Below are 288,358 nucleotides of genomic sequence, written 5' to 3' on the forward strand. Positions count from 1 at the left end.
CATATTTTCTATTTCTTCCTGATTCAGTCTTGGCAGGTTGTGCATTTCTAAGAATTTGTCCATTTCTTCCAGGTTGTCCATTTTATTGGCATAGAGTTGCTTTTAGTAATCTCTCATGATCTTTTGTATTTCTGCAGTGTCAGTTGTTACTTCTTTTCATTTCTAATTCTCTTGATTTGAGTCTTCTCCCTTTTTTTTTTGATGAGTCTGACTAATGGTTTATCAATTTTGTTTATCTTCTCAAAGAAACAGGTTTTAGTTGTATTGATCTTTGCTATTGTTTCCTTCATTTCTTTTTCATTTATTTCTGATCTGATCTTTATGATTTCTTTCCTTCTGCTAACTTTGTGTTTTTTTGTTCTTCTTTCTCTAATTGCTTGAGGTGCAAGGTTAGGTTGTTTATTCGAGATGTTTCCTGTTTCTTAAGGTAAGATTGTATTGCTATAAACTTCCCTCTTAGAACTGCTTTTGCTGCATCCCATAGGTTTTGGGTTGTTGTGTCTCCAGTCATTTGTTTTGAGGTATTTTTTGATTTCTTCAGTGATAACTTCGTTATTAAGTAGTGTATTGTTTAGCCTCCATGTGTTTGTATTTTTTACAGATCTTTTCCTCTAATTGATATCTAGTCTCATAACATCTTGTTCGGAAAATATACTTGATACAATTTCAGTTTTCTTAAATTTACCAAGGGTGGATTTGTGACCCAAGATACGATCTATCCTGGAGAATGTTCCATGAACACTTGAGAAAAATGTGTTTTCTGTTGTTTTTGAATGGATTGTCCTATAAATATCAATTAACTCCATCTTGTTTAATGTATCATTTAAAGCTTCTGTTTCCTTATTTATTTTCATTTTGGATGATCTGTCCATTGGTGAAAGTGGGGTGTTAACGTCCCCTACTATGAATGTGTTACTGTCGATTTCCCCTTTTATGGCTGTTAGTATTTCCCTTATGTACTGAGGTGCTCGTATGTTGGGTGCATAAATATTTACAATTGTTATATCTTCTTGTTGGATCGATCCCTTGATCATTATGTAGTGTCCTTCTTTGTCTTTTCTAATAGCCTTTATTTTAAAGTCTATTTTGTCTGATATGAGAATTGCTACTCTAGCTTTCTTTTGGTTTCCATTTGCATGGAATATCTTTTCCTATCCCCTTACTTTCAGTCTGTTTGTGTCTCTAGGTCTGAAGTGGGTCTCTTGTAGACAGCATATATATGGGTCTTGTTTTTGTATCCATTCAGCCAATCTGTGTCTTTACGTGGGAGTATTTAATCCATTTACATTTACGGTAATTATCGATACGTATGTTCCTATTCCTGTTTTCTTAATTGCTTTGAGTTTCTTATTGTAGGTCTTTTCCTTCTCTTGTGTTTCTTGCCTAGAGAAGTTGCTTTAGCATTTGTTGTAAAGCTGGTTTGGTGGTGCTGAACTCTCTCAGCTTTTGCTTGTCTGTAAAGGTTTTAATTTCTCTATCAAATCTGAATGAGATACTTGCTGGGTAGAGTAATCTTGGTTGTAGATTTGTCTCCTTCATTACTTTAAACATGTCCTACAAGTCCCTTCTGGCTTGCAGAGTTTCTGCTGAAAGTTCAGCTGTTAACCTTAATGGGTATTCCCTTGTGTGTTATTTGTTGTTTTTCCCTTGCTGCTTTTAATATGTTTTCTTTGTATTTAATTTTTGACAGTTTGTTTAATATGTGTCTTGGCGTGTTTCTCCTTGGATTTATCCTGTATGGGACTCTCTGTGCTTCCTGGACTTGATTAACTGTTTCCTTTCCCACATTAGGGAAGTTTTCAACTATAATCTCTTCAAATATTTTCTCAGTCCCTTTCTTTTTCTCTTCTTTTGGAACCCCTATAATTTGAATGTTGGTGCATTTAATGTTGTCCCAGAGGTCTCTGAGACTGTCCTCAGTTCTTTTCATTCTTTTTTCTTTATTCTGCTCTGCAGTAGTTGTTTCCACTATTTTATATTCCAGGTCACTTATCTGTTCTTCTGCCTCAGTTATTCTGCTCTTGATCCCACCTAGAGTATTTTAATTTGACTTATTGTGTTGTTCATCATTTCTTGTTTCATCTTTTGTTCTTCTAGGTCCTTGTTAAATGTTTCTTCCATTTTCTCTATTCTATTTCCAAGATTTTGGATCATCTCTCCTATCATTATTCTGAATTCTTTTTCTGGTAGACTGCCTATTTCCTCTTCATTTGTTAGGTCTGGTGGGTTTTTATCTTGCTCCTTCATCTGCTGTGTGTTTCTCTGTCTTCTCATTTTGCTTATCTTACTGTGTTTGGGGTCTTCTTTTTGCAGGCTGCAGTTTGTAGTTCCCGTTTTTTTTTGGAGTCTGTCTCCAGTGGCTAAAGTTGTTTTAGTAGGTTGTGTAGGCTTCCTGGTGGAGGGGACTAGTGCCTGTGTTCCGGTGGATGAGGCTGGATCTTGTCCTTCTGGTGAGCAGGTCCACGTCTGGTGGTGTGTTTTGGGGTGTCTGTGGACTTATTATGATTTTAGGCAGCCTCTCTGCTAATGTGTGCGGTTGTGTTCCTGTCTTGCTAGTTGTTTGGCATGGAGTGTCCAGCACTGTAGCTTGCTGGTCGTTGAGTGAAGCTGGGTCTTGGTGTTGAGATGGAGATCTCTCGGAGATTTTCACCGTTTGATATTATGTGGAGCTGGGAGGTCTCTTGTGGACCAGTGTCCTGAACTTGGCTCTCTCACCCCAGTGGCACAGCACTGACTCCTGGCTGCAGCATCAAGAGCCTTTCATCCACACTGCTCAGAATAAAAGGGAGAAAAAGTAGAAAGAGAGAGAGAGAGAGAGAGAGAGAGGGAGGAAGGAGGAGGATAAAATAAGTTATTAAAATAATTATTAAGGAAAAATAAATTTTTTTTAAAGAAAACCAAAAACGGACGGATAGAAACTTAGGACAAATGGTGAAAGCAAAGCTATACAGACAAAATCTCACACAGAAGTATACATGTACACACTCACAAAAAGAGGAAAAGGGGAAAAAATCATAAATCTTGCTCTCAAAGTCTACCTCCTCAATTTGGGATGATTCGTTGTCTATTCATGTATTCCACAGATGCGGGGTACATCAAGTTGATTGTGGAGTTTTAATCCGCTGCTTCTGAGGCTGCTGGGAGAAATTTACCTTTCTCTTCTTTGTTCACATAGCTCTTGGGACCCAGCTTTGGATCTGGCTCTGCCTCTGCATGTAGGTTGCCGGAGGGCGTCTGTTCTTTACTCAGACAGGACGGAGTTAAAGGAGCAGCTGCTTTGGGGGCTCTGGCTCACTCAGGCGGGAGGAGGGAGGGGTGCGGATACGGGGCGAGTCTGTGGCGGCAGAGGCCAGCGGGACGTTGCACCAGCCTGAAGCACGCTGTGCTTTCTCCAGGGGAGGTTGTCCCTGGATCCCGGGACCCTGGCAGTGGCGGGCTGCACAGGCTCCCTGGAAGGGAGACCTGTGCTTGCACACAGGCTTCTTGGTGGTGGCAGCAGCAGCCTTAGCGTTTCATGCCCGTCTCTGGGGTCTACGCTGTTAGCCGCGGCTCACGCCCGTCTCTGGAGGTCCTTTAAGAAGCGCTCTTAATCCCCTCTCCTAGCGCACCAGGAAACAAAGAGGGAAGAAAAAGTCTCTTGCCTCCTCAGCAGGTCCAGACTTTTCCCTGGACTCCCTCCCGGCTAGCCGTGATGCACTCACCCCTGCAGGCAGTGTTCATGACGCCAACCCCAGTCATCTCCCTGGGATCTGACCGAAGCCCGAGCCTCAGCTCCCAGCCCCTGCCCACCCCGGCGGGTGAGCAGACAAGCCTCTCGGGCTGGTGAGTGCCAGTTGGCACCGATCCTCTGTGCGGGAATCTCTCTGCTTTGCCCTCCGCACCCCTGTGGCTGCGCTCTCCTCCGCGGCTCCGAAGTTTCCCCCCTCTGCCACCCGCAGTCTCTGCCCGGGAAGGGGCTTCTTAGTGTGTGGAAACCTTTCCTCCTTCACAGCTCCCTCCCACTCGTGCAGGTCCCGTCCCTATTCTTTTGTCTCTGTTTATTCTTTTTTTCTTTTGCCCTACCCAGGTACATGGGGGAGTTTCTTGCCTTTTGGGAGGTCTGAGGACTTCTTCCAGTGTTCAGTAGGTGTTTTGTATGAGTTGTTCCACGTGTAGATGTATTTCTGGTGTATCTCTGGGGAGGAAGGTGATCTCTATGTCATACTCTTCCGCCATCTTCTCCCTCCTCTTATTTTCTTTTCAGTTATCCCCACTAGGTCGAGTTTTATGAGGACATCTTCTGGAAGCTCTAGGAGAGAACTTGCACTTTGTCTTTCAAGCTTCTAGAGGCTATCTGCATTCCTTGGCTCATGGCCCTCTTCCAGCAATGGCATCACTTTGACCTCTGCTTCCATCATCACATCTCGCTGAACAATTTTCTTGCTCTAAAAGAAATTGAACAAGAAAGTTGTTAATTACACCTGGTCACCTTCCCTGCTGTTATATGGAATTGCTCTAAAGACTTTCTGGTTAAAAAGTGATTGGTTAGAGATTTATGTAATATGTTAATTGAGATAGTGGCAGACAGTCTCTAAAGGTGTTTGGAGGTAAGCTCTGAAGGAGCACATTTTGTTAATTTTATGAGTATTTTTAGCTTTTCATCTGTCAGACTGAGTGTAATGGATACCTATCTTTTAATTTCCATTAAGCCAATCAAGAAGCATGTTGAAATGAAATTTTCTGTTAAAGATGAAGAAAGTTGCAGATGGTAGCTCTTTGATTTGAAACTGGGAGTATGTAGATTATAGGAGTATAGAATTTTACATAGGAGTAATAAATGTGAGGCCTTTTGCAGAATAGGAGGGAATGAAAGAAAAACTACTAGCTTCAAATGAGAAGACTTTATTTTTTCCTCAAGATATTTTTTCCTCAAGATATTTAGATCTGCTAATGTGGTTGCTTTATTCAAATCAAGACAAGAAGCCTCAAAGTTAAATTAGATCCAGGGACTTCCTTGGTGGCGCAGTGGTTAAGAATTCACCTCCCAATGCAGGGGACGTGGCTTCCATCTCTGGTCAGGGAACTAGATTCCACATGCTCATGCCGTAACTAAGACCCGGCACAACGAAAAATAAATAAATTAATTAATTAAAAATTTTTAAAAGTTAAATCAGGTCCAAAAGCACTGTGTTATGTTGATCTTGTATTCCACTCATCTAGCTTTTGATACAAAATAAAAGAAGCTAGGAGATGAAGGGGCTTCCATTTTACAGCATCAGAACTCTGAAGTTATTACATGCATACCTTTTTAGACCTTTGCTTAAACATATATTTTCTATTTCTAATGATAAATTGCATTTAAAACATATGCAGGTCCTAACATTCTTCCATTTTATTAACTTGCTTCCTTTGCACTTTTTAATACATGTGGTCATGTTCTATAGTGAGATTTTACTTGTACATGGCATTTTGGCTGTCACAGAGTTGCTAAATCATAGACGGTGGAGTTCCTGCCCTTAAATTTAAAGAATCAAATCTAAAGCATCAAGTTTAAAGCATCAAATTTGATTCCTCTTGATTGGTGTTGATCAAAGTGCCTGATTTGCTCATCATCTTAACCTAATTTAGGATCAAAAGAAAATATTGAAAACATTCTCAGTGCTTGAAATTTTTCACACTATTAATTTAAATTTAGGATTGAAACAGTTTAGGATTGAAACAATTTCTGCTTTGTGAAGCAGAAATATTTTGGATGGACAGTATTTTATTTATCCTTAAACAAAAGAATCATGGTGATGTGGTTTGGTAATGTAACAGTTTTTATACTTAATAAAATAAAAAGACAAAAAAGTAAACAAGAAAACAGTTGAACAGTAGCATAATCAATAAAGTATCTTTCCAGTGGTGACAGATTCTAAAATCTGCCATAATCTGGAAGTAAGCGCTTCAGACAGTAAGGAACTTTCTGCCCCCCCTCCACCCCCATGTTCTCTTCTTTTTCTACATTTCCAGTTTTTGGAACAAGGGGTTTAACAAAATAGGGCTTAGGTGTTTGAATCTTATTTGTACACAACGTTTTTAGCAGTATGACTGAGAAAATCACCTAAACACTCAAGGTTTGTGTCTAGTTTGTAAATAATGATAGTAATATGTTCTCTGTCAATTTTCTGTTTAAGATTGGAGATCATATGAGGAGATGTATAAAAATGTTACTCATATAAACATTTATTATAATAATTGATAGTTTTTTTTTTAATATTGTGATTTTTAAAACAATCCTCCTTAAGCTAATTTACTTTGATTTCATTCTTCTATCCTTCAGTGACCACATACTGATGCCAAACACCTGTGTGTTTCAGTGTGTGGAGGTAATTCTTTTTAAATCAAATATTTATGTTTAGAAATGAACCTGAATGGTTTGTAGTAATTGTCATTGAACCTTATAATCACAGATAAGGTGGAATATGGATAAATATTGGAAATAATAAGCTTTCTTCTGAAATTATTAAAATAATGAACATTGGATGCCAATTTCAATGTTCAATCAAAAAACATTTATTTTGTACATTCTAGGTAGGGCAATATTTGATGCTGAGAAAATGGCAAATATTTCATAAGTGTGTTTGCCATTTTTGTTAATATTATTTGTTTATTATTATGGTTTTGGTTATTATGCCACTTCATATTTAAGGCAATGTTTTAATATATGCATAATGTTTCACTGTATAACTATATGATGGTTTATTATTTTTATTTATTTAGGTTATTTCTAAATCCTCATTCTCATAGATGCATCAAGATGTGAATATCTTTGTTCATAAAATTTATCTCATATTTTTGTTTCATTAGAATTGTTTCTTAAAAGAACATTTTAAGGCTCTTGAAGGCAGCTGACTGTCTTTCCAGATAGGTTCTACCAATATACACTGAAGTTTACAATCTTTAAGATACCTACATCACCATATCCTTGCTAGCGTTTGATTAACCATCATTATTTTAAGTGGTGATACCCTTCCTCTTCTCATCTTTCTTAATGTGTTTATCACTATAAAAGTTCCACTTATGCTTAGTTGAGAAAATAACTGTGAAGTTAAAAGACAGAATTTAATAGCTGTAACCCAGATTTTCACTGCCAAAGGAGGATTTTTTAAAAAATTATTTTGTAGAAATGATGCATCTTGATTTAAGTATATTTGAATAAAGCCTTTGTTTGTGATAAATTAGTAACCTTAAACTTTCTTAGAGATTTGTATTATCTACAAATCAACAATAATTACAGTTATAATAATAAATTCCCATGTTTCTAAAGAACAGAAATATATATGTAAATATGATATAATATAATAACCTTTGTATTCATAGAACAGGCAAAGCTTATTTGGGAATGACTAAAAAAGTATAAACTAAAAAGGTAAAATTTGGCTGTTGACTATTAGTGTGAGGCATAGTTTATGAAACTATATTATATAACCCCTTTAATAGGGAGAGTTTGTCAACTGCATTTAGCTATTTGATAAGGGTTGAAATTTTAACACTCTATTTTGAAGAGTTAGGTGAAGAGTTAGGAACAACTGAGTTGAAACCACTCACCATATATACCTCAAACAAATTACAGGATCATTGATGAAATGGATATTCATATAACGGTCCTTATTTATCATATATAATCATGTAACCACCACCATAAGGAAACCATCAACCCAGAATTTTATATCCAGCAAAAAATATTATTCAAGATTAAAAATTAAATGAATTCATTTTCAGATAAAAATCTAATTTTTTTTTTGGCCAGAAGAATTTCTAAAGGGAAGCTCTTCATCTTAATGGGACAAGATACAACTTGGAAACTCTAATCCTCAGGGAAAACAATAAAGAAGAAGATCAGAAATGGTAAATAGCTGGGTAGGTAAATTGCAAGAGATTATTTCTGGCCATTTTCCTCTTACCTTGTTATAAAGCATATGGCTACTTAAATTGAAAATTAACAGATAGTCTTAGAGTTTCTTAATTCATGTAGGTTTAATACATATGATAACTATAACATAAAATACAGAGGGAGAATATGGACTTTCAAATTTGTAAGATTTCATGTATTAGAAGATTCACTACAGTTAAGCTGTCAATCAGCTAACCCAAAGCCCAATCAGAATTCAGCAAGCTTTTTTTGTTTGCAGAAATTTACAGGTTGATTCTAAAACTTATACAGAAATGCAAAAAAAAAAAAAAAAAGCTAGAATAACACAATATTTTTTAAAAAGATCAACATTAGAAGATCTAAACTACCTTAGAGTTGCTCCATACCTACATTAATGAAACAGGATGGTATTGACATTAAGGACAAAAATGAGAAGTTGAGAAATATACAGATATAATCAATTCATTTTTAACAAGTGTGTTAAAACAAGAGAACAGGTACATGTTTCAACAAATAATGTTGAAACAGATAGCCATTGGACAAAAAAATGAACTTGACCCATGCCTCAAAATGTTTTTTAAAATAATTAACCAAAAATGGAATAAAGATATTACTGTAGGAGTCAAAACTATGAAATTACTAGGGGAAAATTATGATAAAGTACGGGTGTACTTGGCTTAGACATTATCTTAGGATATTAAAAATAAGTATGAACCATATCAGAATTACATAGATACTTAGACTTCATCAAAATTAAAACTTACACTCTTTGAAAACCACTAAGAAAATGAAAACATAAGGTGCAGAATGGGAGATATTATTTGTGAAACATATCTGATAAAGGACATGTATCTAAAAATGTCAAGAGCTCATACAAATGAATAACAAAAAGCCAAAAGAATTAATCTCAATGGACTAAATATTTATATAGGCTCTATTTTGAAAAAGTTATATAGAGGTACACATAATCGGTACTCAAAATTGTTAGCCGTTAGGCAAATGCAAACAAGAACCACAGAGAGATACAACTACACTCTCATTAGAATATCTACAATTAGAAATGCTGATAATAACAAGTATTGAAAATATGTGGATTGATTTGACCTCTTATGTATCACAGGTATATCATTGATATATAAGTGAAATAAAGACATATGCCAGCACAAAAAATGTGTAAGCAGATATTCTACATTATTCATAATAGCCAAAACCTGGAAGCAAACCAAATGTCTATTAGTCATGGAAGAATACAAAACCTGTGTTATAACAATACTGTAAATACTACTCAGCAACAAAAATGGAACAAAGTGTTGATACCACCAACAACATGAATGAATCTTCAAAGCATTATGCTAAGTGAAATTAGGCAGACACAAAATACTATTATATGATTATATTTGTATGATTTTATAGACATGTCAAATCTATAGATTAAGTGGAATGTTGGCTGCATGACATAGGGTATTGCTGATTACCTGGGGGCAAGAGGGAACTCTTTTGGGAGATGGCATCATTCTATATCTTGATTTTGGTGGTAGTTACACAAGAGTATATGTTTATCACAACACATTGAACTCTAAACTTAAAATCACTGAACTTTATTTTATATAAATTATATCTTAATCAAGTGGATTAAACAGCAAATTAATCAATATTACGTGATTTTAAAATGAAGAATATACATTTCAACCAAATTAATGCATACCCCTAGCCTCTTCCCTAGACCCAGTATCTCTAGAAGTAAAGCTCAGGAATCAATGTGTTTGAAAATCTTGCCATGGACTCTCATTACTGTTTAAACCATATCTCAATAGTGTATTACATATATACTTTGGAAGAGACTATAAAGAAAGTAAAAACACAAGTTAGAAAGTTAGAGAGACTAGGGAAAATATTTACAAATCATATGTCTGATTAAGAATTAATCCAAATTAGACAGAGTATAAAAAAATCCTTCAAAACTCAATTATAAGAAAACCTAAATTATAAGAAAACAAAATACCCAAATATTTTAAAAAGCACAAAACTTTGAATAGGCCCATTACCATAGAAGATACATAAATGACAAATAAGCATTGGAAAACTATCAATATCAATAGTTATTAGGAAAGTACAAATTAAACCAAAATGAGATAACAGTACACACCCTACACACCAATTACGATAACTTAAACCAAAGAGACTGACCATATGAAATTTTAGTAATCATATGGAGGAACTGAAACTCTCAAACCTGGTCATGAGAATGTAAAATTTTGTTACTACTTTGGAAAATAATTTGCCAGTTTCTTAACGTGTAAACAGACACCTGTCATACAATCCAGCCATTGCATTCAGGAGCATTTACCCAAGGGAAAACAAAGACTTTTACACAAATGCATATAGTAGCTTTATTTGTAATAACCAAAATTTTTCATCTGTAGGTGAATAAACTGTCCAATAGCAATACAACATTATACTATTCAGCCATACATGAATGCACTATTGGTATATAGTACCGTATAGATGGGTTTCAAAATAATTATGCTGAGCAAAAAGACTAGACAAAAAAGAGTACATAATATATTAGTTATCTTATATAACTCTAGAAAACACAAATTATAGTGACAGAACAGAGATCAGTGATGTCTGGGGAAGGGGATTCAAGGAGTGGTAGAAAGGAAGCATTATAAAGTGGCACAAGGAAACTTTTGAAGGTGATAGGTATGTTTAGTATCCTGATTATGGTGATCATTTCATGGGTGTATGCAAATGTCAAGAGTTATCAAATTGCACACTTTAAATATATGCATCTTATTGCATGCCAAGCATACCTCAAATTAAAAAATTAAATTAAAAGATGCAGGAGAAAAAAAACTCCTAGATTTTCTGAGTATTTGGCTGATATGGTAACCAATAATGCAGGAGTAGTCCAATCTGTGGGATTTCACTTGTAAGAAATAATGAGTATTTTAGAATGTTTTCTTTCCTTCACATTCTTCCCAGCATGTCACTTGTATTTAATAATTTAATGGCTATGAATTTGTCTGAAATTGCTTTGTAAAGAAAATAAATTGGTTTCAAAAGCAACCAGTGATTCATTAGCAGGTGGTGACTTTTAGTAGCTGATAATTCTTTTAAAATTCTAGCTAAATAGTGATGTCAAGTTATTAAAGTTTGTACTTTAAAAGTGTTAAGCGCTACAATCACCCTCTGAGCTATATATCTTTGTTAACTGCTATAACACCAGAGCGTTTTTTTGTCCCTTCCTATAAAATGAATCATCTGCTGTTGTGGTGCCTGAAAATAGACTTTAGTTAACTTGTCTCTGTCGGGTAGCTTTCTCCAAGGACCTGTCTTATCTTATTTTTACATTTTTTTGAATGGAGTTATTTCTTTTTGCCATCACTATTTTGTCTTTAAATCTTATTTGTAATTTTCAATAAGCCTTTTAGAGTCGCCCAGGTTTGCCATCTTTGAGACATCTTTCCCCTTGACTCAACTACATGTGAAAATGCAGTTTAACTTTATTGCAAAAGATAAGCAGGGAGGCAGAAAAAAATAAACGTTATGAAGACTCCATGTGCTAAGAATTTATTGGGGTTTTTAAGACCCCCAGATTTCTGCTAATATCTCACAACAATTACTAATTGATTTGATCTGTGGAGGGAGTGCAAAATTAGAAGAAAAGCTTATCATCCTTGACGTCTCACAATAAATTCATTTTATTTCTGTTAATATTTTAATGTTTTCAAAATAACAGCAACTGACAGCAGGACCTTGCCTGTAAATGTTTCTCTAAATAAAATAAAATTCATGATGAATTATCAAGAACTATATAAAAAGACATGTACATGGCTGACTATATCTTTATTCATTGTCTACCTGGAACCAGATATTGTGTTGCTCTCATAGAATCAGGGAAGGCGTTGTAACCATCTGGAAGAAGTACATGTATCCTTTCACTTTACCAGCAAACCACCTGCCATGCAGTGCACTGACGTAGCAAGTGCTGAAGCAGTTGATGGATACTTCATATGTGTATTTCCCTGAATTTTTGCCAAAATAAATATGAATAACTCTGTATCCCATCCAACTTATATTTGAGAGTTAAACATTTTAGAAAATTGGAAATACTGTGTTCAAAGAGGTTACAGCTAAAGCTGATGCTTCAGTGTTGGAAAAGTCTTGTTTGCAAATCTGCCACAGCATCGAATTATAAAGATCCTTCTGTGTATGGAGATTGTTGTGGTAGATCCACAATCCTATACCTGCTGTGACTTGTGCCATTAATTGGGTATGTCCACAAGTCAATCCCAATCCTTTATAGTTCATCGCTGTCCAAATTAATTCCTTTTTAATAGAAATGTAACAAATGAAAAGCTGAATTGGATTACAGGCTTTATGAGAGAACATAGTAATTCTTATAGTTGCACATAGCAGCAATTAAATATGTAGCAAGGAAAGAAAAGATATCAGTCAAAATAAAACCACCAAGATGAATATTTGGTGAAAATATATTCCTTATGGGAGAAGAAAATCTTTTAATTTACTCAATGTTATTATGAAAAGCTATTTTAATTTGTTGATGGAAGCAGAATTTTTTAAAATCAGATTTGGTTAAAATAGTTTCCTTGATGAGGTATAAATATGAAAACTACTTTCTAACAGTTTAGAAACTGTTAGAGTTTTTCTAAGCATCTTCTACATCCTTGTATTTATTTTAAGATAAAATTGGTTATACATATAAACCAGAAACTTGAACAACCAACAGTCAGTGAAAAAGATGATTTTGTAAAGAATTCTATGAACCTGCCCCAAATTATCCTGCAGCCCAATCTGAAGAATTACTTTCTTAATTGTTAACCCTTTTCTAGGTTATCACTACATTCAAACACTTGTTTAGAGGTAACTTTTATTTTTTAAATTCTTAATCTTTTGGCAGAGCTGTTAGAATGGTATATGGAATGAAATCTATTAAATAGGATACCTTCAGTGATTTACTATGCAATCCTCTACTGGGGACAACAGTATAAACGAGAGAAATGAATGATTTTGTTAGAATGATCACATTTATTTAATAGAAGTGACAAATCCTACAAGTAGTAACTTTGCCATGTGTATGAGGAAATCCATGTGTACGTCCTCCTCTTTTACCCCATCTCCTATGATGACAGTTGGTAGCGTCCTTAGGGTCTCCAAATTAATTCCTCCCTTAATTATTGTATTATTAGCCCCACATGATTTCTCACATGTCTACACTCTGCTGAACACTCTCAAATCACAGCCTTTTAAACACTTTTATGAGATGTTTAATTGTCTTGCTGCTGTACAGTGGTTTAATTTCCAAAAAACAGCCATAAGAGTGTTGACTTTTTGGCATAGAATTTTATATTATGTTTAAACAATTTCTAATATTTTTATTTAAAAACACAGAAATATATGAATATAAATATTATGTAATAATTTCACTGATGAGTTTGATGAAACTTAGTCACAGTTGATATGCAAAAGTACCAAAAAATAATCTTCTGTGCATCCGTGAAATTCTCATTATCCATTCTCCAAAAGGCTTTATTTGACCATCTTATCAAAAGAAAGTCTTAGTTTTTATACAGCATCTTTCCTTATTTGTTTGACTCACAGTAATTCTCACAATCTCTTTTCTTAATAAGTCATCTCCTCTTCAAGAAAGGATAAGCTTACTATAAATAATAGAATATTTTATTTTTTAAATTCAACTATAAACCCAAGGTCAAACTCTATAACCAGAACATATTTTTTTTTTTTTTTTTTTTTTTTTTTTTTGCGGTATGCGGGCCTCTCACTGTTGTGGCCTCTCCCGTTGCGGAGCACAGGCTCCGGACGCGCAGGCTCAGCGGCCATGGCTCGCGGGCCGCTCCGCGGCATGTGGGATCTTCCCAGACCGGGGCACGAACCTGTGTCCCCTGCATCAGCAGGCAGACTCTCAAACACTGCGCCACCAGGGAAGCCCAGAACATATTTTTAATAAATGAATTACTAAATAATTTGGATTATAATAGTTTTGATAGAAGTATCTTAGAGCTTAGTGATCATTATTTATCCTTTTATTCTCCCCAAAATTATCAGGACTGAAAACGTACAATTGTTATGTGAGGTACAGAGGATATTATGTTGAGCAATATTGATATAACCTATGCTTTTAGAGAGGAAATAGACTATAAACTACTAATTACTCAATTTAGTCATAACTTTATTATATGTTATAAAAGTATAGGAAGAGAAGTCAGTACAGGAAGTTAGTATGTTTTAGAATGCATTTAGCTGTCCTTTTTTCCACATGATATTTTGTGTTTTCTCATGATATCACAGTTTCTTAAAAGTCATCATTATAATGAATATTATTGGACAAAATTTTTTGACATATATTTTGGCAATATATCTTTAGTGTGTGAAAGCCAATCTTCCAAGTAAAATACCAGAAGATCCAGCCTTACAGCTGGTAGAGATATATAGAGACTTAGAAGAATATCTGATATTGTGGATAATATTGTATGGACGACCATCCATTATTATAAAGAGAAACAGCATTAATCAATCCCAATCTCTCCACCGCACTACTGATATTATCCCCACTTCCCCTCATATCATAGGGTTGATTTCAAAGAGATTGTCTTTAGAAATTGGAAAGTTTCAATAAGAGAAAAGGACAAAAATGGTAGATATATATCAGGAGGAAAAACATGAAATACAAGAAACCAATAGTCCAAATATGAAGCAAAGTAAAATGTGGCATAATTTTTGGAACATGAGAAAAGAGAATATTATTTGTTCTAGAATTCATTTCCATTGTATGACAGGGAAATCGTGTTGTTGAATCATAAGGACAAAAATAACCCTAGTGCATTCTTGGCTCTTTAACAAAGAGAATTTACCAGGTTATTAAAATGTGTACTTTATTTATTTTTCAACTTTTAGAACTTTTAGAGGTATTATACCTCAAAAGTATTATAGTAAATAGTGTAAACATTGGAAGGGGAAAGTTTATGATGGGGTGGGCAGATGGAAGTAATGCAGGGCTGTTAATATGGTCATATTACATAATGAGAAGCCAAGATAAACTCTTAGCTTAATAAAATAAGAATTAGAGATTTACATATGTAGTGTATGTATATAAAGTATGTAATACAAATATACAAATTCTGAAGTTGGGGCATGAAAAGTTGTGATGAAATAACTTATATGAGAGTGGCCTCATCTTTTATTTACTAAGGTTAATAAATAAATAACATTTTGCATTTATATATTGTTTAGAGTTATAGAAGCTAAAAACAGAAAACTTGAACTGTAAAACAAAAGTTATTGTTTCAGGAGATTAGGTAAGAGTGAGGAGCAGGCTTAGGGCAAGGAGAATGTTATTTATTATACATCTTTCTGTTGACTCAGCCTTAATCCATGTCACATTTATTTAAATAATACGTCAATTTGACAATAATTTGAAATTTTCAACTTTGGCATTAATATTTAATTTTTAAATTGCCATTAAGAAAAATAATTGAAGCTTTAGGATACAAATGCTAAAATAACAATCAAATTATATTAACCTCTGTTGAAATATTTGTAGTCATTCATCACTTTTTAGTGAAAGTATTTTTTCATCTTCAAAGTTTTCTTCTTTTTAAATTCTGCACAGTATTTTTTATTAATTAACAAAAAAGATAATACTAAAAGCCTAAGAAATATAGCTAGGAAAAGTAACATTTTATTAATCACCAAACAAAATCAAATACATCTTCATGATCATGTGTGTACACAGTCGTAACCAGAACCGGTCATTTTGATGGAATAAATAAAATTATTGCAAATTTATTATTATCTCAAACCCTCTTTTTTTGGTATTTTAATAGATACCATAAACATTCCTTAATGTTTTTCTTATATTAGTACTACTGTGTCTATCAACACACACACAAATACATACACATACTCCCTTATCTCCTAAAGGTAGCAGTCAGCAGGACATATTTTTGGTCTGTTTTTAATATTATGTGTTTTAATGTACCATCTAATATATTTTTTAATTAACCTTTTTATTTTTGAAATCATTGAAGTTTCACATTCTATTTAAGAAATAATACGGAGTCCCTGTGTACAGTTTGTACAGTGTTCCTCAGTGGTAGCATCTTGAAAATTTATAGTACAATATGAAAACCAGGATATTGATATTGATTAAACCTACCAATCTCATTGACTCGTGTGTGTGTGTGTTTGTGTGTGTGTGTGTGTGTGTGCTTAGCTCTTTATAATTTATCTTTTATCACATATGTAATTTGAGGTAAACACTAATAAAACTTTGCTTTTCTAAATCTAGTACTCATTTATATGATTATTATCTATAGGTATATAATTGCATTACTCTCATACAATTAAACTATGGTTTACTCTTTACTGAACACCTGCACAGTGTGAAGCACTGTAAACATATTTTTAAATTTAATCCACATCAGATATGATTCACTGTCTTTTAAAATTTAATCCATCTGATATGATTCATAGTCTGTATCACAAAACTACAGAACTGTGATTCTAGTTTTTTATCCTTTTAAATCCTTTACACCTTATTAAAACAGTCACTTTAATTAAAATAGACTAATAAGAGGAATTTTCCCTCCCAAAAATTGTACCACTTTAGATGTAAAATTCAAAGTTGAAAAAGGAGAATCAAATAGAAATGGAAGTCCTTAGTATAACTTTTCAATAAATCTTTCTGGCAAAAGAAACTTCACAATAAATTGATGCAGCTTTCAAGAGCAAGATAAAATTATGTTTTTGAAAATTTGATTATATATACTGTATTAGTTTCTCAGAGTTGCAGTAACAAATTACCACAAACTTGGTGGCTTAAAACAAACAAACTATTCTGTCACAGTTTTGGAGGCTGGAAGTCCAAAATTAAGGTGTCAGCAGGGTCATGGTCCCTCTGAAGGTTCTAGGGAAGGATCCTTCCTTGCTTCTTCCTCGGTTCTGTATGGTTGTGGGTAATCCTCAGATTGTAGCTCCATCTCTCCACTCTCTGGCTACTTCACATGACCTTTTTCTATGTGTATCTCTGTGAATCCCTTCCTCTTATGAAGATGTCAGTCATTGGATTTACAGCCCACCCTAATTCAGTGTGACGTCATCTTAGCTAATAACAACTATAAAGACCCTATTTCCAAATAAGTCAGATTTTGAGGTTCTGTGTAGACATGATTTTTGGAGGAACACCAGTCAGCTCACTAAATGTACAGAAGAAACAATTCTAATTGGTAGAGTTATTATATTTAGTTAGCTGCAATGGTAGAAATACGACCACTTGTCTGTGGTACATAGAATAAGTGCTCACTACCATCTGGATCTCCTTTTGGGCTCCCAGAGAAAAAAAAATTTTGTAACAATTTTTCAATAAGATAGAGCATTAAAATTTATTCTTGTCATAGTGGTGTAAGTGGAGTGATATACCTTTACTTCTAGGCTAAATCTTTTAATTATGGGACTTTCTTTCTACCTCTTGCCCTTCTGCAGTGACCAAAGGGACCTCATCTTTATAGAGAGTGGATTGACACAAAAAAACAATGCAGCCTCCATTATTCTGGATCATTCATGACTTTGTGGGGTTGAACCAACCAAATGTGCATTGGATATTTGGGTGAGTGAGAAACAGTTAATGATTTTGTAGGAATTAACCTAGTGTAGGGTTGTTTTGTTTTGTTTTGTTTTCTGCAGTATCTTCCCTACTTGAACAGATACTTCCTTTCTAGATACTCCCTGTTCCAGGCTCCCTTTCACCCATTATTAGCCAAATGCTCCAGTATTAAATTATTGCCTTTATTTGTAATTTGGTAGCATAACCAACCAAATCTCAACTGTTCTATATTACAAAAAACATAATTATAAATTATATTCAATCTGATGCTTAGTAAATCCACAAACTTCAGGGGCTTTTTATTTTCTCATTTATGGTCCTCAAATAATAAACATTCATCTCTCAGATTTCTTAGTTTCTTAAAAATGTTGTGTTAGAAAATATAAAACAATTCAAATTATAGATATATCAATGTAAAGTATATAAATGTCTTATTAAAGGGATTACATATTTTCTTTTTATTTCCACATATTCCATAATTTTACAGTGAGTTTATAATAAAAAATCAGGGTTGTGGACCATAAGAAAGTGTTCTAAAATGTTTTATTAGTTGATATACGAAGTGACTCCTTTCTAGATGATACTATTTCCATGAAGCTATATAAGTGAGTTCATGTTGTTACACATTCTATAGTCCTTAAAATGAAGAATTTGCAGTGGATATGGATTATAAAGAGACTCCAAGGCAGAAATATATGGCAATAACATAAAAATTACAAGTCAATTACCTGCAGAACTTAAAAAAAACAATTATGTGTGACAATTTAGGAATACAAATGTAAGGAATATACGCTTGTTTTCCATTTTAACTCCCATAATAGAGGAGACCCAATTACAGTGTGTTCCAAATTAGAAGGCTAATTAGCTGCTGAAAACTGCCATCTTCATGGTGCAACGTATTGTATTTCAGATCTCAACATTTTAATTTCAAGCGAGTATGCTTTTGTTTATAGCCTTATGTGATATATATCACATATATTTTTATTTTATTATGATTTTATTTTATATGTTTATATTTTATATATATTTAAATACAATTTATTATATATATCTAATATTTCCATAAACAGAAATATGCTACTACATTGTATGTATCATGGAGAATATTGATGATATGTGTATATGTGTGTGTATGAGTATATGTTTATGCACATACATTGTTTCCTAAATAATTTTTTATTCTTTCATTTGGATTATATTTATTGGGTCAGAGTCAACTAAACAAATACTTGACTTCACAGGAGTATTAAAAGATACACGGTATGAAAAAGAAAAACATTATCTTCTGGTACCCAAAATAGTTTTTTAGGTGTGTTGAGAGGCTCTTTATCACTTTACAATCATATTTGATGTTTTTCCTCCAAGAGTTATTTATACCCAGTCACAATATTCCTTACTGTATTACAAAAATTTCATTGGACAATTAAAATTATAAAATGAAACAGAAGAATGAAGTAAAGTACAAATGCTAGTGCAGGAAGGAGTGGAAGGGAAGATGATGAGCAAAAGGACCTTTCAATCTATCCAGTCTTACTATCCTCCTTTGGCTACATGCCCAAGGTGAGAATTAATAATGCCAGCAAAGTGTATCTAATGGGATATTTAAGCATGAAGACTCAATTCATGACCACAAGGAATTGCAAATTCAACTGGATGTTAGTTGAATCAACCTGAACATCAGCTACTCAATAAAAAGTAGTAACTGATGAAGGTCCAATGAAATTGGCAGAAAAGAAGTTTTGAGTGATGAAACAAATTAATTAGGTGTAGTTGGGTTTGCTAATTTAATATTTTTCTCATAAATTTATAAGTTGAATCTTTTCATAAATAAATGAATCATGAATTTGTGTGTCACTTATAACCCATTTTCAGCCAGTATATTTAAAGCTTATAAGGTATAATTTATATGTATATATGTCATATATATGACAAGAATAGATTATATTTTCGTTAATATAGATTTACCTTTTTGACATAGCATAGCATAGATTTGAAAATAAAAAGATTCTCCTCTATACTTCAACATCAGAGATACTCATTTATGAGTAAATGAATCTATCATTCAGCCCCTACTAGATCACTTGATAATGTGAGATTGTATTAGAAACGGCACCTGAGATGTTTTGTTACTTTTGGTAATTTCAATAGTCTTTTTTTTTCAGATAACTGAAATCTTGCCAGTTAGAGACATTTCAGCCTGTCACTCTCAAATCCCTATAGGAAAAGCAACTCAGTAATAACAACAATACTAATATTAGAAGGGGGAGGAAAAAAACTATTGAATTACAAAGATCCCAAGTTATTTATTTTCTAACTGTAGAGTTAATATATATCTAAACTTAGATATTAAAAAGTAATGTCAAAATCCACACATTTTTTTCTTTCATTTTCTTTTAAATAAACACAAATGGTAAGGAAGTAGGCTGATTTTAGAAGCCTATTCCAACATGCTGTTTCTAGAACACGTAATAAGATTAATACAGATTTAAAATAATTTTCTGAATTTTCTAATTTTCAAATAATAGCACATAATGAGAACTCTGAAACTTCGCAATATCCTGAAGTAACTTATGGATTAATAAAGACTGTGGTGTGTAGTCAGCACATATTTAGTGTTCATCTTCCCCCCTTGGAAATTGATGCTTCGTTTGTGTGAGTATATTAAGCAAAACACTCCTAGTCACAGAGCAGGAAGCCTCTCCTAGTCACAGAGCAGGAAGCCTAAGTCATACTTAGTACAAATTAGAACATCTAAACTGTTTTCATTTAGTGTATATGGTCTGTGTGTGTATGGTCTGTTAGTAAATGTTGTTTACCAAAAAAACCTTATTGAGTTGGGAATATTGAGTTCAAATGATTTTTTTTTCCCATAACCTTAATGGACAAATATTTATGTTGAAATTAGAAGGGGGAATAGCTTAGGTGCAATATTTTCCAATGTCATTTGACTATGGGTGGTTTTTCCATAACAGTTACCATGTCACTGAACTAGGGTTCCATACAACACCATTTTTGAAGCTCTTCCCTAAGCCAAAACCATAATTTTGTCAATGAAATTCTTGCCTCTTGCTTACTTTCCCATCTGCTATTGACCAAATTCAGTCAGTCTTACATGTTATACTTCTTCTTTATCCTATTGCCCTTCATCTTAACTATTGCTATTTGGCTTCTCACAGTTTATTTTGTCCATTCTCACTGGACTCTGTTGTGTCCTCCATTTCGCTGTAATCATGTGCTTTCTTTAGCACAGATGACTCACGTACCTCTGCAGCTACTTTTTGTCCTTGCAGGTCCAGCTTATATGCCATATCCATGAAGCCTTCTGAAATAATCCTACTCAGAATAACTTCTTTATTATCCTTCTTTATTATCTCAAATGTTCTGTGAGTCTGTTACTACAAGGATCACATATATCTATTTTTGCATGGTGTATCTCCATTTAGACTCAAAATTTTTGTTGGTTTTTTTCCTTAAAAACAAGAAGTAGACATTAGTACAACTTACCAAGTATTTCCAGTTTTCCTTATGGATCCATGGTAGGATAGCTCTTCATTGACCCTTGGAATTACAGTCATGTGACTCCATCAACATTACGCTAAGTGAAATGTCAGATTGAGAAAGGCAAATACTGTATGATATCACTTAAATGTGGAATCTAAAAAACAGAACAAACTTTATATATCAAAAAAGAAGCAGACTCACACATATAGAAAACAAACTAGTGGTTACCAGTGGGGAGGGGGGAGAGGCAATATAGGGGTTGGGGCATGGGAGATACAAATTATTGAGTGTAAGGTAGGCTCAAGGACATACTGGATAACACGGGGAATATTGCCAATATTTTATAATAACTGTAAGTGAAAAGTAACTTTTAAAAATTTTAAAAATTAAAAAAGAAATGAATAGAAGAGATAGTTATTACTTTGGTGTAAAGCCTTAAGAGTCAATGCATGACTCACCACATTCTGTCTTTCCTTCTGCATTAGCAACTTGCAGTACTTCAGAGAGCCAGCCTAATCCCAGAGTAAGAAAGACAGGGAGCTGAATTCCAAAAACCAGGCAGTAATGATGCAGCATGAAAGAAAAATAAATTTCTGTTGAGGTTATGGAGTTGTTTGTTACAGCGGTGTAACCAAGCTTATCCTATTGCTACACAAAACAAAGAACACACTGCCTTGTATGTAAAAGATGCAAACAAATGTGTTAAATGGATAAAGAAGTAATCCCTAAAAGTATAACAGTTTATTGAAATAATGAGCTCAACTCTTAAGTTTTTGTTGCTTATCAAATTTTAGGAAAGTGCTACCGGAATAAACACAACAAATGAATTTATTTTAGCTTAAAAATATGAAAATAAATGAGTTCTATTATCATGAATTTCTAGTCAAAGTGGCCCCAGTCATTGTCTGCAACTTATTGACCTGTATTCAGTGACTGTCCATGACACAACCATTCCAAACTTAAAGACGCAAGCATGCAGGTTTCCATGCTAGTCAATAATCTTTTTATTATTACATGTAGGAAAATTAATAAGCATCTAAAGAGATGAAACTAAATTTTAAGGTGGATAGCAAACTCTTCTTATTTTTTATACTGGATTTCCAAAATTTAAGATAAGCTGATCAGTATGCCTGTAATAGGACATAAACCTTCTGACAGGTGTATATCATGGAAAACTCTACAAATTGCGACCATTGAATTAAAATAAACCATCAGGTTCCTTCCCTATCAAAAACTTTTTCCCCTTCTATGATAGAACAACATGAGTGTCCCATGGTTTGTGAACTCTCAGGGATTCTGTGAGTCTCTGGAATCAGTAAAGAAAAATGTATGTGTTCATGACTTTCTGGTATTTTGAGGGTATTGAAGACCATTATGGTTGTATCTCTAGTATTTTCCCCACTCTATTGCACTATATATCACAGTGCGGTAAATGAGATTGACTCTATGGTTAGGCACTGATTGAATTCTGATTCATTCTACAAACGGAAGTTGTGACCTATTTGTAGGTTATCAGATCAATTTACAGTGTTGTAGCCAGCATTGAAATAAAATTAAATGTGGGCATTATTTTATCTGAAAAATTTATTTTAGCAACATATGTTTATTCTGTGTATGTATATGCATATATGTGCCTAATGATTCACAATGTAAATATACGGTTTTGCTCGATGAGGTTTGTCATCAAATAAGTTTAAACCCATTCCTCTGAGCTAGCCAGTGTAAGTAATCCTATTCTGTTGCTGGAGGTTCATTTAGACAAGCAGAGTGTGCTTGGTAATCCCCTGACTACATAAATTAATACTATGGAAAGTTTACTGGGGGCCTTTCCTTCTCTCTTTTGAGTAAAGCTTTAGAAGTGATCTTTCTCTTTTCTTTTGTGTGAATATGTAAAACCTAGAAGAACTGCAGTCTTCTAGATGTCAGCCTGAAGATGGAATTCTCACAAAGTATTTCAGAGCAACACAGGCAGAACTTTGATGTACCCAGCCAGCCTGCTTTTTCTTCCTCTTGACTTCCTCAGTTATCTGAATCTGAAAGTCTTTTTAATGTTTAAGCTAGGATAGCCAAGGATGACAACAGTCCAAATATTCAATGTAAAATGTATCGTAGGCCATACAGATCTACTGTAATAGGAGCCTTTGTAATATTTGCCATTGTAGTGATGTACTAAGTTCAGTTGCATGTAAAGAAAAGCTAAACGATATAAAAATAATATAGTGTGTTACTATTTTCAAGTAGAAATATAGATCAGGCAGCTAGCTCATGGTGTTGTTTTCAGAGACTTGAAGACATCAGATCTGAAGTCTCAGCAATGCACCTAGTTTGTTTCCTGATGGATATAGGATGGCTGCTTCATCACCAGATATCATGTTTGAATTTTGTGCAAAAGGAGGAGGAAATGCTTAAAAGATGAAGGGAGAATGGGAAATATAGATTTTCTTTTTATGCTGGGCGTATTAGGGTTAAAACAAAATCAGGGTTCTCATTAGGTGCTAAGGAGAAACTGTATATTAGAGTAGGAGCCAGCAGTCTACTCTGCCATGTCTATTACAGCATGAAAATAACAAGAAATTTCCATGGTGCTAAGAAACTATACCTTTTTTTCCTGTACATCAATGAGATAAGATGGCAGAAGTGTTATCCATTGTTCCAAAGTTAAATCAAACTCTAGATACTCTAGAAATCCAGGGAAAGAAGTATTTATCCAGAAGTCTCAAGGAAGAAAATAGAAAAGTCATTTAGGTTTTACAAGATCAAGTGCCTCTCTGTGTAAGACAGGGAAAGACTGATTTTCCAGGGTCATTTTACAAAAAGGATAAATCTACTGCATGACAAGCACAGTTCAAAACACTAGAATTCTAGCAATATCAAGAAAGAAATAATTATCCATAGAGCAACTTAAAACTGCTCATTATACTAAGGAAATACAATTCTTAGTGGTATGACAGAATGTTTCTCTTGAAATATCTACATTATCCATCTTTAAAAGGACAATAATGAAAGAAAACTTCTCTCATGGGAGTTACCAGTTGAAGAAGACTTCATGTCTAAAGATTATACAATGAAAGAATTCTTTCACATTGTGAAGATAAAATTAAGTTTACATGTATTCGTCTGTTTCTATATAGTTTTTTATATGTATATAAAATATACATATATGTGTATATGTGTATAATATGTGCATATATACATACATATGTATACATATATATATACATATATAAAACTATATATCTTATCTATATACATAATATATATAAAAATTGTCAAGGAGATCTTAAAGTAAGGGTTTGAGATCAGTTAACTCTGGATCAAACATTTTAACAGAAGTTAGTTGTCCACTCAATCAAACAAAAATATGATTTTATCTTCATACAGTTTTGCCAGCTCTTTGACTGAGATGATCATTTGCAAAGTAAAACATGGTTTGCTCCTTGAACAAAGTGGCTACTGAAAATGTTTTACTGATAAAATCAGAAACACTTCTCCTCATAAATAAACATTTAAATTGTTACATATTTCAATGCGGGCCTGACCATAGAGGGGATGGAGAGAGGAGGATGAGTATATAAGTACAAGGAGAAATAGATTAGTATACAATTTTATTTTGAAATTTAAATATTCCTCTCACAAAAATTGTAGGACAAATAAAAAGAAAATCAATAAGATGTAAAATGTCTGAATAACCCAATCAGCCAACTTTAACTGAGTTTTATAGAACAGTCCACCAAACAAAAGCAGAATACACATTCTTTCCAAGCACAATGAAACATTTACCAAAACAGACCATAAGACAAGTCTCAATTAATCTAAAATGATTCAAACCATACAAAGTGTATTCTCTGACCACAATTGAATTAGAAATCAGTAAAAGAAAAGTATGTGTAAAATTCACAAATATTTGAAAATGCAACAACACATTTCTAAATAGCCAAAAGGAATGCAGGTGAAAATTACAAAATATTTCACCTGAATGAACATGAAAAGAAAATCATAATTTGCAAAAGCCTACTGAAGCAGTACTAAAAAATAAATTTATAGCAGTAGTGCCTTTCCTTATTAGGAAAGAAGAAAGTTTTCAAATCAGTGATCTCAGCTTCCACCTTAAGAAACTAACAAATGATAGCACAGGGAGATCAGCTCAGTGCTTTGTGACCACCTAGAGGGGTGGGATAAGGAGGGTGGGAGGGAGGGAGACACAAGAGGGAAGTGATATGGGAACATATGTATATGTATAACTGATTCACTTTGTTATAAAGCAGAAACTAACACACCATTGTAAAGCAATTACACTCCAATAAAGATGTTAAAGAAGAAAAAAAAAGTAAATTAAACCCAAAATAAGCAGATAAAATATAGTAAATATTAAAGTGAAAAACAATGTAATAAATACTATAAAATCAGTAGAAAAGATCAATGCAACCAAAAAATGGTTTCCAGGTTTTTCAGATTGTAAAACTGATAAATTTATAGCTTGTCAGATCAAGAAAAAAAAAGACAGAAATTACCAATGCCAGAAATGAGAACTGTGACATCACTAGAGATTCTGCAGACTTTGAAAGGATAAACAGAAAATATTATGAATGAATTTATTGCAATAATTTGACAATGTAGATGAAATAGAAACATTCCTTGACTGCCTGATAAAGGACACTGAAGATGAAAAAGGTGAGCAAAAGAGAACAAAATTCCAGGCCTAGATGTCTTCATTAATGAATTCGACCAAGTGCATAAGAAATAACTAGTACCAATACTACACAGACTCTTCTACAGATTTAACAAGGAGGAAACACTTTCCAATCAGACAAAGACATTACAAGAAAAAACAACAACTGCAGAACAGTATATTCATGGATGTAGATATAAAAATCCTTAACAAAATTTAGTAAAGTGAATCCAGCAACATTTAAGCAGGGTCTATCTCAAGAATTCAAGACTGGCTTAAAATTCAAAAATCGACTGATATAACCTACTTTATTGACACTAAAAAGGAAAATAGAAAACACATCAGTATATGTATAAAAAAGCATTTGACAAAATCTAAAAGCCAATCATGATAAAACTCAGTGACCCATGAATAGAAGGGAACTTCTTCAATTTTATAATATGAATCTATGAAAAACCTAGTGCTAACAGAAAGTGAAATACTGAATACTTTCCTCCAAAAATCCTCATTTCTTTGCAACATTATCTGAGATTTTTGGCAGTGAAATAAGCCAAGAAAAGGCAATAAAATTATCCACATTGGAAAAGAAGTAATAAAACTATTCCTAGAAGACATCATCATCTGTGTAGAAAATTCTGCAAGATTCTCAAAAAAACTTCTAGAATTAATAAGTGAATTTAGCAAGTCTGCATAGTACCAGATCAATATAGAAAAATACCATTAGTATTTCTGTAAACCAGCAATACAATCAGAAATCAAAATAAAAATATACCATATACTGTGGCATCACAAAATATGAAGTCCTTAAGGATAAATTTGAGGAAATACGTGTAACATCAATATCATGAATACTAAAAATCATTTTTGAGAAAAATCAAAGAACATCTAAATTAATGGAGAGATATACTGTGGTCATGGGTTGGATCACTTGATATTGTTAAGGTATAAATTCTCTACATATTGATGAATAGATTCTACCTAAACAAATCAAAATCCCAGCAGGTTTTTTTTTTCTTTGTAAAAATTGTCAACCTGATTCTAAATTTCATACGGAAATGCAAAAGAACCCAATATATCCAAAACAATTTTGACAAAAATACAAAGATGCAGGACTAACAGTACCTGATTTCAAGACTTTAAAAAGTTGTAGTTTTGGGACTTCCCTGGTAGCGCCGTGGTTAAGAATCTGCCTGCCAATGCAGGGGACACGGGTTCCAGCCCTAGTCCGGGAAGATCCCACATACCACAGAGCAACTAAGCCCAGGCGCCACAACTCCTGAGCCGGAGCTGTACAGCCCACGTGCCACAACTACTGAAGCCCGCGCACCTAGAGCCGGTGCTCCACAACAAAGAGAAGCCACCACAATGAGAAGCCTGCTCACTGCAGCAAAGAGTAACCCCCACTCGCCGCAACTAGAGAAAATCACGCACAACAACAAAGACCCAACGCAGCGAAAAATAAATAAATAAATAAAATAATTTTTTTTTAAAAAGTTGTAGTTTTAAGACAGTGTGGTATTGGGCTAATAGAGCAGAATAGTTAGTCCAGAAATATACCTAAACAAAAAAGGATAACTGATTCTGACCAATGTGCAAATGCAGTTCAGTGGAGTAAGAATAGTCTTCAACAAATGGTGATTGAAAAAGAGGATGTCTGTGCAAAGAAAAATGAAATTTGACCTATACCTTAAATCATAAAGAAAAATTAACTCACTATGAATCATAGACCTAAATGTATAACCCAAAACTCAATAATATCAGGAAACAGAGCGTTGAGAAATTATTTATGACTCTGAGTTTCTTGGATCTAGCACAAAAATTATATTTCATAAAGAAATATAATAATAAGTTGGACTACACCAAAACTAAAAATGCCTGCTCTTCAAAAGACTCTCAAGAGAATAAAAAGAGAAGCCACAGACTGGGAAAACAATTTGCAAATCATGAAGAAATTGTAACTAGAATATATAAAGAACTCCCAAAGCTGAACAATAAGAAAAAACTCAATAAAAAATGAACAAAAGTTTAGATTAGACACTTTGTAAAAGAAGATATATGGATGGCATATAAGCACATGAAAAGTCGTTCAATATTATTATGTACTTACAAAAACATATATGAATGTTCATTGTAGCTTTATTTGCATTAACTAAAAACTGGAACAACATATTTGTCTATCAACAAGTGTATGGATAAACAAATTATGGCATAATTGGTACAATGGAATACTTCTAACAGTATAAAGGAACAAACTGTTATGTGCAACAACATAAATGAATCTCAACATAATTATGCTGAGTGAACGAAGTCAGACAAAAAAGAAAACCCCAGAAAATACAAATGTAATCTCTAGTGGTTGCCTAGGAACAAGTAGGGGATAGGAGGAAAGAAAGGAAGAATTGTAAAGGGACATGAGGAAACATTTAGGGGTGTTCATTATCCTGTAGTGAAAGATTCAATTGATGCATACTTACCACAAAACTTATCAAATTGGGATGAATTGGGAGATTGGGATTGACATATATACACTAATATGTATAAAATAGATAACTAATAAGAACCTGCTTATAAAAATAAATTTAAAAATTAAAAAAACTTTAAATATATGTAGTGTTTATATGTCAATTTTATATGAATAAAGAAGTTAAAAGACTAGAAAAGGCATATTGCAGTGCAGTATAGAAACAAAAATAAATGAAAAAAAATAATGACAAAGAAAATAATAATGAATCCTGGCTATACGTGAAACAATGTTCTAAGATGTGTACACGTATTATTTAATCCTTCAAAACAACAGTATGAAATCAATATCATAGTTACCCAGTTTTACAAATGAGAAAATTCAGGCACAGAGATATTAAGTAATTTACATGTGGTCATTCAGCCAATCATGAGTACAGATTAGATTTAAACATTGACAGTTTAGTACTAGTACTGAACTATGTAGTAGTGGCTAATACTAATGGCTTTCCTTTATTTTCTCTTAGTTACAAACATATTTGAGCTATTTACATTGATAATAATGATGATAATGTAGACATTAACAATAGTAAGTTATTAAAAATTCTTTTGGTGGAAGCTATACTTCATGCAAACAGGATTCTGCTGTTTCCTTCTCTATTTCTCATGCATAGAAACAGAAAATTAATCATGTGTTGAAATGATTTATTGAATTAAAAAATGAGAGTATGATACTATCACAACTTAGATGCTATATTTTTAATTTTCAAAGATTGGCTTAATCCTTCTAGATGAAAAGATATATGGTAGTAGTAAAGTAAGGTAAACTTGATTAGAATACAAGTCAAGACTCCTGAATCCTGTCTTCCACACAAAATGATTTCTGAATGGCTATCACATGCCACTTCTAAGCAACTATTTCCCTTTTGGTAAAATTGAGCTATTAGAAATGACCACTGGCACTGAAAACTAATTTTTGCCGCAAAATATTTTCCCCTTTATCTTCATGTTCTAGGAGTACTGTTATATTTAGGGTAACAAGAAATGTGATTTGAAGACTCATAAAGTAAATGAACTTTAATGTCCTTTCCAGGTATAAAATTCTGACTCTTTTAAGTTTAAAATAAAGAAGACTTACCCCATTTTTTTTAAAAGTTACCCCCTCTTTTCTTTGCTTTGAATTTCCTCTCTATGCTCACACCAAGGAAAGTCCTCTTGAATTCACCCTTTAATGTCTATCTCAATCTCCATCTCCTGGAAGTTTTGCATTCCTCCAGTCAAAATTAATCTCTGTCTTCCTTGTACTTCCCCAGCCCAGTGCTTGTACCATGTCGATAGAGTTTGTCACACTTTGTCCTAAATTGATATGGAAGTGTTTGTTTCTCCAACAGAATGCACCTTCAGGAAGGAAAGAGCTGTGCCTTATTCATCTCTGAATTCTTAATCCCTTGCTCATAATTGGCTTTCAAAATTTGGCACTTTACAATTCATTTCACACATTTTTTTTTTGGAAATAGTGGCAGTTAATTAGATGCCTTTTAAATTTAGCCTTTTAAACTTAATTCCCTGCTGTTGGTCAAGAAGTGAATCTGTTCTCAGGGAGAGAAGCAGCAACAGTTTCACTGCAGACAGTATATAGCAGGTATCTTTGTGCATCAAGCCCTGAACTACCCAGGGAAAAATGTATTCCTTAAGAAATATGTATTGAAGATCAAAGTCCATCTTATAATGACCTTCTTTATCTGTCTACTTCTGTTCTAGGTAACAGATAGCTTTGGACATTTCGGCATGCTTGAGTTGCCTGCACTTATTTTTCTTAAATCCACACCACAGCAAAGTCCAGCTATAATAGATCTAGATTTGCACTAAATTTCGCTTTTGACTTAATGTTCCATTTTTTGTTAGACCAGATCCAGAAGAGACAAGAAACAAATATATGATTCAACTGCATTACACATTATAGCATCTGATTGCAAAAACAGGGCAATAAAACCAAATTATGTATATCATGAAATAAGCATGGCCAGTAGGTAGATATTTGCCTTAAATACTCAGGAGGTTTTATGATGCTAAACAATATGATGTGTATAGAAAAGGCTCATAGGCCATCAAATTCTTGAGCAAATCAATTTCAACCACTTTCTAGCCCCCGTTTATCCTCAGGAAACATAGAAGTAAATCATAAAAATATTCTTTAAAAGTAATCAGGAACTTTATTGATGTATTTATTACAGAAGAATAGGTGGTATTTCAACCATTCATTTGGATATGTTGAACATTTTAAGATGGAAAGGGCAATGGTAGTGTTCCATGGTAGAGCTCACATGCCACACACAAAAGCCACAGTAAGTAACAGTTTCTCCCCACACTTATGCCCTGGAGCAAGGCTCTGCTGCACTGTGACTCTGAGGGGTCGGGTGGCTAGGCCTGACAGGAATTGGGGTTTGCTTGGTAGGTGGTGTGAGCCAGACTTCTTACACATGAGTCTGGGACAAGGGCACCAGAGTACCCAGGTGTATCTCATCCCAGGATGCCCCTGCTGACCCAGTAGACTTACCAAGATCCCAGGAGACTGGGCTTCTTCAGGGAAGAGTAGTTGTGGCAGAAACAACTTGGGCCTGATTCTTCCCTTCTCTGAGCCACCCCTCTTGCTCAGTGCATTAGCCCATCTTCTCCCTGACCCTCCTTTAGGACCACACTTACTCCTTCCCTCCACACACACCCAGAGCCACACAGCGCACCCTGTGGGCTCCAGCCTGCATCCCGTTTGCCTGCCTGGAAAACCCCCCTTCCAGCCACCCAGACCAGGCCCCAGCCTCAGCCTGCCAGCATTCCCCATAAAGAAATTAAATTAAATTAGATTAAAAGGTTTGAAAGTTGAATTCATTACTATGAAACTCTTGCTGCCCTATTTTAATTATGAATACAATATTTTATGAAGTGTTTTGCTAAACATATTAATTATTTACATACTATAACAACTATAAGGTCATAGAATTTAAAAAGTGAATTAACTGTAGAGATGTTATACAACTCTCTGTTCCTGATTCCACCTTAAGCTGAAAAAAGGACTTAATGTGTTATTCTATTTATATAACAAGGGTATTTCTGTCTTGGATGTTTATAACATGCTGAATGAGAATCAGATAATAAATCATTTTTCTGTCTTTGCTGAGATTTTGTCAGCAATATAATCTTTCATTTATGCATTATTTTCTTATCACTCATTCTTCACATACTGAATGGCTAATAGATTCAAGGTATTTTGCTAGACAGGGAATACAGCAGTGAGAAAGATAGAGAAAGCCTCTGCCCTCAAGGAACTTGCTGCATCCATTTTAAAACTACACAAGCAAAATATTTTGTATGTGTAATATAATAATTAAAGAGTAATTGATAAGTTCAGTTGTTAGTAGGTGAAATGTTATTTTGTGCCAAGTGTTGCACTACGCAGTTCATATATACTGACCAGTATAAGTTACAAGCAAAAATAAAATAACATATTTCAAAGTTTTTCTATGTGATAGAAAAAAGTATTGCTCAAAGAAAATATAAAATAGAGATTTTTATATTAAATACTTTATATCATGATGCATTACTAAATTCAAAGTCTCTGTTTAAAAGTTTGTGAAACAAATATTGTGTTGTATTTTTACATCAAATACATTTAAATGTATATCTAACTAGTTCTTTTTCTTAAAGAAAAAAATCTACATTTTTCTTGTTTTTGTTTGGTAAACCAACTTTAGAGAAATGTATTTCTGTTAACTGGAATTCCATGGTTTAGTCTAGCAGGGAAAGGAAATTATTTTGACAAGAACATTTTACTCTGTCATCATGGCCTGTGTCTTTCTTGTTTTGTTTTGTTTCTTTTCTTTTTTGGTTTGGTTTTTTGTTGTTGTTGTTTGTTTTTAGTAACCAAAATATGTAACACAGTGACTTGAATAATTTAGGAACACATAACTGATTCTTTTGAATTCCTGAACAGGCAAAGTTCTCTAGTAGACAAATACACAGAATTATCATTAGACTACCTTCTCAATAACAAGTTTTCTCTAAGCAGAAGTTACTAATTTCCATCTCCTTCTTTGCAATTCTCTTATCTATTTCTTAAACACATGCTTATTTTTCAACAGAGATTTCTGCTCCCCTGTTTTTTAATTAAAAAATAAATCCCAACTGTTTTCACTCCCTGTATGGAAATGGTGAGGTTTTCATCTATGGTGTTGACATTCATTATACCTGGTTTCTCTATAAGCTAATTATATTTTTATTTTTGTCTGAAAATATAGACTTTACTTAATAATTAATCACTGAATGCCAATAATATTTGACATCTGTGTTGAATGGCCAAAAATGTCACCAAAGAAATTTAATAATCTACATACTCCCAAGAGAATCAGCTAAAACAAAAAGAGGAGAAAACAGATATATAGAGGGGGAAAAAAAGCAGTGATTTTAAGGTGAAAGATAAATCACCTAATGGAATTTCTTTGCATTTAGAAGACAGATGATTCCTAGTTTTTAACATTTGAAACCATTTTTGTACATTTTTATGTCTGCAACCAAGATGAAAGAACTAAAGACAGAATTCTTTAAGTGCATCAAATTAGTTGTGGGAATGAGTTGGTTGGTCAGGCAATCCCATTTGAAGCGATTTTGTAGACAGGGCTTGTGCTGGAGAGGTTACCTTGGAGAGAAATGTAATTAACATGTCCTCATTGATTATAAGCCTAGCAACACAGGAAAGAAGAAAAGACTTGAAAAAGTGGAATACTGTCACTGAAATAGAACATCTAATGAAAGTTTCTTGGGGTATTTTCTAGAAACCAACAAATGATTTACAGATACTTTCTGCTGGAGTCTTTCAACACTAAAGGGTCATTAATCTCCTCCACACTTTCACATATTGAAAGCCAAGAAAGGATTTCTGGTAAGAACAATGACATTGTTTTGCATTTAAGCTCATGGGTGTAGACTTTGATGTGTTGTTTTTCCTTTCAACTAATTAAGTTTTCTTTCTACTCCCCCAAGTTATTTTTGTCAGCATTAGTTTCAGAAAACATTGTAAAGAAAGAAAAGTAAGCACAACAGAGTCAGAATAGCCTCCTGTCTATAAGGGTAGGCACGGGCCTATGATGTCAGGATGTTAGGAGGACTGTTGGAAAAAAACAGAATTGTCCCTGATTTTCCCATTGTGAAAAGCATGTATTACTCCACAGGTTATTGGGAAAATGCTCCATTATGCTCAGGGTAAGATTCTCTCAGAACATAAAATAAAAATTAAAGTAGAGGAAGCTTTAAAATGTGCTATATTACATTTATGAGTTTTATTAAAAGCCACATGATACTAGTACTAAGTTTTTATTGATGATTTCTGAATTTTGATAAGGTTGATGTACACACTTTTCAATACACTTTGCCATTTAACCAATGGCAGAAATGTTCCTCCACCATAGTTGATTACAATCACCTTAGGGAAAAATGTCTTACATTCTATTTTTTTTTCAAATTAGAAAAATATAAATTTTAAAGCTTTCTTCCTGGAAAAATCAGGTCACACTAACTTTTCATGATTTGGGGTTTTAGTTCAATGTAATTCTCTAAGACTATTTTATAAAAATCACATTCTCAAAATGTTTCAGTGATAGACTTTTCTCATATTGTCACTTCCATATTCAAATGGAACTTTTTCTGATTTTAGGAATTATGTTAGAGCAGGGTTCCCCAACTCCCGGGCCATGGACAGGTACTGGTCCGTGGCCTGTTAAGAACTGGGCCACACAGCAGGATGTGAGTGGTGGGTGAGCAAGCGAAGCTTCATATGTATTTACAGCTGCTCCCCATCGCTCGCATTACCACCTGAGCTCAGCTTCCTGTCAGATCAGTGGCAGCATTAGATTCTTGTAGGAGCGCAAACCCTACTGTGGACGGCTCATGAGAGGGATCTAGGTTGCGCGCTCCTTATGAGAATCTAATGCCTGATGATCTGAGGTGGCGCTGAGGCACTGATGCTAGTGCTGGGGAGTGGCTGCAAATACAAATTATCATTAGCAGAGAGGTTTGACCACACAGAGAGCATAATAAATTGCTTGCAGATTCATATCAAAACCCTATCAGTGAGTGGCAAGTGACAATTAAGCTGCATCTGGTGGCAGGCTTTATAGTGGCAAGTGAGTTGATGTACTTCAGTTGTACAGCTGCATCTGGTGGCAGCCTTTAAGTCAGAATCCGACACTTACTTTAGTTCATGTGTGGCCTGCCCATTATTTTATTTACTACTTCTGTCCGTGCCTCTTTCCCACACTGTGCACTTGTCTCAGTCACAGTTTCGGTAAGTCCACAAGCTAACTGTAGCCAAAATGAGTAAAAAACAAATGTTGCTGGAGAGCTTCTTTGAAAAGGGGTAAAGACCAATGATGAGAGAGCAGAAGACTCTAAGACTGCCAACAAAAAGAAAGCTGGGACTTCCCTGGTGGCACAGTGGTTGAGAGTCCGCCTGCCGATGCAGAGGACGCGGGTTTGTGCCCCGGTCCGGGAGGCTCCCACATGCCGCGGAGCGGCTGGGCCCGTGAGCCGTGGCCTCTGAGCCTGCGCGTCCGGAGCCTGTGCTCCGCAACGGGAGAGGCCACAACAGTGAGAGGCCGCGTACCGCAAAAAAAAAAAAAAGCTGCATTTAAAAGAAAATACCAAGAGTCCTACTTAAATTATGGGTTCATTGCAAAAGGTGATTCACATTCTCCAAGCCCGCTTTGTATAATATGTGGTGACTGGCTATCCAGTGAAGTCATGCAAACTTCAAAACTGCTTCGCCCCATGGAGCCAAGCACTCTGCATTAAAAGACAAGCCTTTGGAGTTTTTCAAAAGAGAAAAATGTGAACACAAAGAACAGAAGCAATTATTGAAGGCCACCAGTTCATCAAATGTGTCTGCACTGAGAGCATCGTCCTTAGTGGCTAACCACTAAGAATCCCCTTACCATTGGTGAAGAGTTGATCCTGCCTGCTGCTAAGGACATTTGTCATGAACTTTTAGGAGAGGCTGCAGTTCAGAAGGTGGCACGTGTTCCTCTTTCGGCTAGCACCATAACTAGACGAACTGATGAAATAGCAGAGGATACTGAGGCACAGTCGTTAGAGAGGATTAATGAGTCACCATGGTATCCAATCCAGGTTGACGAATCTATCGATATTGATAACAAGGCAACAGTGCTTGTTTTTGTGCAATATATTTTTCAGGAGGATGTGCATGAGGATATGTAATGTGCACTTTTGTTGCCAACCAATACCACAGCTGCAGAACTATTCAAGTCTTTGATGATTACATATCAGGAAAACTGAATTGGTCATTTTGTGTTGGTATATGCACAGACAGAGTGGCTGCTGTGACTAGATGGCTTTCTGGTTTCTCTACACAGGTCAAAGAGGTTGCTTCTGAACGTGAGTCTATGCACTGTGTCATCCATAAAGAAATGCTGCCTAGCCAAAAAATGTTACCTGAACTTAACAACGTTTTGCAGGATGTGATTAAAATTATCAGCCACATTAAAGTACATGCCCTTAACTCATGTCTGCTTATGCAGCTCTGTGAGATGACACATTTGGGACTTCTGATCTCCAGAATTGTAAGATAATAAATATGTACTGTTTTAGACAACCAAGTTTGTATTTCATATGATTAGAGGAAGCAGAAGAAAAAATGAAGGAATAGGACAAAATAGAAAATGTTTAAAATAGTTAGTAATGGACTTTTGACAGGGAAATGATCAGAAATAAAAGAAAAAAACACTCCAATGGTTAGGTTCCAGCTCCTTCAAACCCCTACCATCATCAGTCATATTGTTAGCATAGACTGTGCGATGTGGGCCAGTGACACTCTTATCAGGCTAAACCTTCTAAGGGTCAGAGATTATCTCCCAGCAGCTGAGAACAAAAGCCAAACATTTCTTTTGGCAAGCTTAATCCTTTTCTCCACAACATCATATATTTAAATTCTTAAAACACACTGTGATACATAGCTGCTTGAGAGGACCCTTCTGTCTCTACTTAATTAATTCTTCCTGATCTTTCAGGTCTATGTCACCACCTTGGAAATGGCTTTACTAACCCAATTAACATAAAAATTTAGAGGTATAGCAGAGTTTACTCAGTGCCTCAATGTTACCATAAACCTATTTCGTCTTCTCCACTTTCCTCAACCTCTTGGCCTGTCGTCTTTGTCCTTCATGATCATGAGGTGACTGCCATAGTTACAAACAATACTTTCTTACTCCAGCAATCTAGCAGGAAGAAAGGGCATGAGCCAAGTCTTCTGCTTGAGAGACTGTGATTTTTCGATCAAAGAAATAATGCCTCACAAAATTCTTCTTGCCCATAACTGGATCATATGGCCACCCATAGCTGCAGGAAAAGTAAGAAAAGTATGAATCCACCAAGGGGGAGTGGGATTATGATTGGTCAGGGTCAACCATGAGACATTCCTTGGGGCTGCCTCACATGAGCTTGGCCTTCCGTTAGAGGGAAAGTGGAGAATGGCTTCTGGAAAGGTACTTACAGTGACTGTGACATACCCCTTTCACTTATCTCAGTCCTGAATGCTAAGTGAGTCTTTAGTATAAACAATGTATGAATAAATGAATGGACTAGATTATAAATATATTAATTGTCATTTTTTAATATAACAGCTTTTCCTCTTTTCTTAATAATTTCAATGATTTTGGTCAGATTGCTTAATCTGAGTCTCATTTGTCTTCATCTGTAAAATAATGATAGTACTGTTCTGGAGTATATTGAGAGTTCAAAGATTATAGCAATGTGTGAAAGTGTCTTTTACAATCTGGTATATAGTGCATGTTTCACCATAAGAAGAAATATATAAAAACTGTGTCTTGAAATGTAGAACAGTTAGATCAGAAAGCACTATGCAAGCAAATATCCATGGAAAGGATCATTGTGTTCTGTATTTAGGTTTTAATTAGGTTTCTTATATATATTGAGGGGGCAGGGCCAGTCCCACACTAGAAGAGAAGCTGCCAGTACTGACAGGTGGGTGCAATAGCCCACCCTCTGAAACTGCCTCACTGTTTTTGCTGTTACTTCCCTTGAATTCATTTGGATTAAGTAACTCCACCCAGACTATTATAATTTTAAATATATATATATATATATATTCTACTAATTATAGAAAAATAGGGCAGACTCTTGGAACCATACTTTGCCCCACCCATACTCTTGCCTCTTTTACTTTTGTCTTTTCATCCTGGAAAAGCAAGTTTTGTCTATTCGAAAGAACCTTTTGTTAACTTACGTGTCAACACTGTAGATAGGTTAATTGAGAGTGACTTTATAAGGACAACCAGTATATTCAAAATATAAAGGAACCTCACAATAGTGCTTTATGAAATATCAGATACAATGTGAGCATTTACTCAGTGTGGTAGAACACAGCCACTGTTGCTTGCAAAGCCCCAAGCCTGGAAATGTACATGTGTGGTGATTCCTATGTAATGTGTTAAGACCTGTTAGGTTGAACAGTTCCAGGCCATGTGGTGTGCTTATGAATAATACCAGGAATACAGAAGCGAGGTCTCTGGAACATGCAGTTCCAGAGCAGTTTCATTGTCTTGGAAGCAGCCATATATCATCTGACTAATGGATAAAAGTACTGAGGGTAGGTTGACTCAGAGTTCCTTTGACATGGCACTATGCCCACATTGAACAGAGCCCATAAAACCAGATGTCCTCAAGAGGTTAAAGAAGTCACAGGAGAGTTTTCACTACTTTACTCTGTGTTGTATCTTTTCACCTATCTTTTTGGATTTAGTATTTTACTAAAATGAATAAACATTTGCAATAATCTTGAATACATATCCAAATATCTGATTTTTTGCTGACCTATTAATTTCCTGAAAGTTTTTAGGCTGAAAAGCTACCTCTACTGTAACTACAATAATAAAACCAGCTCTCAGTGCTGTGAAAACAAATTTTCTTTAAAAACATACATTGTTTTCACTCACGCAGCATACTTCTTCTCCTGAGTCCGTTAGGTAAACCTGCCACTATTATAATCACACTCTGAACATTTGAAGTATTCAAATGAAAAGCATTACGGAATTGCAAACGTACAATAACGAGTACTATTTTTTATTTTAAAGAGAGAATGCTACTTTAATGTGACTTCCTATTATATTCCTCTTAGATCATTCCCAGTGCTATCATAATGTATTCCTAGAAAAAAGAAATTCTTGCCTCTGTTACATTTTAAAAATCTTAGAATGAAATATTATAAAATATGCTTTGGAGCAAGCTGTTTTTACTGTTATGGTTCTCAAATAAATCAGGAATCAGAAGAGAAATTACCTATTGTTTATTAGTCTGTGTTAAGCTCTAGGAAAGGCAAATTGGAGCATGGTATGAATTTAAATACTAAATATTATATTAGAAAAAATAGGTAAACACATCATATGCAGTTTCCTTATTTAAAACTTTTCTTTAATAGTCTTTTAAAATACACTTTCATAGCCAATGTGACACCACTGCAATCCTAGAAGCGTCGTGAGCACCTTACATACCACAAAACTTTGTTTCAATCTTAGAAATACCAGAAATATAAATTTCAAAATGTATTATTAATCTGATTCTTAGGATACTGTGGATTTTTGTGGAATAAATGAAAACATAATTTCCTAAAGTGCATTCTGCAGAAATGTTGTTTCTCAAGATGCCCAAAAAAAGAACACAGTTCTCTGGTTCATTATGTTTGGAGACCATGCACCATAAGACATCTTTGGAGATTCAACATAAGTTAAATTATTAACATCTCAATAAGCCCTGAAACAAAGACAGATAGATAGATAGATAGATAGATAGATAGATAGATAGATAGATAGATTTAAGTTAAACTTGCAGTTTTCCTCTTTAATTTATCCTGGAAACTTCCTTTTCTGCCTGACCTGCAATACTACCCAGTATAATTAGGGTCCCATAGAATTTGTTTTTGGAAAAACTAAAGTCAGGCAAATATTAATGAACCTTAAGTTCAGACCAGCATTATGCCTGGCAGAGTATCTGATAAAATTCACAAAAGCCTCTGTGGAGTAAAACATGGTGTATAAATGTGTCTCTATTTTTGACAAGAAAAAAGATCAAGGACATGGAAACCCTGACTAGTTGTGAGGTACTATGAAAACTCTGGTAAGCTATTTTATTGATGTTGCTTAATCCTGTCTTAGAAAGTGGTTACCAACTTATTGTTTAGTTCTCTAGCTGTTTTCATATCTAGGGTGTAATGGAGGTGTAAACTCCTGATAGCTTCTCTTTTATTGTATCATATATTTCATTGATTTTATGTTATTTCATGACATATATAATACTAATGTCATGGTATATATTTATTATTACCTTTTATATGACTCCAGGGAGGCTAACATTTTTAATTAACATTGAAAAGCAATTTAAATACTTTCAAAAGTTACTTTAAAATTGCTGTATATCCCATATGATTTTCAACTGGCAGTTACCAAAATTTAAATATATACTACTCATTGATTTGTTTCAATCAGCATATAGCAGTTTCTTTGTAAACATACTTGGGAAGATTCTGCGTGATTTACCTTTAGCACATTTTAAGTATTTGTCATTTTTTGAGTGTCATTATGAACTTAGACCCTTTATAGAATCAACTTGATAGGATTGACTGCAATTACTGTTTTCTTTTCATGAAGCACAAATTGTCACTATTTGACAGGAGGGGACTCTGGTACTCTGGCTTCTTTATTCTTATTGGTACTATTTTAGACATCTTTGAAATTATCTTTACTTTTGGATGGTAACAAGATATCCCTGGGTTATCTTGACTTTACTTGCCCTAAACTTTGATTTAACTGACTCTTAGTCCAATATTAGAGGCCTAAATTTGAGTGCTAAATTTCACTGAAAATAGCCCTATCTAACCATGCGTGGCAAACAGAGTGGCACTAGAAGTTTTAGAAACTCCTTTGTGTCTGATAAGGGATATAATTTTTTTAATTTCATGAAGTTATATTTATTTCTCTAGTTTAATTTTAAAGTTGAAGTTCTTATCCTGTTCTTCTATAAATTTTATTTAATGCATTATTCATTTTGTTGAGCTAGCAGCTTATCTCCTGTCATTAGAGCTTTTATTATCAAATGTAATAGAATATGCTATTTAGTTTCTATTGAAGAATGTTATTAAGTTTGTTGTTTATATTGCTCAAATATTTAAATAACTATGTAACCAACATAAAACAGTGAGTAGCATTATTTAAAATTTTCTGTAGACTATCTGAAATATTGAAAATAACTGACAAGTCAGTTATTTCCTGTCACTGATTTAATAATTTGTGTAGATGAGTGGCAAAACATAGTTTGGATCTGAATGTAGTGATCAGACTTAGGCCTAATTTTAAAGCAGATTTTGAAAGTGGCATCATAAGTGTAGTCAGGCAGGTTTCCCGAAGGACTGGACAAGGTACAGAGTTGAAGCAGCTCTTGCTCATAGCTGTACCATGTCATTGGGTGGAAATGACCAGAAGTACTACTACCTTAAGGAAGTGTTAAGAGTGACCATGGTGAGTGGTCCAAAATGTCTTCTTTAATTATAAAAGGATAAATATTCTGAAAAACATTTGAGAAAACTGAGGCTATGCAAGATAGCAAGGAATTTGAAAGCAATGACATCAAGTGAGGCTGGAATAATTCCTAAAATTGTTTGCTGTTGACTATTGGCAAGTGCATTCTCAAAACACTAAAAAATCTCATCATAGACTAGATATTAAGGAATCAGAAAAGAACCATACTCTGGTATTTATTTAGCAGGAATGATGGTGTGAATAATCAGAACTTTCCTTTGTTCGTACTAATGGAGATCACTGGCAGTATGTAAGTAAATAGATGAAATAGTTTTGATTGTTGTTAAGGTGAAAACCAGGTGCTAAAACACACATACAGGTGTGTGTGTGTAAGATCACTTCAGGAAGAGCAATGCCTACCTAGATTTAGACAAGAACCTATGGCTCTGTGATATATAAAAGTCCAGCCAAACTAAATCATAAAAAAACACCCATAATAAATTAGATGAGGAGAACTGACATTTTTATTTTACTAATAAATGGTTATAATACTATAATGTTGATTATTTCTCTTTGACCAGATTAATATGAATATTGATAAAACTCACAAATTTAGAGAGTGATAATAATAATATGGGAATTGGATTTTTGCAATAGTTTGAAATTGAATATTTTAGAAATAGATAGTTATTAAGCTTTCTCAAATGCATAAAGATATTGAAAAGCAAACTATTCAATATTTTGTATGTAATTCAACTTTTTCTGTTATTAAATGAGCTGACTTGTTTTGTTTGTTTCAAATTGCTTCTAATGTGGACAATTTAGTTTCAAAGTAATAGATAATTTTCTTAGGTCTTAGGTCTTTTCCTCAGGAATAGTTTGCAATTTTTCCACATCAATTTTGAGGATTGTTTTTGTATTATCAGCTTCTGATTGTGTTGACATTAATATTCTTTCAAATCGAGAGCTATTTAAAAACCTGATTTTAGTCCTGTATAGTCACTGTGAGTAGTGAAAATTGATTGATATCCAGTTTTATGTTAATGCAAGACATTTTTATTTCCAATCTTACTACCAATGTTGACAAAAACATGTACTTTGAGTAAAGTGAAAACACACAGATGGTATCTAGATACAAATAAGATGTTAGCACTTTACTTTTATGTGGAGAAGAACGTGTACTTGAGGAAAGCTTTAATAATTAGAATAAACACATTATGAGGAAGCAGGAAGACTTGGCAAGAAGAGAATATACCCCAAATAGTATTTTTATATTGACTATGACTATGAAATAACAGATGTTTTTCTGAAAAGAAAAGCTAGCCCCAAGATGATATAATCACACATTTGAATAAAGCACCAAAAACAGTTGAAAGGAAACTAATACATTTGTAATAAAATTAAAAGTCAGATTTTTTCATTTTCAGAGGGAAAAAGCACAGATCAGTTAGGCTGAAAGGTCTTAACTGACTAGTCATATTTGAATCTAAATTTGAAGAAACTAAAAGGTGATTCCTAATATGGCTTCCACCATCATTTCAAGATTTAATTTTTACAATGTGTTAGATATTGAAAGTTAATACTATGTTGATTTAATCCTCTTCAGTGTTAATATATGAAGACATTAGCTAAACTAGTTAAATGGCAGTTAACTAGTTTAACTGGAAGTTGTTTATTTCTATACAGCCCTTTGGTTTTAATGAGGCCTCAGAATGCTTTCTAGGTGCTTGATTTGAAAGTGGGTGGCCTGCTCCTTTAAGGAGATATTTTTTGAAGCCCCTACAACAGCTATTTTTAAAGTTGTATTTTCAGTACCTACCACATAGAAGCTTTAGGGAGTTAAGTTTGGAAGAAATAAAAGAAAGGACCACATCAAAATTTTATTTCATCTGTAAGATGATGCTAACTGATTATATGAATACTACAAAAGAGAGGCTGAATTAAAATTATGAATGGAAGAACTAATGGACAACCTCAAGAAGTACTAGTGTATGTTTGGAGGATAACTTTTCCCTGAATTTTACTGGTGAATAGACTATGTTTAAGGTCAGAGTGTTAGGATGAATAACCATTAATGAAAATAACTTTAATTAAGCAATAAGAGTGTCAAACATGTACTAAGAACTTCATGTATTTCTCACAGATAGGAAAACTAAGCTTAGAGAAGTTAGGTTACCTAGCCAAGAGACAAGGCTATTAAGTGGTTGAATTAGCAGAGAAAATGTTTAGAGCACCTCCCATTGATATAATTTTTGCACATTTTGAATGATTTCACATCTGATCAAATTTTACAAGGAGGACAGGAATTCACAGTTTTTTCTTTCATTGTCCTAGCCTTGTCACAGATATGTATGAGAATCTCTTGTCATGGCCTCTTAACATCTTTCTTTCTTATTGTATCTCCTATGTTCAGGGTCACAGATGATTCCCCAGGAACGTGTACCCTATTGTGCCCTCAGATAAATGAGACTGGGGATCACTGCAGATGGCATTATTTCATTCTTTTTCTATAGCTGAGTAATATTCCATCATATATATATATATAATATATATATATATATTTCATATTTTCTTTATCTATTCACATATTGATGGACACTTAGGTTGCTTCCATGTCCTGGCTATTGTAAATAGCACTGCTGTGAACATCAGGGTGCATGTATCCTTTCAACTTAGAGTTTTTGTCTTTTCTGGATATATGCCCAAGAGTGGGATTGCTGGATCATATGGCAGCTCTATTTTTAGCTTTTGAAGGAGCCTCCATGCTATTCTCCATAGTGGCTGCACCAGTTTACATTCCCAGAGAAAAGGTATTTTAAACATTTAAAATACAATATGTGTAGTCATAGTATTTGGCAGCATATTAAATTATACTTTATGTGTAGGTTAATTCACATTGTATTGGAGCCTGAGGCAAAAGAGAAAGATCAGTGATGATGCTATCTCTATTTAAAATCTTGTTTTTTTTTTTATTTCTCATGGATTTTTCACATTCTTTTATTTTTAAAAGTTGCATTTAAATATTATTTATCTTAATTTCTTATTTTTGGAACTTCTTAAATTTTTTACCATAAACTCAGTTCTGCTGAATGTTGATTCTTACCTTAGCAAGCAGTTCAGTTTAAAGGTATCTTTATTTCAGTGTTCACTGGAATTGTTACAAGGAGCTGAGTGTCAAATATATGGGCCTTTCGTAAAGAAAGGATTGAGAATAGTGACGTATCAGAACAACTGCAACATGGCGTAATCCAGAAGCCGCGCAGGCTCAGCGGCCATGGCTCACGGGCCTAGCCGCTCCGTGGCATGTGGGATCTTCCCAGACCGGGGCACGAACCCGTGTCCCCTGCATCGGCAGGCAGACTCTCAACCACTGTGCCACCAGGGAAGCCCCTGTAGGCTTGTTTTTAAACTTTGTTAGTGTGTACTGTGGAAGGCCCATGGTATCCACAATCCTTCTAAAATGAGGGACTCAACTTCCAAACCCTTTTGCCTCTGGGGAATCTTTTCAGGTCTCGCTTTAAATCTTTCTCTTAGGATGACTTTACAATAAGTATTATGGGTTGGAATGCGTCCCCCCCCACAAATTCATATATTGTAGTCCTAACCCCCAAGTACCTCAGAATGCACACTTATTTGTAAATAGGGTCATTTCGGATGTAATTAGTTAAATTAAGATGTGGTCATGCCTGGAGTAGGGTGAACTCCAATCCAGTATGACTGGTGTCCTTATAAAGGGGGAGGATTTGGACATAGATGTGCACACAGGAAGAACATCATGTGAACATGAAGGCAAAGATGGGGTAATTTATTTCTAAGACAAGGGATGGCAAAGATTGCCAGTAAACCACTAGAAGCTGGGAGAAAGGCATGGAACAGATTCTCCCTCACTGTCTCAAAAGAAACCAACCCTGCCAACATCTTGATCTCAGACTTCTAGCCTCCTGAACAGTGAAACAATAAATTTGTGTTGTTTAAGTTACCCAAATTATGGGACTTTGTTATCGCAGCCCTAGGAAACAAATACAAGTCTTAATTTAGGACATGATCCTTATATTTCAGGTTTGGTCTTTTTCATTTTTCAGTGGGATTCCAGGGAGATATTAAGTAGGTTGAACAATTCTGACAGTCAGAATTCCTGTGTCCCAAGGAACTCTTCTTCTACTGGAGTTTTTCATTTTCTAGTATCCCCCTCTCAGTCTTTGATCAGCCACTTTCTGGTAGACATGAGTGGTCCTACCGTACAAATGCACAGCCCAGCCCTCAGCCATGGGCTCACAAGGAATCCCCATGCTGACTTCTGAATTCCAATCTCTACACAGCCTCTTCCTTATCAGTACCCTGGCCTGTGGAGTCCTGCCACTTCAGCTGACCAGCACTCTGATCTCTGCCTCCTCAGTACAGTGGCACTGACCTGCTCTGCAGAATTCCGAATGTCTATGCAGCCCAAGTTTCCACCCAGTCAGAGACTCCTCACGTCATGGAGTCATTTCCAAAGTTCTGTCAAGGATTGCAACTTTGCATTGACTGTTGTCCTCTTTGTGAAACCCAATGCCTCATATGCTTTGTCCAGTTCCATACTTGTTTACAGCAGACTAGTCCAGTTCCAGTTATTCTACCAAGGCCAGCCTATGTCTTTAAGAGTGAAACGTGGAATCTAATAATTTAGATACTGATAAGCTACTATCTAGATATTTAGATACTGATAAGCTACTATCTAAATTTCTATGGAGGTTTGATTAAAAAACTATATCACATCTGCCCCATCACTACTATAATCTTTTGGGTTGATAGTAAATCTCTCTTCTTTTTTTCTCCCTAGTTGATTTTCAGAAGAAATATAAAGAGGGAAATTGATGAAACTGTAGAAGTGCAATTCTAACTTCTTTTCCAGAAGCCTGATGAAAACTGTTCCATTCAATTTTAAATGTTGCTTTAAAATCTCTTTGCCTCACCAAAGAGCTAATTTTAGGTGTAAAGAAAGTGGATAGTAAACCTAAATAGCTTAGAGAATCACACAAATCACATTTTCCGAGTCTTTCTCAGTGAAACCTCAAATCTATACCATGCTCAAACAACTGCCCCGCAAGCTCCTCTCCCACCCCACCCCCTTTCTTATTCTATCTATTCAGTTTGACTCTAAGGGTTTTGTGATAGTTTCATTAAGCAGTTCCATTGACCAAAATATATAAATGTTACAGCGCTGAGTCAACAAAGTCCCATAGTAATCACACAGAACAATGCATTAACCTTTTCTCTCCAGCCTAAATAATTTTCTGGTATCATGATACTGTATACTGTATTAACCTAGAGTGAGATGTAGTATCTTTGATACTGATAGATCTTCACCTCATAGAAGAAAATAATGGTTTAAATCATTTGCTTTTGTTAACAAAAATTGGTGATCAGTAATCTCAGGTGATCATTGTTTTCAGTTCTTACTTAAAGGAGTTGAGAGAACATCGGTTAACATTTTTTTGAAATCATAATAACAGTGGTTTGATTTGCACATCTTAATTCTCCAAACAATCCTTAATAAAAATACCATAAGCTGCCAGGTGAGCAATGAAGATACAGTAATCAGTCATCAGTAAAGAATATTTTTAAAACTGACAGATTTAACCATCTTGGACAGTTCATAACAACAGAGGCTAAAGACACTATAGAATATAGAAAAGATACTAGCCAAATAGAACTAAACAAAATATAATGAGACAAACAAAACTAATCAAAATACAAAATACTCTACAAAAGTGACTATTTTTTATAACAGGTAGGTGATTTTGACCCAAATGTTGTCCAAAAATATGTTACTATCTGGTCTTGTATTTCAAGTAATATTCTTTTTTGCATAATATCATTAAATCTGTTTTCCAAAGAAAAGTACTAAGGTTTTTTACAACTATCTTGATAAGGCAAGCTATTCAAACAGCAATCTTTTAATATCAGATTAAACAAGAGAACATCTTCAGGGAGTGGATGGTCTCCTTTAAACAATAAATTCCCTCATATATTAAAATACTTGACATGCATTGCACTAGGTTTTCAGAGAAAAAAACTTCAGGAGAAAAAACACATACAGCATTATTATAGAAAATTATTTAGAAAATAATGGGAGTTGGGGCTTCCCTGGTGGCGCAGTGGTTGAGAGTCCATCTGCCGATGCAGGGGACACGGGTTCGTGCCCCGGTCCGGGAAGATCCCACATGCCGTGGAGTGGCTAGGCCCGTGAGCCATGGCCGCTGAGCCTGCACGTCCGGAGCCTGTGCTCCGCAATGGGAGAGGCCACAACAATGAGAGGCCCGCATAACGCAAAAAAAAAAAAAGAAAAGAAAATAATGGGAGTTGTGGAAACTACATTTTCTAAATAGAAAATTAAGCTATACCTGCATGAATGAATGTTTCTAAGGAAATAAGATTTCTGGGGCGACAACATTTCTCCTCGTTTTCTATAAATTTAATATTTGTGAGATTGAGAGGCAAAACAACTTATAGACATTAGTGATTCTCCTTACTCTAACCTATTTTTTCTAGTACTGATCAAAACTAGCAACTACATGTATAGTTTTTTTAATGTTTATTATATATTGTTTGTATCCTGCTTCTAAAAGGTAAACCAAAGAGGGTCTAGAAACTTTTCTGTTCTTTTCACTGATGAATAATACAAAGTGCCTAGGCTAGTACCTGTCACATAGAAGGCATTTGGTAAATGTATGTTGATCAAATAAATGGATGAATTAATGAGTGAATGAAGGCATAGGAATAGATCTTGCATGACATTTTTCAGTAACAGCTTATTGTGAGGTATTATGAAGACTGCCTACACAATGAATCAGACACAGATAGTGAAACATTTCATAAAAGAAAATCTCTTTGTTCCCATATTAAGAATGTAGAGCTCATGTTCGTTCTCATATACTTATGCTGGTTTTCTCAAAACCTTGTTTCCATATATCCCCCAGAAAAGACACATTGCAGTTTTCAAAGCCTTGCAGTATTACAATCTCTCAATACATTTGGAGCAAAGTATATAAAGAATAATGTTTTTCTGAAACTTGTTTACATAGAACTTCTGATTCAATTTTTAGTTCTATTAAAATGTTATGATAGTTCCTAGAAAATGAAATAGATCCATTCTTTCATTTCATGAATCATGTGAACTTAGTTCTTCACTGCATGTATCAATTTTGCTATGATCTTTTCTTACATAAGAATGTTTAATGGTTATGTAACAATGTAGTGGTCAAATTAAAAATATTTTCAATCCTATACTATGATTATCATTGAACTAAAAGTTAATATCTGTAAGAATTCAAATTTATTAAATACACTGTGTAAAACAAATTAATAGTGCACGAATAGCCAGTTTTAAGGTTTCCGCCCAAGAATATGAGTACTTTTATGCTTTTCAGAAGTCAGTTCCTATATTTAGAACCTTAACTCATAAAACAGTAGGCTTGTTATATGTCTAGTCAAATAGTTTAAAAATATTTTAGATCATCTTGGGATAAGATATATCTTCAATTATTTCTTTCAATTCAATTAGTTCTGTGGCATTTTACTATAAAAATGTAATAATTCTAGTTGGTGATGTAGATAAACACCTTTAAAAGGAAGAAACAAGAATTTACAATCAAGTAGAATCAATTCCATCCGATTATGAATTGAATTTTAGTTAATTTGGAATAGGAAGTATAGCAGAAAACTTTGATTCCAATTGCATGTGACAGAGGTAATTCAGGGATATTACACATATACTGCTTGGCAATAGAAATGCGAGTTACTCATTTAAAGATGCCATTTATTCAAGCAGAAATAAGAGTTACCAAAGATAGTGGAAAGGCTGTGTATTTTGATCTTTGTCCTTTTTTGATGATATTTGAAATTGTGGCCATTTTGAGTTCTGAAAGATTCAAGGAGACTTTAAATAATATCAGTGGGGGACTGTGATCACAAACAATATATGTTATAGTGAGATTCAGGATGTGTCTTATGGCTAGGGATGGTGTATTTTGTTGATCATTTCCTAAATGTTGTATTTGTGACACTTTTGAATTTTGGATGAAGAACATAAGTAAAGGAAACTAACACAATGGAATATTTTAAATGGATATTACATATGAAATTCAAAATCTTTGTGTAACAGATGGATATTATTTTCACTTTCTTAGTAACAAAGGGTATAAGTAATATAGGAGGGGGACTCTCCTCAACATATCATTATGTACTTTATTCCATGAATATTTACTAAATATCTGACAAGCACTGCTGTTTATTAATTTATCCAGTCACCGCAGTGTCTAGTAAGTGTCACTTACTAAACACTGTGGTTCCAGATAATATGCTATTTGGTGAGGAGAAGCAGTGACACAAGACATGGTCCTTTCTCACAAGAAGCTTAAATAGTTGAGGAGATAGATGAGTAAATCAGTCATAATATATATTAAAACATTTTAATTTTCATTAATTGGTTTATTTAAATGTTAAAATTTGTCTAAAAGTTTTATGGGAGTAAAGAGGAGAAAGAGGGATTGTGACATGAGGTTATTCTAAATTAGAATAATGAATATGTATGAATTAGACCAAAAAAATGTGAGTTGCTTGCTACTGATAGAGGGACCTTGGAGACATGTGTTGGTGTAATGAATAACTGCTTCAAAGGGTAGTTGTGGGAACCAGAGAAGGATGAGGTTATTTAGGAACTAAATGTCCAAGGGCCTGCGATGCAATGCTAAGTGATATCAGGACAAAGGAAGAAAATGATCGCATAGGATTTTAGAAAGAATATCTGGCTTCCGGTGCCAGCAATCACTTGAGTGATTCTTATCTTTCGTATATAGAATGACAGTAGGTTAAAATTTCAAACAGTTTTAAATATTTTATTTCTAAAGCTAATGGGTTGAAAGAATCTCTCAAATGACAATTATATGTTGCAGGTGTTTATTTGATTCAGGAAAAAAGTCCAAACTGTTTAAAAGTTTTAAGTTTAAAATTTTGATTTACCTTTTTTTAAATTATTGTACTTAAACCAAAAACTTCTCCACATTTTACTTTGAAAAAAGCAAACAGTCTTTTTAATGTAAAGTTTAAACCCTTTGGGAGAAAAACTACCTATCAAAACTGGAGTGTGCATTTCTTGGAGGGTTGAAGAAGTTGGCGGAACAGTAAGACGCGGAGATCACCTTCCACCCACAGATACATCAGAAATACATCTACATGTGGAACTTCTCCTATAGAACACCCACTGAACGCTGGCAGAAGACCTCAGACCTCCCAAAAGGCAAGAAACTCCCCACGTACCTGGGTAGGGCAAAAGAAAAAAGAAAACACAGAGACAAAAGAATAGGGACGGGACCTGCACTAGAGGGAGGGAGCTGTGAAGGAGGAAGGGTTTCCACACACTAGGAAGCTGCTTCAAGGCGGGGACTGCGGGTGGCAGAGGGGGGAAAGCTTCGGATTTACGGAGGAGAGCACAGCAACAGGGGTGTGAAGGGCAAAGCGGAGAGATTCCCGCACAGAGCATCGGTGCCGACCAGCACTCACCAGCCAGAGAGGTTTGTCTGCTTACCCGCCGGGACAGGCGGGGGCTGGGAGCTGAGGCTCGGGCCTCGGAGGTCGGATCCCAGGGAGAGAACTGGGGTTGGCAGCGTGAACACAGCCTGAAGGGGACTAGTGTGCCACGGCTACACGGGAGGGGCTCCGGGGAACAGCCTGGACCTGCTGAAGAGGCAAGAGAATTTTTCTTTCCTCTTTGTTTCATGGTGCGCGAGGAGAGGAGATTCAGAGCACCGATTAAAGGAGCTCCAGAGACGGGCGCGAGCTGCGGCTAAAGCGCAGACCCCAAAGACGGGCATGAGACGCTAAGGCTGCTGCTGCAGCCACCAAGAAGCCTATGTGCGAGCACAGGTCACTGTCCGCGCATCCCCTCCTGGGAGCCTGTGCAGCCTGCCAGTGCCAGGGTCCCGTGATCCAGGGACAACTTCCCCGGGAGAAAACACGGCATGCCTTAGGCTGGTGCAATGTTATGCCGGCCTCTTCCGCCGCAGGCTCCCCCTGCATCCATACTCCTCCCTCCCCCTGGCCTGAGGGAGCCAGAGCCCCCGAATCAGCTGCTCCTTTAACCTCGTCCTGTCTGAGCGAAGAACATATGCTCTCAGGCGACCTACATGTGGAGGCGGGTCCAAATCCAAAGCTGGAGCTCTGCGAACAAAGAAGAGAAAGGGAAATCCCTCCCAGCAGCCTCAGGAGTAGCGGATTAAATCTCCACAGTCAACTTGATGTACCCTGCATCTGTGGAATACCTGAATAGACAACGAATCATCCCAAATTGAGGACGTGGACTTTGAGACCAAGATAGATTATTTTTTCCCCTTTTCCTCTTTTTGTGAGTGTGTATGTGTATGCTTCTGTGTGAGATTTTGGCTGTAAAGCTTTGCTTTCACCATTTGTCCTAGGATTCTGCCCATCCATTTTTTTTCTTTGTTTGTTTGTTTTTACTTAAAAAAATTTTTTTTTCTTAAGAATTATTTTTTATTTTAGTAACTTTATTTTACTTTACCTTATTTTATTTTATCCTCTTTCTTTCTTTCTTTCTTTCTACTTTTTCTCCCTTTTATTCCAAGCCATGTGGATGTAAGGCTCTTGGTGCTCCAGCCAGACATCAGGGCTTTGCCTCTGAAGTGGGAGAGCCAGGTTCACGACACTGGTCCACAAGAGACCTCCCAGCTGCACGTAATATCAAATGGCAAAAATCTCCCGGAGATCTCCATCTCAACACCAACACCCAGCTTCATTCAACGACCAGCAAGCTACAGTGCTGGACACCCTATGCCAAAAATCTAGCAAGGCAGGAACACAACCCCACTCATTAGCAGAGAGGCTGCCTAAAATCTTAATAAGGCCACAGACACTCCAAAACACAACACCAGATGTGGACCTGCCCACCAGAAGGACAAGATCCAGCCTCATCCACCAGAACACAGGCACTAGTCCCTTCCACCAGGAAGCCTACATAACCCACTGAACCAAATATAGCCACTGGGGAAAGATACCAAAAACAACGGGAACTACGAACCTGCAGCCTGCAAAAAGGAGACGCCAAACATAGTAAGATAAGCAAAGTGAGAAGACAGAAAAACACACAGCAGATGAAGGAGCAAGGTAAAAACACACCAGACCTAACAAATGAAGAGGAACTAGGCAGGCTACCTGGACAAGAATTCAGAATAATGATAGTAAAGATGATCCAACATCTTGGAAATAGAATAGACAAAATGCAAGAAACATTTAACAAGGACCTAAAAGAACAAAAGATGAAACAAGCAATGATGAAAAACACAACAAATGAAATTAAAAATACTCCAGAAGGGATCAATAGAATAACTGAGGCAGAAGAATGGATAAGTGATCTGGAAGATAAAATAGTGGAAATAACTACTGCAGAGCAGAATAAAGAAAAAAACAATGAAAAGAAGTGAGGACAGTCTCAGACGCCTCTGGGACAACATTAAATGCACCAACATTCAAATTATAGGGGTCCCAGAAGAAGAATAGAAAATGAAAGGGACTGAGAAAATATTTGAAGAGATTATAGTTGAAAACTTCTCTAATATGGGAAAGGAAATAGTTAATCAACTCCTGGAAGCACAGAGCGTCCCATACAGGATAAATCCAAGGAGAAACATGCCAAGACACATATTAATCAAACTATCAAAAATTAAATACAAAGAAAACATTAAAAGCAACAAGGGAAAAACAACAAATAACATATCAGGGAATCCCCATAAGGTTAACAGCAGATCTTTCAGCAGAAACGCTGCAAGCCAGAAGGAAGTGGCAGGACATATTTAAAGTGATGAAGGAAAAAAACGTACAACCAAGATTACTCTACCCAGCAAGGATTTCATTCAGTTTTGATGGAGAAATTAAAACCTTTACAGACAAGTAAAAGCTGAGAGAGTTCAGCACCACCAAACCAGCTTTACAACAAATGCTAAAGGAACTTCTCTAAGCAAGAAACACAAGAGAAGGAAAAGACCTACAATAACAAACACAAAACAATTAAGAATATAGGAATAGGAACATACATATCCATAATTACCTTAAATATAAATGGACTAAATGCTCCCACCAAAAGACAGAGACTGGCTGAATGGATACAAAAACAAGACCCATATATATGCTGTCTACAAGAGACCCACTTCAGACCTAGGGACACATACAGACTGAAAGTGAGAGGATGGAAAAAGATATTCCATGCAAATGGAAACCAAAATAAAGCTGGAGTAGCAATTCTCATATCAGACAAAATAGACTGTAAAATAAAGACTATTAGAAGAGACAAAGAAGGACACTACATAATGATCAAGGGATCGATCCAAGAAGAAGATATAACAATTGTAAATATTTATGCACCCAACATAGGAGCACCTCAATACATACAGCAAATACGAACAGCAATAAAAGGGGAAACTGACAGTAACACAACCATAGTAGGGGACTTTAACACCCCAATTTCACCAATGGACAGATCATCTAAACTTAAAATAAATAAGGAAACAGAAGTTTTAAATGATACATTAAATAAGATGGACTTAATTCATGTTTATAGGACATTCCATCCAAAAACAACAGAATATACATTTTTCTCAAGTGCTCATGGAACATTCTCCAGGATAGATCATTTCTTGGGTCACAAATCAAGACTTGATAAGTTTAAGAAAATTGAAATTGTATCAAGTATCTTTTCCGACCGCAATGCCATGAGACTAGATATCAATTACAGGAAAAGATCTGTAAAAAAATACAAACACATGGAGGCTAAACAATACACTACTTAATAACGAAGCGATCACTGAAGAAATCAAAGAGGAAATCAAAAAATACCTACAAACAAATGACAATGGAGACACGACGACCCAAAACCTATGGGAAGCAGCAAAAGCAGTTCTAAGAGGGAAGTTTATAGCAATAAATCCTACCTTAAGAAAGAGGAAACATCTCAAACAACCTAACCTTGCACCTAAAACAATTAGAGAAAGAAGAACAAAAAACCCCATAGTTAGCAGAAGGAAGCACATCATAAAGATCAAATCAGAAATAAATAAAAAGGAAACGAAGGAAATGATAGCAAAGATCAATAAAACTTAAAGCTGGTTCTTTGAGAAGATAAACAAAATTGATAAACCATTAGCCAGACTCATCAAGAAAATAAGGGAGAAGACTCAAATCAATAGAATTAGAAATGAAAAAGTCAAAGTAACAACTGACACTGAAGAAATACAAATGATCATGAGAGATTAGTACAAGCAACTCTATGCCAATAAAATGGACAACCTGGAAGAAATGGACAAATTCTTAGAAATGCATAAGCTGCCGAGACTGAACCAGGAAGAAACAGAAAATATGAACAGAGGAATCACAAGCACCGAAATTCAAACTGTGACTAAAAATCTTCCAACAGGGCTTCCCTGGTGGCGTAGGGATTGAGAGTCTGCCTGCGGATGCAGAGGACATGGGTTCGTGCCCTGGTGCTGGAAGATCCCACATGCCACAGTGCAGCTAGGCCCGTGAGCCATGGCTGTTGAGCCTGCGCATCCGGAGCCTGTGCTCTGCAACGGGAGAGGCCACAACATTAGAGGCCCACATACGGCAAAAAGAAAAGAAAAAAATCTTGCAACAAACAAAAGCCCAGGACCAGATGGCTTCACAGGCAAATTCTATCAAACATTTAGAGGAGAGCTAATACCTATCCTCAAACTCTTCCAAAAAATAGCAGAGGGAGGAATGCTCCCAAACTCATTCTACGAAGCCACCATCACCCTGATACCAAACCCAGACAAAGGTGTCACAAAGAAAGAAAACTACAGGCCAGTATCACTGATGAACATGGATACAAAGATCCTCAACAGAATACTAGCAAACAGAATCCAATAGCAGATTAAAAGGATCATGCACCATGATCAAGTGGGGTTTATTCCAGGAATGCAAGGATTATTCAGTATACGCAAATCAATCAATGTGACACACCATATTAAGAAATTGAAGGAGAAAAACCATATGATCATCTGAATAGATGCAGAGAAAGCTTTTGACAAAATTCAACACCCATTTATGATAAAAACTCTGCAAAATGTAGGCATACAGGGAACTTCCCTCAACATAATAAAGGCCATGTATGAGAAACCCACAACCAACATCATCCTCAATGGTGAAAAATTGAAACCTTTTCCACTAAGATCAGGAACAAAACAGGGTTGCCCACTCTCACCACTCTTATTCCACATAATTTTGGAAGTTTTAGCCACAGCAATCAGAGAAGATAAAGATTAAAAGGAATCCAAATCGGAAAAGAAGAAGTAAAGCTGTCACTGTTTGCAGATGACATGATACTATACACAGAGAATCCTAAAGATGCTACCAGAAAACTACTAGAGCTAATCAATGAATTTGGTAAAAAAGCAGGATACAAAAGTAATGCACAGAAATATCTGGCATTCTTATACACTAATGATGAAAAATCTGACAGTGAAATTAAGTAAACACTCCCATTTACCATTGCACAAAAAGAATAAAGTATCTAGGAATAAAACTACATAAGGAGACAAAAGACCTGTATGCAGAAAATTATAAGACATTGATGAAAGAAATTAAAGATGATACAAATAGATGGAGAGATTTACCATGTTCTTGGATTGGAAGAATCAACATTGTGGAAATGACTCTACTACCCAAAGCAATCTACAGATTCAATGCAATCCCTATCAAACCACCACTGGCATTTTTCACAGAACTAGAACAAACATTTCACAATTTGTATGGAAACACAAAAGACCCTGAATAGCCAAAGCAATCTTGAGAACGAAAAATGGAGCTGGAGGAATCAGGCTCCCTGACTTCAGACTATATTACAAAGCTACAGTAATCAAGACAGTATGGTACTGGCACAAAAACATAGATCAATGGAACATGATAGAAAGCCCAGAGATAAACCCACACACATATGGTCACCTTATCTTTTATAAAGGAGGCAAGAGTATACAGTGGAGAAAAGACAAGCCTCTTCAATAAGTGGTGTTGGGAAAAGTGGACAGGTACATGTAAAAGTATGAAATTAGAACACTCCGTAACACCATACACAAAAATAAACTCAAAATGGATTAAAGACCTAAATGTAAGGCCAGACACTATCAAACTCTTAGAGGAAATCATAGGCAGAACGCTCTATGACATAAATCACAGCAAGATCCTTTTTGACCCACGTCCTAGAGAAATGGAAATAAAAACAAAAGTAAACAAGTGGGACCTAATGAAACTTCAAGGCTTTTGCACATCAAAGGAAGCCATAAACAAGACCAAAAGACAACCCTCATAATGGGAGAAAATATTTACAAATGATGTTACTGACAAGGGATTAGTCTCCAAAATTTACAAGCAGCTCATGCAGCTCAATAACAAAAAAACAAACAGCCCAATCCCAAAATGGGCAGAAGACCTAAATAGACATTTCTCCAAGGAAGATATACAGACTGCCAACAAACACATGAAAGAATGCTCAACATCATTAATCATTAGGGAAATGCAAATCAGAACTACAATGAGATATCATGTCACACCAGTCAGAATGGCCATCATCAAAAAATCTAGACACAATAAATGCTGGAGAGGGTGTGGAGAAAAGGGAACCCTCTTGCACTGTTGGTGGGAATGTAAATTGATATAGCCACTATGGAAAACATTATGGAGGTTCCTTAAAAACTAAAAATAGAACTACCGTACGACCCAGCAATCCCACTACTGGGCATGTACCCTGAGAAAACCATAATTCAAAAAGAGTTATAGTCCAAAATACTCATTGCAGCTCTATTTACAATAACCAGGACATGGAAGCAACCTAAGTGTCCATCAACAGATTAATAGATAAAGAAGATGTGGCACATATATTCAATGGAATATTACTTAGCCATAAAAGGAAACAAAATTGAGCTATTTGTCGTGAGGTGTATGGACCTAGAGTCTGTTATACAGAGTGAAGTAAGTCAGAAAGAGAAAAAGAAATACCGTATGCTAACACATATATATGGAATCTAAGAAAAAAAAAAAAGAAGTCATGAAGTACCTAGGAGTAAGACGGGGATAAAGACACAGACCTACTAGAGCACGGACTTGAGGATATGGGGAAGGGGAAGGGTAAGCTGTGACAAAGTGAGAGAGTGGCATGGACATGTATACACTACCAAACGTAAAATAGATAGCTAGTGGGAAGCAGCCACATAGCACAGTGAGATCAGCTAGGTGGTTTGTGACCACCTAGAGGGATGGGATTGGGAGGGTGGGAGGTTGGGAGCCGCAAGAAGGAAGAGATATGGGAACGTATGTATATGTATAACTGATTCACTTTGTTATAAAGCAGAAACTAACACACCATTGTAAAGCAATTATACTCCAATAAAGATGTTAAAAAAAAAAATCAGGAGTGTACATCTTTTGTTGTAATAGAAAAAAAAAAAAAAAAAACTCAACCACAAAGACCCCAGTGTAAATATTTGGTGCACTCTCACTAGGCATAATAGTTTACTGAAATGCAGGTGAGGTGTTAGTTAATTTGTCAGTTACCCCTGAAATTAAAAAAGAAATAACATATTGTGGAAAATGACAATATACATGTAAATATTATTAAATGTTTAAAAGGATCTTTTACCCTTTTACACATTGAAAACACATTTGCAGACGTGTTAATTGGAAATACAGAAAACTGGCAGATGTAGGGTCTCTATAATAATTCACAAACATAAAGACACTGGGCATAAAATACAGTAGTTTCTTAGATGATAAAATTTTAACATGCTACGAACTAACAGGGCAGATCAAAGAAGTGACATTTATTAGATGCATCAAAATGGATTAAAACTGTCTTGGGTATACAGGTTAACTTCATGAAAGGCAAGGGTATTCCGAAAATCAAATGTATTAAACTATGAGCACAAGCTGTCATGCACTTGGTGATATTAGGTTGAGAAATGTTCTTTTAATAAAAAAAAATCAGTTTGATAAATGTAAACTCCCTTGATTGAAATTATTTTAGGACAAATATTAAATAGTTCATTTAATGGCAAAGGAAACAAAGCTCCTATATTCTTCAAAGGTATTTGAATAAACTGTTACTCTTTGTTATATTAGCCATGTTCAATCACCATAAAATCATCTCCTAAAAATTCAAATGAAGTCAATTTTTCTTCTGATGAATATGCTTTAAACAATTACTTTTCAGTTCCAGAAATTTGGCCTATAGTAATTTTCCCATCCCAATTGCCAGTTCTGGTTTAGATATTTTTGTGTAGTAGTATCTCTATAGATAACTTTGTGTTTGTTGAAAAATAATATATGTATTTTGAAACCTAGGCTAATATTTATTTCAAAACAATAGTGTTTTGAATCTAATATGAAACACCATTAACTGTCATTTGAATATCAGTTATAATGTCATGCAACAATTAATTTCTAATAAATGATCATGAATAAATGAATGAATTACTAAACAAAAACTAGTCTTAATGGTTGAGAAACACAAAGGTGTAGTTCTCTCTCTGTCTACATATCCACTGTGGTTGGTGGGGGGCTATGCATTTTATTTTTTATTTCATCATCAATCTTTAACTGAGGATGATGGTTCAGCCAGTTTGAGACAGTGTGGACCATTGCAGCAGCAGAAGAAATGCACACTGGTCCTTATATCCTCAAAACTTCCACTAACAATTCATCTGCATAATCAAGTCATATGGTTGATTCTGATATCAAGATGGTAGGGAAGGGCTTCCCTGGTGGCGCAGTGGTTGAGAGTCCGCCTGCCGATGCAGGGGGCACGGGTTCGTGCCCCGGTCCGGGAAGATCCCACATGCCGCAGAGCGGCTGGGCCCGTGAGCCATGGCCGCTGAGCCTGCGCATCCGGAGCCTGTGCTCCACAACGGGAGAGGCCACAACAGTGAGAGGCCCGCGTACCGCAAAAAAAAAAAAAAAAAAAAAAAAGGTAGGGAAGTATTATGTTCACTCTCGCAAAATAATTTTATATTGTTGAACAGAAATACAACGTACTTACCATAGCTAGTAAGTGAAATATTTGGAGATTGCAAAGAAACCACTATCTTTTTGATCCAAAGCCCATCCCTTAACCTGTACGTTAGTGGTACACAACTTTAGTAAAAAAAAAAAAACCACACAACTAGAGTGTTATTTTAAAAATGAAAATGCTCACTTCCTAACTCAAAAGACACTAAGGTCAATTTATAGATGAGATATTATGAGCTGTTAAACTGTTAGTGGGTTTATCAACTGATTGTTTTGTTAGTGTTGTTATTTACCAAAAATTCAGTAGACAGAGATCAACAAAGAACAAAGAAAAGGATATTAAAACTGCTACAATTGATATGCTCCATATTCTTGTGCATATGAGGAAAAGCATGAACATGAGAGAAATATGTGATATAAAAACGTCACAGAAAAACTTTAAGAAAGGAAAATGAATCTGAAATGAAGCACACAATGGATAAGATTATAAGCAAACTGATCAGAGAAATACAAAATCTGAATAGTGCCATATATTTACAAAAATTTGTGTTTATATTAACTCTCCCTGAAAAAACCCACCAAATACGGTGTTACTAATGAATTCTGTTAGACATTTCAGAAGGAAAAATTGCCAAATGTACAGTTTTTTCCGTAAAATAAAGGAGGATAAATAGCTGCTCAGTTTGACAAAACTCAACTTCCATTCAGGATAAAAAATGATCAGCAAACTTGAAATAGTAGGGAACATCCTCAAACTGATAAAGGATCGCTACCAAAAATCTACAGCCAAAATCATACTAATGGTGAAACGTGAATAGTTTTTCCTTAAGTGTGGAAACAAAACTAGGATACCTGTTTTCATCAGTTTTATTTGACATTGTACTAGATGACTTAGCCATTCCAATAAGGTAAGAAAAATATAGTTAAAGATTAAAAAGGAAGACGTAAAAATTGTCTATTTGCAGATGTTATGATTGTTTACATAGAAAAATCTCGGGAAATCTATAAGACAGCTAAGAAACGAAATTATTGAATGTATCACATTAGCAGGACACAGGTTTAATATAAAAATTGACTGTATTTGTATATGTAACAGCAAAGATTGAAAATTTGAAATTTAAAAAATGAATTAAAGTTAGTTTAATTTTTTAAATTAAAAAAACTCCATTTTTGATAGAAAAAGTACGTAAGACTATATCTAAAAAATTGTGCACAAGTGTTCTACATTGAGAAGTAAAAATATTGCTGAGAGAAGTTACATAAATGGAAAGATATGCCATGTTTGTAGATTAGAGTATCAACAGTGCAATAATAGCAGTTCTCCCCATACTGATTTCTAGATTAAATTACATTTCCAATGAAAATACAGCAGGTTTTATTTCTGGAAATTGACAGTTATTTTTAAATTAATAAAAGAATTCAAAAGACCTATAAGATTCAAACAATATTTAAAAAGAATAATGGTGGATAAGTTACCTTATTTCAAGATTTACAATAAAGCTATAGTAATCAGGATTTCTTTTTTCTGAAAAAGAAATACATAGCTCAATGAAAAAGAATAGAGTCCAGAAATATAGTCAATTGATTTTTGTCAAAATGCATATGGTCTATTTTTTTATTGGTTCATTTGTCATCTTGGCAACAGTGAAAGACTTTCATGATTATCTACCATCATCTTCTATTAAGAAGAGAAATGAATATTTACATTGTTCCAGTAATAAACTTAGAAAATACATCCCGATCAAAAAGTGGATAAGGCAGAAAATTTCAGGAAAATGACTTGCATTGAAATTCATTTTAATTGTTTGACTTACAGGAAAGTCAGACTTTTCAGCCAGCCTTAACTGATAATAGGAAGAATGTGTTATCAAATCTGTTTGCACTTCATACCTTGCTGTTCACAGTTTTAAGTGAAAAATATAACTTGCTAGGAAAAAAATATATTTAAAGTTCTCACCTATTCTCTCCTAGATTCCTGAGTTCTTTAAAAGCAGTCCTTCTGACATGGTAATTGCATTCCCCTGGCATGTGTAAATATTTAATTGGGCTAAAGATTCTCAAGTATAAAATTTGGTTAGATAACAGTGAGGTTAATCATACATACCAAGTATATGTAGCTCTCTTCCTCATGGAGAAGTTTTCCAAATATACACAAGTCTCAGTAAAGCTCAATAGACAAATTATGTAGCAATGAAATGATATATGCATTTAGCTACTTGAACACCTAAATTAACTTTATCACTCCACAGGACTGTGATCATCAACTAATCGAGAAAGTTATGTTATTGTCTAGATCGACCAATAGATCAAGGGAACAGAAGAGTGATGAAATAGAACTATAAATATATGGAAGTTAACATTTTTCAAAGATGCAAAGGCAATTCAGTGGGGAAATATAGTCTTTTTAAGAAATGGGTTGAATCCATTGGATTTCCATATACAAAAAATAATAATTTTGATCCATATTTTGTACCACAGTACAGAATTACCTAATTAACTCAGACGTACTGTGAATATACATGTAACAGCTAGTATTAGAAAACTTCTAAAAGAAAACATCAGAAAAAATGTTTGTGACCTCACTTAGGCAAAGATGTCTTAAATAGGAAACAAAGCACAAGCCATTAAAAAAAAAAGATAATTCAAACTTCATAAAAGTTGAAAAGTTTTGCTCTTTGAAAGGCACAGTTAAGAAAATGAAAGGATAAATTACAGACTGGGATAAAATATATGAAAATTGTGTATCTGGTAAAGGACTTTTAAACATAATGTTTTAAAAACACTTTAAACTTAATGACAAGAAAGTGAACACATAAATAAAGGGCAAAATATTTCAAATGGAACATCTTCAAAAAATATATGAATGACAAATGAGTGAATTAAATCATGGAAAGAGAAATACATATTATAACATTTACATCAAACTCTATATGATGCAAATTAACCTATAGTGTCAGAAAGTAGTTAAGTGGTTTCCAGAAGAGGGCAGGGAGGGGCAGGAGGGAGAGATTACAAGGGGGTATGAGGCAACTTCTGGGAGTGGTGTATTTGTTCAAAGTCTTGTTTATGTTGATGGTTTCACGGAGAATATATACACATATGTATTTATACCAAAACATCAAATTAACTGTTTTAAATATGAGCACTTTTCTACTTTTCTGTATGTCTCATATCTCAATAAAGATGATGAAAAGAAAAAACTAGAAAAATAGCTTAACATTTTTAAGAAACACTCAAAACTAGAATTATAGTTGATTAATAAATTAATATAAAAATTTATAGTATGTTAACCATTCATTCATTGAAAGACATCTGAGCTTTTTTTCAGATTGTAGTTATTACAAATAAAGCAATAATGAATACTAGTGTACATGTTTTATGTGAATGTAATTTTTTTTTTTTTTTTTTTTTTTTTTTTTGCGGTACGCGGGCCTCTCACTGCTGTGGTCTCTCCAGACGCACAGGCTCAGCAGCCATGGCTCACGGGCACAGCCGCTCCGCGGCATGTGGGATCTTCCCGGACCGGGGCACGAACCCATGTCCCCTGCATTAGCAGGCAGACTCTCAATCACTGCGCCACCAGGGAAGCCCTGAATGTAATTTTTTATTGCTCTGAGATAAATGCCTAAGTGTACAGTTGCTATACCATAAGGTAATTTCTTTTTTTTCTTTTTTTTTTTTACATCTTTATTAGAGTATAATTGCTTTACAATGGTGTGTTAGTTTCTGCTTTATAACAAAGTGAATCAGTTATACATATACATATGTTCCCATATCACTTCCCTCTTGTGTCTCCCTCCCTCCCACCCTCCCTATCCCACCCCTTCGGGCGGTCACAAAGCACTGAGCTGATCTCCCTGTGCTATGTGGCAGCTTCCCCCTAGCTATCTACCTTACATTTGGTAATGTATATATGTCCATGCCTCTCTCTCACTTTGTCACAGCTTACCCTTTCCCTTCCCCATATCCTCAAGTCCATTCTCTAGTAGGTCTGTGTCTTTATTCCTCTCTTACCCCTAGTTGTTCATGACATTTTTTTCCCTTAAATTCCATATATATATATGTTAGCATACGGTATTTGTCTTTCTCTTTCTGACTTACTTCACTCTGTATGACAGACTCTAGGTCTATCCACCTCATTACAAATAGCTCAGTTTTGTTTCTTTATATGGCTGAGTAATATTCCATTGTATATATGTGCCACATCTTCTTTATCCATTCATCCGATGATGGACACTTAGGTTGTTTCCATCTCTGGGCTATTGTAAATAGAGCTGCAATGAACATTTTGGTACATGACTCTTTTTGAATTATGTTTTTCTCAGGGCATATGCCCAGTAGTGGGATTACTGGGTCGTATGGTAGTTCTATTTTTAGTTTTTTAAGGAACCTCCATACTGTTCTCCATAGTGGCTGTACCAATTCACATTCCCACCAACAGTGTAAGAGTGTTCCCTTTTCTCCACACCTTCTCCAGCATTTATTGTTTCTAGATTTTTTAATGATGGCCATTCTGACTGGTGTGAGATGATATCTCATTGTAGTTTTGATCTGCATTTCCCTAATGATTAATGAAGTTGAGCATTCTTTCATGTGTTTGTTGGCAGTCTGTATATCTTCTTTGGAGAAATGTCTATTTAGGTCTTCTGCCCATTTTTGGATTGGATTGTTTGTTTTTTTGTTATTGAGCTGCATGAGCTGCTTATAAATTTTGGAAATTTAATCCTTTGTTAGTTGCTTCAACTGTATTCTCTTCAAATATTTTCTCGTCACTTTCTTTTTCTCTTCTTCTGGGATCTCTGTATTTCAAATTTTGGTGTGTTTAATGTTATTCTGGAGGTCTCTGAGACTTTCTCAGTTCTTTTCATTATTTTTTCTTTATTGTGCTCTGTGGTAGTTATTTCCATTATTTTATCTTCCAGGTCACTTGTACGTTCTTCTGCCTCAGTCATTCTGCTATGGATTCCTTCTAGAGAATTTTAAATTTCATTTATTGTGCTGTTCATCATTGTTTGTTTGCTCTTTAGTTCTTCTAGGTTCTTGTTAAACGTTTCTTGTATGTTCTACATTCTATTTCCAAGATTTTGGATCATCTTTACTATCATTACTCTGAATAATGTTTCAGGTAGACTTCCTATTTCCTCTTCATTTGTTTGGTCTGGTGGGTTTTTACCTTGCTCCTTCATCTGCTGTGTATTTCTCTGTCTTCTCATTTTGCTTAACTTACTGTGTTTGTGGTCTCCTTTTCACAGGCTGAACGTTCGTAGTTCCTGTTGTTTTTGGTGTCTGCCGCCAGTGGGTAAGTTGGGTTCAGTGGCTTGTGTAGGCTTCCTGGTGGAGGAGACTGGTACCTGCTTTCTGGTTGATGAGTCTGGATCTTGTCTTTCTGGTTGGCAGGACCGCGTCCGGTTTTGTATTTTGGGTTGTCTGTGTACTAGTAGGATTTTTGGTTGCCTCTCTGGTAATGCGTGGTGTTGTGCTCCTGTCTTGGTAGTTATTTAGTGTAGGGTGTCCAGCACTGTAGCTTGCTGGTCATTGAGTGGAGCTGGGTTTTTGCTTTGAGATGGAGCTCTCTGGGTGAGCTTTCGCCATTAGATATTACGTGGAGCTGGGAGGTCTCTGGTGGACCAATGTCCTGTACTCAGCTCTCCCACCTCAGAGGCAGAGGCCTGACACCCAGTCATTGCACCAAGATCCTGTCAGCCACACGGCTCAGAAGAAAAGGGAGAAAAAAAAAGAAAGGAAAAATAAAATAAAATAATGTTATTAAAATAAGAAAGAAAATAATGATCACAAATAAAAAAACCAAAAAAGTAATAGAAAAAAAAGAAAGAACAAAAGAAGAGAGCAACCAAAGCAAAAAACAAATCCATCAATGATAGCAAGCACTAAAAGCTATACTAAAACAAAGAAAAAAAAAAGAAAACGGACAGACAGAACCCTAGGACAAATGGTAAAAGCAAAGCTATACAGAAAAAAATCACACAAAGAAGCCTACACATACACACTCAGAAAAAGAGAAAAAGGAAAAACATATATATATATATATATATGTATTAAAAAAAAGGAAGACAGCAACCAAATCAGTAAACAAATCTACCAATGATAATAAATGCTAAATACTAAATTAAGATAAACATAAAACTAGAAACAATTTAAATGCAGAAAGCAAACCCTAAGTCTACAGTTGCTCCCAAAGTCCACCACCTCAATTTTGGGATGTTTCATTGTCTATTCAGGTATTCCAGAGATGTAGTGTACATCCTATTGATTGTGGAGATTTAATACACTATTCCTGAGGCTGCTTGGAGAGATTTCCCCTTCTCTTCTTTGTTCGCACATCTCCTGGGGTTCAGCTTTGGATTTAGCCCCGCCTCTGTGTGTAGGTCACCTGAGGGTGTCTGTTTCCCACCCAGACAGGACCGGGTTAAAGTAGCAGCTGATTAGGAGGCTCTGGCTCACCCAGGCCGGGGTGAGGGAAGGGTACGGAATGCAGGGTGAGCCTGCGGCAGCAGATGCTAGCGTTGACGATGCACCAGCCTGAGGCACTCCGTGTGTTCTCCCGGGAAAGTTGTACCTGGACCATGGGACCCTGGCCCTGGCGGGCTGCACAGGCTCCCTGGAGGGGAAGTGTGGATAGTGACCTGTGCTTACACACAGGTTTCTTGATGGCTGCAGGAGCAGCCTTAGCGTCTCATGCCCATCTCTGGTGTCTGCACTGGTAGCCGTGGCTCGCGCCCATCTCTGGAGCTCCTTTAAGTGGTGCTCTTAATCCCCTCTCCTTGCACACCAGGAAACAAAGACGCAAGAAAAAGTCTCTTGCCTCTTCGGTAGGTCCAGACTTTTTCCCGGACTCCCTCCCGGCTAGCCGTGGTGCACTAGCCCCCTTCAGGCTGTGTTCACGCCACCAATCCCAGTCCTCTCCCTGGGATCTGATCTCCGAAGCCCGAGCCTCAGCTCCCAGACCCCGCCTGTCCCGGCGTGTGAGCAGACAAGCTTCTCGGGCTGGTGAGTGCTGGTCGGCACCGATGCTCTGTGCGGGAATCTCTCCGCTTTGCCTTCCGCACCCCTGTTGCTGCGCTCTCCTCCGTGGCTCCGAAGCTTCCCCCCCCCACCAACCGCAGTCCCCGCCAGTGAAGGGGCTTCCTAGTGTGTGGAAACTTTTCCTCCTTACAGCGCCCTCCCACTGGTGCAGGTCCTATCCCTATCCTTTTGTCTCTATTTTTTCATTTTTCTTTTGCCCTACCCAGGTACGTGGGGAGTTTCTTGCCTTTTGGGAGGTCTGAGGTGTTTTGCCAGCATTCAGTAGCTGTTCTGTAGGAGTTGTTGCACATGTAGATGTATTTCTGATGTATTTGTTGGGAGGAAGGTGATCTCTACGTCTTACTCCTCCACCATCTTGAAGGTCTCTCCCTTTTGTTGAGTTTTAACAGATAGCGAGAGATGAAGGACGTGGGTATAGTTAATAAAGGAGCAACATGAAGGCTCCGTATGGTGATTCTGTATCCTGACTGTGGTGGTGGTCTCATAAACCTACACATGTGATAAAATTACATGGAACTAAATACATCCCCACACACACACACACACACACATACACAAATGAGTACAAGTAATATTGGGGAAATCTCTGAATAAGATTTGTGGGTAGTGTCAATGTCAATACCCTGGTTGTGATATTGTACTGTAGATTTAAAAAACATTACCATAAAAGGAAATTAGTTAAAGAGTACACAAGTTATCACTATATTATTTCTCATAACTGCATTTGAGTCTACAATTATCTCTAAAATAATTTCAAATAAAAAAATATCTGCTATATGTCTAAAGCTATACTCAAAATGCATCTGTTAAAAGATTTAATCAATGAAGAAAAATTGATATACCAAATTTTGAACTCAAACTGAAACAAAGGTAGAAGTAGTTAGGATGGTTTATATTAGGGATGAGAGAATGTACAATAAATTTAACAACATAACCGTTATGTATTTCTCAAGTCAAATGACCTTGAGAATTATCAAAATGATATGATATTATTTTATACCCATTCCTATCTTTTAAAAAATCTCAGTAATGTTGGAAAATAAAAATATTTCTTTGATATTGGTAACTATAATTAGTAGTGGAAAATTATTCACGTTCCCAAAATTACCAGATAGATGATAGAACAGAATATGTATAAAGCATAAATACAGTAATATTTTAGTAAAATTTAAAACAGCTATCATATATATGTATATGTGTCTATGCTTATACAAGGAGAATTTGAGGAAGAACATATACTAGGATTTTTTGAAAGTTACCTCAGGTGCAGTGTGAATAAGGAATAAAAATAGGTTGTAATTTATATTTGTCTGTATACATTTTTCATACAAACACATACACATATACTTTATATTTCAGTGGAACATTCTTATTTATTGTTATTGTAACGAAATAATTTTAAAGAAGGAATATTAAATTATAACTAACAAAATTATTACAAAATGCTCAATGGTTTTTAAAATATACGTATTAGATAAAGAAGACAAATTTTAAAATGGATACTATAAAACCTAAGAGAATACTTGCATAAGTGGAGTAAACTCTACGTTCTAGGTTAAGAGGTCTTAATATTTTATATATGATGTTTATACATGAAATTTTTTATGAAATTGTCTCAATTTGGAACGTAAGAGAAATGTAATATAATTCACCTGAGACTAGCCAAGATTAATTTTATGCAATGTTTTTATTTTAAAAATGAGTAAAGAAAGATCTTTCCTGCTAAACTGAAAAGTTTTGTGAAGATAGGGTAGTTCAAAGAGTGTGACACTGATTTAGTTACAGGCAAACAGCTTTTGTACATCAGAATATTAAGTACAGAAGCAATACCACCATAAAAATGTGTGTGTGTATATGAGTAAACAATATATGATAAATTTAGCACTCCAAAAGGTTGGGCAAATGTATCCTTTAATACAGAGTATGAAAATGGTAGTAGGTCTACAAAGAAAAGTTGGTATTCATAATGATAATAAATTTTAATTCAAAAGAATTTTGTTTAGTAAAACTTAAAATCTATTTCCACTTAATCTAAAAGTCAAATTGAAATGCTAAAAATATATTGTATAAAAATACTTGAGTTAATTAAAATAATGAATAAAAATTTCAATATTATATATTTTTAAGGATTTTTGTGTCTGTGTTCATGAGAGATATTTGTCTGTGGTCTTTTAGTTTTTCTTGTAATGTCATTATCTGGTTTTGGAGAAAGGGTAATAATCTCTTAAAATTAGTTGGAAAGTAGTTCCTCTTCTATTTTCTGGATTGGGCATATTTTGCTTTGTTTATAACTTAAATGTTTAGCAAGCATTCACTAGGAATAAAAACATCTGGGCTTGAATTATTCTTTTATGTAAGTTTTTTTTTAAAGTACAGATGAATTTCTTCAGTTTGTATAAACTATTTGTGTTTATTTCTTTTTGAATGTGTTTTGGTTTGTGTTTTTCAAGAAAATGTCCATTTCATCTAACTTATATGTACGTAGATTATTTATACGTTTACCTTATTATCCATTTAATTTCTCTGAGATAAGTAATGAGAGCCTCTCCTTCATTTGTTATGTCATATTTGCATTCTTTCTCCCTCTCTTTTTTCTTTTACTGGTTAGTCTGGTTAGAATTTTATCAATTGTACTGGTCTTTTCAAAGAACCAGCTTTTGCTTCATTTATTTTCACCTTATCTTCCTATTTTATTTTAGTTTCTGATCTAAGTTTTTTAAACTTTTTGTTGGAGTATAGTTGAATTACAATGTTGTGTTAGTTTTAGGTGTACAGCAAAGTGAATCACTTATACTTACACGTATATCCACTCGTTTTTAGATTTGTTTCCGATATAGGTCATTACAGAGTATTGAATAGAGTTTCCTGTGCTATACAGTGGATCCTTATTAGTTATCTATTTTATGTATAGTAGTGTGTATATGTGAATCCCAATCTCCCAATTTATCCCATCGCCCCCTACCCCCCTTATTCTTTCTTCTGATTACTTTTGGTTTAAGTAGCTCTTATTTCTCTAGTTTCCTAAAGCACAAGCTTGATTTAATTTTTAAAAGCCTTTCTTCTTTTATAATTAAAAAACCAAGATAGAATTGTGTGCACTGATGTATAAAGACACCTAACACATACGACGAATTGAGAAAAAAAGAATGACGTGACAGTATTTCGAGTGGGAATTCATTCTTATGAAAAAATTTATGTATGCTTACACTAATACATATAATAAAAAGTACAGAAGAATATGCTAACAGTCTCAAAACAGATTATCTCCAAGATTGCAATGGCAAGATCACCTTATTTTTCATGTATAATTTGGTATTATAATTTTTATAATAATATTTATGTATTTTTTGTATTTTATCAATGATTGTATATGTTATCATCAGTGAGTGGGGAGACAGAGATGTGGAGAAATAATTTAGTGATATTTAGACAATTGGCTAACTCTTTGGAATATAAAATGTGAGAGCAGAAGCATTACATTCAATATTACACAAAATAAATTCCTGATAAAAAATTAAATGTAAGAAAAGGTAAATATTTTTAAAAATCAGAACACATAGTGATGATTTACTTTTTATGATATTTGGGAATGGAGATATTTAAAGCATAATTGCAAAAGCTTGAATCATAAAGTAAATGGTTTGAATATGGAGGATTGATTTCCTTATGATTTTAAAAATATTAATACAAATTTAGGCAACTTATCTGAGAGAAAATGTTTTCAGAAAAACTGCAATTATTATCCCATAAATATTTCTAGCAAATCCATAAGGATTAGAAAAATTCCAATATGAAAATTGTGTACAATAAGCAAATATACTTAAGAAATAAAGGTGATAGAATGAGAATATTTAAGCCTCAATGATAGTAAATGATCCAGCAGTGGCACTCCATGTTATTTACCTGAAGGAGTTGAAAAATTATGTCCACTGAAAACCTGCACGTAGATGTAGATAGCAGTTTCATTCATAATTGCCAAAACTTGGAAGCAACCAAGATGTCCTTCAGTAGGTGATTGACTATTTAAGTGTGGTACTCGCAAATAATGGGATATTATTCTGTGCTGATAAGAATGAGCTATTAAGCCATGAAAAGACATGAAGTAGTCTTAAATGCATTATTACTAAGTGGATGTGGTCAATCTGAAAAGGAAGGCTACATACAGTTGATTCCAACTATATGACATTCTGGAAAAGACAAAACTATGGAGACGGTAAAATGATGAGTGGTTGTGTTGAGTTGTGGGGGCAGGGGTGCATAGGTGGAACATAGAAGATTTTTAGGGCAATGAAATACTTTAATGATGGATACATGTCATTATATATTTGTGCAAACCCATAGAATGCACAACACCAAGAGGGAACTCTAATGTAAACCATGGACTTTGGGTGATTATGGTGTGTCCATATAGGTTCACTAATTGTAACAAATGTACCACTCTGGTAGAGGACATTAATAATGAGGGAGGCTATGCATATAAGGAGGCAAGAGTTATATGAGAAATCTCTCTACCTTCCCCTTAATTTTTCTGTGAACCTAAAATGGCTTTAAAAAATAAAGTCGTAAAAAAATAATAAACTTTCAGGTTGTTCGTTGTCTTCTTGTGATGTGTTATCTGCATTTTCATTTTTCATAGAAAACTCAATGACTTGTGTAATAAAATTAATAGACTTTAAAATAAATAAGCCAATTTTAAATACATAAGATTTATAAAGATCATGAAATAGGTTTACATACCATCGGTTGAGGATCTTGAATCACTTATGTCATTTTTTTTCTATATTGATCAATGGAAGATTGTTGTCATTAGAGAAAATGGATTATGAATTTACCCTTTCTAAAGCAGTGTGTTCTCTCCTAGTTCACCTCGAGACCAAATTACAATATTTTCTTGAGTGGTTTTGTGGCTTGGAGTTTGATTGTAAACTTATTGTTGTGGATTATTGGATACTGTATGGGAAAAGTAAGAACACCTCTTATTCCCCAGAAAAGTTTTTTTTAATTAATTCATACTTTAAATTAACTTTTAAAATATTTATTCATATAAAGGGATTTTTTTTTCATTTCTGAACTTATCTAGGAGAAACTCTATGTCTTAGTTGAATCTCTACCAATTAGTACCATGCCTGGCACGTAGAAGATCTTAAATGACTATAGAGTGAATGAAAGAATGGGTGAATAAGTGAAGGAAGTAATCATGTTAACATCATATGACAATCCTTTATTTCCTCTATTAAGAAGTGAAATCTATAAGAACCTTTTGTTATTTCTTCATGACATAATTTTATGGAATAAATAATAATTTCAGTAATATGTTAATGATTTACATTTTAGAAAATTAAGCTTCAAAAGCTCCACATTAGGGCTTCCCTGGTGGCGCGGTGGTTGGGAGTCCGCCTGCCGATGCAGGGTACGCGGGTTCGTGCCCCGGTCCCGGGGGATCCCACATGCCGCGGAGCGGCTGGGCCCGTGAACCATGGCTACTGAGCCTGCGTGTCTGGAGCCTGTGCTCCACAGCGGGAGAGGCCACAGCAGTGAGAGGCCCGCGTACCACAAAAAAAAAAAAAAAAAGGCTCCACATTAAAATAACCCATATCCTCAAGTCATAAAAACTAAATGCTTTAGGTATCAGATGAACACGATTGTTTTATGTAGCCAGGAATAAAATAGCTCTTCCAAGAAAGTATAAGTGACCCTCATGGTAAATTGATTCCAGGCTTCCAATAATTACTCTCCACCCTACCCATTGAGATGCCCTCACTTCTGGCATCTAAAAATCCAAGTGCTTTCCTTTCTCTTTCTATATCAAAACAATAACTATTCTATTATATCACTTTCCTTAAATCAGTTTCAACATGTGAAGCGAATCTTGCATTTATAGCTACAGATTTTAATCAATGACTGTGAAACTAACCATTTATCCCTTGTTAAATTACTTTCAAGTAAGAGCAGGTAGGTGTAAAGAGAGTTGGCAGAACCTTACCCACATCTGTTTTGACCACCCATACCTACACATTTCTGGAGACATTTATCTAATCTCAGGAGAAACTAACAAATGGTGCGGACAATATCTGGGAAGAGGTGAGGAAAAAAGGAGCAGGCTCTGTGATCACTAGCTTCTTCAGGAGCATTTTAACAAAATAACAACAACCACAAAAGACCTGTCCTGAACACTTAACATTTAATAACTCATGTAATTCTCACAACCGTCCTGAGGATGAGGATGATTTTTCTCATTTTCTAATGAGGAAACTGAGGTTCAGAGATTGTAACCTGATCAAGGTCAAACAAGTACACACCTTTACTTGTCTCAGCCTGAGGACTGGACTCCTGCTCAGCACAGATAATACAGTACCACTCCAGCCCCTGTATCAAGTGGGAACCTTCCATCCACTGCCTAAGTATAATTCAGTACATCCCTACTCACTTTCCTAACACTCACAGGTACATAGTTTATTCTTGAGATAACATTTTTATTTTTTTTACTCAGACCGATATATATTTCCCTGCCATAAAGCCTTTCTTTTAAAATTCTAGAATGTATCACTAGGCTTCTCTATCATTTGAAATCCTGGTGATGAGCTTCCTAGAAAGGTAATGGATAGATGATGGATATTCCTTTACTTAATAGAAGGATAGTTGCATTACTTAAATTGTGGATCAGGAATTAATCTTGGATTTACATGGGTTCCATCTACCTAAATAAGTTTTAAATCATATTACTTATATCCTTGTTTACTAATCATTTATGGTTCAACAACTATGCCATTAATTTAAAGTATTAAGTATATTTTGCATGTGGATAAAGTATATGTGAATTCTATCTGCTATTTTGATGTATATATTTAATATATATGTAAAGTCTGTATAATAAAGGTACATGTCACGCATATACATATAATAAAATTTTGAGTATATATGTCACTATACTGCACCTAAATATAATCCTACAAACTAATTTGCATCTAAATAGCCATAATATAATCCTGCAAACTAATTTGCATCTAAATAGCCATAATATAATCCTGCAAACTAGTTTGCATCTAAATAGCCATTCTTTTTTAACTGAACTTTCCATTATTGTGTTTATTATTTCAGTAAATATTTACTGAATATATAATTTGCATTCAAGTAGAAATAACTTATAATTTGCTTTCACTGAAAAATAATATTCTTAGTCAAGTTATACTACTTAGTAAATTCACCATCAATTAGGTATTTTATACACTGAGCAATCACTGAAGAAGAACCAGTGGGTTTGCCTATATATTTCAGAACATTGCCAATTATTCAGAACTTTCACCAGCTTAGTTACTTATTTAGCTAACAGTAATTAATGTATTTATAGTGATATCTATTAATTTAAATTTCTGATTATTTCATCTTCACAGCCAGGAAAAAACTGTATTTTTATTGAAGTTATAGCAATAAATTAAAAATATATTTTTAAGTACATTCACTAGATTTTTGTGATAGAAATTTTACTGTGTACTAATTTTAGCTTAATCTTCATCTGAAGGTGTCTACTTACTGAAGTACTGGGAAAGCACTGAATTTTAGCCTGGAAGTTAATAATTATCAGATGTAGGCCAAATTAATTACATTTATATATAGAATAATAATCAAAAGCATTAGCCAAATATGGCTGTTTCTTTAAACACCATTTTTATTTCAATTGCTCTTTCACAGATGTTTACCTTGAGTAGAGGGAAACATTTTTTATTGTATATTTATACTATAATGCTTTAACTTATCTATTCTATTGGCTTGCTGATAATTTAAATAACAGTAGAATGAAGATAACTGTTAGCCACAGAGAAATCGGGGCCCCTGAAGGAGTTTCTCTCCTTCAACCTGTGTGCTTCATAGTATAGGATCTAATGCATCATTCCAACATCAGAAAGCATGACATGTAGTCATCCATTTTGTTTTCTTCTGTTGCCATATTTAATCAAAATAGATGATCTAGAACTTCTTTTGCTGGGCATATGTCTATCAGTATTTTCAGTTAATAATTTTGCCCAAGGTAACACAGAGCTTAAAGAAAAAATGTATTTTAATAGTTACAACTCCTATATCATAAAATTTTGATTCCATTAAATGTTATTATTTTGCCTTTATCATACATTTTCTTCTAAGTTTTAAGAAAGTTTCCTTTTATTCATACTATGAGAAATTATTTTTTATTCAAATGGAGTCTCAGAATTAATTACATTATTTCACTGTTTGGTATAAATGCTAATATTTTTATAACAGTTTTATTGGGATAGAATCACATTCCATATAATTCACCTGCACTGTGTAATACATAGACATGAATCCAGTGTCATGATTCAGGACACAGTTGTTATTATTCCACTCTGCGTACATATAAGTTCATGAGAAAAATATTACGAGGAGTACCAATATACAAATAGTTCAACCCTGTTGAACCGGTTTTTAGACAGGTAGTACCTACACATATTTCACATTAGATTTAGAAATTTTGGCTTGAAAATTAACTTTTAATTCAAATGAGAGTATACTATAATTTTATTAAAATGTTATCATCAATGTCCATCCTGTGACACAGCCCTGTAAATTAAACAAGATGATAAAGTCTAATATTGCTGCAGTCATTTATATTTGTGTCCAAAATATTTTATATCTATTTTACCTGAGTCAAGAAAATGATTATAGTGTTTTATATTAATATAGTAATTTATATTTTTTTCTGGAATATTTTTATAGTTATTATCTCATTTGAACCTTATAAGATGATTTTATCGCTGAGTAAACTTATGGCTAGATAGCAGACAAAACATGTCTAAAATGCATATTTTTTTCAGAGATCTTAGATACCACAGAGATACCAATTATGACTATTGTGAAGTAAAAGAAAAATTAATCTTTCCTACAAAGATATTAATATCTGAGAATAAAAATAAATGATTTTCCCTATTGTAAACTTCTTTAAGCCACTACTTTTCATTCACCCCTATTACTGAATTCAAGTAAAGTGCTGAGGATGAGGATGTATGGGATAGTGGTGGAATGGGTTGGAAATAAGAGAAGAATAGAGGAAAATGAAAATAGTCCTTGTTGAAAGTAGGAGAAAGAAACCCCAAAAGCCTTTAATTGTACATGCTGTCCCTTTGAAGAATTTAATAATTGTTCTTGAATTTGTGCTAGCTATGGACTGCTCCTAGATATTTTTGCTTTTTATTCATATGTACTTTATAATTTTATTTCATTTACACAAGTATTATATGATTTTTCCAGCAGGAGAGAAAAATTTAAATACTCCTTGATAAATGCACATTATTATTTTAGATGTATCATAACTGACCTTTTTCTATCTGTTTAAACTATATACAAATTTATACACTTAAAAATATAGTTGGTCTTTATTAGAAATTATTCATTGAGCTGTAAATAGAAAATCTAACAGTGATAAAAATATAAAGCTTTATCTTTCTTACATAACAAGATTATGGGAAAATGGGAAAAAAACCTAGTATCAGAACATTAGTGGCTACTTTTTTGAATTATAGGTCTTACATAGTTATATTAACTCCACTGTTTCATTAAGATTAATTATTCAAAATTAATTTTCAAAGGACTGGAACTAAACTTTAAATTTATACATATTTTAAATAAAAAATACAATCTACCAAGAAAAATAAAATTTAAACATAAAACTATTAAATGTTCATTAACATTTTAATAGAAATTATTAGCTACTATGTTAGTTCAGCTGCTTCCATTGATGCCTACCCTGCTGTCAAGGAAGCCCTCATGGCTGTCACCTTTATAAATTTATTTATTTATTTTTGGCAGTATTGGGTCTTTGTTGCTGCGCCCGGGCTTTCTCTAGTTGCGGAGAGCGGGGGCTACTCTTCGTTGCGGTGCACAGGCTTCTCATTGCGGTGGCTTCTCTTGTTGTGGAGCACGGGTTCTAGGCACACGGGCTTCAGTAGTTGTGGCTTGCAGGCTCAGCTGCTCCATGCCACGTGGGATCTTCCCGGACCAGGGCTTGAACCCGTGTCCCCTGCATTGGCGGGTGGATTCCCAACCACTGCACCACCAGGGAAGTCCGGCTGTCACCTTTAATGTGTCTGAGTTGTTGAGATTTCACATCTTCTTTTTGTCTTAATTCTTCTGAGGGAGCACGTTCAAAAACCACCATCTCCAACAGTTCTGATCTTTCCAATGGATCTGAATTGCAGCAGCTTTGATTTCTCTCACACTAACCAGGAAAGGTGCTTGTGTGTCCCCTTCCCAAGTGAAGAGCTCATTCCTCTTTGTGGGTTTTGCCTGAGTTCATGATGACTCATTCTAGGGGAGTAAAAATCGGAAGGAGCCAGAGGAAATGAAGGAAATAGAAATAAAGAAAATTATGAAGACTTGTGTAAGGTATCAGAGATGAGTGGGAAGGGAGGGCATTAAAGAAGAAAGGAAGGAAAGATTGGGAAGAAAACTAGAAAAGTGCACAAAGCTGCTGACCACTGTCTGAAATAGCAGTGTATCAACAAGATGCAAGTGTTTTGTTATGAAAATAATGAATTCACCATAACAAAAAATACTTGAATCCCGGATGCTAAGGAGGAGTACCTATAATAATGACTCCATACAGTCTGAGGCCCACACTGCTCTTGCTGAGGTGGAGTGATGCCAAGGTCAGCACTCATTGTGGGAAGATGGCTGGAGCTTCAGCCATAATATAGTGTTCATCAGGAAGAAAGACATAAAGGAAGCTTTCAGCTGCATTGTGGAGAAGTAAGTTAGAAGCAGTAACATTAGAAGCTAAATGTCACTCTGCAGAGTGACATTTAGCTTAACCATTATCACTTGCTAGGGTGGAAAGCCATAAACTTTCCAGCCACATTCAATATAGTATACCTTTGTCTTTTGACAAATTCTGGTTGGTATGCTGTGACTCAGTTTGATCTCAGATTTTTTTGACTTGCAATTAATTGGGTATTTTCCAGTCAAGTTTTTAAAGAGAGATTTTATAGCAAGAAATACAATCTGGTATTTACCCACATTGTTCCCATTGCCATTTCTCTTCATTCTGTTGGTTGGATTCATGTTACCATCTAATGTGGATTAGATGTGAATTTCTTTGTTTTCCCTTTCTGGTACTCGAAATATACAGATACTTGTACTTCTATTTATATTCCCAAAATCACTTGAACTATTAAATTTTTCCTTCTCTTTATTTTTTCTTGATGTCTTCTGGGGTAATACCTTGACCTGGTATTTAAAGTCATTAATTTCTAATTTACCTGTATCAATTCTGTTCTAAATCTCACTCATGGAGTTCTTCATTTAAACTATTTTTATGTTCAATATTTCCAATTAGTTCTTCTGTTAATAACTGTTAACAAAACAGTTGTTTATTTTTTTGTCCCTGATCCATATCATTAATATTTATGTTACCTCTTTGAGAATTTTTAAAATCTTATTTTGGCTTGCCTACTGATATTGCTTCATCTAGTACAAGTTTTTAGGTTTTTATATTTCCTTTAGGCCAGTATTCTACCCAAAAGTCTCAAAGATTTTCCTGAGATACAATTTTCCCAGATAAATCAGCCAATTAAGTGTTATTAAAATGTCTGATCAGGGCTTCCCTGGTGGTCCAGAGCCTGTGCTCCGCAACGGTAGAGGCCACAACAGTGAGAGGCCCGCGTACCGCAAAAAAAAAAAAAAAAAAAGTCTGATCATACCAAGTGTTCGTAAGGATTTGGAGCAACTGGATTTCTCATACACTTCTGGGGGGTATGTAAAATGATAAAACCACTTTGGAAAACCAAATGGCAGTTTCTTAAAAAGTTAAACATACACCTACCATACAACCCAGCCATTTCACTCTTATGTACTTGCCCAAGAGAAATAAAACTATATGTCTGGAGCAAAACTTACATATATATCTGTAGTATCTCTATTGTGATAGACAAAAACTAAAAACAATCCAGACGTCAATACTAGATGAATGGATAAACAAATTGTGCTATGTCCATACAACGTTATACTACCAAACAATTAAGAGGAATTACATATTGATAAAGGCAACAACATGAATGTATCTCAAAACAATTATGCTAATGTAAAAAGGCAGACGTAAAATAGTATATGTTGTGTGATTTTATTTATGTCCATTTCTAGAAAATGCACACAAATATATAAAGACAGAAAGAAGTTTTGAGGTTGTCTAGGAATGGAGTAGGCAGGACTAGACAGCAGGGAGAATTCATAAAAGGAAATGATGAAACTTTGGGGAGTGATGAATATATGCATTATCTTGATTGTGGTGAGATATTGTTACCAACTCAGGTTCATTTGTCTGACGTGCAGCAAGCCAAACACTGAGACAGAGAGTTGCAGCACAGAAAAGGTTTATTCCCAAGGCAGTCAAGTGAGGAGATGGGAGAACAGATCTCAGATCTGCTTCCCTGAAGGCAAGGCGCTTGGGGTATTTTGGGGATAAACAAGCAGGGCTGTCTGAGGTGTGGGAAGTGTGTGGGAAAGGTGTTTGGAAATAAGAAAAAGATGAGGTAATTTTCATTCTTCACAGGTGCAGCTAAGCTACAGGTTAGCACATTCTGAGGGAGGAGTTTTGGGTGCTCTGCCGTCAAAAGGTCTCTGAGTAGGCACTTGCACAAGCCCAGTTGGAGGGTTGTTGTTCCTTATCTGGCTTCACTAGCTGGAACTCAAACTCCATACAGCTGACTCTTAAGTTCCCGGAAAACAGCTTGAGCAAACATCTTAATGTTTCAGCACTTAGAGGAGATGTTTAAGCTACGTGAACCTTGGAAGACATGCACGTTTTTATAAAAACATATTAAGCAAGTTATAATTTAATGGCTCTAACTGATGATTACCCTCAGTTTCCATATATCTCATCTAGCTTGTGCTCCCTCAGGGGGAGAGAGGTGGCAAAATGAATACGTGAAGACAATCTAAATAAGAAAAAGCAAGCCTTGCTATAGTCAGCCACCACCACTTGCATTTGGCAGAGACTCAAAGTGGGAAAACCTTAGAGAAGAAAAAAGAGAAGGCTACAGGTATGTCCTGATTGGAGGCTCCTGGACTAGAAAAGCTGTTGGTGGGAAAACTAGAAGTTGGGCATAGTATGTGATGGGTAAGGATGTGTATTTGGCTCTCTCTGGTTGGTCCTAAGTTGGAAGCAAAGACAAAAATTAGGGAAGCTGTTATTAATCAATTTCTGCTCTCTGGGGCTGATTGCTTCAGGGATTGTTTGGCTTGCTGGACAGAGAGACAGTAAGAGACCGAGACAGGGAAAAGAAAATAGAGTGTGAGAGAGAGAGCCAAATAACTCATTTCTATTTTTCTATTTTATTTCAAAACTTTTCTTAATAATAACATATAATCCTACTGAAAATATTCTCTCAAACTAAAAAATTCATTAAAGTGCCATATATTCTAATATTCCAGATCTTTTAACTCCGGACTCTTTTAACTTCTAACCTCAGAATGGCATTTGAATTTCCAACAGTGGCTCTGAACACATCAGTTGGCCCTTTTTTCTTTTCTTTTTTTCTTTGTTAAACACACTATGCTTTTAAAATTCTATATGCTTTTCATTTCATTCCTGTTGGATGCTGAAAGATATTTGAGGAGGTTAATGCCTATTTTTATGGAACTTTACAAAAATGCATGGTGTCTAAATTTAAATAAAATAAAAATAGGCAGTGGAGAAGAAAACTGGGTTTTCAAGAAAAAAATGTGAAGCAATAGAGGTGAAAGTTTGATAAAAGCAGTAGTCCCAGGATATCTGTATTAGGCAGTTGGGGATGAGTTTGGGAAGGGAGTTAGGGAGAGTCTGGTATTCAGAGAGTATTTCAAAGAATTTCTCAGCTTTCAAGGTCACCATTTACATGTAGAGAAGTAAAGCAGGATTTAAGTAATAGATATGCAGGATTTAAGTAATAGAATGAAATAAGGCAAAACTCAGTGGTTCTAGGGAACCAAGTCTTTATTTAAAAAGAAGACATTTGTAAAATTTCTGTACATCTGAAGGGAAAAAAAAACCTAAGTGAATAATACTGAAAATCACACCCACCTAAAGTATGAATAAATAGCAGTTAAGAACTCCTGACTTTCAAATATGTGTGGATTTTAACACATGAGCTTTCTTCAGACAATGATTTTAAAATAGGTAGTTTATGCTTCAATTATTTATTAACTAAATAAGTGAACTAGTAAAGTGATATCCCAAATTAGCATAAAACTTTAATTTTGAGTGAAAAATAAGAAATATTGATTAACTAGAACAACAAAAAGCTATTTATTTTCAATAAACATTTTTTGATTTTACATTGGAACGAATGATATTCATAAGGGAGATGCTTTCTAGAAATCTCTGGATTTTCAATAACAAACAGCTAGCAGTGAGGGAGACTTGAGCAATAAATAAGAACAGTGGCTTTAAAATCAGACACACCTGTGTTCAAATTCCAGCTCCACAATCCATCACCTGTGTGCTCGTGAAAACATTCTTTAAACCAGGGCTTATTTTATTCACGCATAAAATATGATAATAATAGCAGTCATATCATTGAAATAGCGGCATTTATAAAAGGCTTACTAGGTATTTGGCTTTTTAAGTATTTCATATGAATTACCACATTTTATTCTTACAGCAGCCTTATGAGTTATGTGCTGTTATCATCATTCCAGTTTTATGGATGAAGATGCGGAGTCACAGAGAGGTGAAGTGATAGACCGAAGAGTCACACAGCTTATAAGTATAAGAAACAGGCTATGTGGGACTTCCTTGGGGGCACAGTAGTTAAGAATTCACCTTCCAATGCAGGGTACACGGGCTTGGGCCCTGGTCCAGGAAGATCCCACATGCCGCAAAGCACCTAAGCCCGTGAGCCACAACTACTGAGCCCGTGTAACACAATTACTAAAGGCCCCGCGCCTAGAACCTGTGCTCCTCAACAAGAGAAGCCACTGCAATGAGGAGTCCGCGCACCACAATGAAGAGTAGCCCCCGCTCGCCACAACTAGAGAAAGCCCATGCACAGCAAGGAAGACCCAGCACAGCCAAAAATAAAATTAATTAATTAAAAAAAAAAAAAGAAACAGACTGTGAACTCAGGCAGTCTGCTGCCTGTGCCTGTTGTGCTTTTATGAAGGTTACATGACATAATGGTTGTGTGTCATACTCTCCATAATTTACCAAATATGCACTTAGGAAAAGTAATACTGTTGGTTATTAGGGAAATAAAATCTGCTACATTAGATGAGCCTCTGTAAGATATATAATGAACACTACCACTTTTGATTAATCACTTTTTAGAGAATTGATTCAAATATAATGATAGCAAAGTAAGTTTGAATTTTAGATTTGATACTCTTGGCTGAAATATATATACACACACACACACACACACACACACACACACAGCCTTTGTGATAGCTTTAGTTACAATTTTATCTTTGGGCCCTTTATTTGCTAATTTAATTGTTTTGGACTACCTGTCTAGGAAAACCACAAACCAACTAACATTCAGAAAGCCATGTATTATTTGGCCTGGCTGAACCTACAAGTTCAAAGGAATTTGATAATTGCCAAATATGTACTTTGCATTGTATCAGTATTGTTGCTACTGTAATTTGAGGGACTGCTAATAAACACATATGCTGAAAAAGTCAGTAAGGATTTACAGATTAAACCTCCTTTTCCCACGTGCACTATTTTCATCTCTTTTCTTCTTTTGAAACTCTGGAGAACATGTTTTGCTGTTTGGGAAATATTTAGGTAAATCCTATTAGGATTAAATCATGTTGAAAACGCAGTGAAAATTAGTTCTCCAAGGGAACTAACACTTCTCTATGGGAAGTTACATAATAACAAGGGAGCTGACTTTGTGACCACAGATGCTAGGTGGAATTGAAAAACTTTTTAGCTAATCTTTGTAGTTGTAACTTCCAATTCAGTAATGGGTTTGGAAACCATAGCCCATCAGATTAGAATAAGACCCAACCAGAAACCTGTAAATAAATCTGTACTAGGGGCAAAGATACATGTTAAGGTAACTGAAAATCCAATCAGTAATATTGGACTACTAATGGCCCCAGCTTCTTATATATTGCTTGTGGTGCTGGTGAGAAGAGAGTTTTATAAACTTCTGTGTAAGGACTAGAAAATCCACAAATAGTTCAAAAGACAGAGTAATAGCTTCTATCCACTCCTTGATTTTCCCTCTAACCTCCCTCTGAGCATCTCTGCTGAGACCAGGTGAAAGAGCATTTGAAGGTAAAATGAGGATGTGGACATGGAAACACAGTTGACAACTTATTTCCTGGGATTAAGAAGAAAAATAAGTTTTGTAAATTATACCTTAGTAAATCTGGGAAAAAGAGAAGGAAAATAATGCTCAATGACTTAGAAAAGTCATTTTTCTTTATTCACTCTTATGCATAAATATAGCAAAGTAAATAGATAAATGACACTGAGATAATGTAGACATATATAAAACAGAATTGCTTGTTGAAACCTTTGCTTTTCAGTGGCTCAAAAACAATAAAACACAAAGGACGATTGTGAGCACTAGTCATAGGAAAACTCTCACTTTAAGAAAAGATTAATAATTTAATATAAAGTCAGAGCAAAAGATAATCCCATGTCAATAATGAAAAAATAAATCAACTATTTAGAAAAAGACTGCATTACTTTGATAGCAATAAGAAGCTGAAGCACAAAAACAGGGAGTCTATCAATTTAGAGACGAAAAGCCTGATCAGAGGCTTTTGGTTTTGTCTTTTGTTTCATTGTGTCTTTTTTTTTTTTTTTTGGCTGCATTGGGTTTTCATTGCTGAGCGCAGGCTTTCTCTAGTGCAGCGAGCGAGTGTTACTCTTCGTTGCGGTGCACGGGCTTCTCATTGCAGCGGCTTCTCTTGTTGCAAATCACAGGCTCTAGGCACATGGGCTTCAGTAGTTGTGGCACACGGGCTCAGTAGTTGTGGCTCACGGACTCTAGAGCGCAGGCTCAGTAGTTGTGGCTCACGGGCTTAGTTGCTCCATGGCATGTAGGATATTCCCCAACCAAGGCTCAGACCCATGTCCCTTGCACTGGCAGGCAGATTCTTAACCACTGTGCCATCAAGGAAGTCCCTACTGTTGTTTTTAATCTACACTAACTGGATGTAGAATCATGTCTCCACCTTTGACTAAACAGCAAGTATGTTTTGACACGTTCTGGGAACAGACCAAGGTGAATTCTAGTGTGACACCTACAGTGGCATGGCACCTCTGTGGAGGTGGCAGACCAAGCTCATATGGCCTTAGCAGTAGAGAGCTGCCCAGGCCCTGGAGCCAGATTTTGGAATTCTGACTTTCGCCTTGGTTACAACTACAATTATAGCTGTTAATCATGGCTAATTGAGAGCAGAGCAAAAAATCAGTCACTTATAGGGGGAAAGGCATGTTTAGAATTCCTGTATACAAAGCTTCCTCAAAAAACTTGGCTAGAGAGAGCAGAAATGAGGAAGGAGGTGGTTTAGCCATGGCCCCGTGGATATTAAACTACCATGAGTGTTTCGAATTGAACTGGAATGGCTAGGTAGAGTAAGATTGGAAAAGAAAGGCTGGCTGTTTGCCTCATGAAGGCATTAGAACCTCCTGGCAGATGCCAGAACTACTTTTAGTATAGATGGCTCCAAAATACTGTTGCCAGAGCCTCAAGGTCCTCCCCACAGCATTAGCCTTTGGATACAATATCTGCGTCAACTCTCCCAGATACCATCCCAGATCTTAGGATTCATCTCTTTTATGCTGGGCCTCTGCCCAGGTGCAGATACTGACTTGTCTTAAATTTCCAGCACTGTGACACTGACCAGCAACCTTCAGTTTAGCAGAAGCATGAAAGGGCTCAAGTAGAACCAAACCCAGAGGTTCTAAATAACAAGATATTTTTTAAAAGACTGAGAAATTAGAATAGATAATGCTGCCACAGGAATCTCGCATTTTACCCTGCTTTTAAAGCAGTGTAACAGTTAATCTTTTACAAAGTTAATATTTACAGCTAATATTTTACAAAGCATTTCCCACCTACATTATGTAATCTTTATAGCAACAGTATAAACTACGTATTATGAAGAAACCTATTTTGCAAGTAGGAAGAAACGTGAATCTTGCACATGACCACAGAGGGTGAGTACCCGGGCAGTGACTCAGACTCTGACCCTAATTCAGTATCTGTGCTCCTTCCACAGAAATGTTGTTGTTTGGTTGTGAAATCTAAATAGAAGTCTAAACAAATGCTGTCAGAAAAAGGACAAGGCTAAACAAAGTCAGGAAAATAAACAAATAAAATACTTTAAAACACCAAAGTAAGTATTTTAATGTTGATTTTACAATGGCTCTTTGTATGTTCCCTATATTTTATCTTACAATATCTCCTTCCCATGATGGGTCCAGTAACCTCCCTGGTAGGATCCTATGACCTTAGGCTTTCACTTTCTTCCCTCTCTTACCTGCCTTGAATCCTATCCCCAGTGGATCCCAAATCACCTTTATCTGCCTTATCAACCGTACCTCTTCAGCCTGTCTTCTTCCATCTTCTGATAAAATTTACACCCCAAACTGGCCTGTATCTAGGGCTGTATACAGGTATAGAACATGAGTGCTTTGCCTAGATAGTTTGGGATTGATGGCAGCCATAGCCTCTTTCATTTACCCCTGGCATTTCAGCATTAGGGAGACAATGACAGAAGGCTGCTAGTGTAATTCCTTCCAATTGCCTTTTAGAAACAGTCTCAACCTCATCTTTACACCGGCACATCCCTTTCCATAAGCCAAATATTAGTGAAGGTATAAATAGGGAGAAAACTCATCCCATAGAAGACCTGGGGTGTTTCTGATTCTAGCATCCCTGCTCACTCTTTCCCAAGGAGACTCACTTCAAGAAAAAGGCTTTAACTTTCCTATGCTGAATTTTCCAAGTTTTATTGAGATGAAATGGCTGCCATTTGGTAAGGAGTGGTCTTACAAGTAAAGGCAAAGGATACATACACAATAGAATAATGTTAGTTTTTATATCAAATAACAGGGGAAATTTCAGCAGTCGGAACAATTACTGAGTTAAATACTACACGTAGAAGAGAAAATAAGGCCAACTAGTGCTCTGGGTATACTAGAAACATTGTAATCCCATATATATCATGGAAAAGGATGATTAGGTTAGGGAAATGGAGCTTTTGAAAAGAAAGCAATTGGGTTCTAATGTTAAGAATGCAATTAGAACTCCATGCAGTATTCACTAAACTGACTCTTTATGCCTAGATTTAAAAAAGCATTTAAAGTTCTTTATTATTTTCACAGGTGTTTCTATTCGTGGCATCATTCAGTGATCTCGTAAGGTTGATGATTATCTTTAGTTTCTTAAGTATTCTGCTAAAAGAGATCTCTATGTTAGAACTGAATTCCTGTTGTAATTTTTACTCAATCACTTTGATCTTAGAAAAATGTATTTGGAGACAATGGAAATAGCTAACTGCATGAATTTAGTTAACTGCGCTTGGCTCATTTATATACAATCAATAAATACAGTAATTTCTTCCATTTACCAGAGCATCATTTAATTGTTGGAGGTGTGAGGAAGCCAGGCAGAAAGGTCTGTTCTTCAGTAATTTTTTTCTGTTGTTGTATTTATCCCCTACTGAAAATCAAGTAGGAGTGTAGGTCTCCTCTCGTACGCCTCTTTCTTAGGGAACACAAGCCACTTAAAGAAGATGGGCTAAGTCTTATATCTTGGTGCAGCATTGTGACCCATGTATATGAATGCCATCATTTCCCTTTCCCCCTACTACCCTGACTGTCATGTAGTGAATTACTAAGAAGAAAAAAAAAAAAATGTTGGGACTTCCCTGGCAGTCCAGTGGTTAAGACTCCGTGCTTCCAACGCGACGGGGGTGCGGGTTCTATCCCTGGTTAGGGAACTAAGATCCCTCATGCCGCGTGGCACAGCCAAAAAAAAAAAATGTTAAGTATCTACAAATACCAACCCTGATATTCAGTTAAGGCAAGTTAATTGTGTCTCCTCATAATAAGTACAGTAATGATAGCAAAAGAAAACTTATCATGTACCATATACTCTTCTAAGAAATGTATATACACTATGGCATATAATCCTCACAATAACCTGGGAGGTAGTTACTAAGGTGTCAGATATTATCTCATTTCACAATTGAGAAAGGTGAGGTAAAGAAAATTTACGTAATTTCCCCAAGCTCTCACAACTTTCCTATGGTCTTCAGGCAGTCCAGTCCCTGAAGCAGTGGTTCTGGCCATTATGCTAAAATGACCTTGAATCTTTTTTTTTTTTTTTTTTTTTGGCGGTACGCGGACCTCTCACTGTTGTGGCCTCTCCCGTTGCGGAGCACAGGCTCCGGATGCGCAGGCTCAGCGACCATGGCTCACGGGCCCAGCCGCTTTGGGCATATGGGATCTTCCCAGACCAGGGCACAAACCCGTGTCCCCTGCATCAGCAGACGGACTCTCAACCGCTGCGCCACCAGGGAAACCCCAATGACCTTGAATCTTGAGCTGTTAAATATGAGGGTGTACTAGATGAGTTCTTAAATTTCTATGAAGTTCTTCTAAACTCTTTATAGTATTCTATAGTAGGTAAGAATGACTAATAAACAAGATTAATATACATCCTGAGATTGATTTTTTAAAAAGAAGCTTGCTGACCCAAATTGGTCAGTGTTTAGACAGTGTGATTAAATAAAGACCATTTGGAGCAGAGACATTTTCTGAAAAGGTCACCTTCCTGCAGCTTCTTAAGAGGTTCATCATGGGAAGCAGACTATGCCAGAGATAGATATGGGTCCTAATTATTTTAATGTGATTTCATTTATAAATGAAAACATAGTCTTTCTGTGGTCCTATTCTGAAGTGGATAAGCATTCTAAAATTATTTTTAAAATATCATTTAAAAGACCATAGAGTCACTCTTAGAATGTTTTTATTTAATGCACAAGTGACAAGATATTTAGTGTTTTAAACACATGTTATGCTCCTGTGTCATGAAAACCTTTTGCTCCTGCTACCAGAGAGTATAAAACGCTACTAAATAAGTCAGTCACACTAGTCATCTAAACAGGGGTAGGGGAGCATAGCACAGTTTGTTGAAGCACTTTATGAAAATGTTACTTTATATTCCAGTCAGATCATTCCATTTTTCATGTCTATGTCAAAATACAAAAAAAGGGTAAAGAACCAGATAATTAGGAGAAGTTGCTCTAGAATATCTCAGAATTTCCCATGAAAAGTGAGTCTTGACTAGTTTTATATTAGTCAAAGGTATATGTTAAATTACTAATGACAGTGATCACATATAAGGAATGAGATGAGATTTTTATCTGATCATATTGAACATATTAGATGAAAAATTAACTTCTACAAAAAATGCAGATGTAATATACATTGTACATAAGCAGATGATTGTATCATCCAGTATCTTATGAACTAAAAGCTTTATTTCAACTACTTAACTGCAAGTGTAAATTGGCAATCCATTTGTGTTCAAAATTCTCTGATTTCCCAGAAGAGATAGCAGGTTCCTAGACCTCTACCAAAAAAATTACATTTATCCTGGCCAGAAGCCATATTGTGCTAATCTTTGTATTGTCCAACATGCCACATGAATGTATGTATTGATAGGTCAAATTAAGTTATTGCAACTTGGGATGGTGGAAGAAGATTTAAGACAGTGTTTCTCATATGTGAGTTAACTGAGGGTCCATTTAAAGAAACAAAGCCAAATTATAAGTTAATTTTTTAAAGCTTCACAATGAATTAAATTCAAGCTAAGAGCTTTAGTATAATGTGAGTACTGCTCTTTTGCTTCAGTGTGACTGTAGTGCTGGAGTCTACATCTGTACTACTATTTAAAGCTAACATTGGTTGAGAACTATGGGTCAGGTATTGTTCTATGTGATTTACATTTATAGAGTCCTTTAGTTTTCACCACAATTCTATGGGGAAGCAAATTTGTTTTCATTAAAAAAAAAAAAAAAGGAAAGAAAAACTTCTAAAGCAAGAAATCTGAATTAAATTCTCAAGGTTACACAGTTAAGTTATGGAGCAGGTTTAAAAATTGGCAGTCTGACAACAGAAATCTCTTAAATACTACATGATAATGCCTCTAAAATTATACACACACACACACAATGCTATCTCTTTCCATCACTGAGTACTAAACAGTTTTAAAGTGAAATAAAATGTTACTGGGTATTAAAATATGTATTTCTAATGTGTAGGTGGGGAAAATTTTGCCTCTAGTGTCTTATGTCACTGGGACCTGTAGATTTAATGGACAAAAGACAGATTAACAGGAAAAAGGCATACACATTTCATTTGATGGTAATATTTTAATTTTTATGTGCATGGAGGTTTTCAGAGCAAAGAAATTCAAGATCCAAAGAAGCAGTTAACTTTGGGGGTTTATACACCATTTTAACAATGGACAAAAATTGTGGAGAAGTGAAGAGACAAAGGAAAAGGGGTTTGGGCAGTAAATTATGGAAGGTAAATATATGAGAGAAACTAATGGAAGATAAGGGTTATTTGGTAAGATTTTATGCAGACTCATCTTGGCACTGCCTCTGTCTCTGGTGAGATGGGAAATATATATCCTGTTTTTAGGCACGTAAGGGGAAGAGTATCCTGTGTCTGTTTTTTTCTCATTTGCCTTCAGCTCAAAAGAATCCTTACGCCAGAGTGGCATATTTGGGGGTGGCATTTTCTGATCCCCTTCACATAGAAATCAGAATCTGGCTGTTTAAAATAAAAACACAGTGTGAGAAGTGCAGTTGGATCCAACAGCAGTAATGGAAGTGAACGGTCATTTGCTGGAGGTACTTAAAGCTGCTCATCAAAAGTTAAGTCATGTTACAGTCATTCTTAGCCATGTAGAAACATAAGTAGATTGAGTTCTTAAAAGTTGTCCCCTGCTTTTCTGAATATTTTACATAGTTGATGCAAGGAGGTTAATAGGTTACTATATATTGATATGCTTAGTATTTAGAAGTATATTTATGATGTAAGTATCAATAATAAAACATGAGGAGGGTAAGCCAGCTGGATAGGATAGCATACAATTGTTTAAAAACTTTAAGTGCCCTCAAGTTTCTTCCTGAAGAGAAGTAGTAAAGCCCACAACACCTGTCACCATTTTAGATCCAATCATCTGGCAGAAGAGTTGATGCAGAAAATATGCCAACCCACAGGCATTAGAGCATCATGTGTTGCCAAAGTGTTGTTCATGGTATTTGCATTTGCTTGAGGTGGCACAAGTGGCAGTAGGAAAGAGAGATGGCCCAGACCCTTTGTAAGGAGTTGCAGACAATTTCTGGACTGTCCTTCATAAGCCAAAAGAAGTGAATGTAAAACAGAATCATTAAATGGTTTTAGCCTACTTCCTTCCACTTAACTGACTTGGGGATATGCCCACTGCTAGACTGAGCCCCTGGCATATTGATTCTCCAGGATGCCCACACAGTTCTCTGCCTGACAGTGAAGTTGAATGCTTCCAACAACAGTAGTCTTTTTTCTAAAACTTGTTTATGCCATATTTATTATTATTCTAATTAAGTTAGAATAATTAATTAATCTAATTAATTAAATTTAATTAAGTTAAATGCTTTCAACATGGCATAAAAAATTTGATGTTAAATGTGAGATGACTGTAAAAGATTGGGGGAAATGAGATTTACATTTGTCACCCAGAGTCCTTTTAAAATATATTTAAGTTCATATTCTAATTTAAAGAAACCAAAACTGAAAACATAGATGCCCTGTGAATACAGGTTAGATAAGAAAGAGCTGAAACTGAATCAGTTTGAGGCATATATTGGTATAAGAAAATAAACAGTATGCATTTTAAGTTAAATATGTATGGATGGATATGCTTTCCAACATTATTTTTTAGGTTAACCATTTCAAGCTTTTATTGTATCTGTCAATTAAATTAGTGAAATAAATGGAGTGTGACATAAAGATGCTCATCATATGGTTTGTGTGTTTTGAGGTGCAGGTAACAAATTGCAACATGCCCTGACCTACTATCGTATAATGTTCTATCCTTTGCCCCACAATCAGAGTCATTGTAATTGGAAGCCAAAATCTATCTTGGTGGGGTTTGAGTCTTCCACAATGGATTCTCATTTTTTTTTTTTGACAGAAAAACCCCCTACATGTATGTTTATATATATATATATATATATATATATATATATATATATACACACACACACACACACACACACACACACACACACATAGATAGATAGATAGTTATTCTTATGTTTCAGAATTTGCAAGGCTGGTATCTGACAATTCCATAGATTATGCTTTATTACATTTTAAAATGAAAGGAAAGTGGATTTTTCTCAAGGAAATTGAAATATTATAGTACGATTTGGTGTGAGAGGGAAGATAATAATGTCAGGACATTGAGCTTTCTGTTATACCCTCCTTATAATCCAGAGATGGCACTATTGTTTGGAATATGTCAACAGCATTTAATGAATTATTTCCTTGGTCTGTAAGCTACCCCTACAAAAATAAACACAGAGAATTTAAAGTCACACCTTGTCTTAGAATGAATTTCTATAATTCCAAAACCTGTCTAACATATCAGGGGAATAATTTATAATTTAAGAGAACCTGACTCAATGATAAAGCAAGACTGTGAATGTATAAATTATCTTACAAGAAGCTTGAGCCACTGGTGATATATTATTTATGCACTGTCATGGGAAAAGGGCCAGTATTGCTTTCCCTGGTTAAATGCCTTGAAAGTAGTGTTCTACACTGGATCAAATATTGTGACTTCATACAGGTGAGTTTATTTTTGTCAGTATATGTCCTGATTAAACCATTTTGTATATAAAGCATTTATGATTTTTCTTTTAGGTTTTCCTTGCTGTGTATAATTTACACAAATATTTACTTTTCAGTGTGATGTAACATCCAACATATATAGGTAACACTCCATGTAAGTTACTCGTGTGAAGTTAAAAGCAGGTGGCCTTTGTCATCTGAAAACACAAATTCAAATTCTGTGCCTTTCTACTTGCTAGCTCTTTTTTAAAAATTATTTTTTATTGGAGTATAGCTGCTTTACAATGTTGTATTAGTTTCTAATGTACAGCAAAACGAATCAGTTTAGACATATACATATATCCCCTCTTTTTTGGATTTCCTTCCCATTTAGGTCACCACAGTGCATTAAGTAGAGTCCCTTGTGCTCTACTGTATGTTCTCGTTAATTATCTATTTTATATGTAGTATCAATAGTGTATATATGTCAATCCCAATCTCCCAATTCCTCCCACCCTGCCCCTTCCCCCTTGATATCCATACATTTATTCTCTATGTCTGCATCAGTAGAGGAATGGATAAAGAAGATGTACATATATACTATGGAATATTACTCAGCCATAAAAGGGAACGAAATTGGGTTCACTAGAGAGTGTCATACAGAGTGAAGTAAGTCAGGAAGAGAATAACAAATATCGTATATATGTGAAATCGAGAAAGATGATATAGATGATCTACTTGGTAGCTCTTTATTCCATTCATCTACATAGGAAATCCAAGGAATTAGGGTATTTCAGCAAGATTGCAAGATACAAGGTAACACATTGAAATCAATTATATTTCTGCATACTAGCAATGAACAATAGGAGAATGAAATTTAAAATACAAATCTTTATAATTGCATGGGAATGAAATACTTAGGTTTAAGTCTAAATTAAAAAAAAAAATGAGTCAGGGTTTGCATGCTGAAAACACCACTATTGAAAAAAATCAATATAGTAAAGAGATCAAATCTTCCCAAATTGATATATAGATTTAACAAAATTCCCATACCAATGAAAAAGGTTTGCACATATAGAAAATGCTATTCTAAAATTTGTATGGAAAGGCAATGGAACTAGAATAACTAAAGCAATGTTAAAAAAGAAGAATGTGAGATGAATCATTCTACCTAATTCCAAGATTTACTATGTAAAGATGGTCCTCTACTTATGATAGTTTGACTTAACGAGTTTTTGACTTTACGATGTTGTGAAAGCAATATGCATTCAGTAGAAGCCATACTTTGAATTTTGAATCTTTATTTTTTTCCCCAGTCTAGTGATGTGTAGTATAATACTCTCCCATGATGCAGGGCAGCAGCAGTGAGCTGCACCTCCCACTCAGCCACAGGATCACAGGGTGAACAACCGATACACTTAACAACCACTTTGTACCCATGCAACCATTTTGTTTTTCACTTTCAGTACAGTATTCAATAAATTACATTCAACTTTATTATAAAATAGGCTTTGTGTTAGATGATCTTGCTCAACTGTAGTTTTGTATAAGTATTCTAAGCATGTTTAAGCTACACTAGACTAAGCTATGATGTTAGGTAGGTTAGGTATATTAAATGCATTTTTGACTTACAATATTTTCAACTTACAATGGGTTTATCAGGATGTAACCCCATCATAAGCCGAGGAAGATCTGTGGCTACATTAATCAAGTCTATGTGGTACTGGCAGAGAGATAAATATAGATCAATAGAGGAAATAGATAACCTGGAAATAGTCCCATACAAATAATGCTCACCCAGTACTTGTCTAAGTTGTCAAGGCTATGCAGTGGAAGAAAGAGAGCCTTTTAACAATGGTGCTAGAACAATTGAACATCTATAATAAATAAAAAATGGAAAATGAAGTTTGACTTAAGTCTCACACCTTATGAAAATTAACTCGGAATGGATCACAAACTTAAATGTAAAAAGTGAAATAAATCTTTAAAAAATAACACATAGGAGAAAATCTTTAGGATCTAGCGTTAAGCAAAAAGATCTTGACATCAAAAGCATGATGTATAAATGGAAAAATGATAACTTGGACTTCATCAAAAATAAAAATTTTTAATCTCTGAAAGACCTTGTTAAGATGATGAAAAAGAAGCTAGAGACTCGGAGAAAATATTTGCAAACCACATATCTGACAGTGGACTAGTATCTGTATCACATAAAGAACTCTCAAAACTCAACGGTAAAAAACAAAATAAATAAGAAAAAAACTAATTGGAAATTGGGCAAAAGACATGAGCAGACATTTCAGTGAAGAAGATATAAGAATGGAGAATAATAACATTTAAAAATTTCAACATCATTAGCTATTAGGGAAATGAAAATTAAAGCTACAGTGAGACTGTGAATTATTCATACATTTGTGGTGGAAAGATAAAATGGTATGGCCAATCTGTAAAATAAGTTGGCACTTTCTTAAAATACTAAACATGCAAAACCATATGATTCAGCAGTTGCAATCTTGTGCATTTATCTCAAAGAAAATGTATCTTTACACACACAAACACAGACACACACAAAACCTTAATAACAATATTTATAGCAGCTTTATTTACAATAACCAAAAACCAGAGGGGTGGAAGGGGGAGGGGAATAACCAGATGCCCTTCAATGGTGAATGATTACACTGTGATACATTCATAACATAGTACACTGTTCAGCAATAAAAAGGAATGAAGTTCAGATATATACAACAATGTGGTTGAATCCCCAGAGAATTAGGGTGAGTGAAATAAGCTAATGCCAAATGGTTACACACTGTATGATTTCATTTATATAAAATTCTTTCTGTTGATGGTTGTAAGGACAGATTAGCAGAGCTAGATTCTTCTGTGAGTTATATTGATATCAGGCTGTCTATAGATCTTATTGCCTTGAGGAGAAAAAAGGTTAGGTAGTCATCCTCCTCAGACATTTTCAGCAGGTAGAACACAAGTTTGAACCCATGCTTTCCACTATGCCTTAATTTCCCTAGTACCCTAAATCACATACACACACACCTTCCATATCTGATATGCTTAATGGTAGGTACTCCCCTGGTTAATTTAACTCAGACAGGAAGAGATACTATAACCAAAAAAGGGATTCACTGAGAAACCAATTGGTTATGGAAATGGTAAAAAAACCAAGTCCGTGTTTCTTCAAGGTAGGGATTTCTCTTTTATTTAGAATTATTTTTCCTAAAACCCATTTTAAATGAGCCTATGTAATAAAATATTTGTTTTAAAAAGTTTATTTCATAAGCACTCACATAGAACTTGGTATGAACCTATCAATCCTCCAAGCACCTTAATAAAACTTGATCCTCATACCAATGCTATGAGCTCAGCACCATTATTATCCTCACTTTATGAGTGAAAAAAATGATGTAAAGCGAAAATGAGTAACTGCACAAGTGGTTCAAGTAGTGAGAAGTGGAAATGGGATTCTTTCCAGATTATCAGGCTTTACTATCTGTGGCCTAAACCATTTCACTAAATTTATTAAAAATTCATGTTGGTAATACAGAGACTAATATTAATATATCAGTGCCTTACCATGTGCAGTTGCTTTAAATTTAGAAAATCTGAAAACGAAGTCCACTAAAAAATGATTTATGACATTCTAAAACATCCTTCTGTGGTGCATATACGGACTGATATTTTAACTTACAGATTCCTTAGTAATTCATATCAATGATGACAACATAACAGTTCTTCACTGTGTATCTATTATATGCAAAATGTGTGCTAGGCGTATCACATACATAATCTCTTTAATCCCATAGTAACTCCATGAGGTAATTAATATCATCCTCATTCTACCTCTGAGTAAACTGAAACAAATTGAGATTATATGTGTAGTAAGTATCAGAGCTGGGACTTAAACCCAGTTCTGCCTAATAACATGTCATCTCTAAGCACCAGTGTTAAACCTCCCATGAATACTCATTCTGGTAATTCTAAGAAAAACTAGAAGCAGAAAATAATCCTATGTATTTTTCACTTTTGAATAATGTCAAGGCTACCATCAGTTCTCACACTTAAATCTATATTCTTATTAGAAAATAAAAGTTTAATACTAGTTTTTTTAGCTGGCAAACAGTTTACATAAATTAGTAAATGCTCAAGAAATTATAGCACCATGAGCAAGAGCCAGCAGAGAATCAAAAAAGCAGAATCTAACCATTCAAACACTGTAATGATCAGATACAGAATATGAAATATTTCAAAAAATGAAAGAGAACCTTAAATATAAAAAAGAAAACTATTTGAAAAAAGGGCGAAGCAAAACTACTAATAGAAATACAGCAGTTGTAATTTAAACCTACTAGATGCTTTTTTTTTTTTTAAATTTTATTGGGCTTCCCTGTTGGCACAGTGGTTGAGAGTCCGCCTGCCGATGCAGGGCACACGGGTTCGTGCCCCGGTCTGGGAAGATCCCACATGCCATGGAGCAGCTGCTCCGGTGAGCCATGGCCACTGAGCCTGCGCGTCCGGAGCCTGTGCTCCACAATGGGAGAGGCCACAACAGTGAGAGGCCTGTGTACCAAGAATATATATATATATATATATATATATATATATATATATATATATATATATATATAATTTACTCCAGTAGAGAAAACAAAAAATAAGAAAACAGACTGAAAAAAATTATCCAGAAATTATCCCAAAGATAAAAGGCACATGCATACAATGAGAGGGTAAAGATATGGAGGATAAAGTGAGAAAATCTAATTGGAGTTTCAGAAGAGGAGGCAAAGTTGTAAGAGATAATAACTGAGATTTTCTCAAAACCAATTCAAAGCATCATTCACACTCCGTAAAGCCCACAAACAGCAAAGTGACTCCTAGCCGGACACAGTGAAACTGCAGTACACCATCCTGGTGTGTTGCTTTCTGTTTTGAATGTTTAGTGTCTCCATGATTTCACTGCTAATATTTTAAATATCACCTTTGACATCATAGTAATGACCTTTTGATGAGTCATCCCTGGAAAGTTTCCAATTGGTGTAATAAATTTGTGATATGTTGAAGGATTATTAGTTCTAACACTGATAATTTTAAAATATGTCCACAAGTTCTTTGACACTGTTACCTTCAAAATGAAAAGCCAAATTTCCCACCCACAAATTTCCCACCCACTAATTTCTGTTACTCAGATTTAGGAACTAACAAATAAAATATAGCCAAGGTAATGCTATGTGATCTCTGAGACTAGATCATAAAAAGAGAATAACTTTTGCTTGCTCTGGGAAAGGCAGAACGCTATGTTGTGAAGACATCCAAACAATCCTGTGGAGAGCCCTACAGAGAGTGAAACTGAGGCTTTTGGCCAACGTGCTAGCAGTGACTTGCTAGGCAAGGGAAGGAGTTCACTGGAAGTAGATCCCCTATTCCCAATTAAACCTGAGATCTGTATAAACAACTTAATTGCAACATCATTAGAAAGTCTGAAATACAACCTCCCAGCAAATTATTCTCCACAGACAATGTGAGAAAAAACAAATGTTTATAATAGTTTTTTTTTTAACATCTTTATTGGGGTATAATTGCTTTACAATGGTGTGTTATTTTCTGCTTTATAAGAAAGTAAATCAGTTATACATATACATATGTTCCCATAACTCTTTCCTCTTGTGTCTTCCTCCCTCCCACTCTCCCTATCCCACCTCTCCAGGCAGTCACAAAGCACCAAGCTGATCTCCCTGTGCTATGCGGCTGCTTCCCACTAGCTATCTACCTTACGTTTGTTACTGTATGTATGTCCATGCCTCTCTCTTGCCTTGTCACAGCTCACCTTTCCCCCTCCCCATATCCTCAACTCCATTCTCCAGTAGGTCTCTGTCTTTATTTCTGTCTTACCCCTAGTTTCTTCATGACATTTTTTTTTCTTAAATTCCATATATATGTGTTACCATACGGTATCTGTCTTTCTCTTTCTGACTTACTTCACTCTGTATGACAGACTCTAGCTCTCTCCACCTCATTACACATAGCTCAATTTCGTTTCTTTTTATGGCTGAGTAATATTGCATTGTATATATGTGCCACATCTTCTTTATCCATTCATCCAATGATGGGCACTTAGGTTGTTTCCATCTCCGGGCTATTGTAAATAGAGCTGCAATGAAGATTTTGTTACATAACTCTTTCTGAATTTTGGTTTTCTCAAGGTATATGTCCAGTAGTGGGATTGCTGGGTCATATGGTAGTTCTATTTGTAGTTTTTTAAGGAACCTCCATACTGTTCTCCATAGTGGCTGTACCAATTCACATTCCTACCAGCAGTGCAAGAGTGTTCCCTTTTCTCCACACCCTCTCCAGCATTTATTGTTTCTAGATTTTTTGATGATGGCCATTCTGACTGGTGTGAGATGATATCTCATTGTAGTTTTGATTTGCATTTCTCTAATGATTAATGATGTTGAGCATTCTTTCATGTGCTCATTGGCAGTCTGTATATCTTCTTTGGAGAAATGTCTGTTTAGGTCTTCTGCCCATTTTTGGATTGGGTTGTTTATTTTTTTCATATTGAGCTGCATGAGCTGATTGTAGATTTTGGAGATTAATCCTTTGTCAGTTGCTTCATTTGCAAATATTTTCTCCCATTCTGAGGGTTGTCTTTTGGTCTTGTATATGGTTTCCTTTGCTGTGCAAAAGCTTTGAAGTTTCATTAGGTCCCATTTGTTTATTTATGTTTTTATTTCCATTTCTCTAGCAGGTGGGTCAAAAAGGATCTTGCTGTGGTTTATGTCATAGAGTGTTCTGCCTATGTTTTCCTCTAAGAGTTTGATAGTTTCTGGCCTAATATTTAGGTCTTTAATCCATTTTGAGATTATTTTTGTGTATGGTGTTAGGGAGTGATCTAATCTCATACTTTTACATGTACCTGTCCAGTTTTCCCAGCACCACTTATTGAAGAGCCTGTCCTTTCTCCACTGTACATTCCTGCCTCCTTTATCAAAGATAAGGTGACCATATGTGCATGAGTTTATCTCTGAGCTTCCTATCCTGTTCCATTGATCTTCCTGTTTTTGTGCCGGTACCATACTGTCTTGATTACTGTAGCTTTGTAGTATAGTCTGAAGTCAGGGAGCCTGATTCCTCCAGCTCCTTTTTTCGTTCTCAAGATTGCTTTGGCTATTTGGGGTCTTTTGTTTTTCCATACAAATTGTGAAATTTTTTGTTCTAGTTCTGTGAAAAATGCCAGTGGTAGTTTGATAAGGATTGCATTGAATCTGTAGATTGCTTTGGGTAGTAGAGTCATTTTCACAATGTTGATTCTTCCCATCCAAGAACATGGTATATCTCTCCATCTATTTGTATCATCTTTAATTTCTTTCATCAGTGTCTTATAATTTTCTGCATACAGGTCTTTCGTCTCCTTAGGTAGGTTTATTCCTAGATATTTTATTCTTTTTGTTGCAATGGTAAATGGGAGTGTTTTCTTGATTTCACTTTCAGATTTTGATCATTAGTGTATAGGAATGCAACAGATTTCTGTGTATTAATTTTATATCCTGCTACTTTACCAAATTCATTGATTAACTCTAGTAGTTTTCTGGTAGCATCTTTAGGATTCTCTATGTATAGTATCATGTCATCTGCAAGCAGTGACAGCTTTACTTCTTCTTTTCTGATTTCGATTCCTTTTATTTCCTTTTCTTCTCTGATTGCTGTGGCTAAAACTTCCAAAACTATATTGAATAAGTGTGCTGAGAGTGGGCAACCTTGTCTTGTTCCTGATCTTAGTGGAAATGCTTTCAGTTTTTCACCTTTGAGGATGATGTTGGCTCTGGGTTTGTCATATATGGCCTTTATTATGTTGAGGAAAGTTCCCTCTATGCCTACTTCCTGCAGGGTTTTTATCATAAATGGGTGTTGAATTTTGTCAAAAGCTTTCTCTGCATCTATTGAGATGCATATGTTTTTTCTCCTTCAATTTGTTACTATGGTTTATCACATTGACTGATTTGCATATATTGAAGAATCCTTGCATTCCTGGAATAAACCCCACTTGATCATGGTGTATGATCCTTTTAATGTGCTGTTGGATTCTGTTTGCTAGTATTTTGTTGAGGATTTTTGCATCTATGTTCATCAGTGATATTGGCCTGTAGTTTTCTTTCTTTGTGACATCCTTGTCTGGTTTTGGTATCAAGGTGATGGTGGCCTCATAGAGTAAATTTGGGAGTGTTCCTCCCTCTGCTATATTTTGGAAGAGTTTGAGAAGGATAGGTGTTACTTCTTCTCTAAATATTTGATAGAATTTGCCTGTGAAGCCATCTGGTCCTGGGCTTTTGTATGTTGGAAGATTTTTAATCAGAGTTTCAATTTCAGTGCTTGTGATTGGTCTGTTCATATTTTCTATTTCTTCCTGATTCAGTCTTGGCAGGTTGTGCATTTCTAAGAATTTGTCCATCTCTTCCAGGTTGTCCATTTTATTGGCATAGAGTTGCTTGTAGTAATCTCTCATGATCTTTTTTATTTCTGCAGTGTCAGTTGTTACTTCTCCTTTTTCATTTCTAATTCTATTGATTTGATTTTTTTTTTTTTCTTGATGAGTCTGGTTAATGGTTTATCTATTTTGTTTATCTTCTCAAAGAACCAGCTTTTAGTTTTATTCATCTTAGCTATTGTTTCCTTCATTTCTTTTTCATTTATTTCTGATCTGATTTTTATGATTTCTTTCCTTCTGCTAACTTTGGGGTTTTTTTTGTTCTTTCTCTAATTGCGTTAGATGCAAGGTTAGGTTGTTTATTCGAGATGTTTCCTGTTTCTCAATGTGGGCTTGTATTGCTATCAACTTCCCCCTTAGAACTGCTTTTGCTGCATCCCATAGGTTTTGGGTCATCGTGTCTCCATTGTCATTTGTTTCTAGGTATTTTTTAATTTCCTCTTTTTTTTTTTTTTTAAAATCTTTATTGGAGTATAATTGCTTTACAATGGTGTGTTAGTTTCTGCTTTATAACAAAGTGAATCAGTTATACATATACATATGTTCCCATATGTCTTCCCTCTTGCGTCTCCCTCCCTCCCACTCTCCCTATCCCACCCCTCCAGGCTGTCACAAAGCACCGAGCTAATATCCCTGTGCCTTGCGGCTGCTTCCCCCTAGCTATCTACCTTACTACGTTTGTTAGTGTGTATATGTCCATGACTCTCTCTCGCCCTGTCAAAGCTCACCCTTCCCCCTCCCCATATGCTCAAGTCCGTTCTCCAGTAGGTCTGCGTCTTTATTCCTGTCTTACCCCTAGGTTCTTCATGACATTTTTTTCCCCCTTAAATTCCATATATATGTGTAAGCATATGGTATTTGTCTTTTTCTTTCTGACTTACTTCACTCTGTATGACAGACTCTAGGTCTATCTATCTCATTACAAATAGCTCAATTTCATTTCTTTTTAAGGCTGAGTAATATTGCATTGTATATATGTGCCACATCTTCTTTATCCATTCATCCGATGATGGGCGCTTAGGTTGTTTCCATCTCAGGGCTATTGTAAATAGAGCTGCAATGAACATTTTGGTACATGACTCTATTTGAATTTTGGTTTTCTCAGGGTATATGCCCAGTAGTGGGATTGCTGCGTCATATGGTAATTCTATTTGTAGTTTTTTAAGGAACCTCCATACTGTTCTCCATAGTGGCTGAACCAATTCACATTCCCACCACCAGTACAAGAGTGTTCCCTTTTCTCCACACCCTCTCCAGCATTTATTGTTTCTAGATTTTTTGGTGATGGCCATTCTGACTGGTGTGAGACGATATCTCATTGTAGTTTTGATTTGCATTTCTCTAATGATTAATGATGTTAAGCATTCTTTCATGTGTTTGTTGGCAGTCTGTATATCTTCTTTGTAGAAATGTCTATTTAGGTCTTCTGCCCATTTTTGGATTGGGTTGTTTTTCTTTTATTGAGCTGCATGAGCTGCTTGTAAATTTTGGAGATTAATCCTTTGTCAGTTGCTTCATTTGCAAATATTTTCTCCCATTCTGAGGGTTGTCTTTTGGTCTTGATTATGGCTTCCTTTGCTGTGCAAAAGCTTTGAAGTTTCATTTGGTCCCATTTGTTTATTTTTGTTTTTATTTCCATTACTCTAGGAGGTGGGTCAGAAAGGATCTTGCTGTGATTTATGTCATAGAGTGTTCTTCCTATGTTTTCCTCTAAGAGTTTGATAGTTTCTGGCCTTACATTTAGGTCTTTAATCCATTTTGAGATTATTTTTGTGTATGGTGTTAGGGAGTGATCTAATCTCATACTTTTACATGTACCTGTCCAGTTTTCCCAGCACCATTTATTGAAGAGGCTGTCCTTTCTCCACTGTACATTCCTGCCTCCTTTATCAAAGATAAGGTGTCCATATGTGCGTGGGTTTATCTCTGGGCTTTCTATCACGTTCCATTGATCTATCTTTCTGTTTTTGTGCCAGTACCATACTGTCTTGATTACTGTAGCTTTGTAGTATAGTCTGAAGTCAGGGAGCCTGATTCCTCCAGCTCCTTTTTTCGTTCTCAAGATTGCTTTGGCTATTTGGGGTCTTTTGTGTTTCCATACAAATTGCAAAATTTTTTGTTCTAGTTCTGTGAAAAATGCCAGTGGTAGTTTGATAGGGATTGCATTGAATCTGTAGATTGCTTTGGGTAGTAGAGTCATTTTCACAATGTTGATTCTTCCCATCCAAGAACATGGTATATCTCTCCATCTATTTGTATCATCTTTAATTTCTTTCATCAGTGTCTTATAATTTTCTGCATACAGGTCTTTCGTCTCCTTAGGTAGGTTTATTCCTAGATATTTTATTCTTTTTGTTGCAGTGGTAAATGGGAGTGTTTTCTTGATTTCACTTTCAGATTTTTCATCACTAGTATATAGGAATGCCAGAGATTTCTGTGCATTAATTTTGTATCCTGCTACTTTACCAAATTCATTGATTAGCTCTAGTAGTTTTCTGGTAGCATTTTTAGGATTCTCTATGTATAGTATCATGTCATCTGCAAACAGTGACAGCTTTACTTCTTCTTTTCCGATTTGGATTCCTTTTATTTCCTTTTCTTCTCTGATTGCTATGGCTAAGACTTCCAAAACTATGTTGAATAAGAGTGGTGAGAGTGGGCAACCTTGTCTTCTTCCTGATCTTAGTGGAAATGCTTTCAGTTTTTCACCATTGAGGATGATGTTTGCTGTGGCCTTGTCATATATGGCCTTATTATGTTGAGGAAAGTCCCCTCTATGCCTACTTTCTGGAGGGTTTTTATCTTAAATGGGTGTTGAATTTTGTCGAAAGCTTTCTCTGCATCTATTGAGATGATCATATGGTTTTTCTCCTTCAATTTGTCAAAATGGTTTATCACATTGATAGATTTGCGTATATTGAAGAATCCTTGCATTCCTGGAATAAACCCCACTTGATCATGGTGTATGATCCTTTTAATGTGTTGCTGGATTCTGTTTGCTAGTATTTTGTTGAGGATTTTTGCATCTATGTTCATCAGTGATATTGGCCTGTAGTTTTCTTTCTTTGTGACATCCTTGTCTGGTTTTGGTATCAAGGTGATGGTGGCCTCGTAGAAGGAATTTGGGAGTGTTCCTCCCTCTGCTATATTTTGGAAGAGTTCGAGAAGGATAGGTGTTAGCTCTTCTCTAAACGTTTGATAGAATTCACCGGTGAAGCCATCTGGTCCTGGGTTTTTGTTTGTTGGAAGATTTTTAATCAGAGTTTCAATTTCAGTGCTTGTGATTGGTCTGTTCATATTTTCTATTTCTTCCTGATTCAGTCTTGGCAGGTTGTGCATTTCTAAGAATTTGTCCATCTCTTCCAGGTTGTCCATTTTATTGGCATAGAGTTGCTTATAGTAATCTCTCATGATCTTTTTTATTTCTGCAGTGTCAGTTGTTACTTCTCCTTTTTCATTTCTAATTCTATTGATTTGAGTCTTCTCCCTTTTTTTCTTGATGAGTCTGGCTAGTGGTTTATCTATTTTGTTTATCTTCTCAAAGAACCAGGTTGTAGTTTTATTGATCTTTGCTATCATTTCCTTCATTTCTTTTTCATTTATTTCTGATCTGATTTTTATGATTTCTTTCCTTCTGCTAGCTTTGGGGCTTTTTTGTTCTTCTTTCTCTAATTGCTTGAGGTGCAAGGTTAGGTTGTTTATTTGAGATGTTTCCTGCTTCTTTAGGTGGGCTTGTATTGCTATCAACTTCCCCCTTAGAACTGCTTTTGCTGCATCCCATAGGTTTTGGGTCGTTGTGTATCCATTGTCATTTGTTTCTAGGTATTTTTTGATTTCCTGTTTGATTTTGTCAGTGATCACTTCATTATTAAGTAGTGTATTGTTTAACCTCCATGTGTTTGTATTTTTTACAGATCTTTTCCTGTAATTGATATCTAGTCTCATGGCGTTGTGGTCAGAAAAGATACTTGATACAATTTCAATTTTCTTAAATTTACCAAGGCTTGATTTGTGACCCAAGATATGATCTGTCCTGGAGAATGTTCCATGAGCACTTGAGAAAAATGTGTATTCTGTTGTTTTTGGATGGAGTGTCCTATAAATATCAATTAAGTCCATCTTGTTTAATGTATCATTTAAAGCTTGTGTTTCCTTATTTATTTTCATTTTGGCTGATCTCTCCATGGGTGAAAGTGGGGTGTTAAAGTCCCCTACTATGAATGTGTTACTGTCGATTTCCCCTTTTATGGCTGTTAGTATTTGCCTTATGTATTGAGGTGATCCTATGTTGGGTGCATAAATATTTACAATTGTTATATCTTCTTCTTAGATCGATCCCTTGATATTATGTAGTGTCCTTCTTTGTCTCTTCTAATAGTCTTTATTTTAAAGTCTATTTTGTCTGATATGAGAATTGCTGCTCCAGCTTTATTTTGGTTTCCATTTGCATGGAATATCTTTTTCCATCCCCTTACTTTCAGTCTGTATGTGTCTCTAGGTCTGAAGTGGGTCTCTTGTAGACAGCATATATATGGGTCTTGTTTTTTGTATCCATTCAGTCAATCTGTGTCTTTTGTTGGGAGCATTTAGTCCATTTACATTTAAGGTAATTATCGATATGTATGTTCCTATTCCCATTTTCTAAATTGTTTTGGTTTCGTTATTATAGGTCTTTTCCTTCTCTTGTGTTTCTTGCCTAGAGAAGTTTCTTTAGCATTTGTTGTAAAGCTGGTTTGGTGGTGCTGAACTCTCTCAGCTTTTGCTTGTCTGTAAAGGTTTTAATTTCTCCGTCAAAGCTGAATGAGATTCTTGCTGGGTAGAGTAATCATGGTTGCAGGTTTTTCTCCTTCATCACTTTCAGTATGTCCTGCCACTCCCTTCTGGCTTGCAGAGTTTCTGCTGAGAGATCAGCTGTTAACTTTATGGGGATTCCCTTGTGTGTTATTTGTTGTTTTCCCTTGCTGCTTTTAATATGCTTTCTTTGTATTTAATTTTTGACAGTTTGATTAATATGTGTCTTGGCGTATATCTCCTTGGATTTATCCTGTATGGGACTCTCTGTGATTCCTGGACTTGATTTACTATTTCCTCTCCCATATTAGGGAAGTTTTGAACTCTAATCTCTTCAAATATTTTCTCAGTCCCTTTCTTTTTCTCTTCTTCTTCTGGAAACCCTATAATTCGAATGTTGGTGTGTTTAATGTTCTAACAGAGGTCTCTGAGACTGTCCTCACTTCTTTTCATTCTTTTTTCTTTATTCTGCTCTGCAGTAGTTATTTCCACTATTTTATCTTCTAGATCAGTTATCCGTTCTTCTGCCTCAGTTATTCTGCTATTGATCCCATCTATAGTATTTTTAATTTCATTTATTGTGTTGTTCATCATCATTTGTTTCATCTTTAGTTCTTCTAGGTCCTTGTTAAATGTTTCTTGCATTTTGTCTATTCTATTTCCAAGTTGTTGGATCATCTTTACTCTCATTATTATGAATTCTTTTTCAGGTAAACTGCTTATTTCCTCTTCATTTGTTAGGTCTGGTGGGTTTTTATCTTGCTCCTTCATCTGCTGTGTGTTTTTCTGTCTTCTTGTTTTGCTTATCTTACTGTGTTTGGGGTCTCCTTTTTGCAAGCTGCATGTTCGTAGTTCCCGTTGTTTTTGATGTCTGTCCCCAGTGGCTCAGGTTGGTTCAATGGGTTGTGTAGGCTTCCTGGTGGAGGGGGCTAGTGCCTGTGTTCTGGTAGATGAGGCTGGATCTTGTCTCTCTGGTGGGAAGGTCCACGTCTGGTGGTGTGTTTTGGGGTGTCTGTGGACTTATTATAATTTTAGGCAGACTCTCTGCTAATGGATGGGGTTGTGTTCCTGTTTTGCTAGTTGTTTGGCATATGGTGTCTAGCCCTGTAGCTTGCTATTCGTTGAGTGAAGCTGGGTGCTGGTGTTGAGTTGGAGATCTCTCGGAGATTTTCACCGTTGGATATTATGTAGAGTTGGGAGGTCTCTTGTTGACCAGTGTCCTGAAGTTGGCTCTCCCACCTCGAGGCACTGCACTGACTCCTGGCTGCAGCACCAAGAGCCTTTCATCCACACAGCTGAAAAGAGGAAAAGGGGAAAAAATCATAAATCTTGCTCTCAAAGTCCACCTCCTCAGTTTGGGATGATTCGTTGTCTATTCATGTATTCCACAGATGCAGGGTACATCAAGTTGATTGTGGAGCTTTAATCCGCTGCATCTGAGGCTTTTGGGAGGTCTGAGGTCCTCTGCCAGCATTCAGTAGGTGTTCTGTAGGAGTTGCTCCACGTGTAGATGTATTTCTGGTGTATCTGTGGGGAGGAAGGTGATCTCCGTGTCTTATTCTGCCATCTTCCCCTCTGCCCTATAATAGTTTTAAGCCACTAAATTTTGTGGCAATTTGTTATACAGTGATAACTAATTAATAAAGTAAATGACTCTTCGTGAAAGAAGCTAGTTAAAAAACATTGTGTTAGTTTATCCAACAAAGCAGTGTGGAAGGTTGGAAAAAGGGGCTTTAACAAAGGTGGACAACTGATAATAATTGATTATTAGTAACATAGTGATCAGGATATTAAGAATAAATCTTTTTAAAAATTTATTAGAGATTCCATGGAACTTATAATTTCTGATCTTATGTCATTTTTAGATATAAATTACAGTCCTGAGCTAAATGTCATCACAGTTCACTCATACTTTGGGGAATAAGGATATAAATTAGCTGTCCTGTGTCTGTTCAAGCTCTCTAATCGGAAGGAAAAAAGAATGCAGGTTACCCAATCTATCCTCCTTCACATAAATAAATGAGTGATATTTTCTAAGAACAATAGCCCTTATTTCTGGAATGGTTTTAGGAGGATGTACTTGGCCAAGGATTATGTGGAGTAAATAAGCTGAAAATCTATGGTTTATGAGGCTTAGATGCCAGGAAAATGTCACATTATGTGGAGTATAAAATGAAGATATTTCACAACCCAAAGGCTTCCTCCCTCTGTAAAGTTACTTGTAGTTCTCATATAGAGATGTCACCTATTTTCTGGGTCAGATTGTTCATGTTCAGTAAGGGAAGAAAAGATCTAGACAGCTGTGCAAGATTTCTTATACCTGCTTTGTCTCAGCATCTTGATTACCTGTATCTTTGAAATTATCAGTAAAACTTGATACTGGATAAGATCTGTTTTGTATGAATCTGTTCTAAGAATGCAAACCTTCATGTTGGTTCAGCCTAGAAGAACAAATTACCATATGTTTTGTGTGTTTGGGGGTTCCCAAGACCATCTTCAGTTTCAGTGATTTGCTAGAAGGGCTCTCAGTACTCAGAAATGTTATACTCACAGTTGTGATTTAGTACAGTGAAATAGAGAATAAAATCAGCTATAGAAAAAGGCACATAGGGCATTGTCCAGGAGAGCCAGGTACAAGTTTCAGTTGTCCTCTCCCAGTGGAGTCATGTGGAAAGTGCTTAATTCTCCCAGCAATGATGAACGACAGCATGCAGGGAGTATTACCAACCAGGGAAGAAAGTTCACCCAAGCCTTGGTGTCTTGGGATATTATTGAGGGTTATCACGTAGGCATGGCTGACCACCTGCATAGCTGACCTTCAGTTTCCATCCTCTCCAGGGGTCAAGCTGATAACAACGGACCCAAGGCTTCAACCATAAATCACATAGTTAGCATAAACTATATGATGTTGTCCAAGGATTCAGGTAAACAAACACATTCTGTCCAGGCAGGATAGTAAGGGTTTAGAGGTTATTCCTAGGATATAAGCAAGAACCAAATCTTTCTTTGGAATATGCAAACTTTGGACAATACAAATCTGCTGAGCGAGTCTTTTACTGTACAACCTGTATATAATATAATCAAAATTTCTTATGTATTAAACTAGTCTTATAATTTATAAAGACAAATTGGTAGGAAGGTAGATAGATAGATAGGGAGATAGATGGGGAAATAGAGAGAGAGAGAGAGAGGAAAATAAGAGTCTAAATTCAACGGAACAGACCATCAATAAAGCAATTCCTAAATATTCTAGGAGAAGGAAAATGATCTCAGAAGGTTTGAGATATAAGAAGAAATGAAGAGAAAAAGTGATATCTATGCAGGTAGATTTAAACAAGTGACTGTAGAAAATAAATGTTTTGGAGTTTAAAAAAGTGAGTGACAATCAAAATACGTGAGAATAGTAGTTTTATCAGTTTGAGTAATAGGAATTTACGTGTTCTAACCTCCCTTTTTTGTGGAAGGAAGAGAGTAAAACTATTGATCAGCCTTTATTTTTTAAAATGCATACGTTTAAATTTCCAAGCATCTCAACTAAAATGGACCCCAATAAAAAGGAATCAATAAATTCAAAAGAAAAAGAACAAAGAAAACTTAGATCTCTCACATTATCTTATTCTCCCTCTTTCCCTTTGGACTGCAGATGCACAAAATTGGACCAATTATTCTTCTTGGTTTATGGCACATTATTCTCATCATAGGCCCATGAATACCTCACTTTTAATGAATCACTTAGTCATTTGAAGAGTATAATACACTCCTGCAAAGCTACCACTTATAAATGCATACATACATGCATACGTACCTGGGATATACACAACAATGCATGGAGAATGATATGATCTTCACCTCATCTCCATTCCATCTTCCTCAAACAAGAGAAATATTTCCTTGAATTTTTTTGTTAACATTCCCTTGTTTTCTTTTCTATTTTGCCTTAATATGGCTTAACAGAATCTAATTAATGTGTGTGCTTTTTTATGCTATAGAACATAATCCCTTTATAAAAAGGAAATGTGTCAGTCTTGTTCACTGTAGATTCAGTAGCACCCAGAGCAATGTGAGATACATCATAGGAATTTGAAATAATTATTTGTTGAATAAATGTATACTTCTTTTTTAAATTGCCAACACTCAGCACAATGCTTATTAGACACACCATGAATGTTCGCTAAAATAAACATACATGAATGCATTAAAAAGATGTTTCTCAGAGTAGATTAAAACTCCTAGGTGGCAGTGACCAAATACTGTATCTTTTTTGTTGCTGTATCATATTACCTAGATCAATTCTTTACACAGAGTAGTTGCTGAATAATGAAAATAATTGAAAGGAGAATTTTTTTTCAAAAATCACAGTTACATGCATTTTAAAAACATCAAAGATTTTAAAAATATACACAAAGAAGTGGTCTATTCAGAGCACTGTTTATAGATATATTTCATTGTAAAATGCTCTCTTTTCCTTTTCACTCTCCAGTAAGGGGCAATTAGGTCTTTCCATCTTCCTAAACCTTCCAAAGCTAATGATATAGCTTTGGAAAAAAGCAGGTGGTATAGCTGCAAAAAGATAACTTTTTATTCTATTATTTATCTTAGCTATACACAGATATTCTTGTACGATTGCTAGCTAACCCATACAGAAGTCATTTTCATCTGTTTACTTCTAGAGTACTTATTACTACTGAATCTAAAATAAATATATGCTACTTAAATTTTGCAGATAGAATCTCTGGGAAATATGATACATATAATGTTTTCTTCTCTTAGAAGGAAGCTATGTAACATGCCCAATAGGTATACATTGATATACAGCCACATTTTTTAAAGAAAAATTAAGAAGCTTTGTCCTGTGAATGAATGAAAAATGTAATCTCAGCAGCCTGTAAATGCAAGCTACTGCTTGTAGAACGTGAGGCATACCAAAGGCTAAGTATTAGACCTCAGGAGATTTTAGGAAGCATGTGTACTATACATAGAGAAGGATTATAGCAAAGCAGGTGATTGCCCATGTTCTTCTACAGTCAGCAGATATAATCTATTGATCCAATGACTTTTTCACTGCTAATCAACACTTTCATATTCACATTACCCTCATTACCCAGCTTAAGTTTCATGGTCCTTCATTATCATTATTATCCTGCATAAAACCTCAACTGCCTTACCTCTTTTTTATTTTATTTTATTTTTTTGGTACGCGGGCCTCTCACTGTTGTGGTCTCTCCCGTTGCGAAGCACAGGCTCCAGACGCACAGGCTCAGCGGCCATGGCTCACAGGCCTAGCCACTCCGCAGCATGTGAGATCTTCCCGGACCAGGGCACGAACCTCGGCAGGCAGACTCTCAGCCACTGCGCCACCAGGGAAGCCCCCTTACCTTTCTTGATTTGTGATACTTGTTTGGCAAGCCCCATCCTGTTTTGAAGCCATTTCTCTGCCTGTTATACAGATCGACTCCTAATCCTTGCTTGAGAAAAACACACAGCTGCTAACTACATCTCACATTAAATACAGTCCCTATAGCCCAAATGTGACCCTAAGGATGCCCAGTAATCTCATCTCATTTCCATGACACTCTCCCAATTCAGCTCCAATACATTTACCCTGGCCCTCATCCCTGGGTGATCTCCTTGCTTTCTATTTCACAGAGGAAATAGAGGCAATCAGAGGATTATTTTCACACTTTCACATCTACCTATCCCACAGATTTAGTGCAAAATACTACTCTAAGTCTTCTTGGAACGATTCTTTTCCTTTAGTGATTATGCTGCTGACCCATAACTCATTTAAGTTCATTAGCTTTAGTTTTCAGCATTTAGAGGCTCTCTTTTTTTTTTTTTTTGTAAGCTTTTTAGTTTGAGAAAATTATGGATCCACATGCAGTTGTAAGAAATAATACAGAGACATCCTGTGTACCTATTACCTGGTTTAATATCTTGCAAATCTATAGTATAATTTCAAAGCCAGAGTATGGATATTAGTACAGTTAAGTTTCTTTGATCACAAGGATTCCTGTAAACACCTTCCCCTGATGCATAGCAACCATGACTCTATTCTCTGTTTCACTCAGCATAACTACCTAATGATTCATACAAGTTGTGTATGTATAATACTTTGTTCCTTTTTACTGCTGAGTAGAATTCCATGGTATAGATGTAATACAATTTTTCAATTATTAATTATATTATGTTAGCATGGTAATATCCAAAATGATAAAACAATAAGTACTAGGCTCGATATACTTTTAAAAGGGAGAAATCTGAATAGATATTTTAACAAACATTTTTAAAATGTAGAGCAATTTTAGATTTACAGAAGAATTAATAATATAGTACAGAGAATCACCATATATAACATACCCAGTATCCTCTATTATTAACATTTTACATTAATTAGTATGGTACATTCGTGACAATTAAAGAACCAATATTGATACATTACTATTAACTAAAGACTGTCGTTTGTTCAGATTTCTTTAGTTTTTATATAATGTACTTTTACTACTCCAGGATTTCATCTGGGATACCACATTACATTTGGTTGTAATATTTCCTGAGGTTCCTCTGAACTATGACAGTTTCTCCAACTTTCCTTATTTGGATGTTTCTGACAGTTTTGAGGAGTACTGGTCAGATATTTTATATATTTATCTACACATTCATTACTTCATACATTTATTGGTTTAATGTATTAACATTATGTAAATAAATAATTGGTTTGTATAAATTGATACATTTTATATAAATAAATAGATTTATACATTTGTATTTTGTACATGTATTTATACATTTGTAGAATGTCCCTCAATTGAAATTTGTTGTCTTCCTCATGATTACACTGGGGCTATGTGTTTTTAAGAGGAAGAACATAGAGGTAAAGTTTTAGTCTCATCATATCTAAGGTACATACCTATAATATCAATATGTAAGGCATAAAGTCTTCATCTAGGTTCATTTTTTTAAATATGGATGATCAATTGTTTCCACATTGTTGGGAAAAAAACTATCCATTCTCCATTGAAATGTCTTTGTGCCTTTGTTAAAAATCATTTGAGTATATTTATGTTATTCTTGGCTTCCTATTATGTTTCATTGATCTATGTGCCTATTGTTTCATCAATACCACCCTGTCTTGATTATTTTAGCTTTACAGTAAGTCTTGAATAAGGTAGTGTGGTTCTTTCAACTTGTTGTTTTCATTCTCCTCCTCTTCATCCTCCTCTTCCTCCTCCTTCTTCTTCCCTATCAACATTTTCTTGGATATTATATGTGCTTTGCCTTTCCATATAAACTTTAGAATAGGTAGGTTGACATCTATAAAAAAGCTTGCTGGACTTCTGATTGGGATTATATCAGATCTATAGATCATGTTAGGTATAATTCAGATCTTAACAATGTTGAGTCTTCTAATCAATGAACACAAAATATCTCCCATTCATTGAGATCTTGTTTGATTTTTTTCATCTCTTTTATAGTTATCTTCATACAGATCTGTACATATAAGATTTATACTCAAGTATCCACTTTTTTGGTGCTATTTAAATAGCAGTTCTAAAATAACATCAAATTCAAAAATTGTTATTGCTCATATATATAAAAGCAACTAACTTGTCTATCAACCTTGTATCTTGTGATGTTGTTCCACTTGCTTGTTAGTGTCAAGCTGTCTTTTTAGTAGATTGTTTAGGGTTTTTTACATAGAATGCTTAGGATTTTCTACACAGAAAATTATGTCATCTGTGAATAAAAATAGTTTTCTTTCTTTCCAATCTGTACACTTTTTATTTTTTTTTCTTGTTAGAAAGAACATACTTTGTTCACAGTCTTTAGAGAGTAAGTATTTATCATACTATTAGGTATAATATTAGCTGGAGGATTTTCATATATACTATTTATTAGATTACGGAAATTTCTTGCTAGTCTTCATTTTTTGTGTTTTTATCATGAGTGTATCTTGAATTTTGTCAGATATTTTTCCTGCATCTATTGATATGATGATACGTTTTTTCTTACTCAGTCTGTTAGTATGATGAAATGCATTGACTGATTTTGAATGTTGAACCGGCCTTGAATTCCTTTATGAACCCCAATTAATCATGTATTTTTGCTTGTGTATATTCTGAATTGATTTGCTAATATTTATTAAGTATTTTTTGCAGTTATGGTCATGAGAAATATTGATCTATAATTATTTTTCATATAAAGTCTTTATGTGATTTTCATATCAGAGTAATGTTGCCCTCATACAGTTGTTTCCTCTACTTCTATTATCTGGAAAACATTGTGGAAAATAATTATTTCCTTCTTAAAATTTTGGTTGAATTTACCAGTGAACCATCTGGGCCTAAGCTTTCTTGTTTAGAAGATTATTAATTATTGCTTAAATTTTATTAATAGATATAAGATTGTTCAGATTACCTATTTTTTTGCATTAGTTTTGGTAGTTTGTATCTTTTAAAGAATTTGTCTGTTTCATCTACATTATCAAAAATTTACACAAAATTTTAGAGTTGTTGGTATTATTCCTTTTAATGTCTGTGGAATCAGTAATGATGACCCCTCTTTCATTTCTGGTATTATTAATCTATATTCTCTCTTTTTTACTTGATTAGCCTGGATAAAATTTTATCAATTTTATTTATCTTTTCAGAGAACCAACTTTTGGTTTAGTTTATTTTCTCTTTCTTAGCTGTTTTCTTGTTTTCAACTTTGGTGATAGCTACTCTAGTTTTGTTAGTTTTCATTCTTCTTTTTACACTGCTTATATTTCTTTTCTTTCTATATTTTCCTAAGGTGGATGCTTAGGTTAGTAATTTTAGATCTTCCTTCTTTTATAACCTATAATTTACTGCTATGAATATCCCTCTATACCTTGCTTTAGCTGTAGCCAAAAAAAAATGATAAGTTCTTTTTCATATTCATTTAATTCATAATATTTAAAATTTCTTTCAAGACTTCTTTGAACCGTGGTCATTTGGAAATATATTGTTTGATGTCTAACTATTTGGGGATTTTTCAGCTTTCTATTGTTCATTTCTAGTTTAATCCCATTTTAATCTGAGAATATACTTTTTGTGATTTTTTTAGTCTTATAATTTTGTCAAGCTGTGTTTCATGGTACAGAATATAGCCTATCTTGGTAAATGTTCCTTGTGAGCTTGACAAGAATGTGGAGTCTTCTGCTGTTGCATTCAGTGTATAAATATCAATTACATTAGGTTGATGATAGTGCTGTTCAGGACTTGTATATCTTTATTGATTTTCTGCCTGCTTGTTCTACCCATTACTGATAAAGGAGTAGTGAAGTGTTCAAGTATAATAGTGTATTTGTCTGTTTCTTCTCATCCTCCTTGTGAGCCACAAGGAATCCTTGGATTCTTGCATCCTCACAGTGGGAAGTCGGTGGGATATCTAGAAGGAAACAGTTGGGACGCCTTTAAGACTGTGATCTCCAGGATTTTCTCACCCTAATGTGAATCCACTCTCAGCTTCCAGCAATTCATCAAAATTACCATTAAATGTTTTTGCCAGTTTGTATCTCCAGCAGCTTTTACTCTAGATAAGCAGATCTTGGTATCTGTGTCTCTGTGTATGTGCCTTTTCCTCCAGATTTTCAGGTGATGGTTTGCTCTTAGACATCAGTTCTCTTTAGGTTTCAAGAAAAGTCATTGATTTTCAGTTTTTCCAGCTTTTTCAAATTGTAATAATAGGAGTGATGAATTCCAAGCTCTTTACATGTTAGATGTAAAACTAGAAATCCTCTAAATATACTTTTATATGAGCTTCCAAATAGTTTTAGTATTGTACAAAGTACCTGTAACCGTTCAAAGACTTACAGTAAGTTTTACCAATATGCATGTCCTACAAGAGTCTTTGTGCTTGCCTCCAGCAACTTTCTGTAACCAGAGAAAGAATAAGAGAAAAAAAAAAAGAGAGAGAAAGCGATTTAAAAAAAGCATTGATATGAGATTTCAATGTTTGCTATTTATGGTTGAGAATAATGTTAAATATTTCTTTCTAGAATCATAAAATTTTATGATTGAAAAGTGACTCAGAGATAACCTAATCAAGTGCCCTCTTTTATACATATGTAAACTTGGACCTAATGATGTTTTAGTATAATCCACATTATCTTGGAAAATAATTTACTAAATTAATTATGGTGACAATTATGTAACATACCTCTAGACAATGAACAGATATATTTCCCCCAATTTTTCCTTTACAACAAGAGCCAACGACCACACTTTATCTCTATAGAAAAAAAAGCTTTTATATCATCATTATTATGACTTATGGTTTTCAAGCAGCGTTTCAAGTAGTATAATTAATCAGAAGCCACACATACATAAAATGGTTAACAATGGAAGCTTTAGCATTCTTAAGTAAGCATGTGGGGAGATCATAAGAAATTTTAGAATGTTTTGGGTTTTGAAGTCCTGTTACACTTGGTCTCCAGCTGTGCCTTACAAGTACTTGCTTTTCATAGTGAGTTGTACACAGCAGGGAAGCTAGCCAAGGAAGGATTTAATAAGCAAAAATGACCTAGCATTTAAGAAGGCTATGTTCTGCAAGCATTACAAACAATTACTGCTTCTACCCTAGGTTTTCAGTTTATTTTCATATTTTTAAACATTTGTTAAATGACAGTTGAGCCTTTGATGACTGATTTTCAACCAATCAGAAAGTACACAACTTTAGCCTTTAAGCCAAGCCTTTCTCCACACCATGCTCAGCCATTTGCCTTAGGTGAGAGTACAAATGATACAAATTCACATTAATATACACTGTGACAAGTGGCTTTGAGAATTAGCAATTTTATTTCTTGTTATGCCTAGCAGTTTATTTTATAATTACAAATACATAACTTTCTTTGATCAGCCTTCTAATATGTTTGAAAGGATTTATGTGTAGAAAAAGAATAACTGCCTTCTCTATGCCTACAAAATACACTAGGAAAAAATTTCTTAGTATGATGCATCTTATGTTACAAATAATAGAACAATTTATAGTTGCTGGGAAATGTAGAAATCTGTTTTTGAAATCTAGAAATTTTTGCTTTTTAAATGGTAACAAGAGAAATTATATACATGAAATTTCAAAGTCAATTGAAACTTGTCTTTAAAACAAAAGGAGACACCTATAACGTTTACCCATGCTATACTTTCAAAGAAGAGTATGGAATTCTGAGCTGAAAAATAAAAACACTCTTCCAATCAGAGAACAATGAAAAAACAATAAAAGTTATGGAAAATGCGCATAAAAGTTCAAAGTCTCTAAGTAAACAAAGAAACAAACAACATGACCACCTATTGTTATGAATATTAGAAAGAAATTTAAATCTGATCGAGTTCAACTGCAAATCTACTAGATTTCTTGCTGTGATATCTCTGCCAGTTGGAGGTCCAGTCTCTATATAAATACTTCTTTAATGGGAATCTCACCAATAACTAACCAATTTAAAAAAAAATCAGTAGAGACTCTGAAGCATCCTGCTAAAATTGAGGTGTATTTTGACAAACCAGTCTTTAGATTTCCCAGGAAATTACTCCTAAAAGCAGAAAAGTTAGATTCAGTATCCCTGGGGGTTCTGTATGCATCATCCAACCATCCTTTTACACTCCCAAGTAGTCCCTGAGATCCTCAGGTTTATCTTTAAATTTTAAGGGTATTTTGCATTCTATCACAGAATGTAAACATATTTGGTTTTATGTCAGTCTCTTAATAGGTGATATTCATCTATCAAATTAAAACAAAAAACTATACTGCGTTCAAGAGCACCAGCCCACATTGTTTGGTTCTATTTTCTGGAAAATTCTCTCCTTTGTCTCTTTATCAGAGTGTACTCAGAAATAGGCTCCCACAATAATGTGGACTTAAAGGGTAAAACATTTTTAAATGTATAAGTATTTTCTAGTTGCGAGAAATTTAAATAAATTCTATGTTAAACCACAAAAAGAAGCAGGGCAATATTATATATCTCTAAAAAGCAAGACAAAGGAGTTTGTAAAATATAACAGCAGGAATAGGAAAAAACATTTTCCTAATGACAAAAAAATTAAAAAAAAAAAACAGGAAAAAAATTTCAACTGAAAGAGTCAAGAGGGATTCTTTGAAGAAACAGACAGAACACTACATATCTTAATTAAGAGAAAAAATGGAAGTATTTTAGCCGAAGTAGGATATTATCCTAATCATAATAAGAATATTATATAGTCTTTTCCCTAATTCATTTGAAATTCTAAATAAACTGGACTGCTTTTTACAAAAATACAATTAAAGTTAAAAATTAAATTAGAAATCTTTAACAGAACAATAACCTGAAAAAATAAAGAAAAAAATGTTATCAAATTATCATAAAAATAAATGCTGGGTCCAGAGATACTCACCAACGATTTTCTTTAAATATTAAGAAACAGAAATGTTCTATAATATTTCAACTACTATAGAACACAGAGATGGAACTGAGTTTTCATGAATTTCCAACAGGTATTTCTCTGATATACAAATTTGAAAAAGATGGTAAACACACAAACACACACATCCCTTAATTTTCTTCAGTTACTACTAGTTCCTTTGAACAACCTGTAATTTCAACTACCTATACTCCCCAGTCAGAATCTGATTAACTTTAAACAGTGAGAACAAGGGACATTATTACCATCACAGAGGTTTATTTACAAAAGAGAGGCTTCCCACATGGGCAACATTTTGTAAAGTTTTCATGTTGATTAGCAACAAAAGTTTATTCATTTGTATCCCAAGAAGGAGCAGAACAAATATGCTATGTAAAGAAACTTTGTTATAATAGAGAAAAGTATTTCAATCCTGCATCAGTTATTACATACTTAGTTCTAATATTTTTTTGGTGGAGTCATTTGGGTTTTCTATATGTAATAACCTGTCCCCTGCAGAGACAATTTCACTTCTTCCTTTTCAACTTGGATGCCTTTTATTTCTTTTTCTGTTCTAATTGCTTTGGCTAGGCCTTCTAGTACTGTTTGAATAGAAATGGCATGAATGGATATTCTTCTCTTATTCCTAATCCTAGAGGAAAATCTGTCAGCTTTTCCACTGTTGAATATGATCTTAGTTCAAGGCTTGTCGTATATCACCTTTATTATGTTGAGGTACATTCCATCTATAGCTAATTTGTTGAGATTTATTATGAAACGTTGTTGAATATTGTCAAATACTTTTTTGTATCTATTGAAATGATCATATGATGTTTATCTTTCATTCTGTTAATGTGATGTATCACATTTATTGTTACGCATATGTTGAACCATCCTTGCATACTAGGTATGGATCCTACTTGATCATGGTGTATGATCCTTTTAATGTGGTGCTGAATTTGGTTTACTATTATATTGTAGAGAATTTTTGCATCTATATACATCAGGGATATTGGCCTGTAATTTTCTTTTCTTGCAGTGTTCTTACCTGGCTTTGGTATCAGGGTAATGCTGGCCTAGTATTGGAAGTGTTTTTTCCTCTTCAGATTCTTGGAAGACGTTGAGAAGCATTGGTATTAATTCTTTAAATGTTTGATGCAATTCACCAATGAAGAAATCTGGACCTGGAATTTCTTTGTTGGGAGATTTTTGATTACTGATTCAATCTCCTTACTTGGTTCAGAATTGTATTTATTCATGATTCAGTATTGATAGGTTGTTTGCTTCTAACAAATTTTTATTTCTTCTAGGTTATCTATTTCTTTTGCATGTAATTGCTTTTAGAAGTTTCTTACCATCCTTAATATTTTGTGTTGTCGGTAGTAATGTCTCCTCTTTCATTTCATTTTATTTGAGTCTTCTCTCTCTTCTTTTTACTTAGTTTAGTTAAAGATGTGTCAATTTGTTTATCTTTTTAAAAAACTAGCTCTTAGTTTTATTTATCATTTCTATTTGTCTTTCTGGTCTCTATTTCATTTATTTCCATTCTAATCTTCATTATTTCATTTCTTCTGCTAACTCTACAGTTAGTTTCTTCTTCTTTCCCTAATTTCTTAAGGTGTAAAGTTAGGCTGTTTATTTGAGATTTCTTTCTACTTAATGTAGGCATTTTTTTTTTTTTTTATAAAACAGGTTCTTATTAGTCATCCATTTTATACACATCAGTGTATACATGTCAATCCCAGTCGCCCAATTCATCACACCACCACCCCACCCCCCACCGCTTTCCCCCATTGGTGTCCATATGTTTGTTCTCTACATCTGTGTCTCAGTTTCTGCCCTGCAAAACAGTTCATCTGTACCATTTTTCTAGGTTCCACAAGTATTCATTAATATATGATATTTGTTATCCTTTTTCTGACTTACTTCACTCTGTATGACAGTCTCTAGAACCATCCACGTCTCTACAAATGACCCAATTTCGTTCCTTTTATGGCTGAGTAATACTCCATTGCATATATGTACCATATCTTCTTTATCCATTCATCTGTCGATGGGCATGTAGGTTGCTTCCATGACCTGGCTATTGTAAATAGTGCTGCAGTGAATATTGGGGTGCATGTGTCTTTATGAATTATGGTTTTCTCTGGGTATATGCCCAGTAGTAGTATTGCTGGGTCATATGGTAATTCTATTTTTAGTTTTTCAAGGAACCTCCATACTGTTCTCCATAGTGGCTGTAGCAATTTACATTCCCACCAACAGTGCAAGAGGGTTCCCTTTTCTCCACACCCTCTCCAGCATTTGTTGTTTGTAGATTTTCTGATGATGCCCATTCTAATTGGTGTGAGGTGATACCTCATTGAAGTTTTGATTTGCATTTCTCTAATAATTAGTTGAGCAATTTCTCTTACAGAATTTTCATCATTAGTGTATAGGAATGCAAGAGATTTCTGTGCATTAATTTTGTATCCTGTTAATTTACTAAGTTCATGATGAGCTCTAGTAGTTTTCTGGTGGAATCTTTAGGATTCTCTATGTATAGTATCATGTCATCTGCAAACAGTGACAATTTTACTTCTTCTTTTCCAATTTGTATTCCTTTTATTTCTTTTTCTTCTCTGATGGCCATGGCTAGGACTTCCAACACTACGTTGAATAATAGTGGTGAGAGTGGATATCCTTGTCTTGCTCCTGATTTTAGAGGAAATGCTTTCAGTTTTTCACCATTGGGAATGATGTTTGCTCTGGGTTTTTCATGTATGACCTTTATTATGTTGAGGTAGCTTCCCTCTATACCCCGTTTCTGGAGAGTTTTTATAATAAACAGGTGTTGAATTTTGTTAAAAGGTTTTTCTGCATCTATTGAGATGATCATATGGTTTTTATTCTTCAGTTTGTTAATATGGTGTAGCACATTGATTGATTTGCATATATTGAAGAATCCTTGCATCCCTGGGATAAATACCCCTGATCATGGTGTAGGATCCTTTTAATGTGTTGTTGGATTCTGTTTGGTAGTGTATTGTTGAGGATTTTTGCATCTATATTCTTCTGTGATATTGGTCTGTAATTTTCTTTTTTTGTAGTATCTTTGTGTGGTTTTGGTATCAGGGTAATGGTGGCCTCATAGAATGAGTTTGCGAGTGTTCCTTCCTCTGAAACTTTTTGGAAGAGTTTGAGAAGTATGGGTGTTAGCTCTTCTCTAAATGTTTGATAGAATTCACCTGTGAAGCCATCTGGTCCTGGACTTTTGTTTGTTTTTAAGTTTTTAGATCTTTAATCACAGTTTCAATTTCATTACATGTGACTGGTCATTTCATGTTTTCTATTTCTTCCTGGTTCAGTCTTGGGAGGTTATACCTCTATAAGTATTTGTCCCTTTCTTCCAGGTTGTCCATTTTATTGGCATAGTGTTGCTTGTAGTAGTCTCTTAAGATGCTTTGTGTTTCTGCAGTGTCTGTTATAACTTCTCCTTTTTCATTTCTAGTTTTATTGATTTGAGTCATCTCCCTCTTTTTCTTGATGAGTCTGGCTAATGGCTTATCAATTTTGTTTTTCTCAAAGAACCAGCTTTTAGTTTCATTGATCTTTGCTATTGTTTTATTTGTTTCTATTTCATTTATTTCTGCTCTGATCTTTATGATTTCTTTCCTTCTGCTAACTTTGGGTTTTGTTTGTTCTTCTTTCTCTAGTTCCTTTAGGTGTAAGATTAGATTGTTTATTTGAAATTTTTCTTGTTTCTTGAGATAGGCTTGCATAGCTATAAACTTCCTTCCTGCTTTTGCTGAATCCCATAGGTTTTGGATCATTGTGTTTTCAATGTCATTTGTCTCTAAGTATTTTTTTATTTCCTCCTTGATGTCTTCAGTGATCTCTTGGTTACTTAGTAACATATTGTTTAGCCTCCATGTGTTTGTGTTCTTTACGTTTTTTTCCCTGTAATTGATTTCTAATCTCATGGTATTGTGATCAGAAGAGATGCTTGATATGATTTCAATTTTCTTAAATTTACAGAGGCTTGATTTGTGACCCAAGTTATGATCTATCCTGGAAAATGTTCCATGTGCACTTGAGAAGAAAGTGTAATCTACTGTTTTTGGATGGAATGTCCTATAAATATCAATTAAAACTATCTGGTTTATTGTGTCATTTAAAGCTTGTGTTTCCCTATTAATTTTCTCTTTGGATGATCTGTCCATTGGTGTAAGTGAGGTGTTAAAGTCCCCCTCTATTATTGTGTTACTGTCTATTTCCTCTTTTATAGCTGTTAGCAGTTGCCTTATGTATTGCAGTGCTTCTATGTTTGGTGCATATATATGTATAATTGTTATATCTTCTTCTTGGATTGATCCCTTGATCAGTATGTAGTGTTCTTCCTTGTCTCTTGTGACATTCTTTATTCTAAAGTCTATTTTATCTGATATGAGTATTGCTATTCCAGCTTTCTTTTGATTTCCATTTGCATGGAATATCTTTTTCCATCCCCTCACTTTCAGTCTGTATGTGTCCCTAGGTCTGAAGTGGGTCTCTTGTAGACAGCATGTGTATGGGTCTTGTTTTTGTATCCATTCAGCAAGGCTGTGTCTTTTGATTGGAGCATTTAATCCATTCACATTTAAGGTAATTATCGATATGTGTGTTTCTATGACCATTTTCTTAATTGTTTTGGGTTTGGTTTTTTAAGTCCTTTTCTTCTCTTGTGTTTCCCACTTAGAGAATTTCCTTTAGCATTTGTTGTAGAGCTGGTTTGGTGGTGCTGAATTCTCTTAGCTTTTGCTTGTCTGTAAAACTTTTGATTTCTCCATCGAATCTGAATGAAAACCTTGCTAGGTAGAGTAATCTTGGTTGTAGGTTCTTCCCTTTCATCACTTTAAGTATATCATGCCAATCCCTTCTGGCTTGTAGAGTTCTTGCTGAGAAATCAGCTGTTAACCTTATGGGAGTTTCCCTTGTATATTATTTGTCATTTTTCCCTTGTGCTTTCAATAATTTTTCTTTAATTTTTGCCAATTTGAATACTATGTGTCTTAATGTGTTTCTCCTTGTATTTATCCTGTATGAAACTCTCTGTGCTTCCTGGACTTGGGTGGCTATTTCCTTTCCCATGTTAGGGAAGTTTTCAACTATAATCTCTTCAAATATTTTCTCAGGTCCTTTCTCTCTCTCTTCTCCTTCTGGGACCCCTATAATGTGAATGTTGTTGCATTTAATGTTGTCCCAGAGGTCTCTTAGTCTGTCTTCATTTCTTTTCATTCTTTTCTCTTTATTCTGTTCTGTAGCAGTGAATCCATCATTCTGTCGTCCAGATCACTTATCCGTTCTTCTGCCTCAGTTATTCTGCTATTGATTCCTTCTAGTGTGTTTTTCATTTCAGTTATTGTATTGTTCATCTCTGTTTGTTCTTTAGTTCTTCTAGATATTTTTTAAACATTTCTTACATCTTCTCAATCTTTGCCTCCTTTTACCGAGGACCTGGATCATTTTCACTATCATTATTCTGAACCTTTTTCTGGAACGTTGCCTATCTCCACTTCATTTACTTGTTTTTCTGGGGTTTTATCTTGTTCCTTCATCTGTTACATAGCCCTCTGCCTTTTCATCTTGTCTGTCTTTCTGTGAATGTGGTTTTTGTTCCACAGGCTGCAGGATTGTAGTTCTTGCTTCTGCTCTCTGCCCTCTGGTGGATGAGGCTATCTATGAGGCTTGTGAAAGATTCCTGATCGGATGGACTGGTGGTGGGTAGAGCTGGGTGCTGCTCTGATGGGCAGAGCTCAGTAAAACTTTAATCCACTTGTCTGCTGATGGGTGGGGCTGGGTTCCCTGCCTGTTCATTGTTTGGCCTGAGGTGACCCAACGAGAGAGACTGTCCTGGCTCTTTGCTGGGGCTAATCACAGACTCTGGAAGGTCTCATGCCAAGGAGTACTTCCCAGAACTTCTGCTGCCAGTGTCCTTGTCCTCATGGACAAGGCCACCCCCCGCCTCTGCAGAAGGCCCTCCAACACTAGCAGGTAGGTCTGGTTCAGTTTCCTATGGGGTCACTGCTCCTTCCCCTGGTATGCACACTACCTTGTGTGTGCCCTCCAAGAGTGGATTCTCTGTTTCCCCCAGTCCTGTTGAAGTCCTGCAATCAAATCCCAATAACCTTCAAAGTTTGATTCTCTAGGAATTCCTTCTCCCATTGCCAGACCCCCAGGTTCGGAAGCCTGACGTGGGGCTCAGAACCTTCACTCCAGTGCGTGGGCTTCTGTGGTATAAGTGTTCTCCAGTTTGTCAGTCACCCACCCAGCAGTTATGGGATTTGATTTTATTGTGATTGTGCCCCTCCTACCATCTCATTGTGGCTTCTCCTTTGTCTTTGCATGTGGGGTATCTTTTTTGGTGAGTTCCAGTGTCTTCCTTTCGATGATTGTTCAGCAGTTAGTTGTGATTCTGGTGTTCCTGCAAGAGGGAGTCTTAACGTAGGCATTTATTATAGCTATAGCTATAAACTTTCCTGTTAAAACTGCTTTTTCTGCATCCCATAAATTATACTATTTTGTTTTTCCATTTTCTTTTGTCTCAAGATTTCATTTGCCTGTTGATTTCTTTGTCGACTCATTGGTTATTTAGGAGCATGTTTTTTAATCTCTACATGTTTGTAAATTTCCTGTTTTCCTCTTGTAATTGATTTCTAGTTTCATACTGCTGTGCTCAGAAAAGAGGCTTGACACAATTTAAGTCACCTTAAATTTGTTCAGTTTTGTTTTGTGTCCCAACATATGATCTCTCCTGGAGAATGTTTCCTGTGTGCTTTAGAAGAATGTATTCTGCTGTTATTAAATGATACGTTCTGTATATATCTGTTAAGCTCATTTGTCTATCCTGTAGTTTTAGTCCAGTGTTTTCATATTGATTTTCTGTCTGGATGATCTATCCATTGCTTAAAGTTGGCTATTTAATTCCCTTACTATTATTGTATTGCTGTCTATGGCCCCCTTCAGATCTTAAAATATTTGGGTGCTCCAATGTTGGGTGCATATATAATGATTGTTATATCCTCTTGATAAAGTGAACACTTTATTATTATATAATGACCTCCTTTGTCTCATTACAATTTTTGGCTTAAAGTCTATTTTGTCTGTTATATCTATCCTTACTCACTTTTGGTTTTCATTTGCATGGAATATCCTTTTTCGTCTTTTCACATTCACTCTATGTGTTTCTCTAATGCTGAAATGATTTTCTTGTAGGCAGCATATAATTGGGTCTTGTGTTTTTATCCATTCACTTAGTCAAACATATTTGACGTTTTTGATGTCATAATTTACATATTTTTATACTATTTTGTATTCACTACCAAATTATTATAGTTATAGTTATTTTTAATACTTTTGTACTTAAGCTTTTATACTAGATATGTGACCACCAACATTACAGTATTAGAGTATTCTGAATTTAACTGTATATTTACCTTTACCTGTGAGTTTTATATTTTTATGTTTCTCATGTTATTCATTAGTGCCCCTTTATTTCAGCTTGAAGAACTCCTTTGTTAAGACCAGTCTAATGGTAATGTACTGCCTTCGTCTTTTGTTTATCAGGAAAATCCTTTATCTCTCCTTCCATTATGAAGGACAGCTTTACTGGATAGAGTATTATTGGTTGGCAGGGTTTTTTGTGTTGTTGTTTTGTTTGGATCTAATGTCTGTTTCTTTCCAGGTGAGGGAAGTTTTCAGCCATCATTTCTTTGAATAGCTTTCTGCCCCTTTCTCTTTCTTCTCCTTCCAGAGCCTCTATAATTCTTATATTGGTGTAGTTGAAGATGAACAGAAGTCCTTTAAGATATCTTACACTCTTTTTCTTTTTGCTCCTTTGATTGAATGAATTCTACTGTCTTGAGTTCACTGATCCTTTCTTTCAATTGACTTAGTCTACTGTTGAACCCCTGTATTGACGTTTTCAATTTAGTTGTTATATTCTTCAGCTCTGTGATTTCTATTTGGTGCTTTTTGTAATATTTTTCATCTCTTTGTTAAATTTCTCACTTTGTTCATGCACTGCTCTCCTAACCTCAGTGGTCATCTTTATGACAGTTATTTTAAATTCTCTATCAGGTAAATCATTTGATTTTATTAAGATTTATTTCTGGATATTTATCTTGTTCTTTTGTTTGGAACATAGTCCCTTGTTTCTTCATTTTCCTTGACTTTCTGTGTCAGTTTCTCTGTGTTAGATAAAACAGCCACCCCTCCCAGTCTCAACAGAGTGATCTTGTTTAGGAAATAACCTTGTCAATCAGTCTGATTGCCTGTCAAACTTTTGAGATTGTCCAAGCTGCCATCTTTGTTCTTAGTAACTCTGCTTCCTCTATGCTGAGACTAAGGATGATAGCTGCAGGAAGTGCTTGTCTGTCATTTGAAAATTACTTTTTGCAAAAAATTGAGTATTGTCCTTTGGGTCTAAGCCCTATTGGCTATCAGAGTTGGTGGTTTGAAAGCCTAACCTTTGAGCAGCAGCTGCAAAAGTTAGGTACTAGATGTTTGGACAAGCTTCTCTGAAGGAAAATTTTGGATCCTTGGTTTTATTGTTAGATCGAACCAGAGGGAAGAATGCAGGCTCTTTTGGCTCCCAGCATGATTACAGTCAGAACCTAGATGCAGATTGTTTAGGAGCTGGAACCTCAGACAGCAGCTAAGCAAGTATGTAGTCAGATCTCTTCCAGGGAGAGACTAGGAGATGGGAATTTTCATCTATTCCCCCTGCACTGAGTTTTGGGGGTATAGCCACAATGAGTGCTTGTGCACCTATTAACAACCACTTTTTCTTAGTTCTGTGAGATTTGTGAACACAAGTCACATTGACTGTAAAAGCTAAGTGATTTGGGGGGCCCATCCCCTGGCTGGTAGCCGTAAGAGTTGAGGGGCTAAACGTGTGGACAAATTCCTTCCAGAGGATGCTGGCTACTAGGTTTTATTATTGAAACAAGCTGGATGGAAAAGCAGGGGAAATGCCCACCATCTCTTTCAGACTAAGGAGTATTGCAGTTAGCACCTAGATGTGTGCTAATTGGAAGCTAAACCCATAGACAGCATCTTGTAAAGTATGTAGACTGAGAGAAAGGCATTTTTGGTTGCTCCTGCTATGCTGAGCCCTGAGGAAATAGCCAAGCTGAGTGCCTGTGTGTCCATTAACAACTGCCTCTATGTTTTTTATAGCCCTGTGGCATTTGTGAACACAAGTTCCTCTGGCTCTCAGGGCTAGATGAGCTGGGGGCCTGTCCCCAAAACACAGTTATAAATTTTTGAGACAGAGGACTATACATTAAATGACCTATTATTTTCAGTTTACACAATCCAGATCTACACATACAAAGTGAGTAGTGGGTCATGGGTCTTTGTGACCCCTTACAAGGTTAAGAAGGAATGTTATCTCCTAAGGAATTATCTTGTTTATGCTAGGAAAATGCTAGCTTCAAGGTTGAGCAGGTATTTCTGATGATGGGAAGGTTTGGTCAATGCATAATGAAGATACACAAAGTACAGGAGAGGGGAAAAGGAAGCCAAAAGGCAGAGAGAAGTTTTTATGTTTAAATTTTCCTTCACTTGTCTTAGAATACAAATTTTTATTTCATCACTATAAAGGTAAAATTCTTATACTGAACATTCCTCTCAAGTAAGGAAAATACTTAAAAAAAAAAAAACTAGAACAATATTAAAGGAGAAGAACAAACTTGGAGAACTGACACTACCCAACTTCAAGATTTACTATAAAAGCTACTGTGATCAAGAAAATGTGATACTGAGGAAAGAATAGACAGTTAGATCAATGGAACATAATAGAGAGCCCAGATATAGACCCACATAAACATAGTCAACTGATCTTTGACAAAGGAGCAAAGGCAACACAGTCTTTTCAGCAAATGGTGCTGGGACAACAGGACATCCATATCCAAAAAACAAAGAAAAAAATGTCTATATGTGTTGTGTGTGTGTATATATGTATATGTAGACAAGACCTTACACCCTTCACAAAAATTAACTCAATGAATCATAGACCCTAGAGGGTATAGAATATGTCACCCAAAAATACATCTCTTTGACGTTAGGATTATTTAGAGCTGATTATTTTGAGAAACAACAGACCCAGAAACTACTCTGAAAACAGAATAGAAATTACTCTTTTGTAAGGGAAATGTACATTTTTAAAGGAAATCTTTGTTTGAAAAGATGTCTTCTTCTCTATACAACTAAGAGAAGGATGCCTAAACACAAAATACTCTTATCAATGGAGAAGACACCAATTTAAATCTGCATAACAATCCTTACTGTCATTTATAATACTTTTCCTAGTCACTCCCATAATTGGTCTCCCCACACCGGTCTTTCCTTCATTTAGCTGAAGATGGTACTTAAGGCAGAATTTTAAGCCACCTCTGAGAGATACTCATTTTTCCCTGGGTATCTCCCATGTACATATGAGATGCACATGTTAATAAACATCTGTTTTTCTCTTGTTAATATAACTTTTGTTACAGGGACAAGAACCAACACCTTAGAAGGGTAGAGAGGGAAAATTATTTTTCCTCTCCTACAAACATGTAAATGTAAAACACAAAACTATAAAATTCCTAGGAGATAACATAGTTTTACCCAACCAAACTTGGGTCCGCTCTCCAGCGTGCAGTAAAGCCATCTACTGACACCAGGTTGTGGTGAAAAAAAGTGCAGCATTTATTGCAGGGTGCCAAGTAGGGAGTCCAGGGCAGCTAGTGCTAAAAGCACCCAAACTCCCTGATGGGGTGCAGCAAAGAATTTTTAAAGGCAAGGTGAAGGAGGGGAGTCCCAGAGTCTGTGTTCAGCTCATGCACAATTCTCTAATTGGTTGATGGTGAGGTAATAGGGCAGTGTTGCAGGGGTTAACATAATCAATCCTTGGGCTCCAGTAGGCCTGGAGGCTATGTGCTCATGGTCATCAAGTAGTTAATGTCTTCCATTTGGTGGGGGTTTTCACATCTCTAAAACAATGCAGTAAATGTGCATCAAATCCTGTTATCTAGGTACTTCAGAGAAGAGCTAAAGCAGAGGATATGGGGGAGTGGTCTGTTCCAGGAATACCCCATAAGGTTCTGCTCATTTACAATAGGACAAAACCTAGATGACCTTGGGTATGGTGATGACATTTTAAATAAAACACCAAGGGCATAATCTGTGAAAGAAAGAATTGGTATGCTGGACTTCATTAAAATTACTGACTTCTGTTCTGCAATAGACAGTATCAAAAGAATGTGAAGACAAACCCATACAAGGAGAATATATTTGCAGAAGACACATCTGATAAAAGAATGTTATCCAAAATACACAAAGAACTCTTAAAATTCAACAATAAGAAAATAAACAATCCAATTAAAAAACCGACCAAAGACTTTAACATATACCCAAGGAGAAGATATACAAATCGCAAATAACCACCTGAAAAGATGCTCCACATCATATGTTATCAGGGAAATGGAAATTAAAACAACAATGAGATACCACATACCTATTAGTTTGGCCAAAATCTGGAACACTGACAACACTAAATACTGGCAAGGAGGTGGAGCATTACGAATGCTCATTCACTGCTGGTGGGAATGCAAAATGGTACAGCCGTTTTAGAGGACAGTTTGGCAGTTTCTTAAAAAAGTAAACACACATTCACCATACGATACAGTAACTGTGCTCCTTGGTATTTGCACAAAGGAATTGAAAACATGTTCATATGACTTTATACCAGCTTTATTCACAATTGCCAAACTTTGTAGTAACCAGGATGTCATTCAGTAGGCGAATGGATAAATGTCCAAAAATGGAATATTAGCACTAATAGGAAATAAAATATCAAGCTATGAAAAGACATGGAGGGAGCTTAAGTGCATATTACTCAGTGAAAGAAGCCCATCTCAAAAGGCTCCATACCGTATGATTCCAACTACATGACATTCTGGAAGAGGTAAAACTATGGAGACAACACAAAGATCAGTTGTCAGGACTTGGGGGAAAGGAGGGATGAATAGGCAGAGCATGGAAAATTTTTAGGGCAGTGAAAATACTCTATATGATACCATAATAATTGGTACATATTATTATACATATGTCCAAGCCCATAGAAGGTACAACACCAAGAGTGAACTTATTTAAACTATGGACTTTGGGTGATTATGATGTGTCCACGTAGGTTCATCTTTTGTAACAAATGCGCCACTCTGGTGGGGGACGTTGATAATGGAGGAGGCTATGCAGGTGCGGGGGTAGGTGTTATATGGGAAGTCTCTGTATCTTCCTCTTAATTTTGCTGAGAATTTAAAACTCTTTAAAAATTTGTCTTTTAAAAAAAAATCAGTGTTTTCAAATTCAGCTAATCAACAAAATTCTATAAACAGTGGTTGCCTCAGGGGATGGTATTGAGAGACAAGAGAAGAAGGGAAATTACTTTTCACTTGTACTCTTGTACCTTTTGAATTTTGTTATTATATGTTGCTTATTCAAAATAATACATGCATACTTAAAATTTTTAAATTAGATATAGCATCATTCATATGGAAAAAGGAAATATTTCGTAGGAAAAGCCTACTCTTACTCCATTCATTGACCAAGAAAATCCTCCCAAATATTGATTTTTAACCTTGCTAAAATAATTATGCTAAGATAATATACAGTATGATGTATAATCTTCTTTCCTTCTCTCTCTGGTTACTGTCTAACAAAGTCTGGTGATGCATATCTTTGGAAAATGTTGCCATCCTTCCATGATAATTTGGTGAGGCAGGAATTTAGGACTCCCTTCAGTCAGAGGTGCCCATGGGCTGAGCTATGGGGAAGCTCATGGAAGTATAGAAAATCTCACATGGTATTACCACATACTTACGTTTCCAAGGTACCTTTAAAATTAAGTAATCTTTTTTACTCTCATTCTGTATGGGAGACCTCAGATGAGACATGGTTTTAAAAGAAATAGTTATTCAGGGGATACCAACAGAAAGAGGGCAGCAAATGAGGGCTTTGCTAGCAGAATTAGATAAAGGCAGACTCAAGGATAAGTACAGGCCAGATACTGGCAATGAGGACATTCTCCTTCAGAGCTTTTTCTTTTTAAGTAGAATCTAAGCAATTACATGGAAAACCTATATTATAAGAGCAAGAAAGCCATTATAGTAAATTTAGGAAAGAATAAATGTGTGAAATATTATCAGCACCAAATTAGATTTCCATATTATTGATGCTGGTTATATGCAAAAGAAATTTATAAGTGACAACAGGCATTTTTTCTCCAAATTTACATGTATGCCTCCAAGATTACATGAGTAATAAACATTTTATATTAGCCCTAACCTTTGCATGAATAAAATGCATCTCAAATATGGTATAACTTGCTGTGCCTAACTTTGTGTGTGCTGTATTTTTTAAAATTTTAAATCAAGGTAGTTTTTGCACTTGATTTGTGTGCAGCGTAATAAGAAAGCAAGTATTTACATTGAAAATGAAGAAATTTTTCATAAACTTTTTCACAATGGAATATAATAATGGTATTATTCTATTTTTATTATTTAATAGCTAATAAAATGATATTCTAACTAAGATTTGGAATCTTAAAAGGATACTAAACATTGATTGAGATCTATATAACAGAAAATGTTTGAACTATGTAGCATAAAATCTCTAAATAGAAAAACATATATTCAAATAAAAACAAACCTTTATGTGATCTACAAATATAAGGTTAACATTGCCCTCTTCTGGCTTCATATTCAAATAAGAACATCTACTACAATGTCAAACAGCACGTTCCATGTCAGAAAGCGGTAAGTCTGAAACAAAGACAATCTATAACACTGTAGCCGAGGAGGAATAGAAGAGGCTCTATTTCACCTACAAGAGGTGCCCGGTCAGAGTTAGAGAGACCTCTACTAGTATTTGGCTCACATGGACACATTAGGAAGGCCTAACACTAAGGAGAAATACATGATACTGAGATTATTGATCTGTAATTTTACTTCTGGCTATTCCTATTTCTTTTTCTCACAGTCCCTCCCCATGTCATAAACACAAACCTTTTGGAACTCAAGGGAATGTTTAACCCCAGTTCCACTGGAAAACTAAACTCTCAAGGTGCAGATCAGAAGGAAGGAGTTCCAGAGATGGTCTACCACTGCTGGTTCCCTACAGCGGATCTTAGTTCCTAGAAAAATAAACAAAGTTCAGTCTGTGCAGTTCAACTCAGAGGCCATGGCTTAAATTCGTCTCTGTGTTATCAGACTTGATGCCATATTGTTAACTTCCATGTATCCCTCAAAATATACTAGAAAGGGAACACATACACACATTTGGGTAAACCTCTTAAAATTCTAATAGACCTTCTAACAGTCTAATACTGTATTTTTTTAAATTTCTGGCAGGGAGATCAGTGTATATGTATGTGTGTTTTATTTCTTGCTACTCTAGAGACTTAGAACAGTGTAAGCTTTGCCACTGGAGAATCTCCACCCCAAGGGAGAGAAGTTGCTGCAGAATTGTATTCAAGAACCTGTTCCTGTAGCAACTACATCATTATCAGAAGGTGGCTCCTGCCCTAAAATATTTTCCACTTGTTGGCCTCCATTAGGGTCACGAGAGCATCACATCCTGTGCAAGGTGAACTTATTTCCAAAGTCTAGGTCTCAAAATAGTCATTAGGGAGATACTCAGAGATCAGTAAGGTACCAAATCAGTTCTCTGTCTCTGTCTCTCTCTGTTTCCATCTCTCTGTCTCTATCTCTCTCTCATTGCCTCTTTTAAGTAAAAGAGCTTTGACCACACTACTCTCAGAAAATCAATAGAAACTATCCATTTTCAACTCTTGTGTGGCAATAGGTAAGATTAATTAACAGCAACAGGAAATACAGCATCAAATGACTTAAATTACTGAATGATCCAGTATCAAAAGCTCATTCTCCATTTCTGTCTTTTTTAGGAATTCATATGATAAGCATTGTATGTACACTCAAGTCATATGTTACTGAGACATATATTCTACCTCACAGCTCACATGCACTTAACTATCAAATTTGTACTGTCTTTATAAAGCATAAATAATGCGTAGCCTAGGCCATGAAGATGTAAGCAGCTCCTAGCAGGTAAAATTTATTTTTACTCTGGCAGTTTCAAGGGTAAAGGAGGAGAGCCAGCCCCCACCTGTTCTGAGCAACACTCCACATCATCAGTCTTAATGATGGGAAACGCACACACTGTCTATGATTTCCTAGTGAGTTTTTACTAAATATCCAGCATGAGAATTCCTGGGACTCTTATGCTGCACTTAGAATCTCTTGATCAGGTGAGTTTGAACAGATTTCAGGGTCAGGGGAGATATAATAAAAGCAAGGATAGTTAATGTTCAAAACAAATACTGGACCCTGACAAACAAACTTCCTTTCCTAACACCTGATAGAGTTAGTGTAAGGGAGTTCAATCTCACAATGTGTCCATGTTGTAAAACTGAGGAATGTATTTAGAGTCTAGGTGCTGCCCAGTGGTTCTATCCCAAACTACTTCATGTACAAAACAGGTGTTTTTTTTTTAGGAGTGTACTGATAGTGTTTATTGGGAAGGGCAGTAAATCGAGCCTGTGTATAGCATGACAGATAACAATGAGCCTTCAGGAACTCTGGAGAGTGTGCTCTATAAGCAATCATTTGGAATCTCTCATCAACGTCTGCTGACACACAACAAATCTGAAAATATATAAAGGAAGAATGAAAACAACAGAATCATCTCTGTTTCACAAGCTCAGAGCAATACAAACAGTAATAGCTTTATGGAAGAAAGGACCACAGAATGTGTCATCAATCATGATCTCTTTCTGAAAAAAAGGGTTTATGAATTAAGTAGGATAGAATATTATGCTCTCTTGTTGGTTAAAAAAATGTATAAGAGATAGAAGGATTTAGAAACTGTTAAGCCCCGCGTTCTGCTTCACCCAGCAGAGAGTGATTGCAATACTTAATTGCACTGTGATTTAAAGTTCTATATGATAGCTTCAGTTTTCCGCATGTAATTTCATCTGCCATGAAGCAATAAGAAATATTGACTATCCTCTGTGATGACCAATGAAATCCATGATCTCATCATCTTTTTTTCACAAAATATTAAAATAGAACAATCTGCTGACTTTGGTATAACAACTGCCACATGTTTATGACAGCTATTCATATACTGGTTAGCACAGATTTCTTGTAAAATATGTACAAACAAAACTAGTTTCCTAAGTATCATTTTATATAGTAGCACTAAGAGAAAATAAAGGATACAATATGACTATTAAAAGTTTTTAAAGCCCTAGAAAATATAAATATGAAATAAAATAAGATGGTAATAATTCAGTTTTATTTCTTATAGATATTGTCCAAGAACAAACACTGACAGCTCTCTAGCATATTCTAGAGAGTCAAATGTGTGATTTCCTGGGGAGAAATCAACTATACCCTCTAAACGTGAGAACTCCAGGATCACTTGGTAGCCAGACAGTTCCAGGATGCCCACATGGGGACAGTGGGATCAAGTACATTATTGTATTCTGGGTTTTTTGTACATTTGTTATTCCTCTCATCCATTTTCTCTATTATTTTAACATGTTTAAGTTTGCACAACTCCAAAGTTTGACCAGAGATGGAATGCTATGAATCTTAAAGGAGAATAATCACAGAATATGCTGAAGACTCAAGCCCTCTGATCCCACTGTCACCACAAACAGTGCATTTTGGGAGGTAAATAGAACTGGCACCTGACTCGAGGTTAGAACATCTGGGATCTGTCGTTAATTCTAGTAAGCCCTCTAATGACCTTGGTCAAATCTCTTAATCTGAGTTTTACCCCTTAATCTCTAGTAGATAGATTACCCTCTGAATTGATTATTTATTGTCTTGGGTTACCTACATTTTCATTTGTTGATAAAAAGAATTATGTCTTCGAGGAAGAGGAGACCATCCCTCCCCATCCACATTTCACATGCAGGGATAGTGCTGACATCCTCCAACCCTAAGCACCTCCCCACTTAGTAGTAGGCACAGAAATCAGTACCTTCCACTCCTTAGGCTGAAGCAGTTATTTCAGGGATGGACATGGGACCCAAGCCAACCCAGTGAGACTCAGTCTCAAGAATTTTGCTAACATTATTCAAAATAAAGCATGTACTTTCTGTAGGATTGTTAGATAATAGAAAGTTAAAATAAAAATTTTCATGACAATATCAGACTTTTCATGGGGCAAGCTAACTTGAACAGAAGACAAAAAAAAAAAAAAAGCAGAGCTACAAAATGGAAAGTAATAACGTTCTGACTCTGTAATGTGAGATCCTGAATCCAGACTGACTGAAACCAGCTACATTCATCACTCTGAAGTCTGGTGTTGCATAAGCCCCAAAACCCCAATTTAAAAATATAATTTAAGTAATTATTTTACCAGCTGCAGTTGTAATAGCCCCTAAATAACAGGATCTCAAGTAAGACTTCAAACGCAGAGATTATATTATTCTTATAATCTGGATAAATCACTTCCATTACTATACTTTGCTCTCTGACAAAAATATACTGCTACTAACTGATTCACAATTCATATATTTTATCAAAGCAGTGTATGATATCCTAGCCACAGCAATCAGAAAAAGAAATAAAAAGCAGCCAAATTGGAAGGGGAGAAGTAAAACTGTCACTATTTGCTGATGACACAATACTATATATAAAAAACCCCAAAGTCTCCACCAAAAATCTATTAGAAGTAATAATGAATTTAGTAAAACTGAAGGATATAAGATTAATATACAGAAATCTGTTGCTTTTCTATACACTAACAATGAATTATCAGAAAGAGAAAACAAAAAAAATCCTATTTAAAGTTGCATCAAAAAGAATAAAATTCCTAGGAATAAACTTAACCAAGGAGGCAAAAGACATATACTATGAAAACTATAAAGCATTGATGAAAGAAATTAAAGATGGAATAAAGAAATGAAAAGATAACCATGCTCTTGGATTGGAAGAATAATATTGTTAAAATGGCCATACTACCCAAAGCGATCTACAGATTTAATGCAATCCCTATCAAAATACCCATGACATCTTTCACAGAACTAGAACAAATAGTCCTAAAATTTATATGGAACCACAAAAAATCCTGAATTGCCAAAACAGTCTTGAGAAAAAAGAACAAAGCTGGAGGTATCACAATTCCTGACTTCAGACTATACTACGAAGGTACAGTAATCAAAATAATATGGTACTGGCACAAAAACAGACACATAGGTCAATGGAACAGAATAGCCCAGAAATAAACCCATGCACTTGTGGTCAATTAATTTACAACAAAGGAGGCAAAAATATACAATGAAGAAAAGACAGTCTCTTCAATAATTGATGCTGGGAAAACTGGACAGCTCCATGTAAAACAATGAGATTAGAACATTTCCTCACACCATATACAAAAATAAACTCAAAATGGACTAAAGACCTATATAAGACCTGGAACCATAAAATTCCTAGAAGACAACAGAGGCAGAGCACTCTTTGACATAAATTGTAGCAATATTTTTTGGATCTGTCTTCTAAGGCAAAAGAAATAAAAGCAAAAATAAACAAATGGGACCTAATTAAACTTAAAAGCTTTTGCACAGCAAAGGAAACCATTGACAGAAAGAAAAGACAACCTACTGAATGGGAGAAAATATTTACAAGTGATGTGACTGACATGGGGTTAATATTCAAAATACATAAACAGCTCATACTACTCAATGTCAAAAAGAAAAACCAACCCAATCAAAAAATGGGCAGAAGACCTGAATAGACATTTTTCCAAAGAAGACATATAGATGGCTAACAGGCACATGAAAAGATGCTCAACATTGAAATTTTACTCAGCAAAGATGCTCATAACTATTAGAGAAAAGCAAATAAAAACCACAATGAGTTATGAGTTATAGCTTCACACCTATCAGAATTACTATCATTAAAAAGTTGACAAATAACAAATTTTGGCAAGGATGTGGAGAAAAGGAACCCTTGTACACTGTGAGAATGCAAATTGGTGCAGCCACTATGGATGACAGTATGGAGGTTCCTCAAAAAACTAAAAATAGAGCTACCATATGATCCAGCAATTCCACCCTTGGATATGTATCTGGAAACAATGAGAACACTAATTCAAAAAGTTACATGTACCCCAGTGTTCATAGCAACATTATTTATAATAGCCAAGATGTGGAAGCAATCCAAGTGTCCATCAACAGACAAATGGATAAAGAAGATGTGATATACATATACAATGGAAATTAGTCATAAAAAATGAAATTCTGCCATTTGCAGCAACATGGATGGACCTGGAGAATATTATGCTTAATGAAAAAAGACAAATACTATATATTATCACTTATACATGGAATCCAAAAAAGTAAAATGAATGTATATTGCAAAACAGAAACACACTCACAGTTATAGGAAACAAACTAAATGGTTACCAGTGGGCAGGGGGGAGAGGGAAGAGGAAACATATGGGATTAAGAGATACAGACTACTGTGTATAAAATAGATAAGCAACAAGGATATATTATATAGCACAGGGAATTATAGCCATTATTTTGTAATAATTTTTAATGGAGTATAATCTATAAAAATACTGAATCACTATGCTGTACACCTGAAACTAATACTGTAAATCTACTCTACTTATGTATGATATACATAAACTTCTGTCTACATTCTAGATCTAAATGTTAAATTGATTTTATTTGTAGATCTTTACGTATGTGACCTTGCAATAAGTTACCTTATCTAAATCATTCCACTTTTTAAGTTAGTAATTATTGTCATCATATAACCAGGTTTCTAATACCAGGTTTCCAGGTAATTAATAGAGCTTAGCACTTTTTCTTAATTTTTAATTTAATTTCTAAATTAACTCATATGCAAATTGTTCTCACTTCATATAAATATTGGTCTCATTCTTTGTTGGAGATCTTTTATGTGTTCAAACAATTATTCCTTGTACATCAACTTCCTCAAGTCCAAGTTCAAGATTTACATCCTCTAAGAACTCAAGTACATCATAAAAACAAAAAAGTATGAACCATTCCATTTTGTTCGTTTTGAGTTGGCTAAATATAAACAGATCTCTAAGATGAAGGGATATAACTTGAATGAACTGAAGATATGAAAAACAGTGGAATTGGCTAGATGGAAGGTTAAGGACAGTAAGAGAAGTATATAGGAGTCACGGTAGAAATATAGTTTCAAAGAGAAATATCAATGCGTTTCTCATTGGCATTGAAGGCCAATCATCTTTAAATACCCTCATCATCTTAGTTACTATGTTATCTAATCTGTGAGTAGTGAAACACATTACAGTAGTCAAGCTCTGTATATTATACTGAGGAGGCTTGGATCCCTAACAAGGGAAGTCCTAGGCTGTCCATCAACTGAGAGTATTGTCCAGAATAAATAAGTGGATCCAAATTAATTTGGTCAATCCAAGTTATTTTGGGACAATCTGAAAAAAAAAAAAAACCGCTAAGAGTATAAGGTCATAAGTAAAGGAAGCTAAAGTTGAAAGATATCAGAGGGATACCATGAGTTAAAACTATGCAAGCATAAAGGAATCATCTTAATGTTGGAATAGAGGGCTTCAGCATAAAACTAGAGGAAAGTCTCTTTTTACTCTCTCTGAACAAGCTCATTATTCCAAGGATCAGAAGGCCCAGTTACAGAAACATCAGCAGCAATGCAAGAAGCTCCATAGGAAATTCTATAAAAGCAAGACACTAGAAGTGACAAGCATTGAAACAGACCCAATATCTAAACCATATGCTCTCCATCCTTTAAGAAATTATCAGTAGTGTGAATGGGTCTTATCTTGCAAACAGAGGTGCTTAATACATATACCCAAGTGATAAAAGTAGTAAGTCAGCATAATTGGTTACATAATCACTGTTCTTATTTACAAGTTCCTATGAGCATATAGCAAATCTGTTGAAACACTTGCCTCTCAAAAAGCATAGGACCGTTAATAAGGGAAAGTTGGGAGTGAATGCCAAGTTGTATTTTAATACTATGGCATAAGGTTTTATCATTGGACATGATAAGAAATAACACATAAATATGTACTGTATTTGACGTGAAAATATTTTATGATGCTCTTTGATATATCATCACTCAGTGTTACTTATATGAGACCCTACATAGAAATTAGTGTAAAGGAAACTCTAATCTATCTAGAAGAGCTTTTGTGTTCTTCCATTCTGATAAGATAGAAGTGCTGTCTAAGGGAGATTCTGCTAAAAGGGATGGTGAGAGCCTAAGGTAATATAAGTCAGAATATCACCCTTTTATGGTTAGTATGTTTATTCCTTCTCTTTTTTTGTGGCCTTGGTTTACTAGGTCTGTATATATTTGAATATCCTCATTTTAAGTGTATCACTTATTATAAATAAATCTATTTTAGATAGAAATGAGATATAAACAAATGTGTAATATTTGATGATACCAAATTACTACAACCAGATGAATGAATAGGACATTTTCCCCGCTAGATAATACAGAAACATCTTTCAATAAACATTGCTGCCTTCTATAAGTTTCCTTCCTTGTGTTTTGCTATATATTATGAGTAGAATGTCTATATTGAATTTGGTTTGTGTTTTGAATTGCATCAGAAGGGATATAGATGAAATCTGTTATATAAAGACATTGTAACGAGTAAAATAATGTGACTAATAGCCATTGTTGAAATCACTTGTCATTATTTCTTCCATGTTTTAATATCTCATTTTCTCATCACAAACATTTTTATAGGAAGAATCAAGTAATGTACCCCCTTGGCTTTTGGTATTTTCCTATGTCTTTAAGTTTTAAGTAGAAAATAAATTTATTTATTCCACAAATGTGTATACAGTTTTTCCCATGTGTTAGGCACTTTGTGAGAGTAGGGTAATGTCCCATCTATTTTGATGAATAGCTATGGAATCACCTATTTTTTTCACAGTTTAATTAGCAGAGGAAAAAAGTGTACTAAAAGTTAGGAAGATAAAATCTTCACTTGATATTTATATCTTACATACTTTGCATAAATCTAGTGAAAGTACAATGGTATGGGAAAATGTCTGAACAATTTAAAATTTAGATAAATTAATATTATCTTAGTAGAAAAAAGGTAAAGACAGGCATCAGGTTTTATTTAATCTGCTATCAAATAATCCTGTAACCCAATTTTAGATTCTAAATAAAATGTTTGTTGCAATAATGGTTTAATTTTTAAATTATTACAAAGTAGATTTTGAACTACTATAACCAAATTTATATTGGTGCTTTTCACAACTGAGCATTTTAATGTATAATGGCTCTATCTTTTTAAAAGTAATGTTTCTGACCGCCAACTTACCCAGAATTGTCCAAAAATAATTCTATCACATGTTCCTAAATATGGTGCAAAAGAAGAAGATTCGGTGGTTTCACCTTGAGTTATTTTTCACTTGAATATTTTCAGATATTACCATAAAAATGAAACTCCTCATTTAAAAAAAAAATCACCCTTTATGTGAAACACAAACATATCAGCTTAAGATGGAAACAGTTTAAATCATGTGACATTAGTTTTCTGATCTCTGTAAAGTACCCAGTAGATGGATATTGATATATCATAGTCACTGCTACCATCAATAACAAATCACCAGCTGTCATGGGCCTCCTAAATACCAGGTTGAACTAGTGAATTAGTTGAACATGTAAAGCAAGGCCAAAGGTGGAAGCTGTAGCACTTTATCTACTTTCTTAATGTTCTGTTTTTCATTGAGACTGGTTCCAGTATATTGTGTTTGGGTTTAAAAGGAGATGAGAGTTTGTCCCAGATGCTGGAAAACTTCACACACACACACACACACAATCATGGAGAATCAAAATAATAATTTTGGCTATATTGCATTATAAAATGAAAATAATACCTCTTCCCCCCAAAAGGAAGCTAAAGTTCTATGAGGGCTATAAATAAACCATTCATATTGCCAGAGACCTGGGTTGAAGAGTCCCTGCACTGTAGAAGTATTAGGAAAAATTTCAAATAGTAGTTTATTTGAATTGAACAGCAGTGCTTTCAAAATTTCTGTTGGGAAGCACATGCCATAACTTTCAAATTCAGATTGAAGATTGTACCTGGAAACATTATCACACAGTACTGTCTTTGTAGATTATAGTTTCCAAGTAGAAGACATAAAAATGTTGTTCTTAGGTATGCCCATTCTAAAATCAAGTAGAGCTGGATCATTTACTATAATTTTTTGCAGTAATAGAAGCTTTACAGTTAGCCTTAACTTTAAAAAAATCTCTAGAATCTACAGCTCTGGTTTGCCTAGACTAATGTTTTTTTCCCAATATTCAAACAAATGATTTAGCAAAAGTATAAATAAATCTAGTGAAGTTTGGATAGGACATTTTCTTTTGTCTCAGAAATTTTTGTCTGGGCTGAAATTCTCAGCACAGTGGACAATGAATTTTCACATTTCTAGGCCACACCTCCTCAAGGTTTAGCAGAGGTATCGGAAAACAAAAAAGAAAGCTAGCTACCATTATGCAGGCTAAATAAAAGACAGTCAGAGATTCTCTGAGGAGAAAAAATAATTCTTTGAAGCAATTAGTGGCAGGAGAGAGGACTCAGACCTACTCCCTCACATACTTCAAGCCAAGTAAAGTGAGCAGCAAGAGAATTCCTTGGAGAGACTGTAACGGTGGTGGTGGGATTGGGTTGGTTTCCAGAGGAGGGTCCAAATTTTCTTTCTAGCTGGACATTTGCTAGTCTGTAGAAATAGATCTGACCCTGTTATGACACCATCACTAAGAACAATGAAAGAATATTTGATAAACTTGACATCATCTTCTGGAGTTTGGGCAGGATATGAAGATTTGGACTGGACTTTCCTCTGAATTTTCAAGAACAGTTGACTGTTGCTGCCTATGGAACAGAACAAGGAAAGAGGAGAGTAATGAGTGTGCTTCCAAGGTTGGTTGGGGCAAGAATGCCTGAATTCCATTGGCCTTTGCTCTTTGATATGTACACATGTATTTATCTTACAGAAATCTGGCCCAGGATATCTGTCTTCCAGACTCAGCATCCTAGTAGAAAGGATAGAGGTGTAGTGCTGGAGCACAGGAGTTTGGGTGGACGTGTAAGAAGCTATTTGAATAGAATATTACCTACAGCAGGTCATAGTTCAGTGCAGCAGTCACCAAAGGAAGGGTCTCAAAATTACACAAAAGAGCCTCAAGCGAGAGATAGCTAGAATTTGGTCATGCACCGTATAGTGCCAGATTACATCAGCACCAAGCAGAGGAATTTGACCTTTCTTTCTAATTCTTGCTTACTCTGTCCCCTGCCCCTGATCCCATAAAAGCCAGAAACAGCAGAAGTAATTAAGTGTAATAAGGAGAGCAAAATGGTCAGATTATCCCCCCTTTCTTACTGGGTCTGAGAATTCTAGAAGTGTCGTGAGTTACAAGGGGTGTTAAGTTTGAATTGAGTGAGAGGTTAAAATTTTGATTCAAATTTGTTAGGACTTTTAAATAACTGAAACGAAACTGTTCTAACAGCTGAAAGTGAAAAGGAAATTGAGGGAATATGCTTGAGATGTTGACAAAGAATTAGAGAATAGGAATTTAGGAAAATGGATTTGAAGCCCATGGAGGAAGCAAAATAAAGTTATTTCCATATTGTATCCTAATAAGAATAGCATACTCTGTCTCACTATTACTCACATTGTAAAATGATTTTAAACCATTGGCCTAGCTCAGTGTTCCTTGTTCCATCCACATACCAGGATCAGTCACTGATAACATTTTTGCTTTTCAAGGAAATAATACAAATACGAAAAATGTAGCAAGTCTATTTAACTTAATTTATTCAATTTAAATGATAACTCTATTACAGGATTATGTACTTTACATTTAAAATATCCATTATGCTAAAAAATATGAGAAGGGAGAGTAGCAGTGCTTTTATTTTAGTGTATATTCTTTCTTGGAAAAACTTAAAGCTTGTCAACACTACATCCACACCCATACTATTTTTTAACTATCCATCTATGCCATTGATGTAGGACATGTTATTTAATCTGAAATCATCTAGCTAGTCTTTTTTTCTATTCTGACTTCATGGACTTAAAAATAACTTGAAAAAATTGGTTTCATTAAATAAAAAAAGTAGAGGTGAATTTATTTTTTAAATTTCTATGGTAAGATAAATGAGTTATTTATGAACCTGAAATTTTAATCTCATTCTACACTGAAGTATTCTTCAGTGAACTGGTCTCCTTGTCCATTAGACTGTCTAACATTTCCCTCTCCACCTCTGAAGAAACAAGTGAAATGGACAATGTATTTCATCATATTTGGAGTGTTCACTCCAGGAAAAACATTTTGAATCAAGGAAAAATTATTACTGGAAATGCCTGCATCTTTATCCTAGTGCCCATTTCATTTTGCCTTTATTTCCCAGATACAAAGACATTTTCATTCTTTGAATGTGCATAGCTATTCAAGCCATGTAGCTAATCATTTTAGACTGAAAAAACAAAATCATACAGAGTTAAATGAGTCATTTTCAAGAATAAGCTCCAAATAGCTACTCTCCTCATCTTTTGTTTCCACCGGCACTTTACTTCATAACACAGAGATTTCTGCCACAGTATATTGTTGGGTTCGGCTATGGAGGGAGTTGGGGGGGACTCAAAAAAATCAGTTTTGAGTTGAATTCTGCCAATACATACTCTTTAGTCAAATCCAGTCTCATAAGTACATTATGCCTTGTTTCATGTATTTTTCTAAATTGGAATTCTCTTTCTCCACCACCTCCATTACCTCTAATACCAATATATAGATGCTACCCATTCTTCAGCTCAAAACACCCTCCAGAAAGCTTTTCCTGATCTGTCCAGTGTCCACTGACTTCCTCCTCCCCTTTATCCCACTGCATAGTCTGTCATATAAAGACCTGTGCCTAATCATTTGCTGTTGTGTATTTTGGGATGATCTCCACCACAGGGAGCTTCAAGATTTATATTTTACTTAATCTCTATGAGGCAATTTAGGGATTAGGACATAGGCTTTAGAGTCAGTCGGCATCTATTTGGATTCCACCCCACTACATATTGGTGTGCCAAACCATAAGAAGTATTTAACAGAGGGCTTGGCAAACAGAAAGTATGCAATAAATGCTGCTTATTGCTGCTTTTACTACTGCTGCAGCTGTTATTGTTAAATAGTTTCCATCTAGTTAAGATTAACAGCATTGATCATTTGCTAAGAACTTAATAGATACTTGTTACTTCAATGAAAACTCTTAAAATTCTTTAATTCATTCAGACTCTGCTCCCTGACCAGCACTACTAGTGTTTTCACATATTCATATTTTTGAAAATAGAGCCTCATCTTCATTAATCTGTAGACTTTCTTTACTCCACCCCTTCAAAAAAATGTATAAAATTGCATTATATGTTTTTATGTGGATACATCTTTTAGATCTCTATGTCTGGTTTTATTAGTATGAACTCCCTAAAAATAAGTTTTAGAAGTCCATGTTGACTGTATTTGTTTAATTAATGACTTTCAATTTTTTTAAATAATAAGAGTAATGCAAAGTCTCAAAAAAAGGAGATAGTCAGCATATAATTAAATTCTAATGCTTGCATATCCCACTTCATCTTAGAATGGAGCACCTATCTCCATCCTGTTCTTTTCTATTAAAAAAACTCATTTCTCTTTTCAACAATAAGATGAGCTCTTAAACAATTGTAATTAAATTTTTTTAAAAGCATTTTTTCAATAAAAATATGTTAAAGTTTGTAAATTCAGAACAATAAGAAATAGCTAAAGCATTAGACATCAGATTTCAAGGGCAAAAGAATATTTTTAAGGATCTATAGTCCTAGATATGGGGAACACAAAGCAAAACAAGAAAATCAGGTCTCATTTCTCAGCATAATAACCTCTACCTGGTGGTCAGAGTATCTCTTTTATCTAGCTTCCTTCTATGTCTTTTTCCCAATTTATTTGAACATCCTTTCAAACAGATTTTCTCATCCTTATAGAGATAATGCAGCTATCTCTTCTGAAGCTTAAACTAGTGCTCTGAATAAGAATAAAGGAAAACAACACTATACAGATATAGCTTTCTCTTTTAATGTATGTGATTTAAGAGAACAGAAGGTTTACTGTATGGGAGATGTTTTTTCCCCTAGTTCCATGCATCATTTGCTATATGAGCCCTGCTCAATAGTTTCCAGGATGAGTTTGGAACCCACTGGTCCTGACACAATGCAGCCATCCTTCTTCTGCAGCCAACTCCTTCCTAAGCCCCAGGAAACTGCCAAACACCTGCTGTCAGGGGCAGATGCTCCTAAGGTTAGTAAACATACAACAAAAGTACAAAGTGGCTGGTCCTGTCTTCTTCTGGAGGAAGTGCATGTCTTATTTTATTTTCAGAAACAGAGCAGATCCACTGAATACATAAAAAGCAATCTTGTCTGTAATTTTGTATGGTGATACATTAAGTGCTGTTGTATTGAGAAAGCTACCAGTTGATTTCATTGGAATATCTATAAAAAAATTTTTCAGTGATTATTTTGTGTTTCTACATGATTGTAAATATTTACAGATGACTTTTCAGTTCAACATTTAGATATTTCAGTTGTCACAACTTAGATCTTGCTTTTTAAAGGAAGAACACACACAATGGTTAATATCAGCTGCAACTATTAATTTCCTAATAAATGTGTTCATACATTATGAGCTTCAAACTTTATATCCCTTTATCTGTGGACATAGGAGAACATTACTTTAAAAACTCATAGCATTTTAATGACTTATAAGAAAACAGGAAGATAAAAACTGCACTGTTATTAAAAAGAGAAAGAGACAGAGAGAGAAGGAGAGAGAGAAAACAAATTGAACAGCTCCTTCTCCTGACTTTACTCTTATACATGCGCTTTCACATAGTGAAGTAAATAACAATGAGGAATGTACATGATAAAAGCTACCATGAGTGTACAGTTCCTACTCTTCTTGAGGAAACATTATCCAGGAAACCTTCATGAAGGTTTGAAGGAAACCTTCATCCAGGAAATCTGGAAGACAGTCTACCTTGTTTTCTAACATGGTTGGTGCTAAAAACACTGAAATAAATATCAAAGACGTTAATTCACCAAAGACTTTAATTCATCCATAGACACTAAAATTGCTGTGAAACATATGTATAACTTAGCACTTAAACTATTATTCTGAAACTACATCAGAGAGAGAACTCAATTTACCCAACAACAAAACAGCATTCACGCACATCTGACCTTGCCGACAGCTAAATTCTCCCACTCTGTAAAGCCACACCCACAGACACCATTTATTTTAATAGACAAATTCAATATGTTTTACAAATCCTCTGCTTCATACAGATACTAATGCCAAGTTCAAAATAGAAACAAATAGTTCTTACATTAGAAGAGCACAGCTGTTATTATAGATGAATATTTTTGCCAGAAAACATAAAATTAAATTTGAACAGAAGCCCAAAATTGTAAAACCACTTGAATAATATAAAGTGTAAATTATCAAATTTTAGTATACAGAGCTTTTATTGTTATGTCTCCTCTTTCTTGTGTTTTAAAACCAGAGTTCTTAGATGAATATTCATTAATATTCATTTTTCTGGAATCTTATTTGCCCTCTCTGAATTCGGTCAAAAAAAATACGTTTTAATTCAGGTTACTTATAATCAGGTTCAAAATAAATGTGACTCTTCTAAAAATGGGATTGCTGTGAGTAAGTCAGGCATCATCTAGGAGTATAACAGGTTCTGACTCACAGATTTAAATGCTGTTCCAATAACATTCATTTATTTATCAAACATTTATAAAGCAACTACTGTGTGTCAGGTTGCATGGCTGTAGATAGACTCATGACACAAAAATAGTCCATTTGTTATCCTCAAGGAAATTCAGACTAGTGGAGGCAACAAGTATGTAGAGATAATTGTAATACATCGTAGTAAGTAAGCTATATAGAGGTACATGTTTGCAAAGATGGCTCATAAGAGGTACAGCCTACCTGTGGAAGAGATCATTAAACTGAGCTACAGTGAATATTCAAAGAATCACCAAGCAGATAAAGTGTTCTAAGCCCTGGGATAAACAAATATAGAAGCTGTGGAGCATCTGAATACATTAGGGGACTGCCAGACATTTAGTATGTCAGAAACGTAGTGAGGCGAAGAGATGTAGGCAGTGTGGTTTGGAAAAGCAGAAATAGGAAAGGGCCAGATCATGGAGATCCTGGAAAAAATTAAGAAGAAAGTTATTGTGCAGAGGAATGATATAATCAGATACACATTTTTAAAAGATATTTCAGACTAAGTGTTTTCAGTAAAATGCGGAGGGCCAGGAGAGCAGTTAGGAAGTCATTTGATAATCCACGTGAAAGATGTTAAAGGTTTCAAGTAGTAGAGTTAGTTCTGATATCAAAGGAGACGAGAGATTCAGAAGACACCAGTCTGGCCTAAACTTGACCTTATTTGTAAACCCAGGTCTTTAACTACTTAGAATGAAATTTTAGGATATACTAATTATGGCATATCCTAAAATTTTTAGATGTGTAGCCCAGAGGAAGACAGTTGTAAAAAAACAAACACTTCCTTGATAATTCAAAGGAAGTGTGAACATGGTAATTAAAACATGGAATGATCTATCATTCCCTATAATATTAGTAAAGGCCTTTAGTGCAAACTAAAATTAGGAGCATAAAGTATGTTCTAGTCTTGACCCTGTAAAAATTATCTGATAAGAGTCACTAGTTTACCCTCTTGGTGCTTCCATTATTCTGTCCGTATTAGAACCAAATTACTGTGAGATGAACAAAACAACGTAATGAAAAAAAAACATTATTACCATCATTTTATGTGCTATTTTATTTCTAAAATTGTCTACATACATTAAAAAAGGTATTTTTACATATTTCTTAAGTTCCTTGAATAATAATGTTAGAATTAAGAAAAAAATCTCCTCTTATGTAGTAAGATGACCTCAATTACGTTAGCTTTCTTGTCAATTTGCTGGTAGAGGAGGGAGGAACATGGGCATTATAAAGAGCTATTAATTTTCTAAATTGTACATTTATTATTATAAAATTATAACTAAATAATAAAATTATTATAGAATAAAAAAAATATATTTAATTAAAGGGAATTCTCTAACAGCATCCATATTGATTTCCAAAGAGTCAATTTAATTCCTATCTGCCTAATTTTGACACCCTCTTTGTACACTGACAATGAAAAAAAAAAAAACTTCCTACTCTTGAGGACTTTTATATCTTAAGCCACAAAACTCAGGATTCTTTTTTTTTTTTTAACACCTTTATTGGCATAAAATTGCTTTGCAGTGGTGTGTTAGTTTCTGCTGTATAACAAAGTGAATCATCTATACATATACATACATACGATATCTGCTCCCTCCTGCATCTCCCTCCCACCCTTCCTATCCCACCCTTCTAGGTTGACACAAAGCACCAAGCTGATCTCCTTGTGCTATGCATCTGCTTCCCACTAGCTATCTGTTTTACATTTGGTAGTGTATATAGGTCCAGGCCACTCTCTCACTTCGTCCCAGCTTACCCTTACCCCTCCCCATGTCCTCAAGTCCATTCTCTATGTCTGCATCTTTACTGCTCTCCTGCCCCAAAGTTTATTCAGACACATTCTTTATTTTTTTTTAGATTCCGTATATATGGGTTAGCATACGGTATTTGTTTTTCTCTTTCTGACTTACTTCACTCTGTATGACAGTCTCTAGGTCCATCCACCTCACTACAAATAACTCAATTTCATTTCTTTTCATGTCTGAGTAATATACCATTGTATATATGTACCACGTCTTCTTTATCCATTCATCTGTTGATGGCCACTTAGGTTGCTTCCAGGTCCTGACCATTGTAAATACTGCTGCAATGAACATTGTGGTACATGACTCATTTTGAATAATGGATTTCTCAGGGTATATGCCCAGTAGGGGGATTTCTAGGTCATATGGTAGACCTATTTTTCGTTTTTTAAGGAACCTCCATACTGTTCTCCATAGTGGCTGTATCAATTTACATTTCCACTAATAGTGCAACAGGGTTCCCTTTTCTCCACACACTCTCCAGCACTTATTGTTTGTAGATATTTTGATGATGGCCATTATAACTGGTGTGAGGTGATACCTCATTGTAGTTTTGATTTGCATTTCTCTAATGATTACTGATGTTGGGCATCCTTTTATGTGTTTGTTGGCAATCTGTATATTTTCTTTGGAGAAAGGTCTGTTTAGGTTTTCTGCCCAGTTTTGGATTGGGTTGTTTGTTTTTTGGATATGGACCTGCATGAGCTGCTTGTATATTTTGGAGATTAATCCTCTGTCAGTTGCTTTGTTTGCAAATATTTTTTCCCATTCTGAGGGCTGTCTTTTCATCTTGTTTATGGTTTCCTATGCTGTGCAAAAGCTTTTAAGTTTAATTAGGTCCCATTGCTTTACTTTTGTTTTTATTTCCATTTCTTTAGGATGTGGGTCATAAAGGATCTTGCTGTGATTTATGTCATAGAGTGTTCTGCCTATGTTTTCCTCTAAAAGTTTGATAGTGTCTGGCCTTACATTTAGGTCTTTAATCCATTTTGAGTTAATTATTTTGTATGGTGTTTGGAAGTGTTCTAATATCATTCTTTTACATGTAGCTGTCCAGTTTTCCCAGAGCCATTTATTGAAGAGGCTGTCTTTTCTCCATTGTGTATTCTTGCCTCCTTTTTCAAAGATAGGGTGACCATATGTGCATGGGTTTATCTCTGGGCTTTCTATCCTGTTCCATTGATCTATATTTCTGTTTTTGTGCCAGTACCATAGTGTCTTGATTACTGTAGCTTTGTAGTATAGTCTGAAGTCAGGGAGACTGATTCCTCCAGCTCAGTTTTTCTTTCCCAAGATTGCTTTGGCTATTCGGGGTCATTTTTGTTTCCATACAAACTGTGGAATTTTTTGTTCTAGTTCTGTGAAAAATGCCATTGGTACTTTGATAAGGATTGCATTCAATCTGTAGATTTCTTTGGGTAGTAGAGTCATTTTCACAATGTTGATTTTTCCAATCCAACAACATGGACCTCTCTGCATCTGTTTGTATCATCTTTAATTTCTTTCATCAGTGTCTTATAGTTTTCTGCATACAGGTCTTTTGTCTCCTTAGGTAGGTTTATTCCTAGGTATTTTATTCTTTTTGTTTTAATGGTAAATGGGAGTGTTTCCTTAATTTCTCTTTCAGATTTTTCATCATCAGTGTATAGGAATGCAACAGATTTCTGGGCATTAATTTTGTATCCTGCTAATTTATCAAATTCATTGATTAGCTCTAGTAGTTTACTCGTAGCATCTTTAGGATTCTCTATGTATAGCATCATGTCAACTGCAAACAGGGTCAGTTTTACTTCTTCTTTTCAAATTTGGATTCCTTTTATTTCTTTTTCTTCTCTCATTACTGTGGCTAAAACTTCCAAAACTATCTTGAATAATAGTGGTGAGAGTGGGCAACCTTGTCTCGTTCCTGATCTTAGTGGAAATGGTTTCAATTTATCACCATTGAGAACGATGTTGGCTGTGGATTTGTCATATATGGCCTTTATTATGTTGAGGTAGGTTCACTCTATGTGTACTTTCTGGAAGGTTTTTATCTTAAATCGATGTTGAATTTTGTTGAAAGTTTTTTCTGCATCTTTTGAGATGGTTATATGGTTTTTGTTCTTCATTTTGTTAATATGCTGTATCACATTGATTGATTTGCATATACTGAAGAATCTTTGCATTCCTGGACTAAACCCCACTTGATCATGGTGTATGATCCTTTTAATGTGCTATTGGATTCTGTTTGTTAGTATTTTGTTGAGGGTTTTTGCATCCATTTACATCAGCGATATTGGCCTGTAGTTTTCTTTTTTTGTGACATCTTTGTCTGGTTTTGGTATCAGGGTGATGGTGGCCTAGTAGAATGAGTTTGGGAGTGTTCCTCCCTCTGCTATATTTTGGAAGAGTTTGGGAAGGACAGGTGTTAGCTTGTCTCTAAATGTTGATAGAATTCACCTGTGAACCCATCTTGTCCTGGGCTTTTGTTTGTTGATAGATTTTTAATCACAGTTTCAATTTCAGTGCTTGTGATTGGTCTCTTTATATTTTCTGTTTCTTTATGGCTCAGTCTTGGAGGTTTGCTCTTCCTAAGAATTTGTCCATTTCTTCCAGGTTGTCCATTTTATTGGCATATAGTTGCTTGTAGTAATCTCTCATAATCTTTTGTATTTCTGCTGTGTCAGTTGTTACTTCTTCTTTTTCATTTCTAATTCTATTGATGTGAGTCTTCTCCCTTTTTTTCCTGATGAGTCTGACTAATGGTTTATCAATTTTTGTTTATCTTCTCAAAGAACCAGCTTTTAGTTTTATTGGTCTTTGCTATCACTTCCTTCATTTATTCTTCATTTATTTCTGATCTGATCTTTATGGTTTCTTTCCTTCTGCTAACTTTGAGGGTTTTCTGTTCTTCTTTCTCTAATTGCTTTAGGTGGAAGGTTTGGTTGTTTATTTGAGAGTTTTTCTTTTTTCTTCAGGTAGGATTATATTGCTATAAACTTCCCTCTTAGAACTGCTTTTGTTGCATCCCATAGGTTTTGGGCTGTCATGTTTTCATTGTGATTTGTTTCTAAGTAATTTTTGATTTCTTCAGTGATCTTTTGGGTCAGTAGTAGTATATTGTTTAGCTTCCATGTGTTTGTAATTTTTACAGTTTTTTCCCTGTAATTGATATCTAGTCTCAGGGTGTTGTGGTTGGAAATGATACTTGATATGATTACAAGTTCAATTTTCTTTAATTTACCCAGGCTTGATTTGTGACCCAAGATATGATCTATCCTGGAGAATGTTCCATGAACACTTGAGTAGAAATTGTATTCTGTTGTTTTTGGATGGAATGTCCAATAAGTATCAATTAAGTCCATCTTGTTTAGTGTGTCATTTAAAGCTTGTATTTCCTTATTTATTTTCTTTTTGGATGATCTGTCCATTGGTGAAAGTGAAGTGTTAAAGTCCCCTTCTATGATTGTGTTACTGTCGATATCCCCTTTTTGCTGTTAGCATTTGTCTTAGGTATTTAGGTGCTCCTATGTTGGGTTCATATATATTTACAATTGTTATATCTTCTTCTTGGATCAATCCCTTGATCATTATGTAGTGTCCTTCTTTGTCTCTTGTAATAGACTTTATTTTAAAGTCTATTTCATCTGATATGAGAATTGCTACTCCAGCTTTCTTTTGATTTCCATTTGCATGGAGTATATTTTTCCATCCCCTCACTTTCAGTCTGTATGTGTCCCTAGGTCTGAGGTGGGTCTCTTGTAGACAGCATATATACGGCTTTTGTTTTTGTATCCATTCAGCCAGTCTTTATCTTTTGGTTGGAGCTTTTACTCCATTTACATTCAAGGTAATTATCAATATGTATGTTCCTATTACCATTTTCTTAATTGTTTTGGGTTTGTTATTGTAGGTCTTTTCCTTCTCTTGTGTTTCCTACCTAGAGAAGTTTCTTTTGCATTTGTTGTAATGCTGGTTTGGTGGTGCTGAATTCTCTAAGCTTTTGCTTGTCTGTGAAATTTTTAATTTCTGTGTCGAATCTGAATGAGATCCTTCCTTGTAGAGTAATCTTGTTTGTAGGTTTTTCCCTTTCATCAGTTTAAATATGTCCTGTCACTCCCTTCTGGCTTTCAGAGTTTGTGCTGAAAGATCAGCTGTTAATCTTATGGGGATTCCCTTGTATGTTATTTGTTGTTTTTCCCTTGCTGCTTTTAATATTTTTTCTTTGTTTTTAGTTTTTGATAAATATGTGTCTTGGCATGTTTCTCCTTTTCTCTGTCCCTTTCTTTTTGTCTTCTTCTCCTGGGACTCCTATAATTTGAATGTTCGTATGTTTAATGTTATCCCAGAGGTCTCTGAGTCTTTCCTCTATTTTCATTCTTTTTTCTTTATTCTGCTCTGCAGTAGTTATTCCCACTATTTTATTTCCCAGGTTGCTTGTGCATTCTTCTGCCTCAGTTATTCTGCTATGGATTCCTTCTAGAGAATTTTTAATTTTACTTATTATGTTGTTCATCATTGTTTGCTCTTTAGATCTTCTAGGTCCTTGATAAATGTTTCTTGTATTTTCTCCATTCTCTTTCCAAGAATTTGGATCATCTTTACTCTCATTATTCTGAATTCTTTTTCAGGTAGAGTGCCTATTTCCTCTTCATTTGTTCGGTCTGGTGGGTTTTTACCTTGCTCCTTCATCTGCTGTGTGTTTCCCTGTCTTCTCATTTTGCTTCACTTACTGTGTTTGGGGTCTCCTTTTCACAGGCTCCAAGTTTGTAATTCCCCTTGTTTTTGGTGTCTGTTCCCAGTGGCTTAGGTTCGTTCAGTGGGCTGTGTAGGCTTCCTGGTGTAGGGGACTAGTGCCTGTGTTCTGGTGGAGGAGGCTGGATCTCGTCTTTCTTTTGGGCCAGGACTATGTCCGTTGGTGTGTTTTGGGGTGTCTGTGAACTTACTATGATTTTCAGCAGCCTCTTTGTTAATGGGTGTGGTTGTCTTCCTGTCTTGCTAGTTGTTTGATATAGGGTGTCCAGCGCTGTAGCTTGCTGTTCATTGAGTGAAGCTGCGTGTTAGCGTTGAGATGGAGATCTCTGGGCAAGCTTTCTGTTTGTTATTACGTGGGGTCAAGAGGTCTCTGGTGGACCAATGTCCTGAACTTGGCTCTCCCTCCTCACAGGCTCAGGCTTGACACCTGGCCAGAGCACTAAGACCCTGTAAGTCACACGGCTCAGAACAAAAGGGAGAAAAAGAAAGAAAGAAAAATATAAATAAATAAAATATAATAAATAAAGTTATTAAAATAAAACATAAAAATAAATATTATCAGAGAAAAAAAAGAAAGAAGAGAGCAACCAAACCGAAAAACAAATCCACCAACGATAATACGCACTAAAAACTATACAAAAAAATAAAAAATAAAAATAAATGGACAGAGAGAGCCCTTTGACAAATGGTAAAAGCAAAGCTATACAGACCAAATCACAAAAAGAAGCCTACACACACACACTCACAAAAAGAAAAAAAGGAAAAAAATATATTTATATAAAAAAAAGGAAGAGAGCAACCAAATCAATAAACAGATCTACCAATGATAATAAGCTCTAAATACTAAACTAAGATAAACAGAAAACCAGAAACAAATTAGATACAGAAAGCAAACCCCAAGTCTACAGTTGCTCCCAAAGTCCACCACCTCAATCTTGGGATGATTTGTTGTCTCTTCAGGTATTCCACTGATGCAGGGTACATCAAGTTGATTGTAGAGATTTAATCTGCTGCTCCTGAGGCTGCTGGGAGAGGTTTCCCTTTCTCTTCTTTGTTCGCACAGCTCCTGGGGTTCAGCTTTGGATTTGGACCGCCTCTGCATGTAGGGTGCCTGAGGGTGTCTGTTTCCCACCCAGACAGGATGGGGTTAAGGTAGCAGCTGATTAGGGGGCTCTGGCTCACTCAGGCTGGGGTGAGGGAGGGGTACAGAATGTGGGCCGAGCCTGCGGTGGCAGAGGCCAGCATGATGTTGCAACAGCCTGAGGCTCACCACGTGTTCTCCCGGGGAAGTTGTCCCTGAATCACGGGACTCTGGCAGTGTCCGGCTGCGCAGGCTCCTGGGAGGGGAGGTGTGGATAGTGCCCTGTGCTTGCACACAGGCTTCTTGGTGGCTGCAGCGGCAGCCTTAGCATCTCATGCCCGTCTTTCGTGTCTGTGCTGAGATCTGTGGCTCACGCCTGTCTATGGAGCTCATTTAGGCGGTGCTCTGTATCACCTCTCCTCATGCACCCCAAAACAGTGGTCTCCTGCCTCTTCGGCAGATCCAGGCTTTTTCCCTGACTCCCTCCCGGCTAGTTGTGGTGCACTAGCCCCCTTCAGGCTGTGTTCACGCAGCCAACCCCAGTCCTATCCCTGGGATCTGACCTCCAAAGCCTAAGCCTCAGCTCCCAGCCCCCACCCACCCCAGTGGGTGAGCAGACAAGCCTCCCGGGCTGGTGATTGCTGGTTGGCACTGATCCTCTGTGCGGGGATCTCTCCGCTTTGCCCTCTGCACCCCTGTTGCTGCGCTCTCCTCTGTGGCTCTGAAGCTTCCCCCCTCTGCCACCCGCTGTCTCCACCCACGAATGGGCTTCCTAGTGTGTGGAAACCTTTCCTCCTTCACAGCTCCCTTGCACTGGTGCAGGTCCTGTCCATATTCTTTTGTCTCCTTTTTTTCTTTTCTCTTTGCCCTACACAGGTACGTGGGGAGTTTCTTACATTTTGGGAAGTCTGAGGTCTTTTGCCAGTGTTCAGTGGGTGTTCTGTGGAAGTTGTTCGCCATGTAGATGTATTTTTGATGTATTTGTGGGGAGGAAGGTGATCTCCATGTCTTACTCCTCTGCCATCTTGAAGGTCTCAAAACGCAGGATTCTAGAAAAGACTGAACACCTACAATAAGTATTTCCTACTTTTCTTACCAACCATGGTATTGTTGGTGATGAAATAAGATATATTTCAAACACCTTAGAAAACAGGTGCTTTTATTTTTTTCTCTTTTCATATCTGATGAAAAATATCAATAGCCATTGGATAATTTATCTGTATAAATATGTTTTACCTTTGTCTGTTTATTTATAAAATTATTTTTGAGAGTTATTTGAAGTGCATAAAGGAGAAAAGTTGATATCAAATACCAAAATTGTATAGTATTGAAGCTAGAAAGTTAACTTGGCCCCCAAAATGATGGAATTAAAATACATTCTTATTTCACTGAAGTATTCTTGAACATTTGTTTTTAGTTTTATATAGACCTTATAATCAAGGCAGTTGTTTTATTTAAAAATTTAAAGTCTACATTTAATTAAGCAAATGTAAGTTGTTATATTTCAACTTTATAGGATCCATATTGATTATATGCTATAATAGACTTTGAGAGAATCTGTTCAAAAGATTTGCTACAGATTTTAGAAGTGAATGCTGCAGTTATTTTCTGTTGGGATGTGTGAGATTGTTCACTGCCCTTGGGTTTATTCATTCTGGATTGCTGCTCAACTGTTATAAGTCTTTTGAAAGAGGAAATAGTGAGTCATTCCTTAAGAGCAATTACCAGTCACGTATGAGAAAGCAAATTTGAGCAAACTCATTTGTAACATACTTTTAACTTTGCATTAATGTGGATTTGTTTATACAAATAACCCATCAATTATGTTGTATTCCAAATCCACAGAATTACACTAAATCTTTCAAAACAAAGACATAAACATAAAAAAGAAATATGAAATTGAAGAGGTATAATTTAAGAGAAACTGAATGACTGAAACACAAGGAATGTCCATATCCCTAATTTATGCCTACCTAATCCTTTTATCCTCAGCTCTGTTGATGGGAATCTAATTATGGTAAAATCATTGTTCTAACTTCAGAAATGTTGTGTTTTGCTCACATATATTTCCATTCTTATTTTCAAAAATGACTTAGCTCTTTCAAAATGAAGAAACAGACATGAGAGGTAGCAATATACCTGACAGAACCACTGACAGGGTTTTGTAATACAGAAACTGAGAACAAGTTTATTTTTATCTTGGTAAGATTTTGAAAGGATGATCTTGGCAACTTTAGAAGCTGAATGTGGTGGGTACAAGGAGGTGCTGAGTGGAATGTAGGTGAGCAGGGTGGTTTGCAGCATGGGCAGTGGGAAGGGAAGCCCCTTCTTCTGGAGGCTCAGTCAGAGATCTTGTGCTCTCCTGCTTGCCCTGGCTATGCCTCTAACAGGCTGGGTCACTGCTCACCAGGGCAGAAACTGCGTTCTTTTCTTTGTACAAACACACACACACACACACACACACATCTTTTTGCACAACTACTGTACCAACAAGGTCTCTCTGAGAGTACGTGTTTCTGACTTCCAGAAAGGGGGCATTATAAGGAGAGGTACTGAGACTAGTTTAGTGACCCTGGGTCTGCTCCAGTTCTACAATTCTAGTGTTAGCATGAGTGCAGGGTGAGTGTGATGGACCCACAATTTGAAGAACATCAAAATTAATTTCTATATGTGGGTTCTAGTTTCAGCTCTACCACTCACTAACTAATCAGGACCTCAGCCTCCCCATCTGTATAGAGATGCTAAGTTTTTACCTGCCACAAGGTTGGTTGTGCACATCAGTTGGGGTGCTGCAATCACTTCATAAGCTGAAAAGTGCTGGAGACACATGAGCTGTTATTGATAGGTGCTACCCTAGCTGAGGAGAGAGTAGTGCACTTGGAAGAGTAAAGGCAGCTTTTTCTTGGCAATGCAATATTTTTCCCAAGAGATTAAAAAAAAAAAAAAGGGAGGAGACTGGGAAATAAAAGCAACAATTTTTGACTCAGACATCTCTTAAGCGCCACAGAGCCTATTTTGTGAACATGACTTAAGAATTTTTGATTCTGAAAACAGTTTAGCCTACGTGAGAAGGTTGTATAATTTTTAAGACTCAGCATCCACACCTTGAATTTGCATATTCAGGACAGAGAGAAAGGCAGAGGAAAAAAATGTCAGAGAACCGTTTAAGCCATATGTGAAACTTGGCCAACTGAGGAATATAGAATGTTTGTTCTCAACAGGCCATCTCTACTTTAATCTCTAAACTATTTGATAATCTCAGAATACCAATACCTCACACCACTCTATCTTACAGTTCTCACCAAAAGTAGAGACATTCTGTAAATAGTCCAACCCCGATTTAAACATACCTATAATCACTACATCTAAAATCGTTCTGTCAAGGAAGCTACTTTTTTTTGTTTTTTCCCTAATTTTTCAAATGACCATTTTTGATTAGAACACATAGGTAAGGCCAGACTTAGCTGTAATGTTTTGGATCCAGTAATTGCCCATGTAGGAAACATGAAACAATGCTACTGGAATTTTAACTGGGGATAGACTCACAAATTTTGTTACATGGAAGAAGTAGCGAAATATACCATGATAAGAAAAATAGTTACTGGAAATATTATGTCAAAAAACTGTGAGCTATACCATTAATCAATAGCAGTAACATTAAGCATGTGTCAGTATTGCAGTATTGTGCCCCTGAATTAGTCTAGGATAGGCAGTCATTTGCCCTTCCATGTTATTTGTCCTAACAAATTAAGTACCTAGAGGCCATGGATGCAGAGGAGCTCAGAGTGGGGCACAGTTACAAATTTGTAATAACTCTTCTAACCTTTAAGTCAGTGCTTTTTTTACTAAAAACTCTGTAGGATGTGCTTATAGAATATGCAAAAAGCATTTAGGATCTTTTCATAGCAAAAAAAAAAGCACATACATATTGTCAAGGCATAAACAATATTCAAGCAGCCCAATTTTAAATGAGAGCATGCCTATGCATAACATAGCTACAGTAGTACATCATAAAAATAATTTATGTGACAAGTTATTTTACTTTCTAATTTTCCCCATTTAAATGTTGATTGTTTCCTAAATCACAGCTTTTAACACCAAATCTAGAAACCACTATAAGCATGTTTATTGCCTTTATGATCTTACAAGAAAAATGTAAATACCCAGAGGTTTAGAAGGGTTTTTTATGTAGGAACAAAATAGAATTGGTAACAAAACTACTACATAAATCACCCAAGCATGGCAATGTGTCTGGGATTGCTTATATTTATCTTTATTCCTCATTCCATTATTACTTCCTAGTGGAATACTCAACATCCCAACCACTGGAATGCCATCTTTCAAACACCTCTATTGTTCACCAAATCATAAATAAGAACATAAATAAGTAAATTCTAAGCACAAACATGGATGGTGTGTAAAGCTTCCTTGAGATTTTGGGTTATATATAACTCATAATTCTTACAGAAGACATTGAAAGATTGTAGGCACTTTGCTCAAGTTTCCCACACAAGTGAATCAATAGTAGTTTTCAGTCATGATTCTGAAATGGTTCTTATGTGCAGGGATTTCCATATCACTGATTCAACCATCAAAGCAGTTTGGAATTTCAAATATTCTGTCTTTAGAGCCTTCATAAAAAAAGAGATAAGCCATGTTCCATTGAGACCTTACTTTTGAGAGATCTTTATCTGCAACTCTTCCTAATAAAGATATCAAGATTTGATTTTTTTTGATAAGGGCCATGAGTATAATAGTTAATAAGTTCATAAACTGTTTTCAATCCATGACTTATTAGTCCAAGAAAGTTAACTTGGGCAAAAACAAATGACAATAAACCCAGAAATAAGAGAGGGGCTTATTTGTTGTTTTTTGTCTGTTTAAATTGATTTTAGTTTAATATTTGTTTGTTTTAAAGAAAGAGCAAGAATGTGATTTTTTTGTTCTCAGACTGGCAGGAAGAAGACAGCAAGAGGTTCTTTTTACATAGTGGTGGGTGAGCATGTCATTTTCAGAAAACAAACTAACAAGCCAACCAATGATTCCCTCAGGTTTCAGGTGTTTCTTGAAGGCTAATGGTCATGTCAAGTGATCAGGGGCATCTCCCTATATAGGTGTCTGTTAAATGGTCTTCTATGAACCGATATAGAAGAAGGGATGGAGAAATGGGCTATTCTTTAGTATCTTCAAAGATTGAGATTTAAAGGCATACTTTTCTTTCTTGTTAAGTGCATATATAACGCTTCAGAGTATTAGCTGGTTACAAGAGGGAATTAATGTAGGGAATTATAATTACAACATAGAAAAAATTTGGACTAAAAATTTGGACTCAGCACTTTTAAAACAATGTGTCAATTTCCAAATTATAAAGGTGATGACAAATTTAAATATAAATTTAAATTACTATCAAATCTAAAGCATATGTAGAACATATTCTCTTCTTTGTTATTCCCACAGATCCTTAGAATCAGGAAAAGAATCTAGAATATGTATTAAAATAATACATTGAATTAGGAAAAAAGCTGACGTATGTTTACTCTGATATCATAGATAGAATTATCTTTGCCTTAAACAGTTTAAGTTAGGCATATGTTAGAAGTTTCTGGATATTAGCATTATTAATTTGTGAAGCAATTTCTAATTCTCTTATTTAATAGTAATCTTCCTTACTGTCTGCAATATCACTTTGTTAATATGTCATACCAATTCCTTTTGAATACCTTATATTATGAGGTACACATCTTTTTTTTCTTCCCTGCTAAATTAAAAGTACTACAATGGTAGGTACTACATAGTATTTCATTTTTGTATTTATGGCACTAGGTTTGTTGCTTGGAGTAGAGGAAATATTTGAAAAATGTTTATTAAACAGAACAGGCCATCTTTCTTCATCTTATTTGCCCTAACGTCATGACTAAATGTAATTACTTAAAATTGGTGTTAATTGAGAAATGTGATGTGCTCAAGAGATTAAAGACACTGGAGAAATTAGAAAGCATCTGTTTCTATACTTTACATATAAATATTTTAAAAATTATGTTGAAAATTAAATAATCCAAGCGTGGTGTTTATGTTTATTTGCAATGATACTTTTCACCCTCTCCCAATCTCACTTAAGAAGGTTTTCTTTTTTATTTCCTGTAGCTGAGTGAAGAAAAAAATGTATTTTTGGCCCATGGGAAATGGTTAGTTTCTTAAAATTTACTGAAGAATTTGTGAATGATGCCTTAGAACAAACTCTGATTGCAAACATGCAGCATTTTCTAATGATGCTAATCCTGAGATATTTTTTAAAGAAAAATAATTTGCTTCTCCTGCAATGAAGACTTAATAGAATCTCAGCAGACAAAGCCTCAGCTTATAGTAAATTCCCAAGCAAGATTTCCCAACTATAAATAAAACATATGAGTTCTTCATGTCTTCATATTTACTGACAAAAAGTGTTTACCAAACAGAAAGGCATATAAATAATTTCCGCTGCATCTCAAAATGCTAATACTCAATAGAATATTTCATGAAGTATTTATATAGCACTGCTAGAGACAACAGTGAACTGTAAATCATGACACACTTCAGTACAAGACTCAAAAATAAGCTCCATGATTTTAGAAACATAACTCGTAGGCTACATTAGATTTTTCTGCCTAGGGTTTGTCACTTGTTTTGTACAGATGTACAGCTGCATATACACACTAAAGACCTTTCATTTCATGTTAAACTTCCTCCAATGTGTTAAATTTTGAATCTGTCAGAGTATTATACAACTAATGAAAGCACTATAACAAAGTAATAAACAGCTAAGGTAACTGGACTCATTAAAAGGAGCATGTTCTCATGATTTTCTCTCCAGATCGCCTTTTTAAAAACTTTAATGATTTGTGCTGTACCTACTTGCTGGGGAGCTGAGGGTATGTGTAGAAATGTTTTTGACATGTTCTTGGAGAAAGCAGAAGGTGGAAAAGAATGTGAAAGGCAGAATTAAAGAAGACCAAGAGTACGTGTAAATACACAGAAACTAAAAAGAGTGAGCTTGCAGTTAGTTATCTATCCCATAGGAATTCCTAACAGTTGATTACATGTATTCATCAAGTCAGGAAAAGGGAATCAAAGATTCAGCTCCACGTGAAGATTCAGTGTTCAAATTTATTTAAGTCTAGGTAGGTAAACTTGTAGGATAAAACATGAATGAGTGAATCTAAAGAAAGACTGAATTTTCTGGGAACAACATTCCTTTATCTCAATTCACTGGATTATGAGTCTTGGTGTAAAATACAGTAGAATCTGTTGATTTGTTTTTACTTTTTTATATATAAGAGACTTCTGACATATAGGCAGTATAACATTAATAAAAATATATTGTGCAATTAAAATGGAGAGACTTTGTTGGGACTGTTTTACTCCAGCTAAATTTTTTATACTCAACACATAAACTGGTAGCTAGTAGTATATTATTTAAAGTACTACTGTGAAGTTATCCAAACAGCATTTAATTTAGGTGAAATAATTCACAGTGGGTCAGATTTGAAATATAATTTGTTGTTCTCATGTAAAGGAAACAACAGTGAGAAATGAGAAATTTGCAACAACAAATATTTTCAGTAATTAAGTCCAGTGCAGTAAATTAACAAATTCTGGGAAATGCAGTTTCAGGAAACTATTGTTGCTGGATGGATACCCTGAAGTTAACTTATTACGGGGCAGTGGTTCAGAGCACAGGCCGAAGAGCACAGTCTTCAGAAAGTCATACAACTGTTTTCTGCATGTTTTCTTATCTATAAGGTGTAGACAGTGATAGCATTTGCCTCATATATGTCTTGAGAGCAAGCTGTTAATACATAATTTAATTGATGTAGGCATTTAAACTGATACATGACACATCCAAAATATTGCTGTAATGTCTTGATTCAACCAGCGAAGGGAAAATGATGGTGCTTCAGTACTTACTCATGGGATGATAGAAATCTACTCTAAGCTTTTCTTTTTCTTTCTACTTATTTAGATTCATGACATAGGAAATAGAGAACAAACAAATACACATTTAATGCTTGTAGCTAAACATACCTATGCAAATATTTAAATATAGAGTTACTGGGGCATATGAAGGATCTTACATGTTTTTGTTTTGCGGTACGCGGGCCTCTCACTGTTGTGGCCTCTCGCGTTGCAGAGCACAGGCTCCGGACACGCAGGCTCAGTGGTCATGGCTCATGGGCCCAGCCACTCCGCAGCATGTGGGATCTTCCCGGACCGGGGCACGAACCCGTGTCCCCTGCATCAGCAGGCGGACTCTCAACCACTGCGCCACCAGGGAAGCCCCGTGTTTTTGTTATTTAATTAATTTTTATTGGAGCTATAGTTGATTTACAATGTTGTGTTAGTTTCTACTGTACAGCAAAGTGAATCAGTTATACATATACATATATTCATTCGTTTTTAGATTCTTTTCACATTTGGTCATTACAGAGTATTCAGTAGAGTTCCCTGTGCTATACAGTAGGTTCTTATTAGTTATCTATTTTATATATAATAGTGTGTATATATCAATCCCAATCTCCCAATATATCCTTCTCCCCCTTTCCACCTCTTATGTGTTTTTGAAAGAAAAGAGAAGAAATGGTTACTTGACAAAGGTCGAGGGACTTCCCTGGCAGTTCAGAGGTTAGGACTTGGCGCTTCCACTGACATGGGCCAGGGTTTGATCCCTGGTGGGGGAGCTAAGATCCCACAAGCCACAGGCTGCGGCCAAAAAAAAACAACAACAAAAGACAGATATAGAGCTAAACATTGTTGCAAGGACAGAGAGTATTACAGGAGAAGCCATTATATATAAAATATAGAAAATTGTCTTAAATGAAATTTAAAATGCTTATATCAGTATATTTTTAAAATTATCACATTCTTGATATATAATAATATTTTTTAAACTTTTATACCTAGAATCAGAATATCTAGGTCAGAAACAATGGTAAATGTAATCAAATCCAATTCTACAACCAGCAGGTTAAAAATTGGACCTACATGTACTAATGGAATAAATATTTGGAAGCCTTTTTTAAATTAATATGTGTCATTTAATCTCATGTACAAAATTGGGCACTGACACTGAAAAATAGCTTGATGCAATAAAATGATGTGTTTATTTTTAATTGAAATGTTGGTGAAACATTGTCATTGAAATCTGAATCAAATTTTGATGGTAATAAAGGATATTCTCATTGTCCTTTTTTTTTTTAAACATCTTTATTGGAGTATAATTGCTTTACAATGGTGTGTTAGTTTCTGCTTTATAACAAAGTGAATCACTTATACATATACATATGTCCCCATATCTCTCCCCTCCTGCTTCTCCCTCCCTCCAACTGTCCCTATCCCATCCCTCTAGGTGGTCACAAAGCACTGAGCTGATTTCCCTGTGCTATGTGGCTGCTTCCCACTACCTATCTATTTTACGTTTGGTGGTGTATATATGTCCATGCCACTCTCTCACTTTGACCCAGCTTACCCTTCCCCCTCCCCATATCCTCAAGTCCATTCTCTAGTAGGTCTAAGCTCTCCATGACCTTTTTTTCCCTTTTTTTTAGATTCCATATATATGTGTTAGCATATGGTATTTGTTTTTCTCTTTCTGACTTACTTCACTCTGAATGACAGACTCTATGTCCATACACCTCACTACAAATAACTCAATTTCATTTCTTTTTATGGCTGAGTAATATTCCATTGTATATATGTGCCACAACTTCTTTATCCACTCATCTGTCGATGGGACACTTACGTTGCTTCCATGTCCTGTCTATTGTAAATAGAGCTGCAATGAACATTTAGGTACATGACTCTTTTTGAATTAGAGTTTTCTCAGGGTATATGCCCAGTAGTGGGATGGCTGTGTTGTATGGTAGTTCTATTTTTAGTTTTTTAAGGAACCTCCATACTGTTCTCCATAGTGGCTGTATCAATTTATATTCCCATTAACAGTGCAAGAGGGTACCCTTTTCTCCACACCCTCTCCAGCATTTATTGTTTGTAGATTTTATGAAGATGGCCATTCTGACTGGTGTGAGATGATATCTCATTGTAGTTTTGATTTGCATTTCTCTATTGATTAATGATGTTGAGCATTCTTTCATGTGTTTGTTGGCAATCTGTATATCTTCTTTGGAGAAATGTCTAGGTCTTCCACCCATTTTTGGATTGGGTTGTTTATTTTTTGATATTGAGCTGCTTGTAAATTTTGTAGATTATTCCTTTGTCAGTTGCTTCATTTGCAAATGTTTTCTCCCATTCTGAGGTCTTCTCATCTTGTTTATGGTTTCCTTTGCTGTGCAAAAGCTTTTCAGTTTCATTAGGTCCCATTTGTTTATTTTTGTTTTTATTTCCATTTCTCTAGGAGGTGGGTCAAAAAGAATCTTGCTGTGTTTTATGTCATAGAGTGTTCTGCCTATGTTTTCCTCTAAGAGTTTGTTAGTGTCTGGCCTTATATTTAGGTCTTTAGTCCATTTTTAGTTTATTTTTGTGTATGGTGTTAGAGAGTGTTCTAATTTCATTCGTTTACATGTAGCTGTCCAGTTTTCCCAGCATCACTTATTGAAGAGGCTGTCTTTTCTCCACTGTATATTCTTGCCTCCTTTATCAAAGATATGGTGACCATGTGTGTGTGGGTTTATCTCTGGGCTTTCTATCACGTTCCATTGATCTATATTTCTGATTTTGTGCCAGTACCATACTGTCTTGATTACTGTAGCTTTATAGTATAGTGTGAAGTCAGGGAGCCTGATTCCTCCAGCTCCATTTTTCTTTCTCAAGATTGCTTTGGCTATTAGGGGTCTTTTGTGTTTCCATACAAATTGTGAAATTTTTTGTTCTAGTTCTGTGAAAAGTGCCAATGGTAGTTTGATAGGGATTGCATTGAATCTGTAGATTGCTTTGGGTAGTATAGTCATTTTCACAATGTTGATTCTTCCAATCCAAGAACATGGTATATCTCTCCATCTATGGATTCTGTTTGCTAGTAGTTTGTTCAGTATTTTTGCATCTATATTCATCAGTGATATTGGCCTGTAGTTTTCTTTCTTTCTTACATCTTTGTCTGGTTTTGGTATCAGCATGATGGCCTTGTAGAATGCGTTTGGAGTGTTCCTCCCTCTGCTATGTTTTGGAAGAGTTTGAGAAGGATAGGTGTTACCTCTTCTCTAAGTGTTTGATAGAATTCGCCTGTGAAACCATCTGATCCTGGGCTTTTGTACATTAGAAGATTTTTAATCAGAGTTTCAATTTCAGTGCTTTTGATTGGTCTGTTCATATTTTCTATTTCTTTATGGTTCAGTCTTGGAAAGTTGTGCATTTCTAAGAATTTGTCCATTTCTTCCAGGTTGTCCATTTTATTGGCATATAGTTGCTTGTAGTAATCTCTCATGATCCTTTGCATTTCTGCATTGTCAGTTGTTACTTCCCCTTTTTCATTTCTAATTCTATTGATTTCAGTCTTCTCCCTTTTTTTTCTTGATGAGTCTGTCTAATGGTTTATCAATTTTGTTTACCTTCTCAAAGAAACAGCTTTTAGTTTTATTGATCTTTGCTATCATTTCCTTCATTTCTTTTTCATTTATTTCTGATCTGATCTTTATGATTTCTTTCCTTCTGCTAACTTTGGGCGTTTTTTGTTCTTCTTTCTCTAATTGCTTTAGGTGTAAGGTTAGGTTGTTTATTTGAGTTGTCTTAAGGTAGAATTGTATTGCTATAAACTTCCCTCTTAGAACTGCTTTTGCTGCATCCCATAGGTTTTGGGTCATCGTGTTTTCATTATCATTTGTTTCTAGGTATGTTTTGGTTTCCTCTTTGATTTCTTCAGTGATCTCTTGGTTATTAAGTAGTGTATTGTTTAGCCTCCATGTGTTTGTATTTTTTACAGATTTTTTTCCTGTAATTGATATCTACTCTCGTAGCTTTGTGGTCAGAACAGATACTTGATACGATTTCAATTTTGTTAAATTTACGAAGGCTTGAATCATGACCCAAGATATAATCTATCCTGGAGAATGTTCCATGAGCTCTTGAGAAGAATGTGTATTCTGTTGTTTTTGGATGGAATGTCCTATAAATATCAATTAAGTCCATCTGGTTTAATGTATCATTTAAATCTTGTGTTCCTTATTTATTTTCATTTTGGATGATCTGTCCATTGATAAAAGTGGGGTGTTAAAGTCCCCTACTATGATTGTGTTACTGTCGATTTCCCCTTTTATGGCTGTTAGCATTTGCCTTATGTATTGAGGTGCTCCTATGTTGGGTACATAAATATTTACAATTGTTATATCTTCTTCTTGGATTGATCCCTTGATCATTATGTAGTGTTCTTCTTTGTTTCTTCTAATAGTCTTTTTTAAAAGTCTATTTTATCTGATATGAGAATTGCTACTCCAGCTTCCTTTTGATTTCCATTTGCAGGGAATATCTTTTTCTATCCACTCACTTTCAGTCTGTATGTGTCCCTAGGTCTGAGGTGGGTCTCTTGTAGACAGCATATATACGGGTCTTGTTTTTGTATCCTTTCATCCAGTCTGTGTCTTTTGGTTGGAGCATTTAATCCATTTACATTTAAGGTAATTATCGATATGTATGTTCCTATTCCCATTTTCTTAATTGTTTTGGGTTTGTTATTGTAGGTCTTTTCCTTCTCTTGTGTTTCCTGCCTAGAGAAGTTCCTTTAGCATTTGTTGTAAAGCTGGTTTGGTGGTGCTGAATTCTCTTAGCTTTTGCTTGTCTGTAAAGGTTTTAATTTCTCTGTCAAATCTGAATGAGATCCTTGCTGGGTAGAGTAGTCTTGGTTGTAGGTTCTCCTTCATCACTTTAAATATGACCTGCCACTCCCTTCTGGCTTTCAGAGTTTCTGCTGAAAGATCAGCTGTTAACCTTATGGGGATTCCCTTGTGTGTTATTTGTTGTTTTTCCCTTGGTTCTTTTAATATTTTTTCTTTGTATTTAATTTTTGATAGTTTGATTAATATGTGTCTTGCTGTGTTTCTCCTTGGATTTATTCTGTATGGGACTCTCTGTGCTTCCTGGATTTGATTTACTATTTCCTTTCCCATATTAAGGAATTTTTCAACTGTAATTTCTTCCAATATTTCTCAGCCCCCTTCTTTTTCTCTTGCTCTTCTGGGACCCCTATAATTCGAATGTTGGTATGTTTAATGTTGTCCCAGAGGTCTCTGAAACGTCCTCAATTCTTTTCATTCTTTTTTCTTTGTTCTGCTCTGCAGTAGTTATTTCCACTATTTTATCTTCCAGGTCACTTATTCATTCTTCTGCTTCAGTTATTTTGCTATTGATCCCTTCTAGAGAATTTTTAATTTCATTTATTGTGTTGTTCATCACTGTTTGTTTGCTCTTTAGTTCTTCTAGGTCCTTGTTAAACATTTCTTGTATGTTCTCCATTCTATTTCCAAGATTTTGGATCATCTTTACTAGCAGTATTCTGAATTTTTTTTCAGGTAGACTGCCTATTTCCTCTTCATTTGTTAGGTCTCGGGGTTTTTGCCCTGCTCCGTCATCTGCTGTGTGTTTCTCTGTCTTCTCATTTTGCTTAAGTTACTGTGTTTGGGTTCTCCTTTTCACAGGCTACAGATTCGTAGTTCCTGTTGTTTTTGGTGTCTGTTCCCAGTGACTAAGGTTGGTTTAGTGGGTTGTGTAGGCTTCCTGGTGGAGGAGACTAGTACCTGTGTCTGGTGGATGAGGCTGGACCTTGTCTTTCTGGTGGGCAGGTCCACGTCTGGTGGTGTGTTTTGGGGTGTCTGTGGCCTTTGTATGGTTTTAGGCAGACTCTGTGATAATGGATGGGATTTTGTTCCTGTCTTGCTAGTTGTTTGGCATAGGGTGTCCAGCACTGTAGCTTTCTGGTCCTTGAGTGGAGCTGGGTCTTGGTGTTGAGATGGGGATCTCTGGGAGATATTCACCATCTCCCCGCCACACGCTCTTCTCTCGTTGTCCTTTTTTTTTTCTTTTCAGTAGGTGGGCCCTCACCGTTGTGGCCTCTCCCATTGCGGAGCACAGGCTCTGGACACACAGGCTCAGCAGCCATGGCTCACGGGCCTGGCCGCTCTGCGGCATGTGGGATCTTCCCGGACCGAGGCACGAAGCCGTGTCCCCTGCATCAGCAGGTGGACTCCCAACCACTGCACCACCAGGGAAGCCGTCTCATTGTCCTTTTCTAAATTATTTTTTTGGCCTCATCCCTCAGCATGCAGAATCTTAGTTACCCAACCCCAGACCTAGGTGTGCCCCTGTAGGGGACACACAGAGTCTTAACTGCCAGACAGCCAGCGAAGTCCCTCATTGTTGTTTTTTAAAATAAGATTTCATGATTAAAAATGTGTACCCCAAAAGTACAGATATGTGAACATCGTATAATCCAAAAAATATTAATTAACCCTGCAGCCACTTCATTGCACTCAGTCAGCCACTGTGGGATTAATGGTTCTAAAAGGACCTGCAAAAACTGATGTAATTATAAGGAAGACTTCAGTGTATCAGTTTCTAATTGTTAAAAAATACTTCCTTCTCTAATGGTAAGGTTTTTTTAATTGGGTTATAATTGTTTTACAATGTTGTGTTCGTTTCTCCTGTACAATGAAGTGAATCAGCTATATGTATATGTATATCCCCTCCCTCTTGGACCTCCCTCCTACACACCCCACCCCAATCCCACCTATCTAGCTCACCCCAGAGCATGGAGCTGAGCTCCCTGTGCTCTACAGCAGTTTCCCATTAGCTATCTATTTTACACTTGTAATGTATATATGTCAATCCCAATCTCCCAATTCATCCTACCTCCCTCCATCATGTCCACCCGTCTGTTCCCTACGTCTGTGTCTCTATTCTTGCCCTGCAAATAGGTTCACTGTAAATTAAGCAGCATAGGTGAATACTAGGCTTAATAATCCATTGAAGGTTGTAGCGAAATGTTATTTGAAAAGAGAGCTATTTAAGAAAATCTAAGATATGTAGTGCCCTCATATATAGGAGACATCCATATGCAACTACTACTATGAAATAAGTTATTGTTCTATTATAAAATGATATATAGTATCAGAAAGAATTATTTGTGAAAGATTATAAAGGATCTCAATATATGAAATCATATATTTAATTTATGTGATAAAGCTACGTACAATTTAATATTTTAAGTCAAAATAGCTGTAAAAATAATGTACCTGGAGAAATAATTTTTAACTGAATTATTTTAATTTTATTCAGGTAGGGACGTGCCATCATTTGTTTCTCTTAACTTTTCAGTACAAACATTTTGCTGGATATTACATTTTTGTTGTTGGCCTGGAGAAACAATAATAATTTTTCTTGGCTAAAAATTAAATTATTCTAAGTTCTTTGGAGTATGCTTGTGTTTCATATATATATATTATAAATATATATCCCATGCAATTCTATGACTTGATATTTAATAGGACAGAACATTGTCTAACAAGCTGTTTTTCAGTAAAAGGTAGCAATGATTTTGTTTTAAATATTTTGTAAGATAATAGGGACCATGAATAACTTCTTTCCCATTCTGTCAGATGCAGCCCTGTCTTCAAATGAAATGACACTGCCTGGGATCTGTTGTGAAAGTGAACCCCATAAAACTATGAAAAAGCAATAAGAAAATCTTTTCATAATAGGTAATACATAGACAGCTCTATCCCCCACATGTTCTGGCTCATTTCCCATTCCCCAGGGGTGTTTGGGTCAGTGGATCTGGGTGCCTGTCAAACAGCTCTTTGTCTGATGAAGACATCTGCCACACTCTTCACCATTTCCTCCAATTTCCAAGTATACTAATAGAGATACCCATTTTCTACTATATTTGCAATGCCATTTCATTAACGGGAATATCTGGTTGATGTGTCTTATAGTGATTCATTCAAAGACAGAGATTTAAATAGCAGCTATTTATATGTTAATTAATAAAGTGACATACAGAGCCCTGTGATTAGACCATGCACATAGCCTATTGAGTATATTGCTATTTCCTGTTTTCCTCACACATGAGAATGGAGAGCTGCCTTCTCTAGCCCCCTTTTGATCTGGTTATGCAAATGAGCTCTGTCTCTATAACCTTATTAATAAAAGGCATCCTCATCATTTAGAGTAATTTTTAAGGGAAAATAGCAACTGTTTATAAATCATCATATTGATCTTAGCTTGTGAGAATTTTGTCAGGCTTTACTAGAAGCTTGCTTTAACCACAGAGTCTCCCTTAGAATTGGATGAGAGGAAGGGGAGAGATTGAATCATGTGAAATTAAAAGAGGACAGATCTAAAGGTGAAATAATTTTCCAAGTCATCAAAGAAAAGAATTTGGTAGCCAAAAACATGATGCCACTATCTAAACCAATTAAAGCCTGCTTACAATTAATTTTTCTTCATAAATATGGATTGAGGACCTATAATGGGTAGGCTTTGTGCAAGCACAGTAAAAAGGAAATTCGGGTGGTATGGAAATCTAACATTCTTACAGTATTTTTAACATGAATTGCAATTAGCAACACATTTTCAGGGAATAGTTGTTTGATGATTATATTACAAACTACCTCACAATTTACTGGCTTAATTCAGCAACCACTTATTTTGCTCAGAATTTTGTATATGTGTTAATAATTTCACTTGGGCTCAGCTAGGCTGGTCTTGGCTCAGTTCATTCATGATTCTGTGTTTAGTTGCTACTTTGGCTTCTGAGTTTCTTCTGCTTCTGGGGCTTGATTCATCAGCTGTGATAAGAATGGCTGTAGTCACATGTGTCCCTCATCCAGTAGGCTAGCCCAGGATCTCCACAATGTGGAAATGTATGTCAGAGAGCAACAGGAGAGGGTAAGCTCCGATAAGCAAGTGCTTTTCAATCATCTGTTTATATCAAGTAGATTTGCTATTGTGCTATTTGCCAAAATAAGGCATGTGGATAGACAGATTCACTGATAGAGGAGATAACCAGAGGACATGAATATGCAAGGCATGAATAAATGGAGAACCATATTTAAAGAGTATCGAGTATCTACCACAGTCTGTCCTGAGACATTAATGCTTCATTTTCCTCACAGTGCAAAACACATTCATTTCTTACCAGGATCCCCAGAAGTCTAATTGGATAATAAGACTCATTACACAGATAACTCATTAAATATCTCACTGGATAACTTCAAAATCCAAGACCACAAAATCTACAATCAAATTTAATGGATATCCTTTGATATAGTTATACTTGATTCAGGAACCTATAAAATAAAGTCAAATCATCTGTCTTCCTCACATCCAGCACTTGATAGTGAGGTAGGAATGTGATAGTCACAAAAGATTCTCCATTTCAGAAAGGGAGGAAACAAGAGGCACAGTGTTGCTGTGTAACTTTTCTGAAGTCTTGAGAGGGACCTGTTGCCCAGGCCCTTACACTGAGAGCAGGGAATGTTACTTTATGAGGACTTGGTTCTGCTTCCGGCCAGTGACTCCCCAGTCCATTATTTTCCATTGTTCTTGGCTCTTCTCTCAGGATTCTTGGACTGATCCACTCACGCATTTTTTTCTTTTATGTGAAAAATGGTCTGTACATGCAGTGTAGTAGCTTTCTCAGCCTGCTTGTCCATAGAAAGGCCCAGAAGTATTTTGGCAGCTTGAGCAACCTCATTCCATGTTTGTCTAATTTAGTGTGGTCACTTATTAATACAACTCTCTTAAAAATCTGTGGAATTTCTGTGCATCAGATTATGGCCCACTCTGTTCCGCAGAAGATAACGACAACAGTTCTGTTTGAGATAGGTCTCTCTCCACTCTGGGCATTTCATTCGTCTGTGGAAAATGTCATAAAGATCCTTAGAATCGCTTTTGTCTGACTTAATGGCTCTCAGTGCTTCTGCTCGTCAGGAGACATTTGAAGATGTCTAGAGACGTATTTTGGTTGTTACAGTTGTTGTGAGGGTGGTGTTCTGTCATCTAGTGCGTAAAGGCTAGATATGTTCTTCAACATCTTCTAATGCACAAGACACTCCCACAATAAAGAATTATCTGCCCCCAAATGTCAATAGTGCTGAAGTTATAGTGTCTACTAGGCACTGACTTAAATAGTTTAGAAGTTTGAACAGAAGTTTATGGTTTTTGCAATCTTATCCTTGCCTGAAGACTTCTCCTCAGACTGCATTTTCTTTGAAAAACATTTATAAGCTAGGGAGAATGAAATGAAAGCCAGTTTTATTTCCTAATACAGCAAGTCCTATCCCTCTGTATTTCCTCTAAATTCTGTTTACACATTAAATTGTTCCCTGTTTAGCTTAACTTGTTATAATGCTTTATTTTATATGGTTAGGAATGTCTAACACATGTTTTAAACATCCTTTCTAAGCAGACCGCAAAAGTTTTAGATACTTTTTTGAGATTCCAAGATACCACAAGTGACAGTTTTGCCAGCTGTTTGTTACAGACACACGCAAGTTGCCATTTTTCTAGCCTCTAATAACAATTTCCTCACCAGTTTTTTCAGCCTTTACTAACAGTTTTCTCACTGCTTTTCTGGACTGCATGAACAGTTTCCTTGTTGCTACTGCCTGCCACATGGTCCCAAAGCCAGTGTCACGTGTTTTACATTCTTATTACAGCAGTGCCTCATTTCTGGTACCAATTTTTGTATCAGTTAGCTTTTTTTCTGCGTAATAAACCGTATCAACTTTTAGTAGCAGAAAAAACAAACATTTATCTAGCTCACAATTCTGTGGGTCATCAATTTGGCCTGAACTCAGCTAAGTGATTCTTCTGCTGGTTTGGGATGTGTTTTCTCATACATCTGCAGTCAAATGTTGGTCATTTGGAAAGTGCTGCTTTGTGGGTGACTGGCTATCAGTGTGGGCAGTGGGGCTGCCTGAGCCATATATCTCTCAATATGTGTTAGGCTATCCCAGGAGCAACAATATGGAAGCACTTTTCAAGTCTCTGCTCCTTTGTCATGTTTGATATTGACCCATTATCCAAAAGGCCAAAACAAATTACATGGCCAAAGCCAGATTTGGTTTAGGAAGGGATCTTCCAAGGTAATCATTATAGGGAGGCATAAATATTCGTAATCAACCAAAGGATGTGTTTTTAAACCACTTCACTGAGGTATAATTGACATATAAAAAGCTGTACTTATTTAAGGTATACAACTCTAAGAGCTTGCAGATAAGTATACACCATTGAAACCATTACCACTATTGAGGCCATAAACATATCCATCACCTTCCAAAGTTTCCTCCCACCCCTCTTTATTATTATTATTATTTGTGTGTGTGTGTGTGTGTGTAGTTAGAATACTTAACATAAGATCTACCCTCTTAGAAAAATTTAAGTATACAATACAGTATTATTAGTTTTAAGCACTAGGCTGTAGAGTAGATCTCTGGACTTACCTTGTACAACTGAAGTTTTGTGCTATTTAACCATGACCTCCCCACAAACAACTGAAATGTCCATCAATAGATGAATGGATAAAGAAAGTGTGATATATATATCGATTGATCAATAGATAGAATGTAATATTACTCAGTCTTAAAAAAAGAAGGAAATCCTGCCATTTGTGATAGCATGGGTGGACCTGGAGGCATTATGTTAAATGAAATAAGCTAGACACAGAAATACAAATACTATATGATCTCACTTATATGCAGAATATAAAATAGTCAAACTCATACAACCGCAAGATTTTAAGAGTTTTTTTTTAACATGCCCTTATGAGTAACAATAAAAATTATTAGGCATTATATTAGTTCCTTTAGTAGTAAAAACATTTCTTTGTAAATATTGCATAAAGTGTTTTATATTCAGTAAATTCTCATAACAGCTATGAAAATTGTAGGGAAATTTAATCATGTAAATATGTATTATATATGACACCATAAAGCTATATTATGATAATGCAGAATGAGAACTCCAGACATGTGATCTCTAAATGTAATTTTGAAAAGAGATTTGGATCAGGATGTACTAGCTTATTCCCTGAATTCTGGCTCCAGTCCTAAACCCCTTATGCATTGTGGTAGTAGCATGAAGTTGTGGAAGTTAAATTAGGATTCCCTACCATTGTATATCCAAGAAAGAGAAGCCAGAGGTGTAACAGCTTAATTCACAGGAGCACTCGGGAGGCTTCCCCTGCCCTGTTTGTTTCTTTGTTTTCTTATTGTTCCAGGAGAAAAGTTTAGATTGGAAATCTCCTTTTATCTGTTAACACTTTAAGATCTACATGAAAGGGATGTAGCCAGTGTGGGGTTTTTTTTTGTGTTTTTGGGTTTTTTTGCAGTACGCAGGCTTCCCACTCTTGTGGTCCGTCCCGTTGCGGAGCACAGGCTCCGGACGCACAGGCTCAGCGGCCGTGGCTCACGGGCCCAGCCGCTCCGCGGCATGTGGGATCTTCCCGGACCGGGGCACGAACCCGTGTTCCCTGCATCGGCAGGCGGACTCTCAACCACTGCGCCACCAGGGAAGCCCAGCCATTGTGTTTTTGAAGTGGTTTTTATTCCACTGTTAGTGAAAAGAAGACTCAGAGTCTTACTTGGCAATTGGACTGGATGTCAAAAGTCAGAACAAAAGTAGACCCTTAACTTCCATTCTACTCTAGTTCATAAACAACTCAGTCATCTATGGGAAAAAAAAATTTAGGCTCCATTCAAATATGAAAGCCTAATATCTGGCAAGATAAGAATATTCAAATCCTTAATTTCTGCTCCCTAGTAAAACAAAACAAACCCAACCAAGCTTAAATTTTAAAAAGAAGCCATTTTAACCAGTACATCAAATCCTCATGAATCTGTTTCACAGGTTTGGGGGATTTAATGTGGAGAGAGAGAAGGAGAAAGGCAGAGAGGGAAGGAGGGAGAAAAAGAAAGAGAGAGAGACAGCCCTCCAACCAAAACTCTTGATCAAGGAAGGATGAACATAAAAATTCCTTTTGTAAGTTGCAGTTCTTCTAGGTACAGTAATAACTTGAAACACACATCATCTAACTCAGTCTAATTCAATTGTTTAGCTTTGTGGCACAAATATTAGCTGTTAAGAAATTAGTTTTGTTTATTTTGTTTTGTTTTACTACAGTCAAGACAATTAGAAAACTTTTAATTTTATTTTTTTACTTTGCAGCTTTTGCTTTTGACTATTTCATGAAATTATAAAAGACATGAGGAACAAAGTCATGTGTTGATAATATTTGCCCATTTGTTTTTGAGTGAAGTGATTAAAAAATTAAAATTCATAGACTTACATAATACTCGGTGAGGGAAAAATAGAGACTAATATAGTAATAAATCCTTAAATGTGTTTAAAATCTATAACCATTACCATAGACCCAGATAAATGTCAAAGCTCCCTTAATCTTTTTCCTTGTAATTGAAATGAAAAAAAAAAAATCCTGACTCTTCTTCAAAACTAGGTTATTTTTCTACATTTCTTTGGCGCAGTTGGAGTATTAAGATTTAATGAAGTTATAGTTCTTACTTTATTAATAAAAATGTGAATTTTATAACTAAATTTAGTGATGCCTTTTAGAATTAATGGATGAATCTTTGAAGTAATAGATTTAATCTTCAATAATGTAACAAATAGGTACTGAGTACATAATGACAGCACACTTGTTAAATAGTCACATATTTAATTAAGCAAAGATGCAAATACAATAAACACAATTCTAAATATATTGGCTAGCCTAGGGTTAATTGGGATATGATTGTAGTAAATACATCAATTTGACCATATCTTTAAGTAACAAATCCACTAGATGGCAACTAAACCAAAAAGGTCAGGTAAGAATTTTTAAATGATTCATAGAATACTTAATACAGTGTGTTATTACCAAGGTGACTATTTAGTCAACTTTCAATCTGATGTTTAAATCATAAAATGCTCATTTGTAAAATAATAAACAATATCTAAAGGTAAATAACATTCTTTAAAAAACAGGCATGATGCAAATGTATGTCAATATAGTTTAAGTAAAACATATTTTAAAATATCATCTCCTTTTCATATTCTAGTCCATTACACAAACAATTGTTGCAAGTTTCTATTTTACCTTGAGTAAATTACTGCATACTCTAATACTATATTCTCTTTTCACTTAAGAATATTTATCTTTAAATTTTACATGTTTTTCATTTTGTTTTTTTTTTTAAAAATCAGCTTTAACAGTGTTATTCATTTACCCAGATTCACTCTGCCACAAATACTTTCCACAGTGCTTTGTGCCTTTTTTAATTTTATTTATTTTGTTGAGAATCTGTATGTAATTATCTTGCATAATATGTTAATACCTTCCTCAGCCGGCTTGAGTGTTAAGTCTCTCTTTTCTCAAAATTTATCCTCATCCAGATTTAGCATGACTTGTCATTTATCACTTCATATATTATTATAATTCATCACAAAGTTCTTCAGATTAGAGCAGTACCTTTGTCATACTCAAACTATGGCACCTGAACTGAGGTAAACCATGACTGATATAACATGTTAGAGGAATTTAACATTCTTTAGGAAGATATATGGGGTTTTTATCACATTTAATTTTAATATACTATATATATTTTTTAATTCCTACATTTTTTTTCTTGAGCCCTTGGAACCCACTACCTATTATCTACTAGTTAATGAAAGCAAATAACAAATATGCACAGATTAGGTACAAGGAACCAAAAGCATAAGTACCTCAGAAGAAGCTAATCATGCTCATTTTGACTGCTTGTGTTTCTGTGCATTTATGGGTATGTGGACATTAGTGCTTATGTTTGTAATTTTTATGAAGTATGACTATAGCTTAGTCTTATTTGCCAACAGCCAGGTAATTCCTTGTAGGCATGTTGGTATATAATCAGTCAGCCTTTCGTGGCATTGCACATAGATCTCCTTAACTTCCAGAACATCTCACCTTAGCAAACTCATCAGCCCTAAACTAGGTGCCTCATAATCATGCACTTAACCCTTTGTCGGTTTTTCAAATAAGAGGAAACACCATCAGAGTAGAATTGGAGAACAAGGAGACAAAGCACCAATGCAAATCCATCGCCAAATATGGGTTACTTTGGTCACTCAAGACTGAAGTATTTAACACGCATGTTATGGAACAACAGGTACATTTATGCACTGTTACATTTTAAAAGTCATTTCGTTGAAAGGGAAGTGGTTAATGAGCAGCCGATGCACTGACCTCCTGCTAGAATTAATAAATGGAGACCACCACATCCAAGGAGGCACTGATCATAACTTGTCATCTTATAAGCACATTTATGTGAGCTCTAGATTCATTGCATTTTTTATGGAAATTTAAATCTTTCCCAGTGGTAGAATGCCTCCAACAATGAGCGTGGAAATGCAAACAGATTTTTATTGCTGTAAAATGCTGAAGGCCCAGGAGTGCATCATGGGGTGCTGAGGGACGGCACAAATGATCATTGGGCCTTTTTAATGATATCAGTTCAGCAAAATCTCTTTAAAGCTACTGTATTTGCAGTCTGTGTGTATTCATTTGTGTGTCTATTAGAAATATTATTTTCTTCTAGATCTAAGGCAATTTTACCTCATTATGAGCAATTCTGGTCAGGAAGCACCCTTAGTCATTTTATTCAGTGATGCATTTTACCTAGATAGGAAATTTCTAGTCTCAACTCAATTCCTAGGGAGCACAGAAGAGAGGAATTATATCATCACCAGCTTCTTTCAAGTCTGTCTTCATAATGTATTAAGTTCACAAAACTTCTCAACTCCAGATTATGAGAGTCAAGGAGATGATAATTATGGTAGACATTCCTGAGAAATTACATCAGAAATAACATCACAGGGAACCACTTCAATAATTTTAGAAACTGGACTGTAAATTGCATGAGCACCATTTGGAACACCCACACACCCAATAGAGGTCCCCGACCAACCACGTTACATCACACTAATGTTTTGAGATAATAGAGATCATGAAAGTCCCGAAGGTTTTACGTAGCAACAATGTCAGGACAGCAGATTAAGCTTGTTGGCATTGCTAAAGTCAACAGAATATGGAAAGGACAAGGTTGGCTTCACAGTGCAGGAATCTAGGTAGCAAACTATCTTGGTGCCTGGACAGCAGTCTTACATTATTTTTCACAGTATAGCTATATTGACACCCACCCCCTGCTAATGCTTTTAAAACCATACCATCTTAGCTGTATGTTTGGGTTATTGTCAGAAGAAAAATTTAATAGAGTGAATTTTTATTTAAAAAAGCTAAAGAAATCAGTATTTCTACCTTTGTAACTATTGTCATATTAAAAGGCTCTTGTGCAAAATAAATAACTACTCTGTTGTCAGATAAAAGTGGCCGGTCATCCCATTCCACCATGAATAGATATCAAATGTAAGGATACTACATAAACTGGGCCTTTCCTCTCCCCCTACTGTTGCCACTCACACTCTGGTCACTACCTCACTCCATGGTCCAGCCACAGCAAACATTTTTCTATTTCCTGAACATTTGTGATTATTTCTTGCATGATTGCATGTCTTCATTTCTTCATGTATTCAGAGCATATTAATGATTTATTTGGGTAAGGCAAAGTGCTAAGTGCTGGGGATGCAAAAGTGGTAAAGCCAGAAACGGATTCACCCTCACTGAGCTTAAAACCTAGCTGAAATATTTTCATATCTTTGCACACGTTTTTTCCTCTTCCTGGCATATCTTCCTCTCCAGTGCCTGAAAAACTCATATTCATATTTGACATTCAAGTCAAGAATACCTCTTTTTGAAGTCTTTCTATTTTTCACTAAGGAAAATAATTTTTCTCTTAGATATTGATATTAATTCTTATATATGGCTCTGTTGTAGTTTTTTATCCCATTATAGAGAAAATATTTGTTTATAGTCAGGCTCTATCTGCACCTGACTACAACCTCTCAAAGATAGAACTGTGGCTTACTTATGTACTTTGTATATAGTTGGTGTTAAGGAGGTTGGTAGCTTTATTGGAATGAATAAGTGAATGAATGAATGAATGAATTGGTAATTTGGAGACTTCTTTAATTTTCTTTTCTAGCAAGTATCAGGCATTTATTCTGAACTTGAACACACCAGTAGGTGACTATTTCATGATCTTAATATGGGCAGAATATTTCTGCATAATTAAAACAATGGGAAAAGTCACACAAAAACAGATTTGATCAAATGACAACTGTATTACTTATCTATTACTGGATAATAAATTACCACAAACTTTGTAATTTAATACAACGTACATTTACTATCTGGGTTTCATGGTTTAGGAGTCCAGGCATAAAACAGCCTCTCCCCTCACTCTCAGAGTCTCACAAGGCTGCCATCAAGGTGTCATATTGCTGTGTTCTGGAGCCCAGTGTCCTCTTCCAAGCTAAGGTAGTTGTTGGCAGAATTCAATTCCATTTGGTTGTAGGAAGTAAATCCCCATTTTCTTGCAGACTGTCTGCTAGGGAACAACCTCAGCTCCCAGATGCCACCAGCAATTCCTTTCCTCTTAAAGGACCTCTTACAGCATGGTAAATTGCCTCTTCAATGCCACGGGGAATTTCACTTCCGTCTCCTAAGATAGAGTCTTATATAATACAGTGTAATCCCATCACCTTTCTCATATTCTATTAGGAGGGGATTGTATAAGGGCATGACTTATTGATGATCACCTTAAGGTGTGTCTGCCACAAAAATTTTTTAAAAAGAAAATTTATAAGTAAAAACCACCACAAATAAAAATAAAAAAGTAATGATTGAAGAAAATAACCAATATGACAAATATTCAAAATATTTAACTTCACCTCTTTATCAATAATTAACAAAGAAATGTCAACTAAATCAACTACTCTGTCTTCTGATTGGATCCAATTTCTTTAATTTTAATCCTAGTGTAGTAAACAATGCTACTGAAAGGAGAATAGCAAGGTGAGCACTTCCATAGTCTTGAGAAGTACCTTCTTTATGGAAAGCAGAGGTTAAAAAATATCAGAGTCATTACCTGTCTCCACCCCTGCCCTGTCAGAGCGATCATTGCAATGCACCATAAGCAGGAAGAGCACATGGAAATTCTTCAGGTTTGTAAATCGTTTTACAGTCTATTAAGCTATTTGAACAATCTGCATGGCTAATATAACTGATAATCATCAAAAGGGGACTTTCCATCTCCAAGAAATGGAAGGTTAACGCTTTTCCTGAAATTGTAAGTGTAACAGAATCTGAGCCCCACCTTTGACAGCCATGATGGCCTGGGAGGAAATATTGTAGTTCAAGCCATGTCAAATAGGCAGGGCCCTGGTACACTTAAGTCACTGTGGATTAGGACCCCAGTGGCTATACTCCAGAGGAAGAGAATCAGAAATAGACCAACTCTAGCAAGAACTGCCAGTCAGTTCAGATCAGTCAACCACTCATCCAGATAATCAAGTCTTGAGGATTCCATTTGCTATGGATTTCTAAAATCCTTCCTTTTTGATTTTTGTTTGCACACTGCCAGATTCTCATTGCTCAATTCTGGATTACTGCCGCTGCCACATGTTGGTCTTGTTTCCAGTTTCACTCACTTTCAGAATGCCAGCAGAATGACCTTTATAAAGGGAAAATCCTGTCTTTTTCCTTTAGGTGTCTTCCATGACAGCCTCAGCACACAATCTGAAATCCTATGTGTGCCTGTAACAAGTCTGGTCCTTTACATAATTCTTCAATTCATCTTTCTCTATTCTCCCTTTCTCCATCTCCTTTCCTGTCTCCTAATTTCTGGAACCATTTGCTGTTCCTGTAGTGGAAAATGCTTTTTTGCCACTAGACCTTTAGACATATCTGCCATTCACGTGACATCATCTATTTTCTTCATTTTTTACTTGGTTTTCTCTTGCTCTTCCTTCTGATCTAGCTTGATCGTGCCTTTCTCCTGACTTCCAAGAAGTCTCTCCTAACCACTCACAAATATTTCAGACTGTATGTGTCCATCACAGTTGCCTAGATGTATTATGAATGCCAGCTGTTTGTTTTTTTTTTCAGTGTGTCCTGGGAGCTCTGTGTGGGAAAATGCTGTTTTCCATGACGCTGTTTCTCCAACCCAGTGTTTAGCATTCCACATGTTTTTAATAAATGTACGGTAAATGAATAAAAGATCTAAATATTCACATGCCACCCCTGAAGCCTTAGCAGTCCAAGGATCACCCTGTAATTGTTCATAAAATTCTAGACCTCAGAGTACAGAGTTGATGCCACCTCCCGAGCAGCTTACTGGATACTTAGGTTGACAGATTCACAGTGGGCACTGAAACTTCTAGAGCAGCCTCAGCTGCAGAGCTGGGAAGGAGAAGGAAAACCTGGGGCATATGTCAGTTAAGATTTGATAGCTCAGTCTCTCACAGATGGCCTGGGAAGGCACACCTCTATGTGCTCCTGCATATAGTTCTTTCCATCCATAAAATTTCATTCTGTGTTTATGGCTGTCTCCCCAGGGGAGGCCCTGTAAGGGTTCATGCATTCATGTTTTGCAAAGCATGTGTTGGTATTCCTTGAATAAAGACACTCTATAAATACAAAGCATTTTTGTCATTAGTCCAGATGCCCTACCCGAGTCCAACCTATTTGATTCTGTGCTACCAAACAGCTGCCGGCACCCACCAAGAGCATCTGGTCCCATTTCATGTTGGCAAGGGCCCCATTAGCAGTAAAACAGCTAATGCCTTTCAGATGGCCTCATGATTACCGTTTTTATTTGTACCCCCAGGTAATTGAGTTAATAAATATAATTGCCAGTGCTGACATGTCCTTCCACCGTCTCTCCTCCCCTAACTTCTTCCCCAGCTCCTCTTGGTCTTCTCTCTCAAAAAAAAAAAAGGCGGATAAACCATTAATAAGAATATGCATCTAATAGGACAGGTGACCTCACAAAACACTTCTGAATGACTTCAAAATGTCACTGAGCCCACCCCTGTTTATTTATAGCAGCATGTGGTGCCATGACTCACATTTACTACCCTTTTCCTTTCAAGATAATTTATAGAACCATCCACACTACATAGAGCAATATCCAGAGTATATAGTGTATCGCCACAAAGATTTCTAAGGAAATATTTACAGTTGCAGAGGAGAAAATGGGCACAGATTTCTGGATTTCTCAACTAATAATTCATATACTACATTGTAAATCATGTTGAAATATTACATAATACGCAATAACACAACAGAGGGGAGATTGAAAACTGAACTTTCTCTTGAGAGGCATTTTTAAGATCTTGCTGAAAGAATAACAGATCCTGAACTGCAATATGTATTTCTCTCAGAAAGACAGTCTCCTGGATGGCTCTGGGTTGTTTCGTTTGTTAGTTGCTCTTAGAAACTCCCCAGTGTTATCATTGACGAATGCCCTATGTCCAAATTGCTCCTGTCCTCCCAAATTAAATCATTTACCCACTTCTCAAACAAAAAGCATTACCCTCCTCTCTACCTAATTAAAAGAGGCTGGTGGAGAGATCAGTAGTACACTATAATCTATGCCACCCAACATCTATTATCCAGATTGCTTTCATGCCTGACTCCAGCTCAGTGACCCCTTACACCCTTACGATCACCAGGCTCCTGGCTCCTGTCTCATTGATCTGCGTAGTTTTATTCTCAGTACCCAAAATACTAACTCAAATCAGAGTTTAAAATGATACCCAAGGGCTTCCCTGGTGGCACAGTGGTCGAGAGTCTGCCTGCCGATGCAGAGGACACGGGTTCATGCCCCAGTCCGGGAAGATCCCACATGCCACAGAGCAGCTGGGCCTGTGAGCCATGGCTGCTGAGCCTGCACGTCCGGAGCCTGTGCTCCACAACGGGAGAGGCCACAACAGTGAGAGGCCTGCATACCGCAAAAAAAAGATATCCAAGAGGGTACCAGTTAATAACTATTTCCATATATGAAGCACTTCACAAATATTGTTTTCAATTCTCATGTTTTGTAAAACAGTGGTTGTCAACCAGGGGTAATTTCTAACCCTGGGTCCATTTGGCAAAGTCTGCAGAGATTTTGGTTGTCGCAACTAGAGATGTACTACTGGTATCTAGTGGGGAGAGGGGCTAAGGATGCTGCCAAATAGCCTACAGTGCACAGGAGGGGTCCCATCACAAAGAATTGCCAATAGTGCTAAGGCTAAGAAATCCTGCTATAAGGTATTATTCCCATTGTAAGTAAAAGGAAGCAGAAGCTCAGAAAGGTGAAAAAGCTTGCCTAGCATCACTCAGACTGTAAACAGTGGAACACAAATTCAAATCTAGGTTTATCTAATTCTAGAGTTCAGACTCTCTCTTTCTGTAGGACAATCTAGCTTCTAGAAGCTTCTGGAAACCTGGAAGTTACAGGAAGCATTCAAGCTTTAACTGCTGAGCACCCAAATCACATTATGCAATGAGGACTTTTTTTTCTAATGGTCATCCACTAGAAAGTTGCATTGCTGTGATCATTGCAGAATTCTGCCACAAACTGCAATGCAGGTGGATGTGTGATTCTTCTGGCCACAAAATTCCACTCAGGGATGTCATGGTTAACAAAGGCCGTAGCTGATGGATCAAAAATTACTGTGTGCAAAGCAGTTTATGTTTTGATACGGGCAAACATTTATAAAACAAAGGTCAGTTACTGCTGAGAAAGTGATGCACAAAGGTAAAAGCTAAAAGAGAAGTAAGACGTGACAAGGCATAGCAAGAGCCAGACTATGATAAGGAACATAGTTTCCACAGAACTTTCCACATGTTTCTTTCAGAAAATCCTGGTGATGAGTGATTTTTGTCTTCACTATCAAGGGTTCTGAGGTAAATTAAAATTTTATATATCTTTATTATTTCTTAATTGTTTTTTTTTTGCCATTCTTAGGAAAAGTTGTGCATTGGAAAATCTAATTTGGGATGTGAAAATTAATAAACTACCTGTTTAAATTCAAATATTTTTTTACAGTGTGTTATATTTACTCTTTTCAGTTGAACCCAGATGTCTTTAATAAATACCAAATACTTGTTTTCTTCAACTGATTATCTAATGTATTTGTACAAAGCAACAAAGGTTTTCTAGGATCCTTATGCTTTTCATTTTTTCATAACTTGCATTCTAGAATCAGTTAGTATACCTAAAGTTCATTTTTGTTCTGTATTGCTCTCCTTTAGAGTTAAGATATCTAAACTCTGGTAATGTACTTGGCTTAGGAAGGCAGGAGTGGGAGTGGGTGGAGGACAAGACAGAATCAGTCCAGAGAGGAGCCCAGTTTAGGGAGCAGAGGCAGAACGAACAAGCAATGCAACCTGAAATAGAAGACTAAGGATAAGCCAGAGGTGATGTGAAGCAAAGAGAGGACCAGGAAGCCAGTCAGATGAAGACATCGAACCTGAGAAGGAGACTGAGAACCTAACTCCACAAAATTAGTTGACTCCTGTTACAGGTAGAGGAGCATTCAGAAGGGGAGCAGGTATGGGCTAGCGGTGGCCAACCTGGGAGAATCCTAGATGCCGCAGCTGGGAGAACCTTTGAAGCACCCTTGTTCTAAATGGGAAAACAGCCCAGTGCTCTCCCACGCTGCACTAGGAATGAGTGCTGGGGTAGAGCTTGAACTCAGATCTCCTTCTTTCTGGTCTAGTGTCTCAGACAGAGAAGGAAAGATTTTCTGAAAGCTCAAGTCTTCTAATCCAGTGGTCCCCAGCCTTTTTGGCACCAGGGACTGGTTTCGTGGAAGATAATCTTTCCATGGGCGGTGGGGGGTATGGTCAGGCTGTAATAGGTTCGCTTGCTTGGCCGCCGCTCACCTCCTGCTGTGCAGCCCGGTTCCTAACAGGCGTGACCACCGGTACAGGTCCACAGCCCGAGGGTTGGGGACCCCTGTTCTAAGCCACCCACTGCTGCTTCTTTACTTGCTCTTAGTAGAGAATACTGCAGTTGGGCCTTCATTTTCCGTATCTGTGTGCATGTGATTGATTTGCGGCTTCATGGAAGCTCTTCTGACTAATTTGAGCTTAGTGTTAACTCCTCAGAGTTCTTCATCGTCCTCTTGATTTCCGCAGACTATAGTTGCAGTTTCATATGCTCTTCATTGAAGTCTCTAATTCCCACAGGCAGAAAGCAGTACTATCTCACCTGAGCTGTGATGCTCCACAGTGCTGATAAGTGTTTAGGTATTCATGCAATCCTTTGATTTCCCACCAATTTTTCCTCATCTTTAAAGCAAAAAAAAAGCATCCCTTTTTTATTGGTACTATTTGTAATCATTAATGTTGGTCCTTGTCCCTGTATCAAACCTTCAGTTCTCAGTCTCTTAAGATTCCTCTCCTATCACTATTTTTATGGTCTTGAAATCCCAAAGAACTTAATATGGTATAAGTCCAAAACAGCTTGATATGTTCTGTACATCATAACCATAATTAAAGTGAATCAGATGGAAACCCCAAAACAAATATCCATTCCATTTCTTCCAATAGCACCCAGAATTTATTGGAAAAATAGTGTTCTCACTAAGCTTGTCTACTAAAAGTATTCTCCCACACCTTTGAAACTTACTGGTTAACAAGAAGATAAAGGGAACAGAATATGTCACTGGATCTAACTAGGCCATCTTCTTGTTAAGCCAAAATATTACCTTTGAACAACTGAAGTAGGTTGTTTCAGGAACAACAGCAAGATGTATGTATGTATACCTCTCTCTTTCTCTCTTTCTCTTTGTATACATGTATACATGCATAATATATATAAATAGATATCAAAAGCAGAGCATGAATGGTTGAGGGGAAGAAAATAAGTCAGTTGGTCTGGCACATGTATCCCCCCACCTACCTCTATTCTTTGGAAGAGGACAGAACCAAGAAGCAGATAGGGGAAAAAAAAAATATTGAGGAGTTTTCAAATTATTTTAAATAGTGGAAAAATATTTGAACACATATATCCTATCTGAAAATTGAATATATAAATTAGATAAAAGCATAGAGTAATTTTGAACTTCTACCCTATCAAGACCTCTGAGTTCTCTGGAGTTGTGTGAATATCTAAAAGTAAAGATGGCAAAGCGTTGGTGGGGTGGAAAACCCAGGCTGTAAAGTAAGACATACCTGGGGGTGAGTCTGAGTTGTTAGCTATGTGATTTCAAGGAGGTGGTGTCTCTTTTGGGGATTCATCTATGAAAGAATTATCATAAGATAGAGCCATACCTTATGTTCCATTCTACACTAAGCTCTCATTGAGACAGATTTCCCTTACAAAATTTCTTAGTACCTATCAGCCTTATTCCTTTGAATTTTCAAACTCATATATATAGGGGAAATGGAGAATTGAGCACATAGACCATCTTCTTGGAGTAATCCTCTGACTGGAGGGAAGTTAGGAACATCCCATAGCAAATAAGGCTTGAGCAGCTATTCATAATCCAGCCCCAGGACTTTGGCTCTGAGGACAGTTGCCCAGGCATTACTTCTTTGGCTGCTCCCATTCCAGTGTAGAGTTCTAAACAAACCCAAGAATCTCACTCACTTGTAGTTTAAAATCCCATTTATTTTTGTCAGTGATGGTGGTATCAATATTAGGAAATACAGAATCCGTCAATCTGACGACAACAGGAAAAAAGAGCCAAGGCACCCAAATATGCCGAGGCAGAGACTTTGCAGCAAGGAATTTAGACTGGGTGGATTCTGCCTTTCTACAGGTGCAGTACTAATAGAAATGATGATAACTGTACCTTTTCAGTTAGGATAAGGAGAAAATATATTTTCAGGTGTCCACCAGTAACAGTTTTTTGTACATGGTTTAAAAAAAAAGAAAAGAGCTTACTTTTGATTGAAAATGTATCTGTGTACTCCAAAAGCAAAGTATGCTCCAAAGAGAGAAGTGGAGGAGAAATAGGACAGCTTCATTTTAATCTCTGGCTTTGAGGCCAGCTCCTCATGTGAATCATTGGCATAGGAAGAAATTTGTTTTGCTACTCAGAAAAAAATAAATCCTTCTTTGGAAAGCACCTGAGTTATTCTTTTGAATGAGTCAGAAAAATCCCTGTGACTAGCTGGATTCTCAAAAGGTACAGCATTTCTTTTTGGTGAAAGGGCATAGTGTGGATGATAATAGGCCTTCTTTTTCTACTTTTACTCTTGGTGAGAGTCTGTAGTACTCAATAGGCTCATAGGGAAATCAGCACCAACTTCATGGAAGCCTTTCATTTAGAATATTTAGGATGTAGATAGATAGACAGATGATAGATAGATAGATAGGTAGATAATCTACATACCTTTAAGCACTTATCTCTGTCCTGCCATCACGGGCAACAAAACTTAACTACTCCCATCCAATGCTAAAATAGAAATTTTTTTCCACATACAAAATATTAGGAGACACAGAAAACTCAATTTCATTTGAGAAGTCCAAATATACCTTAAGACCTTGAGTATAACCTTAGTATTGGCATATGTAGCTGAAAATGCATCTGTATGACAAGGTAAAATATATCAGGAGTTACAGAGTGGATCATCCCTTTGATGTATTTTGCCCTTTAGGTATAAAACTATCAAGAGTTACTTGATATAAAGCCCAGTGGCTACCAAAAGCTACACATACATTCTTCCTTGTTTTTTAAAAAATGAAATAGCACAATATACATTAGAGCTGTAACACAGTGTACAGCTTAGGTTTGAAGCCTCCAGTAAAGCAACAAAGCAGTGAGGACTGTAGGAGGGTTATACAGTGTTTTAGTGAAAGAAACCTAGTCATCTAAATTCCTCATTTTACAGATGAATACACTGAGATCCCAAGGTCATCATGCCAGTCAGTAGTGGGGCTGGACAAGAACTAAAGTCTCCTGACCCTTACTCCAAATTTTCCCCATAATCCGTCAACAATTACTTCTGCCCACAGAGCTTCCTTCTTTAGTGCCATGATATTATGATATTGTGGATTATAAAATTATAACTACTTTCCCCTAGCTCCTGGAATTAGGAGATTGTAAGTAAAACTCCTGCAAAAAAGAAAAACAGATGTTTTTCTAAGCAGTCAACAATGAAATTGTGAAAGCATCAATTTCTTACAAACTCCCCAGCCGCCACTATTTTTCAACAGAGCACTTTGAGCAGCTGAGGAGGATAAAGGGGAGTGGGAAGGTGCGAGTGGATTACGAAGAACCATCATCAAAGGCACTACACCGTCCACCCATCTGATCCTATTCATTCATCCTTTCCATAGGCACGTTTGAGTCAGTACACTGAAAGCCAGTGCTGAGGACACAGGTATGCCAGCCAAGGTAGCTTTACCAGACCAAAGCTGCTTTATCAGGCCAGCTGTGGCCAAAGTCAAGGCCACCCTACTAACCTGGTAATGTACCTTGTCCACATGCCAGGACCTCTGAGACTCTGAAAGTGCTTAATGGGTGTGAGCAAGCACCTTAGATCCCCAGGTTGGGAATTACATCATCAGAAGAATGCTTTGGGCAGTGATTAAAGCATAGTGCTTTAGTTGTTTATTAGTTGTTTACTTAAGACGTCACTGAGAGATGGGAAGTCCCAAGGTATTTTCAGGAACTCAGTGATGTCTGCAAGGCTTCTTTGTTTCTTCTTTGCTCTTCTCACTGGTGATGAAGTCTTCCTCCTCTCATTATGGAAAGAGGGCTACCTAGCCACAAGCATCATCACTTCACACATTCCTGGTTTTACAATGTACTTTAACAAACAACAAAAGAATTTCACCAAATTAAAGGCTCTGGGGATAAGGTCCCGCAATATTGGAAGTGTACAACTTGGAAATACTGGAAGCATTAACATTAGTAAAGAACACTATCAATACAGGTAATCAATACAAAATCAAAATCAAATTTTTAAATTCATAATGAAAAATAAAATTCTGTTCATGGCATTTTCTAGTCTTTTTAAACTCTCATTTAAGAAAGAAGACACAAGTTCTCTTTAAAATTTATTCAGTGAAGTTGGAAGCTTATTGTGCTGATCTTTTGCACTCAAATAATTTTCAGTATTTGTCTAAACAAAAACATTGCCTTCATGGGGACCCATCTGATTTGACAGCATAATCCTTGTCACTGTAACGATCAAGCTGGAGCTTGATTTCACTGCTTAAGTGAAAATTAGTTTTCTATTGGAAAAATGCATCATAATTGTGTCGATAAAATTCCTGAGCAAAGCCACTTAACAATGTAAGATTCAACATCAACTCTTCACATTACAGTATACCTCTGCAAATTGCTTCCTAGGAAACCAACTGTTCCATTGGTTTCTTCACTTATACCAGGTATTTTCTTATTACAGTACTCAATTTTTATAAACTGGCTATTGGATTCAACTACTAACAAAAATTGGTGTTTAATAATATAAATGCCACTCATTTCTTTTTAATCTTCTTTTTGAGAGAATAACAGCTTCTCCTTCTAATATGGAAAAAAATTTACCTCTGGCTAAGCCATAGATGTGGTAACCAAATGCCAAGGTCATTGGTATTTCCAAAGAGTACTCAGGGATACATTTTTCTCTCTCTTTCTCTTTTAAACATTAAGTCATTTGTTAGTCTCTATATTTAATTTATTTTATTGCTTGAACAGTGAATGAAAAGCACTGCACAAACACATTGCATTATGTATTCTCCTAATTTCAAGCTACATTAGAGATGCATATGTCCTTCTGTCTCAATTGCCATGAGAAATATTAAAGATAAAAATATCTAATTAATCAACTAAGAATTTAAGTATTATTAAGCAATTGTGCTTAATAATTTAAGCACAAGTTAAATCCTTTTCAGAAACAATAAAGAATCTAGATCAGCACTGCAATAGAAATATAATGTGAGCCACAAATGAGGACCACATATATAATTTTAAATTCTTTAGTAACCACATATTAACTGTAAAAAGAAACAGTTGAAATTATGTTTAATAATATATATTTACCTAATATATCCAAAATATTATCATTTCGATGTATAATCAATATAAAACTTAATAAGGTATTTCACTTTATTCTTTCAAATTAAGTCTTCAAAATCCAGTGTGTATCTTACATTCACAACACATTTCAATTTTAACTAGCTACATTTCAAGTGCTTAATGGTCTCTTGTGGCTGGTAGCTACCATATAGGGCAGTGTGCCCTAGAGGATATATGGCAAAGAAGACCTGTCCTGACAAAAATTCATTGCCCTAGGACTACTTATGGGAGATCAGAAATTCCTAATAAAATTCCATAAAGCTCAGTAAATTCTAAAAGCCTAAGCAATTTAATAACCTTCAAATTGGATTTCCCTAAGATACAAGGGGTTCAGGGACAAAATACACATAAGACCCAACATAATACATATCTAAATATTTAACTTTTATGACTCAATCTAACAAAGTTATTTAAAATATGTTCTGTCCTCCTATTTTAATGGATACTTTTATGTTGAAAAAGTAAAAAAATAATTGATTTTTATATGACCAACAGTAAACAAAATATCAAAGATGATTGAATTAGTGGAAAAAAAAAAAAAAGCCTGAGCAATTTAAGAGCAATCACATTTTTCCTTTTAGGGAACTTCCATGAGCCATGAGAGAGAATTCAACAATGGATAGACTGAAAAATCACATCATGCCCTTCCAGTCTTGTTTATTTAACACTAATAATACGGGTAGATATTGAAAAGAATTCTCATACATTACTTAATATTTAAGACAACTATTATCTCAGCCGCTTTTTTCTCACTTCACCTGCCTAGTTTATACCAAGTATTTGAGAATCTCTTTCTGGTTGCTTCTCGTGAACCCAGATTAAAGAATGATTCAGATTAAGATATGTACTCACATATAGTACTGTTTACATTTTTAAAAATAAAATTAAAATGATGGCTCTTTAGCATTCCAAAACCTGATAAGCAATTTCATATTTTACTGAGAAAAATATGTTCGGTGTTTGTCTACTACACCTGGCATTTCTCCCCACCTTAAAGGATAAAATGACTTCCCAGCAGAGATGAAACAATCATTTGTGCATAGGTCTGCCCAGTCTTCACATTGTGCCCCATTTCAGCATACTCCAAAAAGAATGATTATTTCCAAGTAATTTATTTGTGGTTGCTCTTGAAGTGATCTGAATCTTAGAAAAGTAGAGGTAACTAATTACAAATAAATGTTAATTTCCAAGTTAAACTTTTTGAAGCTAAATGTTTATTTCCCTCCTTTTACTAGCAAATAAAAAGAGGTAAGCATTCTTTTGGGGGGAATAGGCTGGTTTTGGTTTCCAAGAATGGCATATTTTAGCAAAATGTCTTCAGGAAAACAGGAGTCAGGAAGCAAAGACATTGGTTGCTAATAGGAGAAGTAAAGCCTTCGAAATAAACCAATTTACTCTTTATCCATTTACTATTTATTTAAAGTTAAGGGAAAAACGAATGTCATGTTTAAGGCGATTTTAGCCACATTGAATTGGTTCTGCAAAACTATTGATGTATCTTGGTAAATTGGACCATAAGAAAAGCCATAGTAACTTCAGCCCTGTGATTCCAACGGAGTAACAGGGCATTTTACGAGCTGCCATGGAAAAATGCAGTGCAACTGCTAGTGATGACCAAAATGAAAACTTTCTGACAGTAATGTCACATTAACACAGAGCAAGCACAGCAGCATAGCAACAAAGCCACAAGGAAAACAAAAAAAAGAACAGTGAATGGTTTTGACATCCGTTGTCTGAGTATTTGGGATGATGGGATGATCCAGACAATAGCAGAGTAAACAATTGCCAATCAAGTGACTTGCACAAGGTCTGAGCAAGGATTGTGACTAAAATAATATCCACTGATCCTTCTAGATTTATATCTACATAAACTATAAGATAATCTAACAAAAAGCAAAAGAAAAGCCGTTAAAGGATAAAGTGGAATACAGAATTAAATTAAAATTTATCTAGAGAAGGGAACTGATGGGCATTATAATCCTGCAAGCAAACCTTAACGTGCCACTTACTTTCACTTTGCATCAGGATTATTTCTGCTATTGTGATGTATGGGAGCCTTCGGAGGAAAGTATCAGACATTCTGCCACCTCTCTGCCACTAAGACGAGCCTAAAAACCTGGGGATGTAAGAAAAAGATTAATAATATGAACTGGCAGAAGGTATGGATGGAGAGATTAGTTATGGATGTAATCCTCTGTGGAAGTGTCAGTCAGTGCTTTAAAAAATTCAGCGTGCATACAGATCACCTGGGGATCTTTTTTTGGTTGCCAATTCTAATTTAGTAGGTCTAGGATAGGCCTGGCGATTCTGCCTTTGTACCGGAGATCCCAGGTGATGTCCATGCTGCTGCTCAGCACACCACACTTAGTAACAAGGCTGTAGTGAGCTGTGATGCCTGTATTCCCTGTCTCCCCATCATATATTCTTGCTCCCGTTCCTTTGTCCTCTTTCTTCTGAGGAACCCTCTCTTTGTGTTTGGGTATGTCTGCACACCCCTGCACCTTTTGCCCATACAGGTGGAAACGTTTCCCAGATCCACCAATCAGATTCTTCATTCTCTAGACTGTGATTGGTTTAGGGGTGGGCACAGGACACAAGCCAGGCAAATCAGCCCTGCTTGAACGTTTGCTGAAACTTTTGGAAGACATATTCTCTTTCACTAAATTTTCTAGCTTGAAAGATAATTCAGTCCACCTGGTGGTGGCTGTTTTTAGTCCTGTTGCGGATGTAGCCAACATGGATGAAAGCAGAGTTAAGAGATGGCGAAAGAGGCAGATTCCTGATCATGTAGCTTTAATGCTGAGATCCAGCCATGTCCGAAGCCCATTTACTCCTTTGAGGTTTCCAGTTACTGAGCCAAATACATCCCCTTTTCCTGCTTAAGTTAATTTGAGTCAGTTTCCTTGATGAGGAAAGAACTCATCTTCTTCCCCTCGTGTATCTAATGTGCTCCTACTGAATTTAAAGTTTCAGCTTTTACTTTTTGCCTTCCACAGTCCTCTAGTTTCCAATATTAAAGTCTTAAATGGATGGCCACTCTCCTTTCCCAGGTGTTGGGAACAATCCTGATTTGGCAGGCACTTTATTTTGACCTTTAGCAGAATTCAGGGATCGCCTTGGTGATTCTGGTAGACTCACAGATCCAAAAAACATAAATGCCTATTTTTAAAATATATACTTTCTTCTTTTTTAATGCAGAAGAGAAGAAACAGTAATGTAATATACAGGCAGAACTCCTAGATGAATGTGCTAATTAGGCGCCTGCCCCTCAGGCGGTTGCCTATCATATAAGCAGGTGAGCCTCCTTCACTTGATGTCTAGACGCCATTGCTGCCTCTGCTGGGCCTCGGGGTAGGTGAGTAGCGCGAGCTATTTGTTTCTCAGATCGTTACGTACAGTTTTTTGGGTCTGGAGATGGGAGCATTGTTGGTTTTTAAAGTTAAATGTTTTGGGAGCTTGTTTCTCGCGTACATCTTAAAAAGTTGAGGTGCCCCGCGTGGGTTTCGAAACCTTAGCTCCTCAGGGAGAAGGTCCTGGTTTTGAATTTTCTCTTTGCTGTGGGTCGCGGCACGGGGTGGTAGGGGGAGGGGGTTTATGTCGAGATTGTGTTTCGGCCTCTTCTGCCCTGCTTTGATGTGGTTTTTCTTTAGTTTATCTGATGTGGAGTTGTCATTCAGCCCGCCTTTAGGTTTTTAAAAGAGGAAAATTTTCGCTCTGGAGCTGCAGACTCAGCATGTCCACGGTGGCGGGTGGGGTGCGGGGGGAGATGAATTCAGGATGTAACTAGGTCGCCTTCTTGAACCCAGAGCTCCATAGCTGTTTATTTAGACATCCTTCTTTTGCGTCATGATTTTTTCCAGATTTACTCTCTTCTTTCCGGCATATTTATTTGGCTTGGTACTGGCATGTTGTTCGTTGTTTTACAGCTGAAAACACTTTTAGCAATTAATTCCAGTATATTAAACATTCAAACAGAACAAACTTTTCCTGTGTTTATCCGTTTTCCGCTTCTTGATATACTTTCATTTCACTTATTTAATGCAGAAGAGAAGGAACAGCTACCTAGTACCCAGGCGGAACTTTTCCAAACAAAAGTTCAGCAGATGTTATGCAGAGATGGCATTATTGTCATTCAGCATTTATATTGCTTTTCATATTCATAAAATGACACCATTCTTTTCACTCTCCTTAAGTTAATGTTTGTTTTATCAGATGAGGTAAGAGTTCAACAAGGTGTCTTTCTGAAAGCAAAGTAATTTCAAGGTCAATTAGTCCCTAAAATGCTAATCTGAGAATTAAATCATATGTAAAGCCTGATTTCTTCCAAAAGCAGCTCAAATGTTGTTGTTACAATAAATGCTAGTTTCCATCCTTGGTATCATTTCACTGTAGGACAATTGCTAATATTGTAATATTATTCTTGAATTTAAATTTCTCACATTCAGAACTACTGGTTCACTCTAGACCTATCACAGGGAAAAAACATTGGAAAACTGTACTTCCATGGTTTTTAATTCTCTTTGTGGGAAGGTGCCTTGCCCCAGTGGTCCCCAGGGTCAACATGTAGTTTTTAAAATGTTTTCATGAAGAGAGAGTATTTAGAGAAGCGTGGTCAACACAATAGGCTGTGGAATCTTAGTCTCATCAAATGAGGCCAGAGCATCTTCCAAATTTCCAGCATTCCTCTCCTGACTTCTCACTGCCTCTGTTTTGCTAAGCGTTATTCATTTTCAGGATTTATTTCTCTAAATTCCTACTTCATTTCAACCCTTCCCTTGCCCAATGGTGCATTACCCTCATGTCATTTCTTCACTTTCTGGAACTCTCCATAGAGGTGCTACACTTTAACTTTTTTGTTGTCTACTCCAAATCTGTTTTATTCTTAAAAGGAAAGAAAAAAGAGTTCTCTATAGTTTTTGATCTGTAGAACCTCAGTGAGGTCTCTGCCATAAATATATCCCCAGTGCTGTTTCTGATGACTAAACTTTTACCAGTAGCACTATCTTCTATGTTCATAATCCACTTACCTAATTAATTAATAATTCTTGCTAACAAATTATTGACTATTAGTGGTTTCATATATTAGCTTTGCCATGTAAAACGTTATATTTTAATACAAGCTTTATCAACCAAAAGAAGCTTAGTGATTATTTTAGGTACTCTAATGGATTTGCTGCAAAAAACAAATTCCTAAACAGAGAAAGCTGTGATTCTTTGTAGGGTAGCCTTGTTTTCTGTGTTTGATTGTTTCCTGCCATGAGTGCTTAACACCTAACATGGTGCCTGGAACCCAGAAGGTACTTAGTAAATTACTGACAAATGTAAGCTAGAATCTGTATTTGCACTGGGTTCCTTGCATGGTTCCACCCAAGCTGCTCATGTCTGGGTCCAGAGCTGCCTGAATGGGACAGCTTCTGGCAGGCTGTTCCTTTGCTGATTGCATCAATCATTCTTCATTTCTTCTTTATAAAATAATCTATTGGGTACCCACTGACCCTTAAATCTCCTTGTCAAAGCTGCTGAATTTTTTAGTCTCTTCACTGAAGTTAAAGTTGCTACATTATCAATGACTTTGATATCAAATATTAAAAAATTGGCTGTTTCTAAATGTATCCTCAAAGGAATACTGGCCCTAAAACAAGGTGGAGAAGAAAGAATACTCATTTGATTTGTCCCTGCAGATCATTCTCAAAACGTTGTTTTAGTCACACATACAGTAAAAGCTAAGAACTGACAACGATATAGTCAAATTTATGTAAAAGCTAGGACTGACCCAGATTCAAGTCACCTCAAGAGAAAAGCAGTGATTCACTGATAAAATACACGTAATTGGACATAGAAAACTGTCAAAAACTGTGCTGACTCTCTCTTTTGGGGCCTGGATGGTGTCTGTGGCTCTTCTGGTTGGTTCTCCTCCTTCTATCAGCCAGATTCCTCTACTTACTAATAGGTCCTGCTCCCTCATCCTGTGTGAGTGCTCATGACTCATTTCAGTCCTATTTCTAAATCAGTAATCTCTCAATTAGATCAGCATCTGGACCCAGTACCAGCTGCCTCTGTCATTGAACGTTGCCCAATTCCAAATACTCAAGGAAGTAATCTGAAGGGCCCAATACATCTTTGTGCAAAAGATTATATACACAGGTCGTAAGTTACTAGCCAATCATATATTAACATCCCCACATGTCTCGTTTAATCCCTGATGGTAAATAATAAATAGTGAATATGGCAGCTTAGGTAGTAGAACCTGTGGGAAGAAATTTGCCCCAAAGTCATTGTAGCCTGGTATAGGTATTAATGTGAGCACTAATACAGTAATTGTACATCTATTTATAAGACTATTAGGGAGTTTTCCACACAAAATGAGAAAAATTACTTTAACTTCCAAGAGTGCGGATCTTCAAAGTATTATCACTTAACAATTTTTATCTTTACAAAACCAAGGAGTTCTCATTTGCTGTCCTTCTTATAAGGGAATGACCTCACTATTACTATGCATGTCTCTCTTTAAATACATGTGGTTAGTACATGATATTAGGGCATGGTTTTCCTCTTGAAATTTCCTCTGCCAGAAAACCAAATATAGGTAACAGGGAAGAAGAAAAGGGGAATGAGCCTCTGTCTTAGTAGAAAATTTAAAGTCTGTCTACAGTAGGAAGTGTTCATATGTGATGACTGTGAAACAGAGCATTTGCCTCATGGTAGCAGGCATTTAAGGGACCCAGTGGAATATTTTTCTATATTTAAGGTTTGATCACAATGAGAAAGAAATTCTGTGAAGTAATCCAGGACCTATACAAGAAAAAGGTCATTTGTCCCCAAGCCTCATATTTCCAAGAAAATTAAAATTTAGGTTATTAATTACACAGCCAAAAGATGCTATATATGCAGTAGTCATATTACTATGTTAAAAGTATAAATTCTTTCACATTCAAAGAACACCACATTTTCGTAATTCTGTTTGGATTTCTTCATTAACATATTGAAACCTAAAATATTAGTAGTGTTTTAGACTTTTCTGTCTTAGTTTTGTCTATGTTAGTTCTGTCTTAGTTTAGACTTTTCTGTGCTGCTATAACAAATTTCAGTAGGCTGGGGGCTTAAAAACAAACATTTATTTCTCACAGTTCTGGAGGCTGGAAAGTCCAAGATCAAGGTTCTGGCAGAGCTAGTGTCCGGTGAGGGCCAGCTTCCTGGTTTAAAGACAACCGACTTCCCATTGTATCTGCACAGGGCAGAAAGAGAGCTAGCTAGCTCTCTTAGCTCTCTGGCCTCTTCTTATAAGGGTACTAATCCCATTCATAAGGGCTCCACCTTCATGACCTAATTACCTCTCAGAGACCCTACTTCCAAATACCATCACTAGAAATAGGGTTTCACCATGTGAAATTTAGGGGAACACAAACATTCAGTTCATTGCACTCTCTCAAATTCTGAAAAACTCTAAAATACCCCTTCTAATCCAGACTGTTCAGATTCTTTGTACTTTAACTCATGTTCCTTCTCTTACTCCCTGGCTCTTTAAGTCTTAACCTATCTCTAGTTCTACATGGGTTTACCAAAGGAAATGTCTATTTTTTAGTCCAGAGTGTTAAAAGGGAAGATGCAGCTCCAGAGGTTATAGCAATGATAGCAGCAATTAGAAAACCTTAAAGAAGCTGATCTGTAATCACTGGATGCAGCTGCCTCTTCATTTTAAGAGATTCCCCTACAGTTCTAATTCTTGGTGACCTAGGATCTATATTATTCAGAGATTTTTGTCACCTTCTCAAATTCTGTCAAATGCCTTCTCAACATAACAACACATTATTGGGAATTAGAAGCTTGTCCTCAAAAACTTTATCAGATCACTTCTAAAGAACAATCTAGTATTTAGAATGTAACTTGCTAAATTAAAAGTTAATTTGACTTCTGACCTTTTTATAAGTAATAGAATATAAACAATGACTTTTAGTCAGCTGAGCTATTTCCATGAAAAAAAATAAAAATCATCATTTCACCACTGCTAAGATTGCCAATTTCAAAAGATAAGACATTGCATCACCCTCCATTACTATTAATGCATTTGTCAACCTAAATAAACTTAGGAGGCAATAGTGAAGCAAAAAGTGTTTATTCAGAATCAAAGAATTGCAATTCAGGACCGAATAGAATCCTTGGGTAACAACTCAAACAGTGTCCCCACTAGGGAGTGAAAAGGGCTTTTAAAGGTAAAGATGAGAGGTTTACATTATGAAGGATTTTAATTATAGTTAGAGGCAGAAGCTAGTCTTGGCTAAACTTGATTGAGTGCTAAGGCTTTCCCTAGAGGGAGGTAAAAGTTGTTACTGTGACAAGTTGCAGGTGTTCTTGCAGAGTCATTGGACTATTTGTGGTTTGGCCCAGTTGAAAAGTTCTTGGTTCTGCCTGGTGAGGATGTGCCTGAGGTCCACCACCTCCTTAATGGCCTCCTGGCTCCATTTTTAAAGCCCTTTGACATAAGAGATTCCATTTTATTTCACATTTCACACATTCCATATTTATGAATTCCAGAACTCTTTTAGTTGAGATACACAGTACTACAGGAAACTGTTCAATCATCGAGTGCTGCCATCTGCTAAGATTTGACTTTATAAAGTGATTGTAACTGCTTATGGATTTACATATACTGTATAACTTTTCCTTTATAACCTTAAAGAAGACTAAATTAAAAGTTATAGGAAAGAAAATGTTACCACTGAGAAAGGAGACTTTCTAGAAAACTTACCTGACCCTTCAAAATCATGTTTGACATATTTTTTCTTGTGCATTTATTGCTTTATAATTTTTCAGTGCTCTTACATTATTTAGTTTGATTTAATCTCATTGTGGGAATAAAAATGATTATTATATTTTTAATATCCAAATTTTTGATGTACAACTAAATTCATATTAAATAAGTGCACTCTCCCTTAAAAATAAGAATAATAATTACAGATATGTTAATTACATATATTTCATTAAAATCCACTAATGATGCCAGGAAGAATCACTATATGCATATTGTTAAGGATTTAATATTATTCACGATTTTGCTATTTTCTGGCCTCTTCAGCTTTAATAGCCCTTTCCTGTCCTGATAGGAATGTATCCAATTGTACAGAGAATATGCTTCAGCTCATTAAAAGGCAGAAGCACTTACTCTAACGAATTTTAATGTGTTCTACACTCCTTTTGCAAGTTCAGCTAATTTTGTTCTTTATATGAGAGTTTTTATTATTAAACTCTCTAGTTATACAAAATGGCATACTGCCCCTTCTCCTTTCTCTTTAAAAATAGTGAGAGTACTGAGCAGTGGATTATTTTCAGAAATTGTGTGTTGTATATAAGAGTGTGGGTATTATTTCTCTAACATTTTCATGAAACGTAAAGTAGAACCCCATCATTTCTAATATTAAAATATCGATTTCATAAAAATAATGCTATGAAAGGCACGTAATGGAGTACAGGTGTAGGCATGCCTGTTTTATTGTGCTTCACTTTATTGCACTTCACAGAGATTGCATTGTTTTACAGATTGAAGGTTTATGATAACCCTACAACAAGCAAATCTATAGATGCCATTTTTTTCAACAGCATTTGCTCACTCCCTGTCTCTGTGTCACAGTTTGGTAATTGTCACAATATTTCAAAAATATTCATTATTATGTTTTTTATGGTGATCTGTGATCAGTGATCTTTGATGTTACTATTGTAATTGTTTTGGAGTGCCATGAAGCACGCCCATATAAGATGGTGAACTTAATCTATAAATGTTGTGCTCTGACTGCTTCACTGACCGGCTGTTCCCCTGTCTCTCTCCCTCTCCTCAGGCCTCCCTATTCCCTGAAACATAACAATATTCAAATTAGGCTAATTAATAACCCTACAGTGGTCTTTAAGTATTCAAGTGAAAGCAGTAGTTGCACATCTCTTAGTCTAAAACAAAAGCTAGACATGATTAAGCTGAGTGAGGAAGGTATGTCGAAAGCCAAGATAGGCCAAAAGCTAGGCCTCTTGAGCCAAACAGCCAAACTATGAATGCAAAGGAAACCTTCTTGAAGGAAATTAAAAGTGCTACTTTGGTGAACACAGGCATGATAAGAAAGCAAAACAGCCTTATTATAAGTGATAGGAGAAAGTTTTAGTGATCTGGACAGAAGATCAAATTAGCCACAATATTCCCTTAAGCTGAAATCCAGATCAAGACCCTAACTCTGTTCAACTCTGTGAAGGCAGAGAGAGGTGAGGAAACTGCAGAAGAAAAGTTTGATGCTAGCAGAGATTGGTTTGTGAGGTTTAAGGAAAGAAACCATCTTCATAACTTAAGAGTGCAAATTAAGCAGTAAGGACTTGTGTAGAAGCTGCAGCAAGTTATCCAGAAGGTCTAGCTAAAATAAGGAAGGTGGCTATGCCAAAAAACAGATTTTCAGTGTAGGTGAAACAGCCTTCTATTGGAAGAAGATGCTGTCTAGGACTTTCATAGCTGGGGAGAAGTCAATGCCTGGCTTCAAGGCTTCAAAGGACAGGCTAACTCTCTTGATAGGGGCTAATGCAACTGATGACTTGAAGTTGAAGCCCATGCTCATTTACCATTTACCATTCCAAAAAATCCTTGAGCTCTTAAGAATTATGCTAAATCTACTCTGCCTGTGTTCTATAAATGGAACAACAAAGCCTGAATGACAGCATGGTTTACTCAATATTTTGAGCCCACTGTTGAGACCTACTGCTCAGAAAAAAAAATTTTTTTCTTTAAAAATATTACCACTCACTGATAATGCACCTGATCCCCCAAGAATTCTGGTAGAGATATACAATGAAATTAATGTCATTTTCATGCCTGCTAACAGAACTTTCGTTCTGCAGCCCATAAATCAAGGAGTAATTTCAAGTCCTGTGATTTAAGAAATATATTTTAAGGCTATAGCTGCAATAGAATGTGATTCCTCTGGTGGATCCAGGCAAGATCAGTAGAAAACCTTCTGGAAAGGATTCACCATTCTAGGTGCCATTAAGAGCATTCATGATTTATGGGAAGCGGCCAAAATATTAACATTAACAGCAGTTTGGAGGAAGTCCATTCCAACCCCCATGAATGACTTTGAGGGGTTCAAGGCTTCAGTACCGAAGACTGAAGATGTGGTGGAAATAGCAATAGAACTAGAATTAGAAGTAGAGCCTGAAGATGTGACTGAATTGCTGCAGCTTCATGATGAAACTTAGACAGATAAGGAGTTGCTTCCAATGGATGAGCAGAGAAAGCAGTTTCTTGAGATGGAACCTACTCCTGGTGAAGAGACTGTGAGGATTGTTGAAATGACAATAAACGATTTAAGATATAACTTAGTTGATAAAGCAGTGAAAGAGTTTGAGAGGATTGACCTCAATTTTGAAACGAGTTCTACTGTGGGTAAAGTGCTGTCAGACAGCGCTGCATGCTACAGAGAAATTGTTCATGAAAGGAAGAGTCAGTTGATGGGGCAAACTTCATTGTTATTTTAAGAAACTGCCACAGCCACCCAGCCTTCAGCAACCAGCACCCCGATTGGTTGCAGCCTTCAACATCCGGGCAAGACCCTCCCCCAGCAAAGAGATTATGACTTGCTGAAGTCTCAGAAAATGCTTAGCATTTTTAGCAATAAAGTATTTTCTAATTAAGGTATATACATTGTTCTTTTAGATACAATGCTATTGCATACTTTATAGACTAGAGTATACTGTAAATATAACTTTTATATGCACTGGGAAACCAAAAAATTTATGTGACTCGCTTTATTGTGATAATTGCTTTATTGTGGTGGTCTGAAACCAAATCTTCAACATCTCCAAGACATGCCCATAATCCTACCAGTTATCCATTTATTTTTCTCTTAATGTTTGAATCTGTATCTTGAACTAAAGGCCTAAAAAGGTGTTGACTTTTTTCCAAGTATTACTTTTCCATATATAATTTTAAATTATTTGAAGATATTATTTGAAATTATTACTTACAACTGGGAAAATAGGAGAAGTAATACTTAAGTTTGGTCTTGTGTAGGATTTTAGCAGATGGAAATATAGAAAGTAGAACAAACAGTTTAGGTAAAAGAAATGACGATCATAATAAGAATTCCTATGCACTGCTTAGGGACTATGACCAGGCACTATTCTATTTTCTTGTTTAAAGACATTCTGCTAAATTTAATCCTGAGATACCCTTATTTGCATATTACATATGAGGAAACCAGTGCCAGATATGTTAGACAACTATCAAGAATAAATTGTCACTATTTGAATTAAAAGTGATAGAAAGTTAGATATAGTCTTGGTCTTCCTAACATCAGAGTCAGTGCTAGTTCAAATATACGCATCTTTTCCCAAACGGGCTATACATATCACTGTTTGTAATGAGATTTTGTGATGATACAAAGAGAACTTTAAAAAATATAAATAGTTATAAATAGTTAATAATTTTTTATTATTTTCTACTTATGACAAGTTATTCACTTCCCAATAGTATTAGAAAGATCTCCTCTAAAATAAAGCTTTTAAAGTAAATAATGAAAATGTAACATATAAATCCTTATATGTAAATAGTCCATGGCTCCTATGGAATTTTCTTTACTTCATAATTTTCATAGCTTTGCTCAAGATAACTACTAACAAGAAATGTTTCTCCCCATGAAAATCAAATTAAATTAAAATTAAATAAAGTAACATAAAATGAAATAAAAAATAAAATAAGAAAAAAATGAAAAAATAAGAAAAAGTAAAACAATGAAAGGCACAGCAATCTTCAACATAATGCAAACTGATAACATCAGAATATTTGGGGGCCCTGTGAGAAACTCAGCATTTTATATTTTCCTGATATGAGCTATATACATACAGGCTACACTTTCTTTCTTTTATGTGCAGTAGTTACTGCTCCTGAACTTTCATACCAAAAAAACACTCCTCAACAGGGACAGGTTGCTTAAAGACAGCTTGAGTCCATCTAGCCACGATGACATACATTTGGCAAGCCACCTATTCTTACCACACCTGATAGGGGAATACACGATGCCCCATTGTGGCACTGTGCAATATGCCTACAGTAGCAGACTTTGCCACCCATCCTTCTGCATTCATAATTCACCGAGCAAAAGAAAACCACCAATGTCTTTGTTCACTCAGTCTGTACTGAAGTACAACAGTAAACTCCAAAGGACATAACTAGGTTCTTCCAAGAACTCTTGGAACTCCATGTTACAATCTAATGTTTCCCAATCATTTGAACTTTTTTCTCCAGAGTTTTTTTTTCCTTTTTGTAAACATGGCAATTTCAGTTAAAGCCCTAACCTGTAAACACTAATATCTAAATCACCTATGAGTCTTTTTCAGTTGTCTATTTTTTCTCTTGGAAATATCATCTGGAATCTCTAAAAAGATTAACAGAAAATGGTATTTGATCTAAAATTACTAGACATTCCAAGAGTTAGGATAATAAAATCCTAACCCATGGGAAAAAACAAACTTTGTGCATGTATGAATAAACTATAGATAAAGATACACATATAGATAACAATGAAGATTTTCAAGAAAAAGGAATCACTTTTTTTAAAATGTAAAAGCCTTGAAATAGAAACAAGTATAGTTATTAATAACAGCAATTTGGTTAATACTAGTAAAATAATGAGTGACATATATTTCTGTTATTACAAATGGCCTTTATAATCTAGTTATATTATTTTAAAGGGTTTTTAGCTCAATAATACAGAAAAACTAGATTTGTTCTCTAACTTTTGAAACATGAATATTTTGTTTGTTTGGGTTTTTGCTTAATGTCTTCCCCAGTTGAATGATCTGTTATCCCAAAAATATTCTGGACATGAAGAGCTCAGTCTCTATACTGAATATGAAGGCCGGATTTAAGCCTCATTAGCAAGAAGTGGACTGTGGTTCATAATGTAGAAATGTTTCTTATTCTTTCCCCTGTTAGCCATGATTCATTATTGTGCTGCCTCCGCTGTGCTGAAAATTGGTATTCATAGTATAAATGGCCATTAGTCTATGAAGTTCTAACTCACGTCAACCTTACGTAACATTTATTTACCAATAAATTATATAGGCCTGATACGTTCACTGTAATCAAACATGTAAAGTACTTGGGTCAAAGTTAGTTTTGCAGGAACATTCAGCCTATTTGTTGTACCAAGAAAGGTAAATTACTTTTTTGTTTCATCACTTCAACCAATCTGTTTTTATTTTAAACCTTTGATCATCTTGACATTGCTCTTAGAACCACCCATTAATTAAGGGTCCAATACATTTCTCACTTTTATTATCTCTTTTTAAAGCTGCTATAAGGTCAACAATTCAAGATGGAACACATGTAGATTTGCCAAACCATAACTAATAGATAGGCCATGTGGAGATGAGCATAATAATCAATTTCCTCCTACCCAGGGATCTAAATTTAAACTCCTTGGAAAAAGTTGTTGATAAAAGAGAAATGGGTTGGTGGAAGAAGAGGAGTCTCTGAGGAATGAGAGTAAATGCAAATACTTTTTTAAAGTACTGCACAGAAACACATTATTCAGACATTCATTCCATAGATTGAAAGGCCCCTGAAGGCACAGAAGCCAAGGTTTTATTCATCATTATTTAACCAGTATCTACCATGGTATCTCATATATAGAAGAAAGCTAAAAATAATATACTTAATAGCTTTTGGTATTTATAAAACTAAACCTACAGCTCTGTAAGATTCCACATCTGGAAAACAGTGCAGTGATCTGCCAGGGAGTCTGAGTCTGTTTTGTTTTCCTCTCAAAGCCTGCAATTCCATTCTTAATATGTGTAATCTCTTCTCCTCCCATAAGCTCTAAAATGCCAACATCATTACTCAGAATAATTATTTATTCATTCAAACTACAGGTATTAACTAAGTCTCCATTAAGTACTAGGTGCTGTGTTAGATGCTGGCTATAAAATGGTGAACAAATCAAACACAACCCTGTTCTTCTGGAGCTCATAGTCTATTAAACAGTCAAATTCAATATAATAGAATTAGTGCCATCATGGGAAAAGTAGCAGGTGCATCCTAAATAGGAAGGTATCTAAACAGGTTATAGTGGGTCAGGAAAAGCTTCAAGGAGAAAGGAGTTTAAACTGATACCTGAAAAAGGAGTAGGGATCGGTCAAATTGAGATCTGGGGAATGAATGTTCCAGGAAGAAGGTGCTGTACCAAAGAGAAAGATCTCAGCTGAGTGAAGCACTGGTTTCAGTGAGAAAATGGGAAGAAATTTTGTCTTTCTCAAGGAAACTGTTGGGGAGAGACCAGGGTAAGACATTGCATGGGATAAGGAGGAGAGGTTAAAAAATGGGTTAGGTTATTAAAGGCCTTCCAAGTTTCCACATGTGGTCTTTCATGCCACCTTCTAAATTATTTACAAATCAATTTCATCTCCTTTGACTTGTTCCATGCTTTTGTTTTATCATTAGATTTGTAATTGATTTTCCTTCTGTATTCTTTAAAGAAATTACTTGATCAGATAAATCTGAAAAGTTATTTCTATGTCTAGTAAAGTTCAAAATATTCTCTAGATTTTTGTTCATTTCTTATAACCTTCATTGTCTGAGATATGAAACTGTAGATGATGGCAAGAGAAAACTCAAAAAGAAATAACCTGATTTTTCAAGGTATCGTTGTAAATAAATCATATGTATTGTGGGAAATCTGAATCTAGTTGAGATACCTTATATTCTTCATTGATTGTAATTTGAATTTGAGAAATAAATGGGAGGATAAATCATTTATTAAGCAAATTAAGTACTACTAGTTTCAGAATTGCAAAGAGACCACATAGAACAAACTGTAGATCAATTTCTTCTTTCACTATAGTCTCCATGCACTTGGTACTTTGCATACTGTAATTAATAAATAGGATGTACCTTAGCTGCCGGTAACAAAAAGCTTAATTCAAAATCAGTAAGTTTAATTAAAATTTTTATTTTGTATACTGAGAAAGCCTGAGGTAGTATAACTTTACAAGTGATTATTTCAACAGTCCAGCTATCCTATCATCATACAATGGGCGCTGCAGTTCGTCACAGAAAGATGTAATAATGTACAGTGGGGAAAAAAAAGATGCTGTCTACTCCAATTTAATCATATTAAAAATCAAAAAAACCCTTCTAAGAAGCCTCATAGCTGATGTTCCTTCACATCCCATTGAATGGAATTGTATCACATCCTAGATTAATTATCTATGAGAGGTTTGGGGTTTCCATGATTAGTTTTCATTAAAGCACATTTACCCCTAAATTTTTTTTTAATACTATCCCTATTTTCCATTTTTTTTTTTTTTTTTAGATATTGGGGGTAGGAGTTTATTAATTAATTTATTTTTGCTGTGTTGGGTCTTCGTTTCTGTGCGAGGGCTTTCTCTAGTTGTGGCAAGCGGGGGCCACTCTTCATCACAGTGCGTGGGCCTCTCACTATCGCGGCCTCTCTCGTTGTGGAGCACAGGATCCAGACGCGCAGGCTCAGTAGTTGTGGCTCACGGGCCTAGTTGCTCCGCGGCATGTGGGATCCTCCTGGACCAGGGCTCGAACCCGTGTCCCCTGCATTAGCAGGCGGATTCTCAACCACTGCACCACCAGGGAAGCCCCTACCCCTAAATTTTGAACAGGGCTATTGTCCTTTTAGAGTAAATAATTGAACAAAATCAGATTCTGATTTTGTTAATAAGGAAGGAAAAAGGGAAGAAATATCTTTTGGGTAGAAATAAAAATCAAATACTGTCTTATATATTCACTCCCATATGACTGGTAAAATAAGGAGCACCAAAATTGTAATTACATTTATATTACTATTTACATCATGATTTTTTTTCCATTTTATCAATGTTCTGACATACTATAGAGACATTCAGTAAATAATTAGGTATTATCACCATTACTAGTTTGATCCTTGGATTTAGTTTTCATTAATAGAAATATAGTTTTCAAATAACTGTGATGGACTAGAATAATACCCTATAAGAGAATTTGTTTATAAGTACACATTTTGGAATTGTTTGATAAGGGAAGAAAATATTTAACCTAAAGGCTGATGTGAGGATGAAGTATAATCTGGAAAGTGCCAAGCACAAAATCTGGCACATGGCACATATTCAGTAAGTGGAAGGCAAATGGATTGAATATAAATGGCATAAAATGGGTACCTGATTTTGTTTATTCCAGAAGTGTTCTTACCTCACCTATTTAAGAATATATGATAAAATGCATCTCAAATCTCTTTAAAGTTTCTTTAAAATCTAAGAAAAACAATTTATTTCATGAATGTTTTATAGTTTGAGTGTACAAGTGTTTCACCTCCTTGGATAAGATTATTTCTAAGTATTCTTTTTGATGCTGTTGTAAATAGGACTTTTTAAAATTTTTCCTTTTTTGTATAGTTCCTTGCTAGTGTATAGAAATGCAACTGATTCTTGTGTGTTGACTTTGTATCCTATAACTTTACCAAACTGGTTTATTAGTTCTAACATTTTTTGTTAAATTCTTAGTTTTCTTTGAGATCATGTAATCTACAAAGAGATAATTTGACTTCTTCTATCTGATTTGTATGTCTTTTACTTCTTTTCTTGACTAATTGCTCTGGCTAGGACTTCCAGTACTATGTTGAACAGAAGTGGTGAAAATGAGCATCCTTGCCTTGTTTCTGATTAGGAAAAGCTTTCAGTTTTTCACCACAGAGTATGATGTTAGCTGTCAGCTTTTCATTTATGGTCTTTATTATGTTGAGGTAAATTCCTTCTATGTCAGATGCTTTTCAAATTTGACTGGGAGACACGTATTAACTTTGTGTCCAACAACAGTGTTTGACAGATAATTTGATTCCAGTAAAAGTAACAGCTGGTTTCTTACTAAGAAGAACGGTAACAGCTGTCATACCACTGGAATCAATAATTTCCATAGGAGATGGCTAGGATGCCAGTCTACAATTTGATGACTTTGGTGAAAATAGTATGTTTGTTTTCCTCAGTCTTTCGAATGGATGGTATATGGAAACTGGCCTCATACTGATTTTGTTGCATAGATAGCCATAACCCGTATGCATGTGGCAGAAAGCCCAGGCTTGGACAATTAAAAATACTCATTTCTCTAATTAATATTAAACCATTTCTTCCATTTAAGTAAACTATTCAATCCACCATTTAACTATGTTTTCTCCTCAGGGTTTTCTGGCTGTGGCTGTTCATGTTACTTATAATGATGCAACTGTACAATAAACTTTCCTAATGGAGTTTAATGAAGTTGTGAGTGAATGTACAATAATAATCATTCATCAGTGATGCCTATACAAACTCACTGTGGTAATCGAAATACCAGTGGGCTATCTTTCACCATGACCTCCTGTGGTTAACATCATTATGGAATGTCTGCTTTTACACAGCCATTGAGGAAACAAATTGAGTTGCAGTTTTCTTTCTTTTTCAATTATCAGAGCAATCTAGATTGACATGAACTACTAGTTTTGTAAAACTACAGCCTGAAAATATGGTGAGATTGAATATTAAAAACCCTAGTACTAAATCTTCTCACTGTAATCTATAACCACAGTTTTTCCGGGCATCTCTGAAACAAAAGAATAACCAGAGTTTTAGAAGTTGTCCTTTAAGATTTTGCCACGGAATTTCTCTTTTCAATTAGGAATTCTGTGGTTCATTTACAAATAGCAAATAGGGAAAGTGAACATAATATTTCCTAGAAATATCAAACTATGTTTCACTTAATTAATGTAAAAAGCATCAATAGCGATAAATGTTAAGAGAAACACTCTGAATTTTAATATAACACATTTTAACCAGTCTAAGGTCAAAAGCCAAGAGCAGTGGTGCCAAGGTACAGTCCCCCATACAGTAATATTAGCAAATAAGAAACCTTCATGTTGATGTCCAGCAATCTATGTTTTGTCACACAAAGAGATCTCCTATTAGCAATTTTTGTGAACTTGAGTAAAATAAACAGTCCCAATGTGAAACTGCATGGCTTGCATTCTGTTGTACTATGTATTGCAACCCTTGGGTGAATCATTTTCTGCTACTTCACTTATCCTATCAGTAAAATGAGAATAATAATAGAACAACGTAATTGTTACAAGACTCAAATGTGATAATATATAAAGAACTTAGAACAGTATCTGTAGCATAGGGTACATGCTTCAAAAAAATAGCTTTTCAGTCAATATTCTTTGATAACAATCTTTCAAATCTTTATATCAGCTACGGTTGCCGAATAAAAAACACAAAAAGTCAATAGCTCAAAGCTAGTAGATCACCTGAGCAGTTCTTCTGCAGAGGTAACCACTCGCAGAGGAGATCACTCATGCATCTGTGGGCAGCTGGGGGGCCACCTACTGGTAGCCTCTATGCTTATGGCTGGGATCTCACACATCCCTGCAGTCTCAACTGGGGTGGTTCCGCTCTGCTCGTGATGGTCTCTCATCCTCCAGCAAGCTAGTCCCTGCTTGTTTACATGGCAGCTGGCAGGGCTTTAAAAGAGAGAGAGAAAGCATGGAAGGCCTCCCAAGGGCTGGGCTCAGATCACATACAGTATCATTGCCACCACAGTTTATTTCCCAAAGCAAGTTACAAGAAAGCCAAGATTCAAGGAGTGGAAAAGTAGACTCCACTGTTGAAGTGAGGAGCTGTAAAAGCTCGTTCCTAAGGGCAAACACACATGGAACATTGAGAATTGTATCAATGAAACCATACTCCTTGACGGCCCTCGAACCCAGCTGCACCGCAGATTGGAAATTGAACCCACAATCCCTGTCTTAGGAGGGGACTTGAACCCACTTCCTTTTTTTTTTTTTTTTTTTTTTTTTTTTTTTTTTGCTGTGCGTGGGCCTCTCACTGTTGTGGCCTCTCCCGTTGTGGAGCACAGGCTCCAGATGCACAAGCCCAGCGGCCATGGCTCACGGGCCCAGCCGCTCCGCGGCATGTGGGATCCTCCCGGACCGGGGCACGAACCCGTGTCCCCTGCATCGGCAGGCGGACTCTCAACCACTGCGCCACCAGGGAAGCCCCCACTTCCTTTTAATTAAAACTGCTCACCTAGTGTCAGGACTTCTGTACAGTAGAAACTAACACAACATTGTAAAACAACTATACCCCCAAATAAATAAATAAATAAATAAATAAAATTGGCCCAGAAAAAATAAAAAATAAAACTGCTCACCTAGTGTCAGGACTTACTGAAGCTCAGGTTCTTTTGTCTTGAAGCAGAAAGAATTCAGTGTGAGGCAAAGTGATAAGTCAAGAGTGAGTATATTAGCACAGGACGCTTGTGAGAGATTACATGCAGGCAGGCAGGGGAGCTCAGCCCTGAGAACAAAGAGCACTACATTTTTATAATCAAAGAAAAACTGGGGAGGGAAGAAGACCACCTTCCTCATTCTTGGGTAAACATTAAGGCTTACATCAGTAGTTCCTCCTTTGACCCTATATGGTCTAACTGGGACTATCATGGTGCTATTTAAATCATATGTATATTAGCAGAAGGGTGGTAACATGTACTAAAATATGGTAATTCATCTTGGGTTCCCGTATAATGTTCCCTTTCACCTAGTTTCTTTCCCCTTTCACCTATATTCCTGTTTTGGCTATGTGCAGGAATACAGTTTTTTCAGGGTCCATTATCTTACAGACCTCCCAAAGCTGAATGCAGGTCTTATACCCATTTTTCTGTGGTAGTGGCCTAAGTAAGTCTGTTTAGTTTTGAAATGATCTGATTGTTGCTTAGCTGACATATGTTCTGGGCATTTTCTAGTTGGTGTCTAGCTTATTGGTGATCTCCTGAAGTCCCTCTCTATCTTCCCCTAGCGGGATTTCTAGCTGTGTAACTATCTTATTCTATCCCTACCCCTATTATCAATATTTGCAATCTACTGCAAACTTACTCCTCATTCATATGACGTGACCATTATTTTCACGTGGCACCTCTGCTCAAAATGAAACTCGCTCCAGGTTAACAGAGAAACCTGGATCGTTTGCTGTAGGAGAAGAAAACTGGGCAGGATTCGGCCCTGACTATAAATGCACCAGCCCAGGAGTGATACATATCACTTCCATTCACAACTAATTGCCCAGAACTAGTTATAGGACTAGCTACATAAGTTATGGGGCTCAATGCATACTTAAAATGTGGTATCTCTTATTCAAAAAATTGTAGGACTTTAAAAATAATGGTAGTAGAAAACAGAATCAGGCATGGGAACGTTCTAACCAGGGCCCTGTGAGACTGCACAGACCACATGCCCACAAATCAGCCCTGGCTAGTTTACAAGCCTCCATCCAACAATAAATAGGTAAGAAAGCGAAAACTAACCATACGTTCTGGAGGCACAGAATTTAAAATATTTGAAGAACAGCACCAAAGGTTCTCACAAATTTTTTTTTTAGTTATTATTTTTAAAGTCACTTAAAGTAAGGTTTGTTTTATCATACCCTTTCCTATGATACCTCTGTCACTCCAAGAAGCCTAGTTCCATTATCCTTACCTGAGTTGCACAGAATCCCTCATTAAAACATGCTACTCAAGCCTGACTTTACTGAGTTGAATCTAGATTTTCATGCTACCAAGTTATATTTTACTAAGTTTATCCACTAAAAAAACCCTTAATAACTTCAGTCACACCAAGCTGTTAATATTAATAAAGATTCAAAGTATTTGGCATTCGCTGTATAATTACATAATTATGTAAATGAGAAATACTGTCTTAATCCACTGGAATAAATCTCTAATAATGGATGTTTAAACATAAATAATTAGCCTGCAGGGCAATTTTTCTAAATGTGAGAATTCCTGATGTCCTCTTAAATCCCACTGGATAGAAGGAATGTCAGCCTATGTAGAAAGAAAGATGCACACCCAGTATTCCATCTGTCTCCCCTAAAATCAATGTCCCTTTTCATTTGTGTGGAGTCATAATTATTAAGATGAATAGACTGTGCAATAGACAGGACCAGCTGAAAGCAAAATAAAAGAGTCAGTACCAACCATCTCTTTTCCTGCTCCCATAATAGGTCATATGTACAGATGATGACACTATGGGATGTGAACATTCTATCATCTTGGGTGCCTGAGTTACTGCATAAAACAAAGCTGCATTGTTCATGTAGTATATGAGAATAATACCTTTCGTTGTATTAAGCCACAGATTTGGGGATTGTTTAAGGCATTGTAACCTAGCCTATTCTGACCAACCACCTAACATATGTGATGGATCTGCTCATAGATTCTTTTCCGCCTGTCAGATGTATTATTTATTTATTTTTTTAAATTTTATTTATTTATTTATTTTTGGCTGTGTTGGGTCTTCGTTTCTGTGCGAGGGCTTTCTCTAGTTGTGGCGAGCGGGGGCCACTCTTCATTGCGGTGCGTGGGCCTCTCACTGTCGCAGCCTCTCTTGTTGCGGAGCACAGGCTCCAGACGCGCAGGCTCAGTAGTTGTGGCTCACGGGCCTAGTCGCTCCGCGGCATGTGGGATCTTCCCGGACCAAGGCTCGAACCCGTGTCCCCTGCATTGGCAGGCGGTCTCAACCGCTGCGCCACCAGGGAAGCCCAGATGTATTATTTTTGAAGAGACTCCCCACGCACATTCAAGTGTAACAACATTGGGCATAAAATAAAGTAAAATTCCGAACTTTCATAGCTTAAAAAGAGCATGAGTAATGCTAAGTAGATGCATAAAATCTCCCAATTGTGATATTTTATCAAATCTAAACCACTATTTGAGCTGCATCCTCATGTAAAGTGAAATAATACACGACCAGTTATAAGTGTAAAATACTGTTGATCATGTTTCTTCATTTATAAAGTAGAAAAAATGCACATTTTAGCATTGTTAAAATATGGTAATATTAAGTATCCATGACTTTTTGAACTTCCTGATTAAAAGAGAAGAAAGGGCTCTTGAATTACCATTGACATATTTTGTTTTTGTCAAAAAGATATATGCGAAGATAGGGCATTAAAGATGGTTGCAAAGTCTTCCCTATTTCTCTCACTGAGAATTGAGGTTCTTTCCCCTCTCCTAGAATCTGACTTTATCCTGAAAATTATTTTCATCAATACAAAGTAGCGGGAATGACACTGTTTAACTTCTGAAGATGGACCTTAAGAGTTCAGAAGCTTTTACCATTCATGTTTTCCATTCTACTTGGAATTCAGCAGACATGCAGTGAGAACTCCAAGCCATGTGGAGAGCCCACCTAGAGGAGGACCATAGCACACTGGTTCACAGCCCCAACTGAAATCTGAACGCTGAGCCAGCATCAACTGCCAGCCATGCAAGTGGGCCTCATTTTTCCATTCTCACCCATTAGAGCCTGTGGTCCAAGTAACACTACACAGAGCAGAAGAGCCACTCAACTGAGCCCAGGCAACCCAGAGTAATGAGAGATGAGAAATGGTTGTTGTTGCTATTATAGTTTTAAGTCATCAAGTCCTGCATAGTAAGTTAAATTTTATTTACTTTCCATTAAGTTCATTTGATTAATTTCAAAATAAACCTAAAATTAATTAAATGACTTTAATAAACAAAAGAGAAAGTTTAGGTTTTCAGATGTATTGACCATATTTCAGTAGACATATCCATAGCAAAATGCACATCCTTTTCAAGTGCAAATGGCATATTTATCAAGATAGTGTATATCCTTAGCACAAAAACAAATGTCAACAAATTTAAAATAATTCAAATTATATAAATTAAATTTTCTGACAACAATGGAATCAAACTAGAATTCAAAAACAGCAAGGTATCTTAAATATCCCCAAATAATTTGGCAATTAAAAATGTATACACACAGTCTAACTCATAAAAAAAAGGATAAATCAGAAGGAAAATTATGAAATATTGGACCTGAATAAAAAATAAAGCATAAAATATCAAACTTCGTGGGATGCAGATAAGCAGTGCTTACAGAGAAATTTATAGCCCCCAAAAAAGTAGGTAACTGATTCAAGGCCTTGAATCAGTGATCTATGATACCAGAAACCAGAAAAATTAGAAAAAATTAAAAGAATATTAAAAGTAACTTTATGCCCATAAATCCTACTACTTAAGAGACAAGTATCTTGAAAGATACAAATTACTAAAGTTCATTCAGGGGGAATATATAACCTTAGTACACCAATAACTCTTACACATCTCAAATTCATATATGAAAACCATCCCACAATGAAAACCCCAAGTCCAGAAGACTTTGTGGGCAAATCCTGTCAAACAAACCAATTCTGCAAAAACTCATGCAGAAAAATACAACAGGAGAGAGAATTTCCCATCTCGTTTTAAAAGGCCAACATTACCCTGACTCCAAAATCACACACAAAGAATTACAAGAAAATAAAACTGCAGAACAATATCTCTAATGAACATAGATGCAGAGAACCACAACAGAATATTAGAAAATAAAATCCAGCGATGTATAAAATGTACTATTTATCCTGTCCACGTAGGTACTACAGAACTGCAGGGGTAGTTTAATTTGGAAAGCAATCAATTTCATTTACTACCTTAATAGATGAAGAGGGAAAACTCATGAGATCCATGTGTCTCTTATTCTTAGACCAGTAGGTACCTGAGAGTCTTCTCATAGAAGGGCAGGAATACAAGTGACCAAGTGCAACTTCAGAGCATATTTCAAACTTCCATTTATATCACAATTGCAAATAACACATGGTCAATGTAAATTTCTTGGCCGAACTCAATGTCAATGAGATGGAGAAGTGTACTGCACTCACATGGGGGCGGGGGAGATGTAAATATTTACTGAGCAATAACCCAAGCTAGGTAGAGCCCCCTTTATAAAGCCATACCTTAGGCAGATACCATTGTGTTCTGTATCATAGAAGAATATATATTTGGCCATATAATAGATAAGAGGGAGGTTTTGCTATAGGTAAATGACCTTCCTTTTTGTGCTTAACCATACCCAGGTTTTCAGTAAAAATTAGGACAGAACAGGTGCTCAATAAATTCTTTATATATAGGTTAGTTGGAAGAAAACAAATGTAAAGTCTGCTAGACCTTGTTTGTTATCCTTTTCTGCAACTTACTACCCCAGGTGAAGCTGAGCTAGTTATGTTTTTATTCTGAACCTCAGTTTCCTCATTTGTGAAATAATTCTAAAATCTATATTTTTATTGTGAGGATTGATTATTGTATTATATGTAGGCCCAATACCATGCCTAGAAGATATATATCCCCATAAATAGTAGCTAATATGAATTAACAAAATGCAGTGTGTAATCAGTATGATGAAGCAGTAGTTAGGTCTCCACACTCAAAGAAAATGAAGTATTAAGGTAATTAACCTGGTAACTTTTTTTAAAATCACAAATTATTCAAGTAATTCTCAGCAAAGCAGGATATTGGGGGTAAGTCTGGGGACTTAATTTTTTTATATTTATCATTTATCTGTAGCTAACCTTTTCACTGGAATACCTTGTTGGAACTGTTCATCTTTAAACTTAGAGAGGTGAAGGCAATATTCAATATGTATCACAAGCCCTTTCCATTCCATTGTGAGACTATTACCTTTTTTCTTTTTAAAGATTTTTTTGATGTGGACCATTTTTCTTTTAAGTCTTTATTGAATTTGTCACAATATTGCTTCTGTTTTATGTTTTGTTTTTTTGGCTTTGAGGCATGTGGGATCTCAGCTCCTCGACCAGGGATTGAACCCCCAGCCCCTACATTGGAAGGCGAAGTCTTAACCACTGGACTGCCAGGGAAGTCCCACTATTACCTCTTAATGAAAAAAAGATTGGGCTACTTACTATCATCCAGTAGTTATTACACTTGGTTTGGCTTCAGTTTCTGTACTTAACAGTTAATGCTTGTAATGCTTTTTTGTTAGTTTTTTTTCTCTTTTGTTCAATATAAGACATATTCAAATTGTGTTTACTCCTTTTATCATTTTTGTAAGGCAAATATCCTAGTTTTAGTTTTTACCAGAGATTGGTTGATTCATTCAAAACAGATGAGTGTACACAATTTAAGTTCCTGGAATCAAATGAATTTACTGGATTGTTCTAAATATAGTATGTGGGACTATGGTTCCTATCCTACTCAACAGGTTTACGACAAAGAAACAATAGAAAGACCAAACAAAAACTAGATTTTCTTTGAACATCTGCGTACACATTAACAAAATTACAATTCATTACACATAATTTCATTTATTGTAGAAGAAATAATGAAAATCCAGTGCCTAGCCTCCAAAGTCTGCACCATTCTTATTTACCAGAAGTAATCCCCAATGCAGCCATCACCTGTAAAGATAGATATTTGGCATGGATGACAAGTAGCAGTTTTCAAAGAGCAAACTTGAACACATCACTCAGTTCCACAAAATTCAAATATGCATTCAAATATCTGGTTTCATTATAAGGTTAGCCAGAGCACTTTCCCTTAAAACTAGCTCTTTCACTTCCAAATTGCAAATGATAACATTTATTATTTAAGAAGACTAGAAATAGCTTTAAAAGCCTTTTGTTTTTGTTTTTTTTTACTTATCAGTTAGACAATGTGCTAAACTTAAAAGGATTAAAGTTTTTATCCTAATTTGGGTTGGAACTTGCTTTATATTAAGGCTATCTAATTGTTGTCCCCATGTCAATTTTATATTGCAATTATGATATGAAAGAAATGCCAGAAAGATCTATTTTAATACCAAGCACAATGATGGTCTAACAGCTCACAAATACAGTTTAATATGATATTGCAACTGAAGAGTGAATTTAAGCTCCATTTTCTCAGATGCCATTTGCAAAATATTAATCACAGAGATGGGCAACAAGGATCTACCATTATGGCAGTTCGTTTTATAGCTACAGTATTGTTTTTTCTTTCTGTAAATTCTAAAGTTTATATTAAGATACTCATTGAAAGGTAGAATCAATGACTTCTGAGCCATTTCAGGAACTACAGTTCCCATTATTTTGTAACTAGAGGAAAGGTTTACAAGGACTCTAAGGCTCTTGTTTGTTTCTTTTTCTAGCAACATTAAGAGAATTCATTCTGGAAGTCACAGATTTTGACAAAGTGTTTTTACAACTCATTATTATGAAAATTTCAGAAACTAAAAGCTCCCTGAACCCCTGGGTTATTTATAATTCAGTGTATATGTTAATTCAGGGTCTAAGATTCAAGTGATTTATATATCAATTATAAATTCTTTTTTGAAAAATCATATAAAAATTCTGTACTGGGGCTTCCCTGGTGGGGCAGTGGTTGAGAGTCCGCCTGCCGATGCAAGGGACACGGGTTCGTGCCCCGGTCTGGGAAGATCCCACATGCCACGGAGCGGCTGGGCCCGTGAGCCATGGCCGCTGAGCCTGCCTATCTGGAGCCTGTGCTCCGCAACGGGAGAGGCCACAACAGTGAGAGGCCCGCGTACCGCAAAAAAAAAAAAAAAAAAAAAATTCTGTACTGATAATGTTACTTTAATTGGAGGACAGGGTGGGTGATATGCAAGCATCCATGTCTTATCTGCTGCAGTTAGACTCCATTAAAAAATTAATAGTTAATTTTAGTAAAGAACTTTTTTTAAGGGTATAGTTAAACTTTTAAATACACTCCTAACTTGAATCGACATTTCTTAGTATTTTTTTCTTAATAAAAATTTTAATTACACAGAATATCTATGGGAAGTAAGATTTGTCTGTAAGAAAATTGAGAGAAATTATAAATTTGTAAAGAAGTTATATACATACATTTAATACAGGCTTTCTTTGCCCTTCCAGTATTAGGATTTCCAAATACCTTTGTTTAAAGAAAAAAAAATACAAAGAGATATGTTTGTTTCCTATAGAACTGTTTTCTCTCTTCCATACCTCCTCTCCCTGCTTTCCATTTCAAGCAAGTAGTCAAATCCTTAGCATTTTTCTCCTTGCAAGGTAAAAAGTAAAATAAAACAAAAACAAAAGCAAACAAACAAAAAACCTATTTGAAGCTAAGACTTATAAATCTTTATAAAATTATAAATTTGTTGTAGAGGTTATCTCAAGATATTGAAGCTGGTGTGTTGGGAGGAGGGTAGATTTAAAAATCAAATAGTTCAGAGGCTGAAGGGGCCATGTGAGGGAAGGAATAAATAGGTATAAGTCAAAAGAGAGGGGAAGCAAGAGAACACAATCTCCCTCTGCCTGACAGGAAAACGACCGTGCACAGAGTATGAAACATTTTGTTCTACCTTCTTCCTCTCTCCATTTACTAGTAGTGATGAAAGCCAAGAGAATAGATCGGATGAGAGGGTGCAGAAAAGGAATCTAGAATTAGAATAGATGGCTAGTACACATTCACGTAAGTACGTCCAATTCTGAATTTCTGGGACCTGTCATTATTGTTCTCCATAGAGTGAATGATTATAACATCTCAAGATTTGCAGATGACACTAAAGGCAGGACAATTTCGCTTAGCAGTTGATGAGAGTAAAATATCTGCTAATGAGTTTTACTGGGAGGCCTGTATAAGAAAATGCCAGGATAAATTAGCACACTTACTTCTCTAGGATCGTGTGCTCTTAATTATCAACCATAGATTTGAAAAACCTGTAGCAGTCATTAAGAGTTACTATTGTTTGCTTATTTTGTTTTTTAAATAATGATAGGACAGTACTTGATTTTGATCAAAATGGTCAGGTGAATTCCCTCATTTTTCTATGGTATTAGACCTATAAAGCCCAACTTCTTTTCAGCCCTGACAATAGGTTAATACTAGTTTGCATGACTGGTATATTTGGTAGTTAGATTGAATCCATCTTTGGAAAACATGTCTTATTGGCTCTTTTATATACTTTGTTATTGTATTTCTTAGGAGCACTGGTTAAAAGAGATTTGAAGAACTTTGCCACATTTCTACCAAGTAAATTGTTTTATTTTGCCTAATTTTAATGTCTAAGCTTTTGATAACTTGAGAAGAAAATATGAATGATATAATAAAATGCATTATAAAAATATTGTAATTTTATCAAATTTGTATTATTTTAGTATAAATAAAAAGCAGTTATTGGGACAGAGGTTGAGGTTTTCACAATAATATTTTAATTTTATGTTTGCATATTTTTGGTAATACTTAAATGGATTTATGTAGGGATATATTACATCAACACATGGAATAAAATATGCAGATGAATTACTATTTCTATAAAAAGCTTACAATTTTTTGATACATGCAGGCTTATAGATATTTACATTTAAAAATTACCATTGAAATATGCATATTTTAGGATATTGATGTTGTGCTTATATTAATCAATTATATTTACCTTATAGAAGGTTTTTGTGATTTTAGAGAGTGTGCAGAACCTGCATTTCATAAGTCAACTATTGATATATGGAAGCATCAGAGAGCAACTTGCAAAAAGTCAGATAGAAAAATAAAAGAAATGCCAAGGTGCTCCCAAACTGCCCTCATAAAAATACATTTTCTTCATTGTACAGCCTGCTTTATTAAAAAAGATGTAGAAATTTCTGCCTTAAATAAATCATAAATATTGCATCCCCTGTCACACAAAGCAAGTGAATAGGTACCGTATCCACCTAGTTTCTGCACCAGAACATCAACAGTCAGTCATTTTCTTCTATGGCATATTTATTATGGGACCGCTACGTTTTTTTGTGGCTAATGTATGCGCTGTTAGTCATTTTGCCCTAAACCGTACAGATAATGTCACAGTTTGGATGACAAGTAGAAAGCCATATGGTAGAGCAACAGGACTACCATGCAACTTGAGCCAAGTTGAGTTAAATAGATCACCACAAAGCTGGATCTTCATATTCTGCCGTTGATGGTGGTCTTGCTGAGGGCCCAGGTTGTAAGCTTCCCCAGCTCCTGATTGGAAAGGATCCCAATGGCCTGGTCAAAAGTACGTAATGCATCTCCCTCAAACCATAGTCAAGGAGAGAATGTTAGGATGTAACAAGTTTATTGGGTCATGCTTTCAGTTTTGCTATGAATCTAGTCAGAAACATGTTTAGATATTTTAGATGGCAAGTATCTTTAGAGAAGGGCACTACTGACATTTTGAACTGGATAATTCTCTGTTGTGGGGGGCTGTCCTGTGCATTGTTTGATATTTAGCAGCATTCCTGGCCTTACCTTGAAGATGCTGGTAATACCACCTCTCCCAGCTGGGACACAACCAGAATGCTTCCAGACATTGCCAAATGTCCTCTGGTGGTGGTGGGGAGTTGTCCTGGGTTGAGAACCACTACTTTAGTGTAGGGAGTATGGCATATATATCTTTACAGGCATTCAAATCGTCTTGCCAGTAGCATCATATACAGACTCAGTGAAGCTTACATTTATTGAGAATCTATTATGTGCCAAAACTGAATGAAGTACCTGCACATACATTAATATATCTGTTCTTCCCAACAAGTAAAACAGAGATTATAGGTGAGAAAATGGAGATACAGAGAAGTTAATTGACTTCCTAGGATTCAGAGTTAAATGTTTGTGACACCAAGGAACATAAAATGAATAAAATAAGGAGTTTTATACCTGTTGTAGGTACAGTAATAGCTCACGAGGTGTCTAGTGTCAGACTAGCCTTGAATCTACTAACACAGTGTTAGACACCTGTGTGTTAGTGTTGGTCCTCTAGAACTAAGTCTAGGTCAGGAGTTCAGCATTTGGAGGAAAATCATATACAGAATAACATTTATTTTATTCTAAAGAATACTTGAATGAAGAATAAAATCATAGGGAACTATACTCAATACTTTGTGATGACATAATGGAAGAGAATCTGAAAAAGAAAATATGTATATATGTGTGTGTGTATATATATATATATAACTGAAACACTTTGCTGTATACTTGAAGCTAATACAGCATTATAAATTACCTATGTTTCAATAATTTTTTTAAAGAATAAAATCATGGGAATTATCTAGATTATTATTAGAAAACATTTGATTCTTTTGTTCTTATAAATTATAAAAAGCTCCATGAGGCACACCAATTGTAATCATTGTATTCTAGAACTTTTATTTCCCTTCACCAAGATACATAGCTGAGCATTGCCACTGGAAGGGAACTTGCTTTGCTGTGGGAGTTAGAATGGAGACTGGTAATGCATTCTTTCCTATTGGCATTCTCTGTTTTTTAGATTCTGTCTCTATCTTGGTTACTCCACCATTACATTCTCCATATCTTCCTGATGGGTATGTGGACATAAACTTTAGAAATTTTGCATGACTAAGATCATTTGATTTTGCTCTTATTTTAAAAATTATTTTTATATTTCATACTGCCTATCATTTATTGTTTTTAAAAAACTTTTAAATAAAATATCCACAGAAGTATCTTATTTTACCATAATAAAGATAATATACACTCCCCCAGACTATACTTAGTTAAGAAATACTAAAAAAGTTTTTGATAAAAAGAACTTTAGAAATATACGTAGAATTACTATTATTGTTTATTTTAGAAAGTTTACAAAAACAATATAATAGCTAAGAGATATAGTTATCAAAAACCTATGAAAAGCTCTCATATATTTTAAGAAAGATAAACAACTCAGTATGCATGATAATGCACAAAAAAGCAGATCCAAATGGCCAAATACACATAAAAACATACTCAAATATAATATTAAGGAAGTTCAAACTAAATTAACATAGATATTTTTACCCATATAATTGGCAAAAATTAAAAAACAAAAATATGGGGGAAAGTATGTTTTTATTCATTGTTGATGGAAATGTAAAGTTTGTAGCTTTTGGGGAACACAATTTGACTATTAAAATGTGTACATTTGGCTGCAGTTAACAGAAAATCTAACATGACAGTGGAGGAACAAAATAGAAGTTTCTGTCTCACATAAAATAAGCCTAGAAATACACAACCTGGTTAGGACATTCCATGGTCTTCAGGGTCTTGTCCAAAGCCATCATCCTTAGCCACAGCTTACATCTCTGGACTCTCAAAGAATATTGGAGTTCCAGCCATCACAACTGCATGTCAGTTGTCAATTAGTATATGAAAGAAAGGCATTAAAGAACTCATTGCTTCCATATTAAGATGTTTTCTAGGAACTGTGCTTATATTACCTAGTCACACAAGTACTTTTAGCTACAAGAAATAAATATGCTCACCTGAAAGTTAAGGGTTATATTGCTAAGGAAGAAGGTGAAATAATACTAAGAGTTGACTAGCCACGTACTCACTCTTTGATGCGGCAAAAGAAAAAAGTAATTGCATACAAGGACATGTCTTCTAGGATATTTGTTGTAGCATTGTTTATAATGGAGGAAAATAGGAAACTCAGTAACTGTCCCTTAATGGGGGACTATTAAATAACTTGGGAGTACATTTACATCATGTAATACTGTGCAGTTAGGGAAATGTATGAATTAAAGGTGTACAGATGCCTTAGAAATGTTTCTACAGAGTATTGCTAAGCATGAGAAAAATTGAGACTCAGACACCTGACCTTAGCTATTATAATCCTGTGGTGATGATCAAGTGCCTTAATGACTCCAAAGGCACTTTGAAACCTGTAGAGTGCCAAGAAATTCAAGGAATCTTTGTGCAACACCCATGTTATAAAATTACAGATACTAGATTAACGCATTCAGCAGATAACCCAACTTCTTTAGTGTGTCCCTTGTACTGCCTAGACTGGCAGTCTAAGCATTGCGTTTCCCAGGCTCCCTTAGATGTGCAGCTCTGAATGTGATTTAGGTTCACCAGTCAGAAGCATTGCTAGAAAACTAGAATTCAGACAGGAGCTGAGTGAGAAGAGAAGCAGAGCATCAAGTGCCATTTTCCCGGCGTGGATCATGACGGGGTTAACACTGCCCTGGAGCAGGCAGCAGAGCATCAGATATCTCCCCACCAGGCAGCACCCTGGTTGTCACAGGAGCAGCAGCCACCTTGACTGCCCAGGTCTGTGGTGTGACCTGAGAAACAGTTTCTGGATGCTTAGCCTGAAGTCTGTTTTATCAGCTCACCTAATCATTCTTTAAGCCATTTGGTACTCTGTAATAAATCCTATTCTGGTTAATCAGCTGGAGTAGATTTTGTTCTTGTAAAGTGAACGCTATCTGATGGTGCACTTTTGCTGTTTTAATCCGAGAAGATGGGAAAACATTTCTGTGCTCCTCTGATAGTCCTTAAAATATGAAATATGCCAGGACACATACATCTTTTAAAATGTGTAATTTCGCTAAGATGACTGAATCAGATTAAGGCATGACATAATCAAAAACTATGCAACAAGAATTTAATCTCTATAAAATGCTACGTTATCTGATTAGTCTCACTTCCTAGTCTCTCCCTCTTGTTTTCTTGCCTTTAGCAATTAAAAAAAAAAAGGTTATTAGAGTTTATCCCAGTTCATACCCCTTTATTAGTCAAGTAAATATTCATTAAGATTTCGTGGATTCTGGGCTTCCCTGGTGGTGCAGTGGTTGAGAGTCCGCCTACCGATGCAGGGGACACTGGTTTGTGCCCCGGTCCAGGAAGATCCCATGTGCCGTGGAGTGGCTGGGCCCGTGAGCCATGGCCGCTGAGCCTGTGCATCCGGAGCCTGTGCTCCGCAACGGGAGAGGCCACAACAGTGAGAGGCCCGCGTACTGGAAAAAAAAAAAAAAAAAATTCGTGGATTCTAGCACAGTCTTCTTATCCAGCGAGAAAGTACACAGATCCAAAATGCTGCCTGACTTATGTTTCATTTCTCCAGTCACATGTGTGGTCCACTTCAGCCTTGTCACAGGAATAATAAAGCAAATTTTTCACATTTTTTAGTATATGATAATGAGTTATTGAAAAAATGACTTTCCACCAAAATAGACATCCAGCCAACTGAGAGCCAGACCTTCTGGGACCAACAGTTCAATGAAAGTTGTGTTCTGATAGCGACGTCCTTTCATCAACTGAAGAATTATTAATGTATAAACCCAGCAGTTTTGTAACTGACAAAGAGGATGACATTGGAAAAAATTCTGCCTTCAGCTAGATAAGCATAGTTCACAGCATCCGTGTTCTTTGAGTTTTCATATGCCTATAATTCTCTGCCATATATCTAATTATCTACACCATGAGGGGAAGGAATAAGGAATGAAGTCAGGGCTGGGAGGACAGAAAAGAGTTAGCCTGTATGCCATCAACCACTGACAAATTCTGTTTCTCTTACAAATACTGGATTCAAAATAATTGCCAGTGAAGGTCATTCACTTACCTAGAATAAACACAATAGCAAGGTAATTTTCTTTATCTCCCATATGAATTTCCTTCCATGCGTTACATTTCCATCTTTCATTTCTTTTGTCTCATTTCATGTCTTCTATTATAGTGGCTTTAATATGCTTACTCCTCAGTCTCTTATTGGCTCTTCTTCAAATCACTTTACTGTAGGTAATTAGCTTTAGTATGTCTGAGACCGTTATCTCTGCCTGTTTGGTTCACAGCAGAGTCTTTTATGAGTTCTCTTCTTCATTTAGAATGTAAAAGAGTCAGGACAGAATCAGTGTCTGCTGAGAACTGTGTGGTTTAGTTTGTAATTTCAAGCAACTAATTGCTCTGCTTTTTCTTGATTAGAAACACAAATCCAGTGGCAGAAACATTGTTTAATTAAAAAATAATGAGTGAAGTCAATCTAAAATTAAAGAGAGGAAGGGGCTGCCATGTAACTGAATCACTAAATACAAAACCAAATGTGAAGCAACCACAAGAATACGCAGAATATAAGAATAAAATATCCGGGCTTCCCTGGTGGCGCAGTGGTTGAGAGTCCACCTGCAGGGGACGCGGGTTCGTGCCCTGGTCCGGGAAGATCCCACATGCCACGGAGCTGCTGGGCCCATGAGCCATGGCCGCTGAGCCTGCGCGTCCGGAGCCTGTGCTCCGTAACGGGAGAGGCCACAACAGTGAGAGGCCCGCGTACCAAAAAATAAAAAAATAAAATAAAATAAAATAAAATATCCTTAGAGAAACTGTAGGGCAGATTTCACCCAGATCACTGACTTTGCCTCCAACCAAAATTAATAATAATAAAATACATGTATGAGCAATTTTTTTCACCAGAAGCAATCGACCAAGAAGAGATGAATTTACAGCATTTTGTCATAAAATTTGAAAAGTGGTGGTCCAAAAGAAATCAGGTGAAAATTCTTAGCATGTTGTACACTGATTCAGTCTGCCCCCAGGAAGTATACGGGGGACAGAAAATGTGGTTAGAAGATCATGATACTGCTCACTAGCATGCACAGATACAGAGAGGGATGGAGACTGTATCCAGGGAAAGTCATGAAGGAAGCCATCACAGTGGAATTTCAGTTGCAGCAAGAAACTTCCAGGAGGCAGCCCCCATCCATATTGTCTCTTCAGACTGAAAGAAAAGTGGAAATCATCACAGCTCTGTCTAGATAATTATTCTAAGTAATAAATAGGGAGCACAGAAGCCATAACACTCTCTAAGGGAGCAGAGTGCTGGGGGTGGAGGTGAAGAAGTACACTGAGTACTTGAGTACCAAGGGCACTTGTCCTTCACCCTCCACTCCACACGAATCCTCCTTACTTTTCCCTCTGCTGGATAGAGAAGTAGCATTAGCTTCTAGGAAGAGACCATCTGATGAGGTAGACTGAACAATTAGAGCTTCAGCCTTCTCAGCTGAATTGCAGAATTCCCACACCATGGGACTAAATATATATTTCAGGCTTGCTGGAGAGCACTCTGGTGGATTCTTTTAAACACAAGCTCAAAAGAGAGGCTAGAACTTTGGTTCCTCCAACAAAGGTTTGCACATTCCCTGTCCTATTGCCCAGACCTCACATATCAGAAAAATGGACATAAAGTAATACCCACAAACTCCAACTCAGAATGGAGGATGAACAAATCACATATAAGTCATTCACCCTATCCACTCCATATGAAATCCTACCATGGCCTCCCATGACATTTAGAACTAAATCCAACTATTTAATCACAGTTATTATGAACTCAATTGTGTTTTTCCAAAATTCATGTGTTAAAGCTCTAACCCCCAGTATTTTGGAATGTGGCTGCGCTTTAGAATGGAGATAGGGCCTTTAAAGAAATAATTAAGGTTAAATGAGGTCAGAAGGGTGGGACCCTAATACAATATGACTGGTACCCTTATTATATAATGTAAGAGGTGCTGTTTTTGTGATGTTCTCTGCATTCTTGTTCATTATGTAAAGAATAATTTATATAGAAACCTTCTGCCCTTATCAGTACCTTTCCTGGCTTCCCAGTGGAAGGCAGCATGATCTGTCTCCTGGGTGAGAGTGTAGCATCCTTGCCTGTACTTGCTGTGTAGAGATGATGAGTTCAATCTTGCAGCAATCAGGTGCTCTTTCTCGGCTTCAGTGGGTTCATAGCAGACACAGGTCTACATGTGGGCACCTGGGTAACTGCTCAGCAGACCCTTAATGATAACCAGTTTGGGCACGGGTCTAAGCCTTATCTACTTGTCTAGTTACACAGAAAGGAAAAGCTGGAAGTTTTATCGTCCTTGTCCATTTCTCAATTCTGAGGGCAGGGGCATACTTAATAACAGTGCTTTCATATCAGTACACGGAATCCAAAACAAAATCTGTTTTTAATATTCATCCGTATTAATTTTATCCTGAATGCACACATGAGGTGTTTTGGATCAGAAATAGATTTCTTATCAATGACTTTATAATAGCTAATAAGTATATTGGCCTTTTGTCCCCAGGCCTTATCCATGGGGTGATGTGATCAAAAGAAGGTCAAATGTTTCATGGAAGTAACAGGACACTCTAAAGCTGAGGGAGAGGGAAAAATGATTTTGCTCTGATTATAAGGGGGGAAGGAGGAAGCTGACTCATCCCCTCCTGAAGGGGTCTTCTTCTTACTCCAATCATTTGATATGTAAATAAAATCTCTTCAAGAGCCAGATGGTGCCTCTTAAGCTTTAATGACTAAAGTATCTTCAGTTCCTGGGGCTTCATTCCTTGTTCGTTCTAGAGAGATGATGCTCTAGTCTCTCCCTCAGCTTGGGGCTTATCCTAGGGATCTAATCAGGGCTCAGCCTAGGGATCTAATCAGGGCTCTAACCACTTGGCCTTCAGGGATCAGAAAAATTAACCATAGGAAAGGCTACAGATTTAATTCTTATGGTATGTGGAGAGTATTAAGAGACTAGAGCTTTTATAGGAGCACCGAGGAATCCAGGAAAGTTTTATTTTCCCACTAAAGATAAATATGATTTTACACAGGGATCAAATGGACCCAAAAATGTATTAACAGATATAATCAGAGAAAAAATCCTCAAAATGAAGACTTGAATCTACACATTCAAATCTAAAGTACACATTCTATTTAAATAAAATTAATGTCAATATGTTTAAGTAATTGGACTTTAAAGATAAAATTCTGTAAGCATCCAGGCAGGAAAAAAAAAGTCACCTACAAAAGGAGAAAGTTGAACTGCCCTCAGACTTCTCTACAGCATTATTAACTGTCCAGACATAGTAGAAGAGTCTCCAAAACTTGGAAATAAACTATGACTCAAGGATGTTAAACCTAGGTAATCTGTTTTTTGAATTCAAAGTGTAACACACATCTTTACACATGAAGGAACTCAGTGTATATGACACGCACAGCTCCTTCTTGAGAAACTAAAAAACAAATCAAAAACAAAAATTAGTAATGAAATTCATGGTAAAAGGATTAATGTAATGTTCAATTACAAACAATAAAGCAATGTCTCTGGGTCCTGAACAAAACTAAATATGATATAACTTAAGAATTTTTTATGCAGTCAGACTTTTGTTGAGTATAAAGAGAACAAATATTATCAAATATGGAAGAAGTCGAGGAATAGATCATCCATGAGACTTTTCTGGAAAATACAACTTACCATTGGAATTCATTCATTTAAGAGACATATAGTATGTAGACATCAAGAGTTAGATTTTTGAATATTGGAAATACTATAGAATGATGGGGAGTTTTACACTCCTTTAGTAGAATTTTAAATTTGTAATAATTTCTAAAAAAAATACATCTGAATGTTTATACCGTCTCTTCCAGTAATTCACTTCTAGTCATTTATTCTAACGAAATTATTAAGGATTTTTAAAAGATATCTGATGAAAGACAATTATGCCAGAACCCCTTGTAAAAGAGTAAAATTCTCTTTTGATCTTTGAAGACAGGAACAGTTATGGAACGCCTACAATATTATGCATAAATTTTCTGCAGACGTATATCTTGCAATTTTTATTAGGGTAAATTGTGTTCTTTCTGGATATAAAAATACTCTGATAGATACACAGATAGATAGAGAAAACCCAGACATGTCAATGGGAACCCCAAAACTACTAAACACTCAACAATTAGATATATAAAGTAATAAAGTAGTAGCCTTTAAAATTTGAAGTAGGGAAATTAAAAAATAAATTTCTATCCTGATAAGTCTATACAGATATTTGATACAAGTAATATACATCTGCCTGTGGTGTAGTTGTTAGCCCAATTCTGTTTGCAGTTTGGGTTTCTGGAGTGAAATATAAGGCTAAGAAAATTTATGAGTAAATTCATTTTTAGCGTTTTATTCCTTAAAATATAGTTGCAATGTATTTTGTATTTATAAAATATTTCACAGGCAGAAAAGGAACTTGTGTGTAAATTTAGTTATATGAACTTGTTGACTTAAAAAAAAAAGGCTGACAAATAAAAAACTTGGAAATCAAATTAAAGTCTTCTTGAGCAAACTTTAAAGCTTCCTAAGCAACCCTTAAAATAAAATTTTGCTAATTATAGTGACAATTAGCATAGTGTTTGACAAAAATTATAAATATTAAGTTAACTGTAAAATCATCAATACATTCCATTCAAATGTGCTTCAGGGTCTAGATTCTTTTGTTTTTTTAGTTCTACAGCATGGTATACTTGTCTATTCATTTGTAGTTACGTGAATAAAACTTTCCCTTAAAGACTCATGTCCTTGTCATCCTCCTCTTATGATCAGAGTTAGTCAACAATATTTGTTTTTGTTGTTGTTTTTTTATTTATTTATTTTTAGCTGCATTGGGTCTTCATTGCTGCGCGCAGGCTTTCTCTAGTTGCAGCGAGCAGGGGCTACTCTTTGTTGCAGTGTGCGGGCTTCTCATTGTGGTGGCTTCTCTTGTTGCAGAGCGCAGGCTCTAGGCGCACGGGCTTCAGTAGTTGTGACACGCAGGCTCAGCAGTTGTGGCTCACAGGCTTAGTTGCTCCATGGCATGTGGGATCTTCCCGGACCAGGGCTCGAACCCGTGTCCCTTGCACTGGCAGACAGATTCTTAACCACTGTGCCACCAGGGAAGTCCCAACAATATTTGTTGATCATAGTTTCATATACTGAACAATTCAAGTTTATCTAGCCTCAAGAGGCAGAGTACCCAGGAGGGTGATTCTTATTCTGTGGGATACATTAAGATTGGTTATGGAATTTGTTTCCCTTTAACTGACACAAAACTTTAACTTCCTAAAGTCATTTTGAAACCAAGACCTTCACAAGAACTTGTATGTTAAGTCTTGGTTTCTAAGATATTAAAATCTTCCTTCTGTCTTTTTTTTATACTTTAGTTTGTTATAGTGTTGAACTAATTAGTTTTATTCCCAAGATCAAAACTGCATATAGATGATGTAAGTCTGAAGGTTTACTATGACTTATCACTACCATTACTATGATTTTTTCTGAGAAATGTTTTAATATTCTGAGGAAATCACTCCAATTCCTGAATTTCTTTAAGCTAGGAAATATAAAAAAATGAATTCCTTCTTAGATTCTGGTTTATTCCAATAGGCAGATCAACACCTAGGCTACTGAAAATTATAGTGTATATACTACAAATGTATATGTATATATATGCCAATGCATATGTATGTATTCTACTTATGTGTATATATGTATTTAGTGTATATACACACATGTATTTCTATATTTACACACATGTCTATGTTGGTTGATGAAGAAGTTTGAGGTAATTGAATAGGAGATTTCATTTAATATGTACTTACTAATGTAGAAATATTTGTTACCTTTATATAGGAAAAGAAATGGTGTTTTATCATACAACTTTTGTATATCGTACTTATGTTCTCTTATATTTGTTTATATTTCTCTCAGGTTCTCTTAATGGTAATGGTAACACATTATGTACCAAGAAGATTTGGTTATTTGAAAATCATTTGTTACAGAGCTCTTAAGTTAAGAAAAAAATCCTTCAGTTGTAATAAAGGTATTATAAACTCCTAATGAGTTCTCTTACTGCTTAAATGTATGGAAATAGCATCTGAGTAACACTGATCTGCGCTTTAATCTACATTTCAAGGCAAAGCCATAATTGAGATTGAATCCATGATTTGGGTAATAGATGTTGTATATCTTGGTGTATCAGATAAGATAAACATTCATTAAGTGCCTATTATATGGACTGTGCTAAGAAAGAATAAGAAATGGCCACTGCCCTCAAGGAGTTTAAAATGTGATTGAGGAAAACAACAACATAAAATGTTAAATAAAAATGTTAAATAAGAGTCTACAACTGTAATGAAAGTGATGTCCCAGAGATGTGCATAAGTAAGTGCCAAATAAAGTATTCAACAATAACTGCATCTAGAGTGTGACAGCCAGAGAGTCCACACTCATGGGTGTGCTTTAAGGGCAGGTAGAGCATGGATGAAGAGCACCACGTAACTCCACTAGAGTTCAAGAAGATCACCCATAAATTCATCAATTCTGTTCTTCCCTAGAGTTAACATCAGAAAGGTTAGTTACTCGTGTTTTTTCTTTTTTTGGAACTGAAACCCGCAAAGCAGGTAAAGAAATATTGAATTCCATCTCAACCAAAAAAGGATAATATGTTCCCAAGTAGTAGCAATTAGTATTACAAGGTATCTCCAAGTTTCCCAATTCTCCTTTAAAGGGGACAAATGAAATAGGAACAAACTATCTATGATTTCTAACGAACAGTTCAGAAGCATCATTATACTTTAGCATTCCTTCTTTTATTTATTGAAGGAATAAACAAAACAAACTAAAATACTTCCCTTGTAGACTTGTCCTCTAAGGAGGGGTAAATGCATTGAAAAAAAAGTAACATCTGAAAAAATATGTAACATCCATCAGTGATTAGAAAAATAAGAGAGAGCAACAGAGGATGAAGGAGAGGGAGCCTGTTGTAGACGCTGTATACAGGGTCTCTGTGAGGATGTAGCACTTCAGCAACACCCAAATCTCAGCTCTCAGTAAGTTTAGAAAATAAAACTCTCCCTTAAAAGTTCTCTTTAGACCATATAATTTGCACAAAGGAGCTCATGATTAAACTTGTAATAATCTGGTCAAGGGGTGCATGTGAGTGTGCTTAGTAGAGCTCTCTGTTCCATCATGTTTAAATGTTACAGAGATTTATGGTCCCCAAGATAACAACAAACAATGTATATGTCACAACAATATGTCAAATTCCCTGACACCAGTGTTAAAAAGGACATTCCCTGTATAAATATATCAGAAAAGATAAAATTAGAATAAAAGGGGGGGAAAAAGTAGATACGACTGATAAGACAAGATTAAAGACAAAGAAAAATAGAGCAAAAGAGAAAAGGATGGAAAAAAGAGAAATTAGAAGAGAAGAGTGGTGATGTTCCCACTGATCAACTCCAACTTTGTACAAGTTACTCTTCTGCAAGATAAGAACTGACACCACAGAATTATCAGCCTAATGCTGGGAGCAGAGCTAGTGAATTTAAGAATGAAAACAAAACCAAAAGAAATGGCAGTGCATGCACACTAGTAGTTTAATGAGAAGAGAGGTGTGGGATCAAGGAAGGAGTATGCATGTTTGTTTGAGGTGGGAGGAAACTTTTCTAGTTACTGAATGACAATGAATTTTCCAACTTACTTCCATTCCAATTCTATAAATTTACTGACGGGTTTGAGAATAAATAGTCTCTGCCCTCAAACAACTTTTTTCCCCAAGAAATCTATAGGTATTCTTTATCCAGTAATTTTTTAATTAAAATGTTTCCATTTATAATCATCATATTAATTAATAAGTGATCATTGAGTGTATGCTAAGTACATGACAGTATGCTAGGCCCAGGGAGAAGTAAAGACATCCAATGCATATTTCCTATTATTAAGGTGTTGTCATTTTAGCTTGTATCTTTTATGAAGGTTTATTTTGGGAGAAACTACATTATTAGAAAAATAATAAATGTATATATGGCTTTTTAAGTTTAAATTGTTCCCCATTGATAGCAGAAATAATAGAACATTAATTGATCTTTTCTAAACTATTATTCTACAATTATGTCTAGATTATAATTTAAGATTTCCCTAAACTTGTGCAGCATTTTAATACATATGCCAGTAAAACTTTAGGTATATGTCAGCAACAGAAAAAAACATTATGCAGAGTTATTACGACAGTTCATATTGATTATGAGGTTCTAACTATAAAGAAAAAAATCACCGTTACTATTGCCACTATGAAAATAATACCCAAAGAAAAATTAATAATCAGTGGGTTTCTAAAAATATACTTTTAAAATGCACTGTAATTCAAAACAGTGCCATGCCTATAGTAAGCACTTAATAAAATCTGTATTAATGTAGATATCAATATACACTATTTCCGAATATGACCTGTGTGTGAGTGCATTAATCTTAAGGTTTTAGACTATATTGATAAACAGGTCGTTGAAATGAAATTATCATTAAACCCACTTTATTAATTCATAGCTGCAAAAACTCTTTTTAACCTACTTGTGTTTAAATGGCTTTGCACTGAGAACTGCAGAATTCTCAGCACATAGTGACCCCTGGAGAACGCCTGCAGACTCTAGCACTTTCCTATCAGCTCAGGGTCATGGCCTAGTGTGACCCCAGCCCCCTTTAAAGTGCCTTCCTGAGAAATCTCAATGCTGCCAGAATTGTTTGTTTCAGCCAGAATCTGGTGATAAGTGACTAGGCCCAGAAGCCTGTTAGAGCAGTTACTTTAGAAAGCTGGCAATTATAAATCTTTTCTCTGCCCTTTGAGATGTAAAACTACCACCCAAACCCTTGTCTTCAGGACTAGAGCAGTCTCTTTGAAATGCACTCAGGGAGCTACCTCTCACTCTAGCTCCCAGTCCCTGAGGGAGGATAAGGGCGTCGTCACTTCAGTGAGTGCCTTGCCTGACTGCCTCCTGTCATAAAGATAGAAGTTATGTTTCTCTTCCCCGTAAGCACCGCTTCAATCCAGGGGGCCTGCTCACATGGACCACCCCTCCACGCCTTTCTCCTAGCACCCTCAGCCTTTAAAAGGTCTCTCTCCCTTTTGTTTTGAGGATTTGAGTTCAGTTCATGCTGGGTTCTTTTCCCTGTTGCAGTAGTTACTGAATGAAACCTGTCCTTAGCACTTGGCTAGCGTCTGACTTTGTTTCTCTTTGACAGTACCCTTCTAGAAATCTCACATCTTCACAACCTTCTCTTCTTTCACCCACTCCCCAGAGAGGTATGTTCCATGATCCTCAGTCTCTTCCTCTTTCTACATAGCATTTTCTATATGTAGGTCATTTTAACTATGCTGTTCATGCTCTGGGCATTTTAATGGCCAGAGCAAGGAAGCTAAAACTAAGACTTTTTAACAATAAGATAGGGAGTGTGAGTAATGCAACAGTTTAATTCTTTCTTCCTGACATTTTTTTTTAAAAAGGGGAGAGGTTGTGGACTCTTAGCTTTATTTTTATTACCAAGTAACGTTAAGGAAGCCACTAGACTTTTTCTCCCTATCCTCAATCCCCACACCTCTTAGTGATTAATATGTCCTTCGTCACAGGTGAGCTGCAAAATGGCCCGACACACTTTCCTCTTTCCTTACATCAAGGGCAGCTTACTACCTAATGGTTCTCCACCCATGTCTTTGTTTCTCAGGGCCATGTACCATTTGATTGGTACCATCTGATACTTTCTGCTCTTCCATAAAGAGCATGCAGATAAAGTGCTTTGGGAAAGGAAAGGGTCTGGGTAAAATTATGGGGGTGAAGCCAGGTTTGCCCAACTTATCCCTACCTATGTTGAACACTTCTAGACATTTTTCTTCTAGGTCTTGACACATAAAGTTGTATCCAAACTGGTTCCTGAACAAAGCCTTCACTTTCTTCACATATCTCCTCTGCCTTTTTCCTTTTCCCCAATTTTTATATCAAGAATTTATCTATTCAAAGAGTCATTTACATTTCATTTTCTTTATTAGACCCAGAAAACTTTCCAGCAGAATGAAGTGGGTAGACTCTTCTTCTTTTTAACCCCTTCACATTTTTATTTTTCCTAGTGTCGAGTTTCATTCACTTTTATTTTCCAATCTCTCCCTTTAAGGATTTTGTCAGACATCTATACATAAACAGTACTCAGTAAATGTTTCATCAATGTAAAAGAATGTAGAAGTATGAGTAGCAATTAATCTATAAGGTAAATTAATAGAAGATTTTCAAGTATATCCTAAGGTTAGCTTACTTTAATTTCAATTCAGTCTTCCATGCAGCTAAGACGGGGAAAAAATTCCCATCAGAAGGCATAGCTATCTTTTAATTTTAAAGCCATAGGAATACATAATTTTAAATTCTCTCTAGGAGACCATTATGTACAGAAGAGAATAAGATGCTAAATGTAAGTATTTTGTTGAATATCTTAACAGCACAGTGTGAAGACAGTGATTCAAAAATCATAGGTTGATCCCTGAACAGGTCAATTGTGTAATGGTTTTACTTTTATGATACACATCATTCCCTAAGCATCATTAAATTGAGCTGACACTGTTATTAAAATATCTATATTTAAAGTATAAATCAGTGTTTAATATGTTGGTCAAGCACAAGGCATCTATGACATGATGTTAAAGTCGTTATGCATTACTAAAGAAACTCACTTTAACTCTTTTTGTGTGTGAATCCTACAAACATTCATTTTCTGAAAGAACAGCAATGTCTCGTAAACAGATCACATGATTTTTTATGAAATATAGTTGATTTACAATGTTGTGTTAGTTTCTGGTGTACAGCAAAGTGATTCAGTTATATATGCATATATTTTTTCCAGATTCTTTTCCATTATAGGATATTACAAGATATTGAATATAGTTCCCTGTGCTATATAGTAGGACCTAGTTTATCTGTTTTATATATGGTAGTATGTATCTGTTAATTACAAACTCCTAATTTATCCCTCCCCCACTTTCCCCTTTGGTAACCATAAGTTTGTTATCAATGTCTGTGAGTCTGTTTCTGTTTTGTAAATAAGCTCATTTGTATCATTTCTTAGATTCCACATATAAATGATTATTATATGATATTTGTCTTTCTCTGACTTCACTTAGTATGATGATCTCTAGTTGCATCTATGTTGCTGCAAATGGCATCATTTCATTCTTTTTTATGGCTGAGTAATATTCCATTGTATATATGTACCACATCTTCTTTATCTAGTCATCTATGGATGGACATTTAGGTTGCTTCCATGTCTTGGCTATTGTAAATAGTGCTGAAATAAACATTGGGGTGCATGTATCTTTTTGAATTATGGTTTTCTGCAGATATATGCCCAGGAGTGAGATTGCAGGATCATACTGTAGTTCTGTTTTTAGTTTTTTAAGGAACCTCCATACTGTTCTCCATAGTGGCTGCACCAATTTACATTCCCACCAACAGTGCAGGAGAGTTCCTTTTTCTCCACAACCTCTCTAGCATTTATTATTTGTAGGTAAAGAGTAAAGAACTTTTTTTTTTTGCGGTATGCAGGCCTCTCACTGTTGTGGCCTGACGTGCAGGCTCAACGGCCATGGCTCATGGGCTCAGCCGCTCCGCGGCATGTGGGATCCTCCCGGACCGGGGCACGAACCCGTGTCCCCTGCATCGGCAGGCGGACTCTCAACCACTGCGCCACCAGGGAAGCCCGTAAAGAGCTCTTAATGAGAGGTTAATTAAAACAGAGTTCACCATCCCTGAAATTGAAAACAAAAAATGCTAGCTCTATGAAAGTAAGAAGAATTTTAAGTAGCAGAATACATAGTTTACTTTGATTAATGGTTAAGTTAAGTTATAAATGCTATTTATTCTACATGTTTTAAGGATAGCAGATGAGTGGTATAAAGAAAGTCTGAAGGATAAAGGATATATAATTACATTAGAATAAATACCTACACCTATACTTTAAGGAATGTAAACTTTCTCATATAAAGAGATGTAGGATTTCCAGAAATGGACTATTCAATGAGTTTACGAGCAGGTTCACATCCTGCAAGCTGTGTCATTAACACAAAATTACAGCCGCCTTCTGGGTAAACTTCAGAATCACAGAGGTTGTGCTTGTTAAAGTAAAGACCTCATCTGGACGAACACAGGAAAGAGGTTATTAAAACATGTGTGCAATACCCGGTTTCTACAATTATACCCAAGCTTGTAAAAAGCTCCTCCAAGGAAGGGCAAATAATGTGGTGTCCTTGATAGCCCTGTAGTTTCCACTTCAATACATAAATCGGCTGTAGGAGGGAAGAGGTGAGAAACAGAGGAGGCAGGCATTTTCTGCTTTCTGGGCTTTAACTTCAGCCTTTCAGGAAACCTGTTTGTAACTCACCAGAGTGATAGGGCAGAGAAAGAAGAAAGGGCAGCAAAATGGTGAATACAGGTACCTCCTTTGAGTTCTGCTCAAGATTAGAGGACAGAGCACATGTATTCGTTGACATGTCTTCAGTGACTTCTCCAACACAACTGCCACTACTGCTGTTCTGGGGAAGGTGAACTCACACTGGGCAAAGCATAGAGAAGCACACACATCTCAACAACAGCCTTTGTCTTTTAATTCATGATACTAAACACACTCATAGGAACACACACGCTGTCTTCAACCCTTATTCTACCATTTATATTCACATTTCATTTATAGCTTCACTTTTTGTTATATCCTGAATTACCACATGAGTTGTATTCCCCCCGTCCCTCAGTTCTTGCCATTTCTTTTGTCTTACGAACCATCAGGAGCAGCCTTATGGTGCAGATCGTTCCCTTCTTCCTGTGGGAACTCATCTTGGATGCCCAGGAAAGCCCTGGAGGCACCAGCTCCCTCACTTCTCTTGATAGGAAGGTTCTGTTTGGGGGAGATAATAGCCGAGGTGGGGGGAATCCATAAAATGTGAGGCGATCAGGCAACCTAGATGCCCCTCCTGGAGCAGCAGGATCTCTGCAGTGAAGCGGAGGATCCACGGAGGCTGAGCTCCTGCTGTGTCCCAGGCAATCAGTGCCCTGTGTGGTCCTGCGAGGTTCACACAAGCGCCCAGGGCACTCCACCCCTCCTCCCTGGCACTAAGCTTTCTTTTTAGATCAGCCTTCTAAGGCATTGGAGGTGGCGGCTGCTACTTGCACTTGAGCTCAACGATGTCACTGGTCCTTTCCTCTTCCTAGCAGGGAAATGAGAAGAAACAGCCAATCGCCTAGCTGCTGCTGTCTTGTTTTGTAGCAGCGCTGCCTGCACAGTGCGGGAGGCAAGGACAGCCCTCACTCCTCACCCCGACCAGACACTCCCTGCTGGGGAACCAGTGTTGGCACCGTCTGGAGAGAGAGCAGCACAGTAGGAAGAAGCCAGGTCGCCCTCCTGGGACCCCAAAGCATTAGTTCTCTGGACGTGGGTGCTCTGAGTCTGTCCACTTCAGCGTGAAGAGGACACCTCAGCTGGGGACAGATTAGAGACACTTCTTGAGGGAGAAATGCTTCAGGTAGAACTGGGGGGTGCATTGTGAGAGGGTTAGCTTCTGCCAAGCACCTGTGCTCAATACACACGTGGGCGCACATGCAAACTCATGCTCTCCCCAAGCAGAGTAAGTGGGGGAGGGAGGGGGAAAGGAGTTACAGGATGTTTTATATTCCCTGCATGGCTCAATCCGGAAAGTACAAATGCATGCACGATTAGCCAACTGCCTACTCAGGGTGGGTGCTGGATGACGACCCTGGCTCAGGATTCTGCAGGAAACAAGTGATGACAGAGGTGTCATAAGGACCTCTGTGAACGTGTATGTGAATCTCTCACTCCCTTTATGGATACTATTCCTCTGGCAGAAGTCTAGAAAACTCCAATAAGTTTAGAAAACTCCAATCCCACTTAAACTTCATAGAGAAGAAACAGGATTCGGAGATAAAACAGCCACCAAGGGCCTTCCTTTAAACGCAAGGCAACACCTGCCCCCCACCCCACATTCTCCACTCAAAGAAGGTAGAAGGACAGAAAAACAGACAGAAAGAAACTAGAAAATTCTCTAAAGGTCTCAGCAGTTTAGACCATTCTTTTTTTTTTTTAATTAATTATTTATTTTAAATCTGTTACTAGAAGTTATAATGGGCCTTCACCTCACTATTTCTCCCAGAGCCTGGTCGCATCTTTTAACCTGCGTGCTGGGGGGCAGTGGGGCCGGGGGGCGGGGGTTGTTGGGGGAGGGGAGAGGGGGAGGGGCTTGGGGTAATGGAGGGAGGCCTGTAAGTGTGTCTGGAGATGAGCTTCTGGAGGTTCGACCACCTCCACCCCAACACCCATCTGGACTCTCGGGTCTTCTCAAGCTGGGCAGTGGCTGCAGTTGTCAGCCAGCCTGAACTTTGGGGGTTTATAAGTCCTCTTGCTCAAAAAAAGGGGTGGTATAACCCCTGTTTCTCCACCCAGGGGAAAGGGATACCACCGCTCTCAAGATTTCGGAAGTTAAGAACCCTGAATCTAGAGCCCATCCTTGCTGAAGAGTGAGCTAAGGAATCGAATCAAAAACTGTCTTAGAGAAGCCGCATAGCACAGGGAGATCAGCTCGGTGCTTTGTGACCGCCTGGAGGTGTGGGATAGGGAGGGTGGGAGGGAGGGAGATGCAAGAGGGAAGAGTTATGGGAACATATGTATATGTATAACTGATTCACTTTGTTATAAAGCAGAAACTAACACACCATTGTAAAGCAATTATACTGCAATAAAAAAAAAACTGTCTTAGGATCAAGTAATTAAAAACCTTTGACACTCCTAGTGGATTGCTGGGACATTCCGTGATTATTGATACTTCTGCAAATCCTCTTCTACTAATGCATTTCTGTCTAGCATCAAATAATTAAAAACCTTTGACACTCCTAGTGGATTGCTGGGACATTCCGTGATTATTGATACTTCTGCAAATCCTCTTCTACTAATACATTTCTGTCACCGTGACTGTTTCTCAGTGAACAAAACAGCAAAAATAAAATGGGTGGAGGTGGTCACTTGTTGTGGTGATGTTGGTTAGGATTTTGAATCCTCTACGTTAGTTTTTGATTTTTAAAATAGTAAATGAATGTAGTTTGGATTTAAAAGAAATTCCAACAACCGGCATCTCTGAAGAAATATTTGGCACTTAATTAAATTCAGCCACCTTTAAATGACCAGCTATGAATGGAGAAGGCTGGATGTGATGTGTGGGAACATAGACAGGATTAAAATGCAGCCCCTAAGCAGCCGAGGAGCTCATTATCTCAGAGGGAGATCAGACATTAAAATTAAATAAATTGCAGTGTTCTACAGCCCACTAAAAGGAGCATTTGGAAGTATGCCTCTAGAGCTTCGGTAAGCTCTTGGAGTTACAATTTTGGATGCAAGGGAATTGGAAGAAAGAAAAAACAGCTTCTTGGAAGAGCAAAGTTCTAGGCTCTGTTTTCAAGGATAACTACGGAGTTAGGAAAACAGATGAAAGACAGAACATCTTGAGCAGAGCATGTAGAAAGTCAGGGGCTTTTAGAATGGTGTTTCAGGAAATGTCAGGCTATTCAGTACAGTTTGAGCACTAAGTGGGAGGGGAGACTCTCAAGAGATAAGGTTAAGCTTTTAAATGGAAATGTTTCATTGTAAATGGACCTGTAGTGGGAACTCATTCAATACAGCTGTTGGTTGGATAATAAACTTTCGATAAAAAACAAAACAAAACAAAAACTCATCACCAGGATAAACAAATGCACCAAGCAAGAACTTGCTACAGGAAACACTTAGGCAAATTAAAGTCATGAAGAGAAAAAGTGAGACTTTGCAATTTTATAATGCTGTTCGTTCTGAAAATTTTATATCATGTTATTTTTTTAACATCTTTATTGGAGTATAATTGCTCTACAATGGTGTGTTAGTTTCTGCATTATAACAAAGTGAATCAGTTACACATATACATATGTCCCCATATCTCTTCCCTCTTGCATCTCCCTCCCTATCCCACCCCTCTAGGTGGTCACAAAGCACCGAGCTGATCTCCCTGTGCTATGCGGCTGCTTCCCACTAGGTAGGTATTTTACGTTTGGTAGTGTATATACGTCCAGGCCACTCTCTCACTTTGTCACAACTTTCCCTTCCCCCTCCCTATATCCTCAAGTCCATTCTCTAGTAGGTCTGTGTCTTTATTCCTGTCTTACCCCTAGGTTCTTCATGACATTTTTTTCCCTTAAATTCCATATATATGTGTTAGCATACGGTATTTGTCTTTCTCTTTCTGACTTACTTCACTCTGTATGACAGACTCTAGGTCCATCCACCTCACTACAAATAACTCAAATTCGTTTTTATTATAGCTGAGTAATATTCCATTGTACATATGTGCCACATCTTCTTTATCCATTCATCTGTGGATGGACACTTAGGTTGCTTCCATGTCCTAGCTATTGTAAATAGAGCTGCAATGAACATTTTGGTACATGACTCTTTCTGAATAATGGTTTTCTCAGCGTATATGCCCAGTAGTGGAATTGCTGGGTCGTTTGGTAGTTCTATTTTTAGTTTTTTGAGGAACATCCATACTGTTCTCCATAGTGGCTGTATCAATTTACATTCCCACCAACAGTACAAGAGGGTTCCCTTTTCTCCACACCCTCTCCGGCATTTATTCTTTGTAGATTTTTTAAGGATGGCCATTCTGACAGGTGTGAGATGATATCTCATTGAAGTTTTTTTTTTTTTTTTCAGTACGCGGGCCTCTCACTGTTGTGGCCTCTACCGTTGCGGAGCACAGGCTCCGGACGCGCAGGCTCAGCGGCCATGGCTCACGGGCCCAGCCGCTCCGTGGCATGTGGGATCCTCCCGGACCGGGGCACGAACCTGCGTCTCCTGCATCAGCAGGCAGACTCTCAACCACTGCGCCACCAGGGAAGCCCTCATTGTAGTTTTGATTTGCATTTCTCTAATGGTTAATGATGTTGAACATTCTTTCATGTGTTTGTTGGCAATCTGTCCATCTTCTTTGGAGAAATGTCTATTTAGGTCTTCTGCCCATTTTTGGATTGGGTTGTTTGTTCTTTTCATATTGAGCTGCATGAGCCACTTCTAAATTTTGGAGATTAATCCTTTGTCAGTTGCTTCATTTGCAAATATTTTCTCCCATTCTGAGGGTTGTCTTTTTGTCTTGTTTATGGTTTCCTTTGCTGTGCAAAAGCTTTGAAGTTTCATTAGGTCCCATTTATTTATTTTTGTTTTTATTTCCATTTCTCTAGGAGGTGGGTCAAAAAAGATCTTGCTGTGATTTATGTCACAGAGTGTTCTGCCTATGTTTTCCTCTAACAGTTTGATAGTGTCTGGCCTTACATTTAGGTCTGTAATCCATTTTGAGTTTATTTTTGTGTATGATGTTAGGGAGTGTTCTAATTTCATTCTTTTACATGTAGCTGTCCAGTTTTCCCAGCACCAATTATTGAAGAGGCTGTCTTTTCTCCACTGTATATTCTTGCATCCTTTATCAAAGATAAGGTGACCATATGTGCGTGGGTTTCTCTCTGGGCTTTCTATCCTGTTCCACTAATCTATATTTCTCTTTTTGTGCCAGTACCATACTGTCTTGAATACTGTAGCTTTGTAGTATAGTCTGAAGTCTGGGAGCCTCATTCCTCCAGCTCGGTTTTTCCTTCTCAAGATTGCTTTGGCTGCTTGGGGTCTTTTGTGTTTCCATACACAAATTGTGACATTTTTTGTTCAAGTTCTGTGAAAAATTCTGAAATTTTTTGTTGAAGTTGTGAAATTTTTTGTTCAAGTTCTGTGAAAAATGCCAGTGCTAGTTTGATAGGGATTGCATTGAGTCTGTAGATTGCTTTGGTTAGTATAGTCATTTTCACAATGTTGATTCTTCCAATCCAAGATATGGTATATCTCTCCATCTATTTGTATCATCTTTAATTTCTTTCACAAGAGTCTTATAACTTTCTGCATACAGGTCTTTTGTCTCCTTAGGTAGCTTTATTCCTAGATATTTTATTATTTTTGTTGCAATGGTAAATAGGATTGTTTTCTTAATTTCACTTTCAGGTTTTTCATCGTTAGTGTATAGGAATACAAGAGATTTCTGTGCATTAATTTTGTATCCTGCTACATTACCAGATTCATTGATTAGCTCTAGTAGTCTTCTGGTAACATCTTTAGGATTCTGTATATGTAGTATCATGCCATCTGCAAACAGTGACAGCTTTAATTCTTCTTTTCCAGTTTGGATTCCTTTTATTTCTTTTTCTTCTCTGATTGCTGTGGCTAAAACTTCCAAAACTATGTTGAATGATAGTTGTGAGAGTGGGGAACCTTGTCTTGTTCCTGATGTTAGTGGAAATGGTTTCAGTTTATTACCATTGAGGATGATGTTGGCTGTGTCTTTGTCATATATAGCCTTTATTATGTTGATGAAAGTTCCCCCTATGCCTACTTTTTGCAGGGTTTTTATCATAAATCGGTGTTGAATTTTGTCAAAAGTTTTCTCTGCATCTATTGAGATGATCATATGGTTTTTCTCTTTCAAGTTGTTAATATGGTGTATCACATTGATTTGTTTATATTGAAGAATCCTTGCATTCCTGGGATAAACCCCACTTCATCATGGTGTATGACCTTTTTTTTGTGTGTGTGTGGTATGCAGACCTCTCACTGTTGTGGCCTCTCCCATTGCAGAGCACAGGCTCCGGACGTGCAGGCTCAGTGGCCATGGCTCATGGGCGAAGCCCCTTCGTGGCATGTGGGATCTTCCTGGACCAGGGCACGAACCTGCGTCCCCTGCTTCAGCAGGCGGACTCTCAACCACTGCGCCACCAGAGAATCCCTATGACCTTTTAATGTGCTGTTGGATTCACTTTGCTCGTATTTTGTTGAAGATTTTTGCATCTATGTTCATCAGTGATATTGGCCTGTAGTTTTCTTTGTGACATCATTGTCCTGTTTTGGTAACAGAGTGATGGTGGCCTCGTAGAATGAGGTTGGGAGTGTTCCTCTCTCTGCTATATTTTGGAAGAGTTTGAGAAGGATAGTTGTTAGTTCTTCTCTAAATGTTTGATAGAATTCGCCAATGAACCCATCTGGTCCTGGGCTTTTGTTTGTTGGAAGGTTTTTAATCACACTTTCAATTTCAGTGCTTGTTATTGGTCTGTTCATATTTTCTATTTCTTCCTGGTTCAGTCTCAGAATATTGTGCATTTCTAAGAATTTGTCCATTTCTTCCAGGTTGTCCATTTTATTGGCATAGAGTTGCTTGCAGTAATCTCTCATGATCCTTTGTATTTCTGCATTGTCAGTTGTTACTTCTCCTTTTTCATTTCTAATTCTATTGATGTGAGTCTTCTCCCTTTATTTCTTGATGAGTCTGGCTAATGGTTTATCAATTTTGTTTATCTTCTCAAAGAACCAGCTTTTAGTTCAGCTTTGGATTTGGCCCCGCCTCTGTGTGTAGGTCGCCAGAGGGCGTCTGTTCTTCGCTCAGACTGGACGGGGTTAAAGGAGCAGCTGATTAGGGGGCTCTGACTCACTCAGGCCCCGGGGAGGGAGGGGTGCAGATGCGGGGCGAGCTTGCGGCGGCAAAGGCCAGTGTGACATCACACCAGCCTGAGGTGCACCGTGCATTCTCCAGGGGAGGTTGTCCCTGGATCACGGGACCCTGGCAGTGGCGGACTGCACAGGCTCCCTGGAGAGGAGGTGTGGATAGTGACCTGTGCTCGCACACTGGCTTGTTGGTGGCTGCAGCAGCAGCCTTAGCGTCCCATGCCTGTCTCTGAGGTCTGCGCTGTTCGCCGTGGCTCGCGCACGTCTCTGGAGCTCCTTTAAGCAGCGCTCTTAATACCCTCTCCTCACGCACCAGGAAACAAAGAGGGAAGAAAAAGTCTTTTGCCTCCTCGGCAGCTCCAGACCTTTTTCCGGACTCCCTCCTGGATAGCTGTGGCGCACTTGCCCCCTTCAGGCTGTGTTCATGCCGCCAACCCCAGTCCTCTCCCTGGGATCTGACCGAAGCCCGAGCCGCAGCTTCCAGACCCCGCTCGCCCTGGCGGGTGAGCAGACTAGCCTCTCGGGCTGGTGAGTGCCAGTTGGCACTGATCCTCTGTGTGGGAATCTCCCCGCTTTGCCTTCCGCACCCCTGTTGCTGCGCTCTCCTCCGTGGCTCCGAAGCTTCCCCCCTCCGCCCCCTGCAGTCTTAGCTCTTGAAGGGGCTTCTAGTGTGTGGAGACCTTTCCTCCTTCATAGCTCCCTCCCACTGGTGCAGGTCCCGTCCCTATTCTTTTGTCTCTGTTTTTTTTTTTTTTTTTCTTTTGCCCTACCAGGTACGTGGGGAGTTTCTTGCCTTTTGGGAGGTCTGAGGTCTTCTGCCAGTGTTCAGTAGGTGTTCTGTAGGAGTTGTTCCACATGTAGATGTATTTCTGATGTATTTGTGGGGAGGAAGGTGATCTCCATGTCTTACTCTTCTGCCATCTTGAAGTTCCTCCAGATATCATGTTTTATATGTACCTAATTGATGCCAGATCAATGAGATTTCTGGAATTCTGCATCCCATATTACTATAATTTAGTGGTAAAGAAGTGTTTGTTACATTTGGTTGATATAATAATTCATGAAATTCACATTCACCTCAATTTGTCAGTAAACCAGTAAATGTAAGGTCTAATACTCAGGCCACATTGAAGAAAGTTTGGTCCTAATCAATATGTTATTAAATTTAAAAACATACAGGTTGGGTAAGCAGTACTGTTTACAAAATGCACTTTTACTTATGTCTTCCAGTTACAACTCTTTAAATAAAATTTTGATTAGCAGATGATATATTTAAATGTTCCTTGAGTGATTACTGTTCAGATTGTTATTTTAATAATGCAGAGTTTTTCACTAACTGGAAGCCCGGAGAGGTATAACCCAAGAAGTATTGTGTTTTCCTGTATAATACAGTAAAAGGTTAAAAATGAGTTTCAAATATTTCAAAACCATGAAATTTCACATAAAACCTCTAAGATTTCAAGGTTCTCTTCAAAAAGAAGAGTAGATGTGAAAACATTGTACTAATATTCCCACATAATAGCAATCGTTTTTGGTTGAGTAGAAGCTGTTTCTTTTAATGGGGTTTTCTCTTCAGTTGGCCCATTTTGCATTCTTGATACAAAATTGCAAAACATTTTCATTTTGTTTCTTTTTGTGTTACTTTTCTTATACATGCTTTTCTTTATTAATATATTTTAGCTGCCAGGTTGCTCTCTCTGCATTATAATGTAAAACTTTCTCAATGAGGATTTCTCTTAATCTGAATCAGAATATAAGAAAATAGTGTAAGCAGTGACTTTCTTAATTATTCTAAGGATGTTTTATAACTAGGAGCACTGTAGATGCACAAGAGAGAAGTCAATTCATTATATACAATCAGTGCCTCAAAGTATTAGGGCTTAAGTCTCTAATGGACCTCGGTTCAGAAAGTTTTGGGATAAGTATTCTTTGATTTACTTGTTTCGTAAATATACTTTTTCATAAACTGGATTTATTTAAGGTGAACAGTTGAGCAAATAACTAATTAAAGCATTTGTGACTTGAAAATGTGTATGCAGAGTTTAGGGAAAGTCACAAATGCTTAGGAAGAATCAGTGAGTACTTGCTGGTGGGGGCCCGAGGGAATAAGGAGAAATAGAGTCTAATTCACATCTGACCTGCTTCTGCCCAAAATAATATAAATAATTGATTTCTACTCTGCACTGCCACAATTATCTTTCTTTACATTCCTCTCAAAAGCTTTATGTCAATACATATGGAAAACTTAGAGAAAATTGTGCTCTCATAATATGACATCTTAACCAAATTGCATGTTAGTTACAATTGTAACCTGTAATTAGAAGAGTCAGGAAATTTTAAAAGATTTTAAAATTCTTTCAGGAGAACTCAAAATGTATCTGCTCATTATCCTCAGTGAAACTGAAAATATAAACTACTCACCTTTTAGCTGTGTGCCTGGATAACTACAAAGGACATTGCAGTGGACCTCTGGGGTTGGAAGTAGGTGAATCCATTTATTTATGATATAGAAATAAGGGACAGAGATAGGGATGGGGATAGAGAAAAGGGGGCAAATGCATGGAGAGTTCTCAGGAGCAAATAAGTTAGTAAAACGTATACAACGGGTAGAATTCCTGTGGAGAGGCACCTAGAATCCATGGGAAGCTTGGTTGTGTGTTTAGTGTACCACAGACACCTTTTATGTTTATACTGAGGTGACTTTCTACACAAAGAGAGTGCTTGGACTGCTGATTGCTTTTTGACTCTTGATGGATATTCTTCTTTGGTGTTAAAGCAGATAACCAGCAAAAATATGTAGCTGTCTCAAGATCCAGTCTTGTAGCCTCTGTTCTCTGAGGAAACAACAGCAAAGCAAGCTTAGACACATCAGAGCACCAACAAATTCAACAACCTCAGACTGTAGTCAAGGGGTTGGAGATATGACTACAATCACAGAAGAGATGTTATATATCACATAGTTCAACCATTTCATTTTATAGTTGTGACACCAGAAGCAAGGTAGTTTCAAGTGATTTGCCTAATATACCATTCACTCATTCTTTCATTCATTCAACAAGTATTTATTATATGCCTCCTGTATGCCAGGAATAACAGGGTCTGGTGATAAAGCAGAGAACAAAAGAATCACATTCCTTTCCTTTCTTACTGTCTAAAATAGAGATAAAAATACAAATAAAAATACTTGAGATTATTATTTTAATAAGCACAGAAAAGAAAATATATGGGGGGCATGTAATAGGGAGTCATCTTTAGATAGTATAGTGAGAGAAGGCCTCTCTGAGAAGATGATATTGATTTAATGCTTGAAGAATAAGAAGGAATGCCTTTACAAATGAGTGGTGAGAAGAGCAAATTTAAGGCTAGAAAGTAAAAAATGTCTTGACTAAAATGGTTGAAAGTGAACATAAGAGAGATCATTATGGCTAGTGAAGCAAGTTGGATGGCAGTGAGAGAAGGTTTTGGAATATTTGTAAAATTAGCATCTCCTATAGTTATATCAGAATCTAGAAAATCAGATCACTGAAGGAATTATTTGTATCCAGTGTTAGTTTGAGGGGATGGGTTTAAAGAAACGTCTTTCATATCATATATTCTACCTTCAGGTTTGGCCACAGTGAATACGTAAGTATATATATGTAATATATACATATTATATATATATTATATATATATAAAATATATATTAGTGCTTAAAGCCTCCAGAAGCTGAGATTTTACCAGGAAACGTGACGGAGAAGGAGAGAAGAACAAATGTTAAAGGTGATTTGCATGCCATGATTATAAGAATTGACAAATAATGATCAAAGTTGGGTAGAGAGAGGAGTAAAAATAGAAGAAATAGGAGAGTAATGATAGAGTCAAGAGCTCAGTTAAATGAAAACATTAATGATATAAAGAATTATTATAATAGGAGTACTAGAAAAAAGTGAGCTGAAAATATAGGAAATGGCAGTCAGGATGGCATGTAATGCAAGATTCAGGGTGCATCCATGGGAATAAGACACAATGAACGTAGGGAAAACATCTGTTAGAGATGATGAAGTCTAGGGGCAAAGACACCAGAGTTTTGAGAAGGTCCTCAATGTGAGTATTTGAAGTCACTGAGAATGATGAGTGGAGTAAGTGCAGAATATGAGTAAACTGAGTCGAGCAGTCCTTCAGCGACTGGAAGTGAAATGGATAGATGGTTGGAACAGTGTGAGGAGAAGCAGAAGGAGGCACCATTGATGACACTGGTTTCAGAGGAGCTGGAGTCTCCTGAAAGAAGAAGGCAGGGGAATGTTTTGGGGTTCATAGTAGGAAATAAAATACGCTACCTGCCTTATCACCTGGCCATGTCTTAATGACTGTGAGAGAAAATATAATCTCAGCTTGAGAGGGCTGCCATGGAAGGAGAGATCGCTCCTTGAACCCTCAAGATCGATCATTAAATGATCAGAAGATTGGTAACTTCATCTTAAGTTATCACAAACAAAAGCAAACAAAGCATCTTTTTTTCTTTAGCAAGTGTAGATTGCCTAGTAATATCGTCCTGGTTTGTTTTAATATGAGTTTTTAAATAAGTCCAATCACATTTCTAATTTTTAAGCAGTGTTTTCCCTACTTTTCATTGATAGATACATCAACTAAAATGGATTCAACTTCACCATTACAATTCAGTTGCTAAAATATATCCTTTTAATCAGTATTTCTTAAATGAGTATATTAATTTTATTACCTTGATTAGTAACAAACAAACTCAAAACCTCAGTAGTTTACAATACATGTTTATTTTCCTTGTGTTACTTGTCAGAAGACTGTGGGTCTGTCCATGTTTCTCTGCATTCCATGTTCTTAGCTGAAAGAGCTGGCCTTGCTTGGAACATAAAGAAAACCTTTGGCAGAAATTCCCAGTGCCTTTGAAAGCTTCTGCTCAGACATGGTGTTGCATTCTCTCAAATTTCACTGGCTGAAGCTTGTCAAGCCCAATTACACTGGGGCAGGAGGGACGGTGCTGGGTAGCAGCAGTCACATCACTTCCCTCCTTGGTGCTTTGCATGTCTTGTGGCAATGGGTGAGAATATGTCATAGTCTTCACAGAGATGAAAATGGAAATACCTGGGACAGTAAAACAACCTCACACAAGAACTGAAAACTTATGCTAAATACTTCAGATGATCCCAAGCAGAATGTACTTATAAATTAAACCCAAATACAATTGGGAGACATGTGTCTGCCAAGGTTAAAATAATAAATACTGGATAATGTTTGTGGCAGCCAGGGGAATAGGAATTTAAGAAAACAACAGATGTCAAGATTTTTTTCCTTCTTTTACCTTAGAAAATAAATGCAGGTAAAGGAATGAGTTAGTACTAGTTTATTGGAAAAGGAAGACTGGCTAATCCGTCTCCCTAATGTCCTCACTGAGTTGTAATCACTTTTTGGTAAATTTTTTGTGCTTCAGTGTCTGGCCACAAAGTAGTTATATTGGCCCAGATAACATGGTTTGATCATTACTGTGATTTAGGTTCTAGGCACTGGGATAAACTGCATTTAACTTATAATATGTCAACCAGCCAAATGGTCGAGATGTTCTTTTGGGAGAGGGTTCCAGGTTAACCTGTGCTCCTGTCTCCCCTGATACGGATATCTTGATGTTATATGAATAAGCATTATAGGGCTCTAATCTCACCTCTTATTCTCAAGGTGTCATCTATATTTATTGGGAGAATTAAGTGAACTGACTCGAGTATGCTGCTATTTCTTCTCTACTGTCAAATATGGCAGCTATTTTAAATGAACCATACCATATTGTATTCCTATGAGGATTATACAATGTTTCTTTAAAGAAAACCTGAAATATATAATAAAAAATCAGTTCTAGTCTGAAGCCTTTTCCAAAGGTCACCCCATCACTCCAATACAAAATTTGGGCCATACAAAAATTGGACTACTGAATTAATTCCTGGAAGCATATAAGGAAAATACCAAGAAGTAAAAAAAAAAGTGTAAAATCCTACCATATGTTTCATGTGAATTTTGTTCATCTTGCTTTTTGAAGCAAGCCATTCTTAACCTTGGAATATTTTATCATTTGGCCTTTAAGCTTTCAGGTCAAATTTAATGCCACAGAGATTTAGTCTTACTGAAATAAAGATATGGCAAGCATCTCAGCTTTATTCTTTCTTTGTAGTGAAACAATAATGCTCGGAGCCACTGAGCCAGGCACCCGTGTAATAGCACCCTCCAGCTCATGGCATAACATCCCAATGATAAGTTCAAACTCATACTCTAATGCTATATTAAATACCTCAAAGTTAGTTATTGCAAAATTATGGTTAAATTAAAGTGATTTTTTTGCATGAGACGTTACACATTCAAACATATTGAATGTTCAATGTGGCATTTACTTGGAAGGATAATGGAAGAGTTAAACAGATATTTATGAGTGATCATACAATTGTACATTAGGTTCAGAAACACTTAAGTGAATGTTTTTGCATTTCTGTGAGCTGTGGTAATGTGCAAAGCTATAAGCACATATTAAGGTGCAGGATTAATAAAACAAAACCTACTGTATATTATAATAGGCATCATCCACATAACAATGTATTGAGGGGTCCTTTCTGGCTTTCAAATATAAGAAAAAATATGGAATGAATTTTATAAGAATGTTTATCAGGCTATCCCAAAGAACAGAAAAAATAATGGAGACATACCAGGTACCATTATATTGAATCATTCACAGATTAAAGGAGCATAATGGAGAACATTCACACAATGAGCATTTGGGAAGCTTGCTGTAAGTGGAGATGGCCCAAGTTCTATTTGAGAGCCTGGAAGGGAGCCAATCATGTGCTCTTCTTGATCCCAAAGGGACAAATTTCAAATTTCTGTCTGCTCTGTTTTTCCAGGTTAGGATGCTTGACTGAAACAAAAAACATTTTCTAGTCTCTAGTCAAGGCACCTTGCTGTGTCAGGCAGAAGGAACCTGTGGCAAACAGAAACTTAGTACCTACTACATATTTTGGGGGAAGAGTAAGAAAATAAAATCCTGCTGGCAAGAGTGCCTCGTGGAATTGTTCAGGAACTCACCATATGACTCTTGTCTTGGGACCTAAAGAGATGCTCAGACAAATTTAAAAGAAAATAACCTGCTTCCCATGGGTTGGGTTGGAAATTAGGTACATGAAGACAGGAAGCAGTCTTTTTCCTTTCAGAAAGAGCCAGTGCAATTGATGCTGTGATTGCTCTTTTGGAAATTTGTACACTAATGGATGAGGTACCTTATCCCTGGTTTGGTTAAATCTGTTACTTACTTGTAATATTAATACAATGCTTTAGCATATGATAAGGCACGTGTCTGAAATAATTAGTGTTCATGAGTCTTCACGAGTGTCCATTTGGTTCCTCAGCAGGTGAGACTCTTGCGCTAACAGTACATACTTGAGGTGTTTAACAAAGGCATGAAAATATGACACTGGGGTCCTTTCTAACATCTTCCTCCAGCTGAGTTATTCCCATTTCAGTACATTGCCCATAACTTCCCTTTTCCTTTTCCATCCTAAACCTTTATTAAATATTCTTAACATGTGGACATTGAAAGATATCTTGTACAAAACTTGAAGAAGGAAGAGAACATGATTTGATGAAAAAAAGTGATAATTTTAAGTTGAAGCTGATATAGTCAGTTTTTAGGAAAAGGAAGAGGGATGTCAACTAGGTGCCTCATCTGAATTAAGACATTGTGGCAACATAAACAACAATAAAAAATGTTTTTAAAAAACCCAAACAACAAGAAAATTATTTAGAAGTGGTGGGAAGAATAAAGCAATCTCATAATTACTTAAAAAGAGTGTCTTGAGGTAATTCTGCCTAATAAGTGGAATAATTCATTTCCAGTTTCAAAATATATTAGGAAAACTTCTCAGTGGGCAAAGAGGTTTTATTGTTTGTTTGTTGGTTTTGTTTTTTGTTTCTTTGGTTTAGAAATTTGCTATAGCATTTATGAAGAAGACAAACAGAATGATGAAATGAGTGTAATGAAAATTTCAAAGGAATTTTATGACGTATATAAAGCAATCTAAAAGAGTTGTTACTTAGCCACGTTTCTGTTTTAGAAATATGCAAGTACATATTTTGTTTGTCAGCATGTATTATAAGTATTTATTTTACTAATGTAAGTACTTCAGTTGAGAAAACTTTAGTCAAATATATAGAGGCTATTGAATATAAAAACAGATTTAGAAATATAATAAGTAATAACTTAAGTGTAAAATCAATCTGAAATTTCATTTTCATCTATGCAATAACTTCCATTTTAAAATATGAACTAAATTAAAAATGACTTGCTATTTACAGACTATTATAATGTGTTGATTATATTTTAAATATACAAGGAATTACAGTATTTTTAATAAACCCAAGCTACATTTGTGAAGTAAATTATTTTCAGTAATCCCTTTCTTTCAAATAACTTCAATATTTTAGAAAGTTTATAGGGATACTTTCATGTTTCATAGGCATGCTAAATACTGTTGCCCAGATTATCATAGAAAATAACCATGTAATCAGCCATTTACCTCATTTATATATTGATTTTCCTTCTTCCCCTTCAGTAAGTTTATCTCAAAGTTTGAATCAAAGGAAGCATTATGAACAATGCATATTTTGAGCACACACACAAAAAATAAAACTTGAACTTAAGAATGGCTCTGCACACATGGTTTCATAATAGGTTTTTTTTCCTCCTAAGATCAGAAACATCTGCCATACTTTTTCTTTCTCAAAGGCTTTCTTCTAATATTATCTTCCAGAGCCATCACGTGGAAACTGGACTGAATTTTTATGTCTGGGTACTCAAAATAGCCAAGTTTCCTTATCCCAAATTAATATCTGTGAGCAATTGGATTAGTTTACAATGTCCCTGGTGTTTTGTGTAGTTAGAGAAAAGGCCATATTTTGACTAAACCTTTTAGTCCCAGTTGAAAATAACTGAACAACTAAAGGTCAAGTAATTTATTTCATGACTTCTGGAAGTATTGACACTGGATTGATCCATACCTAGCCAAATTGTTCAGAAAATCAGATCTGAGTATGTAGAAATATCCAAATATCTATGAGAAGATAACTATGTGAGATGATGGAAGTGTTAATTAACTAGGTAGTTGGAATCCTTTCACAATTTTAAAAAGAGAAAAATACAAGTATCTATAATATTTATTTTCTTTTTTCTTGTCAGTTGTTTAGAATATCCTTATAGTGTGTCTTTACTATCTACCTCTCCATACCCGACATACACTACTACATTTTTTTAAATGTTGTATACTCTTTTATAGATGAAAAAGTTCTTTGAAAGCAGTGACATACGTTATTTATCTTGTATATTCAACCCCTTGCATGGTGCCTAAATCTGTGGACTTAAAAATGGTTTTGGATGATTACATAGTGAGTGGAAAAATAGGAGACTTTCTCTCTGACTAGCCACAGTTTACCTTGCCTTCTCTGAACTCTCTTTTAATTCCTCCATAGTATTTTTTGTGTGGACAATCCTAACACATTTAGGAGCTCCAATTCACCTATTACTGAGACTGTAGACATCTATTTGCATTTGGATTTCAGCAGTTCAAGTACTCGCTTCAGACTCAATCTCATAACTGTTCTTCCAAGATCTTCTAGTTTTCGTGGAATGTTTTGCTATTTTGCTCTGTTATCCTTGGATTCTGCCACTCTTCCTAGCCTGGTTTGGTTCTTTGTTTCTGGTTACTGTATCTTCGATTACCCTTGTCTGTCTATGTCTAATGTCTGTTTTAGACAGTTGCAAAACAGTTTTTCTATATATCTATACATTTTAAGTTTTAATATGTTTTATAAATTGAAATTTGATAGTGTGCTCTCTTGTAGAAAATACTTTATTGAACTTGTAGTTCACTGAAGATTCTTTAATCTTGATTTTTAATTGACACATATAGTTAGAGATTTGATAAGTTAAAAAAACACTAAATTATTTGAATATTTTTTACAGGTGTGATATATAATACCTAATTGCACATTTCTACCTAATGTAAAAATATACACATTTTAAAAAGTATTTCAGAAAGAGAATAGTTTCAATTTCAAAACTATTTATTTTATACACATATAGTTCATTTTGAGTTAATAATATATACAATGTGGAGCTGGACAGGCATATTCTTTTAAGAGACTATGCAACAAATGGAAAATTTAGTAAAAAAAAAATTGAACAAATTGAAACATCTTCATGAGCATATATCTATCCTTGGTCTCTGGAAAAGGCTAAGAAGACTAGTCCACCATGTACCACCTGATTCTTTTCTGGAATGTAAAAGCCCACCTTCTTATGCATCCTCACTCATGCTCCACAGTGAAGGAGTGGTCAAAATTGAAACAGTTGTCATGTGGTTACTCTCTGGAATCATCATTATAGTTTTCTAACATGTGTCGACATACATATTTACAAGGCTAGGTGATCCAGGATGCCACAACCACTTTTCCATCTATTCCCCTGTACCACAGTTGGGTCAGAACCTCTTTGGGAGCTTCCCACGTGTAATCTGAAACCAGCACCCAGAGGGCAGGGAGAGACTGAAGAAAAAGGCTCCAGTTGGTAGGCTCCAGTTGGTAGGTTTACTCAGCAAGGGAGCTTAATAATGAGGCTTGTCTTGGGTGGCTGCAAGATGAGTATCTCTCCACATGCACCAGCCAAAATCTTAAGAGCTTATATAGAGTTCTGGTTTCAGTCACATACCCAGTCTGGGTTGCCTCAATACCACGTTTCTGGTTCAAGTCTATATCCTATTGGTTACAAAACCTAGTATTAAGTCTTTCAGAATCCTGTTGAAGTCTACCATTCCACTGGGCAGGCCAGGATAGCATGTGTTCTGATAGAATAAAGTATTTAAACATTCCTTTCTCTGAGCATGACTGCAACTGATCATCTAGAGATTGTGACTTCTGCTTATGATATTTTTCATCTCTGTATAACTTGCTTTAACATATGTACACATTTGTTCCATAAACTACTCATGAAAAAGTAGTATTTTTGACAAGTTAATAAAAAATGGTGAAATCAGTCCTTGTTGTCTCATGTGCCACTACAAAATCTTGTCCAAGGGGGTTTCATTGTCTCATATATTTTTGCTTTCTGAAAGGGCTGCTGAAGGAATGAACTATAAATTCCAAGGTTTCTGACTATAAACCTCAAACATACTTTGAAATACCATAACAGTCTTTATATGAAAAAGTTAAATCCAAAGGAATGTTCCAATGCCACAGAGTTTGCCATAAAACTTTCAACATCTCTCTGTTCCTGAAGCATAACAAGTCTGGGACTACCCTGCCCTTCCTTCCCACCTGAGACTGCAGCACAAAAAACTGCTAATAAAGAACTGAAACTCTTCTTATCAAACTAGGACACCTGATCACCTCACTTATCAAATTAGTCATTGTATGTCAACCAGTTTTTTTCAACTTTATTCAGTATTGTATGGTTCCTATTCATTCTTTAAAGTCTGCATGCTTTGTGACTTGAATACAAAATGCTTAATATATTTAGAATATTATTCAGCAGGCTTTTTCTTTAAAAAGTATATCTACGTCTCTAAATATAAACTAAGAGCTGCAATATCAATATCATTTTTACTGACATGAAAATGTCAAAGTCCTACAACAGAGTTTCTTGTTCCCTGATAGCCAGACACATCAAGAAAAGGAAGAGGATGCAAATCAATAAAACTGGAAATGAACAAGGAGAAATCACAACTGACACTGCAGAAATACAAAGGATTATAAGAGACTACTACAAACAACTATAGGCCAACAAAATGCATAACCACAAAGAAATGGACAAATTCTTGGAAAGGCACAATTTTCCAAGACTGAACCAAGAAGAATTAGAAAATATAAACAGACTTATCATACGTAATGAAATTGAAACTGTGACTAAACATCTTCCAAGAAACAAAAGTCCAGGACCAGATGGCTTCACAGGCAAATTCTATCAAACATTTAGAGAAAAGCTAACACCGATCTTTCTCAAACTCTTCCAAAAAACTGCAGAGGGAGGACCACTCCCAAATTTATTCTATGAAGCCATCATCACCCTGATGCCAGAACCAGAAAAAGATATCACAAAAAAAGAAAATTATACACCAATATCACTGATGAACATAGATGCAAAAAGCCTGAACAAAATACTAGCAAACAGAATCCAACAACATATTAAGAGGATCATATATCATGTTCAGGGGATTTATGCCAAGAATACAAAGATTCTTCAATGTATGCAAATCAATCAGTGTGATACACGATATTAACAAATTAAGGAATAAAAACCATATGATCATTTCAATAGATACAGAAAAAGCTTCTGACAAAATTCAACACCTATTTATGAAAAAAACGCTCCAGAAAATGGGCATAGAGGGAACCTACCTCAACATAATAAAGGCCATATATGACAAACCCACAGCAAACATCATACTCAGTGGTGAAAAACAGAAAGCATTTCCTCTAAGGTCAGGAGAAAGACAAGGATGTCCACTCTCACTACTCTTATTCAATGTAGTTTTGGAAGTCCTAGCCATCACAATCAGAGAAGGAAAAGAAATAAAAGGAATACAAATTGGAAAAGAAGAAGTAAAACTGTCACTGTTTGCAGATGACATGATACTATACATAGAGAATCCTAAAGCTGCCACCAGAAAACTACTAGAGCTAATCAATGAATTTGGTAAAGTTGCAGGACACAAAATTACTGCACAGAAATCTCTGGCATTCCTATACACTAACAACGAAATATCAGACAGAGAAATTAAGGAAACAATCACATTTACCATTGCAACAAAAAGAATAAAATGCCTAGGAATAAACCTAACTAAGGAGGTGAAAGACTTGTACTCAGAAAACTATAAAACACTGATGAAAGGAATCAAAGATGACATAAACAGATGGAGGAATATACCATGTTCTTGGATTGGAAAAATCAATACTGTAAAAATAACTATACTACCGAAAGAAATCTACAGATTCAATGCAATGCAAACCCTTTCAAACTACCAATGAGATTCTTCACAGAATTAGAATGAAAAATTTTACAACTTGAATGGAAACACAAAAGACTCTGATTAGGCAAAGCAATCTTGAGAAACAAAAACGGAGCCAGAGGAATCAGATTCCCTGACTTCAAACACTACTACAAAGCTACAGTAATCAAGACAGTATGGTATTGGCACAAAAAAAGAAATATAGATCAATGGTACAGGATAGAAAGCCCAGAGATAAACCCACACCCATATGGTCACCTAATTTACAACAAAGGAGGCAAGAACATACAGTGGAAAAGACAGTCTCTTCAATTAGTGGTGCTGGGAAAACTGGACAGCTACCTGTAAAAGAATGAAATTAGAACACTACTTAACACCATACACAGAAATAACCTCAAAATGGATTAAAGACTTAAATGGGAGACCAGACAGTATAAAACTTTTAGAGGAAAACATAGGAAAAACACTCTTTGACATAAACCACAGCAAGATCTTTTTTGACCCACCTCCTAGAGTAATGAAAATAAAAACAAAAATAAACAAATGGGACCTAATTAAACTTAAAAGCTTTTGCACAGCAAAGGAAACCATAAACAAGACCAAAAGACAACCCTCAGAATGGGAGAAAATATTTGCAAATGAAACAACAGATAAAAGATTAATCTCCAAAATATACAAACAGCTCATGGAACTCAACATCAAAAACACAAAGAACTCAATTAAAAAATGGGCGGAAGACCTAAATAGACATTTCACCAAAGAAGACATACAGATGGCCAAGAGGCACATGAAAAGATGCTCAACATCACTAATTATTAGAGAAATGCAAATCACAACTACAATGAGGTATCACCTCATGCTGGTCAGAATGGCCATTATCAAAAAATCTAGAAGCAATAAATGCTGGAGAGGGTGTGGAGAAAAGGGAATCCTCTTGCACTGTTGGTGGGAATGTAAATTGATACAACCACTATGGAGAAGAGTATGGAGGTTCCTTAAAAAACTAAAAATAGAACTACCATATGACCAAGCAATCCCACTACTGGCCATATACCCTGAGAAAACCATAATTCAAAAAGAGACATGTAACCACAGTGTTCCTTGCAGCACTATTTACTATTTAGGTTGTTTACATTTAGGAAGCAACCTAAATATCCATTGATAGATGAATGGATAAAGATGATGTGGCACATGTATACAACGGACTAGTACTCAGCCATAAAAAGAAAGGACATTGAGTTATTTGTAGTGAGGTGGATGGACCTAGAGTCTGTCATACAGAGTGAAGTAAGTCAGAAAGAGAAAAACAAATACTGTATACTAACACATATATATGGAATCTAAAAAAACACGGTCCTGATGCACCTAGTGGCAGGGCAGGAATAAAGACGCAGATATAGAAAATGGACTTGAGGACATGGTGGGGTGGAGGGGGAAGCTGGGGCGAAGTTAGAGAAGCATCAATGTATATACACTACCAAATGTAAAATAGATAGCTAGTGGGAAGCAGCCACATAGCCCAGGGAGATCAGCTCGGTGCTTTGTGACGATCTAGAGGGGTGGGATAGGAAGGGTGGGAGGGAGGCTCAAAAGGGCTGGGATATGAGGATATATGTATGCATATGGCTGATTTACTTTGTTGTACAATAGAAACTAACAGCGTTGTGAAGCAATTCTACTTCAATAAAGATGTATAAAAAATGATGTGGATTTTCTTAGAAATATCTGAATTAAAATTGCGAAAGTGAAAAAGTGTCTTATATAGAACTGAGAATATACAAAAAAATTGATACCTGCCTTCTTGATGCTAAACAAGTTTTCATTAGAGACCCAAGGCATATAAATATTTAATTTTGAAAATTTTGTGTTAGGCCACCTACTTTATAATAGCTATATTCTGATGTCAATTTTGGCATTTGTGTTTTCTAGCTATGATCACTAATAAAGTCATTGGATTATAATTCTGTTTTTTTGGGAGGGGTAAGGGAGGAAAAACAAAACGAAAAAATTGTCAGTTTTTGAAAATAAGTATTACATATTCACACAATTAGAGAAATGATTTCTAGCTTCCATGCTTCCAAGCTATTTCATGCTAACTATTTAGCTATTACAATGCCCAATCTTTTATTTCTGCTATGATGCTTAAGTTTAAGGTAAATTCAAGTGGAATAAGGATTTTAAAAACTAACAAACAGTTTATACCTCTTACACTGGAAAGAAAATTGACCTATCACTTAATGCAAAAAGTTGAGTTCAAAAGGTGTCATTTATGTGAAAATGAGCATTCTGCCCTCCAGATGGATGGTGTATTATTCTGGCAAAAGTATGGTGTTATCCTGGGAAAATAGTTTTGCTTTTTTTTTTTTTAACTTTACATCAAATTGTATTCATATTTCTCTGATGGACTGATTTTTTATTTAATATTTTTTTATATACAACAGTTTCTTTTTTTTGAATTTTTGAATATTATTTATTTTTTTTACACAGCAGGTTCTTACTAGTTATCTATTTTATACATATTAGTGTATATATGTCAATTCCAATCTCCCAATTCATCCCATCACCCCCGCTTTCCCCCCTTGGTGTCCATAGGTTTGTTCTCTACATCTGTGTCTCTATTTCTGCCTTGCAAACTGGTTCATCTGTGCCATTTTCATAGATTCCACATACATGCATTAATATACAATATTTGTTTTTCTCTTTCTGCCTTACTTCACTCTATATGACAGTCTCTAGGTCCATCCACGTCTCTACAAATGACGCAATTTCGTTCCTTTTTCAGGCTGAGTAATATTGCATTGTATATATGTACCACATCTTTATCCATTCTGTCAATGGGTATTTAAGTTGCTTCCATGACCTGCCTATTGTAAATAGTGCTGCAGTGAAAATTGGGGTGCATATGTCTTTTTGAATTATGGTTTTCTCTGGGTATATGGCCAGTAGTGGGATTGCTTGGTCATTTGGTAGTTCTATTTTTAGTTTTTTAAGGAACCTTCATACTGTTCTCCATAGTGGCGATACTCCATAGTATCAGTTTACATTCCCACCAACAATGCAAGAAGGTTCCGTTTTCTCCAGCTCTCTCCAACATTTGCTGTTTGTAGATTTTCTGATGATGGCCATTCTAACCAATGTGACGTGATACCTCATTGTAGTTTTGATTTGCATTTCTCTAATAATTAGTGATGTTGAGCATCTTTTCATGTGCCTCTTGGCTATCTGTATGTCTTTTTGGAGAAATGTCTATTCACTTCTTCTGCCTATTTTTAATTGGGCTGTTTGTTTTTTTATATAGAGCTGCATGAACTGCTTATATATTTTGCAGATTAATCCATTGTCCACTGATTCATTTGCAAACATTTTGTCCCATTCTGAGGGTTGTCTTTTCATCTTGTTTAGTTTCCTTTGCTGTACAAAAGCTTTTAAGTGCCATCAGGTCCCATTTGTTTATTTTTATTTTTATTTCTGTTACTCTAGGAGGTGGGTCAAAAAAGATCTTGCTGTGATTTATGTCAAAGAGTGTTCTTCCTATGTTTTCCTCTAAGAGTTTTGTTTTTTTTTTTTTCCTCTAAGAGTTTTATAGTGTCCGGTCTTACATTTAGATCTTTAATCCATTTTGAGTTTATTTTTGTGTGTGGTGTTAGGGAGTGTTACAACTTCATTGTTTTACACATAACTGCCCAGTTTTCCTAGCACCACTTATTGAAGAGACTATCTTTTCTCCATTATGTATCCTTGCCTCCTTTGTCATAGATTAGTTGACCATAGATGCATGGGTTTATCTCTTGCCTTTCTATCCTGTTGCACTTACCTATATTTCTATTTTTGTGCCAGTACCATATTGTCTTGATTACTGTAGCTTTGTAGTATACTCTCAAGTCAGGGAGTTTGATTTCTCCAGCTCCTTTTTTTTCCCTCAAGATTGCTTTGGCTATTTGGGGTCTTTTGTATCTCCATACAAATTATAAGACTCTTTGTTCTAGTTCTATAAAAAGTACCATTGGTAATGTGACAGAGATTGCAATGAATCTGCAGATTGCTTTGGGCAATATAGTCATTTTCACAATACTGGTTCTTCCAATCCAAGAACCTTGTATATCTCTCTATCTGTTTGTGTCATCTTTAATTTCTTTTATCAGTGTCTTATAGTTTTCCGAGTACCAGTCTTTTACCTCTTTAGGTACGTTTATTCATAGATATTTTATTTGTTCTCTTGCAATGGTGAATGGGATTGTTTCCTTAAATCTCTTTCTGATCTTTTGTTTTTAGTATATAGGAATGTAAGAGATTTCTGTGCATTAATTTTGTATCCTGCAACTTTACCAAATTCATTGATTAGCTTTAGTAGTTTTCTGGTGGCATATTTAGGATTCTCTATGTATAGTATCATGTCATCTGCAAACGGTGACAGTTTTACTTTTTCTTTTCCAATTTGTATTCCTTTTCTTTCTTTTTCTTCTCTGATTGCCATGGCTAGGCCTTCCAAAACGATGTTGAATAGTAGTGGCGAGAGTGGACATACTTGTCTTGTTCTTAGAGGAAGTGTTTTCAGTTTTTCACCATTGAGAATGATGTTTGCTGTGGGTTTGTCATATATGGCCTTCATTATGTTGAGGTAGTTTCCCTCTATGCCCACTTTCTGGAGAAGTTTTATCATAAATTGGTGTTGAATTTTGTCAGAAGCTTTTTCTGCATCTATTGAGGTGATCATATGGTTTTTATTCTTCAACTTGTTTATATGTTGTATCATATTGATTGAATTGCATGTATTGAAGAATCCCTGCATCCCCGGGAGAAATCCAACTTAATCATGATCCTTTTCATGTGGTGTTGGATTCTGTTTGTTAGTATTTTGTTGAGGATTTTTGCATCTATATTCATCAGTGATATTGGTCTGTAATTTTCTTTGTTTATAGTATCTTTAAGTGGCTTTGGTATCAGGGTGATGGTGGCCTCGTAGAATAAGTTTGGGAGTGTTCCTTCCTCTGCGATATTTTGGAAGAGTTTTAGAAGGATGGGTGTTAGCTCTTCTCTAAATGTGTGATAGAATTCACCTGTGAAGCCATCTTGTCCTGGACTTTTGTTTGTTGGAAGATTTTTAATTACAATTTCAATTTCATTATGTGTGATTAGTCTGTTCAAGTTTTCTAATTCTTCCTGGTTCAGTATTGGAAGGTTGTACCTTTCTAAGAATTTGTCCATTTTTTCCACATTGTCCATTTTATTGGCACAGAGTTGTTTGTAGTAGTCTCTTATGATGCTTTGTATTTCTGCAATGTCTGTTGTAAGTTCTTTTTCATTTTTAATTTTATTGATTTGAGTCCTCTCCCTCTTTTTCCTGATTAATCTGGCTAAAGGTTTATCAATTTTGTTTATCTTCTCAAAGAACCAGCTTTTAGTTTTATTGATCTTTGCTATTGTTTTCTTTGTTTCTATTTCATTTATTTTTGCTCTGATCTTTATGATTTCTTTCCTTCTACTAACTTTTGGTTTTGTTTGTTCTTCTTTCTCTAGTTTCTTTAGGTGTCAGGCTAGATTGTTTATTTTAGTTTTTTCTTGTTTCTTGAGGTAGGATAGTATTGCTATAAACTTCCCTCTTACAACAGCTTTTGCTGCCTCCATAGGTTTTGGGTCATCGTGTTTTCATTGTCATTTATCTCTAGGTATTTTTGATTTCCTCTTTGATTTCTTCAATGATCTCTTAGTTATTTAGTAACATATTGTTTAGACTCCATGTGTGTGTATTTTTTATAGTTCTTTTTCCTGTAATTGATTTCTAATCTTACTGTGTTGGAGTCAGAAAAGATGCTTGATATGGTTTCAATTTTCTTAACTTTACCGAGGTTTGATTTGTGACCCAAGATGTGATCTATCCTGGAGAATATTCTGTGTGCACTTGAGAAGAAAGTGTAATCTGCTGTTTTTGGATAGAATGTTCTATAAACGTCAATTAAATCTATCTGATCTATTGTGTCATTTAAAGTTTGTGTTTCCTTATTAATTTTCTGTTTGGATGATCTGTCCATTGGTGTAAGTGAGGTGTTAAAGTCCCCCACTATTATTGTGTTACTGTCAGTTTCCTTTTTTATAGCTGTTACCATTTGCCTTATGTATTGAGGTGCTTCTATGTTGGGTGCATAAATATTTACAATTGTTATGTCTTCTTCTTGGATTGATCCCTTGATCATTATGTAGTGTCCTTCCTTTTCTCTTGTAATATTCTTTGTTTTAAAGTCCATTTTATCTGATGTGAGTATAGCTACTCCAGCTTTCTTTTGATTTATATTTGCATGGAAAATCTTCTTCCATCCCCTCACTTTCAGTCTGTATGTATCACTAGGTATGAAGTGTGTCTCTTGTAGACAGCATATATATGGGTCTTGTTTTTGTATCCCTTCAGCAAGCCTGTGTCTTTTGGTTGCAGCATTTAATCCATTCATGTTTAAGGTAATTATTGATATGTATGTTCCTATAACCATTTTCTTAATTGTTTTGTGTTTGTTTTTGTAGGTCCTTTTCTTCTCTTTTGTTTCCCACTTAGAGAAGTTTGTTTAGCATTTGTTGTAGAGCTGGTTTGGTGGTGCTGAATTCTCTTAGCTTTTGCTTGTCTGCAAAGCTTTTGATTTCTCCATCGAATCTGAATGAGATCCTTTCCAGGTAGAGTAATCTTGGTTGTAGGTTCATCCTTTTCATCACTTTAAATATGTCATGCCACTCCTTTCTGGCTTGTAGAGTTTCTGCTGAGAAATCAGCTGTTAACCTTATGGGAGTTCCCTTGTATGTTATTTGTCATTTTTCCCTTGTTGCTTTTAATAATTTTTCTTTGTCTAATTTTTGTCAATCTGATAACTGTGTTTCTTGGCATGTTTCTCCTTTGGTTTATCCTTCCTGGAACTCTCTGTGCTTCCTCGACTTGGGTAGCTACTTCCTTTCCCCTGTAGTGAAAATTTTGACTCTAATCTCTTCACATATTTTCTCAGGTCCTTTCTCTCTCTCTTCTCCTTCTGGGACACCTGTAATGTGAATGTTGGTACATTTAATGTTGTCCCAGAGGTCTCTTAGGCTTTCTTCATTTCTTTTCATTCTGTTTTCTTTATTTTGGTCCATGGCACTGATTTCCACCATTCTGTCTTCCAGGTCACTTATCTGTTGTTCTGCCACAGTTATTCTTCTATTGATTCCTTCTAGTGTATATTACATTTCAGTTATTGTGTTGTTCATCTCTGCTTGTTTGTTCTTTAATTCTTCTAGGTCTTTGTGAAACATTTCTTGCATGTTCTGGATCCTTGCCTCCATTCACTTTCCAAGGTCCTGTATCATCTTCACTATTGTTATTCTGAATACTTTTCCTGGAAGGTTTCCTATCTCCACTTTATATAGTTTTTTTTCTGGGGTTTTATCTTTATCCTTCATCTGGTACATAGTCCTCTGCCTTTTCATTTTTTCTGTTTCTTTGAATGTTGTTTTTGTTCCACAGGCTGCAGGATTGTAGTTTTTCTTCTGTTGTCTGCCCTCTGGCGCATGAGGCTATCTAAGTGGCTTGTGCAAGCTTCCTGATGGGAGGGACCTCTGAAGGAGTGAATTTCGATTTAAATTTTCTCTTGAATACTTTGCTTGGAAATCGAGTTTTCAAAAAAATGAAATTTTGTTTATATATTTATTGTGCTAAATATATATATTTTTTTTATTGGATTATGGTAGATTTACCATGTTGTGTTAGTTTCAGGTTACAACAAAGTGATTCATTTATACATATACGTGTATCTATTCTTTTTCAAATTCTTTTCCCATTTAGGTTATTTCAGGATATTGAACAGTTTCCTGTGCTGTATAATAGGTCCTTATTGGTTATCTGTTTTAAATATAGCAGTGTGTACATGTGAATCCCAAACTCCCATCTGCCCCTCTCCACCACCTTCTCCCCTGCTCTGGTAACCATAAGTTCATTCTCTAAGTCTGTGAGTCTGTTTCTGTTTTGTAAATAAGTTCCTTTGTATCATTTTTTTAAGATTCCGTATATAAGCAATATCATGGTATCTTTCTCTTTCTCTTTCTGACTTACTTTGCCTAGTATAATAATCTCCAGATCCATCCATGTTGCTGCAAATAGCATTATTTCATTCTGCTTAATGGCTGAGTAATATTTCATTGTATATGTGTACCATATCTTCTTTATCCATTTATCTGTTGATGGACATTTAGGTTGCTTCCATGTCTTGGCTATTGTAAACAGTTCTGCAGTGAACATTTTGGTGCCTGTATCCTTTCAAACCACGTTTTTCTCCAGATATATGCCCAGGAGTGTGATTGCTGGATCATATGGTAGCTCTATTTTTAGTTTTTTAAGCAACCTCCATAATGTTCTCTATAGTGGCTGTACCAATTTACACTCCCACCAACTATGTAGGAGGGTTTCCTTTTCTCCACACCATCTCCAGCATTTATTGTTAGTAGATTTTTTGATGATGGCCATTCTGACTGGTGTGAAGTGATATCTCATTGTCGTTTTGATTTGCACTTCTCTAATGGTTAGCTATGTTGAATATCTTTTCATGTGCCTATTGGCCATCTGTATATCTTCTTTGGAGAAATGTCTATTTAGCTCTTCTGCCCATTTTTGATTGCGTTTTTTGTTTTTATGGTATTGAGCCGCATGAGCTGTTTGTAAATTTTGGAGACTAATCTTTTGTTGGTCGCATCATTTGCAAATATTTTCTCCCATTCTGTGGGTTGTCTTTTTGTTTTGTTTATGGTTTCCTTTGCTGTGCAAAAGCTTTTGAGTTTAATTAGGTCCCATTCATTTATTTTTGTTTTTACTTCCATTACTCTGGGAGATGGATCAAAGAAGATCTTGCTGTGATTTATGTCAGAGTGTTCTGCCTATGTTTTCCTCTAAGTTTTATAGTATCCAGTCTTAACATTTAGGTCTCTAATTCAAATGAAGAAAACAGTAGAAATAGTTTTAGTTTTTGAAGCAGTAGGAAACATTTATTTGTTTTAAGTGCTTAAAATTTTGAAAAGGATAGTTCTGATAATGAGAAAACAAGTTGTGTTGCATTATTATAATTTAGATACTGTGATTAAAGTGTCACTGTAATATCCCCAGCACCAGTTGTTGTCAGAACATTTTGACATACCTTCTGGAAAAACATCCAAGAGAAGTATAAATATTTACTAATAAGAACACATTTGAAATTCAGTTCTGTCACCTTCTGTTTTTAAGTTTCCCTCCTTTGATATTAAATTAATATAATTAAATCTCTATTTTAAACAAATCATACAGTTAATAATTTAATTAAATACACATAGCTTTATCTCTGGGTCGTCATTAGCCTTCATTTACTTATGTCTTTAATTCAAGCTAATTTGGTTTCTATTAGCTGGCTTTGAGAATTCTACCCAATATAATATATATATATATATATATATATATATATATTATATATATATTATAGTTGAATCATAGATATAGTTATATTGGTTTATCAAGTTCCATAACTAATTTCATTCACAAAAATTTTAAGTGTAGATGGTGATTTTAATTGGAAATGTGGTTTTTACCATATAAAAATATTCCTGAAATTTTATTGACAAAGTGAATTTCTGTCAAGGGAGAAATCACATGAGAAGCATAAAAGATGAGAATTTTAGTCACTACATATGCCAAAGACCCTTGAAAAGGCAGAGAACCGGTTTTATGAAACTATGGAAGCAAAACTGCTTTCTCTTGTTGAAGTGCCTTGTGATTTATATATCAGTATACTAAAAATTTCCCATCTCTTCTAACACATTAACATTTCTGTTAAAAAATGACATTCCACATCTGTTCTCACAGGCACATTTTTATGGAAGAAATATTATAACATGAAGTCATCTGCAGTTGCTCTACCAAAAACACACAAGACCCAAACCTCTTAGTAAGGGCAGTCTTAGTCCTGCATTATACAAATGCATTATAAAATATTTGGAAATTATGTAAAAATCAATATGAACATGTGTATTAGGGAAACTTATTCTCACCACTGCTATTCAATTGAAATGAAATGTCTTCCAGTTGAAAACTAGCTATAGACTAGAAATTGTTTGAAAATATTTCAATGACAAATTTTAGGTAAAAAGAAAAAAAACATTTTATTAGTTATTGATAATCCCTATCTAAAATATAAACTATTTTTCTCCTAATAATTCCTCCAATTAAAGTGACTTTGTATAATGGTTTGTATAAGGGTTACCTGAAAATAAATTTGGAAATATAGCTTGGGACCAGGCTTTTCTAGAAAAAGCAAAGTCATTGAAGTGTCTGAGGATAAGGATAATAACATAAATAAACGATTTTTAAAACTTTTAGAGTTGCTTACAAGACAAACAGGAGGAAGGACAGATTGGAAGAGAAGATATTTAGGAAGGCTTCAAAACTTTACAGGAACAATCACAATGAAATAAACTTGGGTTGATAATGATAACTAAAAGACAAAAATAGTAAATTTAAGTGATACTGAGCATGTTGCATCAACAGGATTTGGTGACCTATTTGATGAAAGATGACTTAGAGAAATGAGAATCTGAAATTGCTCTACATTTTGAACCTCAGTGATCCGGAGAATGGTGATTTTAAAGTGAGAAGATAAATTTTATATTCAGAATGTTCAATTTAATGCACTAATGATATTTATTTTGTACAGTGGTAAAAGAAATGTCTCTCAAGCAGGTGAAAATTAAGGGCTACCATTGAAGAAATTTATAGGAAGCTTAGGTATAAATTATGAGACCAGGGCTTATTTAAAGTAGTATTAATAAGTATCCTTATAAAAAAAGATAGAAGATGGAAGATAGCAGGTCTGTTTTAAAACAAATTTTGTCAAAATATAAGTTTTCTAGAAAAAAATGGAAAACATTTATAATATGTCTAAAGTTTTGGAAGTGAGAGTCCTGAAAGTAAGGGAAATTTGGAATGACTTATTAAGGAAATAAAGTCAAGGGGGAAGTAGCTTTGTCACAATTCTTTGGAGGAATTTGGCACTAGTAATGCAACAGATACTGAGAGCTCATTCACCACAAAGGCAACATCCTTCACCATGGACTCATGTGGTCCTTTGCTAAATTATATAGAACTACGATTATGGTCAACTTATACCTTATTGTCAAGCCCTGAGAATAAAATTGTAAACTGGAACATTCTTGGTGAAACTAGGCCATGTCCTGATTCACCTAACCTATAATCTTTGTTATCTCAGTATAGATTTTTGTATCTCAATACAAATATTACTAATTACAAATAATATTCTGCTTAATATAAGCCATTCAGTTTGATTCAGGCTGAGTTCAAATTGATAATTCATGACACTTGTACTTCAAAAACAGTTTTAGGAATAAGTTTAACTAAGGTAGTGAAAGATCTGTACACTGAAAATTATGAACATTGACATTTGTATTTTATGTTTAAAATATTTCCCTTGAAAAAATAAAGTAACTGCTTTTAACTTAAAGATCATTAGTAAAATCCTTTTAATTCTGCCTTGATCACTTCACAATTATTTGTTTTATCGCATATTAACTCAGCATCCTGAGACACTCTGTCCTGCTAAATGGTTTATATTCATGTCAGTATCCACATTACAGTGCTTGTTATTAGGCCAGTTCTGTTCACTGTGTCCTACTTTAAGAATGCCATTGCCTTTAAGCAAAGAATCAGAACATTTATACACAAGTAGAAAACATTCAATTCTAACTATTTTTACATGAATACCGATGTGATTTAGTTAGTAAGTGTTCAAAAATAATAACAACTGAAAATATCCTTGAAAACTGCACATCATGAGATTCTTTCCAAATCTATTACCTGTAAATATAGCTTGACCTTGACTAAAGAGTCTAAAATTCGGTGCTAATTAATCATATGGCATATTTAACATAAAATTTATTCTATAATTTATATAGTTACATTAGTGGCTGTAGTTTTTTTTAAAATTGAAGTATAGTTGATTTACAACCTTGTGTTAGTTTCATGTTTACAGCAAAGTGATTCATATATATATATACACATATATATACTTTTTCAAATTCTTTTCCATTATAGGTTATTATAAGATGTTGAATATAGTTCCCTGTACTATACAGTATATCCTTGTTGTTTATCTATTTTGTATATAGTAGTGTGTATATTTTAACCCCAAACTCCTAATTTATCCCTCCCCTACCCTTTCCCCTTTAGTAACCATAAGTTTGTTTCCTATGTTTGTGAGTCTATTTCTGTTTTATAAATAAGTTCATTTGTATTATTTTTTAGATTCCACATATAAGTGGTATCATATAATATTTGTCTTTCTCTATTTGACTTGCTTCACTTAGTATGATAATTAATCATATGGCATATTTAACATGAAATATATTCTATAGTTTATATAGTTCCACAGTGGTTGTAGTTTTAAAAAGATTCTATCCATAGGTTTTTTGCCCATTAAAAACTAATTTCTTAAGAACAAATTTCCATAAAAGAAAAAAGATGCAGAATGTTTTATCAGTGCACATAATTAATCACCTTCTTCACATAAACTCATTTTTCTACATATCTTAATTTATAAGTGGGATGACTTCTTCAATTCTTATTAACTATCCACATGGAGACCATTAACTATAATACTCTAATTCATTTTCCCTCCTGCAAAACTAATTATAACTAATCACAAGGGTTTCAGACTTGGTCAGCTTTGCTTCTAACTGAAAATTGGAAGACTCCTTGTTCTGAGGAATAAGTAGGCAAAGGAGATAGGACAAAGGACAGTGAAAATGAACTGGCCATATTTTTCTGATAAACCTAAATTGTCTGTGAACATATCACCTTTAAATCTCTTTTCCAGTAGTTTGAAAATTATCCACTAAAAATCACTGCAGATGATGAGTTGGCACAGAATCCTAAAGAGAACAGCAATTAGTTCTAATTAAAAGTTTTCAGAACAAATGCACTTAGCTGATTTTTAGTAACAAATTAATTATTAAATAAATGACATAAATGCATCCAAGCAGTAGCAGAAAAATAATCTTTAATTTTCATGACATACCAGTGATTGATCCTCACACCATGGACAGAAGGCATATTGTCTTGTTTTTCTAAATCTAATCAACAGCACTCCAGACCTTTTATGTTATTATGAACAAAATCAATGTTTTTGATTAGTGTAAGCCATTCAGTTTGGTTCAGACTGAACCCAAAGTCAAAGCCATTTATTATTTTAATAATCAAATGCTTTCATTTATTGAATTATAAAATGAATTTTATATCTCAGATGTTACAGGAGTACATAGTGCTGTGAAATATGTGAGAATGATCATAAATATAACAAACTCTCCTTTTTGGCATATCTGAGGAAGATTTTAAAAGAATAATTAGTATTAATAGAATCCCAATTTTTATTTTATATTGTACAATAGTAAATTAATACATTTTTAAACAATACTTTTAAAATTTTGTGCAAGGAAATTAATACACATAATTAACTAATTTTACATTTAGACTTTGGAAATATTTCTACAGTCATTATTTGTTTAAAATACATATATCTACAAAGAATCAATTGGAGTAGAAATCTAGAGATTTTTCCATGCATTTGTTCAATGCATGTAATTTCCAAATTGTTGACTAATGCATCCAAAAGTCTGCTTTGTACTCTATTACATTCACCAAATATAGTAGCGTACAGCAAAGTACCTTCTTTAAAATCTCTAATGGCTTCTTATCACTGACAGCATAAATGCCAAAAAAAGTTAACATGGAAGACAGGATTCTTTGTATCCTTCAAGTGTCCCACTACACTGCTTTCTCGGGTCCCACACTCTGGCTACTGAAGGTTACAGTACTTCCTGTTCGTTCAACCTATTTTATACTTTTACACTGCTATGCTTTTCCTCATTATCTCTATTATTTCCAACTCATCATCTAGTATTCAGCTCAAATATCTCAACTCTGAAGACAAATCAATAATCAATCACTTGTGTGTTCAGAACACTTTCTATAAAATTTCTTATGGCACTTAAGAACTTCAATTATTTGTTTATATTCTGCCTCTCCTGTTAAAGTAAAATATTCTCAAAAGCCACAACTATGCTTATTTCATCTTTGTGTACCACAATTTTGGCTTGACTATAGCTAGAGTTGGGTATGACAACTAAAGCCAAAATACAGGGGGAAGTGGGAAAAAATAAGAAAAATCCTTTAAGATAAACATTAAAAAAGAGAAAGTCAACTAAGTGGCTAGCTTGATTTAAAGTAAAACCAAATAGATATATTGAATATGGACATTAAAATATTCTTCCCAGAAAGGCAGGTAGTATTTTGACAGTAAGTGTAACCCAAATAACAATAGATAAATTGTGACAATTCACAAAATTTCCATTACGAACAATAAGTATCATCACTTACCAAAGTTCTGAGAGACTCATTATCCTGGATCCTGGAAATTAATCGATCTTCTTTCTACAGATACCCCTTGAAGTGAGCAGTGAAATCTATGCTAAAATGCGTCTTCATTTGGGTAATAGCAAAATGTCCTAGATTTATGGTTTTCTAATTTTACTATCAGAACATGTGTACATTCTCCGGTATGGCCACTCTGAGGACTTCAGAGTTCTATACAACCTGACTTAAACCTCCACACTGCATAGCCAGGTGGAAAAGGCAAATTTCTCAATTTTCAGGCAGTTGTACAAGGCAGAAGTCTATGGATGGGACTACATTGTATAAAAGCAAAATATTAGTTATAGAATTGGCTGTGTGATCTTGAAAGACAAGTCAACTTCTCTGTACTCCATTTTTCTCAAATGGACATTGAAGAGATTAGCTTATATAGTTATCTGAGGGCCTTGCCAGTATTGCAGTGTCAATTAATTTCTTCAGACCAACTGTGTTTTAAGTCTCTATAGTTTAATAGTTTTAAAATACATACCATAAAATTGTGACAGCCATTGTGTTTTATAGATTTCCTTTCTCCTATCAAGCACAGTACCTCCCACTTCTCTCTGACTGAGTGATCAAGTGCAAAGAACTTAGACATCTCTCTTCAGTCTTAGGCTCTGAACATGTGGACATGCCTTAACTTCTGTATATGTTTTTCCTTTTCCCCCCCCAGCTTTATTGAGATATAATGGTTATATAACATTGAAGTTTAAGGTATATAACTGGTGATTTGATGATAGATGTATATGTTGCAAAATGATTACCACAATAAGGTTGGTTAACACATCCAACATCTCATATAATTACCCTTTTTGTAAGTTATACCTACATATTGTTAGTTATACACATTGTAAGTTCTGTAGGATTTTATAAGTTATGTAGGATTTTGACTGTCTTCATCCTAAAGTCCTTATACCTGAAATATAGACATAAAAAAGTTGTGTACATATGCATCCACACCTATGTGCATTCACATGCACACAGAATAAGGTGAAGGAAAAGTGTCATTCAGATATCTTGTGAGGACCTGCTTTGGAGGATTCCAAACTAGAATCTTGAAGAGTAATGCAATTAAACTTTATATGTGCATGAAGTGCAAAAGGAGGACTAATAAGAGATGGACTATGTCTACATTATACTGTTAAGGTTGTCAGTCTTTCCAGAGAGCCACATTATGGTGATTCTTGATAGTCAGCTCGTTTTAGCTGAGTTATAGATTAATTAGGTCATTTCCATAATTTAAAGAAATTCACTAGTACTCTGATTTTCTTAACATTTATTTTCTATTGTCTATAACATTTAATTTTGTTATACTTTGGTGAGATTTTCTGTACTTTATCATTAAAATGTTCTGATTTTCTTTGCTCTTTTATGTTTATTTCCAAAGAACTTTTTCTTATTATTTGATTGATCTTATTTTATACTACCATGTCATTTTTAAAAACTTTAATAATTGAAATATAGCATACATAAAGAAAAGTACACAAATAGCGTGTAGTTCAATAAATGTTCACAATTTGAACACATGTGTAAGTAGCACACAAATCAGAAGATGTAGGGTCACTAGCACTGCAGAAGCCCCTCCCTCCTCCCACACACAGTGACCAGTCACTAAGCACCCCATCCTCGACTTCTAAGAAAGAAACCTTTAGCTCCTTTCAAAATTTATGAAAGTAGAATTGTATATATGTACTCTTTTGTGTTTGCCTTATTTTACTCAATAGTATTTGTGACATTCATCTATGTTGTTATGTGTAGCTATAGTTAATTCATTCTTGTTACTGTTATTTATCACCTGTTATACCACAATTTACTGATCCATCTTAATAGACAGTTGGTTTCTTTCCAAGTTTTAGCTATTTTAAATAATAATGCAATGAATAGTCTTGTACATGCCCTTTCATGGACATATGTATGTATATGGTCCTTATCCAATCAGTTGAAATGCCTTAAGAGTGAAAAAAGTTTTCCATGAGAAGAAACTGCATGAAAATTGCAGTATCAGCTCCTGGCTGAGTTTCCAGCCTGCTGGCCTGCCTTAAAGATTTTGGACTTCCCTGCTGTATGGATTTCAAACTTTCCAGCTCCCACAATTGCAGAGCCAATTCCTTGAAAAAAAATCTCTTAATATATACATATATCCCATTGGTTCTCTTTCTTTAGAGAACCCTGACTGATACACACACTATGCTCTAAAGTGGCAAGGTATATAATGTTTCTCCTCATTATCAAAAGTGTGCCTTGCTGCCATGTGCCTACTACTAAATGCTTGAAAATAGCTGTTCTTATCATTTGGTAGTTCATTATCCAGGAAAACCTGGATATACTGAGGTAAATTAATGCCTAACTCATGTTCCAAGAACAAATTCTATTTAAATAAGAGCCTGATATTAATCCCATGGGATAAAGAATAAGCCAACTTTATTGATGGCTCTTTCTGCTTATTCCTACTCATTAAAATTCTACTCATCTTTCATGGCTTAGCCTACATCCTCCATGAAAGCCTTGCTGATTACTTAAGTCACATGGATCTTTCTTCTCCTTGAAACAACTGAGTACTGTTTCTACACTTTTCATCTTGTTCTCTAATTGTTCTTGACTCTGTATCTTGGGTCTACAATTAGATTTTGAGCTCCAGACTTTCACCTCACTAATATCCATTGTGGATTTAAGCAGGTGATCCACTAAACAAGTATACAGAAGGTACTGGTTGGTTTGTCAGTTTGACTTGTAACAACATAGAATAAGGCTCTTTTCAGGAATATGACTCTTCAGGGGATAGCTGATCTGTTCCATGACAATAATAGTCTATTCAACTGACGATAAAAGCCCAAAATAGAGTATAGTATATATGTAGTTACAGTACAAAGGATGATCCTAGACCACACACTAAATTGTAGCCTAAGAATGTTTTCGAGTTCCACTAAGATTGTCAATTATATACGTTTCATATGTTATACATTAGTAAAATTATTTTTTAATTAGTGGGTATTTCTGATAACCTTGACATTCCTCTTCTTTCACACATATCCAACCACCATAAACTTTTATTATCCTAATGACATTTTAAGAGATTTGATTTACTCAGCCATAAAAAAGAACAAAATAATGTCATTTGCAGCAACACGGATGGACCTAGAGAACATCAGACAAACATATGATAGTTGTCTTTCTCTGTCTGTGAAGTAAGTCAGACAGAGAACGACAGATATCATCTGATATCACTTATATGCGGAATCTAAAATAATGGTACAAAAGAACCTATTTACAAAACAAAAATTAAGTCACAGATGTAGAAAACAAACTTATGGTTACCAAGGAGGAAAGGGTGGGGTAAATTGGGAGATGGGGATTGACATATACACACTACTATCAATACATATAAAAGATAACTAATAAGAACCTATTGTGTAGCACAGGGAACACTATTTGGTGCTCTGTAATGACCTATATGGGAATGGAGTCTAGAAGAGAGTGGATATATGTATATGTATAACTGATTCACTTTGCTGTACAGCAGAAACTAACACAACATTGTAAATCAACTATACTCCAATTTAAAATGTTTAAAAAAAAGATCTGATCATATTAGTGACATTCATGATGTGTATATTCAGAGCCATTCACAAATAGAAAAATTCACAAATTCATTCTGCTATACACTTTCTTACTTAAATTTTGTTTTATGGCTAGGTGCCATCATTGGTAGTTAAATTTATTTTTAGAGCATTTTATATCCAGAGTAAAAGTTAAATCACCTCAAGGGAGTTTTTCTACATGTTCCACCAGGTAGAGGTAATGAATAATTCTCTGCAATGTACATGGTTTAACTGTCAACTGAGCAACTTATTCCCTCACATAGATTTTCAACATATGCGTTTCAAATTTGCTACTCAGAAAATTATCTCTTTTCTACCTCTCAGAAACCTTTGAGAGTATATTACTGGTGAAAACATATGTGTTTTATTTGGAAAAATAAAAATCTAGGGCACTAACCTGCTCAGAGGTGGCAAAATAGAAGCTTAGAATCCAAAACTGGACAAGAATTTATTCCCTCCCTCCCTCCCTCCCTTCCTTCTTTCTTTCTTTCCCATCATAAATGTCTTAGTTGGGAAGATTTTGCATAAATTATATATTTGTGATTTATTTAGAGAAATCAAGAGGCCTAGCAACATGAGTAATGTTTCTGCATGGCTCGCGCTGAGTAAGTTTCCACTTAAGACAAGTATTATTCTTCCATCAACCACAGTCCTCATCTTATAATGTTAAAGCTAAGAACGGTCATTTAAGTGAACTGGTTGTTCTGACGATAGTGATAGACTTTACTCACATTATTATTATAGACTCAACTTCACCTTTAAGGCCTGTCGCCTGATTCATAGCCAAATATATATGAGATGCTCACTATAGATTCAGTTTTTCTGTCCCACCACCTGATCTACCATTCTATGTGGACTATAAAAGATAATATTACTGAAGTCCTCATGCTGCTTCAGAAGATAAAGGGCATCTTCAGATCACACATTTAAGCACCCCTCCTCCCCCAAGGCTGGTAATTTTAAATGACTACTTGCTTCTGCTTTCTCATTTATATCACTGAAAACTTCCATTAAGAAGGAGTCGACAGAATAGTTTCAGAGTATCCTGGTGATAAGTTACTTAGCATTTATTTTGCTTTAGTTAATAGAAATCTTTGTGTTTTTATCAGCAAGGAAACTCTACATGAAGATGTGTTTTCACTGTTAATGAGGATATTAAAAGGAAGAAATGGAAAAGTGACATCTAGCTGAGTAGACTGGTTTTAACATTAAGCTTATGATGCTACCCAATATTACTTGTCTGTAGCAGGAGAGGAGTTACTTAATTTATCAACACAACAGGCTAGAGGGAAACTCATTGTGTTAATTGTCCTTATAAATGAAAACCAATGCCTTGTTGGCCTCTAGCATGTCACTGTGCCCGGACACTTCATGTCTGATGGAATAATAAGTGACAACACATGCAGTGCCTCACAGCACACACAAAGCAAGTCTCATCTCTTATTACCTCAAACAATACAGAAATCTTCCTGCACTGCAGAACTTGAGTCATCTTTCTGAAAAATAAAATAGAAATACCCTTCATTTTAAAACAAAAACAGAGTGATCTGTATATGTTAAACATTTAGAGTTACAAGTCATTTGTTCCTTCTTCCTTGTATCCTCTCTTTCTATATCCTGTAATGAAATTTGACTGTTAGCCTACTATTTCCAATCTGAGGCTTACATGCTGATTTTACTACCCACTTACCATTCTATTGCAGACAAAGGAGCAATAGGAGGAAGTATTGTACTTTTCTATGGAAAATTGTACATTTCTAGATAAAATTGATATATCTCCTATATGTTACACACAGCACACAAGCAAAATATTTTAGATTATTTTTTCCCCAAAGAGGACAGAATGACAGGAAGTCAGAAGACCCAGCTCCACATTTTACTGAGGAATATTATCCAAGTCATATAAACTGTCTGAGCTTCATTTGGCATTCCAATAAACAGAAGTCAATTACAATAATAATAATAATAATAAATCAGAGAATCATAAGAAACAAATGAAAAAAGCCAGTAAAGGCTAAAATATCAATGTAAATTATAGCATAGGTGATAAAAAATATTATCCTTCTAATACTTCCTCATCTGAGCTCCTTAGATATTTTTGCAGCATTCTGTCCCCACTTCCACCTGACATACAAAGTCCTATCATGTTGAATTCAGGTTGACTGTGCCCTTGTCCACAAAGCAAGAAATCCAAATCAAAACACACCATTATAAAGCAATTATACTCCAATAAAGATGTTAAGAACAAACTTCCTCGTCCTCGATTCTGTCTCCATCCTAGCTGGATAGAGCCAAATCCCATTCAGTCAAGGTCTCCTGAGGAAATTATTTGGTTTATCAAATACGTTTTTTATTTCTAAGGTATTACTGGATTAGGGATTAATTAAAGACAAGGAAAATTAACAATGATAGCAACAATAATAACGGGAGGAAATACAATGTCAGCGTTCTTGAAATGAGCACAGGCCCCTTTCCGTAAATATCTATCTCATATAAAACTCTGTATATATAACTTATATTACTTATACATATTATCTCATATCTCATAGATACAACCTACATTATTTCATAAGCATACATATATATGTAAAACCTTGTATTACCACCTTTATCTAAGGTCACTCAGGTCACACCACCACAAAGTGCTGGATCTGAGCTACCAGATATTATTTTTCATTCCCCAAAGCTACAAAACTATTATGCTTCTCTATTTCTGAAACAGAAGGAACTCAGGAAGGAAATTCACACACAATGGCTGCTAACAGAAGGATTTCAAGAAATTTCTTCTGGCATACAGCAAAGTGACGATCTGCTCAGACTACACAGAGGGCTGGGATAATATTCAGGTTGGGTCAGACATGCAATATGGGAGAATATCATCTGGATGAATCCAGAGGTCAACAAACATCATCACCTTGTATATTAGGGTAATTTATCTAGTTGTTCTAATGGACAACTATGGCTTAACTATAAAAGTTTATTTTTTATTCTTCATGGTCTGATGCAGATTAGGTGTCTCCAAAGTCTTATATCTGGCTAAACCAACTGTAAAACACAGCCCCATGATTGTATAGCAGGGGAAAGTGAAGTGTGGAAGAGACATGCCAGCTGCTAGCTGCTTAGATTTCAAGTTCCACAAATCACCTCGTTTCAAACATAGTCATATGGGACCATCTCATTGCAAGGAAGGCTGAAAATTGCAGGTAAGCTGTTGCAGTCATTCCACAGAGGGGAGTTGGGCCACCTGACCCAAAATTTGATTCAGATATCCAGACTGATGACACTACACATGCAACAAGAATATATGGAAAGGTTTATTACTCATGTAATAAAGCTCTTCGGGGAGAGGGCAAGGAAGTTTCCCAAACAGGTCCAAAAATGTGCAGATAGGGACAGTTGCTGTCCAGAGTATCTAGGTAGGGTGACTGGCTTGGTGTTTTATGGTGCTTAGCAGTGGGAGTTAAGAGTTCTCTCACAAGGGCCAGAGCTTGCATGGCTTGAAGTTCCACCAACACCAAAGGAAGGAGCATCTGGGTTCCTTATCAGCATACCCAGATACGAAGAAGGGGAAGGGCGAAGAGATGTGGTTTGGTGTGCAGTCAAACCCTTCACTGCATTTCACCACTGACGTTTGACTGATGACTGAAATGTGTGTTTCATTTGAACTTGTTTGGATAAGTCACGTGGCTTACCTAACTCTTTGAGGTCTGTAGCCTCAGATTGATAAGGGAGGCAGAAGTTCCACTAAATTGCTGTTCAAAAGCCCAGAATTGTGTTTCTTAGGAAGTGAAATGAGTGCTTTGGTCACTATCATTAGATCCTGAAAGGGATAAGGAGCATCTTGGTGAGGACTTGTGAATTTAATGTGTGTAGAGACATGTGTGACTTTGACTTATACTTTCAAAATCTGTGAGGCAAGAGACTCCAGACCTTTTACCCTAAAGGAGGAAACCTTGGATATGAAATTATTGTTGCTTCCATTGGCCAGATCAGATGGGCAATGGCCCGCAAGTCTGTAAAAACGTTCAGAGAGTGGCTGTTGTTTTCCAGGGAATCTGTCCTAAGATAATTGCTTGAAGTTTAGTTAATTGTGCTACCCCTTTGGCCTCATCCTTTATCAGGGGCATCCCAGTTAAGGAAGGGAAAGCAGCAGCTTTCTAGAAAGTCCCATCACATGTAATGATGACACTACCATCCATAAATATAAAATTTCCCTTTGATGTTCACAAAGGGCTCCCCAGGTAGCCAAGGGGTCCAAGAGAGGGGTGACCTCCTCCAGCATCATGGCATTTGTCAAGGGATTGAGAACAGGAAAAGCTACCTCCTCCTATGGGTATGATACACTAGAGGGACTAGATTTGACTCTATACCCATAGATGGGTACACTTTTCATTTAGGCAAGAAGGCTTCTATGGTTGGACCAAGCTTGCAAGGTGCTGCTTGCATGAACCAAGGCACAATGGGCATCTGGGTATAGAGGGTTACAGGCTCAGGGACTATGAGAGACTCTGTTTTCAGGAGATCAGAGTATGTGATCAGTAGTTGCCTCCATTAATGGCATAGTGGAAGCTGAGGAAGGCAATTTCCTGCATTGGAATCCAGTGTACCACTAATGGTCTTCGTGAGGAATCCAGACGCTCCAAGATGCCTGAGAGGATATTGCTAAATCCTCTGCAATGAAGGAGTTTATTGTGGGCATTAATGAGAGTGACCATTGTATAGCAATTTGCACAGATTCCATAGCCTTTTTTGTAAGCGTTCCATTCAACATGGGTGGAATTGTGAATCAGTATAAATGGGCGTAAGTAAAATTTGTAAATGAGGGATTTATTGCTTGCAGAACACAAAAAGGCATAAAAGATGTTGAGCTTATATTAATGTTGTGGGTTTTGAAATGGTAAATGGATGTCCTGACAGCATCAGAGATGGAATGGCTTTCGGGTTACCAAATAATTTTCAGTAATTAATTGAGGCTTTGTAGTATGTATGGGGCAATGGTCCATTCCCTTTTTGTTAGCTCCTTTGTGAATATTTGTATGTCCTGAATGGGTATGTCAAGAATTTCAAATGGATCTTGAAGGAGATCATCAGTATGATGTCACACCTGATCTTCTGGAAGAAATTGAATGTGGTTGACATATTCATATAATTTCATTATTTACAGCAATCTCACTTAAAAATCTGGTAGCTAAAAAAAATACTAGTTCATCATCTCATGTATCTCTTTTCCATGGTTAATCACTTTCCCCTCCAAATAATCTCACTTGACTGTCCCACATGGCCTTCAAATCCTCTGTCTGTCCACCAGTGTTATAACCCCAGCCCCCTCCCCTCTTTCCACCACTTCCTGTACGTTCTACTGCTCAGTAGACAGGGTGTTTATTTTTCTTTAGATAAACTCCTCCCAACTCATCTTTTTTCACCTGTTCCTGTCCTTTTGACAGAATCTGACCGATTCCTCTTCCCTCAACTAGGTTATAGCCCTCTCGCCATTCAAAGCACACTTCTTCCAAGAAGAATTCTTCAGTTGAGGAAAAGGATAATAGTGTCTCAGCCATAGTCCTTCATACAATGTTTTTTAAAATTATCTGATATATTTGCATGTTATTACCTGAAATTTTAAAAAATCTATTATATTTATACTTTTCTATAGATTAATAATCAGCTTTCAGATATATTTCTTCACTTGATTACTACAACATAAGTGAAGATAATTAAGTTTCACATTCTAAAAGAGGAAGAAACTAAGAATCTATACGATTCTTTGGCCTATTTTACTCTCTTATTCTTGGGTTTGAACTCAGACCCCACAGAGTTGTCTGCACCTTTCCAATGTTAAGAACATCAGAACTTGCCGTGTGTGTAGGTAGATAGGAGGATGTTTTCACAGTATGTTTAACAGGAGCCATTTAAAGTCTCCCACATTTTAAATCTTTCTCACCACGTGTTATTGTGATCTCACTCCACCATTAGCAATATGTCGACCTGGATTAAACCATGGTTCATTCCAGGAATCTCTTGCAAAATACAGTTAGAAAAGGAATCCTCTTTAATAAAATTGATATAGTTAATTGTTGATTATGAATTAATTTCTCATAGTACTTACTACAGATGTGAGAATATGGGCAATAAAACAGAACTTTTTGGTAGGAAGGAAAGAATGAAAGGGTTAAGGATTTGGAGGTCCCACTTTTAGTAGGTATATCCAAATGAGGCTTCATAAAATGGTTCTTGACTTCGAGGAGAAAATCAAGTGAAGATATAGGAAAGCTGACAAGATTATCTTCACCAGCCTTAAAACTTCATACAGGTTTATTAACTTCAAAGATAGCAATAAAATATTAGCATTTTAGGGGTAGACTTTAGGCCATAGTAGAGTTCCAAGAGAACATTTCTTTAAATCCATAGAATCACAAATAATTGGAGTTGAGAAAAAATGCTAAAGAACTGATTTACCCACATGATTTTTCAGACGAGAACATGGGACACCAGATAAAACTGAGTAACTTATTCAGAGTCAAAAGCAAGGTTTGGATCAAGGTTTATTTTTTTATTTTTTATTTTTGTTTTTGTGGTACACGGGCCTCTCACTGTTGTGGCCTCTCCCATTGCGGAGCACAGGCTCCCGACGTGCAGGCCCAGCGGCCATGGCTCACGGGCCCAGCCGCTCCGCGGCATGTGGGATCTTCCCAGACTGGGGCACGAACCCATGTCCCTTGCATTGGCAGGTGGACTCTCAACCACTGCACCACCAGGGAAGCCCGGATCAAGGTTTATTTTATTGCCATTTGTGCTCTATAGTGTTATCACAATGAACTATGTACAGATCTCAGTTTGGATTGTTTTTACTCTTTTCTCTGGCTACACATTTGCCACTCTCCTCTACTATATTATGCTCATATGAGCCCTACTTGCCCTTAAAGCCCAGTTCAGAAGATCCCTGTGACCTCAGTCTGGGTCAGGGCCTCCTTTGTTGTGGCTTCTTAGCAATGTAAGTTTAATCTTGTCTAGTACTTAGCACATGGAGGATCCTGAATTGTTAACTTACCTATCTTTCAGACACTGCTTATATCCTTGTCCTATTCTCCTTTGTATCCCTAATGTTAATAACTGTCCCTAATCACTCTCCATAATCCATCTGTGGCTGACACAAAGTAGGTGCTAAACAAATGTCAAATTCAGAGATGAATTACTACCTGCTAGAACTCTCATTTTATAAAATATAAATTTCTTCTTCTTCTTTCTGCTTGACTATAAGGTTAAATTCTCTTCTGTGCAACATAAAATTCAAAATAGACTCACCATTTTTCCTCTACCAGCCATAATTTACAATATGATAATGGGTACTAGTATTTATCTTTTCAAGTTCAATAATCTTCCTCTTCACCAGATGTTATTGAATGCATTTCATAACTTTAATTCACTGTCATTTCCCAAACTTGTAGCCCTGCCATCTCCAGTCCCCAGTAAGGTCTCCAAAATAGAACAAATCTGTTTAGAAGGATACATTATAATTTTCAATTGTAATAGTTCCATTCATTTATTCTACATATCTGACAGGCATTTTCCCCTATATTTTGACATCTTCAGTTCCACTGAAATATTAATAATGTTCCCAGCCTGAAGCAATATTCTTAGAAGCCTCTGTAAATTCAGAACACATCAGGAGGATAAACAATTTCAGGTTATTTCAACTATTTTGCATTGAACACAAACACATTTATCAAATTAAAGGAACGCTGTCAGGCACCAGAGAGCAATGGAACTCTCTACAGAAAAAAGTAACCAATACTTCACATGTGGAGGAACATTGCATGGAAGTTTTACCATGATCATTTCCCAACTGTGAAAGAAAAGGTAAACATTTTATCCAAGTGTATGATAACCATTTTAAATTTCTATGCTCAACTTCTGTTATGGGGGAAATTTCATTTGGCTTCTCTAATTGTATTTTATTTAAAATATTTTAATGAGTTTAACAAGTGTGGTATAAAAATTATACCTTGCACACTTGCTTAAGAATGCATTCTATGAGGCCATTATCTAGTTCAAATTAGACATCTTCATCATTTTCAGGAAGCATATTAAGTTTCTGTTTATTGTTATTTTGGGAATTTAGCTTAAATATATCTACAATAGCATAAAGTGATGGGCTGTGCTCAACTATAAAAACTATAAAGCGTAGGTCATATCAAGAACTATTATGCATTTGAGATTTTTATACCACTTTTAAACTAACCAGTTAGCCTTCCACAATGTCGTGGATGCTAGAAGAATGCAGGAGACCCCTGAGTCAGAGACAAAGGCCAGTTTATTACTTATAAGAAATAGAAATAGAGTACCATCATTTTTCTTAGACTGGTTTCCTGGGCCTTCATTCCCACAAGATGATGTGATGATCCTGTGATCATCAGATGAATACTGTACATGTAGTGGATTGTGTTACAGGAGAGGAGACCTGAGTTTAAGGAACCTGAATCTTTAATACAGATCTGCAAACAAACCTGCTCTTTACCCTGTAGCTGGGTAAACTATCCTTATTATACTGGAGCAATTATATTATGCTAGACAGTAAACAAACCTTTCCTCTCTCATCCCAGGTAGAGGCACTGTCTGTGTCTTTCATGTTGTTTTTAGACTTTGAAAAAAGAAAGCTCTGAACAAAAGCTTTCAGTGGTGCTGCTTAGAAGATATGCAGAAATGCAAGAGATTCATGCTATTAGGATTCTCCAGAGAGAGAGAACCAATAGGATATCTATATCTATATCTGTATCTATATAGAGAGATTTGTTATAAGGAATTGGCTCATGTAGTTACGGAAGCTGAAAATTCCCAAGATGGGCAGTCAGAAAGCTGGGACCCAGAATATTGGGTAGTGTAGTTCTAGCTTGAGTCCAGTGGCTTCAGACCCAGGAGAGCTGACGGTTCAAGCTCTAGTCCAAGGTCAGGAGAAGATTAATGTCCCAACTCATATGGTCAAGCAGGCAGGTATTCCCTCTTTCTCAGCCTTTTTGTTGTATTCAGGTCTTCAGTTGATTGGATGAGGACCACCAACCTTAGGGAAGGCAATCTGCTCTATTTAGTCTACTGAAACAAATGTTAATCCCATCCAGAAACTTCCTCACAGATGCACTAGAATAAAGTTTGACTGAATGTCTGGGCACCCCATGGCCAAGTCAAACTGACATGTGAACTAACCATCACTAAATTTGCCTTTTACTTCTAACAGTTTTATCATGAAGTCTTTAGGGATTTCTACATACAGGATCATATCATCTGCAAAACATAATTTTGTCCTCCTTTCCAAGCACAAGTTCTGGTGAGATCCATGTTTTGTTTATTGGGTCCTTTCAAGAATTGAATTTTCTAACCCATTAGTAATAGGGAAAGTAGCAATAATAGCAGCTAGATGGTTTCCTACAGTCAATGATCTTAACTCCGTTACACCCTCTGAAGGAGCATTAAGGATGTTTTTCCCTCAGCATTTCTGTAAGCTACATTTTGTTCTTTTTCTTTCAGAGCTGGAATGTGCTTCTCAAATGCTCCAAGTTTGCTAAGTAATTTACATTATTTAACTTATATTTATGTTTTTCAAAAATTGGTAGTTTAGGGCAACAATAACAATCAGGGTAAGGTATTACTTTGCCATGGTTTGGCATTAAAGGACAACCCTTTGGTTAGTTAATGTTTCTTCACTCACTGACTATTTTTTAAATCTAATCCAATGTTTTTAATCAGATCTACAACTCACAGGCCAAACTTTCTCTACCACCTGTTCTTGTAAATAAAACTTTATTGGAGCACACCCATAGCCGTACATTTATGTATTGCCCATGACAAATGACAGAGTTAAGTAGTTGCATCAGAGATCGTGTGGCTCACAGAGCCAAAAGCATTTGCTGTCTGGTCTTTCATCAGAAAAGTTTGCCAATCCTTTATCTCATCTAATCCTAAACTTGGCCAACAATCAAAGAAAGGCAGAAATCTCAAAACAAAGCAAACGCTATTGGAAAGGCCCTTTAAGGATATGTCCTAAGTGGTTATAAATTAGTATCATGGTCCTAAACTAGGAAGGAACTGCAGTAATATTAATTTACTTAAAAGAATAAAAATTCATTTAATATACTCTATGATAAAGATCTGACTAAACTATTGCAATTTCCTGGTTAATAAATTTTCAAACATTTTTGTAACTGAGTTGAGAAAAGAGAGTGACTAATTCTATTAATTGTGTCTCTATGTTTTTATGCATCATATGACTTATATTCTCTTTTCACCATCTTGGTCTGATAAGAAAGGACAGAATAATGCAGTAGACTGTAAGCAGTAATGTAAATTGTCAGAATTATCTGAATTCATTAATGTTTAACACTGAATGCCTTTATCACTTTAATTTTTGAAAATTATTCAAACAAAAATTCCCTTATGTGATCATTTATCTTTAGGCTAACTTACTTGAAGCTGTGCAGTAGTGTACCTGATATTTTCTATGCCAATGAATTTTTAAAATAAATCATACCAGAAACTAATGGATGTAAGTTTTTATATTCAAATTTTAATTGTTCTATATTTAAAATGAAAAAATCTACAGAGTGATTTTTCATTTAGGGGAGAGTAAAGTTAGCAAAGAGCTTGAGAACTAAAATCTCCCATTAATCAATCATTTTACCTAGTTCTTCTGTCTACTGAAGGGCAGTCCATTAAGTTTAATCCCATTTTTTTAACAGCTTTATTGAGGTATAATTTATATACCATAAAATTCACCATTGCAAGTGCACAATTTAATGATTTTCAGTAAATTTATAGGGTTGTGCAGCTATTACCACAATCCAATTTAGAACATTTTCAGCACCTCAAAAGAAACCTTGTGCCCATTCGCAGCCACTCTCCTCTCACCTCCAGCCACAGAGGACCAATGCCATGCTTTTTGTCTCTATGAATAGACTTGTTCTGAACATTACACATAAGTGGAATCATACAATATGTCATCTTTTGCATTCAGCATAATATTTTTGAGGTTAATCCATGTTGCAGCATATACAGTAATATGTATTACTATTTTATTCCTTTTTATTACTAACTACATATATACATTGTACAAATATTTTGTTTATCCATTATTATTTATGAATATTTACATTATTTCCACTGTCTATTTCAAATAATGTTACTATAAAAATTCTGATACAAATCTTTATATGGATATTTGTTGTCATTTTTCTTGGAGACTATGTAAGAATGGAATTGCTGGGTCATGTGGTTGATTTATGTCTAACTTTTAAGAAATTGCCATATTAACTCCCAGATTAATTTTTAAAGTGCCTATACCATTTTATATCTTTACCAACAATATTGAGTATATTTTTTCCATATGGAGCAAATGTGGTATTTTTTGTCTTTTTGAGTATAGTCATTCTAGTCTTTGTGTAGTGGTATCTCATTTTGGTTTTAATTTGCATTTCACTAAGTTAAGCATCGTTTCATGTGCTTATTAGTAATTCTTATGTCCTTAGTGAAATTTCTATTCAAATCTTTTGCCAAATTTTAATTGGGTTGATTGTCTTTTTATTATTCAGGTGTAAATGTCCTTTGTATATTACAGATAAAAGTCCTTTATCACACATAGGATTTACAAACATTCTTCCCAGTCTGTGACTTGTTCTCTATTTTCATAAATTTGTTTTTTGAAGTAACAAAGCTATAAACTTTTATTAAACCCAGTTTATGAAATAGGCTTTTGGTGTTATTTCTATATTTTTAGTCCAAACCTAGATCATGAAGATTTTTCTCTGTTGTAGTGTAAATTTACAGTTTTAACTCTTAAATCTAGGTCTGTGATATATTTTGAGTTAATTTTTTGGCATGGATCTAAGTATTTTTTTAATGTGGATATCTAATTATTTCAGAATCATTGGCTGGAAAAAACCATTTCCCCTTGAATTGTCTTAGCACCAATGTCAAAATGTCCTATTCATCTATAAGCCTATCCTTGTGCCAATAACACACTCTTGATTACTATGACTTTATAGTAAGTTTTGAAATAGGCTTAAGTCCTCCAAATTTGTTCCTCTTTTTCAAAATTATTTGGACTATCCTAAGTCTTTGAATTTCCCTGTACAGTTTAAATCATCATATCAATTTCTGCAAAATAAAAAGGCTGTTGGTATTTTAACAGGAATTGTGTTGAATTTATAGATCAGTTTGGAATAGTGACCGTCTTGACAACACTGAGTCTTCCATCTATTAATATGTAATTGTTACCTTTTATTTAGATATTAATAATTTCTCTCAATAATAATCTGTAGGTTTCAGCATGTATCTTGCACTTCCTTTGTTAAAGCATTCCTAAGTATTATTTTTGTGCTATTATAAATGGAATTGCTTTGTTAATTTTATTTTGGATCGCTAATTGATTGCTACAGATGTACAATAAATCTTTGTATATCCATCTTGTATCCAACAGTTTCTTTTCTTAATGGATTCCTTGAGATTATGCATACAGAATCATGTCATCTGTGAATAAGAAAGTTTTACTTCTTCCTTTCTAACATGGACACCTGTTTTTTCCTTTCCCTTCCCTCCCTGCTCCTCCCTTTCCCTTCCCTTCTCTTCTTTTTTATTTTTGTTTCATTAGAGCTAGAATATCCAAAAATATAATGTTGGATAGAAGTGCCAAGAGTAGACATCCTTGCCTTCTTTACTTTAGGACAAAAACGTTCAGTTTCCATCACTAAATTCCATGTCAGTTGTAGGTTTTTTGTAGTTATCCTTAACAGGTTGAGGAAACACCCATCTATTGCTAGTTGTTAAGAATTTTTAAATCAATGGGTTGGATTTTACTATATGCATTCCCTTCATCTCAGGATGACAATGTATTTTTTATACCTTTATTCTGTTAATATGGTATATTAATTGATTCTTAGATTTTAAACCAACCTTTCATTCCTAAGATGAATCCCTCTTGATCATGGTGTATAATTCTTTTTTACATATTGCTTGGTTTAATTTGTTTTGTGTGTGTGTGTGTGGCCTTTTGTATTAATGTGTATGAGGGATATTGATCTGCAGGTTTCTTGTTATGTTTTGGTCTGGCTTTGGTTATCAGGGTCATAGGGCTTCACTGAATGAAGAAGTGTACTCTGTTTTCTGAAAAATTTATCTTTTAAATATTTAATGGAATTCTCCACTGTAGCTATTTGGATCTGGGCTTTTCTTTGAAGGAAGATTTTAAATTACTAATTCAATATTTAATTACTAATTTCATTTGTTATAGGGTTTCAGGTTTTTTAATTTTCTTGTGTAATTTTTGGCAATTTCTGTTTCACACTAGATGTCTATCCATTTTTATCTGTTACCTAATTTGTTGGCATAAAGGTTATGTTATTCTCATGATCATTTTAGTTTCAATGGGATGAATAATAGTGTCCTCTTTTTAATTTTTTATTTTGGTGATTTGTGTCCTCACTCTGTTTTATATTCATCAGTCTAATAAAAGTGACCAACTTTATCAATCTTTTAGAGAACAAAATTTCATTAAAGTTTTCTAATGTTATTCTGTTTTTCATTGTATTGATATCTTCTCTAGTCTTTATTACCTCTTTTATTCTACTTGCTTTGGGATTAATTTGCTCTTCTTTTTCTAGTTTCTTAAGATGGGAGTTTAGGTAATTGATTTTAGACCTTTTTTTAACTGACATATTCATTTAAAGCTATAAATGTCCATCTGTGCTTTGCTCTAGTTGCATCCCATAAATTTTAGTATGTCATGTTTTTGTTTTCTTTCAGTTTGAAATTTTTCTAATTCCCCTTGCAATTTATACTTTGGCTGTCTTATTTCTAATTTAATTTTGTGGGATCCAGGAAATTTCTTTATGTAATTACAATTCTGTTTAAATTATTGAGATTTGTTTTATGGAGTAGTGCATTATCTCTCCTAGAGAACATTCCACCTGTGTGTGTGAAGGATGTGTAGTCATTTGTTGTTGAGTGGAGCATTCTGTAGTTAGATCAGTGTGGTTGATAGTTTATTCAAATCTACTATATTCTTGTTGATTTTATAATTGTTCTGATAGTTATTTTTTTTATTGGGGTATAGTTGCTTTACAATGTTGTGTTAGCTTCTGCTGTACAACGAAGTGAATCAGCTATACGTATACATATATCCCCATCTTCTTGGACCTTCCTCCCACCCCCCGCCCCCCATCCCACACATCTAGGTCGTCACAGAGCACAGAGCTGAGCTCCCTGCGCTATACAACAGGTTCCCACTAGCTATCTGCTTAACACATCGTAGTGTGTATATGTCAATCCTAATCTCCCAATTCATCACACCCCCTTCTCCCCCACCGCAAGCCCATATGTCCGTTCTCTATGTCTGTGTCTCTATCCCTGCCCTGCAAATAGGTTTATCTGTACCATTTTTCTAGATTCCACATATATGCGTTAATATACAATATTTGTTTTTCTGTTTCTGACTTACTTCATTCAGTATGAAAGACTCTAGGTCCATCCATGTCTCTACAAATGACCCAATTTCATTCCTTTTTATGGCTGAGTAATATTCCATTGTGTATATTT

The sequence above is a fragment of the Phocoena phocoena genome, chromosome 3 (assembly GCF_963924675.1).
Source record: "Phocoena phocoena chromosome 3, mPhoPho1.1, whole genome shotgun sequence".
NCBI classification, from domain to species: domain Eukaryota; kingdom Metazoa; phylum Chordata; class Mammalia; order Artiodactyla; family Phocoenidae; genus Phocoena; species Phocoena phocoena.